The 246,695-nt window shown below is 44.6% G+C and overlaps 15 protein-coding genes and 1 non-coding gene across 33 annotated transcripts; 11 read left to right on the plus strand and 5 right to left on the minus strand.

Moving 5' to 3' along the window:
* Positions 1-551: 551 nt before the first annotated feature.
* TXNIP (thioredoxin interacting protein) lies at positions 552-7,800 on the plus strand. 2 transcript variants are annotated; one of them, XM_026489094.4, is made up of 8 exons: positions 552-4,178; positions 4,654-4,726; positions 4,849-4,996; positions 5,190-5,292; positions 5,434-5,690; positions 5,787-5,943; positions 6,055-6,206; positions 6,350-7,800. In XM_026489094.4, the coding sequence occupies exons 1-8, from the start codon at positions 3,929-3,931 to the stop codon at positions 6,383-6,385; spliced, it is 1,176 nt and encodes a 391-aa protein (XP_026344879.1). In that variant the 5' UTR covers positions 552-3,928; the 3' UTR covers positions 6,386-7,800. The 2 variants fall into 2 exon arrangements, with proteins under 2 accessions (XP_026344879.1, XP_057166301.1); XM_057310318.1 differs by having other exon boundaries at positions 3,656-4,178; positions 5,787-7,800.
* A 5,332-nt stretch (positions 7,801-13,132) lies between these two features.
* On the plus strand, positions 13,133-31,682 carry ANKRD34A (ankyrin repeat domain 34A). 4 transcript variants are annotated; one of them, XM_044380300.3, is made up of 3 exons: positions 13,133-13,435; positions 28,781-28,844; positions 29,224-31,682. In XM_044380300.3, exon 3 carries the CDS (start codon positions 29,340-29,342, stop codon positions 30,834-30,836), a length of 1,497 nt encoding a protein of 498 aa, XP_044236235.1. In that variant the 5' UTR covers positions 13,133-13,435; positions 28,781-28,844; positions 29,224-29,339; the 3' UTR covers positions 30,837-31,682. The 4 variants fall into 4 exon arrangements, with proteins under 4 accessions (XP_044236235.1, XP_026344894.1, XP_057166300.1 ...); XM_057310317.1 differs by lacking the exon at positions 13,133-13,435 and adding an exon at positions 28,183-28,302; XM_048220519.2 differs by lacking the exon at positions 13,133-13,435 and adding an exon at positions 28,192-28,679.
* POLR3GL (RNA polymerase III subunit GL) lies at positions 17,255-20,470 on the minus strand. The gene is made up of 7 exons (XM_026489110.4): positions 20,345-20,470; positions 19,907-20,036; positions 18,995-19,063; positions 18,602-18,658; positions 18,289-18,362; positions 18,049-18,162; positions 17,255-17,750 (listed from the first exon to the last, which is right to left on the minus strand). Exons 1-7 carry the CDS (start codon positions 20,468-20,470, stop codon positions 17,664-17,666), a joined length of 657 nt encoding a protein of 218 aa, XP_026344895.1. The 3' UTR covers positions 17,255-17,663.
* Positions 31,683-33,267: 1,585 nt separating the features above from the next.
* On the plus strand, positions 33,268-52,640 carry LIX1L (limb and CNS expressed 1 like). The gene is made up of 6 exons (XM_026489087.4): positions 33,268-33,662; positions 42,047-42,210; positions 45,807-45,947; positions 49,678-49,773; positions 50,059-50,136; positions 50,480-52,640. Exons 1-6 carry the CDS (start codon positions 33,371-33,373, stop codon positions 50,720-50,722), a joined length of 1,014 nt encoding a protein of 337 aa, XP_026344872.1. The 5' UTR covers positions 33,268-33,370; the 3' UTR covers positions 50,723-52,640.
* Positions 42,221-43,249, plus strand: LOC113247765 (small nuclear ribonucleoprotein E-like). Its single transcript, XM_057310320.1, is given in 2 exon segments — positions 42,221-43,061; positions 43,063-43,249. Coding segments are annotated over 2 exon segments (357 nt in total). The 5' UTR covers positions 42,221-42,890; the 3' UTR covers position 43,249.
* Positions 43,560-43,661, plus strand: LOC113247796 (U6 spliceosomal RNA). The gene has a single exon (XR_003313386.1). It is a non-coding gene; the product is annotated as a U6 spliceosomal RNA (small nuclear RNA).
* A 2,616-nt stretch (positions 52,641-55,256) lies between the features above and the next one.
* Positions 55,257-58,888, plus strand: RBM8A (RNA binding motif protein 8A). 2 transcript variants are annotated; one of them, XM_026489090.4, is made up of 6 exons: positions 55,257-55,381; positions 55,657-55,716; positions 55,844-55,918; positions 56,101-56,237; positions 56,550-56,686; positions 56,788-58,888. In XM_026489090.4, the coding sequence occupies exons 1-6, from the start codon at positions 55,315-55,317 to the stop codon at positions 56,831-56,833; spliced, it is 522 nt and encodes a 173-aa protein (XP_026344875.1). In that variant the 5' UTR covers positions 55,257-55,314; the 3' UTR covers positions 56,834-58,888. The 2 variants fall into 2 exon arrangements, with proteins under 2 accessions (XP_026344875.1, XP_026344874.1); XM_026489089.3 differs by having other exon boundaries at positions 55,259-55,381; positions 55,841-55,918.
* LOC113247766 (gonadotropin-releasing hormone II receptor) lies at positions 56,395-61,886 on the minus strand. Its single transcript, XM_026489091.3, is given in 4 exon segments — positions 56,395-57,294; positions 57,297-57,694; positions 58,208-58,418; positions 61,377-61,886. Coding segments are annotated over 4 exon segments (1,149 nt in total). The 3' UTR covers positions 56,395-57,264.
* A 647-nt stretch (positions 61,887-62,533) lies between these two features.
* PEX11B (peroxisomal biogenesis factor 11 beta) lies at positions 62,534-67,999 on the plus strand. Its single transcript, XM_026489088.4, has 4 exons — positions 62,534-62,641; positions 63,440-63,555; positions 63,959-64,160; positions 66,796-67,999. Exons 1-4 carry the CDS (start codon positions 62,586-62,588, stop codon positions 67,199-67,201), a joined length of 780 nt encoding a protein of 259 aa, XP_026344873.1. The 5' UTR covers positions 62,534-62,585; the 3' UTR covers positions 67,202-67,999.
* Positions 68,000-68,329: 330 nt separating this feature from the next.
* ITGA10 (integrin subunit alpha 10) lies at positions 68,330-84,562 on the plus strand. Of its 3 annotated transcripts, none has more exons than XM_057310319.1 (30): positions 68,330-68,896; positions 70,461-70,572; positions 70,772-70,881; positions 71,079-71,170; positions 71,402-71,516; positions 72,263-72,390; positions 72,558-72,706; positions 73,351-73,501; positions 73,703-73,868; positions 74,003-74,076; positions 74,318-74,462; positions 74,650-74,798; positions 75,025-75,168; positions 75,305-75,508; positions 75,978-76,108; positions 76,711-76,877; positions 76,970-77,112; positions 77,519-77,632; positions 77,833-77,918; positions 78,073-78,214; positions 78,390-78,479; positions 78,631-78,707; positions 78,815-78,904; positions 79,336-79,414; positions 79,582-79,695; positions 79,955-80,035; positions 80,185-80,298; positions 81,582-81,677; positions 81,978-82,091; positions 82,389-84,562. In XM_057310319.1, exons 1-30 carry the CDS (start codon positions 68,845-68,847, stop codon positions 82,452-82,454), a joined length of 3,495 nt encoding a protein of 1,164 aa, XP_057166302.1. In that variant the 5' UTR covers positions 68,330-68,844; the 3' UTR covers positions 82,455-84,562. The 3 variants fall into 3 exon arrangements, with proteins under 3 accessions (XP_057166302.1, XP_048076475.1, XP_026344843.2); XM_048220518.2 differs by having other exon boundaries at positions 68,332-68,896; positions 75,308-75,508; positions 78,387-78,479; XM_026489058.4 differs by having other exon boundaries at positions 68,333-68,896; positions 78,387-78,479.
* A 13,183-nt stretch (positions 84,563-97,745) lies between these two features.
* ANKRD35 (ankyrin repeat domain 35) lies at positions 97,746-114,530 on the plus strand. Its single transcript, XM_026489098.4, has 14 exons — positions 97,746-97,888; positions 103,148-103,278; positions 104,034-104,122; positions 104,480-104,544; positions 105,322-105,379; positions 105,566-105,636; positions 105,957-106,063; positions 106,704-106,891; positions 107,525-107,562; positions 107,719-109,725; positions 111,286-111,375; positions 112,556-112,621; positions 113,215-113,314; positions 113,851-114,530. The coding sequence occupies exons 1-13, from the start codon at positions 97,850-97,852 to the stop codon at positions 113,275-113,277; spliced, it is 3,012 nt and encodes a 1,003-aa protein (XP_026344883.2). The 5' UTR covers positions 97,746-97,849; the 3' UTR covers positions 113,278-113,314; positions 113,851-114,530.
* Positions 114,531-117,193: 2,663 nt separating this feature from the next.
* PIAS3 (protein inhibitor of activated STAT 3) lies at positions 117,194-127,297 on the plus strand. 3 transcript variants are annotated; one of them, XM_026489101.4, is made up of 15 exons: positions 117,885-117,994; positions 119,920-120,337; positions 120,492-120,576; positions 120,817-120,867; positions 121,118-121,208; positions 121,725-121,859; positions 122,077-122,182; positions 122,923-122,996; positions 123,130-123,290; positions 124,656-124,789; positions 124,870-125,038; positions 125,206-125,339; positions 125,528-125,565; positions 126,129-126,284; positions 126,843-127,297. In XM_026489101.4, exons 1-15 carry the CDS (start codon positions 117,971-117,973, stop codon positions 126,912-126,914), a joined length of 1,848 nt encoding a protein of 615 aa, XP_026344886.1. In that variant the 5' UTR covers positions 117,885-117,970; the 3' UTR covers positions 126,915-127,297. The 3 variants fall into 3 exon arrangements, with proteins under 3 accessions (XP_026344885.1, XP_026344886.1, XP_026344884.1); XM_026489100.4 differs by lacking the exon at positions 117,885-117,994 and adding an exon at positions 117,194-117,292 and having other exon boundaries at positions 126,129-127,297; XM_026489099.4 differs by having other exon boundaries at positions 126,129-127,297.
* Positions 124,479-129,902, minus strand: NUDT17 (nudix hydrolase 17). 6 transcript variants are annotated; one of them, XR_006408449.3, is made up of 9 exons: positions 129,679-129,884; positions 129,314-129,497; positions 129,042-129,067; positions 128,799-128,891; positions 128,440-128,538; positions 128,078-128,214; positions 127,530-127,682; positions 125,310-125,460; positions 124,678-125,025 (listed from the first exon to the last, which is right to left on the minus strand). XR_006408449.3 is itself a non-coding variant. In XM_026489103.4 (8 exons), exons 1-8 carry the CDS (start codon positions 129,868-129,870, stop codon positions 125,022-125,024), a joined length of 888 nt encoding a protein of 295 aa, XP_026344888.1. In that variant the 5' UTR covers positions 129,871-129,884; the 3' UTR covers positions 124,479-125,021. The 6 variants fall into 6 exon arrangements, 4 of the variants coding, with proteins under 4 accessions (XP_026344888.1, XP_026344887.1, XP_026344889.1 ...); XM_026489103.4 differs by lacking the exon at positions 125,310-125,460 and having other exon boundaries at positions 124,479-125,025; XR_003313379.4 differs by lacking the exon at positions 124,678-125,025 and having other exon boundaries at positions 125,032-125,460; positions 127,530-127,677.
* Positions 129,903-132,124: 2,222 nt separating this feature from the next.
* On the minus strand, positions 132,125-142,306 carry POLR3C (RNA polymerase III subunit C). 2 transcript variants are annotated; one of them, XM_026489079.4, is made up of 15 exons: positions 141,985-142,296; positions 140,798-140,964; positions 139,598-139,853; positions 139,302-139,487; positions 138,008-138,096; positions 137,359-137,463; positions 137,133-137,225; positions 135,636-135,716; positions 135,316-135,367; positions 134,909-134,969; positions 134,314-134,464; positions 133,465-133,566; positions 133,288-133,337; positions 132,713-132,862; positions 132,125-132,288 (listed from the first exon to the last, which is right to left on the minus strand). In XM_026489079.4, exons 2-15 carry the CDS (start codon positions 140,942-140,944, stop codon positions 132,207-132,209), a joined length of 1,605 nt encoding a protein of 534 aa, XP_026344864.2. In that variant the 5' UTR covers positions 140,945-140,964; positions 141,985-142,296; the 3' UTR covers positions 132,125-132,206. The 2 variants fall into 2 exon arrangements, with proteins under 2 accessions (XP_026344864.2, XP_057166305.1); XM_057310322.1 differs by lacking the exon at positions 133,288-133,337 and having other exon boundaries at positions 141,985-142,306.
* Positions 142,187-215,369, plus strand: RNF115 (ring finger protein 115). 2 transcript variants are annotated; one of them, XM_044380308.3, is made up of 10 exons: positions 142,542-142,574; positions 165,157-165,215; positions 166,100-166,151; positions 169,102-169,159; positions 183,364-183,575; positions 207,409-207,480; positions 208,664-208,736; positions 209,683-209,776; positions 212,647-212,762; positions 213,687-215,369. In XM_044380308.3, the coding sequence occupies exons 2-10, from the start codon at positions 165,206-165,208 to the stop codon at positions 213,816-213,818; spliced, it is 819 nt and encodes a 272-aa protein (XP_044236243.1). In that variant the 5' UTR covers positions 142,542-142,574; positions 165,157-165,205; the 3' UTR covers positions 213,819-215,369. The 2 variants fall into 2 exon arrangements, with proteins under 2 accessions (XP_026344865.1, XP_044236243.1); XM_026489080.4 differs by lacking the exon at positions 166,100-166,151 and having other exon boundaries at positions 142,187-142,574.
* Positions 215,370-220,248: 4,879 nt separating this feature from the next.
* CD160 (CD160 molecule) lies at positions 220,249-239,056 on the minus strand. Of its 2 annotated transcripts, XM_026489055.4 has the most exons (5): positions 238,959-239,056; positions 229,751-229,895; positions 228,474-228,800; positions 224,862-224,999; positions 220,249-222,549 (listed from the first exon to the last, which is right to left on the minus strand). In XM_026489055.4, exons 2-5 carry the CDS (start codon positions 229,815-229,817, stop codon positions 222,542-222,544), a joined length of 540 nt encoding a protein of 179 aa, XP_026344840.2. In that variant the 5' UTR covers positions 229,818-229,895; positions 238,959-239,056; the 3' UTR covers positions 220,249-222,541. The 2 variants fall into 2 exon arrangements, with proteins under 2 accessions (XP_026344840.2, XP_044236239.2); XM_044380304.3 differs by having other exon boundaries at positions 220,249-224,999.
* Positions 239,057-246,695: the final 7,639 nt, after the last annotated feature.

Below are 246,695 nucleotides of genomic sequence, written 5' to 3' on the forward strand. Positions count from 1 at the left end.
GAGACAAGAGCTCTACGTTAAGTGTTAAGAATCCTGAGTTTGGAGAATGGCTCCACCAGTTACTAGCTGTATGTCCTAGGGCTTGGTAGGTTTTTGTGGAGGGTTTTTTGGTGTTTTGTGGGGTCTGTTGTTGTTGTTTGAAGACTGCTAGAGTCTGCTTTGACTCTAAAATGTTGAGTCTTGCCCTGAGTCCTTTACAGCAAGGATCGAATAAGATACAATGTGTTAAAATATCGAGAGGCAGGACAACACATTAGAAAGAGTTCATACTTTAGACCAGACAAACTGGGGTTCAAGATCTTGCTCTGTTTCCAAAATCTGTGACCTCAGGCAAATTACTTAAGCCTCTGAGCCTGACTTAATCAACCCTGAGTCACAGGGTTATTGTGAGAATTCAATGAAATAATCTACCTTAAATCCTTTCTGGAACAAGATGACAGATTAATTTATAAATAAAATGTCATTGAAATAATTATGCGAAAGACTTGGTCCATTATAGGTGCTCAATAAATGACAAAAAAAAGTCACTTCAAACTCTAAGATGCTATACAATTATTAATACACACAGTTGAGCAGTCTGGAATTCCACACTTCCTTTCGATTTTTATTTGCCTCTAAACTAACATTGCCTAGGGAAAAAATGGGAAAAGCTGATAGGTTAGGGTAAAGGGAAGTTCACAGTGAGGAGGTGACAAAGGGGTTTGCTTCGCATTAGGAACCATGAGTCTTTAGAGTTCTAAATGTTTGTCAGACCAGAAGTTAAGGAAAGAAACACAACCAGCTCTGATTCTGACTGGCAACAGAGTGGGGAGGGTACTTCTCTCCCTGAAAGCTTTGGCTTTACTCAACCAACTCCAGTAAAACAAACATCACCATTTGATTTTTATTGGCACAGAGACCAAGAGGGTGGGGAAGGTGCAGGTAACGATGATCTCACTAGAAAACCCCAGGACTTAGCCTGACTTTGCTGTTCCTCCTGGACATGCCCTCCCCACCCCACCCCACCCCCACACCCCACAAGTGTTTGTACCCTGTTCTCAGGACAGGAACTTACAAGATTTTTTTCTTCTTTTGACTCAGGAACTGAAAAAGAAGAATCAGGGAGCAAATTTTTATCAGAATACCGGGTTATAAGGTGAAAGGTCGTAAGCAACTCTGTCCAAGAGGGCTTCGTTTCAGAACATGCCTTGGCCAGGGGCCTGGTAGGCAGCTGCTTACTGCCAAAGCTGAATAGTTTTTTGGCATTTAAGGGAACCCAGACACAGCACAGAGCAAACAAGTGGTCTGTACGGAGTTCTGCAAAATGGGAAAGAAAAAAACTCTGAGCCCAAAGAGGAATTTGTTGCAAGAGAGAACTGCTTGATTTTTAAAAGCTCAAAAAATTCAGCCCTTCATATATTTGCCCAAATAAATATCCGCATTCCCTTTTTTCTGAGATGTCCAGGATCACTACCACCCTGACCTATTTCTATCCACCTCTCCTCCTTTCAACATCTATGTAGCTACATAACACACACTGTTTAACAATATTGATTCATATCTTTTTTTGTTTTAACGTAATCTCTACAACCCAATGTGGGGCTCGAACTTAACAACCCTGAAGTGAAGAGTCACATGCTCCATCAAGGGAGCCAGCCAGGCGCCCCTGAATCATCTATTTCTTTGTAAACATTTTGTTTTTTCATATTTATGTCCACTTTCATACCCATCAAAATGAAAGTTCTCCCAGAAGCCACAATTCTGAATTTTAAAAATTACTTTGGTGAGAGTCCTACCCTGCCTGCTCCTGATAATTCAATCAATATTGCTGACAGACTAAAAAACAACTCAGGCCTTGTTGACTAGGTTTCTAAAACAGGGTGCCACCTCAAACCCACACACCCTAAGGATCAACATGTTCCCCTTTTTGTTCCCGGGGGTTGATAGCGTGTGTGTGTGTGTGTGTGTGTGTGTGTGTGTGTGAGTTTTCCAACAGAGTTCTGATGCCTGAGTCCTGAGCTTGCTTAATCGTGGTGCTGAGTTGTAACTTGTTAGCCTTAGGGTGTCAACCCAGTTATGGTGTATGAAGAAGGAAGAATCCTTAATGGCAACGGATAGCCTTCTTTTTGCTGAGAATAGGATTTCTGTATATCTTAATGCTTCTTATTTACTTTTTCATCTCTATCTTGGAAACACTGTCTTCCTCTTTCCAGCCCCCCCCCCCCAAAAGATAAAAATCTCCTGATACCTCAACACAGACATAGGAGAGGCGCAGGAATCCAAGATAAGGGTGGAGGAGGGGTATGGGGGACTCCCTGTATCTCTGCAAGTTTTTCTTATTGCGTTTATGAATAATTTCTCATGAGTCAGCTCCTTAAGGCATCTCATGGCTAGGCTGGGGGAAAAACCTGACAGCCAAATGACAACACAGAGTGAGGAGTCAGGGTCTCTTTTAGCTTGAACATATAGTGTCCTAGTGACCCTTTTGTCTTTCTTCACTGGGATTTCTAAAGGGCTTAGAAAAACACTTTTAAAAGATAGGGAAGCTCTTCCTTCAAACGGGAATACAGCCATCTCTCCACCGACACTTTGGTTATAAACAAGAGAACTTTTAACTAGGCTCTGAGGAGTGTGGGCAACAGATTTAGGGATGTACCTTTGATTTAGTGGGTGGCAAAGGGAATGAAGAAAGAGGGCAAACAGGAGAAAAGTGAGAAGAGTGAAGCATCTTTTTTCTTCTTTCCTGAAGCAGCAGGGAGGAGTGAGGGAGAGAACCAGAGCCCAAAGTACACACTTTACTGAAGTGTAGCAGGTAACTGGTGGAACATAAACAAAGTGTTCCCCAACTTTGCAGGTAGAACTGAATAGAGAGGGGATAAGCAACAGGATGTGAACACGCCCTATTTCCGTTCCAGAGAACAGAGAGAACAGAAGAGAGGGTACAGGGGGTTGCGAACAGCCCAGGCACGCAGTTCCGGGCTCTGAGGGGCTAGACAGGGAGAGAAGGCCGAGCAGTCCCCCACACCCGCTGTCCCCTGAGGACTGAAGAGAGGTTTACAATTTGTGACCACCTCTCCTTTCTTTCACAGTATTTTGGGGTTTTGATAGAGACGCGGGTCAAGAGAAGGACAAAGGGGATCTTCCCGAACAGTAACGCCAGCCCTCCCTGGCCTCAGCCCCAATTCTGAAGTATTTTTGGAGTTATGGGATTATTTTTCACAGGACTTGCGACTTGTGAGCCGGGAATAAACGATCGCCTCTAAATTAACTGCACTGGCTAAGGCTAGGCACGAAATTCCCACATAAGCACATTTTCTTTTTGCCTCAAACCCCGCTCCCATTCCAGAAGCATCTGCACCCTCCCTCCGACGGCCACTAACCCGCGATAAATTTTAGGGTCAGCGAGGCCCCGCTTCCTTTGGGCCGGAGGGAAGCCGCTCCGCAGCCCCTCCGCCCCCTCCTCCCTGCAACGCGGTGCTGCACAACAACCATTTTCCCCGCCAGGAGCATACCGTGTCCACGCGCCGCTGCGACCTCGCTGATTGGCTGGGCTCCTGGTAAACAAGGACCGGGCAGCCAATGGGGGGGCTGTGCACGAGGGCAGCACGAGCCTCCGGACCAGCGCTCGCGTGGCCCGGCTCGCCAGCGCTACTATATAAAGCAGTTTCCGGCTCTTGCTTGAAACTATCCTTTCCTCTCCTCGGACGGAGTGTGTTGGACCGCCCCGCCGAGATCCTGAGCGCTTCTTCAGCTGTTGGGAGAATAGAAAAGAAAGCTAATTTTTTTTTTTTTTTCTAGAGCCCCCTTGGCATAACCTACAGCTTACGTTTTTCTGACATCTTTTTGAAATCTTAGTGGAGAGTGAAATAGTTTATTGCAGAGGGGTTTTTGGACTTGGAATTTTTTTTTCTTCCCCTGTTTGTAACTGTTAAGGCAACCCAGCTTAATCATGGTGATGTTCAAGAAGATCAAATCTTTTGAGGTGGTCTTTAACGACCCTGAAAAGGTGTATGGCAGTGGGGAGAAAGTGGCTGGCCGGGTGATAGTGGAGGTGTGCGAAGTCACTCGAGTCAAAGCTGTCAGGATCCTGGCTTGCGGAGTGGCCAAAGTCCTGTGGATGCAGGGATCCCAGCAGTGCAAACAGACGTCTGAGTACCTGCGGTACGAAGACACGCTTCTCCTGGAAGACCAGCCAACAGGTGAGTGGCCGGCGGGAAAGCTGATTCCACAGGAGCGTTGAAATGAATGGTTGGAGCTTAGGCTAAATATTCCAAGTTGCTCAGGTTGAGCAGCTTGAATTTTGTGTTGCTTCCCTTTTTAGTTTTAACTTGCAGACTCTGTCCTCAAAAAAGGGTGGTTTGTACAATTTCTTAGTGTTGTGTTCTGAAGGTGATCCTAAGGGATGTTGCCTTGGCTATTTAAAGGTTTCCTGTATGCAGAAGTTGTTAATTCTTGTTTCCTGTTTGAGAGGCTGTAGCTTCTCTGTCCTGGTTGAGCCTTTCATCATTGCAGGGCTTTGTAACTTTTTGCCCAACAAAATGCATCAGAATGTAAGGGGTGAAAAATGGGGGGGCTTCAATAGGCTTGCATGCTGCCCAAGAATTCCTTATGGCACAGATGCATTTTAAGTGTACCAAGAAACCTGATGGGCTACTGTCTTTTCTTTCTCTTCAGGTGAGAATGAGATGGTGATCATGAGACCTGGAAACAAATATGAGTACAAGTTCGGCTTTGAGCTTCCTCAGGGGTAGGTGTCTGCTAAATACATCTCTGGACTTTTTTTTTATCTCCAGAATTGTCCCCACCTTTGATCACTTACTGTTCTTGGAGAGCAGTTTTAGATTAATTGCTTCTTTTTTCTTGCCACAGGCCTTTGGGAACATCCTTCAAAGGAAAATATGGGTGTGTAGACTACTGGGTGAAGGCTTTTCTTGATCGCCCCAGCCAGCCAACTCAAGAGACAAAGAAAGTCTTCGAAGTGATGGATATGGTGGATGTCAATACTCCTGATTTAATGGTGAGATTCATTTTAAAATTCTCCTCTTTTGGGCTTCAGGGATGATAAGTCAGGGGTCTGCGGTATCAGATTGAAGCACCTCAGGGGTGGAAGGAAAAGTTGCCTATTCTGGGTGAGGAGTGGAAAGGAAAAAGAAGCAGAGAAGAAAATTCTAGAAATTCTCAAAATGCCTTTTTACCCCTCTTCAACATAGGCCCCTGTGTCTGCTAAAAAAGAAAAGAAAGTTTCCTGCATGTTCATTCCTGATGGACAAGTGTCTGTCTCTGCCCGAATTGACAGAAAAGGATTCTGTGAAGGTAAAAACCTAGTACTTAAAATGGTAGACTGATGAAACAGGAACTGTGGGTTTGGGAATGAGGGCAGGGGATAGGGATAGAATAAAAGCCATTGATTGTACTAAGCATCGGCTAATAAGTTTTCATCTTTCTTATTATTAGGTGATGAGATTTCCATCCATGCTGACTTTGAGAATACATGTTCCAGAATCGTGGTTCCCAAAGCTGCCATAGTAGCCCGCCACACTTACCTTGCCAATGGCCAAACCAAGGTTCTGACGCAGAAGTTGTCATCGGTGAGAGGCAATCATATCATCTCAGGAACCTGTGCGTCATGGCGTGGCAAGAGCCTTCGGGTGCAGAAGATCAGGCCTTCTATCCTGGGCTGCAACATCCTTCGAGTTGAATACTCCTTACTGGTGAGTGAGTGGAGTCAGAGAGAAATTGTTCATTTTTCAAAATTGCAGGGGTTTCTCCAGACCTCTAGTGTAACAAACTACCATTTTCCTTTCTAGATCTATGTTAGCGTTCCTGGCTCCAAGAAGGTCATCCTTGATCTGCCCCTAGTAATTGGTAGCAGGTCAGGTCTGAGCAGCCGGACATCGAGCATGGCCAGCCGAACCAGCTCTGAAATGAGTTGGGTAGATCTCAACATCCCGGATACCCCAGAAGGTGAGCCAGACCTAATAATGTCTCGTCTTCTTTTTTGGCCTGCTTGGGTTTGTGAAATTGTGATGGTCAGGCATTTCACGGCCAGACTTCTTATGCCTATGTTTTTTCTAGCTCCTCCTTGCTATATGGATATCATTCCTGAAGATCACCGATTGGAGAGCCCCACCACTCCTCTGCTAGATGACACAGATGGTTCCCAAGACAGCCCTATTTTTATGTATGCTCCCGAGTTCAAGTTCATGCCACCACCTACTTATACTGAGGTGAGAATTGTCATTTTACCACTGCATTTGTCCTAAGCCTTCTATAGGAAGTTGAGTGGGAGGGATTGCTAAACTTGGTGGTTCTTTTAGTTCTTACCCAAACTAAAATGGTCGCTTTTTTCTCTTCTTGCCCCCCACCCCAGGTGGATCCCTGCATCCTCAACAACAATGTGCAGTGAACAAGTGGAAGAAAAGAAGCAGCTGTACTTAACTTGTTTCTTTCGCCTCTCTTCCTGGACTCTTACTTTTTCAGAGACTCAACAGTCTCTACGGTGGGGTACGGGTCCACCCCAGCCTCTGACTCCACAACGTAAGAGGTGATCAGCAGGCAATCTCCTGGACCTTAAATGGTGCGCACACGTCCTCAGCCAGTGAGATGTTGTGATATGGGAGTGTTTGCTGGATGGGTTTAAAAACACACTAGAAAAACTCAGGCCCATCCCATTTTCTCAGATCTTGAAAATTGAGGCATTTTAGTAGTTTTGAATAAGGGGTAGAAATGGCCTCCTCACATGGTCTTCCCCAGGTTTTTTGGAGGGATTATATATCTTGAACTTTTCTGCCATGTGGAGCAGAGCCAGTTTAGCAAATTAGGAAAACAAAAAGGAAAAAAGTCATGGCCAAAATTTTGGGACAAGAAGGTTTTTAAAATCAGGGTGCCCTTTGTACACTTACAGGAAAAAAAAAAATCTTCCAGAGCTGATTTGAACTTTGGAGAGAGCTTCCCATGTGAATTAAAGAGAAGAAGCTCTAAGGTTGTCTTTGCTTAGAATGTACTTTAATCTGGCTTAAAGCAGTTGTAACTATGCTCCACCAAAGGTCTTAAAAGCCATTTTTAGAGCCTATTGCACTGTGTTCTCCTGTTGGCAAATATTTTCATGCAGGAGAATGTGTTTTTCTTTTCATGTGACTCCTTGGAATGGATTCTGAGGTGATAATTCTTAGCACTTTAGTTCCTGTCAAATTTTGGGTGTTCGTTGTTTTTTTCCCCCAATCTCAAATGTAAGCTAAAACTAGTCTACTATGTTTCTAGGGGTAAGCACAATGACAAAAAATGCATATATAGTGTTATTCCTCCCTTTTGAGACTTTGTCCCAGTGTACAGAATGCTGTCATTCTGACACTAATTCTATGAGAAGGGTTGCTGCTATCAGCCTTGGCCACTGTGACTTCTCCCTACCCAAGGAGGAACTCCAGATCAAGATGCCCCCGACACTGTGATCAGAGCTTCCAGACATTGCCATGAGAAACGAGAGGGCAGGTCTTCACCAAAGCCCCCAGGGCTCCCTTTCTGCCCAGTGTTAGGAGGCAAGGATATCAACAGCCCTCTCTCACTGCAGCCCCTAGCACTGGGTCAGTCACCCTCAGCCTTAGCACTTTGTTCACTGTCCTGTGTCAGAGCACTGAGCTCCACCCTTTTCTGAGAAAGTATGTGGGCTGAAGGTGGTTTCATTTTTTTGTTTTTTTAATTGTTTATCTTTTTGTATGATAAAAACTATATTTTGTACTTAACCAGATATATTTTCACCCCAGGTGGGGCGTATTCTTTGTAAAAAATAAAAAAATAAAAATAAAAGTTTTTTAATGACGAAAACAGTTTTCTTGTCTGTGAGATGGTGTTGAAGCTATTAGAAAGTATGCCTGAGGGAGCTTTGCCCTTACTGCACCGTTAGGGCTTTGGATACCTTGTGGGGAAAACATTACCTATGTTACGGGACCCTAATGATTATAGTCCGAGTCGGGGTTGGGGTGAAAAGGGAAGGAATTTGAGCTACATTTAGTCTTAATTTCAATTAACTAAAGAACTGTGGTGGGATATTCTGGTGGTACAGGCTAGTTCTCTGCACCTGTACGTACTCATGATGAAATGCCTTCAATGTCGGAGTGCATGAGTCTTTTTCAAAGATGAGCTCTTACGGCACCTGGGTGGCTCAGTCAGGAAAGCATGTGACTCTTGATCTCAGGGTTGTGAGTTTGAGCCGCATTTTGGGTGGAGTTTACTTAAAAATAAGATCTTTTAAAAAATAAAATGAGCACCTGAAATTCACAGAAGTAAGATTGGAGAGGGGGTTTGAAAGGAAAGGGTTATGGTTCCCAATTAAGTTGGTTTCATCCCAGGGTTTTTTCTCAGCCAAACCTGGTTTATATACAGTAAGATATAAGATGGTAATTATTCAGGACTTAAGGATCGAGACTTGTCAGTATTCGTTGAAGGCAGCTACCATCTCTTCTGTTCCTATTACAGTTCCTGTCAAACACATAATCATAACTCGGTAAATATTTGCTGAATATTTAACTCCACCCTCATCCCTTTAGGATATGCTTCTGCAGTTCCTATTTCTTCCTTATAGGGTGAGAACAATAAATGGATACCACAAGTCCCCCTCTAGTTGAAATGATTTTTATTCTCAAAGGGGTGATGAGGATGAGCAACCCTGAGACTGGGAAGGTTAATGTACTTTCTGGTTTCTGGCTTATTTAAACTTTTGCAGACAGATCTAGTCCTGGCCCTTATTAGGGTGGGGGTGGGGGAGTTTGGCTTTTCTGTGGACTTCCACATGCTAATTCCAAACCTCAGACTCTTGGAAGTTCATAAAATCAATGTGAATTGAGCAGAAAGTGAGATGGAGAAGATTCTTTCCCACTTCAGTCTTTGTTCATCTGTCTTTCATTCTCAGGAGCTCTTCACTCTTTTGGTTCTTTGTCTTTCTTTCCCAAGGTGTACGGCCCTAGCTCCCTGTCACCCTGGTGACTCTTTCCTTTACTCTTACCTCTGCTGCCTCCTTCTCTTACCTGTTCAAGAGTTTAGTGGCTCCACCCCTTTTCACTGAATTTGACCAGGAAACTAGGTCAAAGTTGATGGAAAGTTTTTTGTGCAGCTTGTTTTCCAGGGACTGGAAGGGTGGAGCAAGGACAAGAGCAGGCCAGAGGGCAAAAGGAAGAGATGGAGAGAAAGCCTGGCTGTTGGAGTAAAAGGCTTAGCTAATGGGACAAGATAGGAGAAGAGGATAGCAGCGAGAGGGTAGATAACTTACACCTAAGTTCTGTTAGCGATCTGATCTCTAACAGCCAAAGCATATGCATCTCCTCCTGATACCCTAATGCCTCAAATTCAGCACTGTCCAATAGAATTTTCTGTGACGATGGAAATGTTCTCTATGTTCACTAAAACAATCGCCATTAGCCACATGTGGCAATTGAGCTCTGAAATGTGGTGGTGTGACTGATGAACTGGATTTTTATTTTTTTTAATTAATTTAAATTTAATTAGCTCCGTGTGTGACTAGTACTGAACAACCATATTGAACAGTGTAGCAAAATATGAGAAGGAAGGAAGCTATTCGTTCAAAGGAAACTCATCCTTCCCCTACACCACAGAAGTCTCCACTCAGACTTCCTTTTGCCTTTTACACACAACTTCTACCTTACCTCGGGACATTTTCTGCATATAGGTTCCTTTAAGTACACTTCCTTGGGTACAGGCCCAGCTGTTTCTCCACTTAACTGGGTAGATTTTTGGGTCACCCTTTCCTGTGCTCTTCTCATATGCCTTTTAATTTTTAAAGAGCAAAAACCTACATGTACAGCCATTAGAGGAGGTCCAGTTCTTAGTATCATTTATTCATTACGTCCAATCTGGTATACAAAGATCTGAGAGAAGATAGCAAGAAAACAATCTAAATGAAGAAAAGAACCAGAAAAAGTAAAATTGACAAGAAAAGTGCAGGTACTTGGCTGCCTTGATACCTCTGAACAGACTGAAAACACAAGGGCGTGATTTGGGTTGAGCCTCTGGGAGGGAGAATTATGGAAAGATCTGTCCGAGCACCTAGTCAACAAAAATAATCGCATAGGAGCTGAAGGGTATGGAGTGGGGTGAAGGAGTGTCTTTTGCCCAGTTCTCTCAACAGCCTACAGACCCCTTCCCAGCGCTTTCCTTGGACTATCTATCCCTAGGTGACGGAATACATAAAGAATAAGGAAAATATCTCACTGACATTCCAATGGCTGGAACCCCTGTCCCAAGCACCCTGACCTAACAGTTCTGGACTAGAAGAGCAGAAATTTTTGTCTCATTCTCTATTCTTACCCCTCATCCACCTCCATTTCCTAAGTTGAAAACCACTCTGCAGAGGGTCTACGGATCCAGGGCTGCAGGGCCTGGCCCAATAGGTGAGGCTACAGCCTAGAAAAAGTTCAGGGATCATCCTTCCTATACTATTAAGGAGAAATAATACAGTGTGGAGTCAAGCTATCTAACCCCCAATCCTAATTCCACCATTTAACAAGCTGTTCAAGCTTGGGCAACTGTTTACACTTTCAGAGCTACAGTCTGATATCTGTGAAATGGGGGATAGTAATACCTACCTCAGAAGACTGTTGTGAGGGTTTTAAAAATAAATGTGAAGTGTTAGAACAATGGCAAACAAGTGTTTGTTATCTAAAATAAAAAAGGAGGCAGATCCACCACCACCTTGATTAGTTCAGTTCCAGGCATGTCTCCAAAATTGTTCTTCCTCTGTGACCTAGCAGAAGTAAAGCCATTCTCTCTTTGCTCCTCTTGATTCCCTTCCTGTGTTAAGGGAACAAAACAGTCTGGGAAGAAGTCCCTGTATGGCAGCTGACTCAGCCTGGAGTTAATTGTGGTAGGGGAGAGGTTGGGACTCCCATCTCCAGACCAGGACAGGCCCTCCACACACTGCCAGCATCTCATGGTATAGCTCAGGGAGGACTAGAGTTTTCTCTTTCATACTCCCAGAGTGCTTCACAGGGCTCTGGATTAACCTGTCACCTTCTGGAAATTAATTGAGCTGTCGTAACTTTTCAGTATACAATTTCATGCGAGAGCTTCCCACCATTTAGAGCCATCAACTGGGGGAACAGAGAGTGCTGGGCAAACAATGTGACTCTACGAAGCACTCTCAGACTCCTTATTTGAAGGTAATGCGTCTCATTCGATTTTCTTTCCCGAGGTGGACTAGACCCAGCAGCACAAAGGCTAGTGGAGGTGAGCCCTCTGTTGAGGCCCAGTTTAGCCTATTTAGGCTATTTCTGTCCGTCTTGACCTTTCCCTTGGCTTGACCCTGCTGTATATTTTCCTGGGCCTGTTCTGTAAGGAGAAAAGAATGAACAGACTCTGAAGGCTGGGATTTTTCTGACTCGCAGTTGATTGGTCATCTCTAGGCAATGGGAGTGATGGGAGGAGGAGGAGAACAGAAAGAGCATGGGTCCAGGATTGTGGCTCTCATGTGCCTTGAATCCTGGGATGTCAAACAAGGTCCATTCTCATTCTTTGTTGGGGTGATGGAGCTGCTAACTACAGCTCTAAGTTAATCTGATGGTCAGTAAACAGGTTCTTGGAAATGTCCTGGCAGGGCTGCATGCCCAGCTTGGATATTTTTAACTTTCTGGACAGATGGACAGAGGAAGGATTTCAGTTGTTGGGAGGGGAGGTGGGGGTCAGGGGTGTGAGAATTATGTTTCCCTTATACGGTTCTGTGGCTGAAGACCCTCCCTCTCCACTTCACCTGCCTAAATTCTGACTTCGGTCTTCATCTACCCAGATTCACAGTGAATCCCTCCTTTGTCTCCTGTTCTCCCATTTCACTGCATTTCTGGTTTTCATGCCCGTCTTACCTTCCAACTCTAAGGAGACTTTGCTTTCTGTTCAAGACCCCAAGATATTTTTAACTCCATATCCCTGTAGATCAAGGAAAGGGTGGTCGGGCTCTGGCCAATGGCTGCTTTGCTTTCCTTGGAGAAAGAAGCCAGTCAGCGGCACCCAGAGGCTTCTCTTCAGTCTTAGCTCTTCAAGCTAAGGAGTAATTGTAGGAGTAATTCCCTTTCAACTTCACGCACCTCACTGCCCTCAACTTTTGGGAACAGAATTTGAGATCTTGAAAGCCCAAATGAGCCTCATATATCTTTGGAAAGTAGAAGAAATATTAGTTGAGGTCAGGGGCAGCAAACCAGGGGGTCACTGATGGAATCAGCTTGCAGACATTTAGAAAACCTGTACAGTTTCTTCCTAAAAATTTGAATTGGTGGTAAAGATTTAAAAACCAGATTTCACCAAAAGCTACTGTTCTGGCTTCTCTTAAAAAGCAATTATATTTGGTAACAAGCAGCCCACATTCCTTCATGGCATCCACCCGCGGGAGCTGAAGGGACCGGGCAGGCTCTCATTTGCTAGTTTCTACCACTCTCTGTTGTACCACACTCCTCTGCTTCACCCTTTTATACCTGCCTGACTCCGTCTAGTGTTTAGGTTTGTCTTAAGTTGTTCCCTCTAAGGACATCTTCTCAAATATTTCCTCTGAGGGACCTCCTAAGATTAGGGAGAATGAACCATTTTCTCCAGGGCTTCTGGAACACTCCAAAGTCGCCTGTCAGAAGCCAAAAATATTGTTGAAGTACATATTTAATGTTTAAAAGTGCAAATTTCGACTTATACCGCACAGTATATTTGTGTAGTTTTGCATGAAAATAATTTTATCTTCCTCCACCAAATCTTAAAAGTAAATTGAAACGCTGGAAGATGTACTGTGTGTATTCGCAACTCCAAATATTCCTCACTACATCACCCATAAATAACCCAAGTTAGGCACCACAATGCTAAAGACACAAGGCAAAGAGAGACATGGAAAGAAAGACACGGAGAGAAAGTCAACAAGAGGAAAAGAATATGAAAGACTAGAAGAATGAGTGAGTGATAAGCTCCTTCTGGCCCTAAATCACACCTCCTGACCTGGCCCAGTCCAGCTCCTGGGAAATTTGTAGACATCCCTGATATCTCTGGACAGGTGTTAGAGTGGTGGCTCAGGTTTGAAAAGCAAGTCTCAAAACAGGAGCCAGGCCAAGTAAGGGAGAGGTGAGGGGCTAAGAGCAGCCAAGTATGGTTAGACAGGAAAGATTGTCTAGGGGCCAGGAGAGAGGCTTGGGGACAGGAAGCAGAGGGCTGAGAACAGGGCTGGTCAGCATTTGGCCTTTCTCCCACTGAGCCCATCTTTGTTTCACTTCCTCTTACCTCCCCTGCCTCAGAAAAATGAAGTGAAAGAGTTGCCTCGACCTCCTTAGATGAGGGAATCGTCTTTCCAGAATGGCTACATCTCCCACCATAGAAGACCAGAACGAGGATGAGTACCAGGGCTCCTTTCCCTGTCCAAACGGGATTTCATCTCTTCTCTTCCCAAGATAGGAAATACCCCAGATCTGTGTTCCTGACTTGGGTGAGTTTATTCCCCCAGCCTCTCTGGTAAGGCAAAGACAGGTCTAACTAGTCTCCCTCCTATTCCAGTACTATCAATGCTGCCCTGAATGTAACAAAGAAATGTCAAAGACAGGATTTGGATATTTTCCACTGACCACTATATACCAAGAGAGATGGAATCACAGGATGGGGAAGATTCGGGGTGAGGCAGGGGTCCAAGTTTTGGGAAGCCCAGCTCATAGCTGAGGATCCAGGGAGGAGGAGGGGTTTGAGAATGGGGAATAGTCCCAGACCCAAAGGTCGTGGCGACATAGCCTCTCCCTGCATTGGTCAGGCCCGGGTCCGAGGAATCCTTGGACCTTAAAAAGGTCTTAAAAGTCCTGGGCCTTGGGGCGCCTGGGTGGCTCAGTCATTAGGCGTCTGCCTTCGGCTCAGGGAGTGATCCCGAGTCCTGGGATCCAGCCCCACATCAGGCTCCTCCGCTGGGAGCCTGCTTCTTCCTCTCCCACTCTCCCTGCTTGTGTTCCCTCTCTCGCTGGCTGTCTCTATCTCTGTCGAATAAATAAATAAAATCTTAAAAAAAAAAAAAAGTCTCGGGCCTTAGCCTCTCAGGTCCTGCAGTTAGGGCTGGATCACTGTCTCCCCACTGAGTCCCATTAGGGTGACTGGGGGAACCTCCCTTCCCTTTAGGATACAAAACAGCAAATTAAGTTCTGTTGGAGATAAAGCAAAGGCCTTTCTGAGGTGATACTAGAACTTCTTATTTTCAGCTCTCTGGTCCCAAATGAACTTAAGGAGATAGCGAGGCTCAGTAGGGGAAAGGTCAATGGAGAAGGGGTCACCACTGGTCTGGCCAGATTAGCTAACTGAGCTATTCTTGTCTAGCTCACTTCTCTTCTCTGTCCTCTGGCCAGACATGATATATGACAGGAGATGAAGAAGCCCTGCCCCACCAGCCCCTTCCTCAGTCAGAAATTTCTCCAAACTGCTTGATGTGAGTCCTGACCTGCAGGTTGTGACCTTGAACTCTGATGCAGGGGTTGTCACCTCCCTCGATAGTTGATAGAATTGCTGATCCTCCTGCTACTGGGGCTGAGGCCGTTTCTTGGAAAGGACTGGCTGCATGCCTGAGGTATCTTTAGCTTGCCCAAGCTGAAAATAGGCGGGGAAATCCAGAGGATGGAATGAGTTCAGCAAAAGCTGGACACGTCCTGACCTTTGTTCTCAAAACCATTTAGACTCCTGCAGGTGGACCAACATCAGCTTGAAGGGTTCCTAGTGGGTCTCTAATCCAAATTCTGTCTCAGTTGAGGCTTGCAGTCTTGTCATGATTTTCCCAAGGGCACAAGGCTGTGGGGCGGTGAAATTCCATAAACCGTAACTCCATAAACATATGACCATAACTAGTGCTTTGCTCATTTGAGACAGCAGCCCTTCCCTTTGGCTTAGTGCTCAACTAGCCTACGCCTACAGGCCACCCTTCCTTCCTTTCAAAGTTCAAACAGCAATAAAAATGAATTGAGGGAAATAATTGTCTTTTCCTCACTAAACCACGGGTGCCCTATCCACCCGATATCTGACCTTCCAATTTTCTTGGGTCTCCACTCCTAGTCTTCTAAATAACGTGTTGCATCCAGGTTTTCCATTCAGCTGTCCCTCAAACCACTCGAGTCCCTGGGAAGTTTGCAGACCCCACTCTCAAGCTTCCTGCCCAAGGTGGGAGGGGACCAGAAGCTACAGATGGAACATAGAGTAAGGAAGGGTAGGATTCCTGCCAGAGAACCCACCCTGCCTGAGGCCAGCACGGGCCTGGCTGTGGGTGTGGGAACAACCCATTCCACATAAGCAGGCCCTACCAGGCAGGTAGCACAGGGCTGAGCGAGCACTGTGTGGGTCCTCCCTAAACGTTTGCAGACAGATCCTCAACCTCTAACCTCTCAGGTGGTCCTCCAGAGAAATAAGCAGTCATGACTGGTGACTGGACCTTAGGCTTCAGCCTCAGCCTGCCCGACGGAACCTATGGAAAGTAGGGGAGAGGTCAATGGAAACAGTCTAACTCTGCCTGGAACTGTTCTGGAATCTGGGGAAGCTGCTAGATCCCATGTCTCTGGCTTTGTTCAGCAAGGTCACCTGCCAAGAGTGGCAGGACGCCAGATAGGAAAGAATCCAAGAATGGTCTGATCTTTCTGACACTTTGTTTTTGAGGCAGTACAACTGAACCCAACTGGTCACTAACGTTTGCCCTCCTTTCTCCCATTTCATGGGGAAAAGATGTATGTATATAGTGGTGGCAGCAGGAGTGTGTTCCAGCCCTCCTCTACTCTTTTTTGTCTAGAATCTTCTTTGTTCCCAGGCTGGCATTAGGTGGGGTTTGGGGGGATGGCTATGGCCCCAACATAGACACAAATATAATTGATCATGTTAGGGCTGGTATATGTGGGGGAGGAGGACAGGAGACAAAAGGAGATTTTTTTCAGTGTCTTTTACATTTGTTTCTTGCTGATTTCTCCACAGCCACAATCACAGGCTAAAGTGTCACTATGGGAAACCCCTGTGACAGGTCCCTCAGCCCCTCCCTCACCATTCCACTCACCTAACACCTTGCAGAGCTAGAAAAGGAAACACACCAATCACCACAAATTGCTCAATAACTCTGGAAAGTCCTCTTTCAATTCCTGCTTCCTTCTCTGTTCTCTTGGCTGCCTCTACCATAACACCTATTACCACAGCCAAACCAAGCTTTCAAGGTGCTTTCCCTCAACGGAGTCACAGCCCCTATTCATTTTTTACAATGGGGTCAGAAATAGCTAACATGAAATTGCCAGTCTCTATCACTTGATGCAGTATGGAATTCAGTACGCCTGGCTGAATACGGTTGGAGAATTTCTTGAAGGTTCTCTTGCACCCCCTCTTTATGACTTTCAAATGTTTAGTAGGGTCGCTATGACAGCATCCCAGCTATCTGTGTTTGCCTCCTTATTCAGTCCCTATTCTGGACACGCAGCTCGCCCGTGACTGTTGCATGTCAAGTGGCTGGAACCAATCAGCTCATCGAGGGCTTCGGTGGAAGCCAATCAGAGCCTAGGGAAGTGACCTCACCCCAGGGAGAGCTGTGTGGGCGAGAAAGCATCTCTCAGAGCTGTGAGTGTCCCTAAGTCACTCCCCTCCTCCCCACCCTCCTTACTTCCTGTAAAGCAATACCGCCTACCCCCTCTACTCCGAGAAGGGAGTAAGAAAGGCTAACTAAATTCCACAAAGGAAGAACCAAAAGAGAAACTGCAACTCAGCCACAAAGCAGCTTCTGGAAGTGGAGAATGGGGGTTCCTTTTGCACAGAACTATCTTTCAATGTGGGGTCCCCGGGGCCTGGAAGAGGGTGTGTGGTGAGGCAGAATCAGCACCTCCTCCCTACTCCCTCCCGGCACCTAGCTTTCTTGACTCTCTCTCACAAAAATAGCTGTAATCTATCCTTGTAAACAAGGACAAGATCAAGGTCAAGTGTGGGAAAGAGAGGGCCCGTGTCCCTGTGAACACATGTGAAAAGAGATAATTGTGTTCCACAGCCTGAGGACCAGAGGCTCAGAAGCCAACGGCTCTTCAGGGCATGGGTTGTTCTTCTCTACTACTCACTCTGTGCAGCCTCATAGAATGTTCCCTGGCAGGGCTAGATTGGGAGTCTGTGCCCCACCATGGGGGTGGGAGGGAAGGGGTAAAGGACAGGAAGGCTGTAACCCCCAGTGTGTCACACTGGACTCTGGTGGGTAAGGAAAGAATGGCCCAGCTAGGCACTCGCTTCTTTCCTCCAGGTCTCTCCCACCAGGCCTCACCCTAGACAGAGAGACAGATAAAAACATTTTATTTAAAAACATAAAGCTGGTCTTACTCCTCCTAACTGCAAACACCCCCAACTATCTTTCACTATAAAAAAGTGGGTGGGGGCGTATGTACAGCTGTCTCAGCTCTAACAACTCCAGTGTTTCTTTGACCCTTCTTTCTTTCCTTCATACAATTAAGACATTGGTCCTTTGCCCTTTTCCCAAGCTATCAAAGGTGATACAAGGGTAGAGGGAGGGGAAGGGTAGAAAAGAGAGCTGTCATCATTGTCCATTCCTATCTCCAGGGCCAAACAGTGTATCTGGACTCTAAGCAAATGATTTGCCTGTCCACAAAACCAAGTAATAGGGTGGGTTACTCTCTGTATCTTAAATCAAAAAAGACCCGAAGGTCCAAGGTGTTCAGGGTCCTTCTTCAGTATATAGCCTCATCCATATTGTCATCACTGTCACCCCCAAAGTCCTCTCCATTGTCAAAATATGACATGATGTAATCAGTTTCCTGAAACAGAACAAAAAGAAATCAAAGTCAGGCTTGCTTTAAGCCTTCTCCTTCCCCCCGGTGTATCAGGACCCTCTGCTCCCCATGAAACCATCCCAGGCCCGGGAAGTCCCTTCTGGCTGCAGTTTGCTCTTGAGAAGAGCCTAGTGACACATGAAGTGGAGGGCACTATCCTCTGGGGGATATCTCCTTTGGTTCTCCAACCCTCTAGAGAGAATATCCGTGGTGGACAGAGTTGAGACCCCCAGAACTGATGAGGAAGAGATGGGAAGTGAGGGTGGAAGGAGAGCCCCTTCACCTCTTCATGTTCTTCTTCATCATACTCCTCTTCTTCTTCCTCTTCCTTCTCTTCTTCTTCTTCTTTCTCCTCATCTTCCTCTGAAGTCACTTCTTCCTCCTTCTTCTCCAGGGTCTTATGTGGAGATGAATAGAAGGAAAACTCAGACTCGGCTCAGAAAAGGGAGTGAGGCACATATGGGCCAAAGGACAGGGAATGGGTCTAGGGTCCAGGTGGTCTTTGTGCACATTTCCTCCTTACCTCTAGTTTCTGTATTGTTTCTTCCTTATCTTCTGTGTTCTTAGGGGGCCTCTTGGGAATTAGGATGGTGGTCCCTGATCAAGGAATCAAAAGGTGAACCATCAGAGAGCAAACTTCCCTATTAGCTTTCTACCCCACCCTCTCACAGAGACGATGTCACTCTGCTGCCCTCATGTGGCCACCACAGCATCCAGCTACAATACTGGGTGGAAAGGGTAGGAACTGGAAGGGCGGGCAAGACCACCCACAGCCTCAGGCCCTCCAGCTGATGAAGGAAATCTCTCTTCTGCCTCTTTTTCCCAGGTACACTCACGTTCCTTTTGTAGCTTCCGCACTCGGATCTTTAGCTCCCGGGGTAAACGCCGCCAATCTGGGAACCAGTGGGAACGTAAAAGTCAGTAAGACCCTGCCTGTGGTCTCCTATGAATGACTGGTTTTAAAGGAGAGGTAAGAGACAGGATAATGGTGAGGAAGGAAGGGGTGAGTCAAAGTTGCTTAGAACAAAACTGTAGCTTGGATGTCTCCAGGGAAGTGGGGCTATTTCATAGGTTTTCAGGTAGAGTCAGGAGAGCGTTTTGGAGCACATCTCGGGTCCAGTTTGTGAATACTGAATAGACTGGAGGTTGGGGACAGAGAAAGGTGGATGGGCTGGTGGCATCTTGGGGATTTTAAAAAAGGGCAGACAGTGAAAGGGCCCATCACCTACCAGGGTTCCAATCGATGGCATTGTCAATCGGCCCTGACATCTGATATTTGTCTGAGTAACGCTCCACATCTGAGGGGTCAGAGGCCAAGGGTCAAAGTTTTATCCTTTCCGAGCCCTGGAACAGGGTTGTTCCTAAGGGCCCAGCCCTCTCAATACTCAGGCATTGTCTGTTCCTTCACCCCAAACCCAGAACCCAGGGGGTCAGCTTCCATGAGGACCTTCAACATTCTTCAGCCTTGTCCCTTTGCCACCCCAAATTACAATGTTTTGGTCATCTCTCTTAACCCAAAGGCACGGCCATATTGAGAGGTAGTGTGGTACACTGGAAAGTATACTAGAGAGCAAGAGATCAGGGTTCAAGCCTTCCCTTTACTCTTCGTTAATGGCGCTTCCAGGCAAGTCTTTCATCCCTCTGAGCTTCAGCTTCTAAGGCTTCGACTGGAAAGCACTGTTTGTCAATACACTCAAACACTGCACTTCCACACCTGCCGGTACATACCCACTGTCCCAAGCCTCCCAAGTGACACCTCTTCTCGGGCCCCTTCTGGTCTCCCTGACCTCTCCAGGATCCTGCTAACCTTAGGAAGGCTTCTCAGACACCCAGCATCAGCCTCCCTTCTGATTGTTTGGTGCCTGTGATGTCCAACCAGTTCATAATGTCGACCTATTCCATTTATACCTATGAAATGAGCACGTGATGCTTCGCCTCCTACTACCCCCAGACTGTCGTGAGACTCAGAGCAAACCGTGAATACTCGAATGCATTTCAAAGGCAGGGGTGATTGTTATGATCTCCCCAGTTGGACAGTGAGCTTCCTGCACCTCGTCTGGCTTCTCTGGCCCCTGTGGTGCTGTGTACAGGGTACTACTCAGGAAAGGCGCTCAGAATGTGATGCTAGCATTCCAACTGACCTCTCTTGGGGACAGCTGGCCGGATGAAGTAGGGGAGCTGCCTCATGGCCCCTCGTAGCTCCTGCTTCAGTGCCAGGACATACTCCCCTTCTTCTCCTGAGGGCAGAGGCACTGGGCGGAACTCCAAGGGCTAAGGAAGCAGGGGCAGTGGTCAGTTCAGGGAAAAAAAACACACTAGAGCACAAATCTAGAAGGGTCTCTCCCCCCAGTTCAATGCAATGCTCCCACTGACCAGAGGGCCAAAGAAAAATGGGGGGAGCAACAGCATTTTGAAAGCCGGGGAGCTGGGGGTGTAATAAACTACTTTGCCTGGAAAACATCCCATGTGAGTTGGAAGCATAGAGACAGGAAGGGGCAAGATGAGTTTTATGGTGGCCCACGAGGAATCCAGGATCATATATGGTCAGCCAGGGTCACACAAGGGAGGCAGATACTCACAGGGAAGAGTGGAGAAGGCTGCAGGGTGGGTGGGGGCAGAGCATCCCCCTTCCCAATGCCCACAGCCTCCATGTTGAAGGTCAGCTGGCCCCGGCCACGACCCCGGCCCCCACCCCGACTGGCCATGGTGGAGGGGGCCTGGGTATATAGTGATCCAGTGAGAAAAACCTGATAAAGACAAAAACAAAAAGAAAAGTATAGTAGAATGATGGGAAGCCAGAGAGGTACAGGACACTCAATTTTTTCTCCTTAGGACCCAAATAGCCAGTGTAATTCAACATATTTTGATGGAGAAGGCATTGTACCAGGCAGGGTATTTCTGGAAATACAGATGTGAATGAGACATGGTCCCAACAGGACAGATAATTGCAAAATAGTATAACTGTAGAACAAAAGGGGAAGTGGGGGTGCCTGAGTGGCTCAGTGGATTAAGCTTCCAACTCTTGATTTCTGCTCAAGTCATGATCTCAGGGTCATGATCTCAGGGTCATGAGATGGAGCCCTGCATTGGCTCCGTGCTCAGTGGGGAGTCTGCTTGGGTTCTCTCTCTCCCTCTGCCCCCCCTTTCTCAAATAAATTTATAAAGGGTGGAAGTGCTTAGACCCTTGGATAAAACTTCCCTCCGTCCCCAAGATAATTTGGAATTTGTCATCATCAGCATATGTCCATATAATCTTTGAATTCTTTGTCTCCCTGGCTTTCCACACCCAACCAGGCCCCAGTGCAACCCAATGCAATGAATTTCAGCAAAACATTTATCAAGCATCTATAATGGAAAAGGTAGTGTGCCAGGCACTATGGGGCACAGGGATAAGTCAGTGGTGGGAGGTGGGGGTGAGGAGAACCATTACAATCCATTTTTTAAATTTTTTTAACAGATTTTTATTTATTTGAGAGAGAGAGATAGCAAGAGTACGAGTGGGAAGGAGAGGGAGAAGCAGGCTCCCTGACGCGAGACTTGATCCCAGGACCCTGGGATCATGACCTGAGCCAAAAGCAGGTGCTTAACTGACTGCGCCACCCAGGCATCCCCCATTTTTTTGTTTTTTTAAACACCACTTAGAAGCACAGAATGTTAGAACTGGAAGGCCCGATAGAAGTACGTGGTCTAAATTCCCTCCCAATGCAGTACTTCACTCTGTAAGTTATTAGTCATTTAAATTCCAGGGGCATTTCCTGGAGAGAGGGTGTCCATTCTCCCCCAAGGAAGCCCATCCCATAGTGATCAACTCTGATGAATTGAAAGATAGGATGGAGGGTAAAGTTACCACATGAAAATAAAACTTGCAAGACATGATATTCCAGTGACAGAGAGCACACCGAGCAACCAGATCTTGGTTTCTAATACCATTTTCCAACAAAAGGAACCAGAGCTTCTTGGAGAAATGGCTGATTCTAGGGCTGGGGCAGAAAATATATAAAGTGAGCTGGAAGCATCTTCTAGTGCCAGAAAGCAAAGAAGTACTCAAAACAACTACACACACACATACATTGGTGGGGCTATGTCAAAAGGGCATAAGGGTCAACTGAAAGAGCTCCCAATGGCCAAAGCTGGAAGAATTTGAGAATAAAATAAGATAGTATTAGATTATAACCCCAAAGTTTAAAACAAATATCCATGAGTCCACACTGATATAAACAAATGATTAAATAAGTGAATACATGGGGGAGAAAAGACAAACCTCTCAGGTAGAATTCCAAATAAACTATGTAGACTCCACCCTGAAGAGGGGGAGTATAACTTTTCACTCCTTAAGTGTGGGCTATATATAGGGAATTTTGTCTAATTCAGCTTAGGAAAGGGGAGAGTAACTCTAATGGAGAAACTGGACAAACACTACTTCAGTCTGGTGACCATGGTCAACATGAACAATATTAAATTACATTGCTAGTAAGGGTACATACCCTTAATATGACGAGAGAAGGGGGAAAGCTAGGAAGACTGGGATGGTGAAAGGAGGCTTGATGAATCACAGGGTCACAAGTTTGTAAGAGCCCTCAGAAATCATGTATTCATTCATTTAACAAATAATTATTGAGTATTTACTATATGCCAGACACAATGCTAGACAATGGGGGTCATAGCGAATTCTCTACTCTAGACATGTATCCTTCCTCTGATAAACCATATTTAGTAAATTATTATACAGTTTCTATTTAAACATCTTTAGTAAGAGGACTCCCTATCTCACTTTGCAAGTTATTCCATTTTTGGATATTTGTTCTTCAATTAATATACAACAAATACTCTAAACAAGAAATATATGGCTCAACAAAATACCCAAGTTGGTGAAAAAAAAAGATTTAGAGATATATATAAGGTCATCTATTTTATCAAACACACACATACACATTTTTTTAACACATACATACACGTTTATGACGAAAAAAAGTTGTTCTTGAAGGATACACATCGAAAATTAATGTTGGCTAATTTGATGGGATTTGTGGGTTTTTTTGGGGGGGTTATGTGTCTTTTAAAGTTTGTTTTCTATACTGAATAGGTATTGCTTTTGTAATAAGAGAAAAATAATAATTTAAAAATTAAAAAATATAGCAACAAAATAGTCGATGAGATTAATAATATGGAGTAGGAAGGAGAGGGTGGGAAAACGTGTGTCTGAGGAATCTGGAAAGTTTTAGGCTCAACATAATAAATGTGAGGAAAAAATGGCTCTTAGCTAATAGATTAAACTGTGATCTGATTGAAAGAACATATTAGGTGAGAAAGGATGTCTCGTGGACACTAGAGAAGGAGAAAGAATTTGTGAGCATGTCTTCAGACCCTTTCAAGGGAAAGGACACTCTAACCAACTGGTTTAGGTATCTTTCCACCTGACAGACACGGTTCTAGCAGTGCAGATGGGAGCTGGTTTGATTGCAAAGCAGAGGAGTTAAGAAAAGACTGTGAGTTTTGAGGTTAGACAAATCAAACTCCATTTCCAGACACTAACCGAGCGACCCCCCAGGACATGGGGTAAAAGGAAGACAAAATTTTAGTTAATTGAGGCAATAAACTAGTGGTTAGAAAACCATAAACCATCCATCTCTACCCAACTCAGGTCAGGAATTTACGGTGTGTCTCTTCTATTGAAGACTGTGATTCAGTCTAAGCTCTTGAGGATAATTAGGGTCTTCCATAATCTGGTCCCAAATTGCTTTTCCTTATCGTCAACCCTCTCTAGAGCTCATCCTTGTACTCTCCTTCCCCCAAATAACATCTCATATGATGATACTCACTGTAGTAACTGTATTGTGGTAGAAATCATTAAGAAGCAGATTTCAACAAAACATACAGAAAAACCATTACATCAAATTTCAGAAAGGCAGTACATGTAGTGGTTAAGAACACGGATTTGAATTCCAGTTCTGTCATTTCCTAGCTACACAACCTTCAGCAACTAATTTAATATCTCTAAACCTGTTTCTTCATCTATAAATGGGAATAATAATAATAATAAAACCATCTTAATCCATTCAACAAATTTTCACTGAGTGCTGTTATATGCCAGCCACTATTCCAAGTGCTAGGGATAGAGCAGTGAGCAAAACAAAAACCGCTGTACCCATGGAGTTTAAATGGAGCTTACATTCTCATAGAATTAACAATATACAAATATCTCGAGCCATGAGACTGGGTGTAATGCCTAATGGAGCAGATGTGAACACAGAAAAGAAGAGATCCAGAGACTCAGGCCTAGAGCACTCTAATATTTAGGATTTGCTATATTTATGATAAATAAGACGAGGAGTTAACACTCATTATATGAGAACTCCTGGAAATCCAAACTGGAAAAAAAAAATCACACCAATAGAATAAATGTGCAAAGGACATGAATAGGCAATTGACAAAAGAATGATTAATAAGGGGCGCCTGGGTAAAAGAATGATTAATAAAACCACTCTTCACCTGTCAAATTGACAAAGACTTAAAAAGTAATCGGGCTGCCAGTTTTTTTGAGATGGACCCTCTCATACCTCAGCAGAAGGATTGTGTTTATACAAGTCTGTCAGGGGAGCAATTTGGCCACTTGAATCAACAGCCTCTTAAATGTTCATATCTTTTTTTTTTTTTTAAGATTTTATTTATTTATTTGACAGAGAGAGAGACACAGCCAGTGAGAGAGGGAACACAAGCAGGGGGAGTGGGAGAGGAATAGCAGGGAGCCCGATGCTGGGCTTGATCTCAGGACCCTGGGACCAGGCCCTGGGCCGAAGGCAGACGCTTAATGACTGAGCCACCCAGGTGCCCCTAAATGTTCATATCTTTAATCCAATAATCCTACTTTAAAAAATCTATCCTAAAGAAATCATCATATATAGTCAGATATGCAAGTACAAGGATGGTCATCATAGAGCTATCTATGGTAGCAAAACTTCTGAAATAACCTAAATGGTCCGATGAAAAATGAATGGTCAAGAAAAATCAAATATTCATTTTAGACCACTATGTAGAAAGAAAAATGACTTCAAATAATATTTAAAAGCAAAAAAAAAAATGTTCACAATATAAAGTGTAGGGAAACATGATATAAAATTGTATTTGTTCCATAGCCTGATTTATGTAATACACACACACACACACACACACACACACACACACACACTGGCGTATATATTCAGAAAAGAGATTGAAAGGATAAATATTAGAGTAATAATAATGGTTATCACTAGATCACGGTCATGAAATAATAGGCATTTTGATTTATACCTTTATGTGTTTCCAAATTTTCTAGAATAAATGTATACTACTTCTTTAATCAGAAACCAAAAGGGATGGTTTTCTTTATTTTTAAGAATGCTACTGAATTCAAATCCGTGTTCTTAACCAGGACAGCTACCCCTCTTTTACAATGAAAGTGAGGATTGCATTTCCTTGAACTATATATTTGTTTAGAATATTTGTTGGATATTAATTGAAGAACAAATATTCGAAAATGGAATGACCTGCAAAGTGAGATAGGGAGTTCTCTTTGAAATAGAAGCTGGATAACAATTTACTATATAGTTTATCAGAGGAAGGATGCATATTTAAAGTAGAGGATTCACTATGATCCCCATTGTCTAGCATATGTCTGGCATATAGCAGGTGCTCAATAAATGTCTGTTAAACGAATGAATACATGATTTCTGAGGGCTCTTCCAAACTTGAGACCTTGTGATTCATCAAGTCTCCCCTTACCATCCCAGTCCTCCTAGCTTCCTCCCTTCTCTTGACTGGGGGAGCAATTATTATTACAAACCACTAATTTAAGATATCTTAATTACATATTGTATTGTATTTTGTCTTTTATTAATTGTTCCCCAATTATGTTAGGAGTTTAAATTCTGCCTTCCCAATCAATTCCATTCAATTAACTTTTATTGGGCGCTTCGTATTAAGTACAAGAACCTGCCTACAAAACCTTATATTCTCAGAAGAACAGAAACATTAGCGCACTAAGGACTTTAATGGAGGTATGCATAAAATACTATCGTCAGACTGGGGAACGGTTAATTCTGAAAAAAAAAAAAAAAAAAAAGAAGGAGGAGGAGGAGGACGACGACGACGACAAGGACAAGGAGGAGGACGAGGAGGAGGAGAAAAAGCTAGTCCAGGAAAGCTACAGGTAGAAGGTAGTATTTCAGCTAAGTCCTGATAGATAACAGAAGTTTGTCAGACTCTTAGACAAGGGAATAATACGAATAGATTCGGGGGAAGCTGATGCCATAGCGAAGAGTCAGAGATACAAAAGTGAGCCTTCCTCACTTTGTGCTTTAATATCTCTCCCCTATGCACGAAAGAAAACTGCAGTTCTCTGGTATATAATCAGTACAGCAGTGGGAGCCCTGAAGAGAAAGGGAAAGAAGTGTAGGGGCTAGATCCAACAGGCTGCCGGAAAGCGTTGTCTATCTGTCTCGCGGCTGGGCCCTGGCGAACTGGTTCGGAAGGTGTGGGACAGAACCAGGTCAGAGCCACCAGGACGGAGCCTTACCTGCTGCCCCTCCCCCACGCGGAGCCCACGGCGCAGCCAACTTGAAATTTGCTGGTCTTCTTCTAGCTGGTGGCGCTGTAGGTCCGCCTCTCAGAGCTCCCCATTGGTGAGTTCTCCCGGCCAATCTAGGAGACGACTACCAGGGAGATCCGCCCACTTGACGCCACGGAGCAGTAGGGAGGGGGAGAGTCAGCCAGTACCCAGGCTTGGGAAGCCCCGCGCGGCGCGAAGGGAGATGGGGTTGCAAAGTCAACCAGGGGTCGGCTATTTCCGACCTCATCTCAGATGCGGGAGCTCCTGGCTAGCGAAAGTCCACAGAGGGAACCTGACACTTAGATCTCACCGAGGGACTCTGTTGAGGGGGCTCCCCCAGATAAATGAAACGGTTGTTCGTTAGGGATCAGTCTTTTTGTGACTCGGACTTCACAGCCTGGCCCCTCCATTACTCCAGCCTTCCCTCTAGTCCTACACTGCTTCCCTCCAGCACGACCAATGAATAATTCTTTTCTATCCCCCCCCCCCACCGTGGGTTGCTGCCATGTCTGTGAGAAGATGGGAGGAAAGTTTCGGGGAGGGAGGATTAGGAATCAGAGAACCAGAGTTGGGCAGGCAGGACAGGAGCCCAGTGTTTCCTGCATTTTCTATTCCCTTCCGGCTCCTCCTAGCCCTTGGTGAAGGGGGCACGGTGGCGAGGGTGGATGAGGGGGGTGTGTGTGTAGAGAAATCCTACTTACACACACACTCACTCACACACACACCACCACCACCACCAAAACAGCCCCAGAAATAGAGGGAAAGAATAATTCAGAGTGGTGTTAAAACCTAGGAGTTAGTCAAGAAGACTATCCCACATGTCAGAGAAAATGGCCCTGGGAGTGAAGCCTCTGGACTTGGAAGGCTGTAGATGTAGTAGCAAGGGCCCAGTCTTTGGAATAGGACAGAAACAGAGCTGTGACACTTTGGAGAACTTGCTTAACTTTACTAAGTCTCAGTTTCTTCATCTACAACAAGGAGATTCCTACCTTACAGCATTGTTCTGAGGATTCGAAATAATGTATGTGAAGTTCTTAGCATATAGTTGGTGTCCAACAAATGGTAGCTAGTAAAAATGGGTAGCTTCCCTGCAATATTTCTCCCCCTGCTTCTCTAGAAACATTATTTTTAGTATCTTGTGTCTGGTGGCTTCCAGTCTGAATTATCTCAGGTGAGTTTTCCAAATCCTTGGGATTTTTTCCTCATCTTCCACTTCCCCTCATGCCTTCCAGCTGGACATAAACTCCTTCCTAAAATATGCAGATGGAAGCTGTGGTAACCATGGAGACAGGGCAGGTGGCAAGGAGAGGCAGAGATAGGCAGCAGAGAGACCGATTACGATTGCGACAGATAGGCAGAGAGAAGACTTAAGGAGCGATTGGATAGAGACCTTCAAGGAACATGGAAAAATAATGAGTCTAAGCAAGAACGAGTGTAAATAGATGCAATAAGAAAGGGAGGTGTTACAAGGTTCGCTCTTCTCTCTGCCCCTTTTCTCTCTTCCTCTCCCCCTCCAAGAATATGGGGAGGAAGGTATCTGGGGATGCCCCCTGGTGTAGCTAAAAACGACCAGTATATCCACTCTCCTCATACTTATCTGGGGTCTGTACAAGGGATCTGAGGTTCAAGTTTATCTGTGCCGTGTGTTCCGTTTGGGCGGAGGTGGAGTGAGGATGTACCGCTGTGTCTGGCTCCAGCTCTCCCTGACATGTAAACTACAAGGAGGCAGCCAGATCTCTTGCTTCTCTCTGCGCAGTATGGACTCCGCTGTGGATCCCAATCGCCTCTCTCCAACTCTCTGCACACTGTACCATGTGCTGTGTGTGGCAGGTCAGATCTGGCGCACAGGCGCGCATAAACACACCTAGCGCGGAGAATGGGGCTCTGCTCAACGAAGAACTGGGATGGTCCCAGTCTGGGTCGCGGAGGAGTCTCCTAAGAAACATTTAGGTTTGTTGGGGCTGAGGGGAGGTCGGCTAAGCAAGAGAAGTCAGGATTGGAGCCTCTAGGTTTTGAGGCTTTATGTGTGCATGGGTGGGGGAACGGTTTGGTGCCCGACGCCCCCACCCGCAGAGACTAGGCTATAAATAGCAAGGCAGAGCTCCGCCCCCCCCCCCCCCCCAGCTTCTCTCCTCCCGAGCCGGCGCCTTGCCCGGGGCGCACCGGGAGGAGGGACCAGGATCCGGTGCCCGGGCGCAGATACACCAAGGGAATCCGGGTGCCCCTCCCCACGCCATGTGGGCCCCCGGGAACCCAGCTCCGCCACCCAGGCTGCCCCATGGCCCTGGCCTCACTCCTGGCCCGGCGGAGATCCTGCGGACATTCAGGTATCTATTTGGGCGCACAGCCTGGGAGGGAAAGAGCAAGGAGTGATGGGGAACATAGCATGGGCAAAAGAAACCCCCAATTCTCCCCCCACCCGTTTTAGGTCCCAAATGCAAGCTGCTTCCCTACCCCCACTCAATTTTGGGGGCTGTGGCAACCTAAAAGAGGTTAGGAATGGGAATTATGTGTGTGAATGTATGGGTGCATGTGTGTGGGTGGGTGGCGTTCAGCATCCTAGAAAGGGGTATTCCAAGTGCGGATAAGAAAAGGGGGATGCTGGAAAGGTCTGATAAGCCGTGGGGTGAGGGTGGGGGTGCGGTATCCCTGCGCGTGCACGTACGCATTTGCACGCGCGCTCGTCCTTCAATGCGGGTGCACCCTTCCCACCTCCTCAGGCATGCGCTGGGGGGAGGGGGCGGCTCAAAGGCATGAGTTAGAGGAAGGACTGTGTGCCGTGCCGTGGAGATCTCCCCACGCCGTCTCCTTCCAGCGGTGCCTCAGTTTCCCTGCCTGAATCCGTAAATAAGATCTCTCTCTTTCTCGCAGGGATTGGCTTCGCCACTGAGCCCTCAGGCCTCCGCCAGCCACCACCCCCACGCCCCTAGACATCCTCGGCGGGCCCCAGTCCCGGCTCCATTGGTGCTCTCGCCCCTGCCGCAGCTATGCTGCACACCGAGGGCCACGCTCTTCTTCGGGCCGTGGGTCAGGGTAAGCTACGCTTGGCCCGTTTGCTTCTGGAGGGAGGCGCCTACGTGAATGAGGGTGATGCCCAGGGGGAGACTGCGCTAATGGCGGCCTGTCGGGCCCGTTACGACGACCCCCAGAACAAGGCGCGCATGGTACGCTACCTCCTGGAGCAAGGCGCGGACCCCAACATCGCAGACCGCCTGGGGCGCACCGCGTTGATGCACGCTTGCGCCGGGGGTGGGGGCGCCGCCGTGGCCTCGCTGCTCCTTGCCCACGGTGCAGACCCCTCCGTGCGAGATCACGCGGGCGCCTCGGCGCTTGTCCACGCCCTGGACCGTGGGGACCGCGAGACCCTTGCCACGCTGCTGGACGCCTGTAAGGCGAAGGGCACGGAGGTCATCATCATCACCACCGACACCTCGCCCTCGGGAACCAAGAAGACGCGGCAGTATCTCAATTCCCCACCGTCCCCGGGGGTGGAGGACCCTGCTCCCGCTCCTCCTAGCCCCGGGGTCTGCACGTCGCCTTCCGAAATCCAACTGCAGACTGCAGGAGGAGGAGGAGGAGGACGAGGGTTGCTATCTCCTCGCGCTCAGGAAGAAGAGGAGAAGCGGGACGTATTCGAATTCCCTCTTCCTAAGCCCCCTGATGACCCCTCCCCTTCCGAGCCGCTCCCCAAACCACCCCGTCACCCTCCAAAACCACTCAAAAGGCTCAACTCCGAGCCCTGGGGCCTAGTGGCTCCTCCTCAACCGGTCCCACCCGCGGAAGGGAGGCTGGGGATTGAGCGCCTGACCGCGGAATTCAACGGCCTGACTCTGACCGGTCGACCCCGTCTTTCCAGACGTCACAGCACCGAAGGCCCGGAGGATCCGCCCCCGTGGGCGGAGAAAGTGACGGGTGGGGGTCCTCTTTCTCGCCGAAACACCGCGCCAGAAGCTCAGGAGTCTGGTCCCCCTTCAGGGCTGAGGCAGAAACTGAGCCGCATGGAGCCGGTGGAGCTCGATACCCCCGGAAATATTTGCCCCGACTCGCCGGAGTGCAGCCGCTTGTCCCTGGAGCGTCGCCGATACAGCGCCTCCCCGCTGACCCTCCCTCCAGCCGGCTCGGCTCCGTCCCCGCGCCAGTCCCAGGAGAGTCTGCCAGGGGCTGTATCTCCGCTGAGCGGACGGAGGCGGAGTCCCGGGCTGCTGGAGCGGAGGGGCTCGGGGACGTTGCTCCTGGACCACATCGCGCAAACGCGGCCTGGTTTCCTCCCTCCGCTCAACGTCAGCCCCCACCCTCCCATCCCCGACATTCGCCCCCAACCCGGAGGTCGGGCGCCTTCGCTGCCCGCCCCTCCCCAGGCGGGGGCGCCAGGCTCTCCCAGGACCAAGCGCAAGTTGGTGAGGCGCCACTCGATGCAGACTGAGCAGATCCGCCTGCTAGGGGGCTTCCAGAGTCTAGGCGGGCCAGGGGAGCCAGGGCGCTGAGAGGAGCGAGAGGAGCCAAGGAGGGTGGGGATCAGGACCTTGATGGGACAGGTGGGAGAACCAGCTCACACACACACCACGGACATAGGGGTCTCTTGCATGTGCTCCTGGGCACGGTGCACGCACACATGGGTAAAAAAGTGTCCACAAGCACAGTACTGTCATTCGCAGGGAAGGGTAAGTACTCTCTTTACTGGACATATAGACACATGCATTCATGTCCTGGTCACTTCACATGCATATTGGAATACTTGTGTACCCATCCACAGGAATGGCACACACGGGGCCACTTGTGCTTGGGCCCCAAGTGGGTCCCAAAGTCACCTGCATTTGTTCAGAAGCAGTAGGGAACCCCTACTTACGGATAATCTCCAATCTCTTTGCCCTTTTGCAGAAGCAATCCCCTGCTTTCCATGTATGCCCTACAACACAGCCCGTTCATGACTCTGCACACTCTACCCTCTTCCTGGATATCCCATCCCATTGTGTAGGTCTTGCTTCTCTCTCCAGGCCTGGCTCCTTGTTCACCCCTGCTTCCAGCCCTAACCACTTTTCAGGATATCTTCTTCACCCTCCTTGGGGTTTTCCTGCAGCAACCCCCAGCTTCAGTTCTGCTGCTGCCCTTCCTGCTCTCAGCTTTACTTCTCAACTTCCTGCTTTTTATTCCCACCTTGTTCCCCCAACCAATACAGCAGGTTGTCTCATTTTCCCAGGGAGTGGGTCATGGGCTCTATGCTGCTCTTCTGTCTGTCTGAGCTTATGAACACCCCCACAGGTAGAAGTGGGGAGTAACTCTAAATCACTCCTCTCTCCACTTGACATATCAAATAAATGTGTTCAGAAGTCTCTGTTTTGTCACTTCTGCCTGAGGGTGTGGGGTATGGGGAATGAGGAATGGGAAGGGAGGGTAATGCTAACTATAGCTATAATGATCTAGGGGGTACTTAGAGGTTCCAGCCACCTTCTTTGCAGGAGACCAACCGACCAACTGTGGTTGCAGAAGAAAAGATAAGTGTCCTGTGTCCTGAAGGTTTTAAGGCATTTGACAGGCTTTCGTTTGCTCAGTCTCCCCTATGTCCATCCTCAAATTCTTTAACTTAAGATTTCTACGAAAGTATCTCCTGCAAAAATTACCTCCCTCCACCATCAACAGATATATTCCAGTAGACTGACTGCCCCGCTTTCAAGCTTCTTATTTTGTAACCGTTCCCAGTTATTCCTTGGGGTTCTAATTTTCATCTCACCAGGTGCATTTCATTCTTTTTTCTACTTCTTTTTTTTTAAAGTTTTTATTTATGTAATCTTTATACACAAAGTGGGGCTCAAACTCACAACCCTGAGATCACGAGTAGCATGCTTTGCTGACTGAGACAGCCAGGTGCCCCCATTTTTTTCCACTTCTGACTTTTATTTCCCCATCCTGAGCCACTGCAGAGTAGGGAAAGAGAGAGAAAAGTACCTCACCTAGGTAGGAATGGCATGATGGTCAACTGACAAAAGGATGTGTAGTGTGTATCTCTGTGCGTATGAGTCTGTAAGAGTAATCAGAGGAACTCAGCCTGACAGGTTATGAGCAAGGTAACTGTCTTAATCTGCCTCCAGACTTCTCAGTTTTCTAGTTTCTGTATATATTCTAATTCTTCCTCACTCTAACGGGATGTAAGGGAGCTGCCCATTCCACTCTTTCTCACTGTTTTCCCCCAACTTAGAATAGGTAAAATCAGAAAACTACCTAAGGATGCATGGTATAACAAAAAGATAAAAATATTGGGAATCAGAAGACCTATGTCTGAACCCCTCTTTGCCATCTCCTAGCTTTAATTTTGGGCAATTTATCTAGCTTCTCTGAATGTCCATTTCCTTATCTGTAAAATAATAAAAATCTAGTTAGTCGTTGTGATTATTTAATAAGACTATGCACTAAAGTACATTGCGCAGTGTCTGACATATAGTAAGTATATGCTCATTAAATGTACTCTTTCCTTGTTTTAGCTCCACTGCCCATTGCATGTGATCTTGGACAAGTCACATAACTTATCTGTATCCTCATCTACATCTATAAAATGAAGTCTTCGGACAAATGATCTCAAAGAATCCTCTTACCCTGTCTACAATTCTCCTCAGCTTGACATCCAGGCCTTACCCCCGCCCCCGTTCCTCCCGGTCCTCGCCCCCCCCCCCCCCCCAGCTTCGTCCCAGGCGTCTGGCTTGCTTTCCAGTACTCCCCACAGGACTCCCAAAGAAGCGCCCGAGATAAGCTTCTCCCTTATAAAGAATATCGCTTTTTCTCTTTGCAATTGGTTGCCCAGAACCTCCGCCCTCCTCAGTAATTTGCCTATGGCGGAGCTGGAGCCCTCCAGCTCCCGCCCAGTCTCTGGTGATTGGCATAGGACCTGGCTCGTCTCCGCCCCCGCTTGACTGACGGCTGGCCTCCGGCACCGCCTCAGTCCCTGGGCGCTCGCTGGCGGGGGTGGCTGGGACCGTTAGCTCGCCAGGCTGGCAGGCTCCGGGCCGCTACTCCACTGGCGGCCGGGATGGAGACGATGCGAGCACAGCGGCTGCAGCCTGGCGTGGGCACCAGCGGGAGGGGTACTCTGCGAGCGCTTCGGCCCGGAGTGACTGGGGCCGCGGCTGCCACCGCCACACCCCCAGCAGGCCCCCCGCCCGCACCGCCGCCCCCCGCACCGCCCCCGCCGCCCCTGCTCCTGTCGGGGGCCCCTGGGCTGCAGCTGCCCCCGGGCGCCGCCGGCAGCCCCGCGGTGCTGCGGGAGGCCGTGGAGGCCGTGGTGAGGAGCTTCGCCAAGCACACGCAGGGCTATGGCCGAGGTGAGTCTGCGGGTCTGGCCTCCTGCGGGACACCCTCTGTAAAGGAGCCTTGCTCCCATAGTTCTCTGGATAGCTTTTCCTGGCGCAGAGCCCTCACATGCATTTCCTTTTGGGGAGTTTCCTTCTGGGCTACACACACACACGCACACACACACGCACACGCACATACGCGCGCACACAGGCACACACACACACAGGCACACGCTCACACACACATCTCACCTCCTCCCCTTTATTGAGTTACTACTATATTCTCCAAGGACCCCTTTTTCAAATACAGCCATCTTTTCTTCCCAACCTTTTCTCCAGAAATGGAATTCTTCCTGTAGTTTAACATCCCTTTGCCTTTGAGGACCAGTCCCCATTGTGTAGGATCCTATCCTTTATGTCAGATCCAGGACAGTTCTCATCCATACCAATCTTTCTTCTATGATCTCGGCAATTCCGGGGCTCCCCTATTAACTTACTCCACCTCCTTAATCTTTTTTTTTAAGGTTTTTCTTTTTTAAAGTAATCTTTACACCCAATGTGGGGCTCAAATTTACAACCCCGGGATCAAGACTCGCATGCTCCACCAACTGAGCCAGTCAGGTGCCCCTCCACCTTCTCAATCTTGACTTTTGAAATCTTTTCTTACTTATCCTCACTTTGAAATTTCCAATGCAACTTCAGATTTGCTGGGGAATTAGATATTGCCTTCACAAGTCACTTATAATTGTGCTTTTAAGTCTGGAACGGTACCATGGAGCCCACACCAGCTTCCTGTGACTTAGTACCTCACTTTGGTGTCTTTTTTAGTATGGAGCCTCACAACTCTGGCCTCTGTCTGTCTGGCTCTGTTTTCCTGGCCCTTGCCCAGGAACTGAGGATAAATCCCAGGCCTTGGCTCTCTCAGTGTTAAATTCTGTGGAAATGAGCCAGGCAGAAACCCTATTTCTATTAGAAATCTTCATCTTACAGATGCCTAATTTCTAGGGTTTCTGAGAAGGGGAATGTGAGGATTTTCTTTGTTGTTTTTGTCCAATCGGTGCAGAATTTCCTGAGTTTGAGCTCCAGATTTATAGTGTAACAAGGAACACAATATAGTGAGGGGTGTGGGATACAGAATGTAGGTCTGGAATTTCTGAGACATCACTTCTTTCTGCTTGATTAAGTCCTGCCTGAGCTGGAAGTGGCTGTATCTGTAACCCTCTGGTTGGACAATAATACAGTTGTAGGGCTTTCCCTATGGACACAGTGACTTTTTCCCCCTCCCTGTGAAAGTGTAGTGAAAAGAGCATATGCAGGTTTTGGAGTCAGACAAGCATGGATTAAATCCCAGATTAAATCCCTGTCACTTGCCAGCTATGTTTTTGGGGAAGTGACTTAACTTCACCACACTTCAGTTTTCTTGAGGGTTATGAGGGGGATTAAATAAGATATTACGCCTGATACAGAATAGGTACCTTAAAAATGATGAGTATTACCTCGTATTTATTGGTTCATATTTCCTCAGAAAGAACATGTCTCATTTTCTCCCATTCTTATACCCAGATAGTGTAAACCAAAGATCCCTATGAAAACAGATTTTTAGCTCCATTTGTTAGATGTGCCCAATGATACGTTTACCATTAGTTTCCTTTTGTTCTTCAGCATTTTGAACCCCTACAATGGGGCTGGCACTCTACTAGGTGCTTGGAATACAAATGCATGTGATTCTGAAACTCATCATGAGGGAATATAGTTGTTTGTCTAGTTGAATTCCTAGATTTAACAGGGCTTTGCGATGGCACTGTCATCAGCTATTGTCCTGCTGCTTCCAGTCTTTTTAAGTTGAGACCAAGGGAAAGTCCTTGCCTCTGGGCATAGGAGAAGTCACCCTCAATCCGAACCATTCCTCTTAGAAACTTACAGGTGTTTATTAGAACTGTAGAGGAGTGTACCATTTTTCTTGTCGGTGTTACCTAGAGAGCCTCTGGTTTGGCATCTAAACGGAGTGTCCTGTAAAAACTTTTTCATTTCCTTAGATGGGATGAAGGAGCAAGGGGATTTTACTGACAAAGAGCAATCAGTCAGGCTTTAGACTCTGCTGCGATGCCTTCCTCCAACCTCCCTACCTCCCACCACACTCCTCATTATTCCTGAGTTTCTCATTTCCAGTCTGGGTGTCCAGCCAGTACTTTGGGAGAGTTTGGCAGATAGTTGAGTTTCAGGCAAGCAGAATCTCTGCCGATTTGGCTCAGAAGTCCTTCACCACATGGAATCGCTTATTCTGCTTCGATTAATAGGCAAAACTGCCATTGGCATGTACCCACGTACCCTTGTGACTGATGGCATGGGTTTTGGGGGCTGGCTCTACTCCCCTGAATATGATTTACTTTGACTTTGCCCAGACCTTTATCCGATCCAGCAATGCTTTACTGTATCATCTTCAATTCACATCCTTCACCTTCTTTCTGACTGCTCCAAATTCACCTTTTCCATCTTCAGATTTACCTGTGCCCGTGTAGGACCTCGGCATTTATTTAAAAAACACAAAAACAAAACTTCTGTTATTTCACCTGTTTGTCCTATATCTCCCCCACCCTCACCCCAATCCCCACCCAAGATACACACAGAGCTCTGTATGCTGTAGTGCATAGGGTTTGGAATCAGAGAACGTCACCCTGTCAAACAATGGCTGTGGGATCTTGGATAAATGGCTTAATCTCTCTAGGCCTCATCTGCCTCATTCAGTCGACAGATATTTATTGATCACCAGATGCAGTGGTGAACAAGACAGATAACTCAGTCCCTACCTTCATGGAGCTCACAGTCCACAAGTATGTGTGAGGATTAATGGTGCAATAAGGTGGGATAGGGCAATAGAAAGAGGGTCAGCTTTGAGGCGAACAAACATTGGTTCTAAATCCTGGTTCTGCCGCCATGGCCTGTTCCTTAACTTGTTCACTTTTTTTTTTTTTTAAGATTTTATTGTTAAGAAATCTCTACACCCAACATCAGGCTCAAACTCACAATCCCGAGATCAAGAGTTGCGTGCCCTGCAGACTGAGCCGGCCAGGCGTCCTAACTTGTTTGCTTTTTGAAAAATGGATATTATAACACCTCGATAGTTTTGTGTGGGCTAAATGAGCTAACAAGTGCAAGCCATAGAGCACATAGTTGGTACTCAGTGAGTGGTTGCTAGTATTATGCATTTGGAAGCCCTTTGAAAACTGCCAATGATAGGTATCGGTAGCATTCCCATTTGCTTTGCCCCCTTTTACATATGGCATGGAGTCCCCTTCTCATGTTCGACAGCTGGCAATCTCTACAACTGGCATGACTGACTGAGTGACCAAGTCACTTTCCTTGCGCTGTAACTTCTGCACTGCCCTCTTCAAACGTACAGTTTTGGAATTGTTGTTCTCCCTTTGTATCACAGTATGGTTACATGATCGGAGGTTCTGCCCAGCTACTCCCCTGGGTTGAACAAATGAATCTTGTGTGGTATTTTCTGCTTAGTTGTTGTTGTTCCTTTTCCCTGGAATCACAGACAGCTTCTTTGTCTACAAGTGACTGTGGAGTTAAATTGATAGTCTGAATATTTCCAATTTTTGGAATGTTGGATTAGACCCTGTATTAGTTTCCTGTAGCTGCTCTAACGGATTATTGCAGATTTGGGGGCTTACCACAACAGAAATTTATTCTTTCACAGTTCTGGAGGCCAGAAGCCCAAAATCAGTATCACTGCACCAAAATCAAGGGGTCAGCAGGTCTGTGTTTCCTCCAGAGACTCTAGGAGAGAATCTGTGTCCTTGCCTCTTCCAGCTTCTGGGGGCTGCTAGCATTCCTTGGCTCGTGACTGCATCACTCTGATCTCTGCCTCAGTGTTCACACTAACCTCTCCTCTTCTGCACTTCATCAGTTCTTCTTCCCCAAGGACCCTTGGGATTGCATTTAGGGCCCTGCCTGGATAATCCTGGATAATCACCCCATCTCAAGATCCTTAATCACATCTGCAAAATTTTTGCCACCTCACCTAACGTTCACAGGTTTTAAGGATTAGGACATGGACATCTTAGCAGGGGACATTTTTCAGCCTCCCATAGTCCTCACCCAAAGTCACTGTCATCTTGCGATCCCTCTCTTCCAATGAGTCTATGCACTGGGCCATTCACGGGCACATTCTCCAGGCTGAAATAGGAAATGTCAGATGGAATATCGTTAACCAGCTTCCCTGTCTTCATAATAATCTGAATTAAGCCGAGCTAGCCTATTCTCGCCATCCTGTGTGATCAGGGAGAATCTTGTCATTCACCTCTCAATTGCATTAGCTATTTATCCTTGCTCCCTCACCACAAAATTGTATTTATTTTTATGTCATAAGTTTTTTACTGTAATTTCATGTGTTGTTTTTTTTTTAAAAAAAGACTTATTTATTTATTTGAGACAGAGAGTGTGCTTGTCGGCGGGGGGGGGGGGGGGGAAGGTTCAGGGAGAGGGAGAGAGACTCTCAGAGTCCCTGCTGAGCACAGAGCCATACAAGGGGATGCGGGACTGGATCCCAGGACCCTGAGATCATGACCTGAGCTGAAATAAGAGCTGGCTTCCTAATGGACTGAGCCACCCAGTTGTCCCTCATGTGTTGTTTTAATGATTTCACTGTATGGTGGATATATAATCTGTACCTCTCATTCCCACTTAGACATTCATATTTTATCTCCTAAGGACCAAAACCAGAATTATTCTCTTTTGTTATTGTTTGACATCGTGGTACAAGCACTTAAATATTCCTCACTATCTTGGTCTTTCTTGTCTCTTTTAGCCCAGCATCCTCCAGTTACTCCTAAAAAGCAACTGTAGCTGTCAGATGTGTATGTCTTGGTCATTGCTAACCCTCCCACCTCACAGTTCTTTAACCAGCCTCGTGTGAATCATTAGGTGCATGGTTCCTCACTAAAAATCTGATAAAACCTATGAGCAACCTCCCCCCATATACTCTACACACACACACACACACACACACACACACACACACACACACGGTTTCATTGTGGGTTTTAGGGGGCTTGTGAATTCCCATGAAGCTCAATCATGGACCCAATCTTGGAGCCTGGGTTAAGATTCCCAAATTGGAAAGAACATTGGCATCAGGATGTCTACATTCAGTCCCTAGCTCTGCCACAGCATGTGACCTCAAGCAGGTCATTTCCCCTTTTGTAGCCTGAGTTGGACTAGATGGTCTCCAAAATCCCTGTCAGCTCTGAAGATCAATGAGTCCGTGAGCAGTTTCAAACTCGGATCATTGTAATCGCTTTTTCCTGATCATGCTGCCCAATTTCCCATTTCATCCATTTCTGAAACAATACTCCCTATTTCCTTTGGCTTTGAGTAATCATTGAAAAATAGTCCTGTACTGTGTGCCAAGAGAGATTTAACTGGATATAGACTGGACATATGCTTTTTAATAGGACCTTCCCAGTTACAATGGTTTCCTCCCCCTTTCTCTTTATTTCAATATTCTCTCTGTTGTTTGCATGTCAGGAAAGCTGTCACCCAGTGCATTGTGCTAAATTGTCTCAAAGAGGGAACTGGGGCTGAAAAAATCTCAATGGAGAGAACAAAGATGGCTAAGCTTTCTGGGCAGCAGTGACCTCTGAAGAGCCCCTGCCAAAAGTAAGGGTGGGAAGACAGAGTTTCCTTTTCATGCTGCCTTTTAATGGAAGAATGAGCATTGTGAAAAGTTAGATACAGGGTATTAGGAAAGAGCTTGTGTGGCTTGCACACTCTGGCTGGTACGTGGAGTGCTTGCTTCAGTTGCAGAGCAGGTGAGATAACAGTTGTTGCTGGCCACTGGATTTTGAACGCCTTGCTGACCGGCAAAGTGTATTATTCATCTTTGCATCTCTAATGCTCAGGATAGAGCCATGTACATATTGTGTGCTCACATTTCTGCTTCATGTGTGTGTGGCAGCCATGAAAATGTGCTATTCATATCTCCTGCTGCAGGGGCATAACTCACTGACAGCCTTAAGCTGCTGTCCCCTCGGTGTCCATCACCACATGTGCACTAAGGCCGCACGTCCTGGCGGCTCCCGCCCGCCCCCCACAGTCAGTGATGGGGCCCAGCAGGGGCACTAACTCAGGCACATCCTGGTGAGGTGTGGATTTCCTTTGGCTTTTGGACTTCCCACTGGCCTGGCCAAACCTTTCTTGGAACTGCGCTGCTGACTGAGATTCTCATATCCAGACCTCCTTTCTACCCAGGCCCCTTCTATAGGTGTCAGACCTTCAACATGGTCTGAAGCCTCTCTCTTCTCCTACTTCCTCCCCAGTAAGTCTCTTGCTTGTCTATCCCATCTTGGTGTCTTCTCCTTGGAAGACCTAAACTAACACACTATAAAAGAATGAATGTAACTAAGAGTAGAGAGTGGCCATGTTGGAGGATATTGTAACTAAGAGTAGAGAGTGGCCATGTTGGAGGATATTGGAGAATGCATGTGATCATTTATTATTATGAGGCTTTTGTTAAAGCCACTTGAAATGTTTGGAACCCTGCAGTCAAAGTGATCCTTTCCAAAGGAAAACTGATTTCATGCTAAGCCCTTCAATGGCTTCCTGCTGCTCTTAAGATAAAGCCAGTACTCTGATGTGGCCTGCAAGGTCCGCTTTGGTCTGGCCCCTGCTCGCTTTTGCAATCTCATCTTGGCATCACACTTTCCCTCACTCTCTCTTTTCGAGCCACACTGGTCCCTTTATTTGCCATCTTCTCTGCTGCTACAGAGCCTTACGCATGTTGTTCCTTCTGTTCAGAGCTCTAGTCTCTCACCGTTTTGCCTAGTGAATTCATACTCATATTTGTACTTACATATCACTTTGTCAGGGTAAAAATTTCTTTGACCTTCTTAAGGAGGTCAGATGCCCCGACGACATTTCCCGTCATCTACCAAACTCCTTTACAGTGCTTATCACAGTTGCAGTTTTTCATTTGCTTGAGATTCTCTGGTTAATCTCTCTGTCCCTCTTTAGACTGTAAACTGCATAAGGAAACGGAACAGGGTATGGTTTTGCTCATTGTTGTAGCCTAGCATCCAGCACATAGTCTAGCACAGAGTAGGTCCTCAAGACATATTTGTGCAACGATTGAGCCCAAGTATCGGGGGGAAGAGGGGACTGTTCTGGAATACAGTGTTTTGAGTCTGGGGTGTGATTTCACTCTAATACGTTAGCCAGTTACTGTTTGACAGACGGTGGCAAAAGTCAAGAGACTTCTGGGTCAGAGACAAAGGACTTTATTACTCACAGTACAGCAGGTAGCATAAGCATCGGATTTGTTTGTGTCAGTTCCCCTTGGCTCCCCTGTCTGATGTGAAGGGCTCAGGTGCATGCTTGCATAGGCCGCGGCTTGCATCACAGAAAAGGAATGCTGAGCCTGGGGAACCTACTTTTTCTTAGCAAGCAGTAAGCAGGCTTGTTCTTTATCCCAGAGGGAGACATTACCTCATCCCTCAGGTTTCTTGCTGCAAACACAATCCTGAGAAATTGCCCAGGAAAGAGCAGCCAAGTCCTTCAAATCTTGGCATACCCAGCAAGATGGAAAGGAGCACCAGAGACCTGTGAAGGAATATCTCCCAATATACAGTTCCTCCAAATATTACTTTTACTTAGGGAAATCCTCGGAAGAGAAATTCATGTGCGTGTGCTCTCTCTCTCTCTTTCTTTCTCTCTCTCTCTCTCTCTCACACACACACACAGAGTATAGTATAGATATATACATAATGTATAATATTCCAGGATGGAAAAGGAATCTGGCTACGGGTTTGCTCACCAGAAGCATAGACCTGAGAATGACTAAAAGGGCCACATTTCCTTGAGTGGCAGTATTGCACAAAGGTTAGGAACGTTGACTCTGGAACCAAGATAGCCTGGGTTTGAATTCTTACTCTGCTACTTTCTAGCTGTTACATCCTTGGGCAAGCTATTTAACGTCCCTAGGTCTCATTTCACTCATCTGTAGAATGGGGGCGTGGCACACAGAAGTGTTCAGTAAATGCACTTCTTGTTGCGCTGTAGGATAATATTCTAGGCCACCTGACCAATTGTGCAATGATCTACTTGCACTTCATCAGGCAGGGATAATGGTCTGCTGACCTGGAAACCCTGCCTCCAATATTTAAGTTATTCTGCTTTGGTGTTTAGGACTAATCAAAATGTGAACCAGAGAGGCGGGGAAGAAGGACAGGCATACGCTGGTCCTGCTCTGCAAATGCCTTAATCGCAGTCTAGGTTTATTAATTTAAATGTTTTTAAGTGGTGATAAGGAGCTAAGGCGGGTTAGACTCTTGATGTAGGTACAGGGGGCAGATGCCGTCTTGAAGCACAGAACCACTCCTTGCTGAACTTCACTGCTTCTCTTTCTGTAGTGAACGTGGTGGAGGCACTTCAGGAATTCTGGCAGATGAAGCAGTCCCGTGGGGCAGACTTGAAGAATGGGGCTCTGGTGGTTTATGAGATGGTTCCCTCCAACAGCCCTCCTTACGTCTGCTATGTCACTCTGCCCGGGGGAAGCTGCTTTGGGAGTTTCCAGGTAAGAGTTGCAAGGGGGCAGTAGCAAAGATACATGCTTAGCTGTGAGTAGGGGTTTTCTCCATCACTTTGGCCATGAAATCACTCTCTGAAATCTATGTATTTGAGGACCTCAACCAATTCTGGGCACATCATTCTGGTAAACATCTGAGGTTCATTTAACCACAGAGGAACCTCGGTAACTTTTCTTTCAGCCTGCAAAACCCACATCCACTTTGAATTGGAGCGGTTATGAATAGGCCCTTACTCAGTATATCAGACTACCAGCATCTAGACCATGTTCTTACCTGGCTGTCCAACTTCCTGCCATCTCTTTTTGAGAACACAGAATAGTATTCCTTATCCCCAGTACTTTTTCATAGGCAATTGCTCAGAAAACAATGGTGAGTTCTTTAAGAGGTCAAAGGGGAGGGACTATGTACGGTGGAAATAGTACTCATCTAAGAGTTAGAAGATCCAAATTCTTATTCCCCTCACTGCCAGTAGGGCAAGTCAGGTAAATTCTCTGGGCCTCAGTTTCCCCATCTATAACATGAAGCAGATAGGTTAGATTATTTCGAAAATCTTTCTAGTGCCAGCTTTCTATAATTATATGAAAGAACTGTAATAGATGATGATGAACAGTGGTTGCTATTATAGGGTAATAAGAAATTTGACTAGCGGTCTTTGTCAGCTTCCACCATGACGTACCGTGGCCAGGACCAAAAAGTGCAGAAGGTGATGGTGCATCCCATCATCCTCATCTTCAGATCTTTGCAAAATAGATTTCAGATTCAGGTGTGGCTTCATAACCAAGCGAACATGAGGATAGAGGGTTGTATCAATAGTTTTGATGAGTACGTGAACCTCGTTATTAGATGATGCCAAAGAGATTCACTATAACACAAAGTCAAGAAAACAACTGGGACAGATCATGTTAGAAGGAGATAATATTACCCTGCTCCAAAGTGTCTCTAAACTAGAACTGATCGATGAAGTGAGAAATTCTTCAGAAGGCCATGTAGTTTGTTTTTATAGAGGTCCTTGGTTGGGAGCGTAGTTCTAAAACATTTGTTTCTTTTTTTTTTTTTTTAAAGATTTTATTTATTCGACAGAGACAGCCAGTGAGAGAGGGAACACAAGCAGGGGGAGTGGGAGAGGAAGAAGCAGGCTCATGGTGGAGGAGCCTGATGTGGGGCTCGATCCCATAACACCGGGATCACGCCCTGAGCCGAAGGCAGACGCTTAACCGCTGTGCCACCCAGGCGCCCCTAAAACATTTGTTTCTATTGTTTTGATTACCTTTAAGTTATTACCAGAGCACAATAAATGCTGTGGGATTGTTTTTATTTGAAAAAAAAAAAAGAGTGCTTGTTTTTGCAACACATATACTAAAATTGGAACAACAGAGAGATGATTCGCATGGCCCCTGTGCAAGATGACACACAAATTCGCAAAGTGTTCCATATTTTTGAATCATTGAACACTACATCAAAAACTAATGATGCACTTCATGCTGGCTAACTGAACATAATTTAAAAAAAAAGGAAAAAAAAAGAAAAGAAATTTGACTAGTGTGAATATTGTCATGAAAGATGTATTTTTTTACATCACCCATAGGAAGGTAGCCTTCTGAAATGTCAATTTAGAGTCTGAGTAGGAATTTAGAGAAGATAATAGACATTTTGTCCTGTTTTTATGGTTCCCATAACCCTTAGACAAAGTTATAACCCCTACTGTGTGCTTCCATAGCTCCTTGAACTTCCCTTATCATATCACTTATCACAACATATCATGGTTGATTATCTCACCTAGTGGACTCTGCTCCATGGAAGCAGAGATAGTATCTATCTTCTTTCTCGTTCAATTTTAAATCCTTACTACCAACTCAGCACCCAGCAAAAGGTAGGCACTTACTAAATCCGTGGCATGAATGAGGGCTATTGTAGTGCAGTTCCTGCCTCAAACAGAAAAGTCCTAAGGAGACTTCATTTCAGATACAGTGACTAAAATTTTTCCCTCAGAACCCCAACCATTTCAGAGAAATAAATATATGCTCAGGGTCGTTAATGTTTATACTTTCTCTTCTGGAAAATAAGGTTTCTCCTCCCTTCTCTCAACTCCTCTTATTGTTGAATAAGGATTTGATAATTTTATGGTGATGTCCACAACTGGGCCATCGTAGTAATTTGATTTCTGTTTTCCCCCCAAAGAATTATCTATCTTGGCTTCTTTTAGCTTGTATCTTTTTTTTTTTTTTTTAAGATTTTATTTATTTATTTATTTGACAGAGAGAGAGACAGCCAGAGAGAGAGGGAACACAAGCAGGGGGAGTGAGAGAGGAAGAAGCAGGCTTCCAGCGGAGGAGCCTGATGTGGGGCTCGATCCCATAACGCCGGGATCACGCCCTGAGCCAAAGGCAGACGCTTAAGGACTGAGCCACCCAGGCGCCCCTAGCTTGTATCTTTTATATCCATTTTGGCAGGTGAAATTTCTCCTGGTGGTTTTCTTCATGGTTGACTTTTCAGGAATAGCACTATACTGTAGAAGGAGCAGCAGACTAGTGAGCAGAGACAGGCTAGTGAACAGAGAAATTGAAGAAGACGACTTAGGGTTAATGCACCAAGCACCATATTCTGAGAGACCTGTCAGCTAAAGGAAATCGAGAGTTATCGATACTAAGCATGGTTAATCAGCGAACATATCCTGGTCTACTTTTAAAAACTGTAACATTGCTTTCCTCCTTTCCTCTAATCCTAATCATAAATGACAGAGGGCACAGAGGCCTTTGAGGCCGCCAGCGATGATGAATTATAAAGGAATGCTATGGTGCCTGGGGATTTAAGGTTGAGTGATTTAAGACTTCTGAAAATTGTACTTGTTCTATGATACCCATGCTGGATACAATGTAAAAAACAGGAATTAACTTTTAATTATTTCTTGCTTTGTTCAGGTCAGTTCTCCTTTCCCTTGCAACCCCTTTCCTCCTTAGTTCCACTGGGGAAAGAAAAAGCCTATAAATTCCTTCTTCAGATCTTGGACTCTGTTCAGATAGCTCATTGACTCACTGCATTATTGGGGGAACTGCCTGCTCGAAGCAAAAAGCGAAGTCCAAGAACCCCAGATGGGTGCTTCTGGTAGGGACTCAAGGTCTCCTCTGCAGAAGCAACCTAGACACAGATTTGTTCTACTCTTAGGTTATCTAGAGGGATGAAAACAAATCTTGCCTATGCACAAAACAAGAGAACAAGATAAAGATTTTGAACAGGCTGGGTGGAATCCGGCTTTGAGTAATTAATTCTGTCGACAGTTTAAACAGGGGTATTTTTTATATCCAGTGATTATATGCTGACTTCAGCAGCCTTCCTCATTCTGCATTCAATTTGGTATGAGCTATCACCGTCTCCAGTTCCTTAATGACTTCAGGATGTTGAATCAAAATTATGTTTCCAAATGCCTCAACCATTTTACAATACAAACTTTGGAGGGTAGGCTGAATGAACTGATTTATTCAAAGACTGTCCAAGTGTCTTCTAGCCCAGGGTTTCCCTCCCACCATTCGTTCCTCTCTCTCAGACACACATACATACATGTTTTCTCTCTCTCTGCCCTGCTTAGTTTTGTCCCACAAAAGCTGAGGCCCGGCGGAGTGCTGCAAAGATTGCACTGATGAACTCTGTGTTTAATGAACATCCTTCCCGAAGAATCACTGATGAGTTCATTGAGAAGAGTGTCTCTGAGGCTCTGGCATCTTTCAATGTAAGTTACTGGGAGTTGAAAGAAAGGAGAGTGGGGGTTGGGAGAACTGGCTGGTTGGGAAGTCTTGTAAATCACTGGGAAACAGAGCAGGAATTCTTGTTTTCTTTCCCGTCTGTACCTCTTTCTGTTTATTCTCTATCGCTCTTGTGTATTACATGCTCCCTATGTCTCAGTCACTGATTCTATGTGCATGTTTATGTTTTTGTTGGTATTTTGCTCCTTTCATTGTGTCTCTTTGGTATCTAAAAACCTTTAATTCAAGATTTATGGAATTTTAGAGATATTCCAAAATAAAAACTGAGCTTGATTTCTACTTTTCCCAATTTTGGTTTAAGATCTTACTCCTTTTTTTCTTTCAATGTTTGTTTATAAAAACTCCATGCCTAGCCTAGAGCCCAGTGCAGGCTTGAACTCATGACCCTGAGATCAAGACTTGAACTGAGGTCCAGAGTCGGATGCTTACTGAGTCACGCAGGCACCCCTTTTTTTGTTGTTATTCTTTTTTTTTTTTTTTGATATGACTGTTCTTATTGTCACTTGTCTCTCTTACTTCATCTATTAATAAAGGACACTTTATAATACAGTGTCTTATTTCCTTTTTTCCGTTCTAGGAATGGGGTGGATAATTTATTTACTCTCCTTAAAAAGAATGTCTTTTCTTTTAGATGATGATGATGGTGGTGGTGATAACCACAGCTAATCCTAATTGAGTATTTACTTTGTGTGAGGGACTATTCCAGGGGATTTATACATATTTTATCTCATTTGATCATCACAGTAATGCTCTGAGGTGTAAGAACTATTTTTACCCCTATTTTACAGATGAGGAAACTTAAAACATAGAAATGCAATTTTGCCTGAAGGGATGTAGCTAGTAAGTGATAGAGCCAAGACTGGAACCCAATTCGACTTAGAATTTTCTAGCTCAAAGGAGTACATCTTAGAAATGAATGCTGCCTTCTTTCTTCCTTCCCACAAGTTCACTGAGCGGGTGATAAAGTCAGACAAATTCTCTGTTTCTCTTCTCTTTGGATTTAAGATGTAATTACATATACTAAACCACTTCGGTTATCTGTGTATCTATTAGTGTTGAATACTTTAAATCATAAGTTGGCTTCACTCTGTTACCCAGGACCCATCTGATTTTCTCCCATTTCTCTTTGCCCCAGTCAGCAGTATCTACAGGGAATAAAAACAATTTTTATATTAATCAAAGTCAATTAAAATTAAGGAAGTACATTTATCGCTCTTAAGTCACCTAATGTATTATAAAATGAAACATTAGCTTGGATTATAGAAAGCAGTGGTTCATCGTTTTGAAATTATGGTTCTACTAGCTCTGTGACTTTGAACAAGTTACTTAATCTAAGCCTCAATTTCTTCATATGTAACAATTATACCTATGATATAGGATTATTGGATAGAAGGGAACATATTTAAGCACTTAGCATATGCAAGTAATAGAAAAATCTCACTGCAAACTGACTTAAGGGAATAAATCAAGAATGGAAATTTATTCTCTAACACGACAGGAAGTTCAGAAGTAAAGATTTCAGGGCTAGTTGATTCCATGGATCAAGAATGTCATCATTTACTGGCCCAAATTCTTTCCATCTCTCCACTCAGCCATCCTCTAGATATTGGCTTTGTCCTTGGGCTGGCTCCCCTTAGGGTTTAAGACAGCTATAGAATTTCAGACATTAAATACAGACATAAGGGACCATTTTTCTTTCTTTCTCTCTGTCCTCCTCTTTCTTTTTTTTTAGGTAGGCTCCACACCCAACCCAATGTGGGGCTTGAACTTGGGATCCTGAGATCATGAGTCACATGCTCTACTGACTGAGCCAGCCAGGTGCCCTGGAACTGTCTTTTAGTATCTCTTTAGTAGTAAGGAATCTTTTCCCAGAAACCCTCCAGCAGACCTCCCTTCCACCTCCCAATGGCCAGAATTCCCACCTTAAAACCAATTACAAGCAAAAGGGATTAGGATTTACCCAGTGGAATTAAAGGATAAAATCACTCTTCCCTGGGGTAGGTACTGGAACAAGATTAAGATTCTACAGTAAGGCAGAAGGAAATAGATGTCACCAGCAACGTCCACTACAAAGCGTTTAGGACGTATAATTTAGTATTCCTGCCATTATTTCTATTTGATTAACCCTTCAAATTTGAGAATTTACTAGATTTATCATTAATTTCAATGGGATCGCCGTACTCCAAATAACATCGATTTGGTATTAGTCACGGGTAAAGGGTGATGTTCATATTTCTTTGCTTTCAGCTTTTGTTCTTTAAAAGTCCTGACTTGGGGACTGTATTGTACTGTCTTTTGACAGATCACTCAACCTCTGTAGGTCTGAGTTTCTTCATTTGTAAAATGAATAGGTTGAATTAAATTAACTCTAATTTCTTTGCAATTATATTCTCATGTTCCTACCACTTATCAAGTATTCTGTGATTAAATGTTTATTGAATAAATGGAGCTTGTTTATAGCCATGTTAGATGTGGAAGAGTCATGGGAGGTAGATCTTCCCAACTCGTGGGTCATGCCGCTTTGGTGTCCTCCGAATAGGTTTCAGTTGTGCCATAATATTGATCCTCTCAGCTTTCAAGGGACTGAGCAAGGCCCAGAGCAGATGGACTCCTCTGCCAGCAGCCTCTTCTGTATACCCCAGTTGGTTGTACAGAGATGATCATTACTTTTATGTACTGTCTCGTGGAAAACTCTGGAGGTACTGAATAAGGTATCATATTGAATGATTACAGGCAAAAATGAAACTGGTTACTTGCTTCAAGGCCCTAAATGCCAATAGTGAACATTACCTTTTTTCCTTCCTCCCTCTAGCTTTTCATTTTTAAATCTAACTTTTGTGATCTTTGCTTCACCATAAAGCTTAACTACATGTTGGCATGTTGTTTCTCATGAGCCACAAAACAGTATGGGTTGATCTTGTGTAGTTCTGACTTCTTGTTGATTTTAGCACAGTCAAAACAAATAATAAGCTAGCACTTAACGATATACTTACTGAGTGCATTAAATTATATTAGGTGTAATACATATACAGTAAAACCCCATGAAAATGCCCCATAATGAACTGAATTTGGATTTGGATATACTTGATTGGCTCCTGACCTCTACCCAGTCCCCTTTCTCAAAAAGAGCAGAATCTTAGGTGTAGGGCAGGGATGGTGGTGTAGAACAGGCTAGAAAGAGCAAGCAATTTCTCAGGAAGCAGGAGAGAAAGTTGGGTACCTGTGTTCCCAGTAGTCTCCTGGCTTTATTTTCCTAAATCAGGTTGACAAGGTCACCAATAAACCAGGAGATGCCCTTATTTTGGAAGTCCCAGCCAGGCTCCAGGATTTGGAATTATCTCTAATAATGTTAAACCAACACCAAACAGCACTAAACCAGAGCCAGTACCAGAATGGATTTGGGTTGTGTAACTGGATACTCAGTCTAGTGTAATAATGTACCACATTTTATGAAATTGGAGTTTTTAGACCACATTTATCCCTTTTTAAATAATTGTCTTATTTTTTTTTTAAGATTTTATTTATTTACTTGAGAGAGAGAGCACGAACAGATGCTCACCTGACTGCGCCACCCTGGCGCCACTAGAAAATTTTAAATTAGGTTGGGGGCTTGCATTATATTTCTACTGGACTGTGCTGCTTAAGGTGATAATCCTGACTGAAACTCTATTTGTCTTTTCCTTTCCTCTGTTACAGGGCAACAGGGAGGAAGCTGACAACCCAAATACAGGCATTGGTGCCTTCCGATTCATGTTGGAATCCAATAAGGGCAAGTCAATGTTGGAGTTCCAGGTACTATTCCACTTACTTCTCTGGCTCTAATAGCATGGATCAACCTGCAGATGGAGAGAGATGTATCTCCTACTAATCCCTAAGTCACTGACACTCAGTTGGAAGGGAAGAGAGAAAAGGTTAGAGTATTTTTCAAAATATAAATACTTCCTTTCCCAAAGCGCATATCAGAGTTGGTATGAGATGCTTACATAAATACATTTTGTAAGAGGTTCCCCGTGTAATTCTGATGCAACCTCCCAATATAAAATCACTGTCCTGACACTTCCTATCTTCTTCCCCCAGGAACTAATGACGGTTTTTCAACTGCTGCATTGGAATGGCAGCCTTAAGGCCATGAGGGAAAGACAGTGCTCTCGGCAGGTAAGAGGTCCTAAAGGTAGGTGAGAGGAGTCTGGCAGAAGGACTATTTTGAGGTTGCTGTTCTGTTAGAAATCAGCAGGTCTAGAGCTACCAGGTTGTGAATACTGAAAGCCTCACTTAAAGTACCCTCTTCATTCCTATCATCTTTCTTATTTCGATCTTAGCTGTGATTCTTTTGCCTACCTTGCTTCCCCCACCAGGAAATTCTCCTTAAGAATCTCCATAGAGGACTTAAGCGCTAACTTCAGTTTCTTCACAAGGCTAAGAGTTCCTAGTCCTGTTGGGTCAATGTGGTATGAACCCTGACCTTGTCAGTTATCTTCATATTCCTTTCCCCTTCCAGGAAGTGTTGGCTCATTATTCACACCGGGCCCTGGATGATGATATTCGCCACCAAATGGCATTGGACTGGGTGAGCCGGGAGCAGAGTGTGCCAGGGGCACTGTCTAGAGAGCTGGCCTCTACGGAGCGAGAGCTGGATGAAGCCCGGCTGGCCGGCAAGGAGCTGCGCTTCCACAAGGAGAAGAAAGATATTCTCCTGCTGGCTGCTGGGCAGTTGGGCAATATGCATTCTTCCAACTGCTAGGCGTCCACTCACACACTCCCTGTCCTCTCTAGGCCCTTTTTTAAAATGTCTTTTCTAAGACTTAGTTGATTTCTGTATATACTTTCTCAATTTTATACTTTAAAATATAGAGATATATATATATGTATATGTATAAATTCTACACTCGGATTCCTACTTGCTGAGAGATCCCTTTTCTTCTGGTTTTTGGATGTCGTTTCATTTGAAACACCGCCACCCCACTTTGTAAGAAGAGGAGGCTGTCTTTGGAGCTTTGTTGGCTCTTACATTCCCAGTAACTCTGTGTAGTCATTTCAATAGCACAAGATGACTGACAAAATGTTCTTATAATACAACAGGGAGCTTGAATAAGGACTACGGGCCCCACCCTCACCCTCATTCCTACTTTCTCTTGGATTCCAAACAGGGTATGAGTATGAAGCCTTTGGCTTTGGTTTATCTTGAGCTGAGCCTACTTGGTACGGAGCTGTTCCTCCAGTAACTAGATATTTCCTAGCCTAGACTCCCCACTCCACCCCCACTCCCCACGACTATCTTAGTCCTCTTCTGCCTTCAAGTGGTACTTCATTTTGAGGCTTTCTTTATTATTTGGAAGGAAGTGGAGATCTGGTATCTTATTGTTAAGATCATTCCTGAGAAACTTCCCAGAAAGAGAGGAATTATAACCTAAATTGCCTCTGGGGCATAGATGCCATACCAAGCTGGTAATCTAGCTTTGGTAATCTAGCTTTCCCGCTGTAGCTATCCTCCAGAAGGGGTCAGGGTTGAAGCTGCTTATCTTCAAATACTCCCTTTTCTCTGCTCCTCCCCTGCTCACCCAGCTTAGCTGAGTCTAGAGGTTGGTAAAAGGGAAAACATTTCCCTGCTCCCTCTCCTCCCATCATTTTGCTCTTTGGAAACAGCTGTCCTGTTTGGCGAGGGCCACATTCCTCTCTCTCCCTCAAAGCTGCTGCTCTTTGCTATCTTAGATGTCCATAGATTCAGTTGTTTTCTCTCTTTTCTTTCTTCTTCCTCCATGTTGATTATTAGAGCATGAGTTGATCAGGAAAATGAGCCTGGCATTATGGCACTTCCTAACTGGAACCTTGGGAGACTACAGGAGGGCAAAGAGACTCAATGATCTACTATTTGTGTTTTTAAGACTCCCTCTCCCCACCCTACCCCCTCTCCTGAGTGAAATAGGAGAGAAATGATCTGGAGTACAGCTAAAGCATTCCTCTGTGGAAGAATTTTTTGTAGGTCTCTCGAAGATATATTTTCCCCTTGTTTCTGTAATCTCCTTTATACTGTATTATAGTTCAGTGCACTTTCTAAAATGTGCTTGGGAAGTTTCATGTTTCTGCAATTGGACTTTCCATTTAATGATGATACACTTTGTTTTTAGAAATGGGTTAGGAAATAGGCCACAATTTGTTCTTTTGGACCAGACAGGGATATGATGAAAGTCAGCTTTTTTGCCTTTGAAATAATCTTGGTGACCAGTACATATGGGATCAGCAGTAAGGAGTCTAGCAACTGTTTTAGTGCTTGAAAGGGACCTCCTTGATTTCTCCAAGCCCTATCTCTGTATACCATGAAGCACATATAGTGTTGGAGTAGAGGCTCCTATATTAAATAACAGGTATGTCTGTTCAGCTTTTATTCCTATTTATCATCCAGAAATCATAAATCCTCATTTTCCCTATGCTCCTTTCTCTGGGAAGTGTGAAGGGGTGTGAGTTATGGAAAGAATTTCTTCTTGCACCTCCTGGATTATTTTTTCTCAAATAACCACCAGTAAGATCCCAAAGAACTTGAGAAAAATTGTTCCCTGATCTGTCCACTTTCACTGTTGAAGAATTTATCTACCTTTTTAGTACTTTCTATGTATTTTATATGTATAATTTTATACAATTAAAAATAGATTTTTGTCTAGTGAGCCACATTGACTCTTTCTTGAGACCTATGTATCAGAGGAGCTCTAAAACGACCCTTTCTTTTACAAGTACACTAAAAGAGAATTTTGATTAGTATTTTTTGGGTGGTAGAAATAAGATTGTACTGCTGGGGGAAGGCATTCTGCCTCCCCTTCTCCAGACATTTGAGGAGACTGGGTTTTGTCACTGATCCTTTCTTCTCAAGTTCTACCCATTTCCACTGGCAATCTCACCCACCATGGTGACTTCAACTCTATACACACCATTCTCAAATCTATTTCTTTCACCCTTTTGAGCTTTTACATCTATATTTCCACCTATTGGACATCACTACCTGAATTTATGACACAAGCTCTTTGAATTCACATATTCAAAATAAAAGCTACTTCCATACATGCTCCTCTTTGACTCCCCAAATCTGTTATTAGGATTATTATCTACCCAGGTATCTAAGCTAAAATCTTAGGTCCATCCTCAACTTTTCCCTACTGTGATCTAATCAGTCACTGTTGAGTTTACCTCCTATATACACTTTTTTTTAAAAAGATTTTATTTATTTATTTGACAGAGACAGCCAGCGAGAGAGGGAACACAAGCATGGGGAATGGGAGAGGAAGAAGCAGGCTCCCAGCGGAAGAGCCTGATGTGGGGCTCAATCCCAGAACGCTGGGATCACGCCCTGAGCCGAAGGCAGACGCTTAACAACTGCGCCACCCAGGCGCCCCTACCTCCTATACACACTTAAAAAAAAAAAAAAAAAGAAAGATTTAATTTGAAAGAGAGAGAATGAGAGCAGGGAGAGGGGCAAAGGGAGAGGGAGAGAATCCTCAAACAGACTCCCTGCCAAGTGCAGAGCCTGGGCCCGATCCCAGGACCCTGAGATCATGACCTGAGCTGTAGACTTAACTGACTGAGCCACCCAGGCGTCCCTCCTAAATAAACTTCTTAATCCGTCTTGTCTATATCCACTGCCTTAGTTCAGTTATCATTTCTGGGCTGGACCACTGCAAATAGCTTCCTAGATAGTCTCTGTCTTCATTCTTAACATCTTCCACACTGTTGTCAGATTTCGTTCTAAAATACTTAGTACTGTACCCCACTATCTTGCTTAAACCATCACTTAGCTATCTTTGTCTTCAGGAGCATTCCCCAAAGTTTTAAATGTGAACCCTTGGCATTACCTGAAACAATTTTAGGTGGTAGATGGGCATTTTTCATTTTTTAAAGATTTTATTTATTTGAGAGCGAGCGAGCGAGCAAGCACGAGCATGAGAGGGCACAAGTATGAGAGCACAAGCAGGCGGGAGGAGCAGAGGAAGAGGGAGAAGCAGACTCCCTGCTATGCAGGGAGCCTGACGGGGGACTCGATCCCAGGGCCTTGGGATCAGGACCTGGGCCGTAGGCAGATCTTAACTGACTGAGCCACCCAGACACCCACATTTTTCATTTTTACTTATAGTCTATCTGAAACTGTCATAGGAAAAATATAGATTTTATATTTATGGCAGTGATATTTAAATTCAGTAGAAATGTGTTTAATTGACAAGGCAGTCTACTTAAGGAAAAATACTAATCAAGAAACGGCATGGGGGCTATCTGTGATTGTGAAAAATCATGAATACCCAAACACTTTTAAGTCAAGAAATTTTTGCCTACAGGATAAAATTCCAAAATCCTTAGCATTGCATACATTTTGGCTCCAATCTGTACTTTCAGCTTTACTTCCTAGCCACACAGCATCAGGCAAACAGAATTTCTTGCCTTTCTGGTATTTGTTCCTTCAATAAGTATGTATCAAATGTCTACTGTGAGCCAGACACCGGTCTAAACTGTTAAGGATATCTTTGTAAATAAGAGCCTCTGCCATAAGGATTACTCTTATGGGAAATCAGACAATAAACAAGATAGAAAGTAAACAAGGTAATTAGAATCGCATTTAAGCTCTATGAAGGAAATCAACAGAGTGACGGATAGTGAAGTAAAGAACCCTTCGCTTCGGGTGAGGTAGTATTTTTGGGAGACCTAAAGGATGAGGCTGAAGAAGCCATGTGAAGAGTTGCAGTAAGACCATCAGGAACAGAAGCAGCAGCAGCTGATATCCGTCTCACCAATCCTAGTTCACTGACAACCAGATCTGTTAGTTTCCTTGAGAGAAATTCGGTGCTGCAGTACGAACCAGAAGCAGATTTTTGAGCCAGCATTGCTGACTGAACTATTTTAGAAATGTTTCCACCACAGATCCAGCTACTCCTCAGAACAGGGTACAGGTCTAGAAATTTTGAGAGAAAAAAACATTTTCCAACTTCCATTTCCTAGTATGGAGTCCAAGAAGACGGAAAACAGTCCTCTAATAAAGAAATTAGGCAGTGTTTCGCTGGCAGTAGTACTTCTCGGCTACCCTAATTAATAGGAAGCCACTGCCTGCACCTACCCGCTAGCAGTCCCTCAGGGAGCTGTTCCATTCAGCCCACCACCTGCTCAAGATGGCTACAGGAACACTTCCGGCATCTTCCAGAACTAGGCCCGCCTTCATTTGCGTATTTTCACCGCGCCGGGGGCGGGACTTAGACTTAGCTTTTGATTGGTCAACTTGACTAGCGACCTTTCCCCTCCGCGACAGTTTCCCGAGGTGCCTAGTGCCGGAGCGGCACGGACGAGAGTAAGAAGGAAGGCAAGATGGCGGACGTGCTGGATCTTCATGAGGCTGGGGGCGAGGATTTCGCCATGGATGAGGATGGGGACGGTGAGGACAGTGGAGGCGGCTGCGGGAAGCGGGGAAGGTGCGAGAGAAGGGAGTAATAGGAAAATAATTTCCTTTCCCGGCAGGGAGGATGGGAGTCGGGGAACCGGGTTTCGGTTGGATTAAAGACTGCGCCCCCTTCGGGAGGAATGGGGGTGGGACCGGGAAGGGAATGGGACTGGAGGTGGTGGGGCTTTCAGATAATGTTTCCATAAAGAGACTATTGTTATAAATACCTGTTATTTTTGTTACTCATTCTTTCACTTCTGGGGCTCCAGAGAGCATCCACAAACTGAAAGAAAAGGCGAAGAAACGGAAGGGCCGCGGCTTTGGCTCCGGTGAGTGTGTGTGGGGAAAATGAGTCTAGAATGGCGAGCGCTTCGAGTTTTGGAGTTCCCATTCAGACTCATGGGGAACAGCGGGAGAATGGATTTCTGGTGATCTCTTGTATGTTCCATATAGAAGAAGGGTCTCGAGCTCGGATGCGTGAGGATTATGATAGCGTGGAGCAGGATGGTGATGAACCTGGACCACAACGCTGTAAGTAAAATGCAACCTGTAGGGTCTGTGTTTGTAGTGAATTATGGACCAGTGAAATAAAACTCAGTAGGAATGGGGTCGGAGATACCTTAACCAATCTCTGGAATCCCCACTTACTCCGCTTTCATAATCTTGCTTGAAGTTTTTCTCTTGTGCTCAAACCACCTTCCTTTTCCCAACAGCTGTTGAAGGCTGGATTCTGTTTGTCACTGGAGTCCATGAGGAAGCCACGGAAGAAGACATCCATGACAAATTTGCAGAGTATGGGGAAATAAAAAACATCCACCTCAACCTGGACAGGCGTACAGGATACCTGAAGGTTTCCTAAGTGACACGCTATTTCCTCTTTTCCCCTATAACCTTTAGACAGCTTTGATATTCTCCCATGTTTGCAATGATTGGCCAAGAGCAAAGTTGAAATAAAATGAGATTGGAAATTGATTTTGTCAGACATAGCAAAGAGACAGAAACAGACATTTTGTATATACAATAAGGATATATGATGTATATTTGTTTTCTAAAGTTTGTAGGTTTTTCTATTTGAGTATGAGTTTAGATTTGAGAATGAAGATACTTGGGTGGTGCTTGGTGGAATACGAGGGTTTTGATCTCTGTCTTTTCACTTTCCCAGGGGTATACTCTAGTTGAGTATGAAACATACAAGGAGGCCCAGGCTGCTATGGAGGGACTCAATGGCCAGGATTTGATGGGACAGCCAATCAGTGTGGACTGGTGTTTTGTTCGGGGTCCACCCAAGGGCAAGAGGAGGTAAAGTGGAGAGGGCAAACTATCTTGGTGAAGGGAACATGAGCAAAACAGAATAAGGGCGTTGTATTACGTTCCTCTAATGGGCCCTTCCTTTTCCCTAGAGGTGGCCGAAGACGCAGCAGGAGTCCAGACCGGAGGCGGCGCTGACAGGTTCACTGTTGTCCAGATGTTCTCTCCAGAGATTCTACTTGACCACGCAGCCTTGGAGAAATAGGCCTGGGGTGGAACTCACTGCGTTTATATTTAATCTGTCACCCTATTTGCTTAGTGGGTTTTTTTTTCCTCTGAGTTATGAATAAATGTCCCATTTTTGTTTTGTACATTTAAAATTACTTTCCTCTTCTAACATTGCAATCTCTGAAGCACTATTTACAGTAAGGCAGTATGGGTTACTTTGAAGATACTTCTAGGGCCTCAATTCTATGTGAATTTCTACGTTAAATACAGCCTCGAGTCTCAGCTAGTGTCAAAGTAGAGACATTGCTCAGTACTAGTTTTTCTTGTAAGCTAAGAGAACGGGTAGAAGTGAGGTGTTCTTGTGATATTAAAGCGTAATTATTTTGTTCCTGTATACTCTGTCAGGTGCAAATGGATGTTATAGAAATGTCTCTTTCATTTCTCCTGTCCTTCTTGCTGCCACATTTGTTTGTACTTGCAGCTGTCTAAGGGCTTGAATCTCCTGTCGGGGCAATCTCTCAGAACCTTTTTCCCTGGAAGAGTCTATACTAAGTTCTTGGTGCCTTCTTCGGCAGCCGAGGGTAAAGGCCCCATAGAGGAGAGGATCCAGAGGAGCATTGAGGAGGCCAAAAAGGAAAAGGATGTGGCTGAGGCTGGGGGAGACTTTAGTTAGCATGGTGGGAGAGAACCAGTACCACAGGCCCAGCAGGTAATAAGGTGTCCAGCAGAGGACGAAGGTCAGCAAGACAAGTAGGGCCAGTCGCAGGGCCCGCAGACGAACACGGGAGCGATTGTCTAAGGAGCGACGAAGGGCAAATTCACCGGCAGGGGCTGGGGATTTAGAAAACATACTCAAATTCAGAACCACTCAGCTTCTGAATTGAGTGTAGGATGAAAGAGCAGTGATTATGTGAGCTGGAGTTCTGCTACAAGGAAGAGAATGTGGCAAATAGGAGGTAGTGTTGCACATCCTCTTCCCTTCCCAAACTGGGACTGTTTGCGTCCTCCTGTCCCCCAGGGATTATGACAGACATGCTGGAGGAAAGGTTTTGATTGAGGTGTGGTGTTATGAAGCTCCTAAGACTACTTGAAGACTTGGTGTCCAAGACTAAAGGAGAATACTGATCACTTTTCTCCTTAGTCCTTGCCCCGCTAACTCAGCAATGGAGGCTGGCTAGAGGCTGGTTAGAATTGAAGACATTTAGAAAATATTGGTAGCATCAGATGCTACAGGAATGGTTATGATGTCACTTTTCGTTTGACAGAAAACTATCAAATCAGTAAATGAGGCTAGAGGCAATAGTTTTTAGGGTATGGATTAGGGCCGGGAGATTGAAGTCTCACCATGGTTCCCATTCCTTGTCCGGGGACTAGACACACTGAGGACAATGCGGCTGTAGCAGATGGTCATGGCAGTCAGCGGCAGCAGAAAGAGGCAGCAGAAGGTGAAGAGGTTATAGGTGATTTCTTGCCATCGAGCCTTGAAGCTGCCTTTGGTGACACACTGAGTGAAGGGAACTGGGCCAGCTCGGCGGACGGTGTGGAACAGGAACAGCTGGAGTGGAGTTTGAGGACTATTAGAACTGGTCCCCTTTCACCCTTCTCACCAGTCACACTATCCCAATTCATCCTTAATTCTCTGCAGAGCTGGGTAGTGCAGAGTTCATCCACAGTGCCATATTTAAAAGGGTAAACACTTGAGAATCCGTGTCTTCCCCTTAGGCTATTGAGCTAATCGTTAAGTTTGTTAAATCCTGGGACTTAAAGAATCTTGCCTTCTCAAGTACTATTCTAACACTGCACTTTATAAAAGGATATTTCTACCACCTCACCCACATTTTTAGCTGAAATGATTGTTTTGATGTGTCTAATTCTGTGGAAAAAGAAATTTTGTATAAAATGGGTGCTGCTAAAATTTCAGGCCATTTTGCAGCCACTCTGTGAAGTGACCTTTAGTGATAGTCTTATGTACAATAACTATAACAGTGAAACAATGTTATGTAATAAAATTTAACATTTCCTAAATGCTGTTGGCTGCCCCTCCCCCTTTTTGGTAAATTGCTAAGTTTTTGGTTTGAACCCTAAAGAGTATTTTTCAGTTTAGAGCTTCAGGGTTAGTACCTTCGTTCAGGTAAGACAGACTGAGTCACTATTAGTTTGATAAAAGGCAAGCTTAGTGCGTCTCAGATTCCTAGATCTAAGGCATTTGGGAAAGTGATTTCAGCAGGCATGAGGGACTTCAGGAAAGGTGGATAGTATCAGCCACAGACAAAATTTTATGAATAACTTGGAGTTATGCTCAGCTGCTCTGAGCTAGCCAGGGAGTAGTCTTTCCCGTCCCCTGCCTTGAGTCATGTATTTGTAGGTGTTTTGGTTGGTTGGTTGGTTTTCACTGTGCCTAGATTTATCTGACATCGTGAAAGGGGTTTAAAAATAAGCAAGGCTCCTGGACTTAGAGTTCGATCTGTAACCCTACTTCTGCCTTTCCTTCCCCCTATTATATGCAATTTACCATCTACTATAGAAACCTTCCTTTCAACCCCTTGTAATACTTAGAAACTTGAGCCTTTGAAGATAATTTCTAACTACTCCAGTACTCCCTCACCATACTAACACCACACTTTTAAAAAGGTTTTTTTATTGACATATTAGTCCTTGAAGGTAGGATTTTGTATTTTATTTTTAAGATTTATTTATTTGAGAGAGAGAGAGCATGAGAGGGGAAAAGGTGAGAGGGAGAAGCAGACTCCCCGCTGAGCTAGGAGCCCAATGCAGGACCCCAGGATCATGACCTGAGCCGAAGGCAGTTGCTTAACCACCTTAGCCACCCAGGCACCCCTAGGATTAATATTTTAAATAGAACACATGGGCAATGCAGAATTTATACAAGAGGATGCTAATTTGGAACCAAAATACCATCTTTTGCACATATATATAACGTTATCATCAGTTTGCCATTGAAGCAAATGGAGATTGCAATTGTCAGAATGTAACAAAGGCTGAAACTCCTGTCCAATTTTGCTTCATATAAACAGCTAATACCTTTTGCACTGAAGCAGAAATGCTGCTTTTTAAAGCTTTGGGTAGCAGAGGTCCTGCTTGCAACATTGTTGGAAGCACTATTTTTGTCTTAGAACTATAGTCAGACTATTTGTAGTTAATTTCTAATATTGGAGGATTTAAGGATCGGATTTTATTTTATATTATTTTTTTAAAGATTTTATTTATTTATTGACAGCGAGAGAGGGAACACAAGCAGGGGGAGTGGGAGAGGAAGAAGCAGGCTCCCAGCGGAAGAGCCTGATGTGGGGCTCAATCCCAGAACGCTGGGATCATGCCCCGATCCGAAGGCAGACGCTTAACAACTGCACCACCCAGGCGCCCCGTAAGGATCAAATTTTAAATCTAATTGTATAATGCATTATTATTCCAGAGCCCCTTCTAGGTAGAATCCTAATCCTGGTCTCTCAAGATGCTGTTCTACTCCTTCCCCTCAGAGGGTGGTGGTGGTTTTGGTTTTGGTCTTCAAAGAATTGCTTCAAATTTCATTTTTTTCTAGATTTCTAGTTCATTGTCAGTACATGAGATTTGATAACTAGAACTCAAGTTCAGATGTTCTGTTTCCTTTCTAGTTTTCTTTCCAGTTTTCACAGTAAAGCGAGAGTAAAAAATACAAATCTGACTTTGTCCTCTCCACCTTTTACCTTATTGTCTCTCCACTATCCTCAGGGTAAAGTACAAGCTTAATATCTGTAACTTGGCTCTTCCTTCCCATCCAAGCTCATTACTCATCCATTTTCTAGCCCTCAATTTTAGCTTCTACTTTCTACCCTCCCCAGCATTCCTCCTGCTTTAACTTGTCTAACACCTCTCTTAATTTAATAAATAAAAAACAAACAGTTTTAATGTCTTTGAGACGTTTTCCCTGACTGTTGAAGAGTGGGTCAGACATCCTCATTGTTCTTTACTTTAGCTCCTTATGCTTACCTTTAGCATAATGCTTGACTGCATACTGTATTATAATTGCATACTAATATGTCTTCTGCATTAGTCTAAGTTTCCTGAAGGCAGGTCTTTGCTGCTCAATCCTTGATAGAGCATTAGAGTGTCCCTAGGGGTGATGTACTTTATTTTTGAATGGATGAGTGACTGTACCACCGAGTTTTAACCAAAGCCCCTGACTTCACTGTCTTCTCTATAGACCCCCATATATGTTTCATCCTTAGAGTTTTCTGCAACAATCTGAAGAAGGAGCTGAGAGGATGCAAAAAGGTGAAAGCCAAGCATAGCAAAGCTAAAGGAAGAGGCATAGATACAGGGTACTGCTTTGGAGAGGTAGGCTCTTAACAGAGATACAGATTAACATGCAATGATCTTAACTTGCAAAACAGCAGAGGCTCCCCTCAGGATTAATGGGTGACCACTGATCAAGCACACTCCTTGATTCCAAACAGTCATGTTGTTTACCCACATTCTTGTCCAGTCTAGCCTAGAATCCCAACAAGTCACTCACCTGGGGCAAAGCAAGCAGGAAACTAAGTCCCCAGGCTGTCCCCAGAAGTTTCCTTCCAGCTGAGCGGGGTCCAAGTGGGTGGAGTATGGCTGCCTGACGGTCAAGTCCAATGACCACAGGCAGGAAAGCTGCAGCATACATGGCCACTAGTTTCAGGAACATGAGTGTCCGACATGCGATATCCCCAGCCAGCCACTGAACAGTGATATTCCAGATGGCATCTAGGGGCATAACCACAAAAGTGACTAGTAAGTCAGCAGCTGCTAAGTGGGCAAAGAGTCGTCGTACAGGGGAGGGGCGGAGTTGGCTGGGTTGTGGCCGAGTCACTGACCACAGGACGGCCAGGTTCCCTCCAGCTGAGGAAATGAACAGCGCGATAGTCACTCCCACTCGGACCTTGGCTGCAGCTGAGAAGGTGGGCAGCTCTGAGCCCTCCACCTCTACTCCTGATCCCGCCCAGACCTCCTCCCCCGCTGCTAACCCCCGAGGGGTGCCATTGCCTGCAGACATGGTGACCTGGAAGGGAAAGGGGTGGATGGAGTGTAAGTATGAAGAGTTTAGCTTCGTCCACTGATTCTTCGCCCTCCTTATTAGGATCTGAAGCTGGTTATTGCGAATTTCGTCCATTAAAGGCTCTGTCTCTGGAGACTCTCCATCTGTATCCTGGAAGTCATCTGTATCCTTCCTCCTTCTCTAGGTCACCTGCCCAACTGTCAGGGTCCCGCAAGGAACGGGGATCTGGTGCTGGCTCCAACTTCCATAGACTTCTTTAGCTCCTAGAGCCCTGGGTTCGGCCGCAGCGCGCGTTTGCGTGTGTGTCTGTGTGTGTATTGGGGTGTTTTGGAAGCACCCCGGGGGACAACCCCATCCCAGCCCTGCAGGCTAGATGCTGCGGTGCCTTCTCGCCCCGCCCCTACTGCAGGCCCCGCCCCTGGCCCAGAACATGTAAAGAAAAATGTACCGCTGGAGGCATGCTTAGGAAGTAGAGGCCGTCGGCTAAAAGTACGCTGTGACGGAGACACACCGAAAACACGCCGGTGTTGGTCCAGAGACAAACGCTTCTTGTTCTGAGATTTCAAGGCCGGCTCCACTCTCTTTCTTTTCTGGTGATGTTTGTCCCTCGCGAGATACCGTTGATCCGCCAGGAGGCGTGACTAGGGGCGGGAAGTGGGGCGGGAGCGGGGCTGAGGAGCCGGGGCTGCCGCTGTCATGGACGCCTGGGTTCGCTTCAGTGCTCAGAGCCAGGCCCGGGAGCGGTTGTGTAGGTGCGGCCCGAATAGGAACGGGGGTGGGGACAGAGGAAGATCCTCGTGGGGCGAGGTCCGTTCATACTACGGGGGTCAAAAAGGGCCAGCACGGGCTACGGGGGCCCGGACGGACCGCCAGGCGCTGATTTGAGCGGGCCGTGAGGAGATGATTCGTTTCTGCTCACCGGAAAGATGGGGAAACTGAGGCACGAGTGGGCCACTGGGGAGGCCGCTCAGGGTGGCCATGTCCACATAAGACCAACACTTTACTAACCGGGCGGTGGTGGCGTGAGGAGCATTCGCCCCGCGATGGATATCCGGACTGTGCCCCCCAGAGCTGAGTGGCTCCAAGTTCCCTTATCCCCTCACCCTGCTGTCATCCGGGAACCCCTTTGCCTCCGCCCTGTCTTCCGGTCTCAGTTGAGCTAGAGGGCCTTGAAATCTCCTAGTTCACCTCTTCTGAAAATAATCTCTCCATCTGTCTCCCACTCCTTTGCATGTCACGTACATGCTCACACTGATGTGCTCGTGATGGACCCGCTGCCGCCTTCAGTCCCCTTCAGACTTCATCATTGTCAAAACTGTTTTTCTCAACTCCAAGTAATGCCCCCAACTCCTTTTCTAGGCTCCTTTTAATCCTTACGCCTTTCCCTTCCCCTGGCCTGAAGGAGAAACGGTAAGAAATGGGCATAAAGAGGAGGAAAAGGAATGTTCTCAAACTGGGAAAAGGGGAAGTCAATACATTCCCTTTGGAAGACATTTTTGAGGGGTAGGTTAGGGATGTCTCCACCTTAACTTGCCTGGCCTCTCCTCCAGGGCTGCCCAGTATGCCTGCTCCCTTCTTGGCCATGCACTGCAGAAACATGGGGCCAGTCCCGAGTTACAGAAACAAATTCGACAACTGGAGGGTCATCTGAGCCTAGGAAGAAAGCGTAAGTAACCGTGCTTTTGCTTTATTACTCCAGCACTTCCTCCATCCGCAGCTATTCTCCCTTAGTCCTTCCTTCCTGTTCTTGACCTTCTCTACCAGTTCTTCCCCCTTATTTGGCTCTGCACTTACCCTCTGCATGCCTCTTGGTTGAGGTAAGAGAGCAGGGGTAAGAGACTAATGCAGGATTGGAGAGAATGGGGCAAGTTTGAGAAAACCAAACTGGGACACAAATTAACTAAAATTTGAAGAAAAAAAATTTTTGAACTGTTTTTCTTCTTTTAAAAAAATTGTAATTATTTTTTCTATCACTTTCTCAACTTTCACCTTTTTGCTTCCTCCTTCTCTGTGTCTTACTCTCTGCCTCTACTTCCAAATCCTTGCTTCTCCTTGCTAATCTCCACAAGTTCTACGCCTGGGTAACTCAGCAGATGCCCTTGAGTCAGCCAAACGAGCTGTGCACTTATCAGATGTTGTCCTGAGATTCTGCATCACTGTTAGTCACCTCAATCGAGCCTTGTACTTCGCCTGTGACAATGTCCTGTGGGCTGGAAAATCTGGACTAGCCCCTCGTGTGGATCAGGAGAAGTGGGCCCAGCGTTCATTCAGGTTTGATATCCTTTTATCCTACAAGACCTTTTGTATTTCCCATACTGCATAGCTTGCTTTTTATGAGTGAAAGATCTTTCAGGGTCTTCCTAGAATATACACATCTTAATCACTTGGCTTCTAATCTTCATTTAGAGTTTAAACTATCAGAGAATAGTGAATGGAGGCAGATGGAAGACAGATGCTCTGCCATGATGAATGACTAAGATTGGGCAAGATAAGATATTACATTGCTTTAAGTCTGCTTCTATCTATACCATAGGTTATGGCTCTCACTGCCTGCTCATTCACTCATTCTAAAAATATTTAGGAAGTGCTTACTATGGGCCAGGGAATAAAGCACAGAGTCAGATATGGTTCCCATTCTCACTAAGCTTCTAGTCTAGTGGGGGAGTTATATTAAGACAACCACCCAACAAATTATTTGTGGAAATGTACAGGGTGTTATGAGATATGTAACAAAGGGAGCTGATTTCGATTAAGAGGCCAGGGAAGAACTCTTTGAGAAGTAATGTTTTAGTTCAGACTTGAAGTCTGAATAGAAGTTAGTCAAAGCAAACAGTAGGAGAGAAGAGCTTCTCAAACAGAAAATAGCCCATTCTGAGGCTTTAAACCAAGAAAGATTTTGTGGAATTAGAGAAATTGAAAGAAAGCCAGCATGATGGAGAGTATTGAGTGAAGGGCATAAGTTTGAACTGGAGACGTGGAGAGGACTGGATCATTCATGCAAGGCCTCTTCGGCAAGAGTGGGCTTTTTTGGTTTAGTTTTGTTTAAATTTTATCCTAAGTACAATGGGTTCTGAAAAGAGATGTGACATGATTCGAACTGTGTTTAAAGAAGATCTCTCTTGCTACAGTGGAAAATGGATTGTAGTAGGGCAATAGAGGAGGAAATGCCCTAATATGGCCAAGAGATGATGTTGGCTTAGAATAAGGTGCCACCCAGGCACCCCTAGATTTCATTTTATTTTTTATTTATTTATTTTTTAAAAAGATTTTATTTATTTATTCGACAGAGATAGAGACAGCCAGCGAGAGAGGGAACACAAGCAGGGGGAGTGGGAGAGGAAGAAGCAGGCTCATAGCGGGAGAGCCTGACGTGGGGCTCGATCCCAGAACGCTGGGATCACGCCCTGAGCCGAAGGCAGACGCTTAACCGCTGTGCCACCCAGGCGCCCCCTAGATTTCCTTTTAAATGGGATAGGAAGGAAGCCTTGGAGAGTTTTAAGAAGGGGAGTAATGATGTGATTTACTATGTGAAATTAGCTTGTTGGAGGCAGGGGGCAAGAGTGGCAATGGAGAGACCAGTTAATGACTACAGTAGTAGTTTGAGCAAGAGGTGCTGGCGGCTGAGACTGTGCTGGTGGGGTATGAGAGAGAGAGAAATGTGATTGGATGCAGGATGTGTTTTGGAGGTAGGACAATTATATTGAGTACAGATCACCATTGTCAGAATGGATTTAAAAAAACATAGACTGTTGGGGAGACTGGGTGGCTCAGTCAGTTGAGCATCCGACTCTTGGTTTCTGCTCAGGTCACTATCTCATGGTTGGTCGGTTGGTCTTGGGATCGAGCTCCCTTCTCCCCCGACCTTGGGCTCCGTGCTCCATGGGAGTCTGCTTCAGATTCTTTCTCCCTCTCCCACTACCCCTCCCCACTGATGCTCTCTCTCTCTAAAATAAATGAATAAAATCTTAAAACAAACAAACAAACCAACAAACCATAGACTGTTCATTGGTTGGTTGGTTGGTTGGTTTTTTAAGTAGGCTCCCTGCATGGAGCGCAGTGTGGGGCCTGAACCCAGGACCCTGAGATCAAGACCTAAGCTGATATCAAGATTTGGACGCTTAACCAACTGAGCCACCCAGGCACCCCTGTTTGTTTGTTTTAAGATTTACTTATTTATTTGTCAGAGACAGAGCATACAAGCAAGGGGAGTGGCAGGGAGAGGGAGGCTCCCTGCTGATCAAGGAGTGTGATGATGCTGTGATAGACTCCATCCCAGGACCCCGGGATCATGACCTGAGCCAAAGGCAGACATTTAACGGACTGAGCCACCCAGGTGTCCCTGTTTGTTTTTTAAGTAATCTCTACGCCCAATGTGGGGCTCAAACTCACGACCCCAAGATGAAGAGTAGCTTTACTGACTGAGCCAGCCAGGAGCCCTAAACATAGACTGTTCTTAAGGGATTGATACATCTAACACATTTAGCAAGTTGCTTAACACTTCTGGGCCTTGCTTTTTGTTTTTGTTTATTTTAACAAGAGAATGGGATTTAAAAGATCTATAATGTGTCTGAGTCTCTAAACAAACGAAGCTTGTTCTCTGAAAACATTTGCATTATTATAGTTCAAGTTGAATGTGTGTGTGCTAATGGGTTGCCAAGTGGACAAGTGAAATTTGACGGTGCTCTTGGAAGGTTTGATGATGCTCATGACTTTAAGCCAGCATCTTAAGGTACATGGAAACACAGAAAGCTGGGAAGACATTCCTGATAGTGGGTAGTAGCATTTACTGCTGGTGTTCTCATGTAGAATTCCTTTGCACTGTGGGGGAAAAATGTTTAAGCATTCTGTTTAATATGCTAAGTGGCTCTATGTGCCCTTACTGACTCTTCTGGCCTGTTTTTCCCAGGTATTATCTGTTTTCCCTCATCATGAATTTGAGCCGTGATGCTTATGAGATTCGCCTACTGATGGAGCAAGAGTCTTCAGCTTGTAGCCGGCGACTGAAGGGTTCTGGAGGAGGAGGCCCAGGAGGAATTGAAACTGCAGGACCTGGGGGTCCAGGAACTCCAGGAGGAGGCTTGCCTCAACTGGCTCTCAAGCTTCAGCTGCGAGTGCTGCTCTTGGCTCGGGTCCTTCGAGGTCATCCCCCACTTCTGCTGGATGTGGTCAGAAATGCCTGTGATCTTTTTATTCCATTGGACAAACTAGGCCTCTGGCGCTGTGGCCCTGGGATTGTGGGGCTTTGTGGCCTCGTGTCCTCCATCCTGTCTATTCTTACTCTGATCTGCCCTTGGCTACGACTCAAGCCCTGATATTCTGGTACAGGATAAGGAGGGGATCTGAATTGGTAAGATGGAATCTTAGATCATCCCAATGTGTACCAGCCTCATTCTAATTCTACTCCTTGGTTAAAGTTAAAATCCCAAGATTTCAGGGTGGAGGGAGGAGCTTCGGGGAAGGTGAGGTGAAGGGAGGTGACTTGTGAAGTCAACAGGATGATTCTGACGTTCAGATCTTCTGGAGCTTTTGCTTTTTCCTCCTTCATTGCAATGTCTGTGTCTCTCTTGACCCCTTTTACTTTGTGTTTCTTAAGTCTATTTACGATTCTGTCTCTGTATCTTATTTTTACTTTCTCAGTTTGCTGTCCTAGGAATTTAGTCAGCAGAATTACTTTTTTGGTAGGGGAGGTAGAAGATGTGGTCTGTAAGGTCCGAACTGCCTTCTTTTTCCTCACAAAGGTGACTTGTGGCAGGTTTTACCCCCTTCAGATGCCACCAAATCATAATTTTAGAGACTTTATGTCCTAGTGGATTCTCCCCTCATGCAGCAGAGATGGTTTGATAACTTCCTCCTTCATTTCTACCTCACCAGCCTCCCTCATGACTTGGCCCTTCCCTCTACTCACACCTGCAGATTTCTGCTTACACTTTTATTTCAGGGCTTTGTTCCGTAGCCTGTTCTCACCCCTTCTTTGTCTATCCAGAAGGATGCTGTGTCTAGCATCTTGCTGTAAATACTGTACAGTGATTCTGTGTAAATAGCTGTGGCCGTGCCCACGATGGAGAGCAAGCCTTCCAGGTCAGCACATTAAAGATCAGTTTGCTCATCAATGTTTGGTCTGGTCCCATGTGTTCTGGTCATCTGAGGTCTCTAATTCCTGTTACTGCGGTTTGGGTTTTCCATGGGATTAGCCACTAGTATCATCACCCACAGACTTCTGTTAAACACCTACACTATGCAGGGCATACTACTACGAGGTAGAGATACAAAAATCTAAGAAGCTCCATGGCCCCAACTTTCGAAGTTTATAGTCTAGTTAAGAAGATGGGGTCTAATATTAAAGTAATTACACTGGTTCCACAACCCACACCCCGTACCAGTTCGTAGTTTCTAGTCCCTCCAAAAGCTATAATGCCACAAGGCAGCACATGCTGAGTAACAGACAGAACTAAGTGAAGTGAGACTGGCAAGGTTTGGTTTGTGGGCTGGCTGTGTTCACATGTTGGGACTCTCCTGGGTGGGAGGGGAAATGATATCACTGTCACCAGTTCCTTCGTTTTCCATATCCCAGGGGGAGATAAATAAGGTTAAGTAGTAAAAAGTCTCTGTCTCCCACGCCTACCATCTATTCCAAACCTGAGGAAAGCATTAACTGCTTGGCAACAACAAAGGATAGAAAGAAAGGAAGAGAAAGAAACTGCAGAAGTCGAGACTTGTGTTCTTTGGATGCTGAGATGATGCCTCCAGGGGGCAGCACCAGGGCAGAGAACTAGGCTAAGATCGCTCAGGCCTCCTTTCCTTGGTCTGGGACTCCCCGGGAGTTCCCACCATCACTCCTCCCATTTTATTTTTAGCTGCCAGTGGGAGGGGGCAGGATGGGAGGGAAAGTAAAGAAAACAGAAAAGGAGAGGGACAGAGGCACAGGACTTCTCACGCGGACAGAGAACAAGCAGGCATGGAACTCCCCCTCATCCCTCACCTGCTCTTGCCCGTGATGGTCCTGACAGGTGAGGGAGGTTAATTTCTTGGTTCCTAGGGGGGAGGGAAAGTGTATGGGTTGTTTGGCATTGGGACCTTTAGGGTTAAAATCTTTGGGAGTTAGGGTGAGAAGTTAACATTGATTCTGTGTGTCGTGAGTGTGCATGTTTTCATTCTTATGCCCACACATACGAGTGCTTCGGGATTGAGACTGGCAGGGCCTTGGGTCAGATTTGTGTCCCATTATCTAAAATCTTTATCCTAAGCCCTGGAGGAGTGAGTGGACCAAAAAGAAATATGATGTGACCTTCCACGTGGCTAGTCTGATTCCTATTATCCTCCCAGCTTCCTTCTACCCTTAGTGGTCTCTGGAGCCCGAGGCATAACTAACTGTGTGGTGAGAACTCAGTTTATCTAACCAATGAGCTACAGCTGCTGGTCATACAGCCCTGCCAGTTTCCTGGATGCAAAAAGGCTCACATAGGAAACACCTTTCTGAAAAGGAACGTGGCTTGAGGCAGAGCTTATAGCCATTGGTGGTGGGGGGGTGGGGGTGGCCTGAAAAGGGGTTGCTTGAAAGAAGAGAGCAAGACAGGGAAGAACCATAGGAGGGACCAGAGGCTTGGAATTTTTCCTCACCAGTGCCCTGTAATCTTTGTTTCCTAAAATACCAGCTCTGATTTCTTTACATTTTTTAAATTTAATTTTACTTTTAAGTAAATTCTATGCCCAACATGGGGCTTAAACTAACGACCCTGAGGTCAAGAATAGCATGCTCTACTGACTGAGCCAGCCAGGTACCCCATACTGGCTCTGGTTTTAAAGGGATTGGGGTTGACGGGGGGGGGCAAGAATCAGCCAGGATAAGAGTACGGGATGACTTTAGAGTGGGCTGAAAGTTAAGGAAGAAAGGCAGGTAAGTAGGGGACAGTTGGGAGGGTGGATGAGTTAGAAAAGAAGCGGGTTGTGGGAAACTTTGGGGTGGTGGGACCCTTGGTAACGATGGTTGGCAAACCATGTGTGTGGGCAGGCAAGTGGCCCCACCCAGTTAATTACCACTGAGGTTTCAGGGCTGGAATCATGCAGGGACCTAGACAGTGGAGAAAGAGATTGAGAGTGTGACCCTGACACTGGGAGTCATGAAGAGACAGAGGAGAGACCATTACTCACTAGCCTCCTCTTGCCCTCCCTGAGGTCTTGCGTTTGGGGAGAATCTGGAAGGAACTGTCGTTCTGGGCTGCAGACAGGCCCTCTCCCTCTTTGACTCTTGCAGCTCTGGGGGAGGATGTGTAGGAGGAATGATGTGGAAAAGAGGAACCTGACCCTTCCAGACGTGTCTGTGAATGAGATTTCAGGGGTGGGAATGGAAATACAGCTGCACACTGGTATGGCAGATGGCCACAGGTTAGACTTCTGGACCCAAACACAGGAAGGAGATCATCCTTGCTTGGAGCTCTGAGTACATGAGTAAGAAACAGGGAGATAGCCTGAGATCAGAATGTTCCCTTAGTGCTTCCTCTCTGATTGTACCTCTCGGGGCATTCATTAGCCTCTCTGACTGCTTCCTTCTATCCTTATGACTCTGCCCCCCAGGTCTGTGCTCCCCCTTTAACCTGGATGTGCACCGCCCACGCCTGTTCCCAGGGCCACCTGAGGCTGAATTCGGATATAGTGTCTTACAACATGTCGGGGGTGGACGTCGATGGTGAGGAGGAAACCAGAGGGCCATGGGATTGGGCCTGTGGTAGAGCTCTTAAAGGGGAGGCAAGACAGATGGGAATCTAAATGAATCTGGTCTTTTGGAAGTGGCTGGGTTTCAGGACTTGCTACCCCCATGCATTTTCCCTCTGGCCTATCTCAGAGGTCATGTTCACACGAAGCTTATACTAATGTCCTCCTCCCAGGATGCTGGTGGGTGCCCCCTGGGATGGGCCTTCAGGTGACAGAAGGGGGGACGTTTATCGCTGCCCTGTAGGGGGCTCCCACAGTGCTCCGTGTGCCAAAGGCCACTTGGGTAAGAAGATGCCTCACTCTTCCACTCCTAACCCCTAACCTGATATGCTGGTAGCCACCTCACCTTCACCCGCATATCCCACATACTCCCTTGCGTTTGACTTGATCCTGATCTCATCCGCTTTCCAAATCACCCTAAATTCAAGAACGTCATGTGTGACCCCATGATCTCATTCTCTTCCACCCCCTTCCAACCAGGTGACTATCCACTGGGAAATTCATCTCATCCTGCTATGAATATGCACCTGGGAATGTCTCTACTAGAGACAGACAATGATGGGGGATTCATGGTGAGCCAAGGACAGGGTGGTGGCGGGGTCTCTGAAGGATTTTGGCAGAGAAAAGAGCAGTATGGTAAGGGACATTGGTCTATGTGGAGGGGTCAAGGTCAAGAAGTTTAAACCCCTAGAAAGCAAGGGGGGGATCCCAGGGAGTGGCTTCAGTGCCTCCTTGGACTAGGGGCCAGTGCTGAGAGCGTGCTCCCAAACCCGGGAGGTAAAACTTCCCGCACCCCTCCCCAGGCTTGTGCCCCTCTCTGGTCTCGTGCTTGTGGCTCCTCTGTCTTCAGTTCTGGGATATGTGCCCGTGTAGACGCTTCATTCCGGCCCCAGGGAAGCCTGGCACCCACCGCACAACGTGAGCCAGAAGAAGGGCCTGAGGACTCAGTCCCCAGAACCGGGTGCAGGGTGGGAAAAAGATGGGGCACCAGGGTATGATGCTGGGCAGGGGGCCTGCATAGCTTTCCTCATTGTTACCTAATGTGCCTGCAAAGGTTCCATGTTTCCTAACAGATTAGAATTCAGACTCTTTGCCAGGGCATCAAGACTCCATGAACTGATCTAACCAACTTGAAAAACTCATCTCTCACTGTATCCCTCCACGCACTGTGCCTTGGCCATGGCATTTCCCTCCCCATTCTCCTCTTTGTCATCTATTTTTATACCTCCCTGTCCTTTTATTTAAAGTGTTCCCCATGCAAATGCTTTTCTTATATTCTCTTCTCCTTAAACATCTTCTGTTGCCGCCCCCTTTGATTCCCTACCATCAGAACTGACCCTCTGCTGTCCTACAGCACACAGCGATGCTCTGTTTCTCCCTAGCACTAATTCCTCCTCCTCCTCCCTTTGTCTCCTTCTTCTTCCTCTTCTTCTCCCTCTTCTCCTCCTTCTCTTTCTTCTTCTTGCAAATTGTATGCATGCCCATCTCCTCTTTTAGTCATTTCTACATTGACCCAGGGCCTGGCATACTACCTTCCCTGCATGTTCAGAAGTGCCTAAAATGTGTTTGGATGGAATGTACCCTCCTGTAACCTCTTCCCTTGTTGTCCCCATGCCCAATATCCTTCTACCCTCTGTTCCTCACCAGCATCCCCCTCCTCCTAGGCTGTCCCACCTACATGGATGTTGTCATTGTCTTGGATGGCTCCAATAGCATCTACCCCTGGTCTGAAGTTCAGACTTTCCTACGAAGACTGGTAGGGAGACTGTTTATTGACCCGGAGCAGATACAGGTAAGAGAAAGCAGTATGGGTGGGCTTGGAGGGGGAGAGACCGGCGGGGACGGGAGAAGAATGTAGGTAGTATCTTCAGTAGTATCCAAATGCCCCTCCCCCTGCCCTCACATGCTATCTTCTCCCTCAGTACACGCATTCCATGTGGCTGCACACTTTGTTCTCAGGTGGGACTGGTACAGTATGGGGAGAGCCCCGTGCACGAGTGGTCCCTGGGAGATTTCCGAACCAAGGAAGAAGTGGTGAGGGCAGCGAGGAACTTGAGTCGGCGAGAGGGACGAGAAACAAAGACTGCCCAAGCAATCCTGGTGGCCTGGTGAGGCATTGGGAAGGGGAGCCTGGGAGGCCAGAGTGAGGAGGGCCTAGAAGGGTCAGGGAAGGGTCTGGAGTACAGTACATCCATCCCAAGGTGTCTGGCGTGCTCTCCTTTGTGCGCACACGGGCGGGTGGGGAAGGCCAAGCTGGCTGTCATTGCACGCCCTTCTCGTCGCATTCTTCCAAGTGTCTATGTCTGTGTCTTTCCATGTTTCTGATTTATTTGTCTCTGTAGACGGCACTTTCTCTATCCCTGCACTCTCACTTTGATCTTGGCCTTCAGGTGCTCCACTCCTCGTGTCCTAGCCCACTTGCCAAATGTGATTCAGAACTCATCTCTGGGAAGACTCCCCTGTCCTGACCACTCTCCTTGATTTTACAATTCTCTGAGTACGTGTCCTCTCTCCAATGCAGTATTTGCTGAATGAATCTATGAGCGAATGGATTGTTGAGTTACTTGCATGGAGGACATGTGCTCTCTATGCTTGTTGACCCTCAGACATTTTAGCCCTTACTGTGTGCCAGCCTCCACGCCACACACTGTCAAGGAGATGGACTGACCTTGGGGAACTGCCGACGGCGGGGTGTGTGTGTGTGTGTGTGTGTACGCGAGATCATACCTCACGCCTTTCTCTCTCTTCTCAGCACAGAAGGATTCAGTCTGTCCCGTGGGGGCCGGCCAGAGGCTGCCAGGCTGCTGGTGGTTGTCACTGACGGAGAGTCGCATGACGGCGAGGAGCTTCCTGCCGCCCTAAAGGCCTGTGAGGCTGGAAGAGTGACCCGCTATGGGATCGCGGTGAGAATCTCCTCTGGATCTGGCAGGACGGAGGGGCGATGGTGACACTGAGGACTGGGAATTTGAAGAAAATGGGCATTAACCGCGTTCCAGAGATCGGCCACATTTCCCTTCCTTCACGTTAGTTGGCTGTGTTCTGTGCCAGCTCGAGCACCTCGCTCCGCATAGCTAACTGACCCCACCTGGCTCTCCTGACCCCAGGTCCTTGGCCACTACCTCCGGCGGCAGCGAGACCCCACGTCTTTCCTGCGGGAAATCAGGACGATTGCCAGTGACCCAGATGAGAGATTCTTCTTCAACGTCACAGATGAAGCTGCGCTGACTGACATTGTGGACGCACTAGGAGACCGGATCTTTGGCCTCGAGGGTAACGCCCACCCTAGAGAAATGGGGGACAGGGAGAACAGGGGGTTCCGGGTGTAGGTGGGGTTCTGTGATGAGTTCAGTAAGTCAAAGGAAATGTCTTCCCTGATACTGCCTTGATATTTTCGCTTGCTCAAGGGTCCCATGGAGAAAATGAAAGCTCTTTTGGGCTGGAAATGTCTCAGATTGGTTTCTCTACTCATCGGCTGAAGGTTGGACGGAATTCTGACTCCTCTGTGACCCCTCTTAACATCTGACTCCTCCCAACCTGAGCCTCAGGCAACTTCAACCCAGGGCTCTTCTAGATTCCTCCTTTAACCAGTGTCCACGCTGACCTTGCCATGCCTTTCCAACTGACCCCAGCACATTCTTAGTGACCTTCTCACTCCTGGCGTTTTTCCTCCTCATTTCCTCTTGTCTTTTCAAGTGACCCCATCTCTTTCTGCCAAACAGGATGGGATTCTCTTTGGAATGGTGGGGGCCTATGACTGGGGGGGCTCCGTGTTATGGCTTGAAGAAGGTCACCGCCTTTTCCCCCCACGGACAGCCCTGGAAGATGAGTTCCCCCCTGCTTTGCAGAACCACGCAGCCTACTTGGGTGAGTAGCAGAGGGCTGCCGGGGATGAGGGGGTGAGGAAGAAGTGTTTCATCAGTGGGGGGTATGAGAGCAGTTTCTCACTGATCTGCTACTTTTCCTCGGGACCTCCTCCTGTGCCTCTAGGAAACCCTCCTCCTCTGACCGCATCTTTTTCCCCTTTTACCCCTGATTCCCTGCCCACTTCTAGGTTATTCTGTTTCCTCCATGCTTTTGCGGGGTGGACGCCGCCTCTTTCTCTCAGGGGCTCCTCGGTTTAGACATAGAGGAAAGGTCATCGCCTTCCAGCTTAAGAAAGATGGGGCTGTGAGGGTTGCCCAGAGCCTCCAGGGGGAGCAGGTAGGGCATCCACAGGAGGGTGGGACCCTTGGATCCTGAGGGACCTTCGGGCTGTGGGGGAAGAAAGGGAAGGGCCAAGAGAGGAGCCTGAGAAGTCTGTTGAATTGTGGTTGGCAGAGTGTGTCAGGGGTGTGAGGGCCAGACCGGCAGGCTGGCGGATACATCTCACTTGTCCACAACCACCTTGTCTTTTTCTCTGGGGTCCCCGCTCCCCACCACTCCCCAGATCGGCTCCTACTTCGGCAGTGAACTCTGTCCGTTGGATACGGACGGGGATGGAACAACCGATGTCTTACTTGTGGCTGCCCCCATGTTCCTGGGGCCCCAGAACAAGGAGACAGGACGTGTTTATGTGTATCTGGTGGGTCAGGTGAGACTTGCTGGGATCCCCTTGAACCTGTCTGTGGAGGGCAGAGGGAGGAAGGGAGGGAAGGCGCATCCCTTCACGGGCTGGCTGAGAGGTTGGGATTGCCAGGTCAGCATCTTCTGTCGTCTCCCTCCACCAGCAGGCCTTGCTGACACTCCAGGGGACACTTCAGCCAGAACCCCCCCAGGATGCTCGGTTTGGCTTTGCCATGGGTGCCCTTCCTGATCTGAACCAAGACGGTTTTGCTGACGTGGCTGTGGGGGCGCCCCTGGAGGATGGACATCATGGAGCCCTGTACCTATATCATGGCACCCAGAGTGGACTCAGGCCCCGGCCCGCCCAGGTCAGGAGTGTCCAGATCAAGCAGGGGCGTGGGTGGGCAGAAGGAGAAGGGGGCTGCACTCCTTGTTCGTCAATGTTTCCCTGACCTTGAGACCCAAACCGGACAAGTGCTCTTTTATCAGTGGTCAAAAAGGTGAGGTGGTAAGGTAGGATACAGGTTGCTGTCCTAGGGACTCCTGAACCCAGGCTAGCTTCTCTTATTCCTTCCTATTCTCTTTCTCTCTCTCTCTTTTTTTTTAAAGATTTTATTTATTTGAGAGAGAGAGAGAAAGTGTACAAGCCAGAGGGGAGAGGCAGAGGGAGAAGCAGTCTCCTCGCTGAGCAGGGAGCCCGATGCAGGGCTTAACCAACTGAGCCACCCAGGCGCCCCTCTTCTTATTCTCTTATTCCTTCTTGCATGTGTGCCGGGCGGGTGGTCTGGGTCACCAGGCGTAAGCGTCTCTGCTCACTCTCCCCTCTCTTCCTCTCAGAGGATTGCTGCCATCTCCATGCCACAGGCCCTCAGCTACTTTGGCCGGAGTGTGGACGGCCGGCTGGACCTGGATGGAGATGACCTGGTAGACGTGGCTGTGGGCGCCCAGGGGGCAGCCGTCCTGCTCAGGTGAGCCGTCCCATCTCAGGAGGCGGTGGACAGTATGGTGTAGCTGTTAAAAGCAAGGGCTTGGGAGTCACAGACTTAGATATGGATTTTTTTTTAAGATTTTATTTATTTGAGAGAGAGTGTGAGCAAGAGAGAACACAAGCCGGGGGAGGGGCAAGGGAGAAGGAAGAGCAGGTTCCCTGCTGAGCGGGGAGCCCCATGCAGGACTCGATCCCAGGACCCTGGGATCATGACCTGAGCCGAAGGCAGACGCGTAACTGACTGAGCCACCTAGACGCCCTAGATTTGGATTTCTTGACCAACTCGCTCTGTTCCTCCATTTCCTCGTCTTTAAAATGGGAATAACAGCGCCTACCTCATAGGCTTGCTGTGAGGGTTTGCTGTCTCAATGGGGTAAAGATCTTGACGCGGTGCCTAGCACAGGGCAAGTACTTCTCCAGTGTCAGCTGTTATCTTTCTGCAGGAAGGTTCCGGGGAGGGCGACACGTGTACATCTAGCCCCTGGTTCTTGCCTCTGGCCTTTGGGAGGCCAACACTGTGGACTGCCTTTTTCAAAGGGCTTTCCTCTTACTGCTAGAATTTCTTTACCGCCCTGCTCCCAGCTCCCGGCCCATTGTCCACCTGGCCCCCTCACTGGAGGTGAGCCCGCCAGCCATCAGTGTGGTTCAGAAGGACTGCAGCCGGCGAGGCCAGGAGGCAGCCTGCCTTTCTGCAGCCCTTTGCTTCCAAGTGACCTCGCGCACTCCTGGCCGCTGGGATCGCCGATTCTGTGAGTGACCAGAGCGTCCTAAGCACCTCTCAACCCCGCCTGCCTTGGTCTCTGGACCTCTCTTCACCCTCGCTCCTGCCTGCCCCATCCAGATTTGCGGTTTACAGCATCCCTGGATGAGTGGACGGCGGGGGCACGTGCTGCGTTTGATGGCTCTGGCCAGAGGCTGTCCCCTCGGAGGCTCCGGCTCAGCGTGGGGAATGTCACTTGTGAGCAGCTGCGCTTCCATGTGCTGGTGAGCAGGGGCAGTGAGGGCTTTGTGTCAGGGCCTGGGAGCGAGGGGAAGGCTGAGTGGAGGAGGCATTCCTGCTGGATTGGCCAAAAAGCCCAGGCCGAGGGCGGGAAAGCGGGGAAGTTCAGCGTCTGGAGGCAGGCTGATCTAGCCCCTGACTGTGAACCCGGGCTAGTCACACAACTGCACACCTCAGGTTCCTTGCCTGACAGGAGGAGATGCTGCTAACAGCCCCACCGTGGGAGTTGTGTTAGAACTCAATGTGGTGCTATTGACAAAACCTTAGGACAGTACCCAGCACATCGAAGGAGTTCAGCACGTGATCACTGTAATCATCCCATTCTGCCAGGGGCCTGGGCTGTACCCCTAATCCAGGCTCCCCGTGATCCTTGACTCTGGTTTTCCTCAGGACACCTCAGATTACCTCCGGCCACTGGCCTTGACTGTGACCTTTGCATTGGACAACACCACGAAGCCAGGGCCTGTGCTGGATGAGGCCTCTCCCACCTCCATACGAAAGCTGGTTAGCGGTGCCAAGCCCTGCCCTGCCCCTGGGCCTCAACACTGCCCTTCTCAGTGAATTCGAGAGACATGGAGGGTGGACACCTGATATCACAGCAAAATCTGACCTGGGCGTCCGCTCTTCTCTTTCCACTTTTCCCCTGATTCCATTCCTTTCTCCTTGCCTTCCTATCAGGCCTCAGCCCCTTCTTTCCACTCTAGGTCCCCTTCTCGAAGGATTGTGGCCCTGACAATGAATGTGTCACTGACCTGGTGCTTCGAGCTAATATGGACATCAAAGGCTCCAGGTGGGACAGACATGAACTGGCCAAACCAGGGTGACCTGAGACAGACCGGAAGGAACTTGAAGGGAGCTGGAGGGTTGTTTCTTGCCCAGGAAAGCAGAAGTGATGCTTTAGGCGCTTTTCAACTCCTGGGCTCTCCTTTATCCACCACTCCTAGGAAGGACCCGTTCGTAGTTCGAGGAGGTCGGCAGAAAGTGTTGGTGTCAGCAACTCTGGAGAACAGGAAGGAAAATGCCTACAACACTAGCCTGAGTCTCAGCTTCTCTAGAAACCTCCACCTGGCCAGTTTCATGCCTCAGGTGACTGGGGTGGGGGAGGTTTGGGAGCAGTCAGGGCAGGAGGAGGAAGAAGACTGAGGTATTGGCCTCGGCTGTGAAGGGCTCAAGAGGGAGGCTCAGTGCTTGGAGGCTGCGGGCAGGAGAGCACTTGCAGCCTCAGCTCCAGCCCCCACCCCCACTCCTCTGCTCTTAGAAGGACAGCCCAGTGAAGGTGGAATGCTCCGCCCCTTCCCCTCATGTCCGGCTTTGCAGTGTGGGGCACCCTGTCTTTCAGACCGGAGCCAAGGTGAGTGGGGGCCCGGAATGAGAGAGCGGCTCTGAGAGGGCAGGGGCTGGAACCTGGGGGTCTGGGAGTTTAGGGAAGGAGATACACAAGGGCTCCTGTTGCCCTGCTGGCCTCATGAAGAGGAATACACCATGACCCCATATGACCCCAGGTGACGTTCCTGCTGGAGTTTGAGTTTAGCTGCTCTTCCCTCCTGAGCCAGGTCCTTGTGAGGCTGACTGCCACCAGGTGAGAACAACGGGAACTTCCTCCCAGGCCTCTCCTGTTGGGTCTTGTCGGGGAAGGGGTGTCTGAGAGGGGGGCCGGGATGTGAGCCTCTCCCCCTGACCCTACAGCGATAGCCTGGAGAGAAATGGGACCCTTCAAGATAACACAGCCCAGACCTCAGCCTACATTCAATACGAGCCCCACCTCCTATTCTCCAGGTATGGCTCAGCTCCCCACTAGGACCCTGTTCTGACCCCAGGCTCATACTCTGTTTCCTCCCTTTCCTTCCATGTGTTTTGGTGTTTCCCCCAAACCCTTGGGGCTGCTCCAACTTTTTGCCCTCAATCCCACTCGAGTTGAACCTTTTGAGTACCTTACTTTCCTAGGTATGGGTATACCTGTGTGTTCTAGGCATAGGGCTTTGCTAGAGGCCCCGGGGATTGAAGCTGGGGTGAGGGGTGTGGGATGTGACCTTAAAGCTTGTAACGAGTCTACGTCATGTCCCATGTCGATCTTCTTTATGTACCCCCATCTCTTTATCCATGTGCTGGCTCTGCCTTCCCTGAATCCATGTCTGTGTGCTGATCATATGCCCCTGTGTCTGTGTCACGGCTGTGACCATGTACTTCCTGACTTGGTGTCCACGCAGTGAGTCCACTCTGCACCGCTATGAGGTTCACCCATACGGGACCCTCCCAGTGGGTCCCGAATTCAAAACCACTCTTAGGGTGAGAAGCTGGAGGGGCCTTGGCATGAACAGGAGGAGGGGGAGGAGTCCTGGGCAAAGGAGGGGGCAAGTGTCTCTTAGATTTCCAGTGGCATCGAGGGTAAAGGGGAACAGATGAGGAAGGATCTTCTGTCTCCCACTTCTTCCCATTCCCAATCCTCCTCTTAGGTTCAGAACCTTGGCTGCTATGTGGTCAGTGGCCTCATCATCTCTGCCCTCCTTCCAGCTGTAGCCCATGGGGGCAATTACTTCCTGTCGTTGTCTCAAGTCATCACTAACAATGTGAGTTTGGGCTAAGGATGGATGGAACCCTGCCACCTTGATCTGTTGAACTGGCCCAGTCCCCTATCTGCAGGTCACTGCTCTCAGGGCTCCTCCCTCTGGGAGACCTTTCTTTTACCCATGTGGCTTCTCTGGGGAGAACAAAAGGGACGGCCCGGGGAAGGACCACAGAGCGTGCGTGGGTAGCGCACTCGTGCTCGGCCTGGAGAGGCTGGCCTCTCCCCTTCGAGAGGGTCGCTCAAGCTGCATCTCCCTCTAGGCAAGCTGCACAGTACAGAATCTGACCGAGCCCCCGGGGTCCCCTGTGCACCCGGAGGAGTTTCAGCACACAAACAGACTGGTATGAGTCACAAGAAGGTGAAGATGTCCAGAGTGGGAATGCAGCGGGGAGCGGGAGACTTTGGAGGCTTGGGACAGGGGATAGAACCTGGAGTGGGGAGGGGCGGTTTTTCCACCCCCAGATCCTGATCTGTCTCTCTCTTCTGGCAGAATGGGAGTAACACTCGCTGTCAGGTCGTGAGGTGCCACCTTGGGCGACTGGCAAAGGGGACCGAGGTCTCTGTGGGACTGCTGAGGCTGGTTCACAATGAATTTTTCCGGAGGGTAAATCTTTTCTTCTACTCTCCTCTTCCACTCCTACCTGGAACTTCAGCATAGTTTTTGGAACAGACTCACGTTCAAGTTCCAGCGTTACCCTGTATAAGCTGTTGGACCTTGAGCAAGTTATTCACTGTCTCTCTGATTCTTTCTCTTCATCTCTAAAGTGGGGAAGATAATACCCTACTTCACGGGGTTGTATAGAATAAATGAATAATGAGATGGTTTCATTAAAGCTAGTTGTTATCCTTGTATTTTCCTCTGTTTATCATCCCTTGGTGCTATATCAATACTGCACATTTATAGGATACCTAGATTCAGCCAATTAATAATCTATCAAGTGCCTACTCTATAAAGGGACCTGTGTTAGGTAGACACTGAGGAGACTATCCCCAACACTTAGCACCATGCCTAACTCATTATAGTGACTCAGTACATTTCTCGTAAATGAATGAATAAATAGTTGATATTACATGCATGATAGGACGGTAATGGGAAGCAAGATTGCATAGCTGAAAGGGATCTAGGTCATGAAAGTTCTCGAAAGCTAGGGAGATGAAATTGAGCTCAATGTGATGGGCAGTCAGAGTCAGTGTGAGTTTCTGAGCAGGGAAACAACATCTTAATTATAACAGCTATTAATTATAACAGCTATAACAACTACTAGGGGTGATTTACTTTGAAGAGCACAAGATCCCTGGGATGTAGGCATATTTTATGGGAAAGTCAAGTCTGAAACACCATCCTTCTCTAAGTCTGTTTCTCTCTTTGTCTGTCTTCGGTATACTTTTTTCATTCATTTGTGTATTTTTTCAATAAGGCTTTATTGAGAAACCAGTGTATACTTGGCACTGTGCTAGGCCCTAGGTACTGGAGACACATTTGTTTTTAAGACACAGCTCTTGACCTCAAGGATCTTCTAGTCCAGTGGTGAAAGACAGAGAGGTAAACAGAATATTATCTTAATCCAGGGTGGTGGGGGTTAGGAGGAAACACTTCCCTAATTCCTGGAGGGGTGACGTCTAAACTTCAGCCTGAAGGAAGGGTAGGGGTTAGCCAAAGAAAGGGGAGTTAAATAATACCGGGTAGAGCAAACAGCACATATGAAGGGCCAGAGGCTTTCCCTCTATTACCCTTCCTCTCTTTCTCCATTGATCTCTAGCCTTTTCTCTGGTCCGGAAGATTCTGGAAGTTGTGCCTACCAGCTTCATCTGTGCTGTTGGGGTTCTAAGACCACACCACCTGATGATGGCCCATTTTCAATGTCTTCCCATCCACTTGTTCCCCAGGCCAAATTCAAGTCTCTGACAGTGGTCAGCACCTTTGAGCTGGGAGCTAAGGAGGGCAGTGTCCTACGGCTGACGGAAGCCTCTCGTTGGAGTGAGGTGGGACTGGAGCCTGAGTGTGAGAGCCATGGAAAGAGTGAGGGTGAAAATGGGGCAAGGGCACCTGGGTTTTTTGTTTTGTTTTGTTTTGTTTTTTTAGAACAGAGACACCCTCATTAGGCAGCAGCTGGGGAGTCAGAAGTGATAAATCAGGATGCGGGGGTCCCATTGCCTTTGTTCCTGCCTCAGTTGCTTTCTTTTTATTCTTCCATTTTGAGGCTTCTACTGCACCCCTATAACGTGAGGTGAGGCTAGCTGGGAGAAAGGGTACAAGCACCAAACAGCTGTCCCCCCATACAGAGCCTGCTGGAGGTGATTCAGACCCGCCCTGTCCTCATCTCCCTGTGGACCCTCATCGGCAGTGTCCTGGGAGGGCTGCTCCTGCTCGCTCTCCTTGTCTTCTGGCTTTGGAAGGTAAGCGCTGCTTCGGAGGGACGTATGGGGCATGACGCCCATGGGTTGAGGGCTCCTTGATCATAGCAGGGAGAAGTGGATTTCTGCTGGGCAGCCAAGCAGGCTGTGGGTGTCCTGCCCGGGTCTCTTTCACTATACTCTACAAATGTTGGTAGAATTAAACTAAGCCGAATAAAATAAACTAGAATCTCATTTTTGGAAGCAGAACAAAAGTGAAGATTTCAGATATGTCTGAGGGCTGCTGGCAAGGTCCCCAGGCAGGACATTTGGTGATGACTCTTATCTCTTCCTCTACAGCTTGGCTTCTTCTCCCGAAAGAAAATCCCCGAGGAAGAAAAAAGAGAAGAGAAATTGGAGCAATGAATGTAGAATAAAGCCCTAGAAAGTCCTCTTGGCAGCTTTTCCAAAAGACTTGCGTAAGAGCCGAGGTTTGGGGGCTCAGATGGACAAGAAGAGCCTCTAGACTGTCTCCCCAGACCTGCAGCCTGACTTGACTTTTGAGTCATGAGGATGCTGCTGGCAAGAGATGAGGCCTTACCTCAGACGAGAAGGGCTGGCACCAAACCAGAAACACTCTCCCCCTGTGCTTCCCTTCTCATGATCTGCCTCCACCGCCAACACCGGGGCCTTGGTTTGGGGCCCCTTTTTCCTTATCCCCAGGAATCAAGAATTTTTTGCTTAGGTTCCCTGACTCCTTTTAGATGCCCCCTACATCCTCCCTCAAATTTGGAAAGGATGAGGGCTGTCTTCCTCCATTCCCTGCCTCTCACCTTCCTGCCTGCTCCCCACTCCACAGAAGGGAGCTGACGTTGGCTTCGAAAAGTAAAGTCAACATCTGCTGCTTTCCTGTGGAGTCTGGTGATTCAGAGAGCCGGATGGGGAGAGTCAACAGGAAAAAAGGAGGGAGGAGGAAAAGCCACAAGAGACATTCTGTACAATTCCAAGGAACAGAGAAGCCCTTAGACGGGCAACTGCCATCCCCCTGAAACCTGAGACTTCGTGCCCTAGCCCGCCCTCAGGTGCCTGTGAAAGCGAGCTGCCCCAGGCCTGCCGGGCGTGGGTTTCCCAACTTGTGGCCTTCCCTGGGAGCAAAGCCAGGACCGGCGACCCGATTCTCTGGAGCCAGGGGCCCCCGGGTGGCTAGAGCTGGAATAGCAGAGAAGCGTCGCCTGGGTTTGGTCTCGGCCAGTGGAGAGAGTGGGATAACCTGGGTGGTGTTTTCTCCTCTCTCCGGCCTCACACACTCATGAGCCCTCCTTGGGGCCACCTTAAAGAAGCTAGAGAGAAGGGAGATGATTTCTTCTTGATGGTGGGAATCCCTTTCCCCGGCTTTGGGAAGCAGCAGCTCCATGGGCTCTAAACTAGTCAGGTCTGCCTTGATGAAGAAGCCAAAGTGGGTAGCAGGAGGTCTCTGGGGAGCAAGCCCTTGCTTGCTTAGCATTGGTGGTGTGGCACAAATAGCTCCTAGGAAAATGTTTCTGGGGCAACAGCAGTCGTTCCTGGTAAGGCTTCTCTGGTGGAATCAGTTTGCCAGCCCTTGCCTGATAATTTACTGGAAAGTCCCAGTTCCTATCTCTGGGTCACCTCACCCCCTCTCCTCCCATTTTGTGGTCATGGCCAGTAGGAGAATTAGATTCTCACCAACAACTGGGTAACTTATATTTCTTTGTAATCAAGACTTTGGATACCAAAGTTTGTTACTGGTCTCCAAGGTGCGGCTCTGATGACCGTTTGAAGAATCTGCACGAGTTTCATGCTGAGAAGAGAGGAGACCTGACCGGGCAGTTGACCAGCAGCCACAGAACTTGTTCTCCAGGGCTGTTCTTGAGGCCTGGCCACAGTGTTTACCTTGGCATGTCTCTGGTCTTTTGCAGGACATTGTCTCTGTTTCCTAGCAAAGTGGACAGCATATCAGATGGTCAGAACAAATAAGGTTCAGTGTCAAATGACTCCTGGCTCTCTTTGAGTCCCTAGGATATGGACTGCTCAAGGATGGTGAGAGGGAGATTCTTGGACCCCACAACCTTATACAGTTGAGTGTCTGGAAGGCAAAGTTATAAGACATTCAAAATGTTTTCTGTGACTCTCCCACTGGAGATGTCTTCTAGCCTCCTGCAACCCTCACCTATTTAAGTGACTACAGCGTACAAAACATGTAGGTTTGGCAAGCACATAGGCCTGGACTGAAACCCCATGTCTGCCGTTTATTAGGTGTGTGGCCTTGAGCAAGTCATAACTACCCTGAGGCTCAGAAAACAGTAAGAGGCTGTGTGGGACAGGGGTTAAGAATGAAGCCAGATTTGGGTTTAAATCTCAGCTATACCACTTTTTGACCTTGGACAGATGTAATTTCTTTAAGTCTGGGCTTTCTTGTCTTTAAACTTACTAGGGTTGTGAAGACCAAATGAGATCATTCAAGTAAAGTGAGCATATACTGAGTACTCAATAAAGGTTAACTATTGTTCTAAAAATATTTTGTTATAAAATGATTGGCCTTCCTGTGTATTGTGAGGATTAAGTCAGAAGGTATATTGAAGCCCCAGGTGGTTCTCCTAATCAGGTGCTCCACGTCCCCTTCACCCAGGTCCCGAAGATTTGTTTCCTCTATGTGCTGTTGTCTCCTGCCACTAAATCTTATCCTATGCCTCACCCCCTTTGAAATAAGCCCTCATGCCCACTAAGACAATACTCAGAAGGTTCTAATGATAGAAGTCAAGTCTATTTGATTTTTTTTAGACATCCAATGTCCTTCTAGTACCCTCAAGGAACATGTGCACTGAAACAACAGCCTTAGAAATACGACCATGTCTCTCTGTTGCCTAACTCCAGAAATGGTGGCCAGTCTGGCCAATAGGCAGAGACAAGCATTCTGTGGCAAGCTGGTGAGTTATTTGTGGCAGGAGGAGTGTGGGGACCCACAGTGCACTTCACAAAAGCTATCGCTTGCTCAGCCTTTATGGAGCATAGTCTTTCTGGTGACGTGGAGAGATCTTCCCTCTTTATCCCCAGTCAGCACCGAACGGGAGAGGGATTTCTCTGAGGACTGGTTCATCTAATTCTTTATCCATGTGATTAAAAGAGCATCTGAAATCTTTTCCTCCACCTAGAGATCCCTCTCTTCTCTATCCTTCAGCTCCAGAGTGGGACTTTCTGTAACCCAACCTATTCTTCAATAGGCCTCTTCCTTTGAAGCAGAGCCAGTTTGAGAAGCCACTGTGGAAACAACAGGCTCTCCTCAGACACAGGAGTGTCCCTTCCTTTCTTCTCATTGTTGCTTCTTCATTCCCTCCTTCATCTTTCGTTCACTCATCAGACATTAAGTCTGTGCCTAACATGTGCCTAGGTGAAGAGAACAATATAAAATACAACTCCTACCATCAAAGAGCCCAGTCTCGTAGGAAAAACAAACATGGAAACCACTAATGGCAAAGGTGGCTGCTATACGACACAGCAGTAAGGACCGGAAATGTGTCACGCACAAGAGGCACGCTTTTTTGAGTAGGGCTGGCAGGGTTGTAAGGGAAATCTTTACCAGAAAAAAAAAAATTGGCTTGAGGGGCCAGCAAGTGTGAGAGGAGGCATCCCGGAGAGGATTCATCACCGGTGGGGAGGGGAACTGTAGTGAATTAGAAGAGCCTGAGCACTGGGCTGTTTGTGGCCATGGTGAGAGATGGGACTGGAGAAGGCAAGCTGCGGCTCCTGCTGGGCCTTGCAAACCACGTGAAGAGCTGAGCTTTAGCAAGTAGGCTTTCGGCTCTCGTAGGCCTCTGAGTGGTGGCTCTGGCCACAGGGAAGAGAAGATGTCAAGAAAGAAAAAAAGGTTTTTTTTTTTTTTTTAAAGATTTTATTTATTTATTTGACAGAGATAGAGACAGCCAGCGAGAGAGGGAAGACAGGCAGGGGGAGTGGGAGAGGAAGAAGCAGGCTCACAGCGGAGGAGCCTGATGTGGGGCTTGATCCCATAACACCGGGATCACGCCCTGAGCTGAAGGCAGACACCCAACCACTGTGCCACCCAGGCGCCCCAAAAAGTTTTTTTTTTTAAGTAGTCTCCATGCCCAACATGGGGCTTGAACTCACAGCCCTGAGATGAAGAGTCACATGCTCTACCAGCTGAGCCAGCCAGGCGTCCTGAGAAGGAATTTTTGAGACATTGTATGGTGCAACTGAGTAAGTTTTGGTACGTAGCCCGGGGATAGGACCTGTGGGCAGAAAGAGCTGCACTTTTGCCATATGAAGCTGGCGGTTATATGCTTAGTGCTCAAGGGGGAGAGGACATGGGGGGGGGTATTAGATCATAAGTATCGTCTTCGAATTTCTACTCGTAAAACCCCCTTTGCGCGATTTATCTGGTGATTTTCCTTCAGTTCAATATTAACTGTCAGTGAAATTCACAGGCGGTGATGAGACCTTTTATTTATTTATTTATTTATTTATTTATTTATTTATTTATTTATTCGACAGAGATAGAGACAGCCAGCGAGAGAGGGAACACAAGCAGGGGGAGTGGGAGAGGAAGAAGCAGGCTCATAGCGGAGGAGCCTGATGTGGGGCTCGATCCCATAACGCCAGGATCACGCCCTAAGCCGAAGGCAGGCGCTTAACCGCTGTGCCACCCAGGCGCCCCGAGACCTTTTAAGAACGTAGCAACGAGCACGCATTTGATCCTTATGAAAACGACGCATGTGAAACTTCTGGGCTAAGGGTGAACATGTTTCTGCTTCTGTCCCTCATCATTTCCCCCGACCAATCTTCAGTCCTTAAATCTTTAAAGTTGTTGAAAAGCAAAGGGCTGGGGCGCCTGGGTGGCATAGCAGTTAAGCGTCTGCCTTCGGCTCAGGGCGTGATCCCGGCGTTGTGGGATCGAGCCCCACATCAGGCTCCTCCGCTGGGAGCCTGCTTCTTCCTCTCCCACTCCCCCTGCTTGTGTTCCCTCTCTCGCTGGCTGTCTCTATCTCTGTCGAATAAATAAGTAAAATCTTTGAAAAAAAAAAAAAGAAAAGAAAAGGGCTCATCTTCTGTAACTTCTTCAAGCTGACAGGGGTCATGGAGATGTCCCCACCTATGGACCAAAATTGGTCACAATCTGTCCCTACAAGTAACTATTATGGAAGGCCACTGCTGTAGAGTCCAGAGGGGACACTGAGGTGAATTTGTTTTGAGTAGTAAGGGTCACCTATCGGCTGGGCAAAGGAGTCAGGAACTGCTTGCATGGATCTCAACAATAGAGAAGAACAAAGCAAAAGAGACAACATATTAGGATTCATATTATAATAAAAATAAGAAATGTGATAAGAAGACCCTTTAGGGTAAACCACAGTCCAACCTCCTGACCAGGAATTTAACCAATCATTAAAGCCTTTAAGGCAATGCAGGGTCTTTAAGAGCACAGATTTTGTTATTTATATCAGTAAGTAATCCTGTTATATTTTTGTTGCAATCTGGAATGCAGACACAACATTCCACTTTAATAATGGCACATGTTCCTCTTTGTGGTGCTAAGATATCTAATGTCATTCTATTTCGTAGAACTCCTTTACACATTAGAGTTACTTTAGTGTTTAATAATGTAGTGTTATCTTGAGAGTCATTTAAGGCCTTAATTGTGTACTTATCAAGGGCCATATAACATCATCTAAAACTACTGATGGAAGAAAAATAGATGGCAGATGGTCATACCCATGGAACACGGATCTTGTCCATCATTGTTTTAGATATGGAAGATTAGCTGGACTGGTGCTAGTCTTAGTGCTATGGCCATGAATCCAGGCACAACCTATAGTACATCTTCCAACCCAGCCTGGTGGAAGCCATGGCCACAGATTTGGCCCACATAACCATTATGGTCCAGTAGGTGCTAGCCATCTGACATCTGGTCACCTTGTCTAGTCAGTAGCAAACCAATGGGTTGCCTGTAGGATAATGGTAAGGTCACAGGCTTCTGTGGGGGAGCCCTCCCATTGGGCAAGTACTATTGGACCATGAATCAAGGGTATGGTTTTTCTGTTCCCAGCATAAAACGGCCTTTGGCTAAGTTGTCCTATTGTGGGAGTAAGCCATATATGTCCATCCCATACTTGATATAATCTTTCCTGGGTGTCTTGATAGGAAGGACTACATACTCAGGAAATTTGTTGTCATAAGCCTATCTGTGAGTTGGCATATTCAGTTAAAATTTTAATAGTTTGAGGGGTGCCTGGGTGACTCAGTCAGTTAAGCATCTGCCTTGGGCTCAGTTTATGATCTCAGGGTCTTGGGGTCGAGCCCTGTGTTGGGCTCTCTGCTCAGCAGGCAGTCTGCTTCTCCCTCTTGCTCTCACTCTCTCTCAAATAAATAAATAAATAAATAATCTTAAAAAAATTTTTTTCTTGATAGTTAGAGGATAAGAGAAAGACTTCTTATGGCCTGGAGAGTCCCATGTAACATTTACCACAGGCAGAGAAACGTTCTCTTTAGTAGTAGAAATATCCCTACATGTGCTGGTATCGAGTGACTTCATGTTGGGTTGGGTCAAAGGTGGCCACTGTATGCTTGGATAAAGCCTCTACTTGTACTTTTACATCTACAGAGGTGGCTCCCAGGACATATATGGCTAAAGGATAAAACCATTAAGAAGTCTTCTTTGCCTAATGTCTAGCCTTAACAATATCCTAATTACAAGGAATCGCTAGCAAGTGGGAGATGACTTGTCCCGGGAGATAAGGGCATCCCCAAGTGCATTCTCCAATCCAATTATAGGGAAAGTGGGGCCATCCATTATCTCCACAAGATCATAGTTAACCCCACGGAGTGGGGTACACTTTGACTTTTAAGGAGTGATTTTGTTATCCCAGCTACATAGAATAGATCAAGGTGACAGCTGAGTTACACAATTGTTGGGGAGTCCATCCCATTGTCCAGATGTTTAAATAATCATATGCTCGTGGGGTCCCTTCTATTATCCTCACAGAGTAATAAGCAGGAAGACTGTCTATATATGAGCTATTATGGCCATCTCTCTGAAGTTTACCTCAAGCTGTCTAGCTTAGGCAAATAACAAGTATTTGAAGACAATCAAAACTAGAATCTAGGGGGCTCCTGGTGGCGCAGTCGTTAAAGCGTTTGCCTTCGGCTCAGGGCGTGATCCCGGCGTTCTGGGGTCGAGTCCCACATCGGGCTCCTCTGCTGGGAGCCTGCTTCTTCCTCTCCCACTCTCCCTGCTTGTGTTCCCTCTCTCGCTGGCTGTGTCTCTGTCACATAAATAAATAAAATCTTAAAAAAAAAAACAAAAAAAAAACCCCACTAGAATCTAACATCCAAAAGGATGAGTTATTGAAACGCAATTTTTTCTCTCTAAATTCACCCTTATTTCCAGAGATAGCCAAATCAAGACTAATTTGGTTGTAAAACCAGCCCGGTTTTAACAAACTTGGCCTCAGTATTTGCAAAAGCTCAGCAAGAATAGTGATTAAACATGTCAGTTGTTTTTTTTTTTTTTTAATTTGCTTTGCTGGAACTTTTCATAAGGAATTTCTAGATTGAACTTTTAATAGCCTCTGGAGGCCAGAGCCAAGCCAAACTGTTGTCATCAGATTTGTCTGCAATACCTACAGATTTGGGTATGTTCCTCTTCTCGAGGTCCCCCAAATATCCTGAGCTTCCTGCACTTGCCAGGAAGTGACATTCTTGTGTGTGTGTGTAAGATTTTATTTATTTTAGAGAGAGAGAGAGAGAGAGCACAGAGGAAGAGTGAGAGGGAGAGCGGACTCCCCTCTGAGCAGAGAGCCTGATGCAGGTCTTGATCCCAGGACCCTGAGATCAGGACCTGAGCCAAAGGCAGATGCTTGACCGACTGAGCCACCCAGACACCCCAGGAATTGACATTCTTTACTCACCTGTTAAGGCTGCCGGGAGCTCTGTGAACAAGGTATCAAGCCAACATTTCCAAAGGGCTCTGTTGGCTCCATAAAGTCAACCTTAGTTCCTTAAAACTATCTATGCATGCCTCTCTCAAATATGACACTTCAGTCCAAGCCTTGGTAATATAACCAATGTTTCCAATGGTGTCCTGTTAAAAGGAGAACAGATTCTTACTGAAGTTATGCAAATGACTGTAATTGCCATGGAAGAAAGAAAACTTAAAGAGTTTCTGATTTCTGGAAGGTTTGGGTAGGGAGAAAAAATTGCTTCAATTTGTTCATAAAAGAATATTTTATCATATTCCTGTAAGTGATGGATATTTTAAGAGAAAACTTCATCAATCTGGAAGAGCAAACATTAGAGAACCAGCAATGTTTCAAATAAGAGTGAACAAAAACTGTAATCATCTTCCTCAATTCATTCAGTCCCATATTAATTTTTGTTCTGTTTGAATGCAGCTTTCCTCTTAGTCCTGGAAATTCTTACCCAGTTCAATTTTATGATTTGAAAGATATCAAAAACCTGTATTTGTTAAAAGTCCTTTTTATGAATCTCCTTGAAGACAAAACTCATTCTGTAAGAGCATCAGAACAAGAACTATAAATGACAAAAAACTCAAAATTAGACAAGGTTAAAGATCTGACATGAGAATTCATTATAATGCAATTCACAAGGAAATCGGTTATTTCTGTAACACATAACACTTTATTAGAACGTTGAGCGATGACTTTATACCAAAACATATTAAAACTTAAGGAATTTTGGTGCGCCTGGGTGGTTAAGGGTCTGCCTTCAGCTCAGGTAATGATCTCAAGATCCTGGGATCCCTGCTCAGTGGGAGTCTGCTTCACCTTCTCCCTCTCCTCCCACCTCATGCTCTCTCTGTCACTCTCAAGTAAATAAAATATTAAAAAAAAAACTTAAAGGAATTTCATATAATTTGTAGAACGGTTATAGCATTTACACAAAAAACATAACCTACGGCTTATCATTATTCGTCTGACAATGCTTCCGGGGTAACGTAATAAATAAACAAGACTAATTTGTCAAAAACTTCATTTACCATTTAAATCTCAGGAAGTTCGGCACCTGGGCGGCTCAGCTGGTTAAGCATCTTCCTATGGCTCAGGTCATGATCTTGGGGTCCTGGGATTGAGTACCAAATCGGGCTCCCTGCTCAGCTGGGAGTCTGCTTCCCCCCCCCACCTTTGCCCCTCCCCTGGCTCCTGTGCTCTCTCTCTCAAATAAATAAATAAAATCTTTAAAAATAAATAAATAAATCTCAGGAAGTCTGTTAAAAACCTTAGAAAGTTTTAAAGCACAAATCTAAAAAGGATTACAGATCCTAAATAAATTTAATATTTACATTTAACCAAGGCTGCAATAAGGGGTTCTACAGGAAGCTATATAGTTGTTAGCAAACCTTTATTGAGACCTTTAATATTGAGACCTTTTAACTTTCTTAAGTAATCAAAGACAAAACATAGAAGCTTTGGTTTTTTGGGCTGGTAGAGAAAGAAAAGAGAAAAAAACTTTGTTTACATTTTCTTATCAAGAGCAGACCAACAATCCAAGAAAACTTCATCTTTTTGACAGAGAGAAAAGAATTTCAATCGTATACCACTGTACTTTTAAAAATCCATTCATTTCAAGCTTAGTCCTGACCACACATAAAACTCTTTCCCAAGGGAGAAAAGGTTATATAAGAGGATTTCTGGTTGAATGACGATTGTAAGCTTTTTGAGACGAGCCTCACGCTACACATCGTTGCCATCATAGAAATCATCATCCGGGTACAGGTGGGAGAGGAAGGGAGGCCGCGATCAACAGTATGGCCGGACGCTGTCAGGAATAACCTCGTAGCAGAGGCTCCATACTTCATACCATCTGTCCGTCCACCAGCTGAGCTGGGACAGCGGTAGTGTGTCCGTTGCCTAAGTGAAGAAACTGAGGCTCGGGTTAGGCAAACTGCCTGATGCCATATGTGATATGTAGTGGTGAAGGTGGGAATAAAACTTGGATTGGTCTGGCTCCGAAATCTCTACCCCTTCCACAACAATAAAAACTCAGAAGAGAGAGACAAAGGAGGGCCTTCACAGAACTGTAAAAATGGACCCAGTCACCAGATTACGAGGTTATTCAGAGGCCAATGTATAACCTTGGGTTTTCTTTCTCATCTCACTCTGATAGCTTCCTGCACTGATGCTTTTTGATAAATATATGGCTTCCTTTTTATTCTAGAAAACACTCATTCTCCGGGTGCCTGGGTGGCACAGCGGTTAAGCGTCTGCCTTCAGCTCAGGGCGTGATCCCGGCGTTATGGGATCGAGCCCCACATCAGGCTCCTCTGCTATGAGCCTGCTTCTTCCTCTCCCACTCCCCATGCTTGTGTTCTCTCTCTCGCTGGCTGTCTCTCTCTCTGTCAAATAAATAAATAAAATCTTAAAAAAAAAAAAAAGAAAACACTCATTCTCAATGACAAAAGACGCATACTTAAGCAAACTGAGGATTATATAGTCATCACAAAGTGATGGACTGGAAGGACTGCTGTATTGAAGCTAGTTCTTCCTGTAAAGGCAGTAGGATTATAAAATCCAAAGACAAGATGGACTGTTTGCTGCTCAAGCAAGCATATCTAAAGCACTTAGAAATTTGAAGCAATATTTTGCGTTACTTTAAGAAATGCTACATGGAATTATTAGCTGGTTGCAAGAAAACATCATGTAAAATGACAATATTAGAAATAAAAAAGGGGCATGGATAAAAGTAAAAAAAAAAAAATTATTTCCCAGAGATCTCCCTTTACAAACCATCTACAACTCTCCTTTTCATTCAGATTTTATCCTAAGCCTTTTGTCTCTAAACAACCGCTTCATTTTAGGATAAAATTACCTTCTTTTTCCCTCAGTAAAATGTATTTCCATTCCTTATATCTTTCTCACATATTTCCCATTTTCCCACATACAGAGTTGTTGATTTTACAGTCCTAATTACATTTAGCAGAATTTTAACTCTTAGAAATCTTAGTCTCCAGTGAAAATTAAGTGGTAACCAACTGTGAACTGTCTGTTACACCAAAATTCTTTAGATCTGAAATCCATCAATACATTTCATAATTTCTAAAAACATGTTTTTCCACAGTACACTCTTTCAATAAAACAAAGCACGTTTACCAAGAGACCCAGTTAGCCTCAGTTTCTTTGTGATAAGAAGCCAAAGCACGTAAACCTATGTTCAGTAATCAGTGCTTTAGTATTTTACCTTATTTGGAAAAGATTTAGATATCCAATGAATTCAATGCAATTTGTCGTCTAACTTCGCAAAATTCAAAATTTCAGGTGGAAAGATTTTGAAAGCTATCTTAACAATTACCCACGAGAACTTCATGAGACAAAATTAACTGTCGTTCTAACCCACCTTTTGGGGACAAATTGCGACAGAAATAACACGAGCTTATTTGACCATTAGCAATCATTGGTAGAATAAAAATTTTATATTTAATGCTGATAACTCTAGAGACGTGGCTACCTTAATTAAACTAACAAAGTTACATTAGCTTAAATACTGAATGTGTTGCACACGAGTCAACCTAAAATTCAATTTGTTTAAAAAGTCGCTGTGACTTTTCACTTTTTTCAACTTGAAATTGCCTGTCAATTTTTAGCTGGGGCACCTGTGGGGAAATCTGAAATGGGCACCAGGGAGCGGTGCTCTGCACTCCTGGATAACAAGGGTGGGAGGATCCGGAGGCGATGGCGGCGCTGGAGCCGCCGCGGAGGCTACAGGGGTCAGTTACGTCAGCCGTGCCCCTGAGCCGCAGGGGTGGGAGGAGGGGAGGGGGAGACAGAGGAGGTGAGGTGTGGCCATCCAGGCTGAAGGCGGATGAAAGCCCAGGAAGCAGAGGAAGAGGACTCAGGGTCCCAGAGTTCAACAGCTCAGACACATGGACAGACACACGTTTTCTCTCCACCAATAAAAAGTGAAAATAGGCAGTCCATGTTGGGTCGGAGAAGACAGGGAACTTCTTCGAAACAAAAGGAGTTTTGGCAGCTGCTTGGGAATAGTCCTCAAGGTCCCCATCGCGAGGTAGACTAACCACAGACAATCGGCTCCAATTATCATAGCCATTAACCCAGAAGTGAATGAGGGAGAAAGCCTCCCCTCCCCCACCACACAACAAGGGTCAGGCAACACTCACCCAGAGGTCTCAAGATATATTTCTACACACAAAAGAAGAAGCAAACAAACAGGAGACAAGTAACTCAGGAAAAAGAGGGAGGCATGTACATAATCTTGGCAACAACCTGTTTACAAGAGAGACAAAGGGGAGCACATGGAGAACAGGACAGAACACAGTCAAATGGCGGATTAACGGAAGTAGGAGGGCCCAAAGCAGCTGAGCTGATGGTGGATTGATGGAGAGAGGGTGAGGAGAGAGATGTCCTCAGGCCCTCTAAAGGTGTATGGAATAGATCAGGATTTTGGTACGGGGCCATAAAGGCCTGACCTTATGGGATTTCAGTCCAACTTCCCTGACACCTACAAAAAAGGTCTAATTGATAAATAGTATTGAAGTTTAAGGACCCATAAATGGGCCATTTTTCATCATTCTCCAGAGAATACTGAGGCCAGGCATTCTCATAGAAGAAGATAAGGTGCTTCTTTCAATCCTGTTGTCCAAATTGACTCCAGGGTGTTAGGAGACAGCCCATAGGGGAATCCTTTGGTATTCAGGAAGTTGAACCCATGGTCAATTCCTACAAAATGTATGAAGAAAATACATTAACTAGGAGTCCTACCAAAATCTCCCTCGGCTTCCAAATGGTGTCCTGTCAGGAATATTGCCGAAGGTTCCTGGTGTTCAGAGTGGGGAGAGAAGTCCCTCTTTCTTGACCGTTCTGACACCTTTGTACTACCTGAGAAGGGATGTCACCCTCCCTTTGCTTCCCCATTGCAGACTACAGTGGGTACTAGTGAATGGACTGAAACAATGCAAAGATTGGGGCTGCCTCTTTCCATTTTAGGGGAGCCAATATATTTGACAACCAGTAGTGCCCTTTGTAAGCCTTTAGATCTAGCATTTATGGATGGGGTAGAGGCCCTGGCCTTTGTTATGAAGGGTCAAGTATTTTTTAAAAACATTTTAAAATTTAAATTCAACTAATTGGGATGCCTGGGTGGCTCAGTTGATTAAGCGTCTGCCTTCGGCTCAGGTCATAATCCCAGGACCCAGGGATCAAGTCCTGCATTGGGCTCCTTGCTCAGCAGGGAGCTTGCTTCTCCCTCTGCCTGCCACTCCCCCTGCTTGTGCTCTCTCTCTCTCTGACAAATAAATATATAAAATCTTGAAAAAAGTAAATTCAATTAATTAACATATAATGTATTACTTTTTTAAAGAGGTACAGGCCTGTGATTCATCAGTTTTTTTTTTTTTTTATTTGACAGAGATAGAGACAGCCAGCGAGAGAGGGAACACAGCAGGGGGAGTGGGAGAGGAAGAAGCAGGCTCCCAGCAGAGGAGGCTGATGTGGGGCTCGATCCCAGAACGCCGGGATCACGCCCTGAGCTGAAGGCAGACGCCCAACGACTGTGCCACCCAGGCGCCCCCATCAGTCTTATACAATACCCAGGGGCAGCTATTTTATATCATATTAAGCGTCATATAGCTAAGCTAGAAGGTAGAATAAAAATTTTATATTTAATGCTGATAACTCTAGAGACGTGGCTACCTTAATTAAACTAACAAAGTTACATTAGCTTAAATACTGAATGTGTTGCACAAGAGTCTGAGAGCAGGACTTAGAACAGCCCATGCATAAGGACAAAATAATAGATATGAAAAAACAAAAATATGGAACCCCTATCTAATCTGGGCAACTTTCATTTTCTTTCTTTCTTCTTTTTTTTTAAAGTAGGCTCCTTGCCCAATGTGGGGCTTGAACTCACAACCTTGAAATCAAGAGCCACATGCTCTACGAAATGAGCCAGCCAGGTGTCCCCAGGCAACTTCGTTGAGAGCTTTAGCCATGATCCAGTCCCATGGGAGCAGTCCTCTGTTGGGTGAGTGCTCCAACTAGGTAATAGCTCTGACCAGTCCCTTTTGGGAAGCACATAGTCAGATATATCTTGGATTTCATGCTCGTCAAGGGATCACGCCTGGTTATTTAGGGGGAAACCTTACATGGGAGTCTTGAGATTGGCAGCTGTCCTAAAGACACATGTGGCCACCCCGTGCCTGACAAGAATATATGCATTAAAAGAACAGGAAAAATAAGAGAGTCTGATTTCTGAGCCCAATGCCTTTAGGGCCGAGGTAATAGTGTCCAGCCAGGCAGCAAGAGTCCATCCCTCCCTGTAGTGTAGCCATATGCAAGAGGTCCCGTCCTGAGCACTTGATCAAGACACATTCCAAAGGGTCATACTATCCAGGACATCTCTGAAAAAGAACAGGTAAGAAACAAACACTGGGGGTAAAGAAGATTTACTAAGTTATATTGACACTCTTGGATTCACTCCATTGTCCCCGTATGGGCCACCAATAATGTGGGGTCATTAAGCGATAGTCAAGAAAGAATTCTTGAGATGTTGTACATGCAACTTGGTAAGTTTATTTAAGTAGCACAGAGATAGGACCTATGGGCAGAAAGAGCTGCACTTTTGCTGTATGAAGCTGTTGGTTATGTGCTTAGCGCTCAACAGGGAGGGGACGTGCAGGGAGTTATTGGATCATAAATGTCTTCTCCGAATTTTACATTAACGAGATTTCTCTGGTGGTTATCATTCATTTCCATATTAACTATCAGTGAGATTTACAGGCAGTTATGAGACCCCTTAAGAATGTAGCAACCATCACATATTTAATCCTTACTGAAACTATGCAGGCTATAGGTAAGCCTTCCGGGCTAAAGATGAACAGTTTTCTGCCTCTATCCCTCATCAAAAGGACAGACAGGCAGACCAGTTAGCTGCAACTGACTGTTGAAGCGAGAATTGCTGAGAATCTGAATTTAAAGTGGAGTGGAAATAGCAAAGACAGTTTTGTGGGGTTTACTTCAGATGGGGCCTGCTTATAACAAGAATTCTCTCCTCCCCCTCTGCTATTTTCTAATTTAGAGGTTGCGTTACAATATTAAGCCTGATTCCCTTTCCCTTGGGTTTTGTTTCCCAGATGGCGAAGGGTCAAGCATCATTCGTGCTCAGTGCTCTGCTCTGCACCACAATCTCCTCTGGTTTCCAAACAGCTCTCTTCAAAGCCTCTTCCGTGCTTGGGTTTTTGGTCCGGGAATAGGGGAAGGAAGCAGAGGTAACTGAGTGGGCCAGAAGTCTCTGGCTATAATGAAAGCGTCGTCACCAGCGGTTAAATGCGGCAGTTGGTAAGACCACAGCGCACCCAACGAATCCCGGATCTGCCCGCCTCCTGTAGCGGCGCCTGGAGGGGCGGGGCTGAGGCGGGGCTTGGGGACGGAGCCGCAGCCTGGACCTGCGGAGAGGGGCGGGGCTGGGGGAGGAGTTTTAGCCTCGGCCCGAGGAGTACCCTCTCCTACTGACTGGGCTGGAGCTGGAGGCGGGTTTGTTTGGGAGGGCGAGGTTTGAGACCGTGCCCAAGTCGCAGCGAAAGACTGCAGGTTTTTTGCTTCTGCAACGTCAGAGTAGGGCAGGGCCAGGGGCGGAGTTTTAAGCCCAGTTCTCGGGTTCTCGTATCTGATTGAACCCAGCGGGTCCCGGGGCGGGTCCCGGGGCGGGTCCCACTTTGCTTTTGACAGCTCTCCCTCGCATAGCCGCAGCCGAGTCCCCTGGGTTCGGGAACCGTAGCGCCGCTCTCCGCGCGTCCCCGTCCCCCCGTGGCCCCGGCCCCGGCCATGAAGCGCTTCTTCTCCTGCTCCAGCTCACAGGTGGCGGTAGGTGCCAAAATGTCTGGGAGGATGGGGCTGGGGTCCAAGCCCCGCGGTGACAGAAGTCCTGAGTCCCGTCTTCGTGCACCACCGCCTTTTCTCTTTATGGGTCTTTCCCACGCTTCCACTCACGCAGTGCAGCCTGCCTGCCCTGCCTTCCTCAAGGCCCTGTCCCCTAGCCTCTGACTTGCCTTCCTAACCTTTGCCTTCCCCAAGTTCCTTTCCCTTGGCCCTTTCTTGTCCTCCTAGCATGTACACCCCCAACTTCTGAGATGTTTCCTGCAGCCCCTGCCCCTTCTTGAGGGCCCTACTTCTGCTGTCTCCCAGTTCTGAACACCACCCAGTGTCTGTCCTGTCCCCAGCCCCTGCTCAGCCTCAAGTTCCGCTCTATCTCCCAAGTCCTGCCCCACGGCCCTGTTTTCAGCCCTCCCATAGGGCTCACCATCCTGCGCCCCCACAGGGCTCTATCCTTGCTGTTTCCTCTCTGCCCAAGAAACTCCCAGGCCAGTGCCTTCCCTAGCCCTATTTCATAGTCTTCTCTGTCCCTGCCCTTGTCTCACTCCATGTCCTTTACACTCCTGATCTCTCATCAGCACCACTGACTCTCTGACAGCATTCCAAACGTCTTTCCAATTGGTGCTCCCACACCAGCAGCCTCCTTCGGTTCCCCCCTATCAACCTCTGCCCCTCTCTTCCCAGTGGTTGTCCCATACCACTTTTCCCCCTCTTGCCCCGACCTCCTTCTGCCTGCTCTCTGTGGGTTAATCTTTGCAGTCCGCCATCCTGACAGGCCCTGGCAGAGGAGGCCTAGTTGTCTGGATGTTCCCCAAGGAACTGGGTAAGTTGCCTGCAGAATCCACCCCGGCCAGCTCACTGCAGTGTCTGGTTATTAGACTGGTTCTTGGGCCAGCCAAGGCTTTCTGCCTGCTTCTCCCCAGAATCTTCCTTCATTCTAAATGCTCACGCAGTTTCTTAGGACTTGTACTCTCAGTTCCCTGGACTGAGTCAGGGAAAGGTGACGGTAGGAGAAGAGGATAGAGTGGATGCACTTGGAGTTCCTGGAAGAAGTCACTCTACTCCCCACGTTCTCTCAGAACCCAACACAAGGCCGACTACAGAAGGTGGGGCACAGAGACAGTGTAGCGGTCTCTTCCCTGCAGATCTCTTATAGAGAGACCTCCTCTCTGGGGATGGCATTTTCTGTGGAGACTGGGATTCTGGCTCATTTAGAAGTGAGGTAGCCAAGGACCTGTGGGAATATTACGTAGCCTAACCCGACTTACTGGTGTCATTCATAAGCAAACATGAGAAATGCTCAGCTCACACTCTTCAAGGGCAGGCTGCACAAGCTTGGAAGTGAGCGAGATATGAGGCAAGAGTAGGAACTCTGTTGAGGCCTGTCCTTGTCCCACTTGCGATTGCTTCTTTACGTAGTCTCCACACACATAGATCAACCAATCAAAATGCATTTACTGGATGACTAGGATAGGTACCAGAAACTGAGGCAACTCAGACTCTGTCTTAACTGATAATGATTTTTGTATTCACACGGATTCTTCTGCAGTGACTGAAAGTCCTCCACATTGCCCTTGCCTTTCAGGTCTGTGGAGTCTGCCTGCCCTTAGGAATGGGGAGATTATTTCATTTTTCCTGATTCTCCAATCCTTGGTCTCCAGTCTTTCCAAAGTTCTGGAGTGAACAACGGACTGAATGTTGGAATTTGGAAATATCCCTCCCTCTCTTCTTCACCCCAGCTCTACAGAGTTTTGGTCATAAAGAATTTCCACCCATTCTAAACTCTCTTTAGTGTAACAAGCTTATAGGAAGTAAGTGGGGGTGGATTTAGGACTATCTAGCTAGAAAGAAAACTGTTTTCTCAGTCAGGATGGGATCGCAAAGAGCTTAAAAATAGGCCAGTGTCAGTTGCAAATTGTTTCCTCCTGAAACTTCCTCACCCTAATGATAAATTCCTCCACTCCCTGGGTGGCTAACCACTCTGAACCCGTTTGTCAGAGAAATAGTGTGACAGCCTTCCCGGCCACTCCCAAAGCCTGGCTTCCCAGTCATGCCAGAGGATTGCCCCTGCCTGTCTCTACTCCCACCCCTGGGTCCAGGGCCAGAGCCCTGCATCCTTCGATTGAGATCAGGACTGACAAGTCAGTGATCATTTTCAAATTAATCTAAGTTCTCCAGAATATAGGAAGCTAAACACACACACACACACACACACACACACACACACACACACACAGCTCTTATGATCTCATTTTATTTTAGTCAAAAAGAGGATGCCTTTGAGGGTGTCTTACATATTAACTTACTCTGCCTATGTAGGAAGTGGACCAGAAAATAGCTTTACGCAGTTGGTGCAGAATCAGCTTAGAATGTCAATCGCATTAAAAAAAAAAAACTTTGAGAGTCACCTCCTGGTTCCTCTAGGGCAGCCTTTCCTGTTCCGTTCACCTGTCCTCCAACGTAGCCGCTCTTTCTCTCTCTACTGTTGGTGTGTTCCCTCCCAATAGGATGCTTATAGGCACATGGCCAGAGATAAGGAGAGGCTGCAGTCACTTCTACAAAAGCCCCCTAATCTTGGCTCCAGAAATACAAAGCTTATCCTGCTTTTGAGTCTGCTGATTAATGTGGAGATTGCTCCCCTGAGGCTGTGATGGTAATCCGGTGCCTCTTTTCCAAGGTGTTTGGGATGAGCAATGGATGGATCTCGAATTTGGAAGCATCCCTCTTTCTTCTTCACCCTAGCTCTGCAGAGGTTTGGCCATGAGGGATTTCCACCTATTCTAAATTCTTCTTATTATAACAAGAGTATAGGAAATAAATCAGGTGGATTTAGAGCTGTCTAGCTGGAAAGAAAAGTGTCTACATTGCTAAGAAGCACCTTTACCGTCTCTACAGCCTGGCTGTTACACATGGGCTGATACGGGCAAGATCCCTTCCTCTCACTCCCCTATATGGAGAATTCTGAACCCAGAATTGCTGGCACACCCAAAATGTGCTCAGCAAACCTATAGGAAGGAAGAGGATTGGAACTAGCATTTATCGCGAACTGACTGTGTGACAGTGCTAGGTGCTTTGTGGCGTGTTGTATCATTAGGAAACTGAGAAGTTGTTACATGCTGAAATTCACAAGGATAGAAAGTGTTAGAATCAGGATTTTAATCAGAGAACTTTAGATTGAGGTCGGCTGATGGCAGCGTCCTGTGGTGGAGGCATAATTATAGCTTCCTGCTTTTTCTGAGGGTAACTGGTCCCCAAGGGACATTGGATAACATGTTCCTATATCCCAGAGTCTGTTCAGTATGTGGAGCAGTCGTCTGGCTTATTTTGTCCTTGGAGAGTTAACCTGTTTGGAGACTCTTCTCTGCGCAGGAGGAGCGTCTGAGGGTGGGCAGCTTTCGCCTGGGGCAGTCTTAGACTGTAAACCTTCTTCCAGAGCTCTGTAGTACTGTGTGTGGTCTGGTGGTGAGAACCGGGACTGGGCGTCAGGTGGCCTGGGTTCTCATCTCAATTTTGCCCCGATTTTGTGGTGTGACCCTGGACAGTTATGCAACCTCAGTGTGCTTCAGTTTCTTCTGCTCTCAAATAGATCCAAGAGTATCAGCCCTGACTCCTTTCCGGGAATGTCGAGAGGCTAACTGAAACAGCACTGGAAGCGGCTGTGAAATTGCAAGTGCTTAGAATCCATCTGGTCCGAGATCACTTTATGGCTGGGGCATTTCCAACCTTCCCTGTTTGTGCTACAGAATTTGCCCTGGCTAGGTAAACAGTATTTGAAAAGTAGTTATTTGACTTCTGTAGACCCTATTTTTTCCCACCTCCTCCCAAAGCCTCTTTCTTGTTGAGGTTACACCTCATAAAATGTGATGTGCCATCACCAATCCTTCACCACTTCCTGTTTGGTTATAAGAATACCATACACTCTTACGGCTTTTTCCAGTTTACGAAGGGAGTTTATGTACCTTATATGAGGTTAGCTCCTTTAATGCTCACAACGTGACGAGGTAGTTATTATCTCCCACCTGTTAGAGATGAGGACACAGAGGTGTTCAATCCCTGACCCTGGGTCACATAGCTGAGAAAGTAGCTGACCCAGGCCCTGAACTCAGGTCTGCTGAAAAATATTCATCCAGGACCCTTTTCACCATCCTACAGACTTTTGGATCCCTTCTTCCTTTCCCTTCCCCTCTCTGGATCCAACCAGGCCATTCTGTACTTTCAGCCCTGGGTGTTTTTACGCAGCTCTCTTTCACGCCCTGCGATAGCTCAATTATTGTAATTACCCCACCACCCGAAAAAGTCAAGCTGTAATGATAGAACAATGCATGCCCAGGTGTGGCTGTTGCCTGGGACAGCTGCTCCCTGCAAGGGAAAAAAGGAGGGACAGCAGGGGAGGGAGAAGCAGGGGAGCTGCCTTCGGCTGCCTCCGCAGGCCTAGCTAGGGACCTGTCTTTGCCCTTAGGTGGTTGTGTCTTGGAAGGGGAAGAGCAACCAGCTAAAGGGCGTAAAGGGCACAGAAACGAGATGGAAAAACAGAAACTCTGCTTCCCCTCCCAGTTTTGGGGCCCAAAGCCAAAAGGCAGAGATCATACTGCTGGGTATTTGGACTCCTAGCTATAATGTAAAGCTAGGTGCCTTGATTTCTCATAAATCTGAGGACAAGAAGCGGAGCAGCCTGGGGAGGTGAGAGGTCATGTGAGCCCAATCGGGAGTGGTCAGTGTGGTTCAGTTTTCTCCAGCAAGACCTAGAGAGCAAACGGCAAAGGAGTCGTGGCTAGGATAGCTCTGAGCTCTTGCAACTAACAACAATAATCACATGATGATTTAAAAAAAAAAAGGGACATCTAAAATACTATGCATTCAGTACTAGGACATGATTTTTTTTTTTTAAAGATTTTATTTATTTGACAGAGAGACAGCCAGCGAGAGGGAACACAAGCAGGGGGAGTGGGAGAGGAAGAAGCAGCCTCCCAGCGGAGGAGCCTGATGTGGGGCTCCATCCCAGAATGCCGGGATCACACCCTGAGCCGAAGGCAGACTTAACGACTGCGTCACCCAGGCACCCCTAAGACATGATTTTTAATCTGGGAGTCCAAGCACCTTTTGGTCCAGAGCTGGCAATAACCAGCAGTAGTTTCTCAGTGGCATAAGGATGTCCCTTTTCCCTTGCTGGGCATCCTAACCATCTCCTTCCTCCCTTTTTCTACCCCAACCCCACCCTTTATGTTCACACAACCTGCGGCCCTGGACCAGGTGGAGAGATGGAACCGCCGTGATCAGAAGCTGCTGGAGGCGGTGCAGCGGGGGGATGTGGGACGCGTGGCTGCCCTGGCCTCGAGGAAGTCTGCCCGACCCACCAAGCTGAACTCCAATGGCCAATCCCCGTAAGTGAGCTCCCCCAAGACGCTCCTTGATATGAGGTTCCCTTTGAAAGCCTTAAATGCTGATATGAAGTAGGACCAGGGAACGCCTACCACCCCAGAGCCCCTTTTGTCTTAATCAGCAAGTGTATCCGTCAGTGTTTGCTGCATATCGGGTGCTGCACACAGTGGGGGAAGAGATATCGTCTCCGAGTCCGATGGGTCTCACAGCCCAGATTGACAAAACTGGCCAAAAAAAGGGGAGGGGGCATAAAGCCCATGAAACAAACAGAAAACGTATGCAGTCATCCAATAGAGCGTTTCTTTTTTGCACTAGTAGGAGGGTGTGTAGCTTGGGAAATTAGGAACAAAGTGGTAGTGGCCATGAGTGTCACATGGCTAGACAGAGTGATTAGGACGAGAGGGGTCTTATCCCTTGTCCCTTCCAATGTCCAGCCCTCTGCTCTGCTCTGGCTGCCTCCTTCTATGACAGTCTAGTCTGTTAAGAGTCGCGTGGTGAGAGCAGCAGGTAGTTACGTGTTCCCTGGAAACCCCTGCCATAGTCTAGCTTGCTTGAGATCTGTAGCTCTTATTTCTGTCTTTGCTTCCAGGCTCCTCTGGCTTTGTGACCTCAGAAAGTCAGGCTAGGGGAACTTCCCTGTCTGTTTTTGGGATTGCCTTGGGGTGAACGAGCATATCAGGCAGTGCTTATGAAGATTCTCATATCCCTCATCCCCTGGTGCCCTCATCCTTCTGCCCCTTGGCCTTGATTCTGGCAGGTTCCATCTGGCAGCCTCCAAAGGCCTGACAGAATGTCTAACTATACTGCTTGTGAACGGGGCTGACATCAACAGCAAGAATGAAGATGGTGAGTTAGACCGACCGTGTACTGGGCTACACGGCGAGCCTCTCCCTTTATAGGAGCAGTGGTGGGGGCCAACTCCTGGAGGTTCCAACTGTAGTCCCCCACTTCCCTGCTCATCAGTTCCGGCCAGCACCCTTCCAGGGCTCCCCTCCCTGCAAGCTGGATTTACCCCAGCCCCACTCCCACCTCCACCGCAAGTACCAGGCACTCGGTGAACAGGAATTTCTGGCCCCGTGGGGCCAAGAGCTTCTCTCTCTAATCTCCCCCTGATTATCTGTGCGTCTCTTGCCTTCCCTCCCTGTGAGTCATTGGCATGCATGGGGCCACCCACCTTCCATCTCCCCCTCTTTCTCTTTCCAGGAAGCACTGCCCTGCACCTGGCCACCATCTCCTGCCAGCCACAATGTGTCAAAGTCCTGCTGCAGGTAAGAGCAACCTCTTGATACTGCTTTTGTGAAGGGAAGAGGTGGTCCTAGAATCCTCTAACTTTGGTCAAATGGACTGCACTCATCCCCAGTAAGAGAGCTGGTAATCCTGTACTCATTAATTCACAAACATTTATGTAACACCTACTATGTGCGGATATGGCGCTTAAGGCGACCCTTGAGGGCAGGTCATAAAGCAGAGTTCCTGGGGAATGCCAGCCAGCCATCCGTATGCCATTGGCAGAGCCCCTGCACAGATGAAGTGCTGAGCGGCTGGGCAGGGGGAGGGACAGAGGTGTTCAAATTCATCCAAACCTCCACTGTCTGCTTTTAAGGAGCTTACAGCATAGGAACACGAAGAGAAATATTTGTGTGTGATGACACGCAGAAAATCTATAAACCGGTCTCCGAAAGTACAAAAAGCACAGTTCAACAGGCCACTGGGCAAATGGCTGTTTTGCTTTTGTTCTTCCTGGACCTTTCCAAGTTCCCCAATTCCAATCCTAAAGTACCACGCATGGACTTAGGGGTCACTTGCCCTAACACGCTTATTTGTCTAAAATCTGATTTTTCTTAGGCCCTAGGTTTAAGAACTGGGGCTGAAATTCAAGGCTATCCTCTGCAAGGAGTGGACTGGGCTTGCCTAGTAGTTGGCCAGAGCCATGGTCGTCCTTCGCCTCCCCGTAGTACTAGGGAAGTGGGTGAGCCAGCAGAGGGGTATGTGATAAGGACGGTACCGCCATGCCCCATGTGGCTTCCCTTTGTGGCTGTTTGCAGCACGGTGCCAATGAAGATGCTGTGGATGCAGAAAATCGTAGTCCGTTGCACTGGGCAGGTGTGTGCCAGGGGACCGGTGGGAAACCGGGCTGCAGGGACCATGGGGCGGAAAGGGAGGGGAGGACGACATTTGGAAAGCAGGGCAGGGCTGACCACTGCCATGGTTGGAGGGAATGGTGGGTCATAGCCTGACTAGGTGTCCTTCCTGCTTTTCCTCAACCCGATCATCCCTCAACCCTCCCAGCCTCCTCTGGCTGTGCCTCCAGTGTGCTTCTGCTGTGTGACCATGAAGCCTTTCTGGACGTCCTAGATAACGTGAGTATCAGCTGGGCAGTGCCCCACACTGGGAGGCTGCTGCTGTCTCTGAACTTGACTGGCTAAGCGCCGTGACAGGGTGAGGGTGTTGGGGGGTTGTGCGCACCTCCTCTTCGTTCTCCGCCTGCTCCTCCTCCTTTTCCTCCTGGAGAGGTTAGGCCCTATCTTCTGGAGAGCTTCGAACCTTCCAGAAAGCAGCATTTAGCCCCCGGAGCTGGGGTTTTTTTCTGGAGAGGTGTCGGAAGAGGGCAGCTGGTAGAATTGTCAAGCCCCTGGCTCCCCCTGGCTCCTCGTGAACTCTCTTCCCACAATCTGTGCAGGATGGACGGACACCCCTGATGATTGCATCGCTGGGTGGTCATGCAGCTATCTGCTCACAGCTACTGCAGAGAGGGGCCCGAGTTAATGTCACAGACAAGGACGACAAGTGAGCCTTCCCCATCTCCCCAGCCCAAATCCAGACATTGGCCACTCTAAAAGGGAGCCACTGGGCCAACGTGTCTGTGTGCGTGCGCACGCGTGAATGTGTGTGTGTGCATGTGTGTGTGTGTTTTGAGGAAGAAAGAGTGGTCTCTGTTTTCTTGGGAACCTCCTTCCTTCTGAACAGTTGTTTGGAAGAGCTGCCTGCTGCTTTGCACTTTTCCTCTGGGGAGTTGAGAGAGTTTTCCTTCAACATTCCTCTTCAGCGGCCTCCACCACCATCTTCCCGGCATAGATGACTCTGGAAGTAGAATCAATACTTCTGGATCCATTAGTTCAAGTTACTGGTTTTCAAACTCTCTTCTAAGCAATGGAATCCTTTTTCCAATGAAGAATTTATGCAGAACCCCGATATATAAAAGATGAAAATAGAGCCCTTCTCATTGGCCCCCGGCCTTCTGAGGCTGCAACCCCAAGGCAGGGCTGAGAAGCTCTGGTCTGGTCTCATGCTTTGTCGTTGGCTGGTGTTGGTCTGTGGTTCTCCTTGCCACATGGAGTGAGATCTGACTCCATGAGTGGAATTTCTGGAAGCAGGACTCCTGGATTTCCCGGGGAAAGCCTATGCCCAGATTTGTCCTAACCCACAGATCGGCTCTGATCCTGGCCTGTGAGAAAGGCAGCGCCGAGGTGGCCGAGCTGCTCCTGAGCCACGGAGCGGATGCAGGGGCGGCGGACAGCCTGGGGCACGACGCTCTGCATTACGCTCGGGGCACACAAGACAAGGTGCTGTGCCGGCTGCTGCGGCAGGCTCTGGACCGGCGGGGGCAGCGGGCAGGTAAAGCTGAGTCCCTTTCGTAACTTCAAAATTCTCCTCGATAGCCTTAGCGTCACAGAAGCTTCTTAGAATGCCATTTATCCCCATAGAAATAATCCCTCTGACAAATAATTGTCACTTTAGTTGAGAATTTAACTTATTGCTGCGACTGTGAAGTGGCCCCAAATTCCCCAAAGCATGGTCACAGAATTTCTTAATGCAGCCTTGTCTCCCTCGGAAGGCAACTCTAGCTCGTACTACCGTTAGCATTTATGAGTTGTGATTGTATATCTATTTGTGTGGTTTGCTGGCCGCTCTCCAGCTCCCCTACTAGACTGGAAACCCCTCAGATGACGAGCCACTGCTGTTTTGCTCACCCCTGAGGTCCTGGTGCCTATCAGTGCCTGGCACAGTGTCCAATAAATAAGTGAGCAAACAAAATGAGCAACCTGGCCCATCTCTGGGGTAAGGGAGCCAAGGATGCTAGATACTTGGGGACCCATTCAGCAGGGGTGGCTCCCAGCACCACGAAGACATCTGGGGGAAGGGTCATCACATTGGGGGACTGTTCCTCTCAGAAGAAGTCTGAAGATAAAGTGTGGGCTAGAAGAGGACCTGTCTCCACTCTCGTTTTCCCCATGCTTTTTCATACAGGTCAGGGGCTTGTTCAACATCCAGATCTTGCCTCCCAGGTAAGACCATTTTGCTTCTGACCCACCCCAGGCTGTCCCACTGGGGTCTCCCCCAGGTAGTGATCTTTGGGGAATTAAGTAGTCTAAGAGAAGAAAGGCCCTCCTGGGGCTAGGCTAGTTGCCTGCCTTTGGTTCACAATTCCTTTTTCTTTGTAGGCCTCTCCATCTGAGCCTCAGGTGGGTTCTCCACCTAAGAACCCATGGAGAGCAGAGCCCGAGGAGGAGCAGGAGGAAGAGGAAGAGGAAGACCCATGCTCAGATGAGTGGAGGTGGAAGTATGAGGAAGAGCAGAGGAAGGTTTCTCAGCTGGAGCAGGAGCTGGTGCGAAGGACCGAAGAGGCGAAGGCTCAAGCTGCAGCCTACCTGGGCCTGGAGAACCGGATTCGAGAGCAGGTGCAGGAGCTGGGGCTCCTCCTATCTCCAGAGCCTGGAGCTCCAGGAGGGCAGGGCTCTGGTCTCCGGCCCGGAGGAGACGGCATGGAGCAGGGCTGTCCCTTGGGCCTGCTGGCCAAGCGCATTCAAGAGCTAAGGAAGCAGCAGCAGACAGCAGCCGCAGCCAACGCAGTATTAGCTTCCAAGAAGTCTGCGGATTCAGCCTCGGGGGAGATTCAGCATGAAGCCCATGGAAGGGTCCAACCAGAAGAACGAGGGCCACCCCAGAGCCCAAGGTGTGAGACCATTGGGAAAGCCACAGGACAGCAGCTGAGCACCAACGGGGGACAGGCCCTTGGCCCTGAACACACAGACAAGCCACATGCTGGTCCGAAAGAGAGGCCCCAGGCCCCAGGCGCTGAACCGACAGGCACAGTGGCTGAACCTGCCGGCCCCGCAGCCATGAATCAGCTCCTGCTACAACTGAGGGAGGAGCTGGCTGCGGTGTGGCGAGAGAAGGATGCTGCCCGGGGGGCTCTGTCCAGACCGGTCCTGGAGGGGGCTCTGGGGACACCCCGGGCGGAGGCTGCAGCTGCGGCCTGGGAGAAGATGGAGGCCAGGCTGGAGCAGGTGCTGGTGAGGCTGGATCGGGCAAAGGCAGGATTACAGGGGAAACCTCAGGCCCCTGCCCAGGAGCCCAGAGAGGGAGCCCCAAAGGCAGGCCCAGCGACCATCACCAAAGAGCATGAAGGAAGGGAGAAGAGGGCTCCTGGGGCTCGGGGAGAGCCTCTGGGGGCGCCTGGAGGGGAACGGACGCCCGCAGGAGGTCCGGCAAAGGGACAGCTGGAGAAGGAGGTAGCGGCACTGAGACTGAGCAATAGTAACTTGCTGGAGGAGCTGGGGGAGCTGGGGCAGGAGAGGCAGCGCTTGCAGGGGGAGCTGCAGTCCCTGAGCCAGCGGCTACAGCGGGATTTCGTTCCCAAGCCAGAGGCGCAGGTCCAGCTGCAGCAGCTGCGGCAGAGCGTGGGGCTGCTGACGGATGAACTGGCCACGGAGAAGGAGGCCACCGAGAAGTTGCGCAGGCGCCTGGCCTCGCAGAGCAGTGGCCTCCGAGGGCTGTGGGACTACCTGCCTCCAGACCTGGTGGGCAAGGGGAGCGCAGGGCGCACGGCGGAGCCCCTGGAGGAGCTGCAGGCCTGCATCAGCACCCTGGTGGAGCAGCACCGCGAGACCCAGAAGGCGCTGGCTCGCCTGGAGGAGGAAAACCAGCAGCTGCGGGGGCCCCCCGCCCCCCGCGGGGAGCCGGGCATCTTGTCGAAGGCCCCAGCACCCCCCCAGGTGGCCGCTCTGGAGCAAGACCTGGGGAAGCTGGAGGAGGAGCTGCGGGCCGTCCAGGCCACGATGAGCGGGAAGAGCCAGGAGATCGGGAAGCTGAAGCAGCTGCTCTACCAGGCCACCGAGGAAGTGGCCGAGCTGCGGGCTCGGGAGGCCGCCAGCCTGCGGCAGCACGAGAAGACTCGGGGCTCGCTGGTGGCCCAGGCCCAGGCTTGGGGCCAGGAGCTGAAGGCTCTGCTGGAGAAGTACAACACAGCGTGCCGGGAGATGGGGCGGCTGCGCGAGGCCGTGGCGGAGGAGCGCCGCCGGAGCGGGGACCTGGCGGCGCGCGCAGCCGAGCAGGAGCGCCAGGCGGGCGAGATGCGCGCGCGCTCGCAGCAGTTCGAGAGAACAGCCGAGCAGTTCAAAGACAAGGTGGAGCATCTCATTGGGGCGTGCCGGGACAAGGAGGCCAAGGTGAGCAGGCCAGGCAGCCAGCGGGGAAAGTGTCCGTGCATTTACGGGGTTGCTAACCCGAATCTATCTTTGTGTAGTCTGATTAATACCTTTACCAGAACAGCAATCATTTGCAAGAGCCACTGTGTTCTCCCGGGTCTCAGGGATTTGGGGTTGGGATTGGAGGTGAGGCTAAGGTATAAACAGAAGACAGAAGGGGGCTTAAGGATTAAAATCTGGGATTCAGGGTTCAGAAGCAGTGCGGTCAGAGCTAGCTAGCTACTGCCCTGGAGTACTACGGCTTATTAGCAAGTTCCCTTAAAAAGTAGATTAGCCCAGGAAGAGGCGGGATAGTGTGGTGGGTTGCTAGGGTTTTGCTACGGTTCTGGGGAGGTAACTCCGGGCGCATGGGGTTAGACAAGCAGACCAGCCTGTGGCTCCTCTTCTCCCCTCCACTCCAATCAGAGCGAGTTCTACAGATTTCCATTGGCAAAGAGAACACCAAGGCAATAAAAACATTTGAAAACCACTGTGTTAGAAATCTCAGTTTCCCAATGATGGCTCCAGAAGTCAGTGTAAAGTCTTCGCATTTCTAGGAGATGTGTTTTAGGAATCCTAAAAAATCCATTTACAAGTGAATTTAGTAATTTTAGAACTACTTATGAAACGAGTGAAATCAGATGTCTTATTAAAAGTTGTGTACATGGTCAAATGTAGAATGATTTACAAATATAGGGAGAATATGTTTTGCGTAACAGAGGGCAGACAAATAGAAGGACTGAGGTACGGAATAGCAATCACGGTGGGGTGCGGCTAATTAAAGAAAGGAGGAATTTTGTGCTGGTGTTGAAGGAAAAGATAATGTAGACAAAAGGGCAAAAGAAAATGTGTAGTCTGACATTGTGTGGATTTGAAATTCAGTTTCAAAACTTACTGCTTGATCTTGGGTGAGTTCTCTGAAGCCTCCCAGCCTCATCTAAGCCTCAGTTTTCTTATTTATAATATGGGGATAACGACAGGGTTGTCAGGAAGATTACATTAACAAGACAATATATTTAAAATACTCAAAATGATTTTTGGTAAATGGTAAGCACTCCATAAATAAAAGTTAGCTATTTTTATAATTCCTACTGCCACCATTCCTATTACTGCTGGTTATCATTGACCAAGTTTGTGCCTCAGCCTCACAAACCACAAAAACCAGACTCATCTCTACTCCTCAGTGGTCAGCAGCCACAACTAGGTCGGGATCCAGGGCAGACTGAAGAGCATGAACCATGAATTCAAAGAGGTTTTGGTTCAAATCATTATTTCATTACTTATTAGCTGTATGATTTTGACAAGTTACCTAACTCAGTCTCCTTATCTGTAAAACATGTATGCTAATACTTCCTCAGAGAAGCATTGTTCTTCTCAGAACAGAAGAAGAGCTGTACTTAGTATTAATTGAGACGATGTGTGTACAAGTTTCCGGCATATATTATACGCCCACTAAAAGGAAGCTGACCTTGACCCTGGGTGATATTGGTGTGGGAAATTACCTGGGTCTCATTGGTTCCCTTTCTTTCCTTGTGGCGTCAGATCAAGGAATTGTTGAAGAAGATGGAGCAGCTGTCGGAGGAGGTCTTAGCAGTTCGGGGAGAAAATGCTCGCCTTGCCCTGCAGCTGCAGGTATGTTCTGGCCTTCAGGGAAATAGACACTGCTAGAGAGGAGGGAGGCCGATGGAAGTGATGTATGTGTGGGAAAGATTCTGGGAACTGGAGAGGCCTGGCCAGGCAGTGGTCCAGGCTGGGCCAGTGGTGGGCCAAGGGAGCCCTACCTGGCATAGCTGACCATTTCATTCTTCTTCTTTTTTTTTTTTTAATTTTTATTTAAAGCTAATTTAGTTAACATATAGCGTATTATTAGTTTCAGGAGTAGAATTTAGTGATTCATCAGTTGCATGTAACACCCAGTACTCATTACATCACATGCCCTCCTTAATGCCCATCACTCAGTTTCCCCATCCCCCCACCCTCCTCCCCTCCAGCAGCCCTGTTTGTTTCCACTGGTTAAGAGTCTCTTATGTTGGGGCGCCTGGGTGGCAGAGCGGTTAAGCGTCTGCCTTCAATTCAGGGCGTGATCCCGGCGTTGTGGGATCGAGCCCCACATCAGGCTCTTCTGCTATGAGCCTGCTTCCTCCTCTCCCACTCCCCCTGCTTGTGTTCCCTCTCTCACTGGCTGTCTCTATCTCTGTCAAATAAATAAATAAAATCTTAAAAAAAAAAAAAGTCTCTTATGTTTTGCCTCCCTCTCTGTTTTTATCTTATTTTTCCTTCCCTTCCCCTATGTTCATCTGTTTTCATTATTAAAACCCACAGATGAGTGAAATCATAGTATTTGTCTTTCTGAGTGACTTACTTTGATTAGTATAATACCCTCTAGCTCCATCCACATCATCGCAAATGGCCAGATTTCATTCTTTTTAATGGCTAAGTAATATTCCATTTTATATAGCTGCACCACATCTTTACCCATTCATCTGTTGATGGACAGACATCTGGGCTTTTGCAGTTTGGCTATTGTGGACATTGCTGCTATAAACACTGTGGTGCAGGTGCCCCATCGAATCAGTATGTTTGTTTGTATCCTTTGGATAAGTACCTAGCAGTGTGATTGCTAGATCCTCGGGTAGTTCTATTTTTAACATCTTGAGGAACCTCCGTACTGTTTTCCAGAGTGGCTGCACCAGTTTGCATTCCCACCAACAGCTGCCCACTTCATTCTATTGTTCCTCATGCTGGGGGGGTTGTGTGTCAGGGTGGGTGTACTGGGGTGGGCACATGATCTCTCACTGATGCTCACTCCCAGGATTCCCAGAAGAACCACGAAGAGATCATCTCCACCTATAGGAACCATCTGCTGAATGCTGCTCAGGTGAGCATGGGAGGCGGCAGAGACAGCGCGCTGGGCGGGGGGGGGGGGGGTGTTGCATTTGGGATCCCTCCTCTTACTTGTATATACCTGTCATTTCTTGGAAAGCTGGACTTTAGATGTCCCAGTGCCAGGTCTCTGGATCTCATTCCACAGATCAAGAGAGGTTATGCATGAATGTGAGGGGGGAGAGGTGTTTGCCGCTCTTTGTCAATATCCTGGTCCACTGGAAGGCCTTTTCCTGTCCCTGATGCCCTTTCTCAGTTTCGTCCTGAGCCAAATGATCCCTCACCAAGGAAGAAGAGATGGGGGCTTGCTCCTTTATTAGGAAGAGTGATAACTACAAAGAATCGAACACTTGTTGTGTATCAGGGGCTCTGCTTCATATTCATTGTTTTTTAACCCTCACAGCAGTCCTGGCAACTAGACATCATTATCCTCCTTGTAGAGACTAGGAGACAGGTGTAGAAAAGTCACACACTGTAAACCAGGGCACAGAGGAAATAGCGTTCCACTAAACCGCAGAACATTCCCTCGCCCGTCTCTCCTCATTTCCTGCTCTTCATCGCCCTTTCTTTCCTTCCTGCCACTTACAGGGCTACATGGAACAAGATGTGTACAGTATCTTGCTGCGTATCCTCAGCATCCAGGAGGAGTGAGGCAGCTGGGTCCCGAGGGATGTGCGATTTCTCTGTGGTGAGCTGTGGGTCAGGGTGATGAGGGAAGGAGCCTGCAGAAAGGATTTGGGAAAAGAGGCTTAGGGATGGGACTTGGAATCTCCTTTTGCCCTATATGGTGGTGGCGGACCCTGGGGAGCCCTGTGGGGCATGGAGCATTTGAAGTGAGGTTGGTTGAGAAGACACAATCTGGGGAATCCCTGGGTAGAGGCAGAACCAGAGAGCAGGTAGACTGAAGGGGGCCGACGTGGGGCGATGGGGACTGAAAAGACTTGGTGAGTGGCTCTCTGAAGGCCCAGGCTAGAGACAGCCACAGTGGCAGAGTGGCAAGGAGTTGTTTGCTAGGGTGGGACTCTATGAACCCCAGACTGTCTCCTTCACTCACACACCATTCATTCAGAGGGTAGTCACCCCAGACTCTTCTTGCTGCCCCTGTGCACATGACCATCTTCTCCAGTCCAGGCAGATGACATCCCCTTTCGGATCTTGGCGTGGGTGGGAGGAGACCGAGGAGATGGAAGTGTGTACATTTCACCCTTGAATTTCTTCTTTCAGGGAGTAAGAGCGTCCTCCAGGCTGTGGGGAGCGCGGGGCAGGTGGCGGGGATCAGTGGGTGGGGTTTCACCTGACATTGTGGACCCCAGACCTGAGAACCTGAAGCCTGGAATCAGCACGGATGAGACCAGAGGAGGTGAACATGGAGGCCAGCTCTATGGAAAATAAAGCAGGAGGCAGTGTGGTGTTGGGTGTCATGGTTTTCTCTGCTTAAAGGGGAGTGAGGGAAGGAATCTTTTTCATTCTCATTCCTTCTTGGTCACAAATGGCCCCGAAAGTCAGCAGCTCACAATACACCTTCTAATGGGCCAAGACCCACGTTTGAAAAACAGCCCTCTGCGAAAATGGAGATTGACACTCTTTCTCAAATCTGTCTCTAAACTTTTTTTATCTTGTGATTCCTGCGTCCACTATCTTTTTTAAGGAGAAACTGAGAGATCTGGATTTCCTTCAAGCTGTACAATCTAAAATATTTGATCGCGTGTCAAACATGCACCTAGATCTGAGGCACAAGGGTTCACATGGTCCGTTTTCTTTGCCCAGGTACAAAGAGGGGTGACAAGTCTGATTCCTGGGAAAGGGAGGAAGGGATACTCAGAGCTGGCTTCTTCCCTCCAGTTCTGTTAGACTGAAAAAAATATATCTCTCTTGGCCACTTCCCATGGGTCTCCTCCCCTTCCTGTCCCTGTCCCTCCACCAGCCAGACTGCTAGGTGAGAGAGAAGCAGTGAATTCCTCCCCAATCTGGACTGCGGTTTGGATCCCTCCCCATTCCTTCTCCCAGCCCACCCCCTGCTGGGTTGTGCTGGGTTGGAGGCTATGGTTTGGCAGTAAGGAGCCGGACAGGGTTGAGAGGAGAGTGGGGTGGGTCTTCCAGGGAAGACAGGGGGCACCCCAGGGCTGCAGGGGGAGGTTGGCCCAGAAGAGAGCAGCTGTGTACATCACGTCCTAGAGAAGATGAGGGTCAGCTTTCGGATTTGTGTGGACGGGCCCAGGACTGCTTTAAGGCAGGAAGAATGGAGCCTGGAGGGGTTGATAGGGAAAGAGAGGGTACAGCTGCCGGAGGAAAGGCATCAGAAGATCCGAGTCATTTCCATGAAGGGGAACAGAACCTCTCTTTTCCTTCTTGCTCTTCGAGTTACCAAAGAATATAAAAGGTCTGTTACAATCTTTATTACTTATGAAGTGTGAGGTGGGAAGAATGAAAAAAACTGTTGAGAGAGAGGGGTCCACACAGGGGGAGATTGTTTGGCTAGGTTCAAGTGTGAGTCAGGAGGCAGCTTTGGTAGTGGAAGTGGATGGCTGAGCTATGGGAAAGGTCAGTGATGGGAATGCTAACACCAGATGGAACATTCCCTAGCCCCTGGTCTTTCCAAACAGTCTCCCTCCACACAACCCCATATACTCTTACCCCAACAACCCCAAGCCCTGAAATTTTCCTTGATTTCATAAACAAATCTTTATTTCCTAAAGTAACTGTAGTCCTACTGTTCTCCCCATTCCTCCTAGCCTGTCTGTCTAATGGGACTTCCTACTCCTGTTTCTCTTCCCCCTTGTTCCTCAGGTTTCAGATGTAGGAGTATATGGGTGAGAGTAGGTGAAACTTGGTCGCCACAATGGAGTCAGACTATGGTTGAATGCCTTCAATCGGAACTTGGTCCTGATTTGTAGTTTCCCTCCTTCGTCTGATAACATTAATTCATTAAGCTGATATTGAACGACTCTAGTATGGACCCGGCACTGGGGATAGAGAGCGAGCATCACAGAAAAGATTCCTGTCCTTGCTGAGCCGGGATACAGGATCAAATTCAGGCATCCTGGTTCTTGCTTTTTGGTTTTCCTGCAGGGATGCTGGAACTTACAACCTCAAATTAACTATTAAAGGAGATCCCTCCTTTATGAAACCACTAGGATTCAAGGTGAGGTTGGCTTTCTTTTCTTCTTTTACATTTTTACAGCTTTAATGAGTTCTAATAATTGACAATAAACTGCATGCACTTTGATAAGTTTTGACATATTATATACCCATAAAACCATCACACAATCAAGGTAATGAACATGGCTAACACTCCCAGAGAATCTCCCCCCTTTTTTTTATCCTATCTTCCTCCTCTCCAAATCACTGAAAATTCTAGAAGATACAAACTAATCCATAGTAACTTTTGACCTGGAGGGCTGAACAGAACAAAAAAATGAGCTCGGGGCCTGATGAAGACTCAGGTGTCGGTGGGGGCAGTTGGGATTTGGAACCAAATACTTGAGCTTGAGTTTAGCTTTAGGTCCCACCATTGCTGGCAGCAAAGCATCAGGGACAGAACCTGAGTGTCCGGAGAGGGTGCACATCTTCCCCAGGGAATCCACAAAGTAGTTGGGCATGGTGCAATTCAGCAGGGACCTGGGGATATTGCCAGGCTGGTACCTTTATTCTTGTGTCTCATGGGAAGGATTATACTGAAGGTTTAAGCTAAACGAGGGGGTTATTCATATTATTATTAATTATTTTTATGCCAATTATATGTTTAACTGTCTTGCTGCCACTGCTAGACTGAGAGCTCCTGCAAGGCTTTTTATGTCCTCAGCACCTCATAATCTCTGCACAGCATTCAAATTTTTGTCGAACAAATGACATTATTGCTTAGGTCCCAGCCAACTAACTATAAAATGCTATGTGTTTTTCCAGTATGTAGTTTGGGTAAACTGCCCTAAAATTGGTGCTTTCATGGTACCTGCATGTGAGTGACTAGCTTGGTTGAGAATGGGGTCTCTGGAAGGTCAAAGGCTTTGGAGGAAGAGTAGGCAGTTCAGAGAGGGGCAGTAAGATGACTTTTGCGGGTAAGAAGACCTCCCCTCTGTTCACCTTCAGCTATACCAAAGGCGTGGGGTCTCCGGTGACAGACTATTTGGGGTAGGGGGTGAGGGACCACAGGTAGAGTTGGAGCTTAGGTACACTCTGGATTCTAGCGGCCCAGGCTTTTCCCCCAAGAAGAGTCTCATTCCAAATAGGAACCTCCTTAAGCGGGCACATCCCGTTCCATCCGGCCAAATAGCAGCAACACTCCACCCCAGGCCGGTACACCAGCGCAAGGGCTCAGAGCAATAGCGAGAACGATGAGATCCAAGAACGTCCTCCCTTCTGACCCGCTCACTCGAGGAATTAATCTCTTAGCGCCCGGCTCCGAGGCCCTCCCTCTCCCGCCTCAGACTCCGCCCCCTCCCTCAGTCGCCGCGGTCCTGGCGGGCTCAGCCCGCAGGGGGCGGCCCCAGCCCCGGCGCTGGGCCGGGCGGAGCTCCCGTCCGGGCGGAGCTGCGGCTGCAGCGTCCAGCTGCCGGACCGACCTCCAGCCTTGTAGACAGCGGGAGCGGCGCCGGGCCCCCTCCCCCCACCTCCCCAGCCCACCCTCCGAGCCTCCCGATCCCCCTCCCCGCTCCCTGCAACTGTGCTGGTAAGTCCCGCTCATCGCACCAAACTTTTTTGCTGCCGAGTTTGAGTCCTACCTCGGGACCACGAGCAACACTGTAGTTGGTTGGGGGCGGGGGGGGGGCGAAGGATTGAGAATAGCCGTCTTGAAATGAACTATTCACAACTCCATAGCTTCTCTGAAATGGATCGGATCTCACCCATTTCCCGAGTTGGTGAACTCTTGACTTTAGCTGGTTGAACTTGTAGAGAAGGAGATTACGGTATTCGCTCCAACTTCGAAACCCCTCCCCCATTTCTCTTCGACTTAGCAGTTCTCGATACTTTCCCTCCATATTTCAAGTATCTTTGGCTCCCTAAAAGCTCATCCCCTCCCAACTCTGGCGTGGCAAAGCCCCCTCCCCCAGGCACTTCGGGTCCGCCTCCTCTTCATTACCGCCGGGAACCCCGCGATCTTTCGGGCTACACTCCCTCCGGTCTTGCACCAGGGCCAAAGACTTGCAGGGGCTGGGTCCGGCGGTGGAGGGAGGGGCTGAGGCTGGGGCCTGTCCGGAGCCGGGCGGGCGGGGCTGGGAAGGGGAGGTGTAGGGGGCCGGACGGGGCGGAGCAGGCGGCATTTGCGGCCGGCGCTGGGGTGGAGAGTTGTGCGCCGGTCCCTGGGCCTGGGCTCGGGCTCGGGCTCAGGCGCCTGCGATGTCTCAAGATGGCGGAGCTGGGCGAATTAAAGGTACCAGCCCCCTCCCCCATCCCCATCTGGACTGAGCCCGGCGGTACGCCGAGTCAGGGAAGCGACCGAGACTGGGTGCTGAGGGCTCGGGTGGGGGCTGGAGACGTGGCGGAGACTGGTTGCTGTGGGTGGGAGCGAAGTAGCTGTGGGCGAGGACCGGGCTGCGGCGGGGCTCCGGGGGCGGGGCCGCGGGGCAGATGTAGGGGTGGGGCCGAGGGGAATTGCAGCTGTTGGGGGCCGAGGCGCAGGGGGCGGGGACGCAGGGGTGGAAGGAGGATTTGGTGGCTGGGGCAGATGTGGGAGGAGGGCCAGGGGTAAAAGCTGCTGCAGAGGCAGAGGGGGCGAGTTGATCGAGGCCAAGAGATGCGACAGTAGGGGTCAGATGTGGGGATGGGACTGGGGGGCAGATGTATGGGAGGCTCCTGGGGAGATGCCGCTGAGAGGATAGAAGCTTTGGGGCAGCTGTTGGGATCCGAGCCTTGGGAAGTACCAGTAGGCGGCTGAGATCTAGGGGGCGGGGCTGTGCGGGCGGCTGGATCGAGGGGTGGGGCAGAAGCGTCCAGGAGGCTCAGAAGAAGGTGCTGCCTTAGTGAATCCGTGTCTTTGGGCAGAGACAGAAGAGTGTGAAACTATGGGACAGAAAGGGGGAGGTTCTTGACAAAGCTAATGGAGAAATAAAAACAGGACAGAGGAAATAAGGGTGGGAGAAAGAAGAACAAGTTTTTCATCACGTTCCTTAAAAGGGGCCCAAAGCCATAAAGCCTCCTGTGAGGGGGCGAATTGTGGAGGACTAGCAAGGCCTGCCCATGACAGGGGCTTCCAGAGATTCACAGAAGGATGTCCTTTTAGGAGAAGCTTTTGGTGCCCTCCTACTGCCACACAGTCTTGAGGGTAACCATATCCAAGGACATCTCATAGAACCTTAAAAGACCTCTGGGTTCATCCTCTGTCCTCTTGGCTTTGTTCTGCCTTTTGAAATGGAACCGTAGTCCTTGGCGGGCTTGAGGTCTAGTCACTGGGCCCAGCTGCCTTTAGGAGAACTTGCAATTCTGCACCCTGGCTCAGGGGCCCCACGCCTTCTCCTCATCCTCCCAGGGCCTCTGCTTAGAGCTTTGCCCTCTCCTCTCCCATCACTATGGAGGAGGAGAATCACTTATTTTCTCTGTGTAGGAGAGAAACAGGGTATTAGTTCCTGGCAGATGGAGTAAACAGGTAAACAAGAAGGTAACCTGGACTCTCATTTACTATTAACCCCTTTGCCCTAAGTTTTGGTCGTTTGCCTCCCAGAAAAATAGGACCGAGGAAGGGGTGTTTATGTAAATGATGCTTAGAAAGGATTTGGGGGAGTTACAAGCATTGAACCCTGACCTGAAAACCCTGGCCACAAACACTTTAGAGGCTTGGGGAAAATAGCTGAGGTGGCTTGAAGTGTCGGGAGGGGTATGCCATGGGGCACAATCCTCCAGCCACCTGTCCCCTTTCTTCCCCTTGGGGCTGTCTGGCCTGAATCCTCTTCTCCCCCTCCTTCTCCCTGTCTCCCAGCCTCTTCCCAGGAGGCTGGGATGAGTCTGAGAGTCTGAAAAGAGCAGGAGAGGAGATAAGCAGCTTAAAGGAGCGTCTAGGCTCAAGGCAGGGATGGAGGTAGGAGGCTGTAGTGGACTCATTGGTGGGCCTGTGGATGGCTTGCTGCCTGCACCCTGCCCCCCCGGCCCACTTACAGGCATGGGGAGATAGGGTTACTCAAGCTCTGGGGGCTAGTGGTAAGGTTGACCTGAGGGTTGCTGAAATGGGACTGAGATGTCCCGTTGGCTAGATTGTCTGGAGAGCATCTTTCTGATGAGTGCTGGGGGGAAGAGGCATTGCCTCCTTGGTAGCTCAGCCCCGGCATCCTTGGCAGTGTTCTCGAGTGTCTCTGTTCTCCACAGCACATGGTGATGAGCTTCCGGGTGTCTGAGCTTCAGGTGCTGCTCGGCTTTGCTGGCCGGAACAAGAGTGGACGGAAGCACGAGCTCTTGGCCAAGGCCCTGCAGCTCCTCAAATCCAGCTGTGCCCCCAGTGTCCAGATGAAGATCAAAGAGCTTTACCGCCGACGCTTTCCCCGGAAGACCCTGGGGCCCTCTGATCTCTCCCTGCTCTCTCTGCCCCCTGGCACCCCTCCTGTCGGCTCCCCTGGTCCTCTAGCTCCCATTCCCCCCGCCCTCTTGGCCCCTGGCACTCTGCTGGGCCCCAAGCGTGAAGTGGACATGCACCCCCCTCTGCCCCAGCCTGTGCACCCTGATGTCACCATGAAACCATTGCCCTTCTATGAAGTCTACGGGGAGCTCATCCGGCCCACCACCCTCGGTATGGCTCTGTCTTCCTCAGTCTTCCTGAATCCGTACCTCTTGCCCAAGCCTTTCTTAGGTTTTAGTCCTGTGGGATCAGCAGCAGGGGATGGGGGCAGCTTCTGTGGCTTCCTGTCATGGGCTCAAGAACAACTGCCCCTTTGTGTCCTCAGCGTCCACTTCTAGCCAGAGGTTTGAAGAGGCGCACTTTACCTTTGCCCTCACACCCCAGCAAGTGCAGCAGATTCTCACGTCCAGGTACATCTGTCTCTCGCCGCCCTCCTACTTCATCCTGGGGTGCTTACCCCTGGACTCTGCTCTTTGACTCTCTTCTCTTCTGTCCTGCTCTCCTGCCTGTCCATCTTCCTGCACCTGCTTTGTCTCATTCTCTTGTGTGTCTCTTCTCTGTCCCCGGGACATGTAAGTGTGTCTCTGACGGTTCAACCCTGCCCTCTGGGGGCTGCACCTGACATGTCTCCCTCTCCTTCCCTGTCACAGAGAGGTTCTACCAGGAGCGAAATGTGACTATACTATACAAGTGCAGCTAAGGTGAGTTGATCCTCCCCCTCCTTCCCTGCTGGGCTCTGGTTGGGGGTGGGGATGAAATCAGGGTGTGACGGACCCCGCTAGGAGGTAGCCCTGCTCTGCCACATCCACCCCAACCCTGCGACTCGTCGGGTGCTGAGGACTACAGCTGCAGACATCTGTGATGGACTGGCTGAGATTCCCTGCCTTTCTGCCAGCTTCAACTCAAGAAACTACCTCCCCCACCCTTTCATCTTTTCTCTTGTCTTACCAGGTTCTGTCTCTGTGAGACCAGCTGCCCCCAGGAGGATTATTTTCCCCCCAACCTCTTTGTCAAGGTCAATGGGAAACTGTGCCCCCTGCCGGTAAATGCTCTTCCCTTCTTCTGGCAGTAACCCCTTCCCTCTTTCAGTTCTTAAATGTTAAATACAAACCTATTATGAAAGAAACCTGCCTAGCACGGTGCCTGGGTGCTTAGTAGGTACTCAGTTTACTGAGGGATTAATACAACCTGGAGAATACTAAGGTGGGGCTGATGTGCAAGGATTCTGTCAGAACCCAGAGGAGGGACATTAGTTCAACCCAAAGGTTCAGGGAAGACTTTTCTGAAGTGACGACCTCAGAGCTGAGAGTTTGAAGAAGTGGGGCATCCCCACTCTTCTTCCTCAGGAACTCAGTGAGTAGGTTTCTGTTTCCCTGGTCAATGAATAAGCTCCCCTTCGTCCCCAGGAATGAACCCCACATGCAACCCTAGATAGTGCTTTAGTTTTGTGAGTCACTGAGTGGTCCCCCATGTCCTTGGTCAGTGAGTGAGCTGGTCTTCCCTCCAGGAAGTGCATAACCTAAGACAAGATGTCTTGACCAGTCCCTCCCTTCCCCAGGGTTACCTTCCCCCTACCAAGAATGGGGCTGAGCCCAAGAGGCCTAGCCGCCCCATCAACATCACACCTCTGGCTCGTCTCTCGGCCACTGTTCCCAACACCATCGTGGTCAACTGGTCATCTGAGTTTGGACGGGTGAGCAAGGCTGGGGCAGGGCACCTAGAGGAGCCTGTAGGGTGTAAGGGGGCATCATCCAGTGTCCTGGGTTGGGGAAACATCTTCCTCTTTGTGGGTCTTTCTGCCTTAACCCAATGGCTGTGGTCCTCATGGGACAAAGGCTTGGGGTGGTGGTGACGGTGGTGGTGGTGATGTGCAGAGCAGAGGCTAACTGCCTCCCCCTCCCTCCAAGTAGAACTACTCCTTGTCTGTGTACCTGGTGAGGCAGTTGACTGCAGGGACCCTTCTACAAAAACTGAGAGCAAAGGGTATCCGGAACCCAGACCACTCTCGGGCACTGAGTGAGTAACATCCTGCCCCTCTTTCCCAGTCTGATTTGGATCTAAGTCTTCCTGGTCCTCCAGCCTTTATAATCAAACCCGTCCCCCTCTTATGACAGTATACCTCACGTCTGACATGAACCCCAGCCCTCCCCCTGCCCCCTCACCAGTCTTCATGGTTGAGAAGTCAGGCCACTCCCAGGCACTGAGTGACACCCTTGCATTTTCAATTATGCATCTGCTTTGCACCTCACAGACCCTTCCTCTAGCCCTGCTGGAATATGGCTTCTTTAGACTGGAGTCTTTTTTTTTTTAGATTTTATTTATTTATTTGAGAGAGAGAGAGCACGAGCGGGGTGAGGGGCAGAGAGAGAAGCAGACTCCCCCCTGAGCAGGGAGCCTGATGTGGGGCTTGATCCTGGGACTCCAGGATCATGACCTGAGTTGGAGGCAGATGCTTAACCGACTGAGCCACCCAGGCTCCCTTAGACTTAGAAAGAGTCTTAAGGATCATCTAATCTAACCCTCTTGTGATGCTTCAGGTCCCTCTAAGTCATCTCTGCCGAAGGGTCACCCAGCTGTATTTAAGCATCTTCAGGGATGGGGATATCTCTCCCTCACACCCAGTCTTCATGTGATATCCCACATGTGATATCCCCAGCTGCCTCTTAGCCAGAGCCATCTGCTTCTGGCCTCACCGCCTCCTGGGCTTCGTCTCCCGCTTTGCTGACCCCATGGCTCTGGCCTCATTCTTGTTTCAGTCAAGGAGAAATTGACCGCTGACCCGGACAGTGAGGTGGCCACTACAAGTCTCCGGGTGTCACTCATGTGCCCGGTGGGTACAAGGGAGCTGAGAAGGGGGAGGTGGGTTGGGTTAAACTCTGGACCCAGATGAGGGCGCCTAGGGCTACCAGAGTGAGGCTTCCTGGGATGTAGGGACTCTGACCAGAGAATTTGTCTCTTCTCAGCTAGGGAAGATGCGCCTTACGGTCCCTTGTCGTGCCCTCACCTGCGCTCACCTGCAGAGCTTCGATGCTGCCCTTTACCTACAGATGAATGAGAAGAAGCCAACATGGACATGTCCTGTGTGTGACAAGAAGGCTCCTTACGAATCTCTTATCATTGATGGGTAGGGCCACTCTGCATTCTGCTTCCTCTTACCTAGGATATCTACTAGGAACCCCCCATCTATATATCGAGAGACCTTCCGTCCCCTCCCATGAACCTCAACTCTTAACATATCAATCCCTTTATATGTATACGTATATATGTAATTTTTCACCTTTATAATATACAGTTGACCCTTGAACAATACAGGTCCATTTACACGCAGATTTTTTTCAATACAGTACAGTAAATATAAATATATTTTCTCTTCTTTATGATTTTAATATTTTCTGTTGTCTAACTTACTATATTGTAAGAATACAGGATATAGTACACATAACATGCAAAATATGTGTTAATTGACTGTTAATGTTCTCCGTGAGGCTTTTGGTCAACAGTAGGCAATCGATAGTTAAGTTTTGGGGGAGTCAAAAGTTATCCATAGATTTTTTTTTTTTTTTAAACAGTAAAGACTTTTAAAAAAAATTTATTTACTTTAGAAAAAGAAAGAGAGAGAGTGCAGGGAAGGGAGGGGCAGAGGGAGAGAGAGAGAATATTAAGCAGGCTCCATGCCCAGAGTGGAGCCTGACATGGGGCTTGATCCCATGACCCTGAGATCACGACCCGAGCTAAAACCGAAAGTCAGATGCTCAACTGACTGCACCGCGCAGTTGCCCCATCCATGGATTTTTGGTTGTGTGTGGGTGTGGGGTCAGCGTTCTTAACCACCGTGTTGTTCACGGTCAATTGTATGTATTTCCAATATGAGGATTTATTGCATTAGGTATCATGCTGTGCACTTTGCACGCCTCATCTCATTGAATCCTCATAATTAACCTCGAGAGATGGGTATGGTTATTATAGGTGAGGAAGCTGAGACCTAGAGAGCTTGTCTTGCTCCAAGTTCTAATTGTTAGTAAGTGGCAGAGTCAGTGTATTGAACTGATACAGTGTATCTCCTAGAAAAACTACCTGACCTCTCATTGACCATGGCAAAAAAGTTCTTTTGAGGGTCTGGAGGTATTACTGATCTAGCTAATCCTAACCCCCGTCCAGAGCCTAAATTACGGTCCTCGCTCCCAGTGCCCTCTTTGTGATGGTTTATGGAGTTCTGTATCTCTGCTCCTTTTGCCTTGTCACAAGTACTATGTGAAACATGTGCTTAGAATGTATTTTTTTGAAAACTTAACATTTAAAGTTGGCAAATCTCTTTTATATACCTTACTTTATTTGATTTCGACAACTCAAGAAAGTTGAGTAGAGTGAATAATGTCCCTATTTTACAGACAAGGAAACTGAGGTTCAGGAAGGTGAGTCCCAGAACTGCCGGCTACTGTTCCCAGCCATCTCCCAGCCCCCATGAATTCCCATTTCTCCCCTTCCCCAGCTTATTCATGGAGATACTTAATTCCTGTTCGGATTGTGATGAGATCCAGTTCATGGAAGATGGATCCTGGTGCCCAATGAAACCCAAGAAGGAGGCATCTGAGGTTTGCCCCCCGCCAGGGTATGGGCTGGATGGTGAGTGACCCCCTGTCCCCCAGCTGAACTACGTCTCAGATGGCCTCGTCTCTGAGACGTAGCCCTCTTACCACCCGCAGGCCTCCAGTACAGCCCAGTCCAAGAGGGCAATCCATCAGAGAATAAGAAGAAGGTTGAAGTTATTGACTTGACAATAGAGAGTTCATCAGATGAGGAGGACCTGCCCCCGACCAAAAAGCACTGTCCTGTCACCTCAGCTGCCATCCCGGCTCTACCTGGAAGCAAAGGGTATGAGGAAATAGGCTGAGTCCACAGCAGAAGGGGCAGAGGAAGAAGCCAGGAATGCTTTCTGATCACTGGACAAACTCTGGGGCGGAGAGGGGACTCAGGAGGCTGAGCTGGGTGAGGGCATCTGTGGTTCGCTGGCTGCCCCAGCTCCTCCTCTCTCCTCACAGAGTCCTGACATCTGGTCACCAGCCGTCCTCGGTGCTACGGAGCCCTGCTATGGGCACGCTGGGCGGGGATTTCCTGTCCAGTCTCCCACTACACGAGTACCCACCTGCTTTCCCACTGGGGGCCGATATCCAAGGTAGGACACTGATCACAAGGTTGGGCTGCTCCTGCCACATCTGCCCGCAGACCAGATCAGAACCCCTGTTCCTTTTCAAAGCCTTCTGGCTCTCTTGCGAAGGCTATAATCCGAGGGACTTCTTTGGGGTTTTTTGGCCATGAAGGGGTCAGAGAGGAGAGTGATTTTGATTTTTCTTTTCTTACCAGGTTTAGATTTATTTTCTTTCCTCCAGACTGAGAGTCAGGTAAGTGGTCCCTTCTATGAAGCTATCCGATCTCTGAAGCTTCCTTTCTAGGCACTGATGCCCGCCCCCTCCTGCACCGCTCATTTTCCCCTGAGACCTAAATCTGCTTCTCTGTGAGGGAAGGCAGGGGCTGGGGGCACAGAGGGTGTGGGCAGTTTATTTCCCTACTAGACCCTGCTGGTGCCTCTTCAGATTCTTACCCATGTCTTCTTTGATCTCCTGTTACTGTTCTGTCTTGAGTTTTTAGAATTCTGCCCCTGACTGCTCTCCCCCGCCCCCCACACCCATGTGCACTTGAGCGCTGTGCCTGCCCTAGCCGGACATTCCATGCATTTCATACGCCCACAAGGCCAAGAACCTAGCAAGCTGGAGGGGCAGTCTCAAGGCAGGGAATAGGGGTAGGGGAAGGGTGGGGTGGGGAAATAGGGGAAAGAAAGAGAGTATTTCCTGCTTCTTCGAGGATCCAGAGGGTTTGATTTATCCCAGGATATTTCTGAGATGAGTGACTGGGATGCGGGTGAAGTCAGGAGAAAATCTTAAACTGTGCCCTTGATTCCTCCCAGCACTATGGTCCCTCCGTCATCACCTCGCTAGATGAACAGGATACCCTTGGCCACTTCTTCCAGTACCGAGGGACCCCTTCCCACTTCCTGGGCCCACTGGCCCCCACGTTGGGGAGCTCTCACCGCAGCACCACTCCAGCACCCCCTCCTGGCCGGGTCAGTAGCATTGTGGCCCCTGGGGGGGCCTTGAGGGAGGGGCCTGGAGGACCCCTGTCCTCAGGTCCCTCTTTGACTGGCTGCCGGTCAGACATCATTTCCCTGGACTGAGTCCCCTGGATGATGGAAACTTCCCTGCCTCCCAACACTGAGCAAGTATGCTGTGGAGTCCAGACTCCTGGCCACTCTGACCCCTCAGGGGGCTTTGGCCAAAGGTCAGAAAGACCTTCATGGATACCTGTTTTTGGCCTTCTCTCTGCCTAACAAGGCCAGCACCCAAAGGGTTAATATTTAACCTCTTTTTAAGGACATTTGTGTTCTATTTTTAGAAATGTTCTTTAGATGGCTGGCACATTCCTTTGGGTATGTTAACCTAGGCAGTGGGAGGCACATGGGATGGGGTGTGAGTTGGGGGAAGGGCCGAATTGGCTAGAGCCTCATGGGGAAAGGGCCTTTTTCTTGTCCCCTAGATGCCCTCTCTTCCCCAAATCTATGGTTCTGTACTTTCCCCACATCCATTGTCTCTTCATGTCCATTCCGTTCTCTTTGGCCAAACAGGTGGAGAAGCTGAGACAGGCAGACATATGGACAGAGAACTCTATTTTGGGTTGCAGATTTTTTTGTACATAAACAAGGAAAACCAAAATACTCCAAAGATGATTTCCCCTGCTTCCTACTTCCCAGTATGACTGAGGAGGAGATCAGGCCTTAGCCCTGATCCCCAGGGGTTTGGGAGCAGGGCCTGGCCTATTGCCTGGGTCTCTCTCTATTTATATATTTAAGTTCACAATGTTTCATACACTGACCAGCTTGGGGCATGAGCTTTGAAAGGCCCATGGCCCCATGGTTAGGTCTGGCTCATTCTGCACCTTTTCTGGGAGGTGGGAGGACCTCATGCTCTCCCCATTCTCCTTTTTCAGGCTCCTCCAGGGCCTAGGACCTATGTTGTAATTTTACTTTTTGTTCTCAAAGTTGTAGCAAAGTTCTTACCCATAATAAAGGTTGTGAATGTCTGTGAGTGTCTCGGAGGTGGGCTGGGGAGAGGAATAATCCTCCACTTCCCTTTCCAGAGCCCTGGTCTGGGGGGAGGGGGCCCATGTTCTGTTCTTCCTTGCAGGCCCTGGGCCCACTGTCCCATGGTAGGGGTGTCCCTCTGAGGAGTTGCAGGAGCATTTGTTCTCCCTTCCTCTCCCTCATAGAGCATTTAGCTCAATGTTGCAGATCCCTCAAGTCGTTTACTCTTACCTGCCCAGATGTTGCAGCCAGAGCCTGAGGGCAAACTTGGTCCCAGAGCTGACCCTCTCTTTGCCTTCAGCTGTGGTTGGGGTCGTCCGCAGCAGTGTGGACACAGGCAAGGCCAGAGGTCGAGCTCCTCCATCCTCCGCTAGTTCTACTGTGCTGCATAATGACAGCTCCTGTCTGGGCTGTGCCTGGTGGCTTAGCCCTCTTCCACGGAACCCTCCCAACCACAGCAAGAGAGGGGTGGGTGGACGTTCACCTCATTTTAAAGAAAGGAACAGGTTCACCTCATTTTACACAAAGGAGGGTTAAATGACTTGCCCCTTTGGGGGATTGGCACTCAAACCCAGGTGGTCAGAGCTAGCCAGATGGAGCAGGAACCCTTGCAGTTGAATGGACAGGGTCTTTGATCTCCTGTGCTCCTTTGATCATCAGCTGACCAACCCACTCCCTAAGTCTCCCCCACGACACAAAATTCCCCCCTGAGGAGGGGAGAGAAATGGAACTCAATGAGTATGGGTTGGTGTGTTGGAGGGTCAGGCAAAAGCTCTTACAGGACGGAGGGTGGTAGCTCCTGGGGGAGATGTCTGGGTGTCTCTGTCCCATCCTCTGTGGCAGCCACTGCAGCTGCTACATCTGGTCCCAGCCACATAAAGGCGCTCACCTCACTTGGGTTCGGTTTGATCCGGGCCTGGGCCAGATAGGTTGATGCCTTAGCCGTGGCCTCTTTTAGGAGGCCTGTTCTTGATCACCGCCTACCCACAGGTGCAATGGAGAGAGACTTGGGGCAGGGGCAGGGGGAGAGGCTACTGGATTTTTTGGTTATCTCTGACTGCCCCCCATGCCCCCACCTTAGTCACAGAACCAGTCTGCTTGGGTCTCAGCTCCCATTTCCTTCCTGCACTGCCAGCCCTACCTGCAGCTGCTGCTGTGACTCCTGGGAGACCATGAGTAGATAGAGAATGATGTGATGGTATTTGGGGAGACCCCAGCTCAGCCTAGGAGGGTAGGCAGACTAAGAGAGAAAACAACAAAAATGAGAACTTCCTATCTCTTTTGGAGACTGTAAATACAGCTGAAGAAGTGGAGGGTAGAGCTGGTGCAGGAGGGACACGGGGGGATTGTGGGTTTGGGGACTCCAAACCACCCAGCCACAGTTAATTGTTTCTTCTGTGGCCAAGGCAGGTAGGGCTGCTCTCTGGCTTTGGTGGGTTTGAAGTTGTTGAGGGCTTTTGATTAAATAAGGAAGGGACCTTTTCCAGGTTCCTGTCTCACCTCCCATAACCCCAGAGGGACCCAAGAGAACTGGCCCTGGGGCAGCTGTAGTCCACTCTCCTCCCAAAGCTCTCGAAGCCCTCCGTCCAACAGCTGGGAATGAGAGAGCACAGGTCCCAGACGTTGATGCCTGACTCCCCCAAGTCCTTTGTGTGCCCCTCCCTCAGCCCACACCCAGGACAGCCCCAGACAGAGGTCTCTGGTTTCAGGGCAGGGTGAAGGTGGGGTTAGCAGACTGGTTACCTCTTCATCAAGTTCCACATGCCCACCTGCAACAACAGTGGGACCAATAGGTAAATGGTGGTGTTCTTGGCCAGGAAACCCCACGGACTATTTACACCCTCCTCCCATGGGCACCCTCCTCCCATGGGCACAGATGCCATTGCAACTCCTTGTGAAAAGGGGGACCTACCACATTTCTGGGCCTGCCTCTCTGTCCTGAGACTGGGAATAGCACTGTTGGTGAAAGGCCACTTTCTTCCCTGGACTTGGGATCTTGTTCTCAGAGCACTCACCTGGGGGTACCCAGAGGTTGGGAGAAACGCTGAGGGTTCGTGTCCTTCGGGTTAACAAGACAGTCTGGTCGCTGGACTGCAGAATGACGGCCACACCCAGATCCACACCTCGATTCGTGGGCAGCTCGGCCCCCCGATCCCTGAGCTGCTGGTCCAGTGCCACAAAAGGGCAGAAAGGGGGTCGCTGGTGGGGGTGGGGTGGGTAGCCGTTTGGGTTAAGGCTTCAGAAGCGGGGCAAAAATCAGGCAACACCACGCAATGGGGGAGGAAGGTCGAGTCTGGTCGATCCTTGCCCCCAGGCCTCTCGCGCCAGCTCCTACCCGACCCCACTCCTGCCCCTGACCCCGGGTCCCCCTTCTCCCCACCTGGAGCGGAAGCCTGGTCGAAGCGCCTGGGAATGGCCTGTCCGAGAGGACGAGTCGTCCTCGCTTCAAGCCGCAGTGCGTGGCCCACGGCCCGAGCCCTGGCCCGGCGCCCAGGAGGCGACACACACTCTGCACGAAGCTCGGCGACACCGGGCGCCCGGACAGGAGAAGCAGCACCCGGGCGGCGGCCATAACGCGGCTCGGGGGCCGCGGCCCGCCTGGCGCCCTCTGCTGGCCCAGCGGCGCCGCCCCTAGGAGCGATCGTCTGGGTCGAGGGAAGTGTGCCCGGGGACATTTAGGCAGAACGCTTGGGGATGAGCCAGGGGTGCAATGTTAGCAAATGACAAGAAAACCTCTAAAACCTCAGCTCCTCTTCTTTCCCCTCTTCTCTGTTTAGGACAGTGATTCAGACTTGGTGATTTCTTAACTCACATGTCCCCTCCCGCCAGCCACGGGCTGTGTACTTACATATAAGCACCGCTCTGCAGCACTCTATGCCTGCTATAGGAGGTTAGCACCTCGAATTAACTACGTCTCTTCGCCAGACACCCAGGAAACATTTTTGACCCCTCCCTTCTCTTTCCTCTCACTCGAATGGGAACCCAATGCAGCCCATTCTACCTCCTTAAACTTCTGGCATGTCTTGTTCTCTAGCTTCCATAGTCCCTAGTCCTAGCCTTCTTTGTATTCTGCCTGAGATATTATCGCAAGTTTCCAAATAGTCCTTCCCCTACCAATTCATTCTCTAGGGTGCTTCCAGAGAGATCCTTCTCAAACACAAATCTCGTCATCTTGCTTCCCACTGCTCAGGAGAAGATAAGCTACTAAGCACAGTAGAGTGAGGACCTCCCAGCCCTTGCTCCTGCTGGCTGTCCAGCCTCAATGCTGGCAAGACTTAGGCCCTATTTTCTAGTCACAACCTATTTGCAGTTCTTCCTGGAACCAGGTGCTGCTTCCTTCTGGGATCCTTTTCCCCTTCCACCTCACAAATCCTCACTTGAGACAGATTGTCACTTTCTCTGTGCTCCCCTTCCTGCCTGACCCTTCTCCCTCTTGCCTCTCTGTATATAATGCTTTACTGCTAGAGCCCCCCAGTATTTCCTTGTACTTATTTGTCTTCTCCCACTAGGCTATATGCGCAAGGCTTATTCATCCTTGTATCCCTAAAGCCTAGCCCAGTCCTGGGCACATAATAGGTGCTCAGTAAAGAATGGTGAGTGGCTTGAAGGCAGAGACAGCAACTTACTTATCTTGGTATATTATATCCTGTATAATGGCTGGCAATTAATTGGTACTTGATTGATGAATTAGATCAATTCATTAATCTTAATGAATTAGAGAACGGACATTGGCAAGAGGAAACTGAAGAGATTATAATGGCACCTACCTGCTTTAAATGAACTGAAGCTGCTGGGACAAATTACATCAACTAGGCTAATTATCTATCCATGCCACTGAGAGAGAAAACTTAGAATTGCTGCTTTTACGAAACCATGGAGAAGAGGAAGGCAATGACTTCTTGAGTGTTTACCATATGCCAGGCATTGTGCTAAGTGTCTTACATATGCAGTTTCAGATGTGCTAGAAGCCTGGAGCTGGCAAATGTCTTCTAGCCATAGATTCTAGTGTGAATGCTGGGGTCAATCCACCTGCTAGTCCTGAAAAGAGCTTTTATTCCCCTCTGTGTGGTTGTCTTTCACATTCTCTACCGTGTGTGTGTGATTACAACTTAACAAAATAAAGAACAGGCGTAGCCTTTTGAGAATGGAATGAACTGCTTAGGAAGAAGTTTCTTCCACTGCCAGGGATATTCAAACACGGGCGTGGCTGACTTCTTGGTGGGAAATGATGCATCTGATAGATGGATAATCTAGTTGATTTAAGGTCCTTTGGGGCGCCTGGGTGGTTCAGTTATTGGGCGTCTGCCTTCAGCTCAGGGCGTGATCCTGGAGTCCTGGGATCGAGCCCCACATTGGGCTCCTCTGCTGGGAGCCTGCTTCTTCCTCTCCCATTCCCCCTGCTTGTGTTCCCTCTCTCGCTGGCTGTCTCTCTCTCTGTCAAATAAATGAATAAAATCTTAAAAAAAAAAAAAAGGTCTTTTCCCCCACTGAGATCTGATGAGGGGAGAATACTGTGATGGGGATAAGACAGGATCAGCGAACTTTAAAAAACATGTCAAACTCTTTCTGGTGTATTCTGGGCAGTAGGGATAGAGAGGGCATTTTAGTATAAGAATCGGCAATGGGGGCATTTGGGTGGCTCAGCTGGTTGGATGTCTGCTTTCAGCTCAGGTCATCATCCCAGAACCCCTGCTCAGTGGGGAGTCTTGCTTCTCCCTCTCCCCCTGCTCACTCCCGCTCTCTCTCGCTCTCTAGCACACGCACACATGCTCACTTCCTCTCTCAAATAAATAAAATCTTAAAAAAAAAAAAGAATTGGCAATATATCTCACTGCAAAGAATGCATCAGGCACCTCCTTTATTTTTTCCAATCTCCCCAGACTTTTTGAGAAAGGCTTTTCTTCTGGGTCATTGTCTCTTCATGGTGCTCTCAATATATGACTCCAGCAGGAAGATGGTTTCATCCACCTGGATCTCACTGGCATCCAACCTGAGTGAAAAAGTGAAAGCCTTTGCCCAGACTGAACATTCATTATTTATGATTAGAGGCAATGGAGAATGGCATTGAGAGCATTGTAAGAGATGGTGTGAAGGGGGAGGTGATTGCAAAGCTCTAGAAAAGAAGTGATGAAGGCCTGCATGAGGACCAAGATGAAAGGCCAGATTTGAGACACATACTGAAGTTAAATCAACAGACTTGGTGAACAAGAGTGTGTGAGATTTCAGTAGAAGCTGAAATGCTTTCAGAGTTTTTAAGCTTAGGAAAACAGGTGGATTAAATCCTGCCAATTGAGCTGGGGAAGAAGAGAGTGAGTTTAGGTTTGCTTGGGTGAGGTTGGAGGGGTAGCAGGGTGTTGAGGTGGACTTGTCTGGAAGGTATATTGAAACATAGGTTTGAGATTTATGATGCTTACTTGTTGACATTACGCTTCAGGGTTTCTAGCTGCTGGCGTTCAGGGGCTGTGATCATCTCCTCTATTTCTTGGAGCTGTGCCTCCTCTGCACCTGTAGCCTGCATAGATGCAATGATGGCTTCCACCCTCTGAGACTTTTCTAGTAGACGCCTGTCAGACAAACACAACTCTGAGGCATGTCCCCTAGTCTTGGTGGTTCTTTTACCCGTTAGCCCTATGGCATAACTCCCTCTTCTCCCATGTTCCTGGTCAAAGTGGATATTGCCACCTTCCAAAGACAGTTTTTACAAGTTTAACTAGAAATATGACTTCACTCCTGGAACTCTTACTGCCTCTCATCTGCACTGAAAGTTTAATGCCAGTTTGTACATTTCTTACAAACTTAATCTGCAAAATTATTTCACTGGGGGTATATCAGAACAGTTTAGACTAATGTGCGATTTAGGTCAACCTAAGCCAATAATTCAGTGCAGCTAGACTAGTTATTGTCTCTATTGGTTTTATTTCTACAGGAAATTACCCTTCAAGACTTTGGCCTTGAAAAATGTAATTACTCAACTGAAAATGCTACTCACTTGTTCTCTTTGGTTTCAAATTGTCTCCTTTCTATCAAGTTGGCTATGCTCTGAGGGGAGAGAAGACAAGAAATGCACATGGTTCTACTTAAGTAGCTCAAGTAAAACGGCTAAAGGGAGAATGAGGGTGAGACCTGTCTGTGTGGGGGAATGTGGAGAAGGTCCGGAAGAAATTACCTTGTAGCACCTGTGCAGCAACATTCGGGCAGCTGACAGGATGTTCACAGTATATAAATAGAAGGTCCTGGATGGGGCATGGTCTGGTGTTTTGGGAATTTCCTATTTGTCCATAGAAAAAAAGAGAAAAGAAATCCTACTGTTCTTCAGAAATGGCAAAGTAAACACATGTCCCATCCAGAGCGACTCAGCTCTCTTTCATTTAATACTTTCCTCTTCCCCAGTCAGTCAGCATCTGTGTTTATGGCAAAATCAGCCACATGGAGAGCTTTTTCTATTTGACCGTGGGCATCCTCAGTGGGGAACAAAGAGAAGGCAATTAACATTTTCTGAGCAACACTTATGTGCCACGTAGACTGTATTCGATCTTTAGGACAAACCATATTATTTTTATTACCACCACCCATCACCATTTTATTGATGAGAAAAATGACAGTAGGTAATTTGCTCAATGTAACTGGGTCAGAGGCAGAACTGTGATTCTGACTCCCAAATCCATTCTGTTTCCTCATAGGGCATATATATGGCTGTGCACACAGTGAGGACCCAATAGATACTGTTGGCAGATTTAATCTATAATAGACTTAAGACCTGAGGAAATGACAAATCACGAGGAGTAGGAGCTAAGGAAAATTCTGGGGTAATTTCTTGGCTGTGCCTCTTTTAACTAGGCCACTTAAAGCTTCCCAGTTCTCTTTCAAGCGCTTGCTATGTCTCTGTTAACTTTTTTTTTTTTTCCTATCTCAGAGCTGGAGAGAGAGTTTGCTTGGGGTTCAGGATGTTTGCCTCATAAGTTTCTTTCACCCTCGGCCAGCTACACTGGTTGGTGACTGTTATGCCACTGGTTACCTGGAGTGATATGAAATTTCCTGAGAGCATCTTGTAAAGCATATCCTTTGCCTCCTTTGCTGGAATCATTGCAAAGTCTTCTACCTGCTTCTGTTCCAGGTGTTTCTTTTGTAAAACTAGACGGAATATTCTGGCACAGCGAGACCCAAACCTGGAAAGGAATAAAGAAAGCAAATGGCATGACATAGATTAGTTTTAGCTCCTAGTCACAAATGGTGGTTGCTCTGTTTCCACGTACAGAGCCAGGACCAGAGAGAGGACTAGTGGTCAGGGATTTCTTTCACAACTCCACAGATTGATGATGGCACTGCTAATCATAAAGGAGTCACCAACTGCTGACTCACCTGAGTACCTGAGTTCCTGCATTTGTAAAGGCTTTAGGAAGCCTGGTTAATTGGCATCACCAGGAATTAAGCAGTAGGGTATTTAGGGTGAAGAGCAGTAGTGGATGGGATCTGTAGCAGTCCAGTGGAAAAATGGGCAGATGCATGAAGATGTATGTACACTGGGTGCTTACATAATGATCACACTGCTTATTCAAACGAAGTGTGGAAAGGAAGTGTCTGACCCCGACCCTGAGCAGGTTACCTCTTACCTCTCCTGTACGACAGACTCCAGAGTGGCTGTAGCTAGGGATCCTAGAGCTTTGTGCAGGTCTTCATATGAGCATTAAGGTCGGTAATGTTTTGGCCTGGTCACCGTGATCTTAGCTTTAATCCTACGTCTCTAATTCAAAATTGAAACGCTATTTTGTTTTTCACATTGGTCTCATTTATGGTAAGTATTTCAATACCTCAATTTACTAGGATTTAAGTCAGGGTTTTGCTTAACTAAAATTCGGTTAATTAAAAGTCCTTTTTGCTTCTTTATTATCAATGTATTTCAATATTCTGACTTATTTAGTCTACTAAGTATTATCCAATCCAATTTTTTTTTCATAAGTCACCATTCTTCTTCATAGTTCAGGCTGCCTGAGTGTAAGGAAATAACCGGTAAGGATACTGATGACATACATTCCTCCACCACTGTCGCCAGACTTTCCAACAAACTCTAGCTATCAAAAAAAACAGAGAGACAGAGAGAGTGTGTTAACTGAATGGAAAGTCCAGTGATTCTATTTCCAAAGGAGCAAATCTGGCCAAGAGTCTGCAACAGGTAGTCCTCCTATCAGATGATGGTAGAGAAACTGTCTGAGCTGGCTAGGTAGAAAATGAGGCTACAGAAGAAGGATACCAGGTTTCAGTGGCAGAAATAAATTATAAACACAGCAGAAAAAAAAGAAAAAAAGGAAAAAAAAAAAAAGAAAGAAAAAACAAACTTACTGGATCATCTGCCAGGAGAGTGAGATACTGATCGAGAACTTGTTTAGAGATGTTATAGCCAACGGGTAGAGATCTGAAGATCTATGGAGCAAAGAGATGATGAAAATGGGTTTGGGAACTTAGAATTGCTGACTTTTTTGAAATAAAGAAGCTTTAATTTCAGATATCACAAATATAAATATGTCCAAATATATAGCAACACTGTTTATAAGAGTAAAAAACTGGAAACAATCCGAATGTACAATAATAGGCACCTGATTAAAAGAAAGTACAGCATGGCTGCTAAATGGAACATAAAACTGCCATAAAAAAATGAGATCTACATATACTGACATGAAGAAGGTGGCTTAGATGTACTGTCATATGAAAAAAGCAACTTTAGAATAGTTTGTAGAGTATAATCCAATTTTTTTTTTTTTTTGCTAAAAAAATATACATATGTTGGGGTGCCTGGGTGGCTCAGTCAGTTAAGCATCTGCCTTCCGCTCAGGTCATGATCCCGGGGTCCTGGGATCGAGCCCTAGGTCGGGCTCCCTGCTCGTGGGGAGCCTGCTTCTCCCTCTCCTCCCCATTCATGCTCTCTCTTGCTCTCTCTCTCAGGTAAATGAATGAAATCTTAAAATATACACACACACACACACACACACACACACACACATATATCTACATTAATGTGAGCCTATACATAAAAAAAGGTCTGAATAAATACAGGTATCAAACTATGAACAAGAATCCCCAGGGCTGGGCTGGGATCACACAAAACTATATATATATTTAAACTGAGGTATGTTACATACAATAACAAGTTCAGATTAGAGGTTAAGTTTGATCAGTGTTGACAATTACATATACCCATGTAACTACTACCTACAATAAGATAAAGAACATGCCCACCATTCCTAAAAGTTTAGGGGGCTACAACTTAAAAAAATTATACATTTGTATTGTTTGAATATAGGTCATGTAATTACTTTTGTTGAAAGAAAAAAAAACCTGAAATTTTTGTTATATAATAAGTTTAAAAATTTTAAAATAACATAAAATGAAAATATAACTATATTTAATATGGATAAATATAATTATGAAATAGAATATAAATAAAATGTATTTGATACATTAAATATTCATGTTTTAAGAAACAGATATATTAAAAACAAATTTAAAATACACAAAATTAATATACTGAACAAAACAAATATAAGGGGCCAAATAAGGTTTTGAGCACCAACAAAGGTTCTCAGATTCCAAATAGTGGATTCTTAGAACAACTAGGAATAGCTTGTACTTTGACTAAAAGAATGGTTTAGGTTCTTAAAGGATGGATCCCCAGAGACCAAATTAATTCAGCACCTACCACCTGAAGAGAATCCCTGTCCCACCACAAACAATAAAAACTCTTTCAAAGGCTCAGACCTCAACCTAATCCCAGACTCTGTGTATAAGAATTAAAATATCCAACAGTCTCCCATTAAAGTAGTACAGGAACATGAAACTCACCTCATTGGAAGACAATGGCTGGGTGAAGGGGGCAGTAGAGGGAGTGGTAATCTCACTCATCCGAAGCATGGTCCGCACGATCTCACTGCTGGTCTGGGTTTGAAAAGTGGACTACGATTCAGAATTCACTCTGCTGTGCGGGCTCTGGCTATATGCCAATGGCCGCATCTGGCAAATAAGTGAATGTTCCTGATTCAGGCCACCGTCCCACCCACTTAGATATCACCTGGTCCATCCTATTGGCAACTGCGCTGACAATGGCTTGGTCACGGAAGTGCTGGTGGAATCTGTCAAGGTTGGCCTGCCAATAAATCCCATCATCTGGAATGGGCTGGGGAGGAGAAAAGGATTAGAGAAAAACATTTAGATACAGTGAATATGGTGAGTTTTCTGGTGAAGAGCTTGGATTTAACTGTTCACTATTTCTTTTCTTATTCAGTAGCAACTACATGGGATAGGAAAAAAAAATCATTCAATCATGTGGATTAGTGCCTTGACGAGACAAATTCACAATACCCAAATTCAGATTCTCTAAGCTCACTTCTAATCTTTCTCTATCTGAATTCTTCTCCAGTATCCTTAAGTCTCCCATTTGACCCCTCTCTCCTTCCTTTCAGGACATGACCTTGCCTCTTATTTCAGAGAGAGAAAACAGAAGGCCTTTTTTTGGCATAAGCCGGTACCTCTGTCCAATGACCGAATTAAGTTAAGCCTCAGAAGGGAGACACGGAGTTCACATTTTGTTAGTTTATTCTTGGTCAATATTTAATGAAGTTCATAATCCTACTACTTCTCAACCTTGTAAACTCTCTCGGGGCGTGTTATCCAGTGCTCTCTTTGCCTCGCCTCCGGGTGAGGACTCCTAGTCCCATTACCTCTTTGTTATCTGTGCTATGTTTTGGTCTCTTGGCTTTGGGCTCCCCAGCAGCATCCTCATCAGATGATCGTCTCCTTTTACCCTTCCCTGCCAAATAAAACAGGTGAACAGCTAGGTTACATCTCATATGAAGACAGGAAATCACTGAACCTCAGAGCAGGTGTCCCTCTATCCCAAGACATCTCCAGCTGTCTCTAGGTTAAAGTTGCTGGGGAGGCTGAGGAGCTACAGAGAAATTCAAGGCAATGATGAAGTCATTTGAAGCTCAACATATTCAAAAAAGAAAGTTCTAATCTTTCTCCCTCAAACTGCTCCTGCTCCAAATGCTTCCTTTCAGTGAGTGGGACCATCATATTCCCCCCCACACAAGTCAGACACACAGTCATTTTTGGTACCTCTGTCTCCTTCACCTTTTCTGTATCTAATTTTTCACTGGGTTTGATTACATTTTACCTATGCCCCATCCTTTCTGCAAGCAGAAAAATCTTTTAAAGATGGAAATTAGATCACATCATGTCCTTTAAATCCTTTATTGGTTTTCCTTTGCTCTTAGGATAAAGAACAGATGCTGTATGAGGTCTTGCACGATCTAGCTTTTCCATCCTTATCACATGGCTCTCTCTGCTCACCATGCCTTAACTACACTGACCCATATTTTACTTCCTCAAATATCCTATTTTTTTCTTACTGCACACTATTCCTTTTGCCAAAAATGTTTATCCTCTGTACCTCTTCATATATTACTTCACTGGTTAGTTCCTACCTCTGTTTCAAATCTTAGCTCAAATGCCACTTTCTCAAAGAAGCATGTGCTCTAAGCCCTGATAAATCTGGTCCCGTTATATATTTTCATAACATCTCATCCTTTTTGGGTGCATGGGTGGCTCAGTCGGTTAAGCGTCTGCCTTCAGCTCAGGTCCTGATCCCAGGGTCCTGCATGGGGCTCCCTGCTCTGCGGGGAGCCTGCTTCTCCCTCTACCTCTGCCTCTCTCCACCCCTGCCTGTCTCTCATGAATAAATAACGAAGATCTTAAAAAAAAAAACAACAGCCACACCTCATACTTTTCCTTCATAGTACTATGTAGTTATTTGATTAATGTAAGTCTTTTACATTAGACTTAAGCCCCAAAAGGTCAGGGACTTGTTTTTTTTTTCCATCATTTTACACCACAGTAACTGGCACAAGGTAAATTCGTGGTAAGTGCTTGACTGATTCACTCATTCACTTAACAATCATTGAGGAAGAATCCACAATCAGGGCAAGTCACAGTCCCAGGGTCAGAATTCCTTACCAATCAAGCTCAGTTTAGGAACCAGGTACATGTCCTTTTCACTGATGACAAGAATGGGGGCAGGTGGCGGTGGCCCTGGGTCTGAATTCTCAGTGGCAGGCACCCAGGGGCAACGCTGTACAAAGTGTGTGTCTGCTAGTCGCACAAACGTGTTTGATACCTCAGCATAGTCCATGGTCTTGCCATCTGTACAACAGGAGGAAAGAGGCAGATGAGATGGCCTATGTTAGCTGAGGATCCAGTCCCGCAGCCAGCCAATCTATGCTTTTGCTAACAGCTATGGATAGAGTACTGACCCTCCATAGTCTCCGTGAGTCGGTCTGCCACTTTCTTCACAACTGCGGACATTGTCATTTTGCCATTCAATAGCAGCTCCTCAACAATGAGCTCCCCAGTGTCACTGTACAGTGTTTTGGCAGTATAGATGTACCGGGGATACCTAAGCATTCGCAGCACCCGGCTGCACTGGGCTTCATACTCCACTATACCACGTTTGTGCACTTGATATATCACCAGGTTATGTTGGATGAGCACACAAAGGGCTTTTTTCACCTAGATAGGATCCAAAAGAAAGAGAGGAAAGATCTGAAGACACAGCTCATTTTTGTTGCCAATTTTTGCCTGACAATTTACTAAGTATTAGGAGATGGCTGGCTAAGGATCTCTGTGCTTCTTCCCTCCCTCCATTGGGTAAGTTATTAAGAATCACATGTCAATGGATGAAGTCAGTAAGATTCCTCCCTGTGATGCTCATATTTCCTCTGATCATTCAGAGTACAATGTGGGGCACCTGGGTGGCTCAGTTGGTTAAGCATCTGACTTTTGATTTCGGCTCAGGTCAAGATCTCAGGGTTTTGAGATTGAGCAACCGAGTCCAGCAGGGGCTGCCTGCCTAAGATTCTGCCTCTCTCTGTGCACCGCAGCCCCCCTCCCCCGCCCCTGGCATATGTATGTGTGTATGTGTGTGTGGTCTCTAAAAAAACCCAAACAAAACAAACAAAACCCCCCCAAAGTACAATGTACTTCCCCTCCATTATTCTCATTCCTTAAAGGTAGCGCTGATAGACTTCTTATGAATAAATGAGGTGTGGCATAATAGGAGCAAAGATTTGCCTACGAAGCCATGATGAATCAGGAATACCTTGAGAAGCGGAACTTTAAGGTCTACATCTCATCCCCCAACCCCCCGCCAATAGCATTTTTCTGTTTCTAGGGCAGACTTTCTCCCTTTTTTATTTTGTGGTGTGGGGAGGAACAATATTCAAAGGTAGGTAAAAGAATGAAAGCAAATTCAGGATGCCTGGGTGGCTCAGTCAATTAAGCATCTTCCTTTGGCTCAGGTCATGATCTCAGGGTCCTGGGATTGAGTTCTGGATCGGGCTCCCTACTCAGCGGGAGTCTGCTTCTCACTCTCACTCTCCCTCTCTCTCGCAAATAAATAAATCTTTTTTAAAAAAGAAAAAGAATGAAAGCAAATTAATGTCATCCACACATACCTGATCCAGTGATGTTCCTGTGTCGTGGGCAATTACCCTCAGTGGCTGGCTGCCAGTTCTGATTAGGTGGACTCCGATTTTTTCTACAATCTCTCCAAAATGCTCTTGCAGCAACAAGGAGCAAAGTTTAATTTCTGCTTGAGTCATTGTACTGAGGAGTCTCAGAGCTAGGGGGGAAGAAGTCCATATGATGCAAAGTTTTTCTCTTATGCTGGAAGTAGAGCTGCTGAGTGTAAATTCATATACTTTCTGGAGGGCAATTTTGACATTACATATTTAAAAAATTTCGTTTAGATACTCTGTCTCAAGAAAATAATAAAAATGTCACTGTTATTCTCCTTATTATACTGATAAACTGGAAACAACCTAATGTCTAACTATAAGGAGTTAATTCAATAAATGATGGTATACCCATACAATGGAATACCAGCCACCATTTAAAACAAAGTATAATATGTATGAGCACAGAAAATTGTTCATTAAGTGAAAGAAGCAGGTTGGAAAGCAAAATGTAGAGGAAAATTCAATTCTTATGAAAAACAAAATAGAAAAATACATATGCATAGAAAAAAAGGCTGGAAGACTATATGTCAAATTTACCTTTATGGGATTATGTGTCATTCTAATTTTCCTTAAAAATTGGGTGTAGATGCTTTTGCGATGTCATAGAGTTTAGATTCTATACTTCATTGACTGGAAGAATTAAGGCCACTGTTCACAGCCCATTGGGAATGAACAGGTAGTGTCATTCCCAGTCCATAAAGGAAATGACAGCTTAGAAAAAGAAAATGAAGTAAAGGAAAGCTTCCCAATTGGGTGTTTCAAATAGGAGATGAAGGGCAGTATTTAATACTAAAATTCCTACTTCTTGACAAAGTAGACACAAATAGAAACAGACATAGGTGACTATACATCATAATTACTTCCTTATTATCCCAAGTGCTACCAAACATTGGTTTGTTCATTTATTTCCCCAAATCCCAGAGGCCAAGTCTTTGCCTCTCAGCTCAATATTCCTATCCACATGTCTTTGGGGAAGCATCCCCAGACCCTGTGCCATTCTGGGAAAGGACTTCCAAGGAGCTTAGCTCCTGGCTCTTCACTCCTTTCACGCAGGTTCCCGTTCCAGACTTGGTCCCCTCGTCCAGGGACAGGGCCGCTTCCTCCAGAGAGCTTTTTCCACTAACCTCTGGGTCAAAGCAATCTAACGCCGCCGAGTTGACCACGGCGGCTTCTTGCGGCTCCGGCTAGCCGCCGGGGCAGAGGGGGAGCCCACGGCCCTTTCTCGCAGGATGACGGACAACCAGGAGGAGGGAAAAGGGAACAACGCGTGCCGCTCTACCCCAGAGTTTCGGTGGTTTCCGGTGACGCTCTTTCTTTCTTCTCGCTGGAAGGCTGGAGGACCTGCGAGCGCTGTCTGAGGAGCCGGCGGGCGGGCTGCGGCGGGCGGACTCTCCTTCCTGCGCCTCTTTGGTGCTGGGAGGCGGGCCGCGGGGTCGCCGTCCGCGCCGCCGGCTCGCTGGGGCCAGCGGACTCACGTGACCGACGCGGGCTCTGGAGCGGCCGGCCGCACTGAGGAAGCGGCGGCGGCCGAAGGGGTGACCGCAGCCGGGAGGTAGCGGCCTGGCAAGGGACGGGCCGCTGCCCTCTCGGACAGCCGCGGCGGAAGAGAAAGATGGCGGAGGCCTCGGCGGCTGGGGCGGGCGCAGGCGCCGCTGTCGCCGCGCACCGGTTTTTCTGCCACTTTTGCAAGGGCGAGGTCAGCCCCAAACTACCGGTAAGAGCCCCGTGCCCTCTGCGCTTGGGCATCCGCGTGGATTCTTCGCCCCGAAGTCCCCGAATGTGTCTTCAGCTTCTCGCACAGCCCTGATTTCTCTGACACCGGTCACCCAAATACCCTCTTGCTCACTGTTCTCTGGTCGCTGGCCCCAAATCCCGGGCGTCCCGGCCCTGGCTCCGGAACTCTCGCCTAGCCCATGTCCCCCTGGGATGTTCCACCTGCCCCTCACTCCCTCTCCTCCCTTCACTGTCCCCCTTCATCTTTTTGTCTTTCTTAGCAAGTTCTCTGATAACTCTCCCCTCAGTTTTCTTTCACTCTCTTTCACCTTGTCTCCTTCCCACGTTGACCTCTCTTTCCCCCTCTCGATACCCTTTCTGCAGTTGCTTCTCCTTTATGGCTTTTTCCACTTTTACCCAAATCCCCCTCCCCCATCCCCAGTGGAGCCAAATAGCGGATTGCTGAGGATTGTCCCTATTCGGTTGTCTCTAGGGAAGGAAGGAAGAAAGCAGGAAGAGAAAGAGAGGGTTGGAAGGTAACTGTAGGGAGGTGAGGAGGATTTTGCTCTTCAGGGGTTCCCAGCGTTCTTGTGAAAGTGAAAACAAGTATACTAATGACTTGCAGACTGCCTGTGCTCCCTGTCACTATTGAAGGAAATGGCTTTAGGAAGAAGGCAGAACATATTGTTGCAACTTGGTTATTTTGGTTGTCCTGCTGCCAGTGTCTTTAGCATCACCTCCCTTCCCCGCCCCTTCCCCTATTCTGTCTCTTCGCTTAATAAAAAGATCCAGGATGGAATGCTGTGGACTGCATCCTTTGACACAAAATTGTTTTTTTTTTACCAGTTTTTGCCGGATTGTCTGTTAGCCCCTGGAGAGTTGGTGCTACGGTTGTGAAGAATGTGCTTCTGTAGCAGGCTAGCCAGCTACCACACTCCAAACCCAGCTCTTTTGGGTTGGGTTATAAACTACTGCAGGGAGACCCATAAGGGTGAATGTTAAATCTGCCCTTGGCCACCTATCTTTAGAATTAGTTATGGTTGTTCTTCTCCTTGGAAATATCCAGGTTCAGCCTTAAGACAGGGTGGCTACATTAACAACTCACCTCCGTTATTTACTATCTTAGATAGAGTCTGAGAAATCGTCCTGAAGTGTGCCTGCATGCATGTCTTATTCCTCAGAAACACAAGTGGAGTCTAGTGAATAAGTGTCTCAAGGGTATTTTAGCCTTTTCACCCCAAAATGGTGTTTTTTCAGGCTTTTATGGCATTTTCTTTCCTCCATTTGCCCCACACCCTCCAGGGTCATAGTTTCATCTATGTGCTATTTTGCTTTGGCTTGCTGATTCAGCTATGTGTGTGTGTGCGCGTGCTTTTTGCTATATTTCAGTGCTAAGAAAGCAGGTGCCTTGTTTTTTGTTTGTTTGTTTTGTTTTGTTTTTTGCCAGTGGACACCAGAGCCTCCAGAACTCTCTAACCACAGAGAGGGAGAATTCAGCCAGTATGTGTGTGGCCAGTGACATGCTGAATGTGATCCCTTGTTGAACATTGCGGTCTTCTGATCTTTAAGTGCTGTTCACTGTTTGCCTTTAAGAGTGATAAAACAGTCTAACTTCCCACAACTTATTATATCTTCTCTTCTTAACATCTCAAGTCCCCACTTCATGCTCTTGAAAAGGGATAGTTTGAAAGAGTTGGTAGGCGTTTTTATAAGCCTTAGTTTGATGCCCGGAGGAGAAGTTCTTGACCTTTTTTAGTTTCATTTATTACCTGTCATGCCTGATGTGTAAATTGAATACTTCTGCATACTTACAAAGTGCTCAGCTGAATGTCCTGGAGGCAATACCAAGGAATATGTGGTTCCTGCCCTTCAGGACCTTAATTTTGTTGGAAAGACAAGACCAAACATGGAAGAAGTAACAACATAGGTGAATGAGGGTGGATAGTCCGTGATTTAGAATTCAGTGAGAGGGCGGACGGTAGCATTGGTGATGTGAAGTCAGGGCAGAAGTGACAGTTGAGATAGGATTTAAATTGAGTTTTGAAGGAAAGGTAGAGTTCAGATTCAGGAGAACAGTGTAGACTGTAGAAAAGAGTAAATTGAGGAAGAAGGAAGAAACATTTAGTAAATCATTGTTGCCATGCTTCTAGGAAAAGGTGCAGTGAGGTCAGGGTTATAGTTTTGATTCATACATGAGCCAGTGAGTTTCATCTTGTTTCATGGCCATCGTTAAGCCTAAGCTGTCACCTTGAACATGTTGGTTGTAAGAATGATCAGATCAGATAAGTATCTGGTTCGGTACAAATCTGACTCTGCTCCCGAAAAACTAGCTCAAAACTAAATCAGTAATACGATTTTCATATATATAGGAAAACATTGAAGAGTTTTATAAAAGTAATTTTTTATGTGAACTTGAGATTCCTTCATTGTAAGTACTCAGCATACGGTAGGCATGCATTGTTTCTTGAATTGGAAGAATGTTACGGGAAACCAGATGTCTTGGGGGGGGGGGACCCAGGTAATCTGGAATAAAGTTTTCCTTTGTCTTGATTTAATTTGCATCTCAAAAGGGTGCTTACTCTTTTGTTAATTGGATCGCAGGATGGATCGCAAAAGTAGTCATTCCCGAGTGCTGTCCTCTCTGAACTCCAGAGGTGGAGTATTGAGTTTTACTGTCAGCTTTTAATGAGCTAATATTGCTAGGTGGGTTTCTTGACCCACTCAGTGGGAAGGACTGCTTGCTTCAGAACCATCTCATCTCTTGCTGGTTTATTCCGCCGTAGAATCATGATGGTGTTCAGTGGGATTAAGTTGCAGGGTTTTGGAATTCTTATTTCGTCTCCCTTCCCAGTTTCTAGGGTGTAGCACTTTTTAATACATTAGGAAGTGTGTGCAGGCAATAGCAATAGCTTACCCAGTGGTTCAGCCCTGAAACTCCCCTTAGGTTTTTGTTTATTGTTTTTCTTGTCAGGCCTACTACTCTGAAAGATTCACCGGCCCAACTAACTTTAATGTCTGTATTAAAAGGAATAATTTTGGTTATAACTTCTGAGAGAGATTGTAATATGCCTAATGCTATGTAGGTTAAGCCAAATTCAGTTGAATTAATTTGGTGAAATAATGTCTTACTGCTAATCCTGATCCCTCCATTTTAACTTTGTGTGTCTTTAGTTTGGATCCTCCCAGATAAGAGAACACAAGATTCATTTAGAAAAAAGATACAAAGAAATGAGGAGAAATCAAGAGAATTTTAGAATGAAAATATATTCAGTGGTACTGTTATTATTAGACATCAAAAAAGAATCTCTGTTGGGGCACCTAGGTGGCTCAGTTAGTTAAGCATTTACCTTCCACTCAGGTCATGATCTTGGGGTCCTGGGTTCGAGCCCTGCATTGGGCTCCCTGCTCAGCAGGTATTCAGCCTCCACCCCCCCATGCTCTTTCTCTCTCCTAAATAAATAAAAATTAAAAAACAGAAAGAATCTCTATTCTAGAAGTGGCTGTTGATTTAGGAATTTCTCTTACTGAAAAGCGTTTTCCTGTTTACATTGAAAATTACTTTAGTAAAATTTGAATTTTAAAATAAGATAATTTGATTATATGCTTTAAAACCCTTAGGGTTTCAAGTTTACATATGTTGGGTAAATCGCATTGTGTATTTTTGGGTAACTTAAAATTATTGTCAAAACACCTCGGAGGGATGCCTGGGTGGCTCAGTCAGTTAAGCATCTGCCTTCTGCTCAGGTCATGATCCCAGGGTTTTGGGATCCAGCCCTGTGTTGGCTCCCTGCTCAGCGGGGAGTCTGCTTCTCCCTTTCCCTCTGCCTTCCACTCCCCCTGCTTGTGCTCTCTCTGTCTCAAATAAATAAATTACTTAAAAACAACAACAACAACAACAAAACACAGCAGAAGTTTCTACCTCACCTGACTGTTGAGAGACAATGTGAAGCCAAGGCTGTTGGAGATACTATGCTACATTGAGGGATGACTGAGTAATACCATAGAAGTCTGTGTCATGCAAGGTAAAGGTGTCATTGCATCCCCACACTGCCCTGTCCCCCTTTAAATCAAGGCCAGAAAATATTACCTGAGATTGCATCTGGTAGAGTATTCATTAAATGGGTGAGATAAATCATATGCAGAGTAAACTACTTTTGATATTGATGAGACTAGGGTGATTCTTAAGTGTTTTATGGAGATCAGAGTATCCAAATCCAGACAAGACACCAGTCTAATTAAGGACTGCCAAGGTATTATTCACCTCTGAGACTCTGCCTGAAGGAATTAACAGGCTTCGTTCTCTCACATCTCCTTATTATATCACCTTTGATCTAATAAAATGTCATCCTTGTGGATAAGTAATGTTACTTGCTTTGGTCCTTTACCTGGTGCTATACAAGTGATTATCATTGTACTGTGCTTGTAATGACTCAAACATGGGAAAACTTTTTTTTAAAAAAAGATTTATTTTAGAGAGAGAGAGAGAGAGAACACATGAACAGGTGAGGGGCAGAGGGAGAGGCAGAGAATCTCAGTGGAGAGCCTGAGGTAGGGCTGGATCTCAAGATCCTGAGATCATGACCTGAGCCAAAACCAAGAGTCAGATGCTTAAACAACTGAGCCACCCAGGCGCCTCAAATACAGGAAAACTTTCCAACTACCCCATAATAAGAGTAACTAAAAAGTACATTTCATTTTTTTAATTACAGGAATTTTTAAAAATACATTTCTTAAAGACTTTGTGATTCTTAAAACTCTAAGCTCACTGACCTTGCTCGCTTTTTTAAGTTGCATGATTCATAGAAAGATCACAGAGCAGCGTCCAGGTAATGTTAATGGTGTTAATTGAACTTGGGAAGGAATTTAGTGATTTGAGCTGGGCTGGAGAGGTTTTAATTATTAGATATCTTATATTCTTCTATTGGTGACTCACCAGCTAAAAAGTCTGCTTGATTATCTAGCATCTATGTGGTAGCAGTTGCTTATTAAATATTGCTTGAATGATGTGATGAGGTGGATACCCAATAGTTATATTTAAAAGTAGTGGCTTTACTGTTGTGAGATCTTTATCAAATTGGTTCCAGTGGTACAGAATATAGGTACAACCATATGAAGTTTGAATATACAGTGTCAGTAAATACATTCCCTGCCAGGATCTAGAAATAAGAAATACATATTCTTATAAGTAGAAGGCTAGTTCTGGCCTTGAAATTCTACTGATACATAGACATGTATATACTGGGGAAATCTGGGATTTTTTCAGTATGAAGAAGAACAGAAATCTTAAACTCACTGCAGATAAAATCCCTTGTACTTTTTTGGGAAGTACCAACTGGATGCTAACACTTTGTGTTTCTTTATGTTTACTTGGCTTTTTATGACCTTTACGTACATTCAGGGAGGAAATGCTAAGGTCTTTCAGACATCCATCTTATTAGAAGAGGAAAGAAGATGTGGATTGCTTCTGATTCTCTGTAGTCAAATTTGGTAAAAATAAGCCTATGGATGCTGACTTTTTTTTTCATCTCGTCACAGCCTAATAATGAGCAGCAATGAAGGAGATGGTGTAAAACAGTGGTTCTCAACTGGAAGCAGTGTTATCCCCAGGAGAACCTTTAGTAATGTCTGTAGTCAGTTTTGGTTGTCATGATTGCAGGGAGGGGGAGAGAGAGTTGTTCCTGGCATCTCGTGGATAGAGGCCAGGGATGCTGCTAACATGCTACAATGCACAGGACAGCCCCTCACAACAAAGAATTATTGGGCCCCAAATGGTAAGAGAGCTGAGGTTGAAGAGCCCTGGTGTAGAAGTATAAAGAGATTGTCCTCTTGTGTCCATGGTGTGTAGGGTTTTGTTCTGATGTGGCTTTGGTTTCTAATTTTGGGACACTGATGAGAATTTTCAGTAAGATAATTGAGACCATATAATTTTAGCAAAACCCTGATGGGAGGGATTATTTAGAACAGTAGTTAGCACGTGCTGTTCCATTATAGCTGTATCAGTTTCTCTATGCGGTTACTGAGACCAGAGGAATTGGATCACTCCTCTCAAGTTACACACTGTAGGGCAACTTCTAAAAGAGAAGTACCCAAATTTTTTTGTCAGTTGGGAATTAATTGAGGTAGTAACACCACTTGTAACTTAGTAAGACATCTGGAAATTCCAGTTTGAAAACAAGGCAAAAAGCAGACAACAAGCCAAACTTTTAGTTTCTTTATAGTTCATCTTAGCATTAATCAGGTTTTACTTTCTTTTTCTTCCAGATCTCTTAGAAGTTTCATGAACTCAGGAGATTTTGTGTTTAAACTTTTAGTTTCTTTCAACTCTTGGCTGAGAGGGTGAATTGAATTATCAGTCCTTGTTCTGATACTTCAGGTGACTAGAGCTGAGTCACCTGACCCTCTCTGTTTACCTTAGTATATACTACTGTAAAATAATATTGAGGCTCACCCCTTGGAAGCCTGAGTGAGCACTCAGAGAAGTGGTGCTATGTACTCTTGGATTGAAAGGTAGTGTAGGAATGAGCAAATACTTATTTTGGTGGAGAAACAGGGCCTTTGCCATAGTAGAAGCATTTTATATCTAAAATGTTCTTATAGTTTGATCTACAGAACTTTAGGTTAGATTCTGAAAGATTTTTTTTTAATTCTTCTTTTAAGTTCAATTGTTAGCAAGTCAAAATTCTTTAGAGGTGTCGAGGTGCATGGGTACCAACCAGAAGTGAGTTGGTTCTCATAATTTTTAGCGGAGCACACTTTTCTTGTATGTTGAATAGATTGTCCAGCCTCTTTTCCCAAATAGGCCAGGTAGTTTTGTTTTCCTTGAAAATCTGTTAAGGTAGGTAGGTAGTCTTTCTCCTTGAGAATTTCAGCAAGTGTCACAGAGTTCTTACAGACAAGGTATCCTATATTTACCTCTTTGTCATTTTCTTTGATATTGTTTTAATTTGAATAGACTAAATGTAGAGAACCATCTTCCAGTAAAGGTGTCATTATGGTTACTTTTCACCATGTTTAAAATTTATATTGTCAAAATAAAGAGAAAATCCCATAGTTACATGCCCTTTAATGCCTTTTTCTGGGTTAACTGAGACCTGCAGGTATCCTACAGTGATGCTTGATCTAGCCTTGTGGTTCTCAGACCTGCTAGACCTAGTGCCCTCTTTTTATAATAAATATTTTGAATTGCTCCTTTTAATGAAACGTAGTACAACTTTCTTACACATACAGTTTTTAAAATAAAAAAATTCTCTAGCTGTAAGATAAAGAATAAATAAAAATAAAATAATTCATGACAAAATGATATACATTTCAGTCTGTAAATACTCAGTTGTCCATAACAAGAAGATATGTGTAATGTAGTAGATATTGGCACCAAACATTTATGTAACAGCTTCCTGAGTAGACTGTTATAATGGTATTTGCAACTTTAATGCCATGAGAAGCAAACCATCAGAATGGGGAACAATTCTTGGAAAAGGTACCAATAAAGTATAATTTTCTCCTTTTTTACTCAGTAGTTGCTTTTCTGGACATTTAGTGCAGATTATACAGAAGAACTTGGTGTTTATATGTAGAATGAAGGTAGGACCTAGGATTTGATAAAGGTGTTTTTTAATCTATTTAACTATCCATATGAAGTTTGAGAATAGAAACATACATTTGTGCTGCAGTTTCCTATGTGTTCCTGCCTCTGTCCATTAAATGTTAGTAGCATTTTTTTTTTTAAAGATTTTATTTATTTATGTGACAGAGAGACAGCCAGCGAGAGAGGGAACATAGCAGGCGAGTGAGAGAGGAAGAAGCAGGCTCCCAGCGGAGGAGCCCGATGTGGGACTCGATCCTGGAACGCCGGGATCACGCCTTGAGCGGAAGGCAGACGCTTTAACGACTGCGCTACCCAGGCGCCCAAGATTAGTAGCATTTTTAAAATTGCTGCAACAGCCAAAACACTTCAGTAGATATCCAAAAATGTCCCCTAGATGATGGTATTTTCTTCATTAAGGATGCCTTCTATTCATACAGGAAAACATTTTCCCATTTTATCATTTACTGTTCTTTTCTCTAGCTTATTATTTCCTATGTTAGTGCAATATTTTCCACATGTTGCAAGATTCAGAGTTTTGCCTTTAGATTTGGTTTACTTTTCTTGTAGACAGTTCCTCCTGTGTATCTTTAAATTTATTTCCTCACCACTCTTACTATTGCTACTTGCTTTTCCATCAGTGGTTAGAATGGTGCCTGCTGCATAGTATTCATTCAATAAGTATTTTTTGAATGAAGAAATTGTAATTGTAGACCTTTTCTTCTTACCACTTTTGGCTTTTATACATGTTGAAAATCATGGGGGTACTAGTGTTCATAAAACACCCTAAAACAAAGCACAAACCTGTAGACTACTGAATAAAAGTTTGGCTCAAAGCAAATGTCTGATGGACCACTTATCATTAGTTAGGGGCAACTCGGAGTTGAGCCTCTTGTTTTTTTGAACGTAGCTTTGTTTGTATATCTGATAGCTTATAAGTAGAAGAGCTTCCCATAGTTACCTGCCCTCCATATGAACAGCTGATTGGCTTTTAAAATTTATTATTTATTTATATTTTTATTTATTTGAGAGAAAGAGAGAGAGAGTGTGTGTGTGTGTGTACACACGTGTACACACGAGCATGAGCAGGGGAAGGGGTGGAGAGACAAGCAGACTCCCTGCTGAGCAGGGAGTATCCAGAGATCATGACCTGAACCTGAACCTAAGTCAGATGCTTAACTGACTGAGGTCCCCCCCCCCCCCCCGCCAGCACCCCCCAGCTCATTGCTTTTTAAGCAAAGTAATTTGTAACTGAATTTGTTGAATGGAATTTAGCTGCTTCTGGTGTATCCTCTGTAGTAAGTGGTAGTGTGAGGTACTTTATTCTCAGACAAACTTAATTAAGTTGTTGGTTCTTTGATTTTAATCTATAGTGCCAGCTGTTAGGTTCTGATCTTGTAATATGGTCACTATTGAATGTTCAAAGGCATTAGTGTTCATAGTTAAGTTAGGTTGAGGAATGGAAATTTTGTACATTAAGCCTGTTGGTTTGAAAAAAATTGCTGTTAATTTCAATAGCTGATGTAGTGTGAAAAGTATTTATAATGGTACAATTAGTTTTTGTTTAATAACATAAAAATTCAGCAAATTATTTTCCTGCTATTCTTAATTTGCATGTTTTAGATTAAAAAGTGGTTGAAAGTAATGTTAATAAGTGATAATCATGAAAGTGTTGAATTCCCTAAATTTTTCAGTCTTACCAATCCCTAAAATTACTGGTTTGTTATTCTGTGCCAAGTGTAGGTGCTGCTTCAATGAGGGAGACTTGTTTTAATATAATACTGGCTTTCTTTTTAACATACAGTCAGTATTAGATGAGCAGATTGAGAGTTCCCAAGGTTTTCAATAAGTTCAGTAGATAGGTCTATCTCAGCCAGCAACACTACTGCTGTAAAATAAAAGGGTTCCAGAAGTATGTCAGTTTCTCTTCCTGAGTATAATTGAGTCTGGATAATTTCTTTGAGGTTACACATATACACTGAATTTGTGAAGTACAGCGCTTAGAAATTGGTTTGTGGGGCGCCTGGGTGGCACAGCGGTTAAGCGTCTGCCTTCGGCTCAGGGCGTGATCCCGGCGTTATGGGATCGAGCCCCACATCAGGCTCTTCTGCTATGAGCCTGCTTCTTCCTCTCCCACTCCCCCTGCTTGTGTTCCCTCTCTCGCTGGCTGTCTCTGTCTCTATCTCTGTCAAATAAATAAATAAATAAATAAATAAATAAAATCTTTAACAACAAAAAAAAGAAATTGGTTTGTGTTTGATGATATCAAAATATATAGGCACTAGATCGTGTAGTAATAACTACTCTACTTGCATTCATTCAAGAACTATTTGTGCCTACTGTATTTTAGGAGCTGTACTCGGAAGACTGTCAAGAAGTCAGGAGATTCATAAAATGTTGGGATAAATGAGTAGTGGAATTAGGATTTAAATATTTCCTCCTTTGGACTTTCTGTTTAAAGATTAAAGTAATGATTATCTTAGCATTAGAGCAAATGTATTTTTGCCCATTTTAGGTCTAAGAGCTGTTTCAAAGGATAGGGCTTTCAGAATAAACACACTGGCTGCAAGTTGTAAAACTAACCATTAGCCCTCCTTTTGCAACTGTTATCAGACCTTCCTACAAGTGGTTTTATTCATTACATGTAAATGTATTATAGCACTGTGGGGAAAAAAAAGTCTCATTTTAACCTTTAAACAAATTACTGAATCTTTCTCTTTTCTTTTTTCTAAAAGCAATTATTATTATTATTTTCTTTTTAAGGTTTTGTTTATTTGACACAGAGAGAGCACAACCAGGAGGAGCTTGCAGAGGGAGAGGGAGAGGGGGAAGCAGGCTCCCCACTGACCAGGCGCCCCATTACTGAATCTTTCAAGGGCCTTAGTTTTTCTTGTCTGTAAAATGAAGCAGTTGTGTTTATTCCTCTCTGTTGGTTAGTGATTTGAGCTTTTGGGTATTTTTGGGTTTTGTATGAAGGAATTTTGTTCTGTAGTTTTTCCACGTAGATCATGTGATACCCACTGAATTCCCCCCCCCAAATTAATCTTACTAGGATATAGATTTTTACTAATGAAATGAATCTCCTTTGTAAGTTACAAAGTATATTGTCTTGTTTTATGATAATGAACAATCTTGAAAATGTTAGGATTGAGGACATCATAATATAAAGCAGTGCTGAGATTTTCCTTTGTTAAATGAAACAAAACAGTACACTCTTAATGCTGGTAATGTTGTTTGAATAAAGTAAAACCACATTTTTTGAAGACTTGGGATTCTGTGACAGGTTGATTTGGCCTGGGATAATTTCTTTTTTAGGTCTATTCTTACAAAATCTTTGTTTCTTTTATTTTTAAAGTTCTTCAGTTAACTCATTTTTTTACTTTCTAAAGCTCAATGACTACTTTTATTGACCAGTTTGTATGTGACCTTTACTGACCTGAGAGTCCCTGAAGTGAATTAGATCCTATTTGTAAAGTTCTCTTATCTCATTGCTGGAATGTCTGTACTATTGTATTTAAATGAAGTTCAGGGATTGCTCTTGTGGGCTCAGGGTAGAAAGGAGGGTGGTGCTAAATTATTTTATTTAAAAGGCGTTACTTAATGTAATCTAAAAGTCTTCTTTTTTCCTATCTTTTTGGTTTTAAACTGATACTTTTTTTTTTTTTTTGTAAGATTTTATTTATTTGTCAGAGAGAGCGTGAGAGAGAGCACACAAGCAGGGGGAGCGGCAGGCAGAGGGAGCAGAGAGCCTAACGCAGGGCTCCATCCCAGGACCCTGGGATCATGACTTAAGACAAGGCAGATGCTTAACTGACTGAGCCACCCAGGTGTCCCTAAACTGATACTTTTAAAATGAAATGATGGTGATAGTAGCTGATTATTTTTTTTTAATGTTTTTACTTGAAAAGTTGACAATCTTGCCTGAGTTCCTAATTTTTAAATTTTAAAATTGAACTGCTTTGGGGTGCCTGGCTGGCTCAGTTGGAAGAGCATGTGACTCTTGATCTTGGCATCATGAGTTTGAGCCCCATGTTGAGTGCAGAGATTACTTAAATAAATAAAAGCTTTAAAATTGAACTGCTTTATGGAACCCGAAAATCTGGAGATCAGTCTAAATCAGTGTTTCTCAAAACGGTGTGCCAGGAGACTTAACTATGAATCGGGTAGAAGACTACATACTAAATCTTCTTGTCTCCATTCCTTCATTTCCCCCTTTACCACACAGAATGGCATATTAGTGGTTCTGAAAAATCATTCAGTAAAACAACATACTTAATAATATTGTTTAATCCAACCCTTTCCAGATTTTTCTTTTTCTTTTTTTTTTTTTTTTAAAGATTTTATTTATTTATTTAACAGAGATAGAGACAGCCAGCGAGAGAGGGAACACAAGCAGGGGGAGTGGGAGAGGAAGAAGCAGGCTCATAGCGGAGGAGCCTGATGCGGGGCTCGATCCCATAACGCTGGGATCACGCCCTGAGCCGAAGGCAGGCGCTTAACCGCTGTGCCACCTAGGCGCCCCCAGATTTTTCTTTTTCTTAACAGACTACTGATTTACTATCTTGTGGAACATGGTTTAAGAAATGTTCCACATTAAAAGTTTATTAGAATCTACAATTTGTTGAAAACTTTATGTTCCAGGACCTATTTCATTGATGAAGTGCGATTTGCCCAACTTCACACAATTGGTTTGTTTCTCTGTGCTTCTGGTCCAGTTTTGTTTGAACTTCAGATTCACTACTTTTAACCACTTAGGGTCTTGGGAAGCATTGCTCAGTTCTTATTTCGAGGCTAAGTACCTAAGATTAGGATATTCAGAGAAGTTTGTTTTATGGGCCTCTACTTCCCTAAGTGTGATTTCATTAGAACATATACTTTGTACAGGATTTCAGTGACTTTTAATCCCAAGTTATTTTTCTTTCCCTACCAAGCATGCTTTTTTCTCCACAGTGCTTGGAATGGAGAGCTTCAAATATGTTTTCTGGGAGAATGAATGTTGTCAGTTTATGTAAGAAGATTCTGTCAGCCTGAGCTGAATGCAAGAAGATAAAAGTTTTCCTCCAAACCAGTGGGACACATCAGAGTTAAATGCAAACTTTTTGGATCATTTACCATTTTATATCTGTGCCACTGGCTTGTTCTCCTTCTTACTGCCTTTAGTGGAAGCAGGCACAAAACATTATAACTAAATCTTTTCTGGCTATATTGTGTTATATGAAGTTAACTTTCTCTGATAATTTTTGTAGTTTAGTCTGTTTTTTTTTTTCTTAGAAAATTTGGCTTCTTGTTCATCTGATCAAGCTGATATCAAGTACCGTTTTGTCCCATGTGACCTAATTTTCTGCCTTGTTACACAATGTGCTGGAGAAGATTGGTTGATTAGACACTTCTCTTTGGACTTCCTGATATTGTCAATGTTCAGTCATGGCCTGGAATGAAGGAACAAAATGGTGAAGGTTGTATATGTTACTGTCTTTAGGGAGCGAGACCATAAATCAAAGCGGTTTTATTGGCCTGGAACTGAATGACAGCTCTTCAAACAGTATTTAAATTGTATTGGTATCTTTGTATAACACTAAAACTGTAGCCTGATGTTTTCTTTCTTTCTCTCTCTCTTTTTTTTTTTTTTTTTGTAAACTGATTTTCTTTCTGATTAATAGCCAAGGGAACATTCATTTAAGATTTTTGGAGTTCAAAATGCTTAAACTGGAAACTTTGATCTTCCTTTTAAATGAGTAGTTGGCCACATGAATGCGTGAGACTTTCTTGTTTTCCTGAGGGAGATTTGGGGGAGACAAGTAGATGAGGACAGCATTTGTGCTCTAGTTTTACAGATGGAGAAATAGGTCTTCACAAAGATCACGAAGTTGTAATGCTGGAACTGGAAACAGAATTCTAGAGTTCTGTTGTTTTTGTTTTGGGTTACACTTGATGCTTTTGAAAAGGGAAGAAGTGTACCTTGGTTTGAAAAGAAGTAATCATAGGGGATTTATGGAAAAGGTTTCTAGAAAAAAGTAGTGTCTTTGACCTATAGATGTGAGGTGGCGTGAAATTCAAGGTGTGGTGGGTTCTGGTCTAGGAGCTATGATGTGTTTCAAACAGTGCGTGTTCCTGATCCTTCCAATTAGGAATTTGTGAAAAGTTTTGCCAGGTGATACTCAAAGACAATATGAACTAGAGGGTATGACTAAATATTGTGATTTTAGTTTCTGTCAGACAAGACAGAAAATAGGCTTCTGTTTTATTTTTTTAATTTAAATTCAATTAACATATAATGTATTATTAGTTTCAGAGGTAGAGTTCAGGGATTCATCAGTCTTATATAATACCCAGTGCTCATTACATCACAAGCCCTCCTTAATGCCCATCACCCAGTTACCTCATGCCCCCACCTCCTGCCCCTCCAGCAACCCTCAGTTTGTTTCCTATGATTAAGAGTTTGTTATGGTTTGTCTTCTCTGATTTTGTCTTGTTTTATGTTTCTCTTCCTTCCCCTATGATCCTCTGTTTTGTTTCTTGAATTCCACATATAAGATCATATGATAGTTGTCTTTCTCCGATTGACTTATTTCACTTAGCATTAATATCCTCTAGTTCCATCCACATCATTGCAAATGGCAAGATTGCAATTTTTTTTGATGGCTGAGTAGTATGCCTTTGTGTGTGTGTGTGTATATATATATATACACACACCACATCTTTATCCATTCATCTGTCTGTGGACATCTGGGCTCTTTCCGTAGTTTGGAAACTATGTGGACATTGCTGCTATAAACTTTGGGGTGCAGGTGCCCCTTAGGATCACTACATTTGTATCTTTGGGGTAAATAGGCTTCTGTTTTATTGAAATTAGAAAAAAAATGACTTAGATGCTGATAGTGAACATGTAGAAGAGCAAAGCTGTGGGAATTCGGAAATAAGTAGAAAGTCTTATTTCATATTCGGAATAAATACTGGATGAAATTTGCATAAAGTTCAAGAGAATGCACATTTCAGTGTGGGACTTAATATAAATAAGTCTTGGCTTGTAGTTCATTGTCTGCTAAAACCTCACTTTTTTTGATAATTGATCCCTTGAATTAGGAAGGAAAGAAGGAAAAGAAAATAATTCATTAAAACCACACTTTCCCTTTCTCTTCAGTATTACAAGTGCATTCTTGTGCTGTTCTAAGTGGGTGAGCATCAGGACTAGGCTACACTTAGGAAGTTGTTCCTGATTCAGATGATTAATGGTGAAAAATATTTCTGCTTATGGGTATTTTTAGATGGAACAGGCAGTGGAACATCTGAAGCAGTTCATTCAAGTGTACCTGCTACTGAGTATCTTCACTAGAGTTTTACACAATAAACTTTAGACCCTAGGGGAAAAGCAGCTTAGTTTGGTGCAAACAGCAAGGTTCCAATTCCCAATGATTCTGGGTAGTTAACCTAGGTTTGTTATACTTCTCTTTTACAGATGAAATGATAGAAATGACGTAATGAATTTTTTTGATAAGACTTTGTGACTGTGGGGACTATATATGTTGGCAGTATTTTGGTGGGGGGGGTTAGTGTGATGATTTGATATGTTAATGTTGAAGCAGAGGAGAGAGATTTCTATAATGCCAGACATATATAGGTGCTAATCATTATCCTTGGTTTGCCCCTCCTCCTTTCTTCTAACACAAACACCTTATGCTTAAAATTCAAAACTCTGTATCTGAATATCTGAATGTATCAGGATGATTCTAAAGCCAAGGCCTGGGTGGGGGAGGAGTATAGAGGTAGAGAGAGACTATGTTTGGTTCCTGTTTGACCCTTTTACAAATTTACCTTAATTCATGGACGTTCCTCCAAATTAAGGTTAAGATTACCTCTGGGAAAAAATTAGGAAAATTAAAATGTAAAGTAGCCATCTTTAGAAGTAACTTCAGATAAGCACTTAAAATCCAGTCTGGTTGTAATCTCAGTATAGGGTGAAACTAAACTGTGATTGTAACTAAGAAAACATAACCAAGCAATTTTATCATATTCTGTCAGGAGAAACAGTATGTCTCTTAGAAGAAGGTGTGGGAATTGTGGGTCAGCAGTAAAAGAGTAGAAAAGAAAGTCAGAGGCAAACATCAGCTGTGCTCTCCCTGGGGCTGCCTAGGGGGAGAGGAGTCCCAGGTCCTTGATTTTGAGGATCTGGTTTATGTTCATGGTGGGGATGGGTGTATTAGGCTGTTGTAAAGTAAATTGGCATTTTGGGTTTTATATACATGGTCTCTGAATTTGGTTTTTATGTGAATCTTTTTCTAAGAGATCTTCTCGTGGTCTGCTAACTTAGATTTCTGAGTTTGTAAGATTGAAGGTTTCAGATCTTGGATTGTGTGTTTATCAGGATAATGCTCCCTTGTGAGAGAGGGAAGGGGCTGAATGGCTGCTGAATTCCCAAGGCCTCATTTGGCGTCGCCATAAACTTTTTCATCCTGTCCTCAGGAAATTATAGTTTCTGTTACTTTCTCTAAAAGCAGAGTTATTTTTAATCAGTGTGGTGTAATGAAAAGAGTATGAGAGAAAGACCAAGATTCAAAGTTCTTTTCAAATACTTGGGCAGTGTTCTGGCTTTCTGTTACTGCCTAACAAATCACCCAAAATTTAGTGTCTTTTTTTTTTTTTTTTTTAAAGATTTTTATTTATTTATTTGAGAGAGAGAGAGACAGAATGAGAGAAAGCATAGGAGAAAAGACGGTCAGAGGGAGAAGCAGACTCCCCGCAGAACTGGAAGCCTGATGTGGGACTCGATCCCAGGACTCCAGGATCATGACCTGAGCCGAAGGCAGTCGCTTAACCAACTGAGCCATCCAGGTGCCCCCAAAATTTAGTGTCTTAACAACAATTTATTGGGGTGCCTGGGTGGCTGAGTTGAATGAGTGGCCGGCTCTTGATTTTGGCTCAGGTCATAATCTCAGGGTCCTGGGATTGGGTCCCACATTGGCCTCTGCGCTTAGTGGAAGTCTGCTTGAGGATTGTCTCTCACTCTCCTTCTCCTCCTGCACTCTGCTTGAGGATTGTCTCTCCCTCTCCCTCTGCCCCACCCCCTGCACTCTCTCTCTAAAAAAATAAATCTAAAAAAAAGCCACAATAATTTATTATCTCTCATGTCTCTGTGGATTTACATAGTTCACCTGGTCAGCTGTCACTCAGGATCTTTCGTGCATTTGTGGTCAGATAGTACCCAGGGATGGAGCCATCTGAAGGCTCTACTGGACTGGACCTCCAAGCTGATGTTTTCCTCTTCTAATCCAGTCCGTGTCTGATACCTCAGTACTCTCCACATGGCGTCTCAGTCCAACAGAGTAGCCCAGACTTGAGTCACTGCTCAGGGTGTTAAGAGTCAGGAGGCAGGGGCGCCTGGGTAGCGCAGTCGTTAAAGCGTCTGCCTTCGGCTCAGGGCGTGATCCCGGCGTACCGGGATCGAGTCCCACATCGGGCTCCTCTGCTATGAGCCTGCTTCTTCCTCTCCCACTCCCCCTGCTGTGTTCCTTCTCTCGCTGGCTGTCTCTCTGTCACATAAATAAATAAAATCTTTAAAAAAAAAAAAAAAAAAAAGAGTCAGGAGGCAGAAGCTGTCAGGCAGTTAATGGCTTTCTCTGGAACTGGCCCAGTATTCTATCAGCCGAAGAAGTCCCAGGGACTCTAGATTCAAATTGGGTGGAGTAAAAGGTCGCATTGCAGAAGAGCATGTGGGGGTGCCTGGGTGGCGCTGTTGGTTAAGTGTCTGACTCTTGGTTTCAGCTCAGGTTGTGAGATCGAGCCCCCAGTTGGGTTCCACACTCAGCACAGTCTGTTCAGGATTCTCTCCCCCTCTCTCTCAAATAAGTCTTTAAAAAAAAAAGAGCATGTGGATTGGAAGGTTTTGTTGGGGCCACCTTTGGAAAATCAGATTTGCCACAGACAACTTACTTCACGTTTTTATCTGTAAAATAGAAAGAACAATATTCACTTTATGGAGTGGTTAAGAGAAATCATAGATGTTTCATAAATATAAGTACTCTTATCCAGTAATTCTCCAACATAATAGATTATTACTAATCTACTTTTACTTTGGGTCATAGTTTATTTAGTACATTTTCCTGACCTATGTTTCTCAGACTGATACAACTTAAAACAAAAAACTTTATGATGGAAAATTTTAAACATATAAAAAATAGAATAGTATAAGAAGCCCACATGTACCCAGCTTTAATAATTATGAACTTAAGCCAGTCTTATTTCATTCATCTCCACCCTAAGCCAGTGTCATGTCTCCAGATTAGTTTGAAGCGATTGTTAAAATTTTTGAGTCTTAAGAGTGAAGGAGTGGAACCCTTGATGTAGCTGGAAGTCAGTAAGAGTAGTGACTAGTGTGAATTGAGAAGAAAAATGGCAGTAGTAAGTTGAGTGCTATCAAGCCTTTAAAAGAAAATCTAGACACTGGAACTATAGCATCTTCAGAATGTTATTTTGGGTTTTTCAGCCCTCTAAGAGAAAGGAAGTGAGGTAATTTTCTAAGAACAGACCTTTGTTCTAAGATCAGACTACTGAAGTATGTAAGAGACAAGTGAGCATTTTTTTAAATTTGATAATTAAAGAATTTCGACCTTATGAATTCTGTGAAGTACTCTGTATGTTCTGTAATGTTGATTGCAGGAGAGATAATTCACAGCTGAGAGATCTGTATGTTTTATGATTAGCTACTTTTATCAAGAATAATTTACAAAACATTTGGAAAGAATTTTGGTTCTCCTTAGGAAGGTTTGATTGTGGAAGTAGTACCTAGGGATAGGAGGGACTCCATAGTACTTCTACAATTTGGTTTATACCTCTGAAGTGTCCTGTTCTGTTGAAGGAGCTGTGGTGGCTGACACACAGGTTCTTAGAACTGTGCCTGGGATCATGATGAGAAGACTTGTACATTTCTCTACTCTAAATCAGCATAATTCTTGCTTCAGAGTCTTTTTTTGTCTTCCCAATTGTTATAATTGCTTTTGAATTTTTTCTCCACCACACCTCTTAACATCATTTTGGAAGTTCAATATCACTGTAAATGACCCTTTAACTCCAAAGACCTTCATCCCTACTCCATTTTAGCCACCTACTCCCATAGGTATATCTTGGACTTTGTGATCATCCAGAACAGTTCTTCCTCTGAAACCTCTTAAGCTCTATCTTATGATCCAGCCATAACTTCTTGTTTTCAACTCTTTTATTTCTTTACTCCCACTCTGCCTGTTTCTGATTATATCAGATTCTGGCACTTTGATTCTTTAATTGTGAAGTATATGACAAGTAATTTCATGTTCATGTAGTCAGTAAATATTTATCAAACACGTATCTGTTCTAGGCATATAGCAGTAAACATCACAGATCTGCACCTTTTATGAAACTTCAAGCTTACTGAATGGAGACAGACATTAAAAAACATAGAAATTGTGATAAGTGCTATAAAGTAATGATCGAGGTGCTGTAGAAGAAAATAATAGGGGATCAGAAGATGGGCGAAATAGGTAAAAGGGATTAAGAGGTGCGGTCTTACAGTTATAAAATAAGTCAGTCATGGGGATGAAAAATCCAACATAGGGAATATAGTCAAAAATATGGTAACAACTTTGGTGACAGGCGATAACTACACTTACTGTGATCATTTCATAGTGTTTATAAATATTGAATCATTATGTTGTACACCTGAAACCAATACAATATCTTATGTATTCTTCAATAAAAAAAGAAAAGAATGGGAAGAAACCACTTTAGATTGCATGATGAAAGAAGGACTCTCTGAACATGACATTAAAATGGAGGCTAAAGGATTAGAAGTTCCTTGTCATTCACAAAATTAGGGAATAGTGTTTCAGTTATAGAAGCAGTATATATGGAAGCTTAGAGGCATGATGAGCTTGACGAGTCAGAAAAATTGAAAGAGGGCCCGTGTAGCTGGAATGTACTGAAGGAGGGAGAGTAGCATGAAGTGATGTGGGCCAGTTGAATAGAGATCAGCTGAATCAGGGCGTTGTAGGTCATGTTTAAGAGTTTGATTTTATATGAGGTGTTTTGGGAGGTAGTTGAAAGGTTTTAAGCTGGGAAATGACATGGTCCATTTTTATGTTTTAAAAAAGATCATTCTGACTTCAGTATGCAGAAGAGATAAGGAAAAGGCTAGAAGAAAAGTGGGATGACACTTAAGAGGGAAGGTATTTCAGTGTCTAAGGTCACTGCTGGCTTGGGTTAAGATTGTGTGGCAGTGGGCAAGGAGTAGATTTGAGAAACATGTTTGAGCTAGGAGTGCCGGATTCGATGGTCTGTGTTGGAAGATAGTGGAGAGGGAGGTGTCCCGAATGACTCCCAGGTTTCCAGCATTAGCGAACCGGTGTGTATGCCACATCTTGAGGGTATGCGTGTGTATGTTTGTGTGTGTAAGTAAGAGAGAGAAAGAGTGTTCAGAAACATGGTCTGGTTGGAGATACACATTTGGGAGTTGTTCGATATAGGGGTATTTAAAGCAGTGGGAAAGAGCGAGAGGGAGGGAATCCTAGGGCTCAGTGCCTATAATTGTGACAAATTACAACATTTTGTAATTGATTCCTTTTTCTTTTTAACATTAGACTTTAGAATAGGTTTAGGGTTAGCCTTCTAAAATCAATCTCATTGGTACTCAAACTTTCTTAGTGGGAGAAAAAGGGATGGAGTTACTGCTACCTAGGAGGGTGGGGGATTGAAAGAGCAAGGGGGGGGGCTCAGGGATTTATATGGTCTCCAGATTATTTTATTTCTGGAGTATACAGTATGCCTGTTATGAGTGTTTCTCAGCCTTCATGTGCATAGCAGAGAAAAAAGCTTCAGAGCTTCTGATTCATAGGTTAAAGTTCATGGTAAATCTGAAGTTTTCCACAATCTGGTCCCTGCCTGCCTATTGACACTCATTATACCACTCACCTCCAACTTCCATGCATGTTACATTCTATTGTTATGATCCTTAGCCCATAATTTCCTTTTTCATGGAGCAAACAGACTAATAATTTAAGTCAGTGTTTCAGAGAAAGCCTTCCCTGGCCTACCTTATATTCCCAGTTGTGCATTAATTATAGCAATTATTTTATTAAATTTTACTGTTTCTTGGATTGACTGTATCCTCACTGAACTAATCTCCTTAATGGAAGGGATTGGTCATTTTTTCTTTATATCTCTTTGGTTTTCTTTTTTTTTAAAGATTTATATATTTCCTTATTTAGAGAGAGAGAACGAGCAGGGGGAGGGGCAGAGGGAGAGAATCTCTTTTTTCCTTAAGAAACTTTATTTTTTAAAGATTTTATTTATTTGAGATACAGCAAGAGTGAGAGCGAGAGCGAGAGAGAGAGCAAGAGAGCGTGAGTTGGGGAGGAGGGGCAGAAGGAGAGGTGAGAAGCAGACTTTCCGCTGAGCAGGGAGCTCAACTTGGGGCTCGATCCCAGGACTCTGGGATGATGACCTGAGCCGAAGGCAGATGCTCAACGGACTTAAGCCACCCAGGCGCCCCCGGTAGAGAGAATCTTAAGCAGGCTCCTGGCTGAGCTTGGACCCTGATGTAGGGCTTGATCCTAAGGTCCTGAGATCATGACCTGAGCTGAGACCAAGAGTCAGACACTCAACCGACTGTGCCACCCAGAAGCCCCTCTTTATCTCTTTTAAGAAAGCACTTGAATGTTTGAGTTACCATTCTGACTGTCTTTGACTAGCTAAATACGGCTTACATCACTTTCTGATAAGACAAAGCTTATTTAGGGTTTAGAGAATACGGGGAGATAAATAGTTGAAAATGTCTTTCCAGGTCTGTTTTAATAGGTAGTTAAAATATATTTTTAAAAACTATGATAGGTGGATGGTAAATAAAAGAAATACTTTAGGATGGTAAAAAAATAGAAGTATGATAAGGCAGTCTCTAAAGTGTATTATTTTTTTTTTTTTTAATATTTACTTATTTGAGAGAGAGGTTGTGAGCAAGTGCATGTGATCTGGGGGAAGGGCAGAGGGAGAGAAACTTGAGCAGACTCCATGCAGAGTGTGGAGCCCGACTGGGGGCTTGATCTCATCGCCCTGAGATCATGACTTGAGCTGAAATCGAGAGTCAAATGCTTAACTGACTGAGCCACCCAGGCACCCTTATTAAAGTGTATTCTTTCTTTTTCTTTTTTCTTTTTTTAAATATTTTATTTATTTATTTGATAGAGCGAGCGAGCATGAGTGGGGGGAGGGGCAGAGGGAGAAACAGACTCCCCCGTGAGCTGAGCAGGGAGCTGGTCCTTGATCCCAGGACCCTGGGATCATGACCTGAGCCTATGGCAGACAGTTAAGCAACTGAGCCACCCAAGCGCCCCCAAGTGTATTCTTCCTTATCAGTACTAATGCTTGATATTTATTTAAAAGAAAGATTCATGGTACTGAAGGAAATAGAAGCTGATTTAATGGAATTGTTCCAGTTATTTGAATTAACATTTCTGTTAAATACCTGAGAATATTACGTTTTATTTGGAACCATTGGTAGTCAAAAAATAGATTAGAAATATTGTAAAACTTAATTGTAAATTCCTAGTCTACCAATTGATTCATACTGTGATTCAGTTTGTGTCTTCTACATGTATATAGTAGAAAATAGCAGTTTTTTACCCATCAATTTTATAATTTTACACTGCTCTGATAACTAGTGGATATTTTTCATTAAATTTGAAGAGAAAATTAGATCATGAATTTATTCCAGTTTTTAAAAAATCAACCCAAATTAAAAAACAAAAATCTGACATTCTCCCCCTCACTGGGAGCTCTTGGGGGGAATCTCTTATGAAGCCATTCTGCAAACTTCTTATGGAATTCTTTATGTGCCAGAGTGTAATAAAAAAACTATCCTTGGAGTCAGCAAGTACATGTAACATTTCATCGCATCAGCTTGTATACTGCATTTTACTCAAACTACAGGAAAGACTAATCTAATGAAAGACTTTTATTTATTTCTTCCTTTCTTTTTTAGGAATATATTTGTCCCAGATGTGAATCAGGCTTTATTGAAGAAGTGACAGATGATTCCAGGTATTGTACAAGCTCATGAATAAATCAGGCATTCTGTTATCAAAATGATTGTCAGCATCGACTGAATAAATAGAAAGAAATTTGTTTTATAACTCATGCTCTCTGATGAGTGGGAGGGGGGGAGGGAAGGAAGAAGAGGGAAGGGTAATAAAAATGGGAAAATTTGGGATGTGATGTGATAATGGGTGTGATGAGATCCACTGCTTCTGATTATGTGTGGCATTCCTTTGAAACCTCTGTATTCATATCAGAGTAAATCTGGTAAATTTTCATTTATTTTCTGAGTCCTTGGTGTCCTTTCAGATTATTGGGTGGTTTTTAGTGACCACTCTGTTGCCTGAAGGTAGATTGCTGTTACACCTCTTTGGTCGGCTTGGGAGCGACTTCTGACAAAGATATCTAATAAAGTAAACAGTCTGGTCTAGCTAGGGAAACTGAGTCATTACTCTGCTTTGAGGAAGCCTTAGGATCCTTGCTCTTACTAAAATTATTGCAGTCAGACTTACACCATCTTATCGCTGTGATATTAATTGGGTTCATAGTGCTTGAAATTGGCACTCATTGGTCTTATTAAAGATACAAAGCCTATAAAAAAGGGAACTATCTCTGAAAGTGACAGTATTTTATATTACTTCTTGGTTGATATGAATAAAACTATAAAAACTTAATAAAAAGTAGAATAGCATTGGTAGGATGGCCTTTTTTGGGTAAACATAATGGTACATTTGTTCTTTTGTGGCTACGTGGTTAGATAATTTGGTTGGACAATTGAAGAAATACTGACTGGATAAAAAGAATTTGTAATCTGAAGTTTCTTTTAATCTTGGAGTGACTTTGGAGATTTTAATGGCAGTAAATAATTCCTTTACTGTTGCTGTTGGCAGACTCTAAAGTTGAAGGTCCCTTCCACAACCAGGAAAAACTACACATTTTACAGTATGTACTATTAGTTTAACTTTATTAATGAGTGATAATCATATATATAAATGAACTGGAGCTTCTGGGGCAGTGTATGGCATGGGATCAAGTTTGGTACACTTACATGGAGATCTAATAATCTTGGTTTTAAATAATACCATACCAGCTCTAAACCTGTAAGATTAGCATGACAGCGAAAAGAGCAATTTTGTGTGAATAGCATGCTAACTTGGGGGCAGCTTTTTATTTGTGCTGTTATAATAGCATCAAATACTTACTGCAAACACTTGTGCTCTGCATGTGTTAAATAAAGAGCATATTGGTTGTTGGGAGGCAATTAAGGGGCTTATTTTTTTCCTAAGTTTTTAAGTAGTAATCCTGGTTTCTTTAGCCCTGTGTACAAAGTATGGTTATAAATGCAGATAGTGACTTGCAGGATGAATCTTTTTTTAGAAGGGAACTATGAATTTTATGGATCCTGCTTTCACTTGATTTAATTCTTTTATTTGTGCCTTTGTAGGTCAAAGATTATCCTTTAGTACTGTTAGTACAGGTGCTATTAGTGCAAAACTCAAATGTACAGATTATATGTCTTTTGAAAGATCGGCGTTTTAAATGGTTGAAGAAATCTTTTTCTTTTCTTTTTTTTTTTTTTTTAAAGATTTTATTTATTTATTTGACAGAGATGGAGACAGCCAGCGAGAGAGGGAACACAAGCAGGGGGAGTGGGAGAGGAAGAAGCAGGCTCCTAGCGGAGGAGCCTGATGTGGGGCTCGATCCCATAACGCCGGGATCACGCCCTGAGCGGAAGGCAGACGCTTAACCGCTGTGCCACCCAGGCGCCCCAAGAAATCTTTTTCTTAGAATCAGTATCTTAGAGGTAGCATGGTATTCCCTTTCTATTGAGTTCATAAACATTTGTTGAGTTTTGAATACATAACGATTACAATGGTAAGTAGGGGGTGGTAAAAATTAATGATAGGAGGTCCTTACATGTAAATATTGGATAATGGGCTCCATATGCCACTAGACATTGATCAGAGGGGCATCTTGTAAGTTTTCTTAAGCTTTGTAACATCTCTCAGAACAATGTGGTTGTTTTTATTATCTCTTCTCTATGATTAGCTGTCACTCTTAAAATATGGAGGAATTTTAAGGAAAGGGAATGCTGAGGAAGTTTCAGGGGGAGCAGAACTATAAAAGATAGAGTCGATAGCTTTAATTACCAAGGATATTTGAATCCCTGGAACAATGTAGTAAAGGCAGGAAGGCTCGGGAAGCCTGTCTAGCTTGAGCAATAAAATGGGTACACAATGGTAGTTGAATTTTTTACTTATTAGTATAAATGTACCAGTACTTCTGGGCTTGTTCTACATTTGAAGTGTTCTTAACTTCTGAAACAAATGCAAGTGTTAAATGGTTTCTAATTAGTGAATAAGGCCTGAGCATGACTACATAGAAAATGGCATTAGCTTTGCTTTCTCACTTTTGGTTTCAGACTAACCAAAGTGTGTTTGTTTCCTTAATTGGCTGAGTGCAATGCCTGAATTGGTGTTCTGAAAATGAAAGCTATCTGTAGTAGTTTGTAGGCTTGTATTTGGGATGAGTGTGTGTACATGTTCATAGGCTTGTGTCTCTTGAAGTAAGTGATACCTAGTAGTTCTTAGGATTCTTTCCGTTCCTTTCCCCACAAAATGTTAGCCATTTTCCTCTCTTTTTTTGCAGATTTCATGGGGACCATGGGATCTAATATTTCTCCCCAGTCGTCAGAAATAGTTACTTTATTACTTATACATCTTTTTTTTTTTTTTAAGTAATTTCTACACCCAGTGTGGGGCTCGAACTTACAGTCCTGAGGTCAAGAGTCACATGCTCGACTGACTGAGTCAGCCAGGCACCCCTGTTTACACATTCAATATTAATTAAACAATTTTTATTTTCCAGTTATCAATATATGATATGACGTTGCAGGGTTTTTCAAAAGTGATGAGTGCCCTGTGTAATGTCTAACACACAAGAAACACTTCATATGTATTTGTGGTATTAACATAACCTTTACCCTCTAAATTTATATATATATATGTCTTTTAAGATTTTATTTATTTATTAGAGAGAGTGAATGAGCTGGGGGGGAGGGGCAGAGGGAGAGGGAGAAGCAGACTCCCCGCTGAGCAGGGAGCCTGCCGTGGGATTCCATCTCAGGACCCTGGGATCGTGACCTGAGCTGAAGGCAGACGCTTAACGGACTGAGCCGCCTAGGTGCCTGAATTTATATTTATGAAAGGAGGGAGAGGGTTAGAAGTGGATGAGATAAATTCTAGATATTTATAATAAGGTAGAATTTAGAGTCAGTGCAGAGAGGTGTGGATCCTCATTTGGTTGGTGAGTTCAGAAAAGACTTAATGGAGGGGGTAGCATTTGAGATGGGCCCTGAAGGATGGGTAGGATAATCAAAGAATAGGATAAACTATCAAAAGAAGAAAAAAAAATATTTATTGAGATCTTTTATAATGTGCTAACTATAGTACCAGACCCCTTGTAGTACTATATTTAATCATTCCCAAGTAGGCTCAAATGTCGTGTTCATCTGGTGGTTGCATGATTTTTTAGCAAAACATTATTTTGAGAATCTTGTTTTATTTCTTTGCCTCCTTGAGAATAAGTGTTTTTCTTCTCTTGCTTGGTCAAATTTGAATTGCGTTGCTGGCTGTTGTTCCTTTTTCCTACTCTGTGGTGGTCCCTCTTTCGTTTTTCACTTGGTTTATACTTGATTTTGTAGTTTGTTATAATATTTTTCATAGATTAATCCACATGCCAGTTCTTCATAATTTCCTTCGTAGGTGTCACATTGGGATGAGTTATTTTTCCTTATTGGGTTTTGTTCTCATTGTACCATTCTATATTTAGCTTCTGGGAGGGAAGCTTGTTCCTAGGAATAGAATCCGTACTCATTCCTTTTTCTCTTCAGTTTTTTAGGTGGTGGTGGCAGCCGGATAGACAATAGCACATCAACACATTTTGCAGAGGTAAGCTTTCCTTTGGCATGTAGGGATTCTATAGATAGTAGGTAGATGTTAAAACGATGACAGATTTTCACCTCCCAGTGCAGCAAAACATCTGAATGTATAAGAAAAATGTGGGCAGGAGTAACCCTCAGAAAGATTTATGTTTTTAGTAGTTGGGCCTTTTGCATGTACTTTTGGTAAACCCTTGATAAAGAGACTAACCTCTTGGTCTGTGCTGTTTTAAACCTAGTGTTGTTTTCAATTCTGTGTTCTACTTCCTTAATTGTGTATATGGTGTGAGAGAGAAAAAAGCTTGTGTTGTTTGTGAAATAAGAGTGCTACAGACTCTGCTTTGGTGGTGTGATAGCCAAGTAAAGAGCAGGCCAGAATGAGTTGTAATTGAAGTCACCATTCAGCTTTACACAGAGGTACTGGTTTTTAGAGATAGCCTCTAATGAACATGGTGGTTTGGTATGATTGGAATTGGGGACCAGATTAAGATATGGCATTTACTTGCCTCCCAGATCTCAAGGTGGGACCTATGATTAATTTCCAATTCTCTATGTAATGTATCATCCATAGTTTTGGGGAAAAAAATCTTAACTATGATTTGAAAATGAGGCATTAGTTTGCATCTTGGAATACCATTTTACATTAAATTCAGAGTAATTTTCTTTTTCATTCCATTCATTGACTTAAAATCTCTTGTTTAGTTTTTTTTGGACCATTTTAACCATTTTTAAGTGTACAAGTAAGTGGCATTGAATGCTCTGTTTTTAATCATTTAGAGACTATACCCCATAAAAGACACACCATCTATCTCATCCTACAAGAAACACTGGTTTGTTTTGCTTCTATTGCCGCACAACTTGGTTGGTTTTAGAAAGCTAACAGATGCTAAAAGAAAAAAAATTAAATCCTATAATCACGATTTGTGTGTGTGTGTTTCAGGATCACATTAGCCTTTTCCAGAGATTATCTCAGCTGCCTAGAAAGCTAGCAAAATTTTTTGATATTTATTTGTGTGTAAAGTAAAACTATTAGTAGTGCATTAGACAATTGGTTTTCGGTAAGAAGCCCTTAAAACCCTAAAGTTCTCTCCTTTATCCTTTGAAAATTATCTTAAGACTTGTAGTCCCCCATATTTTTATGTTGTTAGAATTTTAGTCAAGAAGCTTGACAAAATGTTTGAGTAAAATTCCTGTTTTACTAAGGGTATTTTCTTTTACATATGGTCCGTGTACTTCTTAATATCCAGTTTTAAGTTTTTTGGTTAACTCTGAAGTGCTTTAGTATGTGGGCCGCTTAGAGTGTGCTTTTTCATGTCTTTGAATTCCCATTTTTATTTTCTCATTTTGATGGATTGAAAAGCATTATTTAAAATTCATTATGCTTGCAAGCCTGGAAGCCTTTTGACTTTAGTATGTATTTCCCTGTGTGTGCTATTCCTGATAACACGGATTGTCACTTTCTGATTATACATATGCTGAAGGAACTTCATCTGATTTTCTTTAAATGTTAGTTCTCTTAGGAAATGGAAAAACATTGGTCTGTCAGTTTTACAGATATGACTCACCAGGGGAGATTCATTAAAAAGAAAAATAAATATAGGTAGTCATTTTCCTAACTTTAGTAATGCTAAATCTGTCACTGATGGCATGAGCTATCCTTCAGGTGTTAAAGTAATTTTGCTGAATCATGGCCTGTGGCTTCATGTCCCATAGGGTTTATAGCAAGGGCAAGATTATGCCCAGTTTTCCTTCTGTAGAGTTCCCTTGTCATCATGCCTGAGTATGCCAGTTTGCTCCTTTTTAATGATATTTTGCATTTAAAAAATAGAAAAAAAATCTGTCTTTATGATACAGAAGTTGCCAGGGATTTAAATCAATCAACTTCTTAGATGAATGTTTTATACACAGCATTCTGCTGGAAGTAGGGACAAGAAGCAAACATCATGGTTGCCTTGCCTGCAAGGAACATATAATTTAGTTGGGGAACTAGTGCAAACACATATGAAGTGAATAAGAAAACAACAAAGAGTATACAGAGAGTGTGATAAGCTTATTGTGGGGTGAATGTAACAAGTACAGTAGAAGGGAGAGATTGGTAGGCTGCAGCCTCTGGGAAAACTAAAGCATTTAGGAGGAGAGAGGTCAAATGATGTAGTAGTATGCCTGGAACAAGATTGCCTGAGTTCAAATCCTGGGTCTACCACTTAACTGGCTATGTAACCTGGGCAAAATAACTTAGAATCTCTTTGTGCTTCTGTTTCTTTGTCTGTGAATTGGGGAATATAATATCTACCTCATAGGGTTGTGAGGTTTAAATGAATTAACACATGCTAGGTATGTGGGCCAATGTGCCTGCCATGCAGTGAGTTTTAATACATTTTAACTATTATTAAAACTTCAGGGTAAAGGTAAAACTCCTTCATGGGGAGATTAAAACAAGGCACCTTAACTCCATGAGTATTGGAGTCTTTTAGGGTAGATGGAATTCAGATATGCAGTGAGGTGAGAAAAATTATCTCAAAATAATATTCATAAGCTATAAGGTTTTGTATTTATGTCCCTGGATAAAACACTTAGAAAATTGTAAGTAGAAACCAAAGTTATTTTTCTTTTCCATATTTTAGTTTGTAATTTCAGCAAAAGCCTATGCTGAATTTTGTTCTGTTTTTCTTCAGCCAGAGTTCCTTGTACAAAGAAGAGGTTATTTTCTATAATTAGCATTTACTAGTAACTGAATTCTTAAAATACTAGATAGGTTAGAAGAGGCTTAGTCCAAGCAAAACTTTTAACAAAGTCAGTATTTTTAAAATTTTTTTATTAAGTGGATCTCAGGTGGGGAGATAGAGTGGGTGAAGTTGGAGTGAGGGTGGGAGGAAGGTTGCCAGTTAAAAGGGAGCTTTGTTTTCAGTATTGTGTGAGGGGCAGTGGAGAATGAATGTAAAACTGTTGCTAGCAGTTTATAGAGAGGAAGGACATTGCTGTATTGAAGTTCCTGGTGGTAACCTGGGGAATTGAGCCCCTGGCTGCCTGAGGGTTTCATTGATTACTAGAAAGCTTCTGACCATGACCTGGTACCAGTGAGACATCTGATCTGAGAGTCTCAGCTTACCTAAATGGATCACTTCAGTATAAGAGTGGCTGTGGCTGCTGCCTCGGATTAGCAGAAAATAAGATAGATGGCGTCCTGGAGACAGAACTCCCAGGTATACACAAGAGGGTAGGGTCCTCTGAGCAGTCTGATTTATATTTATTTAAATGGAATTTCTTTTGGTACATGATGTAGCATTATAATGAAAATAAAAAGGTATTAAAAACATCCGGAGTCCCACTGTTCCAGGAGCTCCTTTTCTCCACACATTTCCTTTCAGGTTTTGTCTTGAGTCATTGGTACTGAAAGATACTGTAACAACATTATGAAGATTAAAAAAAAATGAAAAATCTGTATTCTCATCATTTTAGCTTTATTTCTTTCTTTGCATAATGTTTTACCTTTTTTGCCTGCATGATTCATAACTTTTTTCAGAGGCATTCACATGGTATACCATATTGTAGTTCTGCTTTTTAACATTTATTTCGAATTATGTAAAAAATCTTTTTTTGTTTCTTTGTAGATAAAAGACTTATAAATTTTATGAGTTCATATTGTTTCCTGTCTGTACTTTGTTTATTAAAGTGCTCTCCTATGTTAAACATGTCTGGTTATCTGTGATAGTTCATTGTTGATTGTATCTCTTCCCTCCACCCCTGAATCTAGAACACATTGAGAAATGTAGAAGCCAGACAGATGGAAATAAAAATTTAGCTTTATTCATCCATATTGAAGAACATAATTGATCTGTGGCCAAATGGACATCCTAAGTCTCTATAGAATGACTCACCTAAGAGAGGTTGCAGAGCAGGCATTCATACTCAGAACCATTTCTTTTGCATTTGTGGCTTCCTCATACGTGAGCCCCATCTGTTGGAGAAATGATTGGATGAATGGTGAGTCAGCAGATGTTAGGTTCTTGCCACTCACCAGTCAGATACATCACTCCTCTGATAGAGAATAGTAATGAGGAATGAATGAAGAGGTCAGAGATGGAAATGAGAGTTCTGATTCTTCCCTCTTCACTTTGGGTTTAGGCATTTAAGCCTGAAGTTAGCAGGGGTGTGGGAGTAGTGACTGTGGCAGCTGGGGGAAATTGTAATATGCGAGAGCAGTTTTGCCTTTACCTTCATGAAGAAGGACTCCTCTCCAGTACCAACTCTGCTCTTTTGTGTGTGCTCCTTGGACCTGTGGAGAAGGCTCTGAAATAATAAAGAACAATGTAAAGTGAATTACGTTGAACTAAATACAGTTGTTGATATTCTACTATTTTTGACCTACAAAAATGTCAATTTTATTATGTTTTTTTAAAGAGATTTATTTATTTTAGAGAGAGCATGCATTTGCACTAGCTAGCACAGAGAGGGGCGGAAGGAGAGAGAGAGAGAGAGAGAGAGAGAGAGAATCTCTAACAGACTCTCCACTGAGCACAGAGCCCAGCGTGGGGCTTGATCTCACAACCCTGGGATCATGACCTGAACCTAAATCAAGAGGTGGACACTCAACCAACAGAGCCACCCAGGCGCCCCTCAAAAATGGCAATTTTAAATGATTCAATCTAGTAAAAAGAAGTTAAAGATTTTAAACTGTCCTTCCCCAGGTTAACCGTCGTTTACCTGTTTGCTGTTCCTCTCAGTCCCAGCCAGAGGGCTTGCACTCAGATGCCAGGTTGAGTTTGGGTTCTTTGAGCAGTTGCAACCTGGATTGAATCTTAAAGTTTGAATTAATTCAACCAAATCTTTCGTGTGTCTCATTTTTTAGTGTGAAGACTTAAAAGAGCTCATTTCACGCTATCTGCTTCACATCCAGTCAGTTTGGAAATGTCAAGTAAAACTCCTGAGCTTTTCGCAGTTGTTGAAAAAATAACTCTGTCTCCATAATTGAGTACATACTAAGTTCAAAGCAATAGCCACAAATTAGCAAAGACCACAAACTTAATGGTAACTGAAGGAAAAAGGGCAAAACAAAATATTCTTGGTGTCAGCCGTGTTAGTTTTCTGTTCAGTGAGTGCCAGTTGCTCAGAGTCCATGGCCTGTAAATTTAAACTCATTTGGGAAAAGGTGCCTTTCAAGAGATTCTTTATGGTGCAGTGTTTATATTAGTGGTATAATAGGGGTTACGTCATATTTTTTCTTCGTGAATGGCATTTGAGCTCTATATTTTGGTAAAATTTACGAATTTGCCATGGTTGCAACTGTAGTCTTTTTTTTTTTTTTTTTTAATTAATAATGATTTTTTATTATATTATGTTAGTCACCATACAGTACATCCCCGGTTTTCGATGTAAGGCTCGATGATTCATTAGTTGTGTATAACACCCAGTGCACCATGCAATATGTGCCCTCCTTACTACCCATCACCGGTCTATCCCATTCCCCCACCCCCCTCCCCTCTGTTGCAACTGTAGTCTTGAGATTTCTTTTTGAGGATCCTTTCTTGCCTAGGCAGTTATATTATAAACCTCTGAATTTCCATTTACTTTTACTTTTTTTAAAATTTTTATTTTTTTAAAGAGATTTTATTTATTGTCAGAGAGAGAGAGCAAGCATTCACAAGCAGGGGGAGCGGCAGAGGGAGAAGCAGGCTCCCCGCTTCAAGAAGCCCAATTTGGGACTCGATCCCAGGACCCTGGGATCATGACTTGAGCTGAAGGCAGATGCTTAACTGACTGAACCACCCAGGCATCCCTCCATTTACTTTTAAGTCTTATGTTCTCAGCACCCCTGAATTGATCTGAGGATGAGCACGTTTTTTACTTTTCTTTCAGTTACCCTCTCTGCTCCTCGTAATCATTCTAACGTTTATTATTCTTTTTAAAAAATTACTCTAGGGGCGCCTGGTGGCTCAGTCATTAGGCGTCTGCCTTCGGCTCAGGGCGTGATCCCGGCGTTACGGGATCGAGCCCCACATCAGGCTCCTCCACTATGAGCCTGCTTCTTCCTCTCCCACTCCCCCTGCTTGTGTTCCCTCTCTCGCTGGCTGTCTCTATCTCTGTCGAATAAAATAAATAAAATCTTTAAAAAAAAAAAACAAAACATTTGAAAAATCAAACAGCGTAACTCACCATAGTACACTACAAAGCAAAAACCGTACTGTCATCTCAGTGGATGCAGATAAAGCATTTGACAAAATCGAACATCAATTTTTTTTTTTTAAGAGAGAGAGCACATGCTTGCCTGGGGGGCAGAGGGAGATGGAGAGAATCTTAAGCAGGCTCCCTGCCCAGCACAGAGCCCAACTTGGGGCTCAGTCTCACAGCCCTGAGATCATGACCTGAGCTAAAATCAAGAGCCGGATACCTGACCAGCTGAGCCACCCAGGTGTCCCTAACATCAATTTTTGATAAAAACTCTGAGCAAACTAATATAGATGGGAACAGCCTTTATCTGACAAAGGACATCTACTAAAATCCTACAACTAACATCATAATTGTGAAACACAGTGTTCAGGAACAAGACCAGGATGTCTTTTCTCATCACTTGTGTTCAACATCATTTTGGAGGTTCTAGCCAGTATAAGGTGAGATAGGTAGAGACAGACAGATGTAAGTGGTATCCAGATTGGAAAGAAAGATATAAAACTGTCTCTTCACAGTTGGCATGATCTTTTATGTTGAAAACCTGATGGGATCTGTAAGAAAGCTATTAGAACTAGTGAATCTAGAAAAGTTACAGGATATGAGAAAAACATACAAAAATCAATTATTTTTACATAATAGCAACAGTTGGAAATTGAGGTTAAAAAATAATTTACGATAGTATACAAATATGAAATACTTTCTGAGAAAAGATGTTTAAGATCTGAACATGGAGAACTACAAAATGTTACTTAGAGAAATTGAAGAACACCTAAATAAATGGAGAAATATGTCCCACTCAGGATCAACTTCATATTGTTGGGATGTCATTTATAATTTAGTGTAATTCCAGTAAAGATTCCAGTCAACTTTTTTGGTAGAAATTGACAAGCAGATTTTAAAATTCACATGGAAATGCAAGGTGTATAGAATAGCTAAAACTTCTTTGAAAAAGAAGAAGAAAGTTGGAGGACTGATGATACTTGATTTCGGAGCTTATTATAAAGCTATAGTAATCAAGACTGTGGTACTGCCACAAAGGTAGATCGAAAGAACAGTATATCCAGAGTTCAGAAACAGGCACACACTGTTGCCAGCTGATTTTGACAAAGGGACAAAGGCAATCCAGGAGGAAAAGAATGGTCTTTTAAATGTGCTGAAACATTTGGATATTCACAGTACAATACGAGCTTACATACATACTTTAAACCATATATAGAGATTAGCTGGAGAGTAGACCTAAATGTAAACTTTGTATACCTTGAAGAAAACACAGGAGAAAAATCTTCATAACCTTGGGTTAGGCAAAGATTTCTTAGATAGGACACCAAAAGCCTGACCCATAAAAGGAAAAATTGATAAATTGGACTTATCAGAATTAAAAGCTTCTACTCTTCTTCATAAGAATGAAAGGACAAGCCACAGTCTGGTAGAAAATGTTTTCAGATCATTTATCTCATAAAGGAGTTGTATCCAGACTATATAGAGAACTCTTAAAAGGAAATAATAAGAAAACAACCCATTTTTAGAGAATGACAAAAGATTTGAGCGGTTTGCTTCACCAAAAAAGATACACAGATGGCAAATAAGCATTCAAAAAAAGAAAAGCTCAACATCAAAAAAAGAGAAATGCTCAACATCATTAATCATTAGGGAAATACAAGTTAAAACCACAATGAAATACCACTATACAACTATCTGAAGGGCTAAAATTTGAAAGACTTACCATACTAACTGCTGGCGAGGCTGTGGAACAACTGAAATTGAATGTAAAAATGGTACAGCCATGTTAGAAAACACATTAGTGGCTTTTTTTTAAAAGACGTATCTGCACATGTAAATATGTATACAAATGTTCATAGCAACTTTAGTTCTAATAGCTAAAAATTAGAAACAACCCAAATTAACCCATCAACAGGTTTGTGGGTGGACAAATTGTGGTATGGTCATAGTATGGAATACTACTCAGCATAAACCATTGATACATGTAAAATATGAATGGATGTCAAAATAATAGAGTAAAAGAAGCCGGAGTACATACAATATGGTTGCTTTTACATGAAATTCTAGAAAATATAAAATTCTAGGAAATGCAAACCACAGGAAGATTAGTGGTTGCTTAGGGGCAAGAGGAAGGGATTACCTAGGGGCACTAGAAAACATTTAGAGGTGATGGGTGTGTTCTTTATCTTGATTTAATGTTTTCATAAAGTTGCTTGTGAACTTTTTCAAAATTGTACTCTCAATTGATTTATCTCTGTGAGACTGTAGTTTTTTTTTTTTTTTTTAAGATTTTGTTTATTTACTAGAGAGGGAGAGCACAGAGGGAGAAGCAGACTCCCCACTGAGCAGAGAACCCAGAGAGCCTGATGTGGGGCTGGATCCCAGGACCCTGAGATCATAACCTGGGCCGAAGGCAGGTGTTTTCAACCAACTGAGCCACCCAAGACTATAGTGTTTTTAAAGATATAATTCATATACCCTGTAATTCAACCTTTAAAGTGTACAGTTCAGTGGTTTTAGTATATTCACAGTGTACTACCATCCCTACTAATTCTAAAACTTCTTTATCACCCCCAGAAGTAACCCTGCATCCATTAGTAGTCACTCTTTTTTTTTTCTCCAGGGTTCCCCCAGCCCTAGGTAACCACCGGTCTATTTTCTCTGTAGATTTGCCTATTTGGGACATTTTATATAAATCATACATTATGTGACCTTTGTGACTGATTTCTTTCGCTTACCATATTGTTTTCAAGGTTCGTCCATGTTGTAACATGTATCAGTACTTTATTCTTTTTTTATGGCTACATAATGTTTCAGTTGTATGGACACAGTACTACACTTTATTCACTCATCAGTTGGTGGGCATTGGTTGTTTACACTATTTAGCTGTTATGAATGAGGAATATAAATTTTTGTGTGAATATATGTTTTCTTAGATATATAACTGGGTATGAAATTGCTGGGTCCTGTGGTAACTGTTTAACTTTGGAGGTACAGACCATAATATTTTAAGAGATGCCGATGTGATCATGGTTAGCTAATAGCAAATTCTCCTAAACGGAAAGTATTGTCCATCCTACTTTTTATATTGAAATCTGTAAATATTTCAGCACAGGTATTTTCAGAAGCATTGTCTTTTTACCTCCGTTCAGAGTAACATTTCAGTTTTTCAAGTAAAACTTGTCAAATAAATGGTCTCTGAATCTTTTGGATGTTTCAACAAAACTTTATAATAGTGTTCTCTGGTTTAACTTATACGTAAGCCATGTCCTGAATACCCAGTTTTATAGATGAGCTGTTTTTTTTCTCTTATGCTTTTCTAAGTCTGCTCAGAGGTAGATGACCCGAAGCTGTTCTTTAGTGTTGATTTGGTATAAATTTGCATGGTGCACTTTTTATCTTTTGTTCTGTGGCCAGCATGCACTATTTGGGACAAATACATCGATTGTTATTATTTGTTTGCACTAATTTTCAATTACTAAGCAAGTAGCAAAATGCCTCATGCTGGTGTTGCAGCTGCTTCTAATCTTGGGTTCCTTCAGAATTTTTACATGTATTAGATGTGATAACAAGTTGTATAATTATCGATGCAGATTATTGATATTGTGATCCTGGTACTTGGTTTTTCTTCTAGTCAAAATTTTCAAATACTTGGTTTTTATGCTAATTATAATGATTGCTTTGAGAGTTCTTTTCTGTGAGCAAACTTTGTGGAACTTTATTCGTATAGTAAGGGAATTGCCTATGGTTTATATAAGTGATTTGGATGATGGAAAACATGGAGGGGATAATACTTTTTCACTTATTAAAGGCAAGTACAGTTTTCGATATTTATATGTTTTATTTAGTTTGGAATTTGGGGTCAAGAAAAACTGTGGGTTGTAGACCACTTTTCAGACTAGAAGCCAGTGACCTTTACCAAAGCAGGGGCTGTCACTAGAAAGGGAAATAAGTCTGATGATATGAAGTACAAATAGCAATTAAAATGAAAAGGTGCTCTATTTCACTAGTATTCAGAGAAATCCTATTAATGTGTTTAGCGTGCATATTATTTCGTGTTCATCTGATTGGACGTCAGAAGTTTTTTAAAAGTTATTATTAAAAAACAGTGTTGGCAAGATAATGGGAGAATGTAAGCTCTCATACTCTGGTAGGAGTATAAATTGGTATAGCCCTTTGGAGGGTAGCTTAGTATTATTATCTAACAAAATTTTAAATGCTTATACCCAGTAATTCTATTTCTGTGCTACAGGATGTCCATATGAAAAAGAATGCTTCCTAGTATATTTTATGGGGCTAGGATAACCTGATAGCAAAACCAGACAAGGATAGTACACAAAAGGAAAATTAGAGGCCAATTCACTTGTGAACATAGATGCAGAAATTCACCGAAACCCCAGAAATAGAACACAGCAATGTATTATAAGCCAGTTTGTGTTTGTCCTAAGAATTCAAGGTTGGGGGTGCCTGGGTGGCTCAGTCGGTTAAGCATCTGTCTTCGGCTCAGGTCATGATCCCAGGGTCCTGGGATCGAGCCCTGCATTGGGCTACCTGCTCAATGGCGAGCCTGCTTCTCCCTCTCCCTCTGCCTGCCGCTCCCCCTACTTGTACTCTCTCTCTCTGTCACATAAATAAAATCTTAGAAGAAGAATTCAAGGTTCGGTTAATATTGAAGGCTAGAAGGCAGCGATGACATTTTAAAGCGCTGAAAGAAAAAACTGCCAACCAAGAATTCAAAATCTGGCAAAAGTGGGGCGCCTGGGTGGCTCGGTTGTTTAAGCGTCTGCCTTTGTTTGGCTCAGGTTGTGATCTTGGGTTCCGAGATCCAGCCCCTTGATGGCTCTCCACTCAGTGGGGAATGGGGAGTCTACTTCTTCATCTCTCTCTGCCCTCCCCCCACCCCTCCGCTTGTGCACTCTTTCTCTCAAATAAAGTCTTTTAATTAGAAAAAACCAAACTCTGGCAAAGTATCTTTCAAGAATGAAGGAGAAATTAAGACATTCCCGATAAACAACATTTGAGGGATTTCATTGCTAATAGATCTTCCATACAAGAAATGCTGATGGGAGTCTTTCAGGCTCACTGAAGGCCCATTGAATTTACTTTCTGGAGTGGGGCCAAAGAATATGCATTTTAAATAAAGTCTCCTATTTATTCTTATACACCAGAAACAACAAAACAGAAACAAAAACCTTATGAGATATCATTTTCTATCTAGCAGATTGGTAAAAACTAAAAACAAAAACAGAAGCCCTGTGATATCTAGTGCTTGCCAGGATTTGTACAAACTCTTGGTGGATGTGTGAATTGATAGTTACTTTGCAAAAAAATTTGTCATTACCTAGTAAAATTGAAGATATATAGACCATATAAAGTTGTACAAACTGCTAAATGGAGAGACTTTGCTATCTCTGCAGCAGATGACACATGTATGAATGTTCTGGTAATAGCAAAAGCGTGAAAACTATCTAGATGTTTATTGACAGGAGAAAACATTTTAAAAAGTGTGGTATAAAATGTATGTGAAAATGAATGCACCAACATGTGCAGCCAAAACAGTAAGTGCTTTCATAAGGCACTTTCATAATTCATAAGTCACATTTTATTAGGGTTATATACATTTCTAGTAAAACTATAAAGAAAAGCAAGGGGATAATAAAAAATTACGGGTTGTGGTTACTGAAGGTTGGGGCAGGAAGGGACACACACAGGATTTCAGTGGCTTTAGTGATATGAACTAAAAGATGGTTACGTGGGTATATATTTTATTTTCTTATACCTCATTATGTTTTACATGTAACAAATACTAGATATCATAATAAAAATGTTAAGAGACTACATAAAATATGAAATATCCATGTTATGCTGCTGTTGAAAAGAATGATAGGACTTTGTGTGTTCTGAGTCAGTACTAGCCTCTTTTTCCTCCATGGCTTTTATCCCTAACATTTACAGTTTCCTTTGCTTTCCATTTGCAGGGAGCAATAGTATCTCTTCCCGAAATCCACTGGGGCGGAGGTTCTTTTTTTTTTTTTTTTTTTTGTTAAACATCTTATTCACTGCCGTATCTTAAATAGTTCCCAGAAAGTGATTGGGACAGAGTACGTGCTCAACAAGTATTTGTTGAATGAAAGAGTGTGTGTATGTGTGTGTGTGTATGTGTGTGTGCGTGTACACAAAGATATTTAAAGAACAGAATTCTACACACCACATTAACCTCTGAGTAGGAGAGTAGAGTTAGGGGTAGGGATTGGTCATGGCTGAATGAATGGAGACTATTGCACTTCACATTTTATATTCTGCGTTCACATTTTTGTAATATATTTATTGTGTATTTTAATTAAAGGGGGAGAAAACATCTTTGAAAATCAAGAAGCAAAATGTAAACTGGAAAGAAATGGCAAAAAATAACATTATTGACAAACCTAAACAAACTCCTTAACTTCAAGAATCAATTTGACAAGTTATTGGATGTTACCTTGAGACTAGAGTGGGGTCTGGTCACATCAGCTTTAACGTGCAGCTGGGCTGCTAACCCTTTCTCTGAATGTTTCTAGAGGAGACTGTTGTTAATATGGGTCTCTGGAAGAAATGATCAGTCTGGAGCAGAAGGTCTGTGAGGATTTTAAGAGCTAAGTTCATGTGCTGAGCAGTTTTGTGTCCCTGCTATTACATATACGTTAAATAATATGTTTTTCTGATTGACTTCAAAATGAAAAGACCAGGATGTAACCGGGGTTATGTACTTGGTTGGATGGAGTGAAATAAGTAGTATTCTATGGAACTCATAAAATATCTGGTGTACAGATAAAAAAAATTTAAATTATTTCAGTGGTGATTTGTTTTTTCCATTCACTCTTTGTTAAATAATTCCAAACACACCACCCCCTCTCCTCTCCCCACACCCCCAGCAACACCCTTTTAGTGATAAAATATGTACAACAGAATGGTCTTATCAAACATTCCTGCACTGCTTTGGCACAGCTTTGACAATGCCCCCTTCTGACACAGCTTCTAGATAATAGAAGTATTTTGTAGACCTCTGTATCCACTTTGTGGTAATGATGCTCTTTAAAAAGTGTGTAGGGGCGCCTGGATGGCTCAGTCGTTAAGCATCTGCCTTCGGCTCAGGGTGTGATCCCCATGTTCTGGGATTGAGCCCCGCATCAGGCTCCTCTGCTGGGAGCCTGCTTCTTCCTCTCCCACTCCCCCTGCCTGTGTTCCCTCTCTCACTGGCTGTCTCTCTCTGTCAAATAAATAAATAAAATCTGTAAAAATAAATAAATAAATAAATAAATAAATAAATAAATAAATAAATAAATAAATAAATAAAATAAAAAGTGTGTAAATACATCCATTTTATTTATTTATTATTTTTTTATTTAATTTTTTTGAATATTTTATTTATTTGACAGAAACACAGTGAGAAAGGGAACACAAGCAGAGGGAGAGGGAGAAGCAGGCTTCCCACTGAGCAGGGAGCCCCACGCAGGGCTTGATACCAGGACCCTGAGATTGTGACCTGAGCCCAAGGCAGACGCTTAACGACTGAGCCACCCAGGCGCCCCCATCCATTTTATTTAAATCTTAGATTATTATATAGTAGAAATGTGGATGTTATTGGGGACAAAGCACAAAAATGCGACGATCTACGTGATTGTGATTAGGACAGAAGTCCATGATCATGTCTGGCTCACGTTTTTACTTCAGAAGGGGAAACTGGCCAGAGGCATGTGGATATGAGCTCAGTGTTAAGGAAAGGGTCCAGCTGTTGGCTTGTTTCTGTATGAGGGAAATTAATTTCTCAGTATGTAAGCTCCCCCCCTGCACACACATACCATACATGCACTTGAAAGACATCTATTTACTCCTCCATGAAATTAAGGAAACATACACTTCTTTAGTTTGGAGCTACTGAGTTTCAAAATGTTAAAAACTTTTCCAAAAAAATTTTTCCCCCTCTTTTTTCAGTATTTATTCTTACCAATTTTTCTTTCCTCTGATCTTGAAATCAGTAACGTGTTATTTATTTCTGGTTTTTACTAGCTCTGGGAGCATTTGGACCACACGATGTTTTTCCCAGATTTTAGACCATTTCTAAGTAGCAATCCACTGGACCAAGATAATAGAGCCAATGAGAGGGGTCACCAAACTCACACTGACTTCTGGGGACCAAGTCGGCCTCCACGGCTGCCAATGACTCGAAGATACAGATCAAGAGGAAGTACTCGTCCTGATAGATCCCCAGCTATTGAAGGGTGAGTTTTTTCTTTAAGTTCTCTTTAAGGGTAGTTTCAATGAAAGACTTACTGGCATAATCTAATCTTTATAAGATTCTCATACTTTGTACCTTTATGGACAAGATGGTGATATATAAACAGAATGAAGGTGAAGTTAAATTGAATGTGTCTTCTCAGCTGCTACCAGTTAACAAATGATGATAAACTAAAGAATGCTGAAACTAATGATATAGGTCTCTGGTTAATTTTATTAAGGTCTCAGACTAATATATAGGTGATACATTTGTTTATCAGAAGATACTGAAAGGGATATCCAATATATTGGCTGACATTAGGATTCAAAAAGACCTCGACAGATGGAGCAATGGACTTAATATGAAATTTAATAAAAAATAAATATAGTCTTGTGACTGTAAAAACATTCATGCAACAAATGTTTATTGAATGTCTTTTATGCTGGAACACTTCTGTTAGACATTGGGGTTACAGTGGTGAGCAAAACAGATGCTGGCCCTTGATCTCATAGAGCCCATATTGTAGGAATAATAAACATTAATTTTAAAAAACATTTGCCATATGCATAGGATTGTACTTCATGCTTTATCTACTTATTTAATCCATATGAACTGGTAGGTGCTATTGCTATTCTTATTTTATATAAGAATAAACTAAGACTTAGAGAAATAAATTAACCTGGATCAGTGGTAGATCCAGGATTTACTTGAATCCAGGGATGTTTGAGTCTAATGCTGCATGGCAGCCACTAGGCACATGGGGTTATATCGATTTAAATTAATTAAAATTTAATAAAACTCAAAATTTTCTTCCGTCACAGTAGCCACATTTCAAGGGTTCAGTAGCCACAGATTGCTAGTAGTTACCATATTTTACAGCACAGATTATAGAACAAATATATCCATTATCTCAGAAAGTCCTATTGGACAGTGCTGTTCTAGAGCGTACACTTCCTCACGTACATACACCTTCTAGATTTTACTATTAATAGCTGACTATACTTGATCACATATCTATCCATCTGTTGTCCATTAGTTCATATTATATCTTACAAATTTCAAAGTTAGTTGTAGACGTTTCTTCTTAGGGCAATAATAGGATATAGGAAATCTGATTTAATGGGATTGTTAGGACAAAAGCCAGAAAATCTTAAGACCATTGTAATAACGTATGCTGCTGGGAGGCGAATCTGTGCCGTTTAAACTGCATGTAGATTACTTTCCTTTCTCTACCTGGTATGGACCTCATTGTTGAACTCAGCTACAGTTCATCTACAGTTTTACCTCTTGTGCACTTATTTTCTCCCACCCGCTAAACGGCCAGTTTTGGATCGGTGCTGTGGTCTGCTTTTTCCTTGCTTCTAAGGGATGGCTGAATACTGCTGGAGGAAAATCATTAATGTGCTCATTGGTGCCCCTGCAGCTGGCAAAGTGTATTTAATCTCCATTAGACTGTCAATGCTTTTGATTAGTCTTTTAATTTGCATTCCCCTCAGGAAATATTTTGAACTTCCGCCAAATTTCACTCCAAATTTCCTATCTGGTAGCTGATTCTTAGCAGCTAATTGGGGCCTCAGACATGAACTCCCAAAAACCCTGGGTCAGATTTTTCTACATTAATATTTATTTCTCTTTCCAGTCTCCTGAGATGAGGTATCCTTCCTTTGTTTTCAAAGTAACTCCATCAGCCCATGTTTCTGACTCATTCTTCACCTATTTCTTCTGAGATTTAGTTTCATCCGTTTTCATATCCCTATTCCCTTTTTCCCCTTTGCTGCTCCCCCACCCCCCACACTTTAGCAGCATGGTTTTCAACTCTGGCTGTATATTAGTGTCACTGAGGATATTTTTAAAAATCCTGATACCTGTCCCTGTCCCCAAGGATTCTGATTCAAGTATTCTGGGTGAGATCTAAACACTGGTAATTTTTAAAAACTTCTGAGGTTATTCTGACTGTAGCCAGAGTTGAGAACCATTGCTTTAGTTACTGCCCAATCCTATTTCCTTCCTTTTCCAGTAAAATTTCCTGAGAGGAGTTTGCTTTTACTGTGTACTTTCTCATCTCTTATTATTCCTCTACTACTATGACCTGGTCCTCCTTTCATAAAATCTCTGTGTTGCAGGGGTTAAGTTTTGACAGTAAGTTTTCTCGATTTACCTCTTCTCTGACTTTTCCTTCTTATGGATACTTCCTAAATATTTGTTTTCCCAAAGTGTTTTCTTCATTCTGCTTTTCCTTAGTCTGCAACAGGGTTCTTAACTTTGGGACTTAGAGACATTTTTGGGCTAGATAATTCTTTATTGTGTAGGGGCCTCTCCTATACATGACAGGATGTTTAGCAACGTCCCTGGCTTCTGTCTACTACTACCTATAGTAAACCCCCCTTATCCTCCCAGTTATGACAAACAGAACTGTCTTCAGACATTGCCAAACGTCCCCTGAGGGAGCAAAATTATCCCTGGTTGAGGACCACCACTCTGTAAGTTCTCTCTGGCCATTCTTAGGTTATCTTAACAATTCTAATAATTACCTATGTACTTAAGACTCCCAGATCTGTATTTCTATTTTGACCTTTCCCCCTAATTTGAGACTTGAATATATATCCTCTGTTAGACATTTCCATCTGGATGTTCCATAGATACTCCAAACTTACCAAGAAGGAAGCTAAACTCTTTTTTTCTTCCAAACTAAATCCTTTTTCTTTATCTGATTTTGATTGGGGGTACCATTCTCTACCCAGTTCAGAAACTGAGGCATTAACATAAAATCTTTTCTTTGTCCCACTCAGCTCTCCAATATATACACATCCAGTTAGTTATTAATTTGTCCTGATTTTTCTAACTGTTTCTCAACTCCTATTTTGTCCTGCCTTTTCCCTTGTAGTTCATGTCCATATCTCCTTCAAAGCATTACCATTCTTAAATTTGCTCCTTTACCACTCTTGCAGGATTATCTACCTAAATTTTCAAATCTCTGTCACTTCTCTGTATAAAATGCATTGTCATAGGGTCCATTACTTCATATACAAGGTCCTGTATGTTTCTACACTCTGCAGCCTTGTTTCCTGTCACTTCCTGCTTTTCTTTTATTCTACCAGTATAAAAGTTATCATTCTGTACATACACCATGGTGTTTCTAGCTTGTTTACCTTTGCTTAATCTGTTTCCTTTGGCAGAAATACCTCTACTGCTTTCTTAACCCAGTTAATCCTTTGGTGAATTTAGGAAGCCTCCCGTGACCTCAGGACTGTATAGGCCCTTCTTTGTGCTCTCCCAAAGCATGTCATGCACTCCCCTACCATAGTTCTAACTGTACCAGTTGAAGTTATATTAATACTAGTAGCTAGCATTCATGTAGTGTACTGTGCCAGGCTTGACAACCATTTAGCCCATTTAATGTTCCCCAAAATACGTGAGTTAGGTACTACTGAGGAAAATTGAGATTCTGTCTTATTAGAGTGTATATTGGTTATCTGTTGTTGCATAACAAATTATACTAAAAGTTGGTGACTTGAAAGAGTAATAGTCACGTATTATCATTCACAGTTCTTTGAGTTAGGACTTCAGATAGGGTAGGAGATAGTTTCCCTCTGCTGTGTGATGGCAAGGACCACAGCTAGAATACATAAAACCTGAAGGCTGAAATCGTCTGTAGGCTTATATGTGTTCATGTCTGATGGTAGTGCTGGCTGGTGGCTGCGTGTTTAGTTCATGCTGTCAGGGAAAACCCACACATGACCTTCTTTAATTTTAAGTCAAGTCTAGTTTTTTTTTTTTTTTTTAAAGATGTCCACTAATTTGAATTTGTCTGATTGTTTCTTCATTCAGATTAAATATCTGAGCAACAGTACTAGATAAATGATGTATCCTTCTCAGTGTATCACAACAGAGGGGGCACATGTCAGCTTGTCCGGACCATCATGGGTAATGTTAAGTTTGACCATTTGGTTAAGGTCTTGTCTGCCAAATTTTTCTTATAAAGGTACACTTTCTCCTCTGTAATTAATAAATAATCTGTGGTGATACTTGGATATTGAATGAGTATCTGGTTCCCCAATAGTTTTTTACCTAATGATACTAACGTCTACTAATGATTCTTGCCTCAGTTTTTACTATAATGGCTGTAAAATAATGATTTTTCTATTTTTATGATTCCTTCTACAGATACCAATCTTCTGTAAACGAGCTTTTTTTCTTCTCCTTGCCCTATCTTATCAATCCACTTATTTATTTTAGCACAGACTCGTGGATTTTATTTTAATCATTATTCATTTTGATGCTCATAATCCCAATTTGACCAGAGTAATTGGATCTAAGCATTTTAGGCAGTAACCCTTGTTCACAGCCCTTAAATTAATGAGAGTTGGGGTGTCAGAGTAAAGTGATCAGCTTGTGTTTCTCTGATTATTAGCTGATTATTTCTGGCCTACCGGACAAACACAGTTTCTGATGGGGGTCCTATAAAGGAAATAAAATTCTGTCAAGAAGATTTTTTTAGTTGCTAAATGGGAATGGGGAGAATTATTCTAATTTGTTCTTTCTGCTGTATGAATGCTTAAAAACACAGTATGAATACCTTTTGGCAGCCTCATATTTTGTCTGCAATCTGAGAAGAGAAGGTAACTAACGCTTAATCAAAGGCCTAGAATTTTTTAGGCACTAGGCTATATATACTCTTCTCACAGAGCCCTGGAGCTGGGCCATGAACAGCTAAAGTAGGCAGGGGTCAAATTTTAATATTTTTTGCCCAAAAATTCCTTGCCAGATTAATAAAATATTAATGTGAACACATTAGCTTGATTCAGTCCTCCTTGGTTGCTTTGCTTCTTTATACCATGGTCTACTCTGTTACTACATTGTCCGTTTAACTAATAGCAGAGTGGGAGAAAGATAAAACCTTCCTTTTCTCATATGTCCTTTACAGATAATCATATTATCTGAGTAACATATAACTTGACTTAATGATGGCTTAAATAAGATTTTTTTTTCTTGGCGGTAGGATATTTCTATGTCTTAATCATGTTAGGGTTGAATCTCTGTGGTTCTCTTGGTTTTTCTCTCATGCTTACTACCTTAGAGCCTCAGGAAAGAACAAAGGGGAAAGGGATAGCACCAGCTTATTTGTCCCCCCACTGTTTTTTTAAGGAAAGGAAAATCTTTTCTACTGCCCCCTCCCACCTCTATATTCCTTGCCAAGAAAATTCTACTCACTGGGCACTTTGTCACATGTTCCCCATCCCCAGCTGTAAAGAAAGCTGGGAGAGCATGGATTTAGCTTTTGAATCCTTTGTAGTAGGAGGTGGCAAGGGAGAAGGGTGTCGAGAACGGATTTGGGGTCAGACAGGCAGTGTCTGCTAATTAGATACTTTTTCTATTAGCTAATAACTAATAAAATAACACATTACTTCAGATTAATTGTGGCACAGGGTTAACATTTATTTTACATTAAATAATGTTTTAGTAGTCTTCTGAAGATTTTGATCTTATGTCATAAGATATGTTAACCATGGGCACCCCCCCCACACACACCTTTTTTGGGGGGGCTGTGAGTGTCATGAACTTAGTGATTTTTGGCTCTGAATCAGCGTTTTGTATATTTTAGTCATTTAACTTTTTTTTTTTTTAAAGATTTTATTTATTTGAGAGAGAGTGATAGCACGAGAGCAGGGTGAGGGGCAGAGGGAGAAGTCATTTAACTCTTGTTGATTTTTTCCCTTTCTGTCATTATTATTACAATTTAAAGGTTTTTTTAAAAAGACTTATTTATTTATTTTAGAAAGAGAGTGTGTGTACGGGGGTCGGGGGGCAGAGGGAGAGGGAGAGAGAAACCCGAGCAGACCATGCTGAGTTTTGGCCTAATGTGGGTCTCGATCTCACCACCCTGAGTTCGCGACCTGAGCCAAAACCAAGAGTCTGATGCTTAACTGACTGCGTCATCCAGGCGCCCCTATCATTTAAAGTTTTCACTAAATAAACCTGCCTATTTTTTTTTTTTTTACCTTATTTGGACTACTGTGAAAAGAAGCTTCATGTTATTACTGTGTAAACATTATTGACTAAATATGTAGATGGAAAAACATTTGCCATTAGTAGAGAGTAACCATAAAAGTAAATACATTAAAAATGAAACAGCATTATCTTCTAAGGGGTTAATATCAAAGTACATAAAGAACTTATACAGCTGAACACCAAAAAACCCCAAATAATCTGATCAAATGGGCAGGGGATCTTGAATAGACATTTTTCCAAAAAAGACATATAGATGGCTAGCAAGTACATGCAAAGATGTTCAACATCAGTAACTGTCAGGGAAATGCAAATCAAAATCACAATGAGATGTCACTTCACACCTGTTAGAATAGCTGTTATCAAAAAGACAAAAAATAACTAGTGTTGGTGAGGATGTGGAGAAAAGGGAATGAGCCCTGTGCACTGTTGGTGGGAATGTAAATTAGTGTAGCTGGTATGGAAGACAGTATGGAGATTCCTCAAGAAAAATAGAACTACATATGATCCAGCAGGTTCATTTCTGGATATTAATCTGATAAAAATGAAAACACTAATTTGAAAAGATACATGCACATCCCCCATGTTTATTGCAGCATTATTTACAATAGCTAAGACATAGAAACAACCTGAGTGTCTATCAATAGATGACTGGATGAAGAAAACATAGTATAGATATATAATAGAATATTTTTCAACCATAAAAAAGAATGAAAGTTTGCCATTTGTAACAGTATGGATGGACCATGAGGGCAGTATAGTGAATGAAATAAGTCAGAAAAAAATATGATCTCACTTATATGTGGATTCTAAAAAATACCCCAAATCCCCAAACCAAGCTTATAGATACAGAGAACAGATTTGTGGTTGCCAGGGTGGGGTGGGGAAAGGGAGTGGGGCATGGGAGGTGAGCAGAATGGGTGAAGGAGGTGGGGGTCAGAAGGTACAAACTTCCATGGGGCGCCTCGGTGGCTCAGTTGTTAAGCGTCTGCCTTCGGCTCAGGGCGTGATTCCGGAGTCCTGGGATCGAGTCCCGCATCAGGCTCCTCTGCTGGGAGCCTACTTCTTCCTCTCCCGCTCCCCCTGCTTGTGTTCCCTCTCTTACTGGCTGTCTCTCTCTCTGTCAAATAAATAAAATCTTTTTTTAAAAAAAAAGGTACAAACTTCCAGTTATAAAATAAATAAGTTGGGGATATAATGTACAGCAGAGAGGCTATAGTTAATAATACTGTATTGCATATTTGGAAATTGCTAAGACAGTAGATTAAAAGTTCTTCAGAAAAATTCTAATTATGTATGGTAGTGTATATGAGCTAGATTTATTGTGATCATTTTACAATACATACAAATAACAAATTTTTTTTTTTTTAAAGATTTTATTTATTTATTCGACAGAGATAGAGACAGCCCGCGAGAGAGGGAACACAAGCAGGGGGAGTGGGAGAGGAAGAAGCAGGCTCATAGCGGAGGAGCCCGATGTGGGGCTCGATCCCGTAACGCCGGAATCACGCCCTGAGCCGAAGGCAGACGCTTAACTGCTGTGCCACCCAGGCGCCCCACAAATAACAAATTTTTAAAAGTATTCTTTGTTAAGACTAATTGAAGATTGTTTCATGAATGTATTGCACATTATGAAAGTTGAAGTGCAGTAATGTCTGAAGACTATAAGTGATGGTCTCTCTTGTTTCTAATAAGATAAATACTTTTATCTTTGCTTATCTTATTAGGGAGTTATATGTCAATGTTTAAAGTGCTGTGTGGTATAATTGTAAAATAAACTCTTCAAAAAAAGAGGAGTGCAGAAACTAGCCTTGTATATTTGTTGGTGCATGTGCTAAAATCTATAGCTTTTTTGGTTTTTGTGGGGGGTTTTTTGCTTGTGTTGGAGTTTGGCAAGGACAAACTTTTAAAATTGTATTCTGCTTGGCAGTTTCTAGAATGGGAGGAGAATACCCTAACCCTTTGTCATGATCATATGCAGAAAAATAATGAAAGTTGACTAGAGCCCACTTTTTTTTTTTTTAATTTAATCCAGCACTTCATTTATGCAGGTGCTGCTTCTGAAAGGAGAAGAGTTTAAAAGAATGTCACTATTTTTAGGAGAATTGAATAAATCTGTTACAAGAGGCTTCTCTTAAAAATGAAACAAATCCTGGTTAACCTGGTTAATAAAATTGTCTTGGTCTCTACGGTGCTCTTGAAATGCAAATGACATAAGAGTGTTATATTACTGACTTCTCATCTGCCACAAGCACCATTGCTATAGTGTTAAGATTTTCTAAAATGGTGACAAATGCTTGGGAGAATTGGTCATATTTATGGGTCGTATTATTCTGCCTGCTTAGCAGGTCTACCTGTTTCTTCCAAATGATTGTTACTCCTTTACAGTAGTTGTCATTATATGTCACCCAGTGTTTTGTTTTGTTTTGTTTTGTTTTTTTTAATGATTTTTTATTATATTATGTTAGTCACCATACAGTACATCCCCGGTTTCTGATGTAAGGCTCGATGATTCATTAGTTGCGTATAACACCCAGTGCACCATGCAATACGTGCCCTCCTTACTACCCATCACCGGTCTATCCCATTCCCCCACCCCCTTCCCCTCTGAGGCCCTCAGTTTGTTTCTCATAGTCCATAGTCTCTCATGATTCATTCCCCCTTCTGAGTACCCCCCCCTTTCTTTATCCCTTTCTTCCCCTACTGATCATCCTAGTTCTTATGTTCCATAGATGAGAGAGATCATATGATAGTTGTCTTTCTCTGCTTGACTTATTTCACTTAGCATTATCTCCTCCAGTGCCGTCCATGTTGCAGCAAATGTTGAGAACTCGTTCTTTCTGATAGCTGAGTAATATTCCATTGTATATATGGACTAGAACTTCTTAATCCAGTCATCTGTTGAAGGGCATCTCGGCTCCTTCCACGATTTAGCTATTGTGGACATTGCTGCTATGAACATTGGTGTGCATATGGCCCTTCTCTTTACTACGTCTGTATCTTTGGGGTAAACACCCAGTAGTGCAATGGCTGGATCATAGGGTAGCTCAATTTTTAACTTTTTAAGGTACCTCCACACTGTTTTCCAAAGTGGCTGTACCAACTTGCATTCCCACCAACAATGTAGGAGGGATCCCCTTTCTCCACATCCTCTCCAACAATTGTTGTTTCTTGCCTTGTCTATTTTTGCCATTCTAACTGGCGTAAGGTGGTATCTCAGTGTGGTTTTGATTTGAATTTCCCTGATGGCTAATGATTTTGAACATTTTTTCATGTGTCTGTTAGCCATTTGTATGTCTTCATGGGAAAAGTGTCTGTTCATATCTTCTGCCCATTTTTTGATTTGTTTATTTGTTTCTTGTGTATTGAGTTTGAGAAGTTCTTTGTAGATCTTGGATACCAGTTCTTTATCTGTAGTGTCATTTGCAAATATATTCTCCCATTCCGTGGGCTGCCTCTTAGTTTTTCTGACTGTTTCCTTGGCTGTGCAGAAGCTTTTAATCTTGATGAAGTCCCGTAAGTTCATTTTATCTTTTGTTTCTCTTGCCTTTGGGGATGTGTCATGAAAAAGGTTGCTTTGGCCGATGTCATAGAGGTTGCTGCCTATGTTCTCCTCTAGAATTTTGATGGATTCCTGCCTCACATCGAGGTCTTTCATCCATTTGGAGTTTATTTTTGTGTATGGTGTGAGATAGTGGTCAAGTTTCATTCTTTTGCATGTAGCTGTCCAATTTTCCCAGCACCATTTATTGAAGAGGCTGTGTTTTTCCCACCGGATGTTTTTTCCTGCTTTATCAAATATTAGTTGCCCAAAGAGCCGAGGGTCCATTTCTGGATTCTCTATTCTGTTCCATTGGTCTGTGTGTCTGTTTTTGTGCCAGTACCGTGCTGTCTTTGTGATCACAGCTTTGTAGTACAGCTCGAAATCCGGCATTGTGATGCCCCCAGCTTTGTTTTTCCTTTTCAACAGTTCCTTGGAGATTCGGGGCCTTTTCTGGTTCCATACAAATTTGAGGACTATTTGTTCCAGTTCTTTGAAAAATGTCCTCAGTATTTTGATCGGGATAGCATTGAAAGTGTAGATTGCTCTGGGTAGCATGGACATTTTAACTATGTTAATTCTTCCGATCCATGAGCATGGAATATCTTTCCATCTTTTTATGTCTTCCTCAATGTCTTTCAAGAGTGATTTATAGTTTCTAGACTATAGGTCCTTTACGTCTCTGGTTAAGTTAATTCCAAGGTAACATATGGTTTTTGGTGCTATTGTAAATGGGGTGGATTCCCTAATTTCTCTTTCTTCGGTCTCGTTATTCGTGTATGGAAATGCAACTGATTTCTGAGCATTGATTTTGTATCCCGCCACATTACTGAATTGCTCTATAACTTCTAATAGTTTGGGAGTGGATTCTTTTGGGTTTTCCATATAGAGTATCATGTCATCTGCGAAGAGAGACATTTTGACTTCTTCTTTGCTGATTTGGATACCTTTGATCCCTTTTTGTCGTCTGATTGCTGTTGCAAGGACTTCTAGTACTATGTTGAATAATAGTGGCGAGAGTGGGCATCCTTGTCGAGTTCCTGATCTTAAGGGAAAGGCTTCCAGCTTTTCCCCATTGAGAATAATATTTGCAGTAGGCTTTTCATAGATGGCTTTTATGAGATTGAGAAATGTACCCTCTATTCCTACACTCTGAAGGGTTTTAATCAGGAAAGGATGCTGTATTTTGTCAAATGCTTTTTCTGCATCAATTGAGAGGATCATATGGTTCCTGAGTCTTTTCTTGTTGATATGACGTGTCACGCTGATTGATTTGCGAATATTGAACCACGCTTGCATCCCAGGTATGAATCCCACTTGGTCATGATGGATAATCCTTTTAATGTACTGTTGGATTCTATTAGCAAGTATCTTGTTGAGGATTTTGGCGTCCATATTCATTAGGGAAATCGGTCTGTAATTCTCCTTTTTGAGGGTCTTTGCCTGGTTTGGGGATCAAGGTAATATTGGCCTCATAGAATGAGTTTTGTAGCTTTCCTTCTGTTTCTATTTTTTGAAATAGCTTTTGGAGAATAGGTATTATTTCTTCTTTGAATGTTTGGTAGAATTCCCCAGGAAAACCGTCCGGGCTTGTAGTTTTGTTATTTGGAAGGTTGTTTATCACTGACTCAATTTCTTCATAATTAATTGGCCTGTTTAAGAAATCAATTTCTTCCTGTTTCAATCTTGGTAGTTTATAGGTTTCCAGGAAGGATTCCATCTCTTCCAGATTGCTTAGTTTATTGGCATATAGCTGTTGATAAAAATTTCTAATAGTCCTTCCAATTTCAGTGGTGTTGGTCGTGACCTCTCCTTTTTCATTCATAATTTTAATAATTTGGGTCCTTTCTCTTTTCTTTTGGATACGTTTTGCCAGTGGTCTGTCAATTTTATTGATTCTCTCAAAGAACCAGCTTCTAGTCCTGTTGATCTGCTCTACTGTACTTCTGGTTTCTGATTGATTGATTTCTGCTCTAATTTTGGTCAACTGCTTCCTCGTGAGTGGATTAGGCCTGTCCCTCTGTTGCTGTTTCAGCTTCTTGAGGTGAGAGTATAAAAACTGCATTTTAGATTTTTCTATTCTTTTGAGTGAGGCTTGGATGGCTATGTATTTCCCCCTTAGGACTGCCTTTGCAGTATCCCATAGGTTTTGGACCGTTGTGTTTTCATTCTCGTTGGTCTCCATAAATTGTTTAAGTTGATTTTTGATTTCCTGGTTTATCGAGTCATTCCTGAGCAGGATGGTTCTTAGTCTCCAAGTGTTTGAGTTTCTTCCAAATTTTTCCTTGTGGTTGAGTTCCAATTTCAGAGCGTTGTGGTCTGAGAATATGCAGGGGATAATTTAAATCTTTTGGTATCGGTTGAGACCTGTTTTGTGTCCCAGAACATGGTCTATTCTTGAGAATGTTCCATGGGCATTAGAATAGAATGAGTATTCTTTGGTTCTGGGGTATAGTGTTCTATATACATCTATGAGGTCCAACTCGTCGAGTATGGCATTCAAAGCCTTTGATTCTTTGCTTAGTTTTTGCCAGGGTGTTCTGTCTATTTCTGATAGTTGAGTGTTGAGGTTTACTACTATTAATGTATTTTTATCTATATGTCTCTTTATTCTGGTTAAGAGTTGGCTTGTGTATCTTGCTGCTCCCCTGTTGGGGGCATATATATTTATAATTGTCATATCCACTTGTTGAATACTTCCTTTAAGAATAATATAGTGCCCTTCTGTGTTTCTAACTATAGTCTCTAGTTTAAAATCCAGTCTATCTGATATGAGAATTGCTACCCCAGCTTTCTTTTGAGGTCCATTTGCGTGAAAGATGTTACTCCATCCCCTTACTCTCAGTCTGAATGCATCTTTGGGTTCGAAATGAGTCTCTTGTAGACAGCAAATGGATGGGTCATGTCTTTTTATCCAATCTGCAGCCCTGTGGCGTTTTATGGGAGCATTTAAGCCATTCACATTGAGACTGAATACTGAGAGATATGATTTTAATGATGCCATGTTGCCAGTAAAGTCTTTGTTTGTATTGGTTGTGACTTTCTTTTCTGTATCACTCTTGGGGCCTTTTTACCTTTATAGAACCCCCCCTTAATATCTCCTGTAGGTCTGGTTTCGTGGTTATGAAATTGGTTAATGACTGGCGATTCTGAAATGTCTTTATTTCTCCATCAATTCTGAATGACAGCCTTGTTGGATAAAGGATCCTTGGCTGCATGTTTTTCTCTGAAAGAGCTTTAAAAATGCTCCCCCAACCCTTTCTCTCATTCCAGGTCTGTGTAGACAGGTCTGACGTAATTCTGATGCCTTTGCCTTGGTACGTGAGAAATTTCTTTGCCCTGGCCGCTTTCAATACTGTATCCTTGGATCTAATATTTGCGAAATGCACTATGATGTGATGTGGCGTAGGTTTGTCGTGGTTGAGCTTGGGAGGGGTCCTCTCTGCCTCTTGGACACGGATGTTTGTTTCCCTTGCTAGATTAGGGAAGTTTTCAGCTACAATTTGTTCAAATATCTCTTCTAGACCTTTGTTTTTCTCCACCCCCTCGGGGATGCCGATGATTCTAACATTGGATCGTTTCATTGAGTCAGTAATCTCCCTTAACCTACATTCGTGGGCGTGGATTTTTTTAAGACCAGCTTCTATTTTCGTTTTTTCCTCTATTAACCCATCCTCCAATTCACTAACCTGTTCCTCTGCTTCTGTGACCCTGGCCGTCAGAGTCTCTAGTTTTGCCTGCATTTGGCTCATAGAATTTTTAATTTCTGTCAGATTCGCTCTCATTTCTGTCCTTAGGGATTCTATATTCTCAGTAACCTTTTCGTTAATACTTTTTTCAATTCTACTCATCATTTTGACCATTGTTACTCTGAATTCCATTTCTGATAATTTGGTTACATCCATATCCATTATTTCTGTGGCAGAGGCCACAGACTCATTGTCTTTTCTTTGCTGGGGGGGGGGCTTCTCCTTCTTGTCATTCTGATGAGGAGAGGTTGCGGGGTTGTCCAGAGCCCAAATTATTGACTGGGTCCCAGGCCGTGCCCCTTGTTTTATAGGGATCTTGGGGATGTGGGCTTCTTTAAAGATTTTATTTATTTATTTATCTGAGAGAGAGAGACAGACAGTCAGCAAGAACGGGAACAGAAGCAGGGGAGTGGGAGAGGAAGAAGCAGGCTCCCAGCGGAGGAGCCTGATGAGGGACTCCTTTCCGGAACGCCGGGATCACGCCCCAAGCCGAAGACAGGCGCCCAACGACTACGCCACCCAGGCGCCCCGGTTGTTGGGCTTCTTGATTTTTCAGCCTGCCTTCTGTGTTCTGGGGGAGGGGCCTGCCGCGCCGATACTCAGGCAACCCTGTTTGGGTATAGTCTCTGTGTCCCCTGCGAGGGGGGGATGGGGACGGGCACGCTGTGAGCTGGTATTTCCAGGCTTTTGTTCTCTGGCAGCTTTCCCTGGCGGTTTGCTGTGCCTCTTCTGAGAGTCAGAGCAGCAGCAGCCGAATCCCAGCCTCTGTCTCAGAACAGAGGGATTGCGGCCCGTTCTCCACTGATGTTCTGGCCACTTTAACTCTGTTATTGTTGGTGCTGCTCAACCCTGCAGCGTCCCGGGATGTGCGCCCCACACCCGGCATCCCAGCCCTCACTTCCAGGGCCGGCCCGTCTCTGTCCTTTGTGTTTCTTTCTTTTTTTTTTTTTTTTAAAGATTTTATTTATTTATTTATTCGACAGAGATAGAGACAGCCAGCGAGAGAGGGAACACAAGCAGGGGGAGTGGGAGAGGAAGAAGCAGGCTCACAACGGAGGAGCCTGATGTGGGGTTCGATCCCATAACGCCGGGATCACGCCCTGAGCCGAAGGCAGACGCTTAACCGCTGCGCCACCCAGGCACCCCTGTCCTTTGTGTTTCTAACGCCGCCAGCCGCCCCTGCACGCTCCCAGATCTCCTCTCGGATCTCCTCCCGGATCTCTGGGTCTCGTGAGAAGCCTGGTGGCGCGCGCACCAGGTTCAGGGTCTCAGTCTGCTGTTTCGCGAGTGCTGACCGCGAGTCCGCCCGCTCCCCCGTGCAGGTGGCCCGCCAGCCGCCAGCCGCCCCGCGCGCGCTCCTGGAGCTCCCAGTCTCAGTCTGGATCCAGTGAGCACACCGGGATTCCGGAGTTCCATGAGATGCCTGGTGGCGCGAGCTCCCGGCTCACCGGTCTCAGCCCGCTCTCTCGCGGGTGCCGTCTGTGAGTCCGCTCCCCGGTGCAGGTGGCTACCGCTTCCCTGCGCCCGAACGCGGCGGCTCCCTCCCCCTTCCGTTTATCTTCCGATATCTGTGCGTGGTTTCACGGCTCCCTGCTTCGCACCTCAATACTCAGCGCTGGAGATGTTCATTTGTAGAGATCCAGATGCATCTTCCTATGTCTCAGGCTGATTCCGTGGTTGTTTAGGCTGGTCTGGTACCTATCCAGCTCGACTCAGGGAACCGGCTGAAAAAGGGGTCCCCTACTCCTCCGCCATCTTACCTCTCCTCCAGTGTTTTGTTTTTTAAGAAGTTATTTATTTGTCAGAGAGAGAGAGTGCACACACAAGCAGGGGGAGCCACAGGCAGAGGGAGAAGCAGGGGGGATCCAGATGCAGGATTCCATCCCAGGACCCTGGGGTCATGACCTGAGCTGAACACAGACACTTAACCGACTAAGCCACCCAGGCATCCCCTCACCCAGTGTTTGGAAAGTACATTACAATTTTGTATTTTATAAATTTCTTTTTGATTAGATTTTAGCTTGTCTTCTTCCTGATGATAGTTTGTCCTGTAGATTTGAGGAGTATAACTTTTTATTTTGCTTATCAGGCTTTCAACTGGTTTTTTCCATAGGCTACATCACAGGCTCCTCCTGTTCATTCCACTGATTCCACTGTAGACAGAGTACTTTGTCATTTAAAAAATCAGATGTCAGAGATTAATTAGCCTTCGTGGGATTATTAATGTGTTCCTTACACCAATTTAGGGAGTTACCTTGAAATGAGATCTGTTTTCTTTGGCTTTTTCAATGACATGAGTGAAACCTCTTTGCAAATGTAAAGATGGGTAAGTCTCACATTGTTCATTCATTCTGCAAATACTTGTGAGAATGTCTAAAGTATGTCCCCTAATCTGCAGCTTTCAAATGATAGTTTATCCAGGTGTAATCAGGTCCTGAATAGACTAGCACATCTTATCTAACCTTAAATGAATCTGACCTGTGCCAGAAGACTAATTTATTAATTTGCAGCTGGGTGTAATCTATTTCAGTGACTGGAAAACTCATTTCTGCTTGTTAGCATAATGCTGTCTTTGAATTTCCCAGATAACAAGAAATCAAAAGCAGTCAAATGGTTGCTTGGTGTATATAGAATAAACAAAAGAGATTATGTAGTCTTTAGGAGAAATTTCATTTGGATTGTGACAAGTCTAAGGGATTATTCATATTTCACCTTAAAGAATGTTTTTTAGGATGGCAAAATATTTATATTTGTCAGTTCTTTTTCCTTGTCTCTATTAGGTCAACACTAACACAATCATCCTTTCCAGACTTCGTAGAGGTTACTACCCATTACTTTGCGCTTATTACATTAAGACCTGTCTTTATTTTAGTGTGTTGTACTCCTTTAACATTTGTTTTTTATGGTTACATTTTAGCCTGGTGTTTTGATCAGCTGTCTCCTGAATCATTTTGTAGGGCAGGTTACTACTAAGGTTTGCTTCCTTAAAAATATGTTCCCGTGAAGGAGATTCTGAGACCGTAGTTTTCTGACCGCTGATCACTACTCACATTTTGAGAATTGACTTTTTTGGTTATTTAGAAATATTAGGGTTTTTTGTTTTTTTGTGTGTTTTTTTTTGGTATTAAAAAGGCAACATTACCCAGAAATAGCCACAGTTATACCCTGATGCATAATCTTGTGGAACTTTAAAAATACAATACCTACATCTGTATCATTGAAATGGAAGTCATACTGTACCTACTTTATCATCCCTCTTTTTTATCTTAATAGATTATATATGTCTTTCAGTGTATTTCTGGGCCCCATCTTGGGGTCTTTTAATTAATTCAACAAACATTTGTATATTACTTTGCCAGGTATTATTCCAGGTATTGACTGTACAGTGGTGAACAAAACAGTCAAAAGTTGATTGCCCTTGTGGAGCTTAATAAGGGGGAAGTCAGACAAGCAAAAGAAGTTAAATCAATAGGCTGTTAAGCAGTAGTAAATTCTATGGGGAAGAAAGGCAGAGAAGGGAGATCAGGGAGTATGGGAGAAGTGAAGTTTCAAAAAGTATAGTAAGCTGAGGCCTTACTGAGAAGGCATTTGAATACACATAAAGGAAGTGAGGGAATGAGCTAGGAATGTGCCAACAAGGAGAGGCCAGTTAGAGCAGAGTAAGTGAGGGGGAATAGTAGGAGATGAGGTCACAGAGAAGTTGGCTGGGTGTGGGGCTGGGGAGGAGAGTATTAGATCATATAGATCCTGGTAGACTACCGTAAGGGCTTTTATTCTGAGTGCAGTGGAAACCCAGGGGAAAGTTTAGGGCAGAGAAATGACATGGTCTCACTTTGGTCTTAAAATGATCATTCCAACTGCTATGTTGAGGATAGAATGGGGGGGCTGCAAGGAGCACATGGGCAAGGGCAGAAGCCGAGAAACCATTTAAGAGGCTGTTGCGTTAATCTAAGCTAGAGATGCCAGTGGCTTTGGTGAGGGTAGTGAAAAATGGTTGGATTCTACATATAGCTTGACAGTGGGCATAATAGGATTTGCTGACAGATTGGATATGAGGTGTAACAGAACGAAGAGTTGCAGATTAAAAAAAAGGAGTTAAGGATGCACTAAGGTTTTTGGTCTGAGCAATTGAAAAACGGAGTCACCGTCTGCTGAAATGGGGGACACTAGGAGGAACAGATACTGGGGAGAAGATTCAAGAGTTCAGTTTGGGACACAGTAAGTTTGAGGTGCTTATTACACAATCAGGCGGTGATGTTGAGTAGGCAGAGGTCTTGGGTGGAGATAAAATTTGGAAATGTGGCTTGTATATAAAACTGGGTGAAATTGCCAAGAGTCAGGATAGAAAGTAGAAGAGCTCAGAGAATTGAGCCCTAGGCCCTGATTGATTAGAAGTTTGGAAGATAAAGAGGAATAGACAGAGGGGACAGAAAGGAAAACCAAGGAACAAGGAGGAAAACCTAGAGAGAGTATAGCTCTGGAAACTAGATGAAGACTCTTACATGGTCTTAGCATATATCTTCCCTTCCAAACTGTGTGGATTGATTTTTCTCTTCCGTGGGTTAAATACACACATCACCCTCCCACCCAACCCTATTTTAGCTGCCTATTACTTTAACAAGACAAGGTTTTATGTTTTTAACAATAAGAAAATTCACTGTAAGTACTGCATGTATCAGCTGAAGATAATCTCCTCACAATAACTCTTAAACTTACTAAGTCACCCCGAGCAGCCTCTCTTTGTTTGTGCTGCAGAGATGCGGAACCAGCATCTGACTTCCAAGGAGTAAGCAGCCAAGAGAAGGGAATCAGCAGCTCATCAGCCGAGGCGTCCCTGGCAACTCCAAGCATTTATGTAGGATCAGGTTTAGAGCTAGGAACTAGTCTCTTTCTCAGAGTTAATTATTACCATTACTTACTGGTTAGTTCAAGCATGTGGTACTTTGCTCTTCTAGTTATTAGCAAGCAAGGAGAGTATATTATTTATTGCTGTGTAACAGATTCCCCTGGAATTTAGCAGCATATAGCAATAGACATTATTTTCTCACAGTTTCTGAGGGCCAGAAATTTGGGAGCAGCTTAGCTAGGTGGTTCTGGTCAAGTGTTTCATGAGGTTATAATCAAAATGTCAACTGTGGCTACAGGCATCCGAACACTCAACTGGGACTGGAGGATCTGCTTCCAAGATAAGTCACTCACATGGCTGTTGGCAGGAGGCCTTAATTCCTTACCATGTGGACATTTGCATAGGGGTCTTTCAGGATCCCCGTGACTTGACAGTTGGCTTCCCCAGAGTAAAGTGATCCGAGAGAGAAAGGAAAAGGAAGGAAACCATAATGCCTTTTATATCCTGATCTTGGAAGCCAAACACTGTCATTTTGGCCATATTTTATCTGTAGGAAGTGAGTCACTAGGTCCATCCCACATTCAAAGGGAGAAGAATTCAACTCCACCTCTTGAAGGGAGGAGTATTAAAGAATTTGTAGACATATTTTAAAACTACCATATTTTACCCTGGGGCCGCAAATTACTCACGGTTCTCTTATGTGCAAAATACGCTCCCATCCTCCCAACACCCACCTAAAGCCTTGTCCCTTTATAGCATCAACCTGAAATCCAGGTTGCTAGGTCCAAGTGTGGATGAGGCCCTTCGTTATAGTTCCGCAAGTACACCTTCTTTTGATGTGAACACCTGTAAATTAAAGAAACAAGTTTCCTGCCCCTCACGCACCCAACATATAGTGATGGAACAGGCATGTACTAAAAAGGTAGAGATTCCTATTTAAAAAGGGAGTAAATAGGAGGCACAAGTCACTGATTCATAGCAATTTTTCTTTTATCTGGATTAATGTTGGAAGTCTCTTGATTAGGACTTCGTTCTTTTGCCCAAGAATACTGTTCTGTGGCTTTTGTTTCCTCCTCCGAGGCTCTTGGTTTCACCCTATGAGTTTTCTTTTCCATGAAAAGTGGTTCAGATTTGCAGCTGCATAGTTTTCTTAGTCTGCTTTTGAGGGCCCAAGAGGCTTCTTTTTATTTTGTTTGACTCTGTGCCTTTCAGTGTAACCAGGCAGCTTTTCTTTTTAAAACTTAGGGTCTCCTGTGAATATTACTGAGATTCCTGCCATAAACAAAAGCCACACCCACAAATCTCTTCCAGATAATCTCCTTTCTCCCTTGGGCTTCTGGGATTACTGAGGGACAGTACTTGCAGTGGATAGAATTTTATCCTCCAAAAAGATACATTCAGGTCCTGTGAATGTGACTTTATTTGGCATAAGGTCTTTACAGATGTAATCAAGTTAAGGTGAGATCATATTGGGTTAGAGTGGGCCCAACTGCAATGGCTGGTATTCTTAGAAGAGAAAAATTTGAACACAGAAGACACAGGAAAGAAAGTCACTTGAAGACTAAGGCAGAGATTAGAGTAATGTGTCTGCAAGCCAAGAAACAGCAAAGATTGCTGGGAACTAGAAGAGAGGCATGGAACAGATTTTCCCTCAGAGCCTCCAGAAGGAACTAACCCTAACAACATCTTTTAATTTTTTTTTTTAAAAGATTATTTATTTATTTATTTGACAGAGAGAGACAGCCAGCGAGAGAGGGAACATAAGCAGGGGGAGTGGGAGAGGAGCAGGGGGAGTGGGAGAGGAAGAAGCACTCTCCCAGTGAAAGAGGAGCCTGATGTGGGGCTCGATCCGAGGACTCTGGGATCACACCCTGAGCCGAAGGCAGACGCTTAACGACTGAGCCACCCAGGCGCCCCTAACCCTAACAACATCTTGATTTCAGAGTCTGGCTTCCAAAACTATAAGAGAATAAATTCATTCCTTTTGAAACTATATAGTTTGTGGGAATTTGTTATGGCAGCGCTTGGGGACTAATACAACACTCTTAAATTTCTTGGAAGCCCAGTTGTTTAACTGAGTAGTTCTTTAAGCTATATAGAGCTTTCTGAGGTCTTAACAAAAAATTTTTATAGCCACATTCTAGGCTTCCTTGTTAACCATTTTCTTTCAGCAGCCTGGATTTGATCTTCCCTTGGAAGCCATTTCTTAATTTTAGTATCATTTACCATCTGGAGAGGCTGGGAATTTTCGGAATTATTTAGTCTTGACTCCCTTTTTGTTTAACTGTCCTTCTCCATAGGGGTGTCTGGCTGGCTCAGTTGGAAGAGCATGTGACCCTTAATCTTGGGGTTTTGAGTTTGAGCCCTGTGTTGGGTGTAGAAATTACTTTAAAAAAATTTTTTTAAAAAAATAAACTTTATCCTTTCTTTTAATTTATCCTTCTCTTCTTGCATTTTAATGTAAGCAGCAAGAAGAAGCAAGGGGTACCTTTAGCATTCTTGTCTGGACATCTTGTTAGCTAGACTGTTACCCAGTTCATGAGCCACAACTACTACTTCACGTCATGGCAAGCAACAACTTTTGCTACTGCATAACAAGGATCCCTTTCCCTCCAGTTTCCAAGAAGATTTTTCTCACTGAAGCTCTCACCTATAAATTCCTCAAAGGCCATCATACTTCTACTATTTCTTCAAGGCTCTTCAAACTTTCACTGGTACTCTCCTCAGAGTCCTTTCAACTTTTACCCTCCGTTGGGTTCTAAATCTACTCACACATTTTAGGTTTTTGATGTAACGCACTTCCAGATATGAAAATCTGAATTAGTTATCTATTGCTGTGTAACGGATTACACTACAGCTTAGTGGCTGAAAATAACAAACATTAATTATCTCATAGATTCCTTAGGTCAGGAATTTGGGGCAGTTTAGCTGGGTGGTTCTGGCCCAGTGTCTTACGAGCTTTTAGTGAAGACATTGGCTATTACTGCAGTCATCTGAAGGATCATCTGAGAATTACTCATACTCTGGCAAATTTGTTCTGGCTATTGGGAGGCTTCAGTTCCTTATCATGTGGGCCTTTATCAGACTGCTTGACATGGCACTTTCCCAAAGAAAGTGATTCAAGAGAGAGCACAGTGCTTTTTATGACCTAATCCTGGAAGTCACAGATTATCCTGCCATATTCCATTGTTAAGAAGTAAGTGACAGTTTGTACTGGCTTAAAACAGACACCTAAATCAATGGAACAGAATAGAGAGCTTAGAAATAAACTCAAAGGACCAAGAATATGCAATGGGGAAAGGGCAGTTTCTTCAACAAATGATGTTGGGAAAACTAGACCACTGTCTTATACCATACATAAAAATTAACTCAGAATGGATTGAATGTAAGACCCAAAACCATAAACCTTTTAGAGGGGAACATAAGCGGTAACCTCTTTGACATCTGTGTGTAATGATTTTTTGGATCTGACTTCAAAAGTAAAGGCAACAAAAGCAAGAACAGACAAGCTAACAGACTAAAGAGCTTCTGCATAACAAAGGAAACTGTCAACAGAATGAAAAGGCAACTGTTGAATGGGAGAATTTGCAAATCTGATAAGGGATTAATAGCCAGAATATATAAAAGACTCATATAATGCAATACTAAAAAAGAAAACCAATCTGATTAAAAAATGGATCAGAAGATCTGAATAGCTGTTTTCCTGAAGAAGATACACAGATGGCCAAAACGTACAAGAAAATGTGCTCCACATCATTAAGCAGGGAAATATAAATCAAAATGACAATGAAATGTCACCTCACACCTGTTAGAATGGCTGTTATCAAAAAGACAAGAAATAACAAGTGTTGGCGAGGATGTGAAGAAAAGAAAACCCTTGTGAACTGTTGGTGGGAATGTAGATTGGTGCACCCACTATGGAAAACAGTATGTTGGTTCCTCAAGAAATAAAAATAAAACTACCATATGATCGAGCAATTCTACTTCTGGGTATTATCTAAAGAAGATGAAAATCTTAATTCAGAAAGATATCTGCACCCCTCTATTCATTACAATATTATTTATAATAGCCAAGACATGGAGACAACCTAGGTGTCCATTGATCGATAATGGATAAAGAAAATGTGATTTGTATAAATATACACCAAACACACACACGCGCGCGCGTGTGCAAGCATATTACTTGGCAAAAAAACCCAACAAAAACCTTGCCATTTGCAACAACATGGATGGACCTTGACGGCATTGCGACAAGTGAAATATGTCAGATGGAGAAGGACAAAAATCATATGATCTCACTTATATGTGGAATCTTAATTAAAAAAACAAAGAAACTCATTGATAAAGAGACTAGATTGGTAGTTGCCAGAGGTAGGGGGTAGGGTGTGAGCAAAATAGAAGGGGGTCCAAAGGTTCAAACTTCTAGTTATAAAATAAATAGTGGGGATGTAATGTACAGCATGGTGACTGTATCATCAGGGAAGTGTAAATCAAAACCATAAAGATATTATAGTTCATTACAGTTAATTATAGGTAACTATGGTATTATAGTTAATAATAATATATAACGTATTTGCAAATTGGTAAGAGTAGATCTTAAAAGTTGTAGTCACAAGGAAATAAAAATTTTGTGACTGTATATGGTGGTGAATGTTAACTAGTCTTACTGTGGTGATGATTTACAGTATGTACAGGTGTCGAATCACTGTGTTGCACACCTGAAACTAATAATATTCGTGTGATTATACCTCAATACAAAAAAAAGAGAAGAGTTAAGTCATTAAGTTCAGCCTACACTCGTAGGAGGATCATAAAATAACTTGTGGACATTTTTTTTGTGGACATACTTTAAAACACATAGTCTCTTAGCTATTGTTGAACTTTAGGAATAGGGAGAGTCTAATATTGGCTACTGCCATTGTTTATTGATTGGCCTAATAAAGTGGAAACCAGGGGGTTAAAAGTATATATCTTGTCAATTATATCTCAATGAAGATGGAGGAAAAACATGCATATCACTCACAAAACAAGAGATCTAGTAGAAAAATTTCTTTAGTCTTTTTCTTTTGCCCATTATCTCTTTGGGTAACAAAGATCAACTCACTAATATAAAGGACTGGGTGGATGTGCCATCCTAAGTGTTCAGAATGACGAGTGTCAGGTGTGTGTGTTTGAATGTGTTTGTGTATAGGCAGTTGAAACACCTTTTGAGGGCTAATACAGCATGTTGATAAATGTTGGTAAAATGAGATTAGTCTCAAAACATTTTTTTTTACAGGGCTCTTTGAATAATATCTTACACAGAAACCCAATGTGTAAAATATATAAAAATGGAACAACTGTTGTTACAGGATGGGCCCAGATCCCACTGATTTAGCATCCCTTTCAACCTCATGTTGCTGCCAGCGATCCAAGGAACATAGTTTGAAAACTACACCACGTGATCAGTCCCTTTCACGCCTAATTCACCAAAAAATCTATTAATACATAAGATCGTAGAGCTCAACAAGACAGCTGTAATAGCAAAATAGCACTTTACCAGGTAGCTGGTTGATTTCTGGTGTTATGTGCTGTATAATGACCAGTGAAAACCCATGGTAGTTTGGAGAAGGAGTTGGTGATTGGTCAGCCATTTATATCTGTAGAATACTTTCATTGGTCTGTTGTCTTACCTAATTGTTTTTTCCTCCAACAGAATAATACAACAGATCTTTACAGGATTCTTTGCAAATTCTGCAGTTCCTGGATCCTCACATCCTTTTTCCTGGTAAGTAACTAATCGCTTTCTGTCTTACTTTGCTAGAGAAGCAGCATTTTAGGTATCTGTACCATTGCGAGAAAGAGCAAGAGCTGCATAGGTGAGTATAAAGATTTGATTGCAGACTGTTAGATTGCCTTTATTTGCTGAGCCCAGACTTAATCAGAACTTATTTTTTATTGCTCAGTCTCCTGAGGGCCATCCTGGTCTCCCAGGATGTCCAGGCACTGGATGTCTCGGTTTCGGTTCATATTCTGGTTTGAGAGTTGTGTTGAGAGGGGAATGAGATGGTCCCTGCCAGTCCTCGTATCTGAACTTGCAGGTTTCTTTTCTAGATCATATGGGAAGATTTTATTCCTTGAGAATTTCTGAAATTAAAAACATGTTGCTTAACTTCCTTTTCTCAAAGTAAGAAGGTTTGTCAGAAGAAACAAAGGCTGTAATTTCAGTATCAGAGTGACACTTAAGTACGGTAGGGGTTAAGATAGAATTTCCTCTTGTCTGGACAATTACGTGCTACTTCTGACTCTGCCCCAGAAGGCTCCTTTGCTCAGAGAGATCTCAGTCCTTCCACACAGTTACCCTATTTTCCAGCCTCTTGTTTCTTTTAACATGTTCCAGCCAAAGAGTCTGGACATCTGTCCTCCAGGGTAGTGCACCGGCGGCTCCAGAAAGAGGTACTGCCAAGTCCCTTTTGTAATCGCTCTAAGTTGTGATTCAGAGAGACGGCTGTGGCTGTTTCTCTACTTGAAAGCTCCTCATTGTCGAGGACCATGGGCAGCCTCTTAGAATGAAGGAAGTCTGCTATAGATTTTGGCCAGTCACAAAGGGAAAACTCTCCTTAAAAAGCAGCTCCATCTATGTTTACTGTAATTGGGCACAGAGAAGACAAACTTTTCTTAGCCAATAGGCAGTGAGTCACTTTTTTTGCTCTGGTGTGTCATGTGGTATTTTAGGTAGCTTCATATTTTATGTTCTATTCAATTAAGTAAAAATTCCTTACAAGAATAAGAGACTACTTCCAGATAATCTGTTTGACCTTAAAAATACTGAAAAATTCTTTGCCACTTGATTTTTAGAGAACTAGTGACTTTCCAGCTCTGAGAGAGAGCAGGATCTGCCAGTTTTTTCTGTGGTGAAAGGCAGAGCCTGGTCACTCCATCTAATGCTGTCTGTCTCATCTCATGTATAGGAGCGGGATGCTGCACTCCAACCCTGGGGACTATGCCTGGGGTCAGACAGGGCTTGATGCCATTGTAACCCAGGTGAGGAGCTGCCTTTTGAGGGTGTCTGTTCAGTGTGTCTCATGGTTCCACAGGCTTCCTGCTTTCCTTCTGCTACTTTCTGAAATGGCAGTCACTCTGCTTTTCCTAATATTTTGAGCTTGTGGGTTTCCATTTTACTGAAGGGATAAATGGTTTATGGGTTTAGTTTAGCATCCATGTACCTTCTAGGTCCTAGGGACTTTCTAGACGATGGCTTCACCTCCATAGGAAGAAAAGACTTCTCCTATAACAAACAGTATTTTGTATTTTTGGCCTCTTGTTCAGTCCTATGAGGATCCTATCAACAGGTGCTTCACAAAAAAGAAGGGTCTCCTCACATGTTGAAGCAGGGATTTCTGCTAGATGGAACAAAGTAGGGGAAGGAAGCAGAGAAAAAGGTATTCCCATGCCATGTATAATTGCTTCCACGTATTTATGTTTATTTTAATTTAATTGGTTTTTCATTTCCCTTGTGAAGTGCTGAAAATAGGAAGCATGTCATTTATATCCAAATCTTCTCATAGGCAGTAATTTACCTATTTCTTGGCTTACTTTATGCTACTTTCCATACTCCCACCCTTTTTTTCTTTCAGCAGAATGAAATTTGTAGACCAGTTAAGTATTACTTTTTGTTCAGTTGTAGTTTTATTCCTGACATCACAACCCTTATGCTGCCTCTGAAGTTGCTTTATGCCCGGAGGTGGACCTTGCAATGATAGGTTCTTCTGTAGACTTATACTGATGTCACTCTGAAATTGTAAAGGAGTTATGAGTGTTCTGGCGGCAGGAAAGGGGGAACCCAAGCCTCTCAGAGCCTTGCAGAAATAAGAGCAACTAACATTTCTAATATATGCACTGTTTGTTCTCAGCTGGAGCAGCTCCGTCCCCAGGGATAGTGGGATATCTGCCACTTCTTCTTCTTCTTTTTCTTTTTCCTTTTTTGTAGCTTTTAGGACAACTGGAAAACACAGGGCCTCCCCCAGCTGACAAGGAAAAGATCACATCTCTTCCAACAGTGCCAGTAACTCAGGAACAAGTTGGTAGGTTCAATTCTATACTTATTCTGTTAACTTCGTATCTCTGTTCTAAATCCTAGCACCTTCCTGTACGAAGGGTCGTCAAGGGAAGCTATAGCACTCCTCAAAGTCCTACCTGGGTGTCATTTATGGAAGATGCCCACCTTTTCATTAGGGTTAGTCATATTGATACAGAGTGGACAAACCTTTTTTTAAATTGTAAAGAGAAAGGAAGAGAGTTTTATTCAAGCCTAAGTTAAGTTAGGACAGTTGCTGTGGTTGCACAGTCTTTCATAAAGAAGAGGGAGCTCCAGGGAAAGACCATTTGGTGAAGCGTTATGTATGTTTTTATGTTTGTTTTGAGGTAGGCTCCATACCGAACATGGGGCTTGAACTCGTGACCCTGAGATCAAGAGTTGCATACTGTACTGACTGAGCCAGCCAGGTGCCCCTGTTTTTAATATAGTTGCAAATCATTATGACAAAGGACAGTTCAGAAAGTTACAGACTTTATGTTTTGTAGTATGTGCAAATCTGTATGACTTTAATCATACGGGAACTAGGGAAGTTTTTTTGTTTTTCCTATCTTTATGTTTGGAATGCTCCTTTTTGGTTTTTTTTTTTTTTTTTAAACAAAGCAGATGTACAGTGTGTGCTCAGTGCAGAAGTAGAGCCCATGCTTTGAGGTTTTGTGGAGTCATTTTGACTTTGGTAAATGTAAAGTATATGGATTCCCTGGGGCCCAGGAGCAGAGCCTGCAAATGTTGAAAGCTGAGAATTTCTTTCATCAGCCAGCAAGTATTTCCTCAGCAGCCACAGTGTCCTTTTGCCATGCAGGAAACAAAGAGGTACAAGATAAGACTTGATTTCTTGAAGAGCTTACCAGGGGAAGCAAAACTCAACTAAACAATTAGAAAACAGTATAAAAAATAGTATTGAGCAGATGATACAGAGAAAGAAAAAATGGGAGGCTGGGAATTTGTTTCATAATTACTCTGTCAGATACAGTTAGGGACTTTAGACATAGATATAATTTTTTTTTTTTTAAAGATTTTATTTATTTATTCGACAGAGATAGAGACAGCCAGCGAGAGAGGGAACACAAGCAGGGGGAGTGGGAGAGGAAGAAGCAGGCTCATAGCGGAAGAGCCTGACGTGGGGCTCGATCCCAGAACGCCGGGATCACGCCCTGAGCCGAAGGCAGACGCTTAACCGCTGTGCCACCCAGGCGCCCCTAGACATAGATATAATTTTTAAGCGCTGAAGGAATTTGGTGACAAGGAGCATTATTTTGGACTAAGTTTCTCTCCCCCAAATTCCATTTTAAGTTAGAGAAGATTTTAAAGACAAGATAGGCCATCTTAGGCCATTCTGTTCAAGGAAAAGTATGAACCAGTGTGAGAATGTCAGCATGGACAGTGTCTGAATCAGGTATAAGGAGAGTGACCTTATTAGCCCTGAAATAGAATGTGGTTTGGGGATAGTGGAGGCATGACTGGTTAGGAAGGGTGGGGCCTTTCTGTGTAGACCTTGAAACTGGCAGAGTAGTTTGGCTGGATATTTTAGATAGGAGGCAAGTTTCATAGCTTCCCATGTGGAGCATTGAAGGAATTTAGGTGGTCTTTAGGGAAGATTAGTTTGGAGGTAGTGTGTCAAACAGATTGGAAGGCAAAGAAAGCAGAAGCAGGGATTTAAGGGGCTGCTGCAACATCTAGGTGGGGTGCAGGTAATGGTGGCAGTGCTAACAGGGAAGGGTAGACTCAATATCGCTTTGAAGAAAGGCTTTCATCACATTGCATAATAGGGTAAAGAAGGGACAAGGGTCAAAGAGGACTCAAAAGTTTTGCAGCTTGGGAACTACAGAGCTGGTGTTGCCATCTCTCAGGTGGGGGAATTGTGAGCGGGCCCTGTTTTGGGTGCAGAAGTGATGTGATATTTTTAATTTTGAACTTGTTGATTTTGAGGTACCAGCTGGGCATCCAAGTAAAGATGAGGTGGGGATTGGTATGAAGCTAGTATTAGGAAAAATTAGCTGGTTGCAAAGCTTAGGTAAATTTGGAGGGTTGAAGGCTAGGGTCAAGGATACTACCTGGGAGGCTGTTCCAGTAGACCAGACGTAAGAAATAAAAGCTGGAATTGAGGTAAAGGTGTTAGGGAAGAGTGGAGAGGAAGGAGTAAATCTATTAAGTGGTAGTCTCACTCCAGGTCCTTGACTGCTGTGGGTACGTAGGAGGCCCTGGCCACTGGAGAGAGACACTTGCTGGTATTTGGGAAATACTGACTTTACTGACTGGTACTCCCAATTTAGTTTGTAGCCATTTCCTCACGAAGAGTGTTACTTTTCTCTAGACTTGGAACCTGAGCTGTCCTTGGGCTTTGCAATTCTGCAGCACCACCTCCTGGTACAGCTTTTAATTAATAGCTTGTACAGAAGGCTTTAGGACAAGCACGCTGAAGGAGGGTGGAAAGTAGCAGGGTAAAAATGGCTTGAGACACTGACTGGGAGCTGCTAAGATTGCCGAGATGCATCCCTTGGCTGTGGTTGATGATTGCCTGTGTTTACTAAGTAGAAACTGCCAGAAGGCTATCACACGTCAGGGAAGGTGTTTTTCCTGTTTTACTTAAAGGATGATCTAAGCCCCGGTTTATTTTTTTCCAAGTCTTGACATTGAAAAGTAGACCTTACATAGTTTCTGTGTAAGCCTTACTTAAGGCCATTCATGTCCCTGTCTACTACCACCTCCTCCATTTTGAAATAAAATTCCTGCTTCCTACCTCCTCCACCTAGGCTGCGCTTTGTATCTTCATGGATTCCTTTGGTTAAAGACACTGGGCTAGTTTTTTCTTCTTTCTTTTTGCTCGCTTACTTTAGAAGGCATTTCCTCCTCCAACAGATATGGGTTTAGAGTGTCCAGTGTGCAAAGAAGATTACACAGTTGAAGAGGAAGTCCGGCAGTTACCCTGCAACCACGTCTTCCATAGCAGTTGTATTGTACCGTGGTTAGAACTGGTGAGTACAGACAGCTGCCCCGTGTGATGGACCATCTCTGCCAGTCACATCTCCTTGGGGTGGGAGTATGGTTTGGGGTTCATAGAGAGCCTCGCAGAGCAGATTCTAGTCCCTGGTAATTCCTGCTGGCGCCATTACCGTGTCTTAGATCACTTGTTGTTTGTAACTTCTCTGACCGGAGGTTACCAAACCACAGCCTACAGGTCTTGGGCCTGCCACATGATTTGTAAATGAAGTTTTCTTGGAACACAACTACACTCATTTGTTTACAGTTGTCTATGGCTACTTTTGTGCTGTGTCAGCAGAGTTGAGTGGTTGCGGCACAGGTGTTATGGCCTGTGAAGTCTAAAATATTTACTGCCAGTCCCTTCACAGAAAGTTTGCTGACCCCTGCTCTAGACCATCTCAGGTCACTGTTTGTTTGTTTGTTTGTTTCTTTCTTTCTTTCTTTCTTTTTTTTTTAAATTTTATTTATTTATTTGAGAGAGAGAAAGAGCACACAAGCGTGGGGGGGGCGGTGTGGAGTGTTGGGGGGGGCAGAGGGAGAAGCATACTCCCCGCTGAGCAGGGAACCTGACATGGGGCTTCATCCCAGGACCCTGAGATCATGACCTGAGCTAAGGGTGGATGCTTAACTGACTGAGCCACCCAGGTGCCCCCAAATCACTGTTTCTGGTTAGTTCTGTTTGGTGATGAGTGGTATCTGTTGTTAAGTTGCTGGCCTAGAATTCTCTCTGTCATTTCTGTTTGAGGTTTTGTTTGGAAGGTGTCCTGGTGTTACACCTTTGAGCCCAGTGTGCACTGTGTGAGAATACGTGCCCTTTCTGTTTCTCTACCTGCCAGCTCTCAGGGTTTCATAAGTGTTTAGCACTTCCAGCTTCTCAGGTCACGCTATTTACGTGGACTGATATCTTTCTGTTTCAGCATGACACGTGTCCTGTATGTAGGAAGAGCTTAAATGGTGAGGACTCTACTCGGCAAACCCAGAGCTCTGAGGCCTCTGCAAGCAACAGATATAGCAGTGACAGCCAGCTACATGACCGATGGACTTTCTGAAGCTAAAGCCTGCATCTGAGCCAGGGCTGTGGTAGTCTTCTTATCACAGCTGTCAATTGTATCAAAACAAAAAAATAGTAGGTGGATTTAGGAATCGCATAAGAAACCCCAACCCATAATATTAATGCAGTGAGTGTTTTTCTTCTCTAAATTTAAAGTTAGTATCTGCAGATGGAATTGTATCTACAACCAAATGCCTCTTATTCCTGAATTCAGAGAGATACTTTTGTAAGTGTGAAACTTGATTATGTGGGTTTCCCCTGCCAGAATAGAATCACTTTACCTTAAAGTCTAGCTAGGGTCCCACTATCTGTCATGTTCTCTTGTAGTGGATGTTTCCACCTCCTTCTCTAACCTCCACTCTACCATTAGTGTATTTTATAGTAGATGCAGTGGAACCACAGCCGTGAAGTCCTGCTGATATAAAGTCTTTCTGTTTTAATTGTACAAAAGCATCTACTCTTGGCCATATTAGCCACAAAGCAAGATCAGATTAATTCAGGAATCTGAGACTAATGATTTTGTTTTGTTTTGAATCCTCAGAAAATCAAAGAAAAATAACAGTGGGGAGGAGAAAGTGGCTGATCATTGTATTCTTTGATTTTCTCATTTTAATTTTTAAAGACTACTTCACAAGGTGCAGTTTCTGCAGAAGCCAACATGACATATCTTAGGAATCTTACGTTGGTGGGAATCTGATTCTGGTTCCCTTTTGGAAATGAGTTGGGCAGCATACAGGCACAGAAGGACAGGTATTTGAAATCTTTGTTTCTGAGGTTTCTTTAATGACCCCCAACTCATTGTTTACTGCCTTTTGTCATGGGGACCTTAAAATAATTTCCCTCAGAAATAGAATTCCTTCGTTACTGCTTCTACAGCCAATTCACTGTTTTTAGTAATTCATTGGTCTTCAGGAATTGAGATTTCACATTGTCTCATTTTAATTTTTTAAGCCCTTTTATCATCTCTGAAATCTTTCTGTTCTGCTTGGTTCTGGTTGTACTTGGAATCAGACTGATTATTGTGATCATGCCCGAAACAGCTTGGCCTGGAGAGGTGGGCCTTCTGTTTCCAGCCTAACAGTGTCTCATTGCACATGCTCTCTGAAGCATTTACGTGTTTAAAGTTGAATAAACGAAGAAGATCAAGAAAGTTGTTGGAACTTCAGAGTCTCAAAAGGAAATGATGGGGGCGTGTAACCACTGTTAGCACACCACAGAAGGTGACGGGGGCTCCATTTGTCTGGTCACATCAGCCCTCATAGTTTGGAATGATTTGAACAAGAAGGCCACTCTTTGGTGAGTGTCTTTCTTGGCTAGGAGTCTTTCCTCGGTTTTTGTTGACTATCATACGCTGGTTTTGGGGGTGAGGGAAGGGGTTAGAGATATCTTTGTACTTTGGTAGAGGAGAAAGAAGTAGGGGAGGGAAGAGAGAAAGTGGGATAGTAGCTTGCTGAATTAACAGCCTGCCTCTAAAATTGTGACCATAAGGTATGATTCATGTTGGGCCCAGAGGGAATAAAAGATGTTTTCTCCTCTGCCTCTCATGTTATACCTCTGCAGAGATCATTTCTTTGGAGAATGTGAGTTATTTACTATGGGTATCGATGTGTAGCCTGAAACTACACATTGGTTTTGAGGGGGGGCGGGTGATCGGGTCAAGAAGCTGGGGGCGGGGGGGAGGTATATTCTGAATATTTAATCACCACTGCATAGATAGAGAAAGACCATGCTGAGGTTTGAGCACATTGTAGTTTTCAAATAGAACAGTGTCCACTGTCTCGGAAAAAGTATGACAGCCAGAAATTATCGTCTCCCTGTTAAGAGTCTGGAGATGCCAGGCCAAATGGTTGTATTTTTACTATACCTAGAAAACTAGAGAACCAGAAAGTATCTGAGTAGCTGACAAAGGGTCAGAAACAAGTACTGGGGGCGCCTGGGTGGCACAGCGGTTAAGCGTCTGCCTTCGGCTCAGGGCGTGATCCCGGCATTGTGGGATCGAGCCCCACATCAGGCTCCTCCGCTATGAGCCTGCTTCTTCCTCTCCCGCTCCCCCTGCTTGTGTTCCCTCTCTCGCTGGCTGTCTCTATCTCTGTCAGATAAATAAATAAAATCTTAAAAAAAAAAAAAAGAAGAAACAAGTACTGGATAGGGAGTTACTTTTCAGTACACAGAATAGCAAATAGTGTCAGTCTCAGTTATCTGAAATTTTATTCACTTTTTTTGCTCTGATAGAGGACATGAGGCTCCTTTTGTTGTTTCTAGTACCCTTTACACTTAATGATTCTGTAGTCTTTCTTCTTAGGAGTTACCTCGGAGTTGCAGGTTGGTTAATTTAGGTTAAGGGGTGTACTAGGGTTCTCCAGAGAAACAGAATCAGTAAGGGAATAAGGGATGTGTGTGTGTCTGTGTAAAGAGATTTATTATAAGGAATTAGCTTGTGTGATTACGGAGGCTAAGACGTTTCAAGATCTTCAGTCAGCCAGCCAGTAGATCTTATGGTGTAGTTCTAGTCTGATTCCAAAGGCCTGAGCATGAGGAGAGCCAGTATGAATTCCAATCCAAAAGTTGGTGGAAGTTTTGAGACCCAAGAAAAGCCAATTTTATTTTGTTTTTTTTTTCTAACATTTTATTTATTTGAAAGAGAGGGAGAGCACGAAAGAGTGGGAGAAGCGGACTCCCTGCTGAGCAGAGAGCCCTGCGTAAGGCTTGATCCCAGGACCCTGAGATTATGACCTGAGCCAAAGGTAGATACTTAACTGACTGAGCCACCCAGGCACCCTGAAAAGCCAGTGTTTTAGTTTGAGTCCAGAGGCAGGAAAAGACCAGTGTCCTAGCTCAAACAGGCAAGGAGTTCTCCCTTACTAGCTGGAGGGTCAGACATTTTGTTCTAGTTGGGCCTTTTAACTGATTGGATGAGGCCCACAGACTCTGAGGAGAGCAATCTGCTCTAAATAGTCTACCTATTCAGATGTTAATCGTATCAGGCAAACCCTCACAGACACACCCAGAATAATCTGTGACCAAATATTTAGGTACTCCTTGGCCCAGCCAAATTGACATAATAACCATCACAGGATGGAAAATAGAAATGCACACAGGGAGACAAACCGTAAGAGACTATTAATCATAGGAAACAAACGGAGGGTTGCTGGAGGGGAGGGGGGTTGAGGGATGGGGTAACTGGGTGGTGGATATTGGGGAGGGTATATGTTGTAATGAGCACTGGGTATTATCTAAGACTGATGAATCACGGACCTGTACCCCTGAAATAAATAATACATTATATGTTAATTTATTGCATTTAAATTAAAAAAAAAAAGAAAGAAATGCACACAGCAGAGTGATACCCATCCCGCTTAAGTTTTGCCAGATAAACAGTGTGTCTCTATGAGAAGTGTCTGCTTTGCTTAGAGACCTCAGTAATAGGGTTAAAAAGTAGAAGAAACATATATGGGATGAAGTCCAATTTGCTGTGTGCAACATATCTATTTTTCTTTCTTAACCTAAATTAACCTGGAAGTCTGAGATGCCTCCCATTCTAGGAAGAAACATTGCAGATTCATTGATCTAACACGGAAACATGGCTGGGGCTAAGAGTTAATCTCTAGGAATGCCTTGCTCGTAAATGTTTCAGTTTTAGATATAGTGCCCAAGGCAGAGGGCTACATAACCCAAACTTTTATAACTTCATTCCTTTACAGTTGGAAGGCTTACAGACTCAGGAATCTGGAGCCTTAATAGGAGTCAGTGGAGAGATGATTTAACTCTCCCTGATTGTCAGAATAGGAAACAATTGCAATTTCAGATCTTGAACCCTTATATTTGAGGCCTTTACATTCATATTAAATGGCCTATGGATTCCATGCAGAGCTAAAACAGATTGTTTTCTTTTTTTTAGAGAAAGAGAATGTGCACACAAGGTGGGAGGGCAGAGAGAGGGAGGGAAAAACAGACTCTCAAGCAGGCTGCGTGTAGCTTGGAACCCAGCATGGGGCTCGATCTCACAACCCCAAGATCATGATCTGAGCCAAAGTCAAAAGTTGGAGGTTTAACTGACTGAGCCACCCAGGAGCCCCAACAGATTGTTTTCTTACTCATGAATGTCTTTTCTTCTTTATCTTCCCTTTGTCCGCTATAATTTGAAATTAGAGGGGTACTTGGGTGGCTCAGATGGTTAAGTGTCTGCCTTTGGCTCAGGTTGTGGTCTCCAGGTCCTAGGACCGAGCCCCACGTTGGGCTCCCGGTACAGCAGAGAGTCTGCTTCTCCCTCTGCCTCTCCCCCTGCTTGTGCTCTCTCTGTCTCTCTCTCTCAAATTAATAAATAAAATCTTTAAAAAAATTTTTTTTAAATAAAAATTTAAAAAAAATTAGAGGGAAGAAAACTATTTTGTTAGCACATAATGAGGAGAGACCTAGAGACTGGTAAACTTACAGGTTGGGAACTGATACAGGGCAGCTCCTTGCTGGTGTCCAAGTGATGATTGCTTCTTGAGTAGTTTTCAGAGCTATTAGTCTTAACTCAGATTCATATGGGTTATCTGGCTGGATAGAACTGGGAAGTTGGGTGAGAAGGGGCAGAGTGGTGAATATTCCGCTGAGATCTCCAACATCTTTAAAATTTCTAAGTTAATGAGTTGGAAGCAGGAAGAAAGAATAACTCTGGCCCTAAAAATTCATTTTCCCTCAAAGTTCCTACTGCCAGTTTCTGAGAAGCTGGGAAACATGGAGAATCCAGAGTGGCATTTTGTCCCTGTTGCTGTAGCTCCTGGACTTTTCCTTACAGTGATTTAATTTGTAAGAAAAAGGAATTGCTCTAGGCAGGAGATGTGGCGATGGCTATAAACTAAACAGCTTCCTTAGCTTATTATAGATTTACAGCAGCTGAGCAAGTGCTTATTAGATGTTTCCTTTGAGCAATACTCTTTCTGGTCCAATAATTAGTTCTCAAGTTCAAAGGAAGTTTTCTGGGGAAGAATTTGGGTTTTTTTCCCCAACAGCTCTTACTTTGGTTTAATAGCTAATAGGAGAAAAAAATTCCTTGTTTATGTCTTTGTGTTCCACAGTCGTATGTGTGTGTGTGAGAGAGAATGTGTGTGTTCATGGACGCACACATGTATGCACTTTCCATGGTAGAGGAAGAAAGGGATGTGGTGGCCACTGGGGTAAAGTTAGCAGGTACAGCAGAGGGCTGGAGCCTCAGTCCGATTCTCTCAACTGTACTTACCTCAGGCCTTTGTGTTTCCACAGTTCTGTGCTGTGGGGCATTGTTGGCTTGGCTGCCAACCTGACACCCTGCTATGTAGTGTGTGGCTAAGGGATTCACTGGAGGTACAAGCCTAGTCATTTCTAAGGGTTGAGAAAAAAAAATGGCTTTGAGGATAGCCATTATCCTCTGTTTCTGTAGTATAATGAGTTGAACACAAATACAATTATCTATTGCTTTTTATTTATTTATTTAGAAATTATGTTACCAAATTGACTTTTCTCTTGACCTTCTGCATGCTTCAGTTTCTTTCACTCTGGTATCCATGTGCTCTTTCCTCAAGGAATACAAATTATATCAGTCTTAACGAAAGTTAATCAGGAGGGAACCATAGTTTGTATCTGTTTTAAACAACAGCAAAACAGCCTTTGGGGCTTTTGGAAGGGAGGGGCTCTTCAGAGTTGGTTGGTAGAGCTGGTCTAGACAGGCCAGTGACGTCTGTGAAGGAAGACAGATTTTAGGAGGAGGAGCGGGGCTGATGAGTAAATAGCATGAGAGGGAAAGCCCTCTTGGCTTCTGAGGTAGGGAGGTGGGAAGATAAGAGTGCTGTTCGTCAGAATAAACCAATAGGGATTTGGGAGTTGGGAGAGCAGACTCTTTTTCAGAGTTTCCAGAATGAGTCTCACGCCAAGTTCTGAGGCCGGAAGTAGAGAGAACATACCACAAGTGGCCATCCTTTGGGGGGAAATCGTAGCAAACAGTAATGTCAGTGGCTTGGCCCTCAGGCTGGGAACCACAGGGCTGCTCCAGGGGTTTAGAGTGTGTAGAACACAGTATGTACAGCTGGAGATATTTTCGAGGATCCAAGTAGAGCCCTTGTCTTAACCAGAGGACATGAGGTTGTGATCTCTCGTACCTGCCGGATTAGTGGAATTACAGGCATTCAATTAAGATTAAATGCATATAAATCTTACAGAGTTTTGCCAGATCGCACTTAGTTGGTGTCCACAGAAGTGGAGTCTATGTTTGCTGCCTTTCCTCTTTCAGCTGGATATCTGTGATTCTTGGGACGTAGGCTTGTGGTTCTTCACCTTTCCTAATAAGGTGTACTGTTTTTAAGGTCCAAAAATTATTAGACTCCTCACAACAGGGTGATAGTTGTATTTTTAGTATCTTTTGATGAGAAAAATACATAACAAAAAGCTGCTGTGATTTCAGTAATGCTTTTTAAATTTTTTTTTTTAAGATTTTATTTATTTATTCGACAGAGATAGAGACAGCCAGCGAGAGAGGGAACACAAGCAGGGGGAGTGGGAGAGGGAGAAGCAGGCTCACAGCAGAGGAGCCTGATGTGGGGCTCGATCCCACAGCACCGGGATCATGCCCTGAGCCGAAGGCAGATGCCCAACCGCTGTGCCACCTAGGCGCCCCTAAATTTTTTTTTTTAAGTAATCTCTACACGCCATGTGGGGTTCAAACTCATGACCCCCAGATCAAGAGTCATATGTTCTTCCACCTGAGCCAGCCAGGCACCCATCAGTAATGCTTTTAAATCAATTTGTCTTTATTAGTAACACCATAATCTACATCCAGTTGAAATATATAAATATTTGTAAGATGTATCATTTATTCAGACAGAATATAGTGCTTATACAGATTCCTTGTAATAACTCCATGGCCTCACAGAGGTTCAAATTCCATGCATAGGTTTTGAATCACTCATATGGATTGAGGTTAAGATGTGTGTTCAGAAAAGTACCTATTCATGCATGGAAATTTGTAGGCTTATTTGAAGTGAGTGGTATCAATTTTTAAAGGCAGGATATAAGTATTTCACATTTGTGTTTAACCAAGTCTGGAGATAAGCAGAATACATAAAATGAGTTCTTTAGAAATGGGACTTCTGACTTGCTGTTGCCTTGTTTATTCTGCTTAGTTAATGTCAGAGCTAATAGTCTAATGCTCTTGAATGTCTTAACAGGCTTGGACAGTGGTCACGTATCCTTTTGCAGATTTTTATGTGTGGATTATAATTAGTATAGCACAATGGATGAGACTTTCTGTAGTAGAATGTGGCTTCTTTGTGAGACTTCCAGTGATTGTGTAATGTTGAGAAATTTCAGAAGATTCTTTGAATAGTAAAAAGCAAAACACATCTCCACCCATATGAGCTTAAAATTTAGTTAGAAACAAAACCTACATAAAACAGAGAAAGATTAAAGTGAACATAATTTAATGGAGAAAGCTATGGAGACTTTGGAGTCAGAATTCAAATGGTTGTGTGTTTAAGATCTAGAATCTGAGATTTGATCCTCAGAGCAAGCCTATGGAAACAGAAGATAGAGTAGGCAAGATCCCATTTAGAGATAAGTAGACTGAAATAGCGTCTCAAAACTTCATTTGCCCAAGGACACAGAGCCAGAATTTGAATCCAGGTGTTTTGACTCCATGCCTAGTCTTTTTCTTACCTTCATAAGGCACAAAATCCAAAGTCCTTAGTTTGAGGGTCAACGCCATCACTAATGAGGATCTAACCCATCTTTTTCAGCCTTTTCTCTCTCTCTTCCCACAAACCTTCGCCCCCACATTTGGCAGGTGCTGGCCAAGGATCACAGGTAAGGTGTCTCTTTCCTTTTGATGGCTTGCTGTTTAGCTTCAATTAAATTGTGTTCTTAACCTCTTTATTCGTGTAGTTCCTCCTATCAGGAATATCTTGTCATGGTTGGCCTCCTCCTCCCCTCACCCTGCCCCCATTTAACTATGACAAGAGGTCATCTATCCAAAGACAAAGGCAAGAGGATTAGTGGATTTAGGGGAAAAGAAAAGGCTGCAAATATTAGTCAGGGCATTTATTTAAAAGGAAAGAGATGTGACCAAAGAGGCTGACAAGTACTTGGTTGAAGCTGGACCGTTATGCTCTTGTGGCGCATCTGGGTACGCAGAGCCTCCTCTGCCTCTAGCCGCGCTTGCGGGGTGCTGTTGAGTGCCAAGTTCTCTCCATTTCTTCATTTTCATGCCAAGTCACTCGCTGGCTCTGGCTCTTTTCCTGTCCTATCTTTGCTTATTTCTTCTCTCTTCTTAGTGTTAAATAAAAATGTCTTTAAAAAAAAAAATGGTGTTCTCATTTTGTTCGGCTTGCTTGTTTATTTTACTGTGTTGGAGGAGGGGGGAAGAAAACTTTTTCTTCAGTACAAAACACTCATACCACGTACTTAAACAATATTTGAGTGAGAACTGTCTGCCAGCCACTTTTGTGAAATCTGTTTTTTTTTTTTTTTTTTTTAAAGTGGTGACAGAAGTGGGAAGAAAGGCCGACTTGCTGTGGCAGTGAGGAGGGGAGGTCAAGGAATACATTCATTTGTCCCACCTTATATTCCCCAGATTCTTGGCATATTTCGCATCTCTTCCCCTGTGCTGTTTTCTTCTCTGTGTATGTTATAATGTGAAAGGTAGCAAGCTAAAGAGAGTCAGGTTTATCTTGCTGTAACTTTTATTTTTTGAAGTTTCTTGCACAAGGCTTACGAAGCTGTAGAAAGAAAAAGGAAAGTTTGTATTACCGCCGTACAACTTCGATACCTGATGTAATTCATTGTATGATTGACCCTGGTGACTAGGAGGGATGGAAAGGAAAGAAGGAAGGAGATATAACCCTTCCCTATAACCAGTTGTATCTTATTGCTAAAGTTGCAGTTGTGACCTCTAGCAAATCTGACTGCTCTGGTGGAAGTGGGGAGGAAGCCAACTTTCGATGTCTCCTTGTGGGAAGGTAGGGCAATCAAAGAAGAAATAGATGCTTCCTAAAAAGTTCCAGGTAGGTTTTCCATGTGAAGGCTGGCACAGTGATAGGACAGGAATACTACTGAAGGTGGTTTCAGGAGCTGAGGGAGGCCCAGAGGATCCAGGAATCTTGCTCATTCCCCCCCCCCTTTTAAGATTTTATTTATTTTTTGAGAGAGAGAGGGAGAGGGCACAGAGGGGGAGGAAGAAGCAGACTCCCCGCTGAGCAGAGAGCCTGATGGGAGACTCGATCCCAGGACCCTGAGATCATGACCTGACCTGGAGGCAGACGCTTAATGATTGAGCCACCCCGGTGCCCCTTCCTCATCTTTTGATCACATGCAAACATCCTAACTTGATCTCCATGATCTCTCTGGGCCGGACAAAATGTATGTCCTTTTATTCTACTGAACATTACCTCTTCCATAGTTCTGCTAAGCCTTGAGGTGAGGGGACAAGGATAAAAGGCATCAACTATCAGAAGTTCATTCTCTTCACCTGATTGGAAAGGGGAAAAGAGCTGAGAGTTTTTGCTCTAGCATAACTTGGGAGTCAAAGGTATAGTAAGTGGTCATAGATTGCTTGGTTAGACTCAATTTCCTTTTCAGAGTTGTTATTTCTATGAAGAAATGTAACTTATTTTACTAGCAGAGCAGCTATCCGAGGGAATTTAGATTCAATAAGGAATTAGGTCTAAAGGGTCAGAATGCTTGATATTCACCAATTTCCTCCTGATAACTGTCATAGGCTTATATTTGGCAGGTCCTCGCCAAGGCTCACAAAAAGGTCTGTTTTCTTTTGATGGTTTGCAGTTAAGGGGCTGGGATAAAGGAGTGTTAAGTGATCCTATTTCTGGAAATGGGAGGAGGCAATCTTAGTATGGGAAGGGTGGTGAAGGAGTTGAGAGAGAAGGTACTTAGCATATAGTAGGGGATTACTGAGAGCACACGGTTTTGGAGCGAGAAGGTCTTGTATTAATTCCTGTGAACTGGAGCAACATTTAAGCTCTTTGTGCCTGTTTCCTGATGAGTCATCAGGAAACGTTTGCCTGGAAGAGTTATTTTGGGTAAGAATCACCGTATGTAAAACCTAACCCATCATACAAATTCTTTAAACAAATTTACTAAGAGCTTACTATGTGGCTGGCACTGTCTTTGTGGGGATAAGTGAGACAAAGCCCATGCATTTATAGAGCTTACATTCTGGTGGCATGCAAACAGTGGTGGTTATTGATTGGAGGAAAGCTTTTAAAAAAAATGGGGGGCGCCTGGGTGGCACAGCGGTTAATCGTCTGCCTTCGGCTCAGGGCGTGATCCCGGCGTTCTGGGATCGAGCCCCACATCAGGCTCCTCCGCTATGAGCCTGCTTCTTCCTCTCCCACTCCCCCTGCTTGTGTTCCCTCACTCGCAGGCTGTCTCTATCCTGTCGAATAAATAAATAAAATCTTTAAAAAAAAAATGGAATTAAGAATGCCAAGGACAGACCAAAAGCTGCATCAGTTACTGATTATGCAAAAATGTAATGGCAAATCATTGTGAGTTCCAGTCTCTTATCAAATAGGGAAAACTGTGATCTATATTGATGCGACGCTGGAGGACTCACCTACAAGTGTTCATACTCAGTTTGCCTATCACCCTTTGCCAAGGAGCTGCATTTTTCAAAACCGACCTCCAGACCCAGTCTGACTGTTGCCTTGTTCATTTTCACATAATAGGCAAACATCTCTTGCCTTAACTTGTAGACTTCTGTTGGTCCAGTGTGTAGAGGCAGCTGTATTTATTTGCCTCTTCCACAAGCTTTCTTTCCTCACAGGTCTGACCTGCTAGCCAGTGGAAAATGTGTTTCATCCATCTTCCTCTGGTTAGTATAAAGTCTTGAGTCCTTTTGGACCAGTTTTGCCCTCATGTCGGTTTGACGTTTTTCTGTGGACAGCCAGGGCTTGAGCAGCAATTCACTCCCACTCTAGGCTTCCTTTCTACCCTCTCCTCCTGGAGGATAATCAAGATGTCAAAGGTGTAGCACCCTCATTGCCTGGGGTGCTTAAGGCTCTTCTGAACATACCTTGAAGGGCCACCAGGCTGGTGACCAGCATCACCCAGGCTTTTTCCTGCAGGAAGCCTGAACTGAGAGTGCCTTTACTGTGACTGAACTCAGGGTGTCCTGTTTGTTTCGGTCCTTTCACTGTGTAGTTCCCAGACTCTGGTCAAAAGAGAATTAATTGATCAGGGGAGGGTTTCAGAAATCATTTAATACCTCCTTCTGCATCACCTCAGAACATTGTTTCTGATCTCCCAAGGATAGCACTCAGCACGATTTGTTGCCCAAAGAAGTATTTTTTAACATTTATGGGTAGTGATGATGAGGTACTTTAGCAGCCAAAAATAGATGCAGAATCTGTGTGTCACACTGGGGTTGCAAACAGGCCCACCTTGAAGGAACTTCAGTCTTGTTAGCTAAAGTAGCTTAGTCACCTTGGACTTGGGTGCTCCCTCACTTAAAAACCATCTTCCAGAGTGTGTCAAGCAGTTTAGTGTAAGTTAAAATCTGGGCTTTGGAATAGATCTGGATTTTCATTCACCATTTACTAGCTGAATAAAATTACCCCAAATTACCTTTGAGCCTGACTTTTCACATGACAACCATAGCCGCAACCTCAAAAAGGCCATGAAGATTAAATGAAATAATCGATACATCATTCAGCATAATGCCTGGCACACAGTAAGCACTTAGTAAATGGTACACATTGTTTACTGATACTATATGTTACCTGTCCAGCTTTGTTAGTTTCTCCTTCCAAAAGGAACTTTATCATCTCTGCATTTGGTAAGCATCCATAAGTGCTGACTCTGATACTTAAATATACTGAGAGGATGGGAAAGGCATTTTTTATCTTACGGAGAGCCATACAAGTAGAAATGCTTAGAGCGTATTAAGAGAATGATTAGATTATAGACTATATATAGATTATAAGGAGTGAGGGCTTTTTTGCTCCCCCCATTCTATTCTCCAAGCTTAGTACTGTGTCTGTGGGATGCACGATCAACATGAGAAGTGTGAGAAGAATGACAGAAGAGTTTCCCAGGGTATTCACATAAATAGAAGGCAATTTCATAGAGCTTCCGGTGCAAGACAAAAGTAATTTAGACTTTGTCCCATAGACAGTGAAAAGCCTTTAAAACTGAATGGTGGTGTGGCACGTAGAAATTAACATTTTAGAAAGAGGTCAGGTGGCCGTTTGGTTTGGAGACAGAGATAGTGTTTAGAGTTGATGGATCATTTATTAGGTAACAGCTCAGTTCCAGGCCCTGAGGTAGGTGTGGGAGGAGATACCAGGATGAGTGAGACTTGGTCAGATCTCAAGGGGCTTGTCAGAAGACTACTGGAAAGTTTTAAGTGTGAAATGATGAAGACTTGGAAAACCCCTTTAGAAAGAAAGGAATAAAAGTGGGGAAGAACTAGTAGTACTCAGTAACTGGATGGGGGAGAGGAAAAAGGCAGCAAGATTTTATCTGTAAATCATGGGCAGAACTAGGGTCTCAGGATAGGTTTGAGTTTGAGAAGATGGCAGGGCAATCAGAAGCTAGGAGTCTAGTCATCAGTGAAAATGTTGAAACTTAGGAAGAGGTTAGAGCTGGAGAAGTTGATTCGTGGGTCAGTTTGCGAGAAGGTACAGGTTAAAATCATGAGGGTGAATGAGAACTTGGAAGAAACCGTAGGGAAAAGATCAGAGAGGTGAGGAGTGAGTCTTGGGGAATGAATTCTCATGTTTGAGAGGTGGGAGGAGGAAACGGAGAGAAAGAGAGAAAGAACAGCCCGAAAATCAGGGAAGCAGAGAGTTGCAGAAGCCAACAGAGATGGGAGTTTGTTAAGGGAGAGAATGAAAATGCTGGATGCTGTAGCGAGGTCAGAGGGGAAGACACCAGGAAGCAAAGAAGAAAATATAAATCAATCTAGACTGATGTAGAAAACCTGGATTCACTGCTAACCATGGGAAATGATTAAAATATTTGTTAAAAGGCTCTGGACTAGGTTTTTATTTGGTAGTGGGTGTAATTTATTTCTATTTTTCTTAAGTTAAAATACAGTATTTGAAAATTCATGAAGAATAATAGCAGTGTCCTCTTTTCCTCCTAGGCTTATTCCCCCGAGACAACCACTGTAAACTAAGATGTTTCACCGTATTCCTAAGTAGTATGCTTATATTACCACTTCTCGATAAAATTTAGGCATTATCTATTGATTTTTTGTTAAAGGATGAGGATATGTTTCTCTTGATCCTCTACCCACTTCCCTTCTCTGCATCTTTCACTAATCATTATATTACACACTGTAGTTAATGTTTATGTAATTTGGATTCTGTAAATGTTAACGTATTACAGAGCCAGGCTGTGTGCCATGATTACATTTCCTTTTGTAAAATTTAGTGTTTCCCTGGAGATGATGATCACCTTATTTTTTTTTAACCAGGCAGAATTTTCCATATCCATATCTTTAATCCTTCATCCAATCTGTCACAGGCCTTCAGAAAGATGATCTCTCAAGTCTGTTTTTACCTCCTCAAGATCTTCCAGAGCCCTCCTTCTCTTGTTCCTTTTGGACTAATTGCCTGTTTTGGCCATTTTTCAATCTAGAATTTCCTTATCTCCTTTCCCCTATTGGAGTCATTACTTCCCTGGATCCCATTTTATCCACTCCCCTATTCACTTTCCTGTTTTTCTGAAGCACACCTCTGGTGGCCTTTTCAGATCACATGGAATGCAATCTTTTTTTTTTTTTTTTTTGAGTCATTGCATGTCTGTCTTTATTCTTTCCTCACATTCGATTGGTAGTTTGGTTGCGTATAGAATTCCAATTAGAACATAATTCTCAGTTTTGAAGGCTTGTTCCTTTGGGAATATAGGAACGCAAGAGTCACTCTCCGCTGGGCATATGAGGACGTCCTATATAGAGCCGAGTCTGGAGTTGACCGTATTTAGATTTTTTCTAAGTAGTAACAGAGTAGGGGTGTATGCACAAAATAAAGGTAATATGCAGAGATGAGAGGCCTTGCTGCCCCAGAGAGATTGAGACTGTAACTCTTCAGGTTCTGTTGGCTTTCTGGTTTCTGCTTCCAGAAATTGGATCTCATGAGGGCTTTATTCCTTTATTCCTGTTTTATTATTTGTTCCTTTATGCCTATGGCAGCTTGAGTAGGTTTCTGTTTCTTACAACTAAATGTTCATTAAGACAACCATCTGTTTTATCTCAAATCCATCTCTGTCACAGCGTGAAGGCTCAGTGTCTATATTTAGAAATAGAACCACATTTCTGAGAGATCTCTGAATTAGAATCAGAAAGCCTAAAGTTCAGACCTCTATCTGCTTTTACTGGCACTGGTCAGTGAGACAAATTGAATAAATTGCTTTACCTCCATGTAACCCAGTCTCAGTGTCAGTAAAAATGAAATGGCTTACTCTGTAAGATTTTTAAAATGAAAGACAAAATGAGATTACTTACGTATTCGTGCTGTGGGCATTTGCCATTGCAGTGGGACTGGTGAGAAATGACTCAGTAATGGGAGGCCTCCTCCCCCAAGGAGACTGCTTGTCCAGGACCTGAGGTAACTATTTCTGTCTACAGCTGTTGACCCTGCTTGTTATCTCATCTAGTGGCACGTGGGATATCAGAGCTCACCTGTGACTAAAACAGAGAAGAAGCGCCCCTGAAGGCGGATATCTGGCTTCTGGCTTAGGGCACAACATTGGTAGGTCCCGCTGTCTGATGGTGTGGTTTGGTTTATGGTGAACACCAACTCAGATGATCTTTCACTGACATCATCTCTCCCAGGATTCCGCTTAAGTCTCAGCTGCTCCAAGCTGGTATCAGGAAAACAGTCCGAAGACCTGTTCTTGCACAAAAACAGTATAACCCCCTCAGCCTCTTCTTCCTTATGCCACAAAGTACAGATCAAGCGTAGTCGTTTTCCTTCCTGGTGAAATGAACTTCGGATGTGCATGCACCCTGGAATGGGAGGGGGGAAGAATTAGCCACGGGAACCCGGCTGCACATGGCAGACTAAGTTCACTCACATAGAAATGTTGAGGCAGGACTGGGGGCTCTCCAGTAGACAGTAAATACCACCTCTTAGAAGAGTAGGCTATGGGCTAGACCCATATCTGAGGGACACCTGTAATCCCAGTTATTCATTAATTCAGAAATGGTTTATATTTGATTTCTACTCCAAATGGAACTTGTGTACCTTTATTAAAGTGCGTTTATATACATCTAATCCTCGGTATAGCCCTAGAACCATGTACTATTCCCATTTTATAAACTGAGGTGGTTAAATATAAACAGTGGTTAAATGGGTCGCTAAAGTTGACATATATACATCTGTGTGTGTGTGTGTGTGTGTGTGTGTGTGTGTATATATATATATATATATATATATATATATATATATATATATATGTAATTTTCTTTTTTTTTGAGAGAGAGAGAGTGGGGAGGGCAGGGGCAGAGGGAGAGGGAAAGAGAATCCTAAGCAGGCTCCATGTCCAGCATGGAGCCCAACTTGGGGCTTGATCTCATGACCTGAGCCAAAATCAAGAGTTGGATGCTTAACCGACTGAGCCACCCAGGCGCCCCAAGTTGACATGTATTGTATCTGAATCTCAGACCTGGATTTCATAAATTTAGAATGTATAAGATCTTGAAAGAATCACAGATTGAGGGCCAGATTTCCAGGCTTTTGGCAATACTTAGCAGAGGCAGAATGTCTGATGGGGAGGGTGATAGTATTAGTTTAAACAAACAAACAAAAAAGAGCTTTCATTAGTGTCAAGAGAGGGTGGGTCCTTTTCTTCCCCACCAGAGGGAAAAATCTTGGGATCCATCCCTCCTCATGAGTCCAGGATTTTTTTCCTGATGGTTGTCTCTGCTCTGGGGATCTGGGGATTGGCTGTCCTCACCACCAAGCCGGATGTCCACAATTGCCAGCAGAATGGCCAGGGCCAAGCAGCCTCTGCCAGGTGCCATGAGTGTCCTGCACGTTGTCAGCAGCCTCAGGAACTTGAAGCAAATGTTGGCTCCAATGATGTCCTTGGCCTTAATTTCCTGAAAGCACATGAGGACTCCTAGCCAAGGCCTTCCAAGGCTCCAGGACCATCTCCATGTTCCAGGCACTAGCTTAAGTTGGCTAGAGTCAGGTGGAGGATGGCTTGGGCATGAGAGTCCAACTGGCTGGGAAGTGAGACAGTTAATGAAGTGAGGTGTACTCGAGAGAAGAGAGGAGAAAAGAGGGAAGAGACATAGGGACACACTTAAGGCTATATTTTCAGAATATTTTTTTCTAAATTGTATTACTGAGTCAAAGAATATGAACACAAATTTTTTTCTACTATGTATTATCAGATTGCTTTCCAGAAATATGGTTGAGATTCAGATGTTCAGCAAGAAAGTGCTTGTTAGCACTGAATATTGTCTTTTACATTTTTGCCAATTTGATGAATGAAAAATTAGACCTCACTGTTGTTTTATTTTGCATTTCCATTACTAGTGAGGGTGAGGATCTTTTCATACATTTATGGGGCATTAGTATTTCCTCTTCTATGAAATATTTGCATTTTTTCCCAAATCAACTTTTTAAAAAATCAGCTTTTCTCTATATTAGAGATATTACCCTGTCTGACTTTTTTTTTTTTAAACAAATATTTTCTCCTAATTCATTGTTTGTCTCTTGAAATGATGTTTCTTTCCATCAGGAAAATTTGCATTTGTATGTAGTTAAATATAGAGTGTCTATCTTTTCTTTTAAGTCATCTGTGTTCTCTGTATCATTTAAGAAAGTTTCCCTCAGGCTGGAGTTATATTTTTCTTCCAATATTTTATTGTTTTACCTTTTATGTTTATATCTTCTAATCCTAGCTAAGAAAAATTGTTCTCATGTCAAAAAACCCAAATTGAACCCAAACCAAAACCAAGATAACACCTGAATTTTCATCAATTGGAAATGGTTGAATAAATTTTGACTCATTCACACAATAGAATATTATATATTATTAAAAAGAATGAGTTCTCTAAATACGAGCCTGAAGGGGGATCAATAATATACCATTACATCAAAAAAGGCAAATTGCAGGCCTTGCATATAAAATAAATATTTTTATTTTTGAAAAATCCCCCTCTTTATATAAGTGTTTTAAAAATATATTTAAACACTTTTGTAGTTTATAACTTTTTGGATAGGTAATTACATTCACAGAGTTCAAAGGGCAGAGGTGTAGAGTTAAAAGTTTCCTCAATAAAAACAGTATATTGCAAGAGCATAACCTATATAAGAAAAATTTTAGAAATGAAATTGAGAATAGGGAAGAAGCTACTGTAATTGTAGGGATCTGTTACATATCAGGTACTTTATATGCATTAAACCATTTAATCTTCACAGATATTATTATCCCCTCTTTTCAGGGAAGGATACTTTGCATTCCTTTTCTCCAGAGTATTTCTTAAATTTTCCTAAACCTAGAAAACCTGGGGGAACTCTGATTCCAGCTCTTGATGATTCTGTTTTCTTGGGCGAGTCTCAGGACCTCACCTGGCCTGTTTCCTCATTGGTAGGATGGGGAGGCTGTCTACTTCAAAATACTGAAAAAGCAAACCTTCAACAACACAGATCTGAACTGGGCATTCTCCCCACTTAAAAGATTTCAATGACTCCATGTAGTTGGTATTTGTCGTTCTTCTGGCTAACCGGTAATATCTTTCGGTGGAACCAGTCCCACTCTTCTTTCTCCCCTTAGTATCTCCCTGTGAGTGCTGGTGGAAAGCAGAGCACCGATACTGTCTTCAGGAGCTCAAAGGACCAGATACACTTTCTTCCTACCCTCTGAAAGCTGGGGTTGGGTTAATCAGATGTTTCCATCAGGCCTTTGGATCTTGAGGACATGCTGCAAAGACGAGGTGGCGGTAGAACGATACCCCTGGTGGGATTTCTTCATAGTCTAGTGCTTCCTCCCCGTGCCCCCCAGTCACTGTCATTGCCAACCGAAGACACAATTCACTGAATATGCCAAGCTAGTTCACAGCTGCAAATTTCTGCCCATGTTGTCTGCTCGTCCAGAGATGCCTTCCTTTCTGTCTCTGTCTGATAAACTCTTAATCATCTTTTAAATTCCAGCTCAGAGCCCTAAAAGGGGAAACCACAATAAAATAAAAATAAAATAGGGGTGCCTGGGTGGCTATTAGTTAAGCCTCTGACTCTTGGTTTCAGCTCAGGTCATGATCTCATGGGTCATGGGATCGAGCCCTGCACTGGGCTCTGTGCTCAGTGTGGAGTCTGCTTGAGAGATTCTCTCCATCTGTCCCTCCCTGCACCCTTTCCCCACCCACCCTGTCTCTCTGTCTCTCAAATAACTAAATAAATCTTTAAAAAAAATTAAAATAAACTAGTGGAATAAAGGAAAAGAGAAGAAAGTGAAAATTAGGAATAAGAAGGGAGAAATAATCATAAATGTCAGTAGAACTAAAAATGATAAGGGATATTTTTGTATTACCTTAAGCTAAAGAGTTAGAAAAGCTCATTGAAATAAATAATTTTCAATGCAAATGACCAAACTGACTCAAAAAGAGAGAAAACCTAAAGGGCCCATGGAAGAAACAAAACTATTTGGTACTATCTTTCCAGAAAGTACTACTTTGGATAGTTTATAAGTAAATTCTTTGAGATATTCTGATGTTATTTAAGTTGATAGCACAGAAAAAGAAGGAAATCTCATTTCTTTTCTTTTTTTTTTTTTTTTTAAGACAGGGAGAGAGAGGGTGTGGGGAGGAGCAGAGGGAGAGGGAGAAAGAATCTTTTTTTTTTAAAAAGATTTTATTTGAGAGAAAGAGAGCATGAGAGAGAGAGAGATCATGAGCAGGGGGGAGAGGGAGAAGCAGACTCCCCACTGAGCAAGGAGTCCAATGTGGGACTCGATCTGAGGACCCCAGGATCGTGACCTGAGCTGAAGGCAGATGCTTAACTGACTGAGCCACCCAGGCACCCAAGAAAGAATCGTAAGTAGGCTTCACACCCAGCGTGGAGCCTGACACTGGGCTTGATCGCATAACACTGAGATGACCTGAGTTGAAATCAAGAGGAGGACACTTAACCCACTGAGCCACTCAGGCACCCCAGAAATCTTGTTTCTTTTTACAAACACCAAAACCTTAAAGCCTAAAGAGGACTACAGATCAATCTCATTTATGAACATTCATGTAAAACCTAAATAAAACATTAAACCAATCAAGCAAGATATTAAAAACATAATACACCATGACAAATGGAATGGCATTTATTTTAGAAATTCTTGGATGATTCAATATTAGGAAAACCATTAGTATTAATATGTTAATAGATCAAAGAAGAAAGTCAATATTCTGATAAAATCTTATATTCATTCCCATGAAAGCCCTAAGTAAAGTGGTGATAGTTGAATATTATTCAACATAATAAAGAAATATATATCTCAAAATTCTAGAATCATTTAATGGTAAAATATATGTATATTTTTTAAAGAGGCAAGGGAAATTGATATTTATTTTTTATTATTTTTTAAAGATTTTATTTATTTATTTGACAGAGAGAGACAGCGAGAGAGGGAGCACAAGCAGGGGGAATGGGAGAGGGAGAAGCAGGCTTCCTGCTGATCACAACCCTGGGATCGTGACCTGAGCCAAAGGCAGACGCTTAATGACTGAGTCACCCAGGAGCCCCAAATGGTAAAATATATTTCTATTAAAATGAGGAGCAAGGCAAATATGCTTCCCATTACCTCTATTATTTTATATTTTTCTGGGAACATTAGTCATTGCATTTAGACAAGAGAATAAAGTAAGGCATATAAATATTGGAAATCTTGAGGCAAAATAATTATTTCCACCTGATGTAACTTACATTTGGAAAGCCCAAGAGAATTAATATTAGAAACAATGAAAGCTAGAGTATCTGCATAGGCATTTCACAAAAGAGGAAATGCAATGAGAGCTTGTTCAGTGTTCCTAGTAGTCAGGGAAGTGTTAAGTTTTTAAAAATTCAGAGTCCAGAATTTCAGAATTAGCACCCAATAGATGAACAAAAATGAAAAAGATCAATAAATCCAGTTCTGAGGGTCTGAGGAAATAGGTGCAATAGTTCACTCTAAGTGAAAATATACCCTGTACCTTTGGTTCTGTCTTACAGAAACAAAAACATGAGTGTGCTGGAATATATGTACAAGGATACCTACTACAACAGTATTTATAATACCAAAAAGCTAGAAAAAGTTCATGAAGACCCATTAGAGAATGGTTGAAAAATTACGGCATATCAATAGTATGGAGTATTTAAAATATTGAATAATAATATAAAATAATATAAAATATAAATATAAATAATAAAAATAATAGAATTACAATTATGAAGTTGTGTTTACAATTTATAAATATTTATAATTTATATAAAATAAATGTAATCAACACAGGACAAATAGAATTTAATCAGGTATTCACTTATAAAATAAATACATAATATTATTAATTTTCCTGGATACAACTGTTAGAAAATATAATAGAAGAAAAAAATCCCACTTACAGTAACAAAAAAATTCCCACAAAAGGCCCAGGAATTTAAAATGTAGCAAGATTTCCATTAGGATGTAAAGGATAAAAACTGAACTGCTATTAAAGAACATAAAAGAAAATCTAAACATAGACAATTGTTAATTTTCCCTATACTTATTTATAAATTTGTCACAATCCTAATGAAAACACCCAGTGGTCTGGCCCCCAGTGCTGCTGCCCTAGCCTTGACCTCGTGTAGCTTCTCCTGTGTGTTGTCCTACTTTCATGCCGTTCCATGTGTCCACCAGAATGTCCTGCTGACTCGTGAAACAAAACGTTGAACATTTAGTGTCATGCTTTTGTGTCTAGCTACAAAGTATTATCTGATTTGAAAAGGAAGATAAAGAAATGAAATCTTGCCATTTGCAATGATGTGGATGGAACTAGAGGGTATTACGCTAAGCGAAATAAGTCAATCAGAGAACGACAACTATCATTAGATCTCACTCATGTGGAATTCAAGAAACAAAACAGAGGATCATAGGGGAAAGGAAGGAAAAATAAAACAAGATGAAATCAGAGAGGAAGACAAACCGTAAGAGACTCAATCATAGGAAACAAACTGAGGGTTGCTGGAGGGAGATGAGTGGGGGGATGGGGAAACCGGGTGATGGGCATTAAGGAGGGCGCGCAATGTAATGAGCATTGGCTGTTATATGCAACTGATTAATCACTGAACTCTACCCCTGAAACTAATAATACACTATATGCTAATTAATTGAATTTAAATATAAAAGGTAAACTCAAAAAGGAAGATAAAGAAGAATTGCAATTATTCATTTAGCCTAGGTTTGTGGTTAAAAGCATGGACTCTGGAGCCAGACTGCTTTGTCTCAAAACTTACCAGTTGTGTTACAGGCAAGTTCCTTAGGCTGCTGGGACAGGAGCTATGCTCAGCCCTTAACAAATGGATCTATCTGACAAACTCTGAACAACTATGATGAGTCAGGCCCCACAGAGCAGACAGATGACTGAAGAAGAGGCTGACTGTCTCCGTGTTTCTATGCGGCCTCTAGTCAGAAGGAGTGTCTGTAATCTGGCTTTGGGATTTACTGGTTGCATAGTGTTGGGCAGTTTCTTAACCTCTCTGAAAAGCAGCTTATTGAGCTGTAAAATGGTGATACTATTCTCTTCCCAGGGTTGTTCTTTGGGTCAAAGGAGGCAACCCATGTAAACTACTTACATAATTTAATGCCGCTATAGTGGCTGGCATAGCGTAAGGGCTCAGGGTCAACCATGATTACTTTTATGCTTCGTCGTATTTGCGGCAATTCACCGTGTCCCAAACACATCCACAATTATGTTTAGTTCTTATAAAGCACAGCTATTCTTGTTATTTAAAAATTTGTCACTTTTACTAAGCGCATAGAAGCGTAGAGGGGCGTTGTGAGTAGCTTAAAACCACAGCTTCTAAGTGAAGGAGCTAGGATTCCAACTCCCAATTTATGTGGGTCTTCATGTCCTCACAGCTATCCAGCCACTCAGGAACAGCTGCAATCCAAGGAGGGCTGTGATAACGATAATAAGGGCATAAAGTATATCAAGGAATAGGAAAGGAGGAATTCGGAATGCGAGTTCCGGGAAGGCTGCAAGACAGGAGTGCAGTTGGGCCTTGACAGATGTTTGCTCACTGGGGAGCCGATGGTGAGGTAAGGTGGGGAATGGGCTGGGGAGATTTGTCTTCCAGTCCCGGCTGTGTATTAGCTAGCTGTAAGATGTTGAGAAGGTCATGTCCCTTCTCCAGGCGTGTTTCCTGAGGGACTGGTGCAGCGGGATGGGAGGCGGCAGGGTAGGGACGGCTTCCAAGAAGAGAGCTGCAGAGTGGCAGGCAGGCTCACAGGCGCTGATGCAGGAGTGGCTGGGCTTCGCGGTGCCTAGGGCCGAGCTGGAGCCGACCGTGTAAGTTTATCGTGGGCCGTTCAGGAGGCCTGGGGCAGGTGGGGGCCATGGGGAGAGGATGCTCTTGGAGCAGGTGACCCTGGTGCCTGGAGAGGGAGCACCCCGGTGTGATGCAGGCAGGGCCGGGTGGGGCAGGCACCGCTGCTGCTGCATTACGACCACTAGAGGGCGCTGCCTTCTCGTTGAAGCCGGAGATGGCCCGTGAGCCGCCGGGGCGCTGGGTAGGGCGTGCAGGTAGCTGGGGAAAACCTGAACTAGTATTGGAGGTGTGGGCGGTGCAAGATCCGGTCTGATGGGTCCCGAGGACGCAGTCTGCACTAGAGCCACAACTGGCCCTCCATAGCGGGAAGAGGTGTTGGGGGTGGGGAGGAAGTGGGGGGGGGCGATTTCTGGGTCCACAAGCTAGAAGCAGTTCTCTTATAAAACGTGGTGAGCCCTGGAGTCAGCGAGGATGAGGTTCCAGATGAGGTTGGCATTGTCACCTTTCAGCCTTCCCCGGGGCCCCTGTACTATGTTGGGTGCCCAGGACCTATGGACTCTGAGGATGTGCCTCGGGAGGTAAACACCCTCCTTCTCCCCAACCTTATAAAGCGCGAGGCACCTGGAGTCCCAGACTCAAATCCAAGCGTCATGTGATCTGGAGCACGTTAACTACCTTGCTCAGCCTCACATTCCTCCTGTGTTTAAAGCTCCCTCCTGTGAATGTTGCGATAATTAAATGACACATGGATCTGTGCCCAACGTTTTCTGCCGAGTGTGGACCCACTGCTGGTGGGTACAAGACTGTAAGGAAGAGGCTCTTCTCTTTGCTACTAAGCCCAGATCTAACCTCTCAGAGGAGCTGGAAGGTTAGCAGTCAGCTTCACAAATACTTGTTTGCAGATACCCATTTGCAGATCTCCCACCAAGCTGAAAAAGATGCCCCAGACCCAGAGATGGGATTTCATCAACCACCACAACCCCAACTTCCTTAAAGTAGAAAGAAATTAGTAAGTAAACTGAAGTTAGCCGCAGGAGGCCCTTGGAGCACTTGCCTGCTTTCCTAGGCTTGCGTCCTGATCATACCCTCCTTGACACACAGAGCCTGGCTTCTCAACCTCAGCATAAATACACCACAGGCCCTTCTGGTTGTCTGGTGAAGCCTGTGGATCCCCTTCTCAGAATAATACTTACAAATTAATAAAATAAAATATCAAGGATAACAAAGGAAACACATTGTATCAAAACAGTTGTCTAAACATTAGAACAGGTGGCCGAGTAGTATATGTGCTTCCTCAGATCTAGCGTCAGTAATTAGCACGACTTCATAGTAGTGATGTGACATTTTGAGAAATCTGTGACAACTGTAATGAGATTTGAAAATATTTTTGATTTCTATTGTTGGCAAATTCTATTGTGGTTTGTTGCCTACCTACATAATTGAAACAAATGCTAACTTTCAGCTAGAAACTGGTGGAAATAATGATATAATGTTTCCCCCACATTCATGAATCCCATGAATGGACCCCCAGTTAAGAACCCCTGCAGAACAGACTCCTTGTTTTACAACCAGGGAAACTGAGGCACCCAGAGCTCCTGATTTCTAGATGAAAGGTCTTCCACTAAATGCGTTACTCTGGAACTTAGAGGAAAACTCTTTCTTTCTTCTTTTTCTTTTTTTTAAATGTGGGGCCTGAATTCATGACCCTGATATCAAGCTGAGATCAAGAGTCGGTTGCTTAACCGACTGAGCCACCCAGGCGCCCCAAGGAAAACTACTACTACTTCCTCTTCTTCTTCTTCTTCTTTTTTTTAAAGATTTACCTGTTCATTTTAGAGAGAGAGAGAGAGGAAGAGAGAGAGAGAGTGAAGGCAAGGGGCAATCTTAAGCAGACTCTTTGATGAGTGTGGAGCCTACTCAGGCCGATCCCATGACCCCAAGATCACAATCTGAGGTGAAACCAAGAGTCGGATGCTCAACCGACATTCCAGGCATTGCATGGAAAACTATTTTAAACCCTTATTTTCACACTGGAATTCCCAAGTTTACTCTGCCAAAACATCAGTAGGCCCGAAGCCTCTCTTGTTGGCATCACCCCCAGAGCATACATCTGGGCTGTAAACTTCCCTCAGGGGTGCCTCACAGGACCAGCCTGAAGCTCCGTGGAGCCCAGTGACTTGTCATGGGCCGGGCTTTGAGGGATCCAGAAGAGAGTTGATCCAAAACTTGGTAACTTTCCTCTAGTGGCTATTTCCTTTTTACTGATAAGAATGACCCTTTGTCATTCATCCACCATGAACACTGAACAAAAGAAAGTAGCCTGGAGGACTTAGAACAGCATAAGAGATTTATGCTCGGTCAGGTATGTTATTTCAAGGAGCTCGCCTGGATTTCCCTCCCATGAACATACGGTATAGTTCTTTCCCATCTGAGGTAGGTGTCAGAATGGGGCCTGTATCCCTGAAAGCCTACCGGGGAAGAGCGAGCATGGCAGCCCAGTTGGCACAGTAACACTTCCCTTTCTAGGGTCCTGAGGGTAAAGGGCGTTGCAAAATCAGAGGTTCTCAAGGACCTCACTGGAAGCTTGTCCTTACCTGAGTGGTTCTGTCAACTGTCCCATCCCTGCTCCCAGACCCCAGTTCCCCCGTGGGCCTCATTACCTCAGGGCAGAAGTTTTTCTTTCTTGCTCTCAGGCTGGGGGCTCTGGTGAAGGCACTTTGAAGGAGCTCTCAACCCCTGAGTTGTTCTTTGGTCGTCTCCCACTTCCGTCTTTGCTCACACCTTCATTACTGGTATATATGGTCTTTGAAAACCACAGCATGGGTTTTTGTCGCAATCAGGGGTCTTCCTGCCTCTCTCTCCTCCACCCCCACCGTTAACTTTTTCTTCTCCACCTCACCCTCTGCTTTCTCCTTTTCCTCTTACTTTTTGTGTGTTAGAGATAGGCTCTGTCTGCCGAGGGGGCTGAGAAAAAGCGCTCTTCACAATTGTTTTCTTCACCTGGGGGGACAAAGATTTTTCACTGCGTAATTCATAAGGATAAGACTGATGATAGAATGACTAGAGCATGTGCTCTCAAGTATAAAGAAGGGTATCAAGTTTTTTCCTGAGAGAAGGCATTGCTTAAGGACAGGACAGAGTAGAGGGAGGCTCCAGGCTGAAGGGGAAGGAAGGAGGGATTGTGAGGGAGGTTGGGGGAGCAGGCATTGGAGATAGAGGGGGGGACAGCCCAAATGGTCCTGTACGGAGGGATGAGCGGGAGGATGGCTGACCTATGACCCCCTCAACCCATTTCCATTCTGTTCCGTTCTCTTCCTCCTCGGTCACCGGTGGCTGAGGAGATCGCAGTGATTACCCCTGAATTCTAGTGTCGTGCACTTTGGTGGAAAGAGCATCAGTCTGAGCGTGAGAAGCTTTGGGTTCTAACTTCTGCAAGGCTAGGCTAGGCCCTGTGCCAGAGGGGACCCAGCACAATGGGAAGCCCCATGGTTCTGAAACAAACACCTGGAGTGATTGCCAACCAATGCCAGGCTACCCAGGAGCCCAAGGGGTGTCAGAAGAAGGGGGTTTGGGGAAATTTTTCATGACAAATCTAGAGTCACTCACCTGTGTGTGGACAGGGATTTCCTGGGTTGTAGTTCTCTGTGGTCATTAGAGCAGAAAAGTGCTCTGGGGTCTGAGGTCCTTTCAAGGGCCCCACCAAAGCCATTGTCGCATTATCAGGTGAGACAGGCATCAGCTCCATCTCCTTATTCCATTAAACTGCTCAACTTTCACAACAGAATGTGTGGATTCCTGGGGGAGGGAAACCAGCAACGGGCGTTTGCCCTCAGGGTGGGGAGGAGTCTCTACAGGTCTCTCACCATCATCCTGGGCACAGGACCAGTCCACAACAGCCATAGGACATCTGGCCCCACAGACATGAACTGCTGGATGGGGCCTGGTATTTACTACCCCAGTCCCTACAACAGTGGTCAAATTAACGACTTCTCTGTTCCTTGAAATGAAGATTTGTTCACGCTTGTCTTTGTGGGACACCCAGAAGGTTGACCATGACAGCTTTCGGTCTTTCTCATCAGCCAGAGGTGATACAACCAGGAAGAGGAGTCAAAGATAACAAAACCGTGGATCTGCAAGCTTGGGGCCCCTTGAGCATCAGCAGACACACACGCATTTACACTGGCTGTTGCAAAACCCTCAAAATTCTGCAAAGACCTCAGGCTTGAAGCCAGAGACTTCCTTCTCACTGGTCAGGGTGCATCTGTCCATCGTGCAAACACCTGCATACGTGATTTCCTTAAAATGCTGCTTCGGCTCCCTCCTCACTGAACGTTATTGTGTCTTAGGCACTGTGGGGTTGACGTGAGCGAGCACCAGCTGGCCGGTTCTCAAGGAGAGCATGCTTTGTGGAGAGGGACAAGGTGCGGGATGAGGCAAAATGTCCCCAGCGCTGTAAGCACCACGGAAGTGAGAGAAAGCCCAGAAGAAGAGAAGGAGGGGGAGAGGAAATGGAGACTGCTCCCGCGACAGACACGGTTGGGCACTTCACTGGACGAAGTGACATTTGAATTGAACTTTTAAAGAATGTAGGATTTCAAAAGTCAGGGGTAAGCGTTCTTCAGATATAGGAACGATATGAGCAAACAAGGTGTAGGGATAACTTGACAGGCTTGTTTGGAAACCAGTGAAGCAACGGAAGTGGCTGGAGTGTAGGCTGCCTCCTGTTGGGGGGTTTCCGGGGCAGCCCCGGCCCACAGCCTCCCAAATACTGATCCTGTCAGCCTTTGGGTGTCTAGGGTACCTGAGGCCAATTACACTATGTAGCAACTGATACATCGTGTCCTGGGTATGACTAGTGAGGGTTCCACATTAAAAGAAGATCTGGTTCGATGTTCAATCATATCCTGCTTCTGTATAATTGTGAGGTCTAGTCCAGTTGCTGGCAGGGTGCAGGAACTTCTATGCCAGTGGTTCTCAAACTTGAGTGTGTATTAAAGTCACCAGACAATGTTAAAATGCAGGTGGCTAGGCCCTGCCACGGAGTGTCTGACTCAGTAGGTTTGCAGGGGGTCCAAGAGTGTGTTCGTGTCCCTAACAGGCTCCGAGGTGCTGCTGTCACCAAGTTGCTCCTTGCAAACTGTCTGTGCAATACGTCTTGCAGACTGCTTTCATCTCTCTGGTGGTGTGTGGCTCGTTACCACCGGGAGTGCCCACCCAGTATTCTTCTTGAACGTATCCGGTTTAAAAATTCTTCCTCATGTTGCCTTCAAATCTGCCTCCTGCTAACTTCCAACCATCGCTCCCCGTTCTGCTGAGGGCCCCACACAGAACGTGTGTCCGGATGGTGGTTCAGTCCCAGGCACAGGAGTCCAACTGCGACGTTCATCTTCTGACTCCACTGTTTATAAGCTGGCCTTGGCAAGTCACTCGACTTTTCTTAATTTCCTCCTCTGTGGAGTGGGCATCATAATAGCACTTCTTTATAGGATCGATGGCTAGTTTCAATGAGAAAATGTATGGAAAACAGTGTGGTACTTGGCACATAGTAAGTATTCAGTAAATGTTAGTTAATGTCATTACCTCATTTCGCTTTCTACATGGAAGTCCATCAAATCTCTGAAGAAAGTTCACCATACTAGCTAACCTTTCTCCTTTCAGGGCTAAATGTCCCCGGCTCCTTCAACTTTTCCTTATGGTGCAGTGTCAGTGTGTCCTTCAGCCTCGTCACTCTCTCTGAACGTAGTCTAGTTTGTCAAGTTCCCTTGTCACGTACGTGTGGGGCTCAGAGCTGCCCCCTGCCTAGCATAGTCAGAGCCTCATCTATTCACTGCAATCAAAGATCACTTTAACTTTTGTGACCAATTTCCACATGTCACTTGACCATATTGGGCTTTTAGACAAAGAGGATGCCAGCGGCCGACGTCTGCACGCAGAGGGAAAATTTTGTCATTCTGTCACATTCCCGCCAAAGCTTGCCTGGTTGCATCCACACAAGGCTCTTACTGTGTGTGTTTGTGGGGGTGTTGGTTGGGGAGAGCACCTCTGATCCTTGATCGGACTTGGGGCTTACACCTGTTTCATGACTAGTGTGACGGTTAGGAGCCCAGGTGACTGTGAGGAAGGACATCAGAAGCTGAAGGATCTATACCCCTCTCTGCCTTGGCCTCATCCCCTCGTGGCTCCAGGGGCTTGGTGGCAGACCCAGCATCTTCCCTAGAGAAGGAGAACTGGCCCCTCTGTCACAGCCAACAGTTCTCTGGAAGGAAACCAAAACTCTGGGCCAGAGGGCACTTAAAGCAAAGCTGTGTAGGCATTTCAGTCCCCATCCCCAGCCACTGTCCCCACTGGCCTCTTGCCCAGAGTCCTTGGTCATATATGAGGAGGGAGTCAGGGCTGTTTTACTATGGAGACTGGGTGGCAGCTTCCGGGCTTTGAGTATCAAGATGACAGAACAAGCCTTGGGGAGAATGTCTCAAGTTTCAAATCTAATTTCCAGTCTGTAGTGAATGGTTCCCCAGGAATATCAACCTGGAGTTCTGTCTTTTTAAACAGAAGGCAGAGAAAATCTGCTCAGGTCGCTATGGTGCGCTAGAGAGTCTGTCTGGTCGCTCTCTGGTCCTAGAGGACACCAGCCAGGCCAGGCCTTGTGCTGACAGGGGCCCAGGCCCACAGAACCGCTGGCTCAGCAGTCACCAGGCCAACTGCCCCACCCACTGATCTGCGCAGAGGTAACCTGGGTTTCTCTGGGACACACCAGCCTGACGGCAGAAATGGCTGCAGTCACAGCTGTCTGGCCTCTGGGTTGCCTTGCACGCTCACCTCTACCACAGAGCCGCGCTGTGCTGTGTGAACAAACAGGAAAATGGCTCCTCTCTGCTGCTCAGGGTCACACTGCCTCCCGGACACTAAAGTCACACAGCACACGGCCCTATAGCTACAGATGCCCCATCCTCCTTTTCTTCTCACCGCCTGAGAGCAGCTATGTGAATCCAGTGCCGAGCTCCTCCCTGAGCTCCGGCCAAGCTCTGCCTTGGGCCACAGGAGCTGAGGAAACCAGCCTCCCATACTTTGTGACATCTGCACTTTCTCAGCCTTCCCACAGCCCCTGGGAACCTCAGGCCTTCCCGATGCCCAATTCTTTGAATCAGGGACTAACATTTTGTCCTCCAAGGTATTTCCAGGCTGATCTAAGGGAAAGGTAAAAGATAGTGTCTAGCAAAGAGTACCTGCCAGCCGTGGGATCACAGGCACTCCTCCGGCTGGCTGGGCCCAGAGGCCGCACCCTACCTGAAGGCAGATCAGACGGGACTATTCTTGTCCTGACCTGGGCTTCTGAGAAGAAAATGTAAATTCTTCAGTGGGTAATGAAGGCAAGCATTGCTAGCATCTTTTTTCTGGCATGTTAGAATTCTAAACAATGGGAAAAAACAGTGTGTACACAGATCAGTTTGTGATCCAAACTGGAATGTCAGGAGGCCCTAGAACCATCCCGAAGGAGGCAATAGTTTGAGGCCAGGGTGTCTTTTATTTTTATTCATTCATTCATTCATTCATTCATCCATTCATTCATTTTAAGTAGGCTCCACACCCAGCATGGAACCCAACATGGGGCTTGAACTCAAAACCCTGAGATCAGGACCTGAGCTAAAATCAAGAGTCGGATGCTTAACTGACTAAGCTGCTTAGGCAAGTGTGTCTTTAAATCGTGCCGCAGACTTGGGGCCACTAGGCTGCTCCTGGTCTTAATTCTCTCTCACTGGCCCTTCCTCCTTGGGTAGGCCGATCCCTGGTCTCTCTGTGAGGGGTAGAGTCAGGCTGAGGCTGTGACCTTGAGGTGCCTGGCACTTTCCTTGCTGTTCTCCTGTTCCCAAGCTTGTCCCTCTGGGGCCCCTGAGAAGGGGTCCAAATTTCCCAAGGACCACTGATCCTCTCTTTCTGTGTTTCTCAGAAAGAGGCAGGTGGAGACCCAAATCCTTCCTCTGAGAGGACCCAGACTTTGGTCTAGGCAGGAACCCAGGCCTGTTCTTGTTCTGCACCTCAGTTTTCCTTTTACTGAAAAAGTATTGTGTATTCTGCCCCCTCGGCTGGAAAAAAAAAGAGGAAAGTATCATTTGCAGCCAGCTTGCAAGTGTTAATAATTCACAGCTCTCTAGGGGTCCTCAGGCCTCCCCTGATCTGCCACCTGGTTGCTGAGAAAAACGAGAAAGTTCAGATCAGCAATCACGTGGGGTCCCAATGTGCCATGCAGCGGAGAAGAGTGGCCTTGCACTGCTGTAAAACATTTATCTCAGGTCTGCATCTGGACCCTGGCCTAATGAATTCCTCCACAGGTATGCGGACTACGCAGGCTGCCTCTTCAAGTGGTGGATGAAGCCAGAGTAACAAGGGGAGTCAGAGGCGGGGAGGAGGACTGTCATAAACACTGACTCAGGACAGGGACAGGAACCCACTGGAGCTGAAAATGCTAGGCTCCAAGTTAATGAGCTACTAAAAAGACAAGGTAAGACAGGGATAATCAGATCTGAAGTTGGAGTAAAAATTTGGGGATATCGGGGATGGATCTCGAATGTGAGGATTGGAGGCTGTTATCTAGGACTGAGCCAGGCAGACTGGTGTAGTAGGAAAGGGCCTTGGCCTAGGGAATAAAAGTGTTCGGTTGTAGCCATGGCTCTGCCATGAACCTGAGGTGACCTTGGCTAAGTCACTTCACCTCTCTGGGTCTTTGTTTCATAGCCAAAAAATTAAGGCAGTACAACTCAACAACAAAAAATCGAACAAGCAGATTAAAAAATGGGCAGAAGACTTGAGCAGACGTTTCTCCAAAGAAGATATACAAAGATCAATAAGCACGTGAAAAGATGCTCAGCAGCATTAATCTTTGGAGGAATGCAACTCAAATGAGATGTCCCCTCACAGCCATTAAGATGTCTATTGTTGGGACACCTGGCTGGCTCAGGTGGGTGTCGTACTGGGATCGAGTCCAGCCTCGGGCTCCTCGCTCAGTAGGGAGCCTGCTTCTCCCTCTGCCTGCCCCTCCCCCTGTTTGTGCATGCATTCCCGAATAAAATTAAACATAAAACCACCATATGGTCCGAGAAGTCTACTTCCGGGTAAGTACCCCAAAGAACCGAAAGTGGGGACCCATGTTCACAGCACCATTATTCACAGCAGCCAAGAGGTGGAAGTAACAAATTCATCACCAAATGAACGGATAAGTGAAATGTGGTGTGTACATGCAATGGAATATTATTCAGCATCAAGGAGGGAGGAAATTTTGACCCATGCTACAGTATGGATGAACCTTGGAAACATTGGCTAAGTGAAATAAGCCCGTCCCAATAAAACAGATACCGTATGATTTCGCTTATGTGAGATACCTACGGTAATCAGATTCGTAAAGACAGAGAGTAGAATGGTGGTTGCCAGGACCTGGGGGCAGGTGAAAGTGGGCAGTTGTCGTTTGCTGGGTGTGGAGTTTCAGTCTGGGGAGATCAGCAGGTTCTGGGGGTTGATAGTGGTGATGGTGGCCGTGACAATGAGAATGTACCTGATACACTCAAAAATGGTTAAAGTGGTAAATTTTATGTTCTGTGTATTTCACTACAGTGAAAACAAAAACAAAAACAAAAGCAAAACAGCCCTGAGGTGGAGAGATCAAAGATTCCTGACCAAGGTGCAGAGGTAATGCAAAATACTGGTCCCTTCCAATTTTGAGCAGGCCATGCAGCGGAAACCCTCGGGGTAGGTCACCTTCAGCCTTGCGGAGCTTTTTCTGTTTACCCCAGTATGCCTTACACATATCTTAACTTCTAAAATTTCTTATTTCTTAACCTTATTAATTGTGAAATATATAGAGAAAAACGCACAAAGCTAAAACGCATAGGTCCATATGTAATCATAAACACCTATTCCCCACCCCTCAGCTCAAGAGCTAGAACCTTGCCAGCATCTCAAAAGTCAGGATAGTGTGTTACCACCTAAGCGGCATCACCCAAAGTTCTGCCTGACATTTGGGCGTTACGTAAGCGGACTCCCAGAATGAAAACCAATGCACCCCAGCTACACAGAGCAATATGCACGTATCTGACGATGATAGTGGATGAAATAAACCAGAACCAAAAGGAATACATCAGAACAATTTATTGAAAAAGACCAACCTTTCCCTCTGTTCTTTGTCATAAATCAGCTGTTTTTATTTGTATTGGTCTGTTGGGGGGTGGTTTCTAGTCTATTCCATTGGCCCATTTGTCCATCTGGTCCCCATGCCATATTGTAGTAATTACCGTTACTCTGCTGTCTTGTTACCCAGGAGGGCTTCCTTACGCTTATTTTTCTGAACTAGCTTGTCAACTTCCACCAAAAAAACCCAACCAAACAAATAAACCAATGTGCTCTGT

This window comes from Ursus arctos, unplaced genomic scaffold (genome assembly GCF_023065955.2).
Source record: "Ursus arctos isolate Adak ecotype North America unplaced genomic scaffold, UrsArc2.0 scaffold_12, whole genome shotgun sequence".
Classification (NCBI taxonomy): domain Eukaryota; kingdom Metazoa; phylum Chordata; class Mammalia; order Carnivora; family Ursidae; genus Ursus; species Ursus arctos.

Bases quoted from the DNA above. Each gene is read 5' to 3' on its own strand.
- ANKRD35 (XM_026489098.4), top strand. From the start codon at position 97,850: ATGAAGCGCTTCTTCTCCTGCTCCAGCTCACAGGTGGCG. The intron at 105,637-105,956 runs GTGAGTATCAGC...CAATCTGTGCAG, and splicing joins TTCTGGACGTCCTAGATAAC to GATGGACGGACACCCCTGAT. The intron at 111,376-112,555 runs GTATGTTCTGGC...GCTCACTCCCAG, and splicing joins GCCTTGCCCTGCAGCTGCAG to GATTCCCAGAAGAACCACGA.
- POLR3C (XM_026489079.4), bottom strand. From the start codon at position 140,944: ATGACTCAAGCAGAAATTAAACTTTGCTCCTTGTTGCTGCAAGAGCAT. The intron at 137,464-138,007 runs GTAATGGGACTA...TCTCCTCCCCAG, and splicing joins ATAGCACAGATAACAAAGAG to CCCATTCCAGATGATGGGAT. The intron at 133,338-133,464 runs GTAATTTCTTCC...CTCTCCCCTCAG, and splicing joins TGCTGCACAGGTGCTACAAG to AGCATAGCCAACTTGATAGA.
- RNF115 (XM_026489080.4), top strand. From the start codon at position 142,473: ATGGCGGAGGCCTCGGCGGCTGGGGCGGGCGCAGGCGCCGCTGTCGCC. The intron at 183,576-207,408 runs GTGAGTTTTTTC...TTCCTCCAACAG, and splicing joins AGATCCCCAGCTATTGAAGG to AATAATACAACAGATCTTTA. The intron at 212,763-213,686 runs GTGAGTACAGAC...TTTCTGTTTCAG, and splicing joins TTGTACCGTGGTTAGAACTG to CATGACACGTGTCCTGTATG.
- NUDT17 (XM_026489102.4), bottom strand. From the start codon at position 129,870: ATGGCCGCCGCCCGGGTGCTGCTTCTCCTGTCCGGGCGCCCGGTGTCG. The intron at 128,892-129,041 runs GTAACCAGTCTG...TCTCATTCCCAG, and splicing joins ATGTGGAACTTGATGAAGAG to CTGTTGGACGGAGGGCTTCG. The intron at 128,215-128,439 runs GTAGGGCTGGCA...TATCTGGCCCAG, and splicing joins AGTCACAGCAGCAGCTGCAG to GCCCGGATCAAACCGAACCC.
- PEX11B (XM_026489088.4), top strand. From the start codon at position 62,586: ATGGACGCCTGGGTTCGCTTCAGTGCTCAGAGCCAGGCCCGGGAGCGG. The intron at 62,642-63,439 runs GTGCGGCCCGAA...CCTCTCCTCCAG, and splicing joins GCCCGGGAGCGGTTGTGTAG to GGCTGCCCAGTATGCCTGCT. The intron at 64,161-66,795 runs GTTTGATATCCT...TGTTTTTCCCAG, and splicing joins TGGGCCCAGCGTTCATTCAG to GTATTATCTGTTTTCCCTCA.
- CD160 (XM_044380304.3), bottom strand. From the start codon at position 229,817: ATGGCACCTGGCAGAGGCTGCTTGGCCCTGGCCATTCTGCTGGCAATT. The intron at 228,801-229,750 runs GTGAGGACAGCC...CTCCCATTCCAG, and splicing joins TGTGGACATCCGGCTTGGTG to GGTGCATGCACATCCGAAGT. The intron at 225,000-228,473 runs GTGAGCTCTGAT...TCTTTTGACCAG, and splicing joins CTTCTCTGTTTTAGTCACAG to AGTCTGGGAACTACACAGTG.
- PIAS3 (XM_026489099.4), top strand. From the start codon at position 117,971: ATGGCGGAGCTGGGCGAATTAAAG. The intron at 124,790-124,869 runs GTGAGTGACCCC...TACCACCCGCAG, and splicing joins GCCAGGGTATGGGCTGGATG to GCCTCCAGTACAGCCCAGTC. The intron at 125,340-125,527 runs GTAGGACACTGA...TTTTCTTACCAG, and splicing joins ACTGGGGGCCGATATCCAAG to GTTTAGATTTATTTTCTTTC.
- ITGA10 (XM_026489058.4), top strand. From the start codon at position 68,845: ATGGAACTCCCCCTCATCCCTCACCTGCTCTTGCCCGTGATGGTCCTG. The intron at 68,897-70,460 runs GTGAGGGAGGTT...TCTGCCCCCCAG, and splicing joins GCCCGTGATGGTCCTGACAG to GTCTGTGCTCCCCCTTTAAC. The intron at 74,463-74,649 runs GTGAGTAGCAGA...GCCCACTTCTAG, and splicing joins GAACCACGCAGCCTACTTGG to GTTATTCTGTTTCCTCCATG.
- POLR3GL (XM_026489110.4), bottom strand. From the start codon at position 20,470: ATGGCCAGTCGGGGTGGGGGCCGGGGTCGTGGCCGGGGCCAGCTGACC. The intron at 20,037-20,344 runs GTGAGTATCTGC...CTGCTTCCTTAG, and splicing joins AGCCTTCTCCACTCTTCCCT to CCCTTGGAGTTCCGCCCAGT. The intron at 17,751-18,048 runs GTGAAGGGGCTC...GTTCTGTTTCAG, and splicing joins ATGAAGAAGAACATGAAGAG to GAAACTGATTACATCATGTC.
- LIX1L (XM_026489087.4), top strand. From the start codon at position 33,371: ATGGAGACGATGCGAGCACAGCGGCTGCAGCCTGGCGTGGGCACCAGC. The intron at 42,211-45,806 runs GTAAGAGTTGCA...TGCCCTGCTTAG, and splicing joins GCTGCTTTGGGAGTTTCCAG to TTTTGTCCCACAAAAGCTGA. The intron at 50,137-50,479 runs GTAAGAGGTCCT...TTCCCCTTCCAG, and splicing joins AAAGACAGTGCTCTCGGCAG to GAAGTGTTGGCTCATTATTC.
- TXNIP (XM_057310318.1), top strand. From the start codon at position 3,929: ATGGTGATGTTCAAGAAGATCAAATCTTTTGAGGTGGTCTTTAACGAC. The intron at 4,179-4,653 runs GTGAGTGGCCGG...CTTTCTCTTCAG, and splicing joins CCTGGAAGACCAGCCAACAG to GTGAGAATGAGATGGTGATC. The intron at 4,997-5,189 runs GTGAGATTCATT...TCTTCAACATAG, and splicing joins TCAATACTCCTGATTTAATG to GCCCCTGTGTCTGCTAAAAA.
- RBM8A (XM_026489089.3), top strand. From the start codon at position 55,315: ATGGCGGACGTGCTGGATCTTCATGAGGCTGGGGGCGAGGATTTCGCC. The intron at 55,919-56,100 runs GTAAGTAAAATG...TTTTCCCAACAG, and splicing joins TGAACCTGGACCACAACGCT to CTGTTGAAGGCTGGATTCTG. The intron at 56,238-56,549 runs GTTTCCTAAGTG...TCACTTTCCCAG, and splicing joins GGCGTACAGGATACCTGAAG to GGGTATACTCTAGTTGAGTA.
- ANKRD34A (XM_044380300.3), top strand. From the start codon at position 29,340: ATGCTGCACACCGAGGGCCACGCTCTTCTTCGGGCCGTGGGTCAGGGT.